We start from the raw sequence: 276,811 nt of genomic DNA, 5'->3' as shown, positions 1-276,811 counted from the left end.
TGGCTTTGATTGTATAATTTCACACTTGTGTGCGTCTGTGGCCGTCAGTCCTCCTGTCAGCGTGGCAGCTCTGTGCCTCATTATGATGTTCATGTATTCAATCTGCATCTCAGAGGTTTAGGTTCAGTTTCTTTGCCTCCACAGCCATATCTGAACTTGAATCCTGCTGCTTTTCTTGGAGAACAAGTTTTTTCATGATGGCAAACTATAATAAGGGCCCTGATTAAACTCGCTGGCTGAAAGCTTTTAGGGCTTTATTGACAATTCGACTCTTTTGCTCCGGTTTGACTTTGACCTGCAGTGGACTTTGACATTCATCCCTTTTTAAGGAGGAATGAGTTTTATCATTGTAGTTCTTTGGGGAAAAAAATACTTTGATGCAAATTGCATTGAATGTTTGAAATTGCGATTTTCATTCTTACAAGCAGCAATTCCAGTTGTTGATTCCTGTTTTCTGTCAAGTTTCTTATGATCTTACTTTCCATGGCTGACACAGCAATTTCTAACCGTGGTATTGATTAAGGAGTAATAAAAAGACAATGAATACTAAAAATGTTCCTGTTTGGATTTTTCTAACTGAAAGCAGAGGCAGCCAAGGATATATTCATTGTTAGGTTTATCATCTGGCCACTAGATGGAGACAGAGACTAAATACTGGAGAGCAAATGAGTTTCAGTCATGTATGAACTTGAGTGTTGAACCTTAGGTGTTTGTTTTTTGTTTTTTTTTTACATTTAAAAACAAAACAAAGTTTCTGTAACAGATTGCAAATAGCATCTATTTGTTTCTGAGGCTCAAATGATGAAAAATGATTTAAAATCTGTGACCAGAATTTTCAAAAACTCCTAATCAAATTATTATTAAACTAAAGCTGTATTCCACCAAAGTGTATCAGGTGCATCTCAGCTGGATATTACCAAACTTAAGGAAAGAAGGGACTAGGGCGCACATATGGAGCATTTAGTTAAAGTTTAGACAATTAAGTGATTCGCCTTACTGCTAAGAAATGTTCATGTTAAATAAATTATTTAGAAAAATTAAGTGTGAAGTTTGGAATCCTTCACTTATGTCGCCACATGTAGTTGTAGAATTGTTTATGAACCTTTTCAAACCAGCAAAAAAATGCATTGGAGTTTTAGCAATTATTTAACTTATATATGAAATTAAAAATGCCATTTTCATCTGTGTTGATGCTAAAGTTTCAGACTACCTAAGATGAATTACATGCATGTTTTAAATCACTTCAAGCACCCAAACCTGTAATTGGCCCACGTTTCCATTTTTGTATTAAAATATCCCTCACCTGAGAAATGTCTACTCTACTCTATGTACAACAAGAGGAAACGTCGGTGCTTTTAAATGTGAGCCGCATGGAGGAAGCTTTAATGACTCTTTAAAAGAAACTATATGTTTTACCATGTAATCTAAGGCAGCCATTGAGCAAACAGACAATGTGCTATCAATTTTTCTCCCCATGGAGCAGGAAGTACTTTGCTGATGGAGGGTGACCCAGTGATGAATGTGATGGTCCGATGACTTCGACATGTTAAGAAAAGTTCTTTCATCTCACGCTTTTCACTTTGTGGGGAGGGGAAGAAGTGCTGCACTGCAGGTTGTGTTTTACTCTTCTTGCAACATTTATGAAAGAGTTATTGTGGTTTGTTTCCCAGACCAGCAAAAGTATAGAGTTAATGTGCTGCACAAGGAGCTTTGATGGACCGGATAATGCTCGTGGGACTAATGATTTATTGTACTAAAAGGAGAACCGCTGCAGATTTCTTAGATTCATTTGTGTTCTTGATGAAACTGAGTAATGGTACAGTCACTGTTTGTTTGTTTGTTTTATGGGGGGGGGGAAAAAGAATTAGAATTGTTTCTTAAAAAACAAACCAAAAGAAAAACACCTTTAAAGTGGTTTTAAATGTAATTGCGTTACAGAAACTGTGATTTTGACTTAGCTGGAATTAGACTGTATATAAAAGACGGACAGCGCGCCATCACCCATAGTTACTGAGGTCGTGTTGTGAAGCCTCAAGAAAAGCAGCATTGTGTTTTTAAACTAATGATTTAGAAACATGAACACTCACCCTCACGTAAAATGAACAACACGTTGTATTCACCAAGCCCTGAAACTAGCAACCGAGACCATGAACTCATCAGAAAAATGTGTATCGAATGAATGAATGAGATTTTCCTCATAGTCTGTTATTAAGTAAACTTCATCTAGCAACCAGAGGCTTCACCCCCTAGTGGCCATTAGAAAGACTGCAGGTTTAATGCACTTGTGTGTTGGCTTCAGACCACCAGGGGTTTGTTAATCTCGGTCCAAAGGCACAGGTTCACCAATAAAACAAGCATAGTTTGAGCATACAGGTAATCATCCAGTGCTTTTTTTTCTTTTAGAAAAACTCCAACGACACATCAGATCAATCTGTTTCAATATCAGTCACTTCAATCGAGGTACAACAAAACTACTGCTATGTAACTTGGGTAAGTTATTAGTTGCCTAGCACTGAGTAATATTTAACACTGCTAGATGACACATGACCAGTTATGCAAAGAGAAAAGAGAAACAAAAAACGGAGAACCCTTTTAGCACAGTGACAGTAGCAAGCATCGGCTAAACACCTAGATTAGAAGCGTATTAGCGTCAAGGATGAGTTGGCCGTGCAGCAGAACGGTGTTCACCCAGAAGCTCAAAATTTGCTCCCGAGTGAGGCAGAAACAAGAGAGCTGAAGTGCTCTAAGTCATTGGTTGATAAATAAACATCTCCTTATATAAACAGAGACAGAAGAGCCTAAGTGCTCCGCTCTGTTCAGATGTACAGAAGTAAGCACAGAAAACATTAAAGTGCTTCTGAAGGTTAAAAAAGCGGTCAGGGAAAAGAATGTGTTTAGAAATGATCACATTAATGTGAGAATATTGATTTTCTTTTTAAACTACTGGCCACACAAATCACGTCTGGTGCACTTTCATCAAATCGTTCTTCTCAGTTTTTCTCATTTACTTGGGTTTAGTTTGTTATTGTGCACATCAGAAAGAGCACTTCTCATTCTTTGCTAGCATTTGAAAACGTTTTAGGATATTTATACAATTAACTAAGACAGGTGTCTACAAATTGTCAGATAGTTCAGATCTGATGAGAACACAGCTGTAAGTCATGAATATACAGTGGGATGCAAAAGTTTGGGCAGCCTTGTTAATAGTCATTATTTTCCTGTATAAATCGTTGGTTGTTACAATAAAAAATGTCAGTTAAATATATCATATATGAGACACACACAGTGATATTTGAGAAGTGAAATGAAGTTTTTTGGATTTACAGAAAGTGTGCAATAATTGTTTAAACAAAATCAGGCAGGTGCATAAATTTAGGCACTGCTGTCATTTTATTGATTCCAAAACCTTTAGAACTAATTATTGGAACTCAAGTTGGCTTGGTAAGCTCAGCGACCCCTGACCTACATACACAGGTGAATCCAATAATGAGAAAGAGTATTTAAGGGGGTCAATTGTAAGTTTCCCTCCTCTTTTAATTTCCTCTGAAGAGTAGCAACATGGGGGTCTCAAAACAACTCTCAAATGACCTGAAGACAAAGATTGTTCACCATCATGGTTTAGGGGAAGGATACAGAAAGCTGTCTCAGAGATTTAAGCTGTCTGTTTCCACAGTTAGGAACATATTGAGAAAATGGAAGACCACAGGCTCAGTTCAAGTTAAGGCTCGAAGTGGCAGACCAAGAAAAATCTCGGATAGACAGAAACGACGAATGGTGAGAACCGTCAGTCAACCCACAGACCAGCACCAAAGACCTACAACATCATCTTGCAGCAGATGGAGTCACTGTGCATCGTTCAACCATTCAGCACACTTTACACAAGGAGATGCTGTATATGAGAGTGATGCAGAGAAGCCTTTTCTCCACCCACAGCGCAAACAGAGCCGCTTGAGGTTTGCTAAAGCACATTTGGACAAGCCAGCTTCATTCTGGAATAAGGTGCTGGGGACTGATGAAACTAAGATTGAGGTATTTGGGCATAACAAGGGGTGTTATGCATGGAGGAAAAAGAACACAGCATTCCAAGAAAAACACCTGCTACCTACAGTGAAATATGGTGGTGGTTCCATCCTGCTGTGGGGCTGTGTGGCCAGTGCAGGGACTGGGAATCTTGTCAAAGATGAGGGACACATGGATTCCACTCAATATCAGCAGATTCTGGAGACAAATGTCCAGGAATCAGTGACAAAGCTGAAGCTGCGCCGGGGCTGGATTTTTCAACAAGACAATGACCCGAAACACTGCTCAAAACCCACTAAGACTTTCATGCAGAGGAACAAGTGCAATGTTCTGGAACGTTCATCTCAGTCCCCAGACCTGAATATTATTGAAAATTTGTGGTGTGAGTTAGAGAGAGCTGTCCATGCTCGGAAGCCATCAAACCTGAATGAACTAGAGATGTTTTGTAAAGAGGAATGGTCCAAAATACCTTCAACCACAATCCAGACTCTCATTGGAACCTACAGGAAGCGTTTAGAGGCTGTAATTTCTGCAAAAGGCAGATCTACTAAATATTGATTTCATTTCTTTTTTTGTGGTGCCCAAATTTATGCACCTGCCTGATTTTGTTTAAACAATTATTGCACACTTTCTGTAAATCCAATAAACTTCATTTCACTTCTCAAATAACACTGTGTGTGTCTCCTATATGATATATTTAACTGACATTTTTTATTGTAACAACAGACGATTTATACAGGAAAATAATGACTATTAACAAGGTTGCCCAAACTTTTGCATCCCACTGTAAGTACTGCAAAAACATTTTAGAACAACTGAGGTACAACCATTTGTGAAGATGGTAGAAGCTGCTCATATAAATATTTTGCAAGGGAAGTGGAGGAAGAGAGGAAAAGGAGTCAGAATATTTATATTCAATTCCACCATCCGGCTGGGGTCTTTCTGTGTGGAGTTTGCATATTCTCCCTGTGTTTGCATGGGTTCACTCCGGGTACTCCAGCTTCCTCCCACAGTCCAAAGACATGCAGTTAGTGGGGATAGGTTAATTGGAAACTCTAAATCGCCCATAGGGTGTGAATGTCTGTGTCTCCTGCGACAGACTGTCCAGGTTTACCCTGCCTCTCGCCCTAAGACAGCTGGGATAGGCTCCTGCCCCCCCACGAATCCTGAAAAAGGATAAGCAGCAGAGAATGAATGGATGGATGGATACAGGGAGATGCTGATGGCACAGCCAGAAGCTTCTGGATATGATCCACCAGCTAGCTGGGGTCTTTCTGTGTCCTCCCTGTGCCTGCGTGGGTTCTCTCTTGTTAGGCTTCGTCCTGCAGTCCAGACACATATATGTTAGGTTAAATAGGTGCGACTTGTGAGCGTGAATGTCTGTGACAGACCGGAAATATATCCACGATGTACCTTGCCTCTCGCCCTGTGACAGCTGAGATGAGATGGAGAACAGCAAAGAGTATGGATACAGCATATTGTCTCTTTGTCCACAAACTGAAGCAACAAGAAACCCAGCAACATCTTTTTATTATTATATAGTGTTGTGTGTAGTAGACCCATTGTTTTTTTTTTTTCCACAGTGCTTGTTTTTGGTACAGATTGTCCACATAGATTTTTAGCATTTTACCCATTAACTTTCGTTTCCAGTGATGTGTTGGATGTCCCCTCATTCAGAAAGGTCCCTGCCAGATGGTGGATTTGAACCCAGGACCTTCTTGCTGTGTGGCTAACCAGCTCCCAGTCTTAAACTCAATATTTAGGTATCCTGTGAAGAATCTGTAGTCTGGTACAGTAAAGTAGGCACTTAAAACATAAAGTGAAAGAATGAGAAACACAGTTGTAAAGTCATTTTAACAAAGTATCCAAACATTTTGACCACGCTGTGAGAGATTTGTCATTAGATTGCTCTCTTCCACAGCGTGTCGTTTGTCCCGCCTTCTTCCCCTTATGTCAACCGGTCATGGCAGATGGCCCCGCCCCCTCTCTGAACCTGGTTCTACTGGAGGTTTCTTCCTGTTAAAAGGAAGTTTTTCCTTCCAACTGTCGCCAAAGTGCTGGCATGAATGTGGCATGCGTTCTGAGTGCTGAATTAGAGCAGAAAAGCACTATGTAAGAAGTCCATTTACCATTTTGGTGGAAATGACTCTTCTGGCAAGTAAATTAAAAGTTTGGAATATGCTAGAACCTTTTGCAGGTATATTTAACTGAATTTAATTAAAATTAAGCGATCACTATTAATTTTACTCAGTGAATTGACAATATTTCTGTCTGTTGGGGTTTAGAATCAGTTGTATAGCGTACAACCAAGCATGCATTTTCTGTTTTCAGTCCCTGCAACACTTTGATAGTCAAATGTGGTTTACATGCATTCAGTAAACTTTATGTAAAACCCATAGACAGGAGAATTCACACGTGGACTGCAACTTCAACATCCCGAGCCGTTTTTTGTTTTAGCTGCTGAAACCGCTGCAAGCTCAGATTTAATAGTGTGAGTGCAGAAACACAACAGTGAAGCTGTTACACTGTCGGAGTGGAAGTTAATAATCTAATGTTTCGTCTCTCGTATACAACAAATTGTCTCATGTCATAAAAAAATGACTCCATAACTTAATTTGAAGCCCTCCAGGATGAGACGTTTTTGCAAAACACTTCTTGACCTAACTCGATTTTAGCCAACCCGTAAGTGGAATACAAAACACTTACACAGCAGAAAGTTCAGACGCATGGAGCATTTGTCAAATTAGTACATTTTTTCACTTTTTTGCAGCTTTTTTTATTTGCTGGAGGGAGAGCCCTGCCATTATGCCATTATGCTATCTTGTTACTAAGCGGCTAAGTGGCTTCTGTAGCCATATTCCCTCCGACTGGGCTTATTATAAAATTCCACAGCACCCTGTTTGAATTAAGAAACAGCAACGAGCAGAGATAAAGTTACTGTTAATGATATTCCCTGACTTGCTTAATGGGGGAGAGGACTTTAAAGTGCCTTAAGGAAGACGAGACTATTTTTCATTCCAGGGGTCCAACGTTTAATTATTTATCCATACGTTAAAAAATGCATTATTAACTGCTGAAATTACAGAATCTGCATCCTTGCCAGAAAGGCACTCCAGCTTTTCAGATATTGTTTTTTTGGGTGATGCTGGGGATTGCTGGTTCAATCCTAAGACCAGCAGGAATAATCATTAATAAAGCCACAAACTCCGAAATGCACCCAGCGGAGCAGCTCAACAGACTTTAGCTGTACCGAGAATCAGTCTCTGTATAACTGTGAGACGTTGTTTCTAGGAAATGTATATTTAAAAAAGCAGTCATTTCAGTTCAGTTCAATCAGTTTTATGTATATAGCGCCAAATCACAATAACAGTCACCTCAATGTGCTTTATATTCTAAGGTAAAGACCTTACAGTATTAGAAAGAAACCCCCCAAATCACATGACCCTCTATGAACAACCGCTTGGCGACAGTGGGAAGGAAGAACTCCCTTTATAACAGGAAGAACCAGGGTCAAGGAGAGGCAGCCAATCACCAATATAGGTTGGTTGAGAGGCAGGAAAAAAGAGTCCTACAGAGAGAATCTCATCATTAACACATCAACACTTTAAAGATGATCTGTTATCTCCATATCAGCGCTGTTTTTGTATCTGGGCTCTTGGGCTAGATTGGTACACTGGGCCTTAGTGCAGGCTCTCAGACAACTTTCCTTTGATTGGCTGCCCCTTACAAAGAGAAGGTTTAAACAGCACGGCTGCTCATTTACAAAGTCACTGCTCTTTGACATCACTCAGACTCAAGAATAGGAAAAAAACGGTGCAAAACTGACTTTTTAGATCTGTCTGAACCCTAAAGATTTGACTCGCATACACTCACCTTGTTATGCAAAACTTTGGACATTGTTTGACATGAGTGTCCAACATTTTAAATTTATGTATGACAGACAATAAGGGAAAGCTCACACATCAGGTGGTATCACACCTCCATACACACACTGTTTTGCTGTTAAATTGTTTGCTTGTTTTTCTTGGCAGCTGTTTTTGGTGCACTGACATCAGGTGGCATTCAACCTTCAAACACCAGTTCAAATATTCAGCTGGAATTTTTCAGATGTCAAGATGTGAGATACACCAGCTGGTGTTTTAACTGTTGTTCACTCCTTAAATACCAACAGTGGTCACGCTGAGTTTGTGCCATTCAAACAGTTTAACTTTCAGGTAAACTGATGTGTTAAAGATTTTTTTCAGAGCTCACTCATTAAGACTAGAATAAAACGACTGCTTTGACTCCGGCTCTTTTATAAACCATCTCGGTTGTAAATATTTCACAATATTTTAACCCCTTCAACTATTTCTGGCACTTCCAGCTCCACCTTAAATTTGAGTTTCTGTCATTATTTGCTGATCAGCTTAAATTTCACATGATTTTTTTCCATCTCTAGCTTCTGCCAACATTTCATCTCTTTCCTCTTCCTCTTGTTTGAATGCCAATTCAGTTTTGTTCATATAGTGCAAATTCATAACAACAGTTCCCATAAGGTCATTTAAAATATAAGGTAAAGATCATACAGTGTTAGGCACAAATGCTCCATGCATTCTTCAACTATTTTCATTACTTATATACAAACTGTCAGTGCCAGAACCTGAAGTGTTTAAACTTTACATTGTAATTAATTATATTCTTTAAAGCTGCTACTAGAGATACTCAAACCCATTTAGAGCTTCATTGTCAGCTAGCATTTAAAATGCTTTAACTCCATTTGGCACCTTAAAGAAACAATATTGACTTTATATGCTGCTTTTTGGTGGGAGCAAGTGCAGCATTTCTTGATGTATTTATTGGAGATTCTACATACAAATTATTGTCACCTATATGCACAACTCATTTAATCAAAGGTACACAACATTTTAATCGAGCTGAGGTCTGAAGTTTGACTGGATCATTGCAACATATTGATTATTTTCTTTTTCTGCTATTCTGTTGATTTGCTGTTGTGTTTGAGACGTCCTGCTGCACGACCAGTTTCAGCTAAGCTTCAGTTGTTGGAAGCTTGACATTTGAGTTTAAAATACTTTGATGCAAACATTTTCCAAACGTAAGCAGGGTTGCCAGGTTTGCTTGTTTTTTTTAGAGCAAGCCCTCCAAATAAGCCATGCTTGTTCAGTCTTATTCTAATTGTATTGTCATGAACTTTAACATTTAACATGCTAACTGACCCCCTTAGTGTCTGAGATGTAGCTCTCAGGGGTTTTTTTGCAATTTCTCTGAGTGACTTTGGACTGAATTTGCCGGGACATCCGGGAAGATTGGCAAATGTTTTCCACGTGTAAATAATCTTCCTCACTGCAGAATGATGGATGTCAGACTGTTTGGAAATGGCCTTATAATCCTTCCCAGATTGAAGGGCAGCAACAAGTACTTCTGTATGATCATTGCTAATGTTATTCCTCCTTGGCACCTGAATGCTCCAGCAAACTGCCAAAACGTCTGCTTTTATAGAGGCGCTCACACTTGCTGATGAGCAGTTAAGTGCATTTGATTAGCAGCACCTGGCTGCTGCTTACCCTCTTAATTCTTATGGAAGCAGTAAAGTTGTACTTAGATTTTCACTTAGACTTTCTGTGATAATCATAATGAATACAGTATCTACTTCTAATAATTTTCGTACTGCTGCAATATTTTTCCATGTACAGTAAAAATAAAAACTTGTATCTTGTGATGAGAGCACAGATATGCGTTGAGGTTGTTGCACTAACTGAAGAATTTGCAGACCAGAATCATCCGAGTGCAAACTTCCTCTTGGGCCAATAGGCTTCTTCTCCTTCGGTTTGTACCACAGTAACAAACTAGTCTGTTGGTAACCACACTCCCCTGCAGTTACACTATCGCCATTCTTCACTTATGTAAATGACCTTCGGACACGGTGTCCCTGCCACTGACCAACAGTTAAGAGACAGTAACCGGCTGTGTGCCTCAGGGAGCTGTTGCTCAATCCTTGTTATGCCTGAGCCTCATGCCAGCTCTGGGACTGTTAGAGAGAGAGCGAGGGAGAACGAACCTCCCGGCCGTCTGCTGCAAACGCTCCCTCAGCTCTAAAAACCCCTCCCTTGCATGTAACTAAGCAACAGGCCTTCAAAACAGGAAACAGAGCAGGGGATTCCGTCACGGCGGTCGAGAAAAAAGGAGAACATTGACGGGAGACAGGAAGTCTGACTGTAAGAAAGAGCGGGCATGGTGGTGGGGTGTGGTGAGGGGTCACCACTCCTCTGACAGGGTGAATGTTGAACAAAGTTTTTATGGTCCAAAAACTCCAAAAATGTTTCTGTTTTTACTCCCTTATAGCTCAAACAGGTGATAATAAGAGTACAGGGTTCACTCAGTACCAATGATTCAAGCAGGTGGTGAGACATCTGGCTTCCAATGCTTCAATCTTAAGCAGTTATAAAGCAGAATTGTTCATAGAGTGTATTCATGGTGATATAATACTTTTACACACTCACATTTTTGTTTGATCTCAGCTCTGAATACCTTTCTTTTCATCGCTCTCGTGTCTTTTCAGGCAACTGTAAAGCTGTGCCAGTACCAGATTACTTCATGTCCCTTGAAACCAGTTTTCTGGTCACAGTCTGAACTCAAGTCTTGGTCACAGGGACTATTTTTAATGTTTTATTATTCTACATCAAGAAACACTTTATAAAATAGCAGTTATGAAAGCACATATGGTGACAGGGGTGTGTGAGGAAGCTTAAAAACACAAAGACCTACAGTATTAATTTTTCACTTTCCTTCCAAATTATTTTTCCAAAACAAACAGGTGATTGAGCAGTGGGAAAGCTGGTATTTTGGGCCAGTTGTTTCTCGGTTTTTGTATAACTTACAATGCCGCCCAATGTTCCATCATGTTTTTGTTCAGACCCAAATAAAGCCGGGCTCTGAAGTTTGAGGGTTAGAACTGTGGAAAGAAAATCCAGTCGAGGTCTTTTCCACCTCGCCGTGTCCAAACCACGTCATACCAGGCAGAGCGCTCGCAAAAATTTGGCAGCGGCCGCACACGGGATGGCAGACGACAAAAATCTGTGGGTTTGTGATAGGGAGACCACCCCCAACCCCCTGATCGGATTTACCCCTCCCTCTTAGACCCTTAAAATGATATACCACATGAAACTCTGGGAAAAGCAGCTCGGCAGCGCTCCCAGCAGGGAACACGGAGACGTGGGGTCAAACATGTATTTAAAAGTTTCCTGGACACAAACATGATTTACAGCCTGATTAAATTAGCAATGTGATTGTGTCACTCATTAGCCGAGAGATTGCACCATAAAGAAAATGTTCAGCGCGCTGCTTTGTGTTTGTGTTTGTGCTGTCCAAACGAAGTCACGCCGCTGGTTCACAGCGAAGGTCACACAACCGTGCAGTGCGAAGGCCTCCCTTTAAATGCACTTTAAGTCCAGGGATTCAAACCTGCTGCAGTCATGTCGTGATTTCACATGTACACCACCTTAAGACTTTTAACTGGCTGGCAAACAACTCAAGTGTGCCACAGGGACTGTTCCCTTGTTACAAGATGTTCATTTGGGATTAAAGTTTGAGCCAGCTGCTTGCTGCCAATCTTTATTGCCCAACAAGTGCCCTGTGTTTTACTGCTCTTAACCCTCAATATGCTACTGTATTACAAAGTCAATCTTTACATTAAAGAGCAGCCTAACTGCAGCTGAATATCTGTTTTTAACTCACCTACTGTGTTTTGCTTCCTTCTTATGTTGCTGGAGTCAGTGTCAGTGCATTGTGACACAGAAAATGAGTGTGGTTAATGAAACACCCGTAGACCTTAGATAGATGATGGACACAGACACCGTGACATGACCCACTGGTTTTTGACCTCCTGGATTGTAAGATTTTGGCTGTTGGTATGATGTTTTTGTTAGTTTGTTTTTAGCCTGAAGTAACCATGTTTGGTTGTGTGGGTGGATGGTTGATGGGTGGATCCTGAGTTATGCATCCATCGACAGTTTGTTAGTGCAGTTTCGTACACATCCTGACATATCATTGATCAGTGATAACATTAAAAAAAAGCTACTAAAGGTAAAGTCAGCAGGTCTAAATTGGTGATTTGAATTGTCTGAGTAGGTAATAAGGGCAATCCACAAATAGTGTTAATAGGTGTGGTTAGTTTTATGGGTCATTTACAAAAGTTGTGCTGTTTTCTACACGCAGTTTAGAGTTCAAGTTCATTTCAACATCAAGCGTAAAAAATAAGACGTGCTTTTTTCCCGGCGTTAAATATTGATGTAATTAACAGTAGATTGCGTGTTGGAAGCAGTGATGCATCAACTCCCAGAAATACATATGCAACAGGTTCAGTTACTCTGAGTTCCCTCCTCTTACGTATAATCTTACTGCTGCGCTCTCTTCGTAAACACCTAAAGTGCTCTTTTTTACGCCAAAACCCAGTTTGGTCTGCGTTAGCAATCTGGCCATATGTTGACACCACGGTTATTATAGATAACTTAAACGAAAAACTAAATGTGAAAAAAAAAACATGTTAAAAAGTAAAAATAAAAGCTAGACTTTTGAAGAAAATAAAAACTAATTGAAATTAGGAAATATCCTTAATTTTAGTGTTTGTTAGTTAAAATATTTTCATCAAAAATTGCTTCATGAGAGTTTGATAGATGTATTTATTTAGACCAGTAAGACCTGTACTGATTTTCACAACTGGAATCACAACAACAATTGCCTCAAGGTAAAGACCCTACAATAATGCAAAGAAAACAGAGAAAACCCCAACAATTATATGACTCCCTATAAACAAGCACTTTGGCAACAGTGGGAAGGAAAAACTCCCTTTTAACAGGAAGAAACCTCCAGCAGAACCAGGCTCAGGGAGGGGCGAAAAAGACATGAAACTAATAAAAAATAAACTAAAACTAAACATTTTCAAACACTAAAAACTCAAATTAAACAAGAAACAAGAAATCCACTCTGGGAATTAACAGAAATTAAACCGATTTTTTTAAGTCAAAATGAAGACTAATTACAAATTACAAGACTGTAATAACTCTGTAATAATAATAATAATAATAATAATAATAATAATAATAATAATAATAATAATAATAATAAGAAGAAGAAGAAGAATAATGTGGCTAGATTCCTAATAACTTCATCTTTCATGACATGACTTTAGCAGGTTTTTAACATGGGAGTCTATTGGGACTGACCCTGCTGGAGCTAGCCTCAAGTGGCCATTTGAGGAACTGCACTCACAGGCACCTCTATGTTGTTTTTTTAGCCTGGGGGGGGGGGGGGTTCCTGCTTGGTTCTGCTTGGTTCTGCTTTACCAGTAAGGCCTTCGCTACTACACTAAACTAACTCATAGTAAAAAAAAAAAATGTTGGATGTCTGCATATCACAAAAATACTCTAAGCCTTGCCAATGGCTGCAGAAATGCATGAATTCATCAGATACCCACCTTAAATATGAAATGTTGTCCACATGCCAGAAAGGAAGCTCCACCTTAAATCAGAGAACTTGAAAAGGGCTTCAGAGGAAACAAATGCCTTGTCATAATAAAAAACTAAACAAACTTGCGAGCAAAGGTTTTATTTAGAATCAGATCTGTGTTTGAGACCTGTTTTTTTACCAATGTTTCAAAAACCAAGATCTGATGTGGACTTTGATGGTGTCTTAACATATTTGAAGCTTAATTCGGAGCCATCCCATAGAGCTAAAACAGCTCTATGAGTCCATCCGGTCAACATATGTTGTGTCACTTTGCATCAATAGTGACAAGTAGCTTTGCTGATATCAAAGCAGTTCTTCTGTTTGCCATGCTCTGCCTACATTATCAGGGCAGGATGTTGGCGTTGTTTCTCATTATCTGCTGTATTCTTTTTTCAGTTGTGGCTTTGGACCCATCCGGTCTTTAGTGGCCTGTTACTAAGGCTGGTCCACAAACCAACAACAGGCATCGCTGGAAAAACTACGAGCCCCAGCACCTCGCTGACGTAGAAGAGTCCACGAGTCAATCAGCAGCAGAGCTATTTATTAACTGCGGAGTGGTGGAAGTGTTTACTGCAGCACATGTTTCAGTTACACATAGTTGTGGAGTGGCAACCCGGCCCCCCTTTTTTGCCCCAGTTAGGCGCCCCCCCCCCCCCCACACACACACACACACAGCCCCACAAGAGCTTTCCATGAGGTCAAAGAAACGAGTGGGGCTCTTTAAATGACTGGAGAGCCACCGAGCCACGTCCCCGTGATGAAACAGACGGCTAGGGTTTCACAAGTGCCGTCACTCCCGCAGATATTCTGGTGAGGAGAGAAAGCTCGGCCAAAATGAGATCCCAGTGGGTGAGGAGGGAATATTGCTTTGGATGTGGGGGCATGCATGCCATGATGTTGCATAATGGAGATAAATGTGGATTAAGAGCTGATTTCTAAAACTGTTTCTCTAACAGCCAGTCGCACAAAGTCCCACAAAGTGCAGGGAAGGAGTCGTACTGTGAGGAAAATTGTGCATGATGTAGTTTGCACCTTGACACAGATAAACTAATGGGTGCGGAACACGCACACAGAAGTAGTGGAGTTTGCACCTTCTGCATTTAATTTAGGAAATGGGCTGCTAACTATATGCAAACTAAGTGAGAACATATTAATTGGCCTATTTTTATTCTAAATATTTCTCTCTGGTGAAATTGAGGCTTTTTACTCCCACTGGTGTTAGTCAGCTCAGACCGACATATCTAAACAGTTGTCAAATGGATTTCTATCAAATGCTCATGTTTCTCACAAGATGAAACCTGTTGACTCTGTTGGTCCTCTCACATTTCCCGCAGTACTGCCATGCGATTACTATATCAGAGTTTTTCCTGGCTTAGAGCAGGCCTTTAGACAGGCGGCTGTGTATGTATGTTAGTACAAACAGTTCATGTACAGTAAAGGTAGCAAGTTTGTGTTACCTTGTCTGACAGGAAACTATGCTTTAGAACAGCCTAAAACCTCCTTTGTAGTTTTGAGTGAAATGTCATGACTATTGCCATGAAATCTGGGAGGTAAATGTTCAGACAATGCTTTGGTGAAATCTCTATTTTTTATTTTTTTTAAAAAGGTTTCCACTCTGAGGAGAGTCTGCAGGATGGCAATATTTAATTTTTTCATCTTTGCAGTCAGAAAAAGCAAAAAGCAAATATCAAACAAAGTTATCTGATACTAGAGTTGCTACTGGCATCAGTTACCATATCTAACTGTGAATTTAAAATGCTTTGTCTCCCAAATTTTGAAACCAGTTGCCTTATTTATGTTAATACAGTATATTTGTGAACAAACTTTTAAAAATGGTGGAATGTAGCTTGGTTGAGCTGCAGTTTTGCTCTTGCACACAGGACTAAAGGGTAGAATCAGTCTGATATAACAATGTCTTGAATGCAAAAAGCATTCTGCAAAAGCCCCCTTTTCTACATACCAACATATTAGATGTGTTACTCATCGTCACGGTGAGAAATCTTTCAGCAAAGCACACTCCAGGATTACCTGAGAGATGGGTAAAGTGTTCCTGGAAAGATAATGCTTCAGACACTCGAGTTAAAATGAAAAGATAAAAGAGTGACCTTTAAATAAAGGTGCACCATAACACGTCCAAACTGAGAATGGCCTTAGCCTGACACCACCAGTATCACACCAAACAGGGCCTGCTGATATGATTCTGTAAAGTAGTTTCCCACCTCCAGGGATAGACAGACCGTTAGAGAGCCTCATGTGACTGTTGTCGTCAAAGAAACCTCGGGCCTGCTGCCAGCTACTGGAAGGTCCAGACCTTCCAAAGATAGCAACAACCCAGCCTGCGAGTGCTGAGGATAGGGAAGCCGAATAAGTCTACACCGACCACGGAGCGGCCTGTGGAAAACTCTATGAACATTCTCAGTTCAGCGTGTCAAATGACTGGGTATAGCACTTGATTTTTATATAGTGCTCCTCTTACCTCATGTAGTGTATTTTTGTTGTTTTTCCTATCAGCCTACCTTTCTGACATGTCTCCCCAATGTGATGTTTGTGTAAAGTTGGTCAGAAGGTTCCTTTGTGAGTGCGCATGCGCCATTAGCGTGCTGCCTGCTGTAACCCCTAATTTCCCTCGGGATGAATAAAGTATTCTGATTCTGATTCTGATTCTGATATGCAAGTCCTATGCAAACACATAATTATGTGTTTGTGCCCCACAGACCTGCATTCTGTCAGGGAGGGGGAAATGGAAAAACAATTATTTGCCTTTGCAATAACTTCAAAAACCCACGAGAGGCCTAAACAAGATCTCAAGGATTTCTCATGCTTTATATGTTGGTCATGAAAGTGCACAAGGTGGTCACTATATGTTCTTGCATGTACCAGCACACCTGCTCTGCTGCTTCTGCAGCCCCATCTGAAATTCCACAAGCAGGCAGTCTTTAACTTAACATCCTACGCTAACCAGATGATGAATGGCTCTTTCAGGGTGAAAATGGCAGCAGTTTAATGTAAAATGCTCGTGAGGATTAGACTGCACATAAATCTTGATTTCCATGTGCAGTGTCTTACAGCAGCGCGCTGATCACTCCTTTGCAAGTGACGCCAAGAGGAACAGATTCAGCAGATAAAGTGGGTGGAAACTGCAGATTAACGCTGTTTATGCTCATTTAGTCAGTAATAGATGACGAGGGCACAGTTTGAGTTGCACGTTTTCTTTTAAGATCTGTTACCTTAACATTTCATAGCGTGTTGTGCTGTGCTGTGTCATTCCAACTCAAGTTATTCCACTGTTTATATTCAACAGGATGCTCGCCCTGGCTCACATTGTGCAGGATTAGCTTTTGCATTGGATGTTTCATTCCAATCACTCGGAGCTCGGCAGTTTGGCGTGGCTTGTTTTACTCTCTCGGATCTTTTGAGGTTCTCTGCCAGCTTCTCTAATTGGCCTCTTTTGCCTCTGGAAACCCCCAGTGAGAGAGAGGATCTCCGCTGGACCCGTGCGGTGGTCGGACGCGCAGATGCGTCAGAACGAAGGAAGGGCGGCGCGTCGGTGCTGAGGTGATCCCCAGCTTTAAAAGCGCACAAGTTCTCTGTGCGCCGAAGCAGTGCGTCACGGAGACCCAACAGAGGCAGGATCCCCCAACAAAGAGTCAGATATCTCAGCACAGCGACGAAGATAGCCTTTCTTAGCGCAAACGTCTGCATCCTAGTCATGACCTTATTCCACGTGTTTTAACATTTCGTCGCTTATTTTTCTTCCCCCCACTTTGAATGCATTTCCCCCCCTCCTGTATCTGAAAGAATAGAGAACCATCGTTTTTCCCTTCCACCGAAATAATTTGTGATTTCTGATCGTGGTGAAACAGCGAGAGAGGATCCTGAGCAACAGCTGGGGGAATTTATCCGCTCCACTATATGGATAAGGAATCGTATCCGCCTGCAGCTGTACTCAGAGTTTGATCTCAGAAGTTGCTCTGCTCAAAGGGGAAAATGAAATCTGCTGAAGAGGGTGAGTTTGACTTTTTGTCTAGGCTTCCCCATCAGAGTGTTTAGTTTATATTTTATTTATTTATTTTTAATCACAGCGAGGTGCGGCTATTAACGTGGCATTTTTTTTTTAGCTTCTTGTCAGTGCCTGACACTTTACACCCGCATGCAACACATTAAACTGGGATGTGTCGTTGAACCGTGGGTCTTATCTACACTAGCTCAGTATATTGTAGTTAATTACAGTATTAAAGCAGCGGTGTAGCTATTTAGTGAGTGCCCCTCCCTGCTGATTTGGACGAGGTGGGCGTGGTTCTGTTGCTGTGAATCTCTCATGACTAAAAAGTGCGCCCAATAATGTTAGTCGCTGAGGACTGACAGGGCATTGTGGGTAACAGTGTGCTAGTGCTTCAGAGGACAGTATTGAGCAGAGTCGTTTGATGGTGCAGCTAGCCCCCCTCCCCTCAAGGCAAACTGTCAGGATGTCAGCTAATTTTAGAAAACACACACTTCAGTGCTACTGTATCACTCACCACAAGCAGGATTTTAAATGTAGGCATAATTTTCTTTTATTACAAGGAGTCATATGGTGCTGCATTGATGTCATAGTCTTTATGGCTGGGCCCCTAATTCTCTCTAATTTACAGCAGACAGGAGCTGCGGTGACTGCATATGTCTGTCTGCAGCCGCCGTCTCCATGCGTATCAATGTGCCCTGCATGCTGTGGTCACACTCAGCCGGCTTCATGCACCATATAACCACAACTGCCTTTCCCATGTCAACCCCCCCGCCCTCTGCACCTAATTGTGACCTCAGCCATCACCACAGATGGGCAGAGTTTCATGTGTCCCAGCGGGAGCACTGGCACAACACCACAAGCTTCTCCTGGCTTGGTACAGCGTGCACCTTTACGGCATGCAAATAAACGAGTCATGTCCCTCCTGTGTTTATTTTCGATGGCTGCTACAACATGAAACGGGCCAACAAAAGCATCAGTGTGTTTTCATAATGTTACAGTTTATGGGCACCGTGTGCATTAAGTGGTATAAATCTGGCAAATGTGGAGTGGAAAAAAATTACCTGGTTTTGCTTTTGGTTATTTTTAGACTGGAGTTATTTTTGGCTCCTTTATTCGGATTTCCCACCCAATTTGCTTTGTACAATTTGGGCCATTCAGAAAGAGTTTGTATCACTGGCCTGACTGGCGTGTTTTGAGATCCTTTTCAGATGAGGCGATACCTTTTCAACTTGCAAACCTTCTGCCTCAGGAAATGGTCAAGGCCAGATCCAGTAGGCAAGCTGTTCTTTTGCCATTACAGCCAACGCCTCTGCAACAGCTCTCATAAGACTTAACTTTGGCATCGGTCTCCCTCACAGTGAGTGCAGCCAGTGAATGTGTGTTTGATTATCATGGTAACAAACTCAATCTGTTTGCTTTCCAGATGCATATGGCTACACGCCAAACGTCAGTCTCTCTCTCCCATTGGGCAACCCTTGTCTTCCCTCCCAGTACCACAGCCTGCAGTCCAGCCCTGCCATATCTGTCTCTGTCAGCGAGCCTCACAGTTATGACTCCCAGGATGACATGAGAGCGGCCGGATACTTTTCATCCACAAGCATCCGCCCAAACGGAGCCCCGACCTTGGAGAGCCCTCGTATCGAGATCACAGCTTACGGTCAGTTTCCTGAGGATGAGGTGGAGGAAAGCAGCCTTCCTGTTGCTAAGAGAGTCAACTCCATAGTGACACTGACCATCCCTAGTGCAGATGGCTACCGTGACCCCAGCTGCCTGAGTCCGGCCAGCAGCGTCTCATCACGTAGCAACCTGTCCGATGCATCCTCCTATGAGTCAAGCTTCTCCTACAATTACGACAACTCACCCCAGAACTCCCCCTGGCAGTCTCCCTCTGTGTCCCCCAAGGGCTCCACCCTCACCCTCCCCAGCGACGGCTGCGCCTCCGGTGGCTCTCCTCGTCACTCCCCCTCCACGTCCCCTCGCACGAGTATAACGGACGACAGCTGGATGGGACAGCGTGGCTCCAGGTCCAATTCCCCCTGTGGTGCAAAGAGGAAGTACAGCTTAAATGGCAGCGGAGCGCCACAAAAGCACTTCCCTTATTCACCCAACCACTCCCCAGGTCTGTCCCCACAGACATCTCCTCGCCTCAGTGTCACAGAGGAGACCTGGCTGCCAAACACCAACCAGTACACCAACTCAGCCATCCTGGCAGCCATCAATGCCTTGACCACAGATGGAATGACTGACCTTGGAGAGGGAATCCCCATGAAGGCCCGAAAAACCAGCCTGGAGCCCAGCACCACCATCAACCTGAAGGTGGAGCCTAGAGGTGAGGAGCTGAGCCCTAGGGAGCTGTGTCAGGATGAGCACCCAGCAAATCGCATGTCCCTGAAGAAGGAGGGCTACTGCGGTGGGTTTCTGGATGTACCACAACACCCATATTCCTGGTCAAAGCCAAAGCAGTATGTCAGGTAAGGATGGTGGTTTACTCAAGCATGAAAAAATGCATTTAAATGTAAAATTCTTTTAGTATTTCTGGTATTTGATCAGATGTGTTGTTCAAAGACCGTTATTCTTTCACTATGTCTGGAACCGGAGTGAATTTTGAGTAAGGATTAGTGTGTTTAAGTATCTTTAAGCTACTGGCTTTATCACATGCTCTGGCGTATCGCAGTGTCCACATTCTGCACATTCTACCTTGATAAGCCCATCTAAAATAAGCCCTCCTCTTGTTAAGGTGACATGTTGAACATGTATTTTTTTTTTGCCACTACAGCCCATCTTTGCCAGCTCTCGACTGGCAGCTGCCATCCAGCTCCGGGCCGTACAGCCTGCAGATCGAAGTGCAGCCCAAGTCCCACCACCGAGCCCATTACGAGACAGAGGGCAGCAGGGGAGCAGTGAAGGCTCTGGCGGGAGGACACCCAGTCATTCAGGTCTGCTAGAACCAGTGCTTCTTATTTGTATTTTGACTTACAGTGACTTTATGTGAAGAATAATGTTTTTCCTTTGTATCATATGAGCATTTTAATATGCAACGCAATCTAGAATTTCAAAAGAAAGTGACTTGAAAAACAAAGAGATTCACATTTATCATCCACTGACTGGGAACAAAGCTTCGGTTTCCTGCGGTAATCGGAGCAACACATGGTTCGACCATTAGGCTCATTTTTACTCCGGCTCCTTACCTCGTCACTTCTCACCTCAACACCTCCCTCCTCTTGTCTTTTACCTCATGTGTTAAAAAAGATTAGAGCGACATGTGTTTCATGACCTGCCTCTTATGTTATTTAAAGATGTAACATTTCTGAATGGAATACCATAGGTATGCTATTAGACAGACCAGTCCACTCAGGCAGTCAGTTCCTGTCCAGACGAGGGTGACTCAGATTTTTCCATTGCGTTTTCAAGTGCAACGCAGACAGTTATGAACTAATGTAGCATGGCCAGTAAGAGCTTAGTCATGAGCTTTAACCACAGTAGCTGTGGTGGTTGAGTCCAAGAAGAAAAAATGTGGACATCTGCAGATGTTTTGGTTATAAACCCATCTGGTCCCCCCAACCATTACGCCACACCGCTGACCTCAGTGTTTGAATAAATAAAGGGTCTGCAGAGAGGCGTTAGACAAAGCGAGTGTAGGGAGTTCTGTTGGTTTTATTAACACCTTCTGGCTTTTTCTTAACACGTTACAAAAAGTCAACGAATTTACTAGACACTCTTGTGTTTTTCCTTCGCTTTTGATAAAATATTTTTTTAGACTAAGCAGTTTTGCATGTTTCTTCGGGCATCAGGGAATTCTTACATTGCTAAAGAGTGATTTTAATGTAGCCAGTTTGTGAACTGCTGTTTTGAAGCCCTGACGTTGGTATATGGGGCATTGCTTTCTTGTTTTTTGTTTGTTTTGTTGTGATGAAGACATGCCCATGTTTAGATTAGTTGTCAGGGAGTGCTAACTACTACCTTGGTTAGCAAGGTGTATCTGCATTTCACTGGGATAGAATTAGATGCAAACTGTGGCATGAAGGTTTCCTTCCCTCACAAACTGACTCTGACTCCTTTGTCTGTTTTAATCCAACCAAATACTGAACAATATGATACGGCGCCGATTACTCAAAGCAGCCTTTACTAACACGCAACATGAATACAATTTAAACTGGTTATAAAAAATCCCGTCTCCAAACTTGCCCATTTAATCCAGTGGCTATTAACTCATCAGCCTCAAGTGGCCATTAGAAGAACTGCAGTTTTTCTGCTGCTGAGGTTGCTGTTTGATTTCATATCCATGCAACATGTTCACTCTCAACACATTTGGACTTAAGTGCATTAAAATAAGTGATAATAAAATAAGCTGGACTGGATATTGATAACTATGTGATATAAAGTTTTATTTTGTATCATGAAAGGGAAAGAACCAGCAGCATTCTAGTCAAAGAGCCCTTAAATCTATTTAACAAAGAGCTTATACAACTGTGTATTTATCTGAGAGAGAATTTGGCATTTTTGTTGAGTGCGCAAACTGCGCAATAGTGACAAAAAGTCTGTCAACACAAGTTAAAACTCTCGACCTTTGAGTGCGTCACGGATGAGGAGGAGCTAGCTGTGGCTAGTGATGGTGAGGATGGAGGAGCACCAGGAAACAATATACAAATACTCAATTTTAGGATGTTTTGTTTTTTTTCCTGTTGCTAATTTTGTAGTTGAAAAAGTTTGCCTGTGATTGATTTCGTGTAACTAATTGCAAACAGCATTCGTCACAGTTGGTATTAAAAATAGGATGTAGTGACGTCTTTTTTCCTGGAGTGATCTTACTAAAAGGTTAAAAGTAATAGTGTTTGAATGGAAGTCCTCTGTTTGTTGGACAGAAATATTACATTTGTATGCAGCGTTGGAATAGAAAAATCTGGAAAGCAAAACACGTTGTATTAGCCATAGTGTTGCAACTACAGCCGCACATCTGTGCGAGGCTCACCATGAGAAGGTGCTAATGATTTAATGACAGGGGTCTGGGTTCACCTCAACTGAAATAGAGTGTGTGTGTTCTCTTTAAACCTCCCCCCCAACTTTTTCTGCCAGCTACCACCCCAACCACACAGACTTCCCTTTGTTTAGGAAAGTTCCTCTCTGTACGGCTGACATCATCGCGCCCTGCGTCCTGCGGAGGCGGCAGCAAGCTAAACCACACACGTTTCTGGCAGGCTGTGATGGAGATATTGGAGGGAGCCTCAGACAAGGCAGCTCCATCTCTGCGACTTCCTGATTACACGGTGCGCGCAGCCTCTGCCGCGGACGCTGGCTGACGAAGCCTCTGCGGCTCGTCCCGTCGCTTTTCTGACTCAAAACCTGCCCAGACTTTACAGAGTTTATTCTGGAAGGTCCTGTTCAGTGTGGTACACATTTTCTCCACCCCTAGCATCAGCACAGTTAAGCTGGCTGTTTTCTGTTCTTTTTCAATGCCATCACTGCTGCCTGCCTCAACCACACCCGCCCTTGCACCAGCAGCAGACTGAAGAATGCCCCTCTGAAGTGCTGCGTCCAGTCCTCACCGCAGCTTATGCTCAGGGTTTCAAGCTGTACTTTGGTGGAGAGGAAATGCTCTGTATTCATGTCTGTGAGGTCCTCTTTTTCACCCTGACTGAAGTAAGCTTTTATGATCTGACCAAAAAGTACCCAACATGCTCTTTTGAAGTATGTTTTTGTAGATTTAGATGCTGTTATTTTGGCGTCATGTGCTTTTTCTTGGCCTGTGTAATTAGCAAATGCCATCTGAGACATACTGGGTTATCTCTCTTTGAAAATAAAGATGGAGGATTCCCATTTATAACCATTTTAGAGTTGCTGGGGCATCACAGGAATGGAAAGGAAGCGCTGGTCACCCTCACCCGGCCGGAGTCTCGGCATTCCTCTTGTGGGTGATAATGTGAACTGGGGAGGCTTGGCTGCTTCGCCAGCGTCAAACTGCCAGAGTGAAAGAGCAGTGGATTTACATGAAGCTGTATCTCAGTGATTTTAATTGCATCAACAAATCATAACTGTTGTCTGCTTGAATTGCTTTGTAAAAACATATGATTCAGATCACGGAGCAGAAAAACTAAAAGGGAAAGGTTTCTTAATTTCATGATTGCTGCTTGTGTCTTAAAATGATGGATGATGATGCTGACATAAATTACGAGCATTTCTAAATGGATGCTTTGTAAAGGTTTGGAAGCAAAGAAACCAAAAACAGCTGAAAGCAGTCAGATGATATTATCAAGTTTGATTATTTCTACTTGTCTAGACTTTGTTGCTGATAATAATTCAAAGCAGATAATCAGTAATCTGTAAGTAATTACAGTTTGAGAGTAACTAACCTCGCGAGCAGACTACCTCACTTCATCACACTCCTTCCTGCTGCCTGAATAAACAGCATTGCTAGGCAGCAACCCATTTCCTTACACAAATATACGGGGCTTTCGCAGGCTCTTAACCCTGACAGGGATCCTCCTCCAAATCACATGTTATGCCTCCCCAGTCTGAGGCTTTCACTCTCATTGTGGGCGCTGCTCGCCTCGAGTGCTCCCCTTATGTAAGTGAAAAGTGCGGTCTTCATTTCAACATTTCCACACTGATTGTTTCAGCCGACACTCTTTTCCAAAGTGCCTTATAATTAGTCGGGGTTGAGTGTCGGCCTCTATTACGCTTTGACGGGTTTGTGGATGACGATGTGCGTATAGTGCTCGTTTTATAACACTTTGCTTGCAGACTCAGACCAGTTTGACTCTTAGAAGCTCTTAATCAGTCAAGATAAAGTGCTGTTCTGCGTGATAGCATGCAATAAAGTCTACTTAGTTAAACTGTATTTTTGAATACATTTGAATACTAATAGCCCATAGAGAGAGGAAAAAAACGTCCCAATACTTGACCCTGAATGGCCGACACTAATTCAAACCTGATTACTGGAGGCATTTCAAGTGAAGCAGAATTGCTTAATGTAATTTAAAAGATGGAAAAACTTTAAGACTTTTTAGCCAAACAGGAGCAAGTCCAGCTGGGATGTTTTGGTTAAAGATGGAGGAAATTTAAGAGCCTAAAAAATTACAGATTGGAAAAAAAGAGCACTTAAAAAAAAAAAGAAAGTTCATTTTTATATTAATCCACATGTTGATGTTTGCTGAAACATATTAATCATGGTTTAAAAATAAAAAAAATGTTGCTTTTCTCTGTTTAGTTTCCTCAGTTTAAATTGACAGTGGTGTAAAATGTCGAGCCTCACTCATATTTACTTAGATGTAAACATAAAACTAATGTTAAATATTCTGCTGTAATTCTTCTGCTGCATTGTATGGATAACATACATAACTCTCTGACAGAGTGTCAATAGTAGCCGCTGTTCTCAAATTTCAGCACTGCACTCCCAGACTGCACTCTGCAGTCTGGGAGGTTGAGGTCATCCTGGCAGGAGGCCTCTTGTCAGGCAACACCTATGAAGGTCTGGGATTACTTTAGATGCTCTGGGACGAGCCCACCAACTGTAGCAAGCAGTTAACTTGACCCTGATTGTCCCTGTTTGGGTCTAAACGGCTCGACCTTGACTTTTCCAAAACACTGCCTCAGTCATGTCACAAGGCAAGCATGGTGCTCACAAATCACAAAGCTGCAGACTGTAGGTGTATTTTACCGCTCTTTGGCCCCATGAGATTGAGCCACTGTTGGATCAACATCTTGGCAGACCTGACATGAACTCGTAGAGGAAGTGGGCACAGGCTGTTGGTAGTAAATTAAAGATGAAAGGGGTGATGATTACACGGTCCTAAAAGGCTACTTTGTTGGTAAGCCTGACCTCTGAAAGACCTGCGTTACGTTCTGACAGTTTGTAAGCTTGACCGCACATGTCCGTCGTTTCTTTGTCTCTTAGCTTCACGGGTACATGGAGAGCGAACCCCTGACTTTGCAGCTGTTCATCGGCACAGCTGATGACAGGCTGCTGAGGCCACACGCCTTCTACCAGGTCCACCGGATCACAGGCAAGACGGTGTCCACCCCGAGCCACGAGGCCATGCATAACAACACCAAGGTTCTGGAGATCCCACTGCTACCAGAGAACAACATGCGGGCCATGTGAGTATCGCCAGACTAAAAAAACAGCTCAAGACTTGACTTGGACATCCAGTCTCAAATTGTTTAAGAACTGGCGTGCACTGGAATGAAGCACTGGTTTTAAACTGGGATGAATCTGATTGCCAGTGAAACCTTTTAAAGAGTAATTTGAGACAATGGCAATGCCAGTCTCAAGTCATTAACCAAGAAAGCACATTTTGTACAAGCCCATGTCACGTTCGGTCACTGACAGGAAATCCAAGTGAAATCTGCTGTCCCTTGAGAAATTTCCTTCAAGTCCATCAAGAAAAGTCATGCCATGCATTGAGTCAGCTGAAACAAGTCCAAGTCAAATCTTTTAATTGTCCACGAGCAAGCTGCAAGTTAAGAGTGGACAATTTCGTCAATGTTCCCTCAAAGCTCTCGCAATCAAGTCCTTTGACTTGTTTGATTTTGCTTTCAAGTCAACATTCGACTTGAATATTTTAACATTTAAATCTTAAATGAATGACTTAGATTTCACAGCAAGTACACAACGAGTCCAAAAGACTTGAAATAATAATTCTTGCTATGATGGAGTTTAGTGCAGCCAGTAAACACCAGCTGCTGTGGTAGCTGTAAAAATGCATCTTCACTGTTATCATATTAAAGGGATACTAAAATCACGGGAATTTATTTCAACAGAGGCATCAGTCTGGTCTGGTGAGAGGGGAATTTCACTCCTCTCGAGCTTCTAAAGCCTCATCAAAGCATGTTAGATTGCTGCTTTTGATTTATCTGTGCATGTCTTTGAGCTTGCATGTCTCCTTTAGGGCTTTAGTTTTGCTCTTGAAGTGTTACTCTCCGCACACAGATGGGTGGCTTTTCCCATTTTATGAGCTTCAGAGATCAGATTACTGGGAAGTCTTCAGGCTGCTAACAGGGGACCCGGGGTCTCTGTCTGTGCTGCAGGTAGTAACATCCTGCTACCATCAGCACTTCCCCTGCTTTTTAATGGATGTAACACATAAGCTCCACTTATACAACGACTTCACCTCGGGGTTTCTTCACAGTACTGACAGAGTACACGAAGGGTTTTGTGGTGGATTTGACATGTGCTCCAGTCCAGTGTGACGTATATATGTTTCATAATGCGGTATAGGATACAGGCGTTATTATATCCCTGGAATAGTTAATCATGATGATTTAGGAGGAAAAGTTTTAAATTAAATTGTTAAGCAACACCAACGCAGATTTGTTTTTTGCGGCTAATGAAGCCACAAGAGTCGAGTTGGTATGAATTCAATTAACTCTTCATAAATTAGTGCCTTAAAAGAAATAAAAGTGTCTTTTTTTTGTCCTCGTCTTCTAAAAAAAATGAAAAAACCCCAAAACTCACTGACGAGATCCCTCAGTATGTGATTTTTTGCAGTCAGTCTGTTTGTGTAGGCAGAGAGCAGAACAGCTGGGGTCCTTAGCATCAACACCTGATTACTTCACCAGTAAAGCAGACCCTGGTGTCTGCCCAGAAGAATGTAAGGGAGTGTCCGAGTGTGTGTAAAAGTTGACATTAAGTAGGCTTTGAGGAATGTAGCATCAAGTAGCAGAGCGATGGAAAAGCCAGAAACCGTTTGGAAAGGCCTGAGGTACTGAAGTATGAAAAAGTTAGAGGAGTTCAGTGAAGAAGGGGCTTATTAAGTGTCCGATTAAGACTTTGACTCCTCAAAATACATCTTATAGCCAATTCCTGGTGGTGAGATTTGTGCAGGGGCAACAATATTTAAGGAGCCGGCTCATGTGAATCAAACAGATTCATGAAAAATTGAATGCTTCCAGGCGTTTTTTTCTTTAGAGCTTCAGTTTTACCCCAGAGCAGGTCCACTGAGGCGTAAAAGCTCTGCTGGGAGTGGGGATGTTAATCTTCTGTTGACAGCCTTCTTCGGGGCTACAGTGATGAAGTCCAGAGTGAAAGTCTTTGCTACATAAATCCTGATTAAGTGTGAGATTATATATGTCATAAACGGACCCAGCAGACTCTTTGTCTTGTGTCTTTGCAAACACAGAATCGACTGCGCGGGAATCTTGAAGCTGCGTAACTCGGACATAGAGCTGAGGAAGGGGGAGACCGACATCGGACGCAAGAACACGCGTGTGCGGATGGTGTTCAGGGTTCACATCAACCAAGCCACGGGGAGAACGGTGTCTTTGCAGGTGGCATCAAACCCCATCGAGTGCTGTAAGTACATCCACTCATATTTGTCCTGCTTTGAAAATGCCAAACTTGAACTCATCAGCCTTCTACAGTCGTTTAAAGGGCTCCATTAGCGTGCACACGGGTAGAAGCGTAAGATGGTGTCACTGATCCCAGCAGGGAAACTCATTCTGTGCATTTAACAGACTCTAAGTATTACAAGCAATGAGCATCCACCATGATGCATCATTTCCAGTTGTAATTTTCTAAAAAGTCATTTTGTTAATACCGGTTCATTTGAAGACTTTATTCCAACTGAGCACCGAATTCTAACAAAATAAAGTAAATAAAGAAAATAGACTACAGTCTCCAGAGATTTCCTTCTAACTGTGACTGGCTGCTGGCTCACAGGTATGGTGTAAGAATCTCCTCACATACCTGCAGTGCAACAAGACATCTAAACAAGCTTGTCCTTCAAAATAAAAGCACTACAAGTAGAATTATGATTTAAAAGATGCAAAATCAGTGATTTTTTTTTAATTTCTTGAAAAATTATCTGGATTATGTGATAAATATAGCGTTAACAATTAGACCAGTTATTTGTTTAAGTTCCTTTGATAGGCAAATTCACCTAACAAGTTTGTGATGGCAGGAGAAATCATAGGGAACTCATACAGCCTAGCACCCTTTTACCACAAGGCGCAGTGCTGACCACTGAGCCTTGTGCTGCCTAAATGGCTGTCACACCCCTCTAAAGGGTCAGAAGTATCCACTATATTTAACTTAATCAGTGTGAGACAACTCTTCCGTGTGAATGGGTGCTTTGTACCAGACGAATATCTCAACATTTATTGGATAGACAGACACTCACACAGCTGCTGATGGGGATGCAGACAGGCTTGTTTTTGTGAAATACTGTATCGTGTTCCAGTTTTAGACTTTTAATAATTCCTCAAATCAAATGGAGTGAGATTAGAAAGACAACAAAAGTCCATGTGACTGGTGGTTGTAAGTGGATGCCGCTCGATTCAAAAAGATCACAAGACCGAAGGACTGGGCAGTAGATTAATCAGAAACGATGAGAACTGATTAATCCTTAATTGATTAACCAAATTGACGTAAGCTTCTCAAATCTGAAAATGTCCGTTTTTTCTTTGCAAATCAAATTTCGTTATCCGTTTCTCGACCAGATCAGAGAATATTAATGAGCAACGTTGGACTGAGTCAAAATTATGAAAGAAGAGAAAAGCTGTAGATTCCCTGATAAAGATAAAAGGAAAAGATGCAGCCATGTAACGAGAGCCACTGAATGCGGTTCATGTGATAGTGAACTACACTTTAATGTAATACTATTAACCCTGTAAAAGCGTTTTAAGCCTGGCTCGATAAACCCCATTGACTACACTGCACTGGAGTTGACCTTTCAATGGACCGGGCTAAATTCAGGCAGATCAGCCACTTCATGTGGTTCTGGCACCAAGGGCTGCCACACAGATTAAGTCTTATGAGGTAAATGAAAGACAGTAGTTAAACCATGAGCTCAACCCCTTGAAATAGACCATTGTTAGTTTTTGAATGACTGCCACAAAGCAATTGTTTTTGACCAAAATTCGCCTGGTGTGTGAGCGAGGCTGAAAATGACACACAGGCGAAGAGCAGCAGAGAGATGTGGGAGAGATTGATCGTTTCCAAAGACAGGGAATTAGAGTTTTATCAAAATCAGAAAACAGCAGCATCAAATTACAAAAAGATGATTCTCATGTGAGGCGAATATTCAGCCTCTGTTTATTTATCCAGGTCAATCAGAATGAAATTACATGGGCTAAACTTGGCTAAGACATCAGCTTTACATCTAGCTGAAGACAGAACAAGGTTTGCGAGTATTTTGTGGCGTGTGATAGAACGTTTTGGAGGGGGGAGAAAAAAATGAAGGCAAACAAGGAATGAGAAAGACAGGCCAAAAGTTAAGAGTGAGGCGTAAGGAGGATCAGGAGAGGAAATATTTGAGAGGAAACATCCTCTATAATTTAAGGGAAACACAAATAAACACAACATGAAGCCTCTCTATGCTTACTGCCAAACAGGGATCTTAATTTTAACATGGAGAAGTTGAGGTTTACAGCTCTGTGAAAGCTGTCTAGGTAGTGATTCAGCCTCGGTCTGGATGCTCAGGTCTGCATGGGGAGTGGGTGTGTATTAGCTGAGCGATGAAGCCCGGTTTGTTTTTTCCCTCCCACAGCTCAGAGATCAGCCCAAGAGCTGCCGCTGGTGGATAAGCAGAGCCTGGAGACGTGTCCCGCCCCCGGAGGGGAGAGGATGCTCCTCGATGGACACAACTTCCAGCACGACTCCAAGGTGGTGTTCGTGGAAAAGGCTCAAGGTAAAGCCGGAGGAGATTTTGCGCTGTTTCATCTCAGTGCAGCAGTGTGTGTATGTGTGCCCGTGTGTGTGTGAGTGTGTGTCTCCCTTTCTCTGCTGTTGGAGAAACCCCAGGACTGCTCCTCCCCTCCCAGCTCCTCTCCTCCCCCCGCCGTCAAAATATCCTCCATTCTGCCAGAGTGCCACATGTGGTGCACATTAATGCGCTGTATTTTTAACCCAGCAGATTTACTTTTGCAGAAGTTTCCATTGCCTGTTCAGCAGAGGAATGGATCACAAATGCAGCATGTGTTGCGTATGTGTGTGCGTGCGCATGTAGGTGGGTGGCTGTGCACGTGGTGTGGACACTTTTGTGTGTGTGTGTGTGTGTGTGTGCCTTGCATCAGTATTTGTTTCTCTTTTTCTTACGTTAAGCCGTTTTGGTTAGGAGGGAGCGGGGACTGCTCCCAGATGTTGATACGACAACGTTTACAAACAGCAATTTCCTTGATTAGCTTTAGCAAAGCAACGTGAGGTACAGTTTGGGCCAAGGCTGAGCAATGTAAACACGTGTGATCCTATCACGACGGTGACTCATTCAAAAAAAAGAAAAAGAAAGGAAGCCTTTTCATTGTTCCACCTGTGGAAGAAGGAATTCAAGGCTGCACGGGCACACAGGCAGCCCGCCTCCAGCACTGTACGATGGAGTAGTGAGATTGTTTATTAACACTCGGAAGAAGAATCTTTTTCCTCTCTGCGCAAACTCTTTGTTTAACTCTGATCTCATGAGGTGAAAAGGGCAGATCAGAGGCAGAACTAATGTCATGTGATGAATTAGAGCTGACACCAGAACCACTTTTTGGAGCACGACATGAAACTCTGGGTTGAACAGAAATGAAAAATATGCAATATCCACTTTGTAATAAACTGATGTTAGCCTTGGAGTCTCATAGGAATTGTCCTGACACCTATACTTTTCATGTTATACACGCTTCCTCCATATAGTGTAGTTAAAAACAACAGTGGATGCATTTTCATTGTTATGCAGATGATACCGATCTATATTTATTAATGAGACCTGATAACAAAAATTAGTTTGTGCATGTCTTGAAGACATAAAGGTTTGTAATAACCCCAAACAACCTCATAAAAATTGTGTCCTACTGTTGTAAAGAACCTAGGACTCATTTTTCACCAGGATATATGTTTCTATGCAGACATTAAACTAATATTTAGGACAGCTTTACTAAAACAGAAACATCCTCTGCCATCCTGTCATGCTGAAAAAAAAATGGTGCATTTTTCTATCCCTAGACTGAACTATTGTAATTCATTATTATCAGGCTAACATAAAATTTCCCCGAAAAGCCTTCAGTTGATTAAAACCCTGCAGTTAGGGTACTAAGAGGATAAAGTTCATGTTGCTCCCATATTAGCTTCTCTTCACTGGCTCATTGTTAAAACCAGAACTGAATTTACGTGCAGTTGTCACACAGTGTGTTGCTAGCTAAAGGTCCAGCTCCTGTATTTCACAGGGAGAGAAGGGAAAGAGAGCAAACTTCACTCAGAGATGGAGAAAGATAAGAAAGACAGGAAGAAGAGTGCTTGATAAACTTGAAATTTAAAGTTTACATTAAGTCCTCCTGTTTTTAAATCTGATATTGACTCTGTACATTACGTATTTTTCATTCGTGAAACATGCTGCAAAACAAACCGGGGACTGTAAATTTGACTTGAATTTAATAGAAAGGTCCATTCTGTTTTTTAAATTTAGCATTAAAGTGATGCATAAAGTGAGTATAGCATTACTTACTCACTTAAGGCAGGTTACAAAACAAGGCTTTGCCTGCAGTCCTGGAGTATGAGCTGATAACAGCTGATCTCAGTGCTAGCCCACAGCAGAGCTATCAGTTGACAGTCTTTGAACATTTTGTAGGCACATTTTCTTTAAGCTGATTTACCCTGCTTCTAGTTGATTCTGCCTCTGCAAGCTGCTTCACAACCCACCTCTTCGTTTCAGTGCTGTGCCTGACTGAATGAGCGTCATCCTTGTTATCGCTGATGTCTGTTCTGTTGTGTACCGAGCTTTCACCCCTGCCTTATGCTTTCCATATATTCACATGGAAAAGATGGATGTCCCCAAATACAATAATACCACAATAATGTAGATGGAAATCTTCCTTTGTGTAAAGTGATACTGGCTGAATTTTAATCTAACAAACTTTCTTCCTTTATCTCACATTTCAAATGTATAGCCATAGTGTATTAAATTATTTAAAAAATATATAGCTTGTTGAATATTTAGATAAACCACATTGCAGGTAGATATGAAATGTGGTTGAAAGCTTCAGACACAAGTGTGAAAGTGCTGTCAAACTACTGTCTACTACCTAACCTTTTCATCGATACCAATTATCTCTATAAATGTAACCTTTTTAGCTCTGCCTCCTGGCGTTTCATCCAATCAGTGTGTCCTGCTTGGCAAACCACATATTTTTGATCCTAAACTGAGCAAAGCATTAGTTCGAACAAGCCGTGAAATCTGCCTCAGCTGTAAACTCGCCAGATGAGCTGCTCTCAGAGCCGCTCCACAGTAGCTGATCGTCCAGTTGATATTGAACTGATATTTAAGATAAGCTTCAGAGTGGACTATTTTATCTGCTTTAACCTGCCGTCAGTTGCTGGACATCTATAAGCAACTTGGCAACCCATCCCCAGCCCAGCTCTTCCTTTCCATGCTGTCTCTGACTCATTAAATGCATGTGTCATCTCTGATGCTTGCTCTGCTTTGAATGGCTGGTTTGCTGCTGTTTCTGCTGCCTCCTGTTTTCCATGTATGAAAGAGCAGGAAGATGCAGTGACCACGCCTTATGCTTTCCACGTATCCTCTCGAAAGGGTGGAGAGGTTCCAGAACAGAACCATGTTGCTGAATATAAATTAATAACAATTTGGCTGAAGCAGATCTGACTGAATTGTGTGTTTCTGTTTGACCCAAACCCTGAGCTCATTGTAAATACATTCATCTGGTTCATTTACAAAGGAAACAAAACAGAAACGTCCAACATGTTTGGGTCTTTAGCTGCTCTGGTTCTCCTTGAGCTTTGAATCTAGCCGTCTTTAGGGCCTCGTGGACTGATGCTTATGGGTGTGCTCCCTTGTTTTTGATGAGGGTTTCCCTGCGTCTGGCACCAGCATCAGATTCCTGGGCAATCCTACCATGGAAACACCCTTGAGCCAGGCTTCCACAACACTGCCCCCCCTCCACTTCCCTCCATCCGTCCACCTCTTTATCCAAGCTGCTTCTTTGCCACCAGCTGTCAGTTCATTAACTCTATGAGCTGCGATCTCCCTGTGGATCAAACTGGTTCTTCTTTACAGCTGCTCCCTGTATAAACACACAGATAAATAGAAACAGTAGACTAGTAGAGACGTCATTACTCTCTGGGGTGAAACGGCATCACTGATATAATAAGATACTAACTAATAAGGCCAAGGACTAAAGGCTCAAATCTGCATATTTCAAAAAAATATACAACTCATCTCTGTTTTCAAATCTTCATGTAGAACATGTACGCTCTGGAAAAGTTATAGACTTTTATTGTTTTTTTACTCGTGCCAAAGCGGAGCTCTGAGAAACCATTTAACAATCAAACTCATAAATCCGGAGTGGTGGATTTTGTTGCCATAAAGGGCTTAAGCATTTATTTTTACCGATGGACAATTTTCCTGCAAATCTTCCAATAAAGCGCTCTCACAAAGCTGCGGTAACAGAACATGCGGACGCTGACAGATGCAAATATTCCTGAGAGTTGTGTTTTTGCATCCGTCCTGTACTTGCAAGTGAATACGTCTGTGTGTGTGTGTGTGTTTTAGTCAGAGTTTCCCCTGCAATTATAGCCGGGATGAGTGACCCTGCCTTGAGATGCCAACTTGCTAAAAAAAAATCAATTTGTTTTGGTTTTTGTTTTAATGTCCGATGGATTTTTTCCCCCTCTTGCGGTAAATAATGAAAACCTTCTGGAGTGCGAACGTGACAAGAGAGGGTGACCTTGAGACCTCGTGTTTTTTGTGCATGTGCAGTTTCATGTTTTTGAGTTTGTTTTTGTTGCTGCCCGTGACTCACGCTCATGAAGGAAATCCCTGTTTTCCCATAGAGACCTGCACACTCTGTCACCTGCTCTTTAACACACAGTCTGAAAACACAAACTGGCTTTGCTTTATCTTGCCTGCATGTCCCGCCTTTAGCAGAAATGGCCAAGATAACATCGGTTCAGCTGCCACTCGTGACTACAGCCAATCAGTCATAAGAGATTACTGTATGGCTTTGGTGCTGCAGACATCAGCCTGTAATCTAAACCTAACTCGATCTCACCTTGTTTTCATTTGCAAAATTACTGCCCAGGAGATGCTTTCTGTGATAAGTCCCAGCCACTCCATGTGGGAAATTAGGCCCTGCTGTCCTCTAGTCACCTCTTTGTGTTGATTAGTACTGGAAGACTTCATTTGTTGTCAGCAGGAGTATAAACTGTACCTTGGTTATTTAAAAAATAGATATGCACCGATAAAAGTAGACACATTATGTTCCGTTTATGCTGTTGTAGTGTGGATGCTTATGTTAAACGTGGGCAAACGTAGACATATTGGAGTCAGCGTATGTACTAATAATCCCTGTGAAACAAGGCTTTGGGTTTCAGGCCGCTCTAAAAGCTTAGGCTCAGACAGATTTTTCTACTCTTGGCTCTGGATGATGTCAAAGAGAGCGGATATCTCTAATGTGGTTTTGTCAGAAGCTCCACCCGCCTGTGCTCAAAACTTCTGTTTATGAAGGGCTGCTAATCAGAAGACTGGATACCCTTAAAAAGAAAGCTATCTTTAAGGGCGATGATCTGAGGCTCTGCGCCGAAGCCCAGCTAAAGATAAACAAGGATTATTCCGAGCTGCGACTCAAAGAAAATGGAGCTAGAAGTGAGCATCGCAGGTCCAATATAAGGTTACAAAATGTGACAAGTTTGTTGTTAAGTTATAAGATGTTTCATAACCTTACCTCATAACCTCATAACCAGCCAGGATCTTTCTCTCTCTCTCTTAAACCTTCATGTTTAATCCCAACCAGTCATTGGAGATACGCCCTCGATGAGCTTGCTGAACATTTCTTCCTCTTAACCCTTTATTGGCCAAGGGACCATATGTGCTACCCTATTGCATCTGAACAATGAAAAAGAAAATAGAAAAAAGTTATTAAAGTTAAACATAAGTTCTCCAATAGCATGCTAGGGTTGAGTATTTGAATTTGAATGAGAACTGCTGTTGCTTGGGATCCAGCGATGTGGAGAGTTATGCCCCTTTATGACCAAGTTCTAAGTTTTGTTGTAGTCTTGTTTTTGTTGTTGCTGTTTTTGTTTTGGTTTAAGAAGCTGGTTTGATTTCATTCTCCCAACTGTTTTTTTTAATCTGTTTTAATCATGCTTGGACTATATGACTAACATGATAAACAAACCTCTCAGACCCACTTACTAGTTTCCAGCTGCATCACATGGTCTTCATTTAGTAAATGGTGTTGACTAATGAAGCTAAAAAAGGATCTTCTTGGGGTTTTTTCTGTCTACAGTATTAGATTTTAGCGAGGCCTGCTGCGTCACCTGGATGCTGACATTTCCCCCCCAAATTTGATGATAACTGTATAGTTCAGAAAGCGTCCATTTTAGTATTTAGTATTTATTTATTTATTGTCATTGTCAAGAACAATGAAATTGCGTTTGGGGCTTCCATACAACCCAAAAAAAAGAAGAAAATAATAAATACCCCTTAAAACCCAAGTGTACATATTTAACCCAGTGTGACTCCAATGCAATAAGACAATCCTTAGCAATAATGTTCGTAGAAATTCAGACAAAGACCTGAGAAACATGACAAAATACAACAATGCAACCCATTCAATATTATTGTACTGTGAGATATGATATCAGATATGATAGTTATCTATTTAAGAAAGAGGGGGGGGGGGCAGGAGGGGGAAGAGAATAAAGATATGATGCACCAATGCAGACCAGTTCATTGCTATTAAGAAGTTGGATATGGTTATTGTCCGTGAGAGGGGGGCAGAGAGTTCAGGAGCCTCACAGCCTGTGGATACAGGCTGTTGGCCAGTCTGGATGTTCTGGCCTGTATAGACCTGTACCTTCTCCCTGAGGGCAGCAGATGGAAAAGGTGGCGCGCAGGGTGATGTTGGTCCCGCAGGATACTGTGCACCCTCCTCAGACAGCGAGTGGGGAAGATATTACTGATCTCTGGCAGACTTGTTCCAATAATTCTGCCAGCTTCTTTCACCACCCGCTGGAGTGCTTGCTGATCGGCCTTGGTGCAGCTGGGGAACCACACTAGAAATCCATACGTCAGAACGCTGCTGATGGCACAGTTGTAGAAGTTCAACATCAGAGATCTGGGAATGTGTGCGCTCCGCAGTCTCCTCAGGTAGTAGAGGCGCTGTTGGGCCTTCCGTATAACTGAGGTGATATGGTTGCCCCAGGACAGGTCCTCGGTCACAGTTACCCCCAAGAATTTAAAACTGCTCACCCTCTCCACCGCCTCACTGCCAATGAAGAGAGGCAGATGGTTGTTATGACCCCTCTTCCGGAAATCTACAATGATCTCCTTGGTCTTTTTGGTGTTTAAGACCAAGTTATTGTCGTGGCACCATGACTCTAGTTGTTGCACCTCTGTCCTATAGTTTGTCTCATCATTGTTGGATATAAGTCCGAGCACTGTAGTGTCATCTGCAAACTTAACAATGAGATTGGACGCGCAGGAGGAAATACAGTCATGGGTGAAGAGAGTGTATAGCAGAGGGCTCAGAACACACCCCTGAGGGGCACCGGTGTTGACCACAAGGGTGGAAGAGGTGTTCTTACCCACTCTGACACTCTGTCTACGGTTAGTGAGGAAGTCCACAATCCAGTTGCACAGAGAGGAGTTAAGTCCCAGTTGGTGGAGTTTGGGACGAAGTTTGTATGGCCGGATGGTATTAAAAGCCGAGCTGTAGTCTACAAAGAGGAGCCGTGCATAGGTGTTCCTGTGTTCCAAGTGCTTCAGTAATGTGTGCAGCACTGTGGCGATCGCATCCTCGGTTGACCGGTTCTCCCTGTATGCAAACTGGTGCGAGTCCAGGGATGGTGGAAAAGCAGCTCTGATGTGTTTAATGACCAGTCTCTCCAGGCATTTGGCGGGAATGGGGGTGAGTGCCACAGGTCTGAAATCGTTCAGACATGTGACATTTGACTGTTTTGGGATGGGAACGATGGTTGCTGCTTTTGAAACGATAACAACTGGACTGTTTCACAACTGCAGTTATCTGAAAATAATGCACACCGTTGATTACTTTCACCGGGTCCCTCCTTTTATTTGCTGGAGTATTTTTAATCAAGTGTGGTTCTGCACAGTGTTTCCCTTCAATGATTGATAATAGCGAGAGATCCTGGAGGAAATCCTTTCAGAGGAAAAACCCCAAATGAAAAGAGCACTTTCACATCTGGCCTGGTATTCTGGAGAGCTGCCTGGTCGGCTGCAATCAGCATCGCTGCGAATAACAATTTCCCTGATCCATCAAACCTACAGCTATGTTTTCCTTGAACCATCTTCCTCACCCGTCGCTCTTTCTGTGAGCCGACGAGTTGGAGCTCCGAGCAGGTAGAAAAGCCGAGCTTTCCTCGTCTGACGGGAACACCCAAACAATTTTGTCTAATCGTTCTTGGTCAGAGCAGCAAGTAAGACGAGCTGAAAATTGAACTTGACCGCGCTGCGTTGCTGTGAGATGGTTTCTAAAATTACCGGTAGAAAACTGCAGACAGCCCTCCTTCTTTAAACTAATGAGAGCTGTGAGCGAGATGACAGTAGCGTAATGACAGTAATGTACCTTGGGGTGAATGAGTTTGTTTTAACTTGCACGCTCTGTTAGCTGTGCTATCTTTTGAGCGGTGGTTTGGTTTGGAGGGAGGGTTCCTTTGCTTTGGTGGTGCGCATGGTCGGCGCACTTCACTTTCATTAGATTAACAGAACAATGGCTGTTCAGCGGTTTGGCTGCTTCGGACACTTTTGAGAACAATGGCTATTTTTCATAAACAAATCAATTACAGTCACATAAACAGATGAGATGATGTTTTCATAAATTATAGGGTATGATTTCTTAAAAAAGAAAGAAAAAGACAGCTTTTTTGAGAAACTCCAGAGATTGATTTCTCTATGAAACGGGTGACGTTGTGTAGTGGCAGGCGCCGCTGTAGCTTTAAGTGGTGTTCTTGAGGGCTGGATGTCAGTATCTGCTGCCATTTATCAGATTTGAGCTGGCCTCAGTTTGCAAGCAGCTTCCAAAATCCAAATGTTTTCAGGGTGGTAAGGAAGAGGTCTCAGTCGTCAGTCAGAGGACAAGGGAACTCTTTCAGTGTGCCACATGGACTTGGGTAGAGCATATGTTTATATTTACTGTACGTTATGAGGGCTTGGGCACATGCCACCCCGCTGTTTCACTCTGGGCACCAGAGTTTTACTCCACCCAGCCTCAATTAAGACACACAAGGAGCTGTTTGAATCTCTTTCTAAACACAACATGACAAATAACTGTATTGTATATTGTTTGATCCCCCTCGGCTGCCATGACTCTTTGCAGCACACCACCGCTGTGTCATTGACTGCTCTGTGTTATGTCTGCTCTGAGAAAGTAATGATTTGTGTAGACCGTTGCTAACAAAATGTGAATTGTACAACTTCTGAGAGGCTGGGACGGTGCCAAGGCCGGTGGAGCTTGGGCGTTGTGAGAGCTGGGGAGGGGTGCTGGGTTTATATGGTCGAGGTGGTTTTAGGCTGAGTTGTTTAACTTAGATAATATTGGATATCATCCAGCACAGTGGGCCAGAGAGTTAGAAACCAAATTGTGCTCGCTGAAATTTGGTGGGAGGGGAGCTGGAGAGAAACTGCTGCCGAAGTTTTTCATTGGATCGGTGCAGGCTTTGCGCAGATGTTGCCCTATAACTCTGGAACATTCTGTGGTTATCAATTACATTCTGTGGTTATCAATTATCCGGTACAGTCTTTTCAAACAAAGGCATCCCACGCATTCAACTTTTCAAAGCTCTTTCTCTCTCTTTTTTTTTTTTTTTTTAGCTCTTGAGAAGTTTCCTGGCAGTAGGTAGCTGGGCACCGAGAACAAATTGCTCAATTCAAATTTTCTATCTCTGTGATGATGTGAAAAATGATGTGCGTGAGTCAGAGAGAGCGAAGGCAAAAGCAGACGGGGAGAAACAGACAGAGACGTTGAGGGAGATCTAAAAAACATGTTCATCTCCTGTGGATTGACAATGACTGGAAAGGCTTCCCTTCTGGAGAGCTTCCTGAAGTGAGGAGACAGAGTGGGGTTGAGAAAACAGACAAACACGCAGATTTTAGTGTTAGTCACGTTAACTATTTTTAAAGTTTGTCAGCGCTGCTTACGTAAAGATATTCTTTTCACTGAGAACTTCCTGTATGACGAGCTGTTTTTCTTCTCTTTTCTGTTTATAGGGAGGTTTCTTTGCCATATTGTTTATAAATCTTATGTTTGAATCATAATACCACACACCAGTCTGTGTGTGTGTGTGTGTGTGTGTGCACTTCCCATAACTCTACACCTTGCATCTGTACCAGATTATCTTGAAGCTTTCAGAATGCTGTTTACATTTATTAACTCTCAGATTTCATTTTGTTTTTAGAATGAAAGTAGACCATTTATGCTTCCCTTCATTTCTCTCATACCTGTATCTTTACAGTGACGAATGCTCCTACTGAACATATCCAAAGTTGAATAATTAATTAACTATATGTAGAAGCAATCCCCTCGAGGCAAAAGCTAAGGCTTCGTTTCAGACAGTCTTTCTTACTTTTGGATCTTTATGATGTCAGTAGCACACAGCTCGGGCTGTGAGCACAGTGGCCCCACCCACAACTCTTTTGAGGGGCAACCAATCAGAAGAAAGTTATTTTAAAGGTAACAAGTGTTGTTTCAGACAGAGGATGAGCTGAGGGGAGGCCCAGTTGGAGATGATTGATGATTATTTTGAACTGTGAATCATGCAAAGCATCTCTAGTAGAGTCCAAGAAGAGAAATGTGGAGCCAGACATGAACATAATGAGCGTCCACAGAGAGAGTGAAAAATTTAGGTAACGAAAAATTTATTGTCATAAGCTGTCACTTTTTTCTCAGAAGTTTCATACTGTTCCTGTCAGTAAGTTATAAATATTTCACGTAGGAGGTTGTCGTATATTCCCCTTCTGTCTTCCTCTCATACCTTCATGTTTCATCTAGAACGGTCACGAGGATGAAGATTTGAATGATGAAGTAGTTTTTTTTTTTTTTCATTTTGTTTTTTGTATAAGTGCTTACTTATACTAATTATTGTATTGTGGGCTTTCTTTCTATGATAATGTAATATTTACACTGGGTTTTTAAAGTACTAAAGAGACCGTGTAGGGAAAATTTACTTGAAATGGAATTAAAATATTTTACCAGTGAAAAAAGACAAACATACAACAAGTAATAGCAAGGTTTTATGATATATGTTGAGTTGCACGCAACAAGGTTGCACGAAGAGACGTATTAAGTGTCATCTGGAAGACAAGTCGAACCTGTTGATGTATCTGCAGCATTCACAGGCTGCGTTGCATTGTTTCCTTTTTTCTTTTCTGGTTTGCAGCTCGTCAGAAATGTTCTTTCCATCCCTTTGAAGTCATTTCAACCACTTACATTTACATGTGTATATTGACTGTAGCATAAACATTATGCATTATTAAGCACTGTGTGGCTAATGGCAGCAGAAACCATGTCAGATGTTTGATATTTAGCAGAAATAATAAGTGATCTTTTAAATGTCTAACAGAGCAGGTTTAAAAAGAAAACTTTGCTCTAATAGCTCAGAATAGCTCAGCCCCAGTTCCACATTCTTACTTACAGCAGGTGCACTGAAAAATTGACTAAATTAGTACAAGCAGAGCCTGTATTGTAAAAACAGTATTTGAGACAGGCTTCTGATTGTTGAAGAGTTTGAAAATATGTCTCCAGAAGTGACAGCTCAGCTCTCAGTTGAGCCCCTCTCAGGTTTCCCTCGAGTTATTACTAAAGTGACAGCACACTCTATCTCAGCCTTTTTTGTTGCTTTTTCTTGGATGATAGTCCGTCTGTTTCATATGAAGGAGTTCTGTGGAAACATTTGGTAAAAAAAAAAAAAGACTTTTATTTTGTGTTTAGAGTTAAAGTTGAAATAATGAGCGTAAACTTGACACTCGAAGATTCAAATCGTCTGAGAGGAATTTGTAGCCCTATTACTCATTCGAAACGAATGTTATCGCTTCTTCCTGGAGAGCAGCAACCCTGAAACTCTAATGCTAAGTGTCAGGCATGTGCAGCAGCTATAAGAAAAATGAAAGTGAGATCAAACAGAGCAGAGAGAGGTCTCCGGCTCTCCAGTCAGTGCCAAGCTGCACCTCCTCCATCTGTGCCACCTCACAACTCCCGTCTACTCAAACACCGAGCGTCCCGTCCGTCTCCACTGAGCTGTCTGCTCCATTCAAACGCTCCACTTGTCAAACTGCAGGCATCATGTTGAGCGACACTGAGTCAATTTTCTTCAAAAAAAATTTGGCCATGGCTGACTTTTTCTTTCTTTTAAAGTAAAGTTTTCAATTTCACAGCCCTTTAATGTCAATTTAGAGCCTTGTTAATGAGTCAGGGGTCTAAAGAAATCACAGCGGTTTCCCTCTGTCTAATAAATTGGTTGAAAATTATAGTTTTACTCACACCTCATTGGGCAAAATGACAAATCAAACCCGAGCTTTTTTTAGCAGGCCTGTGTTTCCAGCAGTTCACATGATGCCTCGTTTTATTGCCTGATGAGAAAACCTTTTTTATTGTGGCAGCTAAACAGAAGAAAACGCACATTACCAGAAAAGAAGAGAAAAAAGTACCAGTACCGTTTAACAATCATTATATGGGGATAGCGGAAAGATTCCTATGAGAACAGAAGAAATGAGAGGTTTGAAAGTCGAGGCGAGTTGTCAGTTTCCAGTCGCCGCGCATTAACGAGCCAACCAGCTGCTCGAGCATGTTGGGATTCCACACAGCGATGAAGTCAAGCTTTCTCTCATCCACCAAAGATGTCGCTCATCTCTTTGGTATGACTGCTTTTCTTTTTTTTTTTTTCAGGATTGCATCAGATTTCTCTCTGTGCGATTTTGCTGTCTCGAAGTCTGTCCCCGGTTTGTTAGACCGAGGATATGAGCTCATGAGCCGTGGGTCAGACAGTGTGACGTTCGTGATATCCTCCGCTCTCCGCAGCTGTTTTATACATCACTGATGTAACCGATAATAATAACAACACTCATTGCATTTCTTCATTTCTGCTGGGAGCCAAGTAGGTGGGTTATTTTCTGAACCGTCGTTGCTAAGTCTTTCTCTCTTTCCTGTCCTTTCTTTTAGACGGTCACCACATCTGGGAGACTGAGGCCAAGGTTGAGAGAGACGCCTCGAAGCCTGTAAGTGACACATGTGACACAGTGATCGTGACAAAGCTGATCTCATTTCAGGATTAAAGCGCTGTGTAAAGAGCAGCTGTTCCCAATCATTTATCTGAACTCGATGCCAAAATGTTTAGTTTTCGCATCTGAAAAACAATCTAACGTCTAAATTAAGAGAGCCGAGAGCGACTGGAGCCCCACTCAGTGTGATGAAGAACAACCTGCCTTAGCAACAACAACCCATTTGTTTTTTTTTATTGAATCACAAATCTGCTGTAAACTTATACATAATTAGATGGGAAGTTCAAGAAGTCTTTAAAATTTGTAAACTATTCTAGTCATTCATCTACTAGCTTAGCATAAACCTGTAAGGAAAGGCAAAATAACCCAACCCCTTAGCTAATACTACAAAAAGAATGTGTGTTCATTATTCAACTGTTATACTTTTTATATCTGATCTCTTATTTATTTACAAGAAATATTTTACAGGGCTGGAAGAAACTACCAAACACTTCCTGTCTCTGTACTGGACACACTTTTGCCTTCACAACTGCCTTAATTCCTCAGTTTTTCATAGCATAGATTCAACAAGGGGCTGAAAACATTCCTCATATATTTTTGGTCCATAATGACACGACAGCATCGCACAGTTCCTGCACATTCACGACATGAATCTGTTGTTCCACCACGTGTCAAGGTTGCTCTATTGGATTGAGATCTGGTGACTTTGGAGGCAATTTGAGTGCAGTAAACTCAATGTCATGTTCAAGACACCAGTTTGAGATTATTTGAGTTTTGTGACATGGTTTGTTATCCTGCTCAAAGCAGGCATCAGAAGTTGGATACACTGTGGTCGTAAAAAGATTGACAAGGCCACTAACAATGTTCAGGTGTTTATGTGACACTCCTGAAGTGTGTCGAGAAAACATCCCCCACATCATTACACCAGCCTGATGATTGTTACCAGACAGGATGGATCCATGCTTTCATGTTGTGATGAGTCCGTGTGAAGTGCAGCCTTGGCTTCCTATTCTTAGCTGACAGGAGTGGCAGCCGGTGTGGTCTTCTTCTGCTGTAGCCCATCTGCTGCAAGGTTTCACATTCAGAGATGATCTTCTGCTTACTTTGGTTGTAACAAGTGGTTATTTGAGTTACTTTTGCCTTCCTGAGATCTCAAAGCAGTCTGGCAGTTCTCCTCTGACTTCTGGCATTAACCAGAAGGCATTTTTTCACCTAGAGAACTGCTGCTCATCAGATATTGTCTGGTTTTCAAGCCATTCTCTGCACTAGATGCAGTAGATCAGCAGTTTCTCAAATGGCAGCAACAATGATGCGATTGAGAGTCACTTAAATCATCTCAGCAGATCACCTTGACCATGTCTACATGTCTATTTGTGCTGATGGTATGTGATTGGTTGATTACACATTTACATTAACAAGCAACCAAACAGGTGTACCTAATGAAATGCCTAATGAAGTATCAATACCAGCGTTGCCTTTTGTTCTGAATCAGTAAACTGTGACTGTAACAACAGCGCTGATTTCCTCAACCCAGGACAGAAGCTTCAGTGTTGTGTTTGAAATGTGTGGAAAAGGTGTTCAAAAGTTCAGCCCTCCACCTGTGGGGGTTTGAGCCTGGCAGTGTATCCTGTCTTGCGCTCAGACAGCTGAGGGAAAGACAGAGCCAGAGACGTGGTGGGAGTCTGGGAGATAGACGAGGGGATTAGAGCGTGTATAAATGTGAAGCTCTGCACCTGCTCCCAGTGTCTTCCCTCTGCAAAACACAGACACACACTCACTTAGAGTGGCTGCTGGGGCACATCTGTCTGCTTGAATAGACAAAGGGCCTCCCTCTCTCCGTCCCTCCCCACTCAGTCCAGTCTGCTGGATTGGTCCCATTTCAAACACTGATGCTGCTTTGGCCAAGTTTAATCTCAGGCCAAACAACGAATCCAGAATACGTCACCTGAACAGACTGATCTGCCCCAATGAGCGCAGATCTGGGAAGACGAGGGATGATTACGTTTTCTTTTTAAGAATTACTTATAATTAGATACAGATTTCTCATATAAACCTAGATAGATGGTCTTGACGCACTCACTTAGGGAGTCCAAAAATGCTCCTCTATGCTCAATTTGTCACATTTTTTTCCTTCCCACTGTTTGCATGATAGGAACCAGTTTTATTATATTAAACCTCCCAGACCTTGTTTTGAGATTTTCTTTTGCTTTTTGTGTTTGTTTTAACTCAATTTGCAATTTTATGATGTAACACACAAAATGCAGGCATAAAACTTTCAGAAATATTTGAATGACTTCAATTACATGTGACACCAGTGGAATCCTGCAAATACAGCTGCCTAACCGGGACACAGTTTACACAGTCCAAATGAGGAACCCTTTCCTGGAATTTAATTGCTATTTCTCTGAAGGGCCGATGGATTTCAGGGAGTAAGAAAAGTAGAAAAGCCTCATCTGGCTCCACTTAGCTTTACAGTGGTAGTGATTTAATATAACGTGTGTCAGCTCTCACCTGTACATGTCAGGCCCGGCCGTCCTCCGAAGCTCAGTTTTGCAGACGGATGACTTCCTCCCTGACTACTGAGCAGCGCCTCCAACACACTCGGTCATATATATTCCCACACACATGCACAGAAACACACACATGGGGCTCATGTGTCCACAGGCTGAACCCAGGAGTGTGGTCACTTCTGGCCTTCACTCTCAGCAGGAAGCTCTGCTGGGGAAATAAACTATCTGGACACTCCCAGGTTCAATTTATTCACTTTGACTGAGTTATTCATTGTGCAAACAACCAGAGTTCCCTCTAACCTTACTTCATGGCCTCTTTGTGGCTTTCGGATGACAACCAGATTTTTACATTGTATCTGCCGCCCCTTAAATTTAAGCTACAATATAGTGGAAGGGACTGCAGCCTGGATTTTGTGTTCCCCTTTCCCCCTTCTAATGGCCAACAGGGGGTGACACACATGTTGCCAAAATAATCAGATTGTGTAGCTGTCAGGGTTTACCTGTGATTGTCAAATTGGCACAGACGGGCATGTAGTGTTCTCAGTTTCTTTGTCACAACTACCTCTTCAATATGACAAACAAGAGAAGTAAAGCCACAGTGACGACTTCCCCCTTTTATATGTACTAATTAAGAAGTTTAAGTGCAAATGCAAAGCTATAAGCTAATTAAATGGATATTTAAATAGATGGTGTGTTTTTAATGACAGAACTTGTTCTGTGTTGCAGAATTCGCTTCTTGTTGAAATCCCTCCCTACCGAAACCAAAGACTGTCCACTCCCGTCCACGTGAACTTCTACATCTGCAATGGCAAGAGGAAAAGAAGCCAGTACCAGCGCTTCACCTACGTCCCTGCCACCGGTAAACTTGTCTTTATAGTCTGCAATTTATAGGTTTGGTCATCGCTGTCCTTCATAAAATGTTAAACTCCTTTCATATGTTTGCTGTTACAGTGAGTCCATAGTGTGGTGGCTTACACATTTTTTTAGCCATACAAAAAGTTCTCTGGTTCAATTTCAGGGGGAGCTCCAAATCCCTGTAGGCTCGTAAGAGCCAAATCAAGCTACCTACATATACTCTTACAGTGAGGGATGCTCACTGCTCATAAAACGATGCTCATAAAAATGGCTAAAGTTCAAAATAGTCTGTCAGTCTATGTTCACTCTTAGCCAGAAGCTTTGTTTCAAGTTGCCTTTTTCTACTCCTGAATCTGGTTGTGAGCACACAAGCCCCACCCACCTGCTGTCAATGTTTAGAGGAGCAGCCAATCAGAAGAAAATCACTTAAAACATTTATCTCAAAGCTTTTCCGGACCCTTTTTACTAACAATAAAAAGTGTGAGCACCACAGCATTAGAAAAAATGTCAATTTTTTTTTGATTCATTAAACATCTTTTTTGTAGTGGCTCTATACCTCACAAATGAGGTCCAAATCATGAGAACTACCATCTTAAAGGGAGGGGGAAGGGATCTAAAGCAACTTGTTTTAGCCTGAACATGAACTCTGGATGAATTTATTTTGAATCAGCAAAATATTCTCTGTGAATGGACATTAGCATAGTGGATCCACTTTATGTTGTAACTTCTTTTTCAGCAAATTTTGATGTGATGAAGCTGCAAAAAAAGGGAAAATATAGTGTGAATAAGGTAAAAACTGTCTTCAGATATATGTTAAGCTGGGGGTCAATAGTATCACTCACCATTTAGTCTTGTTCATGTTTTAATAATTTAAAAAAAAACAGCTGCTTTCATTATCATTTAGTGTAGAGTTGAGTTTTTGCTAATTTAACAAAACAGTCCCGTCAGCTTGAAACCCAAATAGTCAAACCATTTTGGTCACAAAGTAAAATAAAATATACATATATAACCCTCCATTAATCTCCAGACTTTTGGTTAATTTTTTGTTTTTGACTTTTTTGTCACCATGCCAGCCCCTCACTACTCTCAGTCTGCTCTTTTCCTTCCACATCACAGACTAATTAGAAACATTTTCGCTGGGATTTTACTTCTGAAGACGAGAACAAACAGTTTGTATTCCCCCCTTGTCTGGTGGTTTTCTAGGGAGGAACAAAGCAACGCTATTATTCCTCCATTGTAAAAAGAAATCCATAAAATCTGTTCTTTTCCATACCTGTTGCTGCATGAATGCTGAGGCAACTGGACACACGAGGGTGGGGAAAGGGGCATGGGAAAAACATGTTATTTGAATAGAGAGCCTTTTGCCAAGCTAAATATAAACATTGACCCACCAACTGAAATGTAAAAACCACTGCTAATTGCACTCCAGGCTTGGAGTGAAAATCCAGTGGGTGGTTCAAAGCTGCGATTCAGCTGAACTGGCCCGGCCCTGTACGTGGGCGACGGATTGCCCCGCCGTGAAAGTGGAGCATTGTCCTCGGGCTGCAGAGTGTAAGGGAGTGGACAGACTGTGGGACAGCAAGTGTGGTCAGTGTCTCCTAGAAGGTGAAAGCTTTTAAGGCAGCAAGCCAGCAGGCTGAACAATATAATCTGCCAGTCTTCTAGAAAGGGAGAAAATCATTGAGAAAGTTTAAACAAATGGACAGACTGAGTAAAAACACAGCTGGAAAAAATGATCAAGGCCTCAGTTCCTCAATGAGATGTCTGGACAGAATGCAGTCATTTCCCAATCTTTTCAGCCTGATGGTTAATTGAAAATAATACAAAGACAACCTTTCAGATGTTGAGGCTCAATTGTTTTATTGTTTGCTAAAAAAAATACTCGTTTTGAATTTGATTACAGCAATTTGTTTAAGAAAAGGAGGACTGAGGGAGGTCTTTGCTGCACTTTTGAAAGTAAAAGTTCCCCATTTTTCCTAAATATGGGATTTTCGCCTCAGGTCTTTGTCATTGTTTTTTGTTTCATAAAGCGCCAAATGCCAAACTAGGACTGGATGAGCACCAGTTTGGTACCCGCACTCTTTTGCTATGGAGTTGTGCCATTGTAACGTGAGCAGGCTGACAGTTAAATGATGTAGCATTAATGAAGCCTTCACAGACGTGCGAATAAGATCGACCCTCGATGTCATCACTGATCCTTGAAGGGTATTGTGTCAGTGTTTTCCAAAAACAACCTAAGATTTTGAAGTTTTCCCCTTCACCCAAGTTAATCTAAAAAGAGAAGGCAGCAGCATTTATGGTTTTTTTTTTTTATATCTGTTCTTCACATCTGACCTGACGATCACAACCATTCACTATTTGGCGTTGTTTTCAGCATCGTCTTTGACTGAAATCTGGAGTTTTCTACAGATTCTTTGGATCATTTGATGTTAGTATGAACGCAGGTGATGAAAGGTTTAGATTGAAAAGCTTATTCTCATGTAGTCTTTCACAGTATCTATATTTTGAAAAGCAGTTTTTACACATCGCTAACATGTTGTGGGCTGTGTAGAGCTTTTTTTAGCATTACAACCCTTTTCCAGTCTTTTGTCGTCCTCCAACATTTTTAAATGCATTGCTGACGTCAAATTCAAAATGCGCGTGATTTTTTTTTTCAATCACGTTTCTAAATTTGATGCGTTTAAGCGAAATAATCAATTAAAGAAATCTGTAAATCGTTTTGTTCCGCTCTGATTTACGCCTCAGGTTCTTTGCTTCTGTTTTGAAGAAATCACATCTGTACCTTTTTCTCTTTTTTTCATCAACAGCAGGTGTTTCAACAGCTCACACAAAAACAACAGATTTATTTTGGGACACGTAGTACACATGGTTGATCTTCTCACTCCGGAAACCCAAGGGCAGGCTCTCTTTTCTGGCAAAACAAACTATTTGCACTTCTTCTGCACCCTTCTTTGCACATGCATGCATCTACCCTCCACAAGCAGGCAGACACACTTCCTCCAAACAGACCCAAAATAGGGGTGCGTTTGCTATTTTAGTCGTGCGGTTTGTGTAACTATCTCATTGCAGTTCCTCTTTTACAGTTGTTGACAGGCGAGGCTTCACCATGCATGACACGTCCTAGTTTCACTCCTTTTAATCTAATTAGCCTTTTTATTTAGCTCGGGAACTCCCTCTAAGATTAAAAATATCTTTTTAAAGAGACATCCCCGAGAAAGATGCAGAATTACATAAAATCAGTAGACAGTCGGCAAATCAAACAAGCGTGACAAGAACAAGAAGAATAAAGCATGGGTTATTAAGTATTTCAGCTTCTATTTCAAGCACATGCTTCATATTATGATCTAAAATATGCTCGGCAGAAAAAAAGTAGAAGAAGTAGATCCAGTTTGATGATGCAGTGATGCAGTTCAGGGTCAAAGCTGTGCTGTCGTGTGCTTGTAACCGCACTGAAACGCTTGTTATATAAGATTGATGTGGTGTCATTGGCTGCAGCTGATTGATGGCCCGCATTTTGAAACTTTGTGTCCAATATGTTTCGCTGTGAAATCTGGACGGATGGCCAAGATGACAGCGACTGAAAACAAGACGTGGCTCATTTGAACTCAGCGTTGGTCCTCCGCAATCCTCCGACACCCCAAAGACCCAATTTCATGTGTTTGCGTTCAGTTAAACTCTTGCTTTGTCTCGGTGAGGAGGCAGTAATTTTCTTTGAAATTACTGAACCCTGCTGAGCACGAAGCTGCTGCTGCTGCTGCAACATATATCATATCGCACATGTACTGTAGTGGATATTAGCACCAGAACAGGATCCAAAGAAAACAGGGCTTTTTATTATAGAAGCAGCCAGATTTTTCTCGTGTTGATGACTCATCCCTTTTTTTACTTCTTTTTTCTACTTTTGTGAATGTTTTCTGTTGGGTGGGGGAGCTCAGGCCCTAACACAGAGACTCATTGATGAGAGTGTTTGTTTGGCAGTGTGTATCCTAGCCACAAACCCACTCACTAACTCACTCGCTCACTCACACTTGCAGGATGGTTGGAATATGTGTTTACTCATTTAGCTTTTCCTTCTGTTTTCCTTCAGTTCCAACAATAAAGACGGAGCCTCGCGATGACTATGATGCTCCTCTGATGTGCACCCAACATGGCCCTGGCTTGTCCTTACTCCCAAAGCCATATTACCCCTCACAAGTCATGGCCCCGATGATGACCTCTGACCTCAGGCCATGTGTTGTTGGCGGGCCTTATTCAGCCAGCCAGCAGAAACTTGCAGCCAAGCCCTCCTCCTCCTCACCTCCGAGCACCAGCCCTAAACAGCACGATCTCCCACCCTCACCCTTCTCAAAATGCCTCCCTGCGAGCCCGGCCGTCCAACAGCCGGGCTCGCAGTCCCCGATCCCGCACGTCTCTATCATTCAGGAGACTCCCGGGCGCTACCAGCCACCCAACCTCTACTCGCCCAGCAGCTGCTCCTCCTCCCCAACCTCGCAGGCCTCCAGCCCGACTGACGCCCCCTTTTCTCCAACCCACTGCATGACACCAGCGCAGCCGGTGAGCGGCAGCACAAGCCCAGCCGCTCAGCAGCACCCCAAAGTGCCAGAGAGGGCTCGCTCTTCCCTGCAGGAGGATGGCAGTCCCTCGCCACTGGCTGTCAGCATCAAACAAGAACCACAAGAGCTGGACCAGATGTACCTTGATGATGGTGAGACTTTTTTTACTTTTACAAGACAGAATTTAAATACTTCTAATCCACTGCATGGAAAAAATTATAGAGCGAAATCCCCATCGAGCCCCCTAATTGATGAAACAATATGGTTTTTATTACCCTCCAGCACAAAACGACCGTACTATCTCCAGGCACTGATAGCATTTTTGATTATCATATGACTCACTTATCACTTTTGCCAGGAAATTTTTGGCCATCAAATCACAACTTAGAAGTTTTTTCCTCTTTTTTTTGTGTGGAAATCCTCTGACTCATAGTCATTTAAAAGAACAGTTAAACATTTGTGGAAAATGTTTGTTTGCTTTGTTGCTGAGACTTAAGAGATAAGATTGATCTCATTTGTCTTTGGTAAATACAAAGTCATAGCAAGTGGAGGATTTAGGGTTTTATCATAGTAAGGAGAGGGGAAGCGTGGGAAACTACTAGCATGGAAACCTGGAAGCACAAAATCCTCCAAGCACATCTACAGTGCACTGACTACACCTTCTTTGTCTTATAGGTTGTTGAAATAAAACATTTGAGCTTCAGTAATAAAACTTATAGTGTAGCGCTACACCCAAGATCCAGAATGTGTTTCAAAAAATGACTGGTAGTCTCTGTGTGTTAATTAGAGCTTTTCAGACTCAGATCTACATGCCTAAGATGCATGCAGTCAAAAATATGTGGCACAACCAGCAACATGTGTGTGTGTGTACTCGTTTAGCTTTGCTTTTATTCTATTACCGGTAGCTTAAGCTACAGTCGCACTAGCAAAAACAGTGGTTGAAACCGCAACGCGATCAAAGTTATAGTGACCATGTGCAATCAACTTGTAATGGCCCTGCTTGAAGTGGTCAGGGATGGGGAACTGGTCTGTGATGACTCCCAGTCAGTTTCACTCTTCAAAGCAGCATTGGTGTATCAGAACAGCGATAAAATGGGGATAAATTGGCAATAAGGCGGTGACAGTCTGCTTCAATCATTTTTTTAATTAACAGGGTCAAGTTGGCACTTACATGCAATCTGTTTACAGTTAACTGTGGTAAATCTCAAATCTGTTGCAACACTGCCGAGGTGGACTCAACAACAGTGGGCTGAGCAGAATCTGATGATGTGAAGACTCCACCGACACACTCCACCGTATTAGGGAATAGCTTAATAAAGCTGTTCCCTAATACTTTAAGTGTCGTGGAGTCTTCATGTCATCAGATCTTTGTCTTCTCCATGCATCTTGGAAGTAGGTGAAGTTTTGCCAGAAACATTTGTTGCAGACTGAGCAGAATCCACACATCAGGCATGACTCTCAGTAACAACTTGGGCCTGATCCAAATGAGGCACATTTATAAACTTGTAAACAAACAGATGCTGTAAGTAAATTTCATTAATGACCAGCACTCTACCAGAAGCTCAGGGAGTGAATGTTGTACTCGCTGTAAGCGCAGGTTTTACTCATGTTTCTCTCTCTGACAAGAGTGAGGCTGAAGAATGAATGTTTATGATATAAGGGTGAAATCTTCTGTTAGAAATTGTTGGCGGCCATGTGAGGTCCTGAGAACTGAGACTCAGGTGGAGCGTGGGATTTATCCAGAGATAAGGTGCTTTATTACAAAGCTTTAATATGTTACGCATACATTTGCTGGTTATGCATCTGCTACTGTCGCTCCTGTCACTGGCCGATGGAGAGGAGCAGCCACACCCTTGAATGAAAAGCTCAACCCTAACCTCACCGCCGCATCACTCACATTTAGAGCAACTTAAAACACGTTACATGTTACGAGTGATTTTCACATATTTGTTAGGTCTAAAAGTCAGAAAGTCTGCTGCTGATTTCAGTAAATAGAACAAGATGCCTCCTTTCCTGTACAGGGTAAACAGAAACAAATCCCTCATCAAAGCAAACTGGTTTCTGAGGAATTTTCTCAGTGTAATATTTCGTAAACTGGCAGCATTTTGTGCTGTTGCATTTTGACATTATTTCAAATTAAATGTTTAGGTTAAGGGGCAGTAGATAGGAGGTTTCATTCAGCTTTTAACTTTGAGTTTTTGAAGAGGAAACTGTGAGATTGGGAATATTAATATTAATTTAACGAACTTAGCACACTGTAACATTCTGACAATATTCTAACAGATCAATTAATAACTGAGTTCTTTCTGACATTTGTAATACCGCCTATCAAGTAAAGTAAGATAAAGAAACACGAACGCTGCTGTGTGTGCGGGTCTCAGTGTGGAAACCTCCTCTGTTCAGTATAAAAAGGAAAACCAGATGTATCCTTGTTCCTGCCTCCTTCCAATGCTCCGTTAAGTTCAGCTCAGTTCTGCTCTATTTCAGTAAAATCCCAGCATTACTGCAGAGCAGGAATACGTGTGCCTCGGCTCTAAACACTCCGAGTCAGCACTGAGTAAAGAGTTTTGGAGCTGCGCCCACAACTTTGAACCATCCAGCCGTGCCAATTACGTACTTGTTCTGATAACATCTCTGTCTTTTATTCCAAATAAATAACCACCGGTAACTCTCACACACATATCGGGGGCAAAATAAAGCCTTCTTTTCAGTGTTTAGCACAATTTACAGTAAATTTTCCACCACAAACCTCAGTAACTTAGGCTTGTGTGATTCCTTACTCTGTGTCCTCACTTGGAGAAATAAATGACTGAGCAGAGCAGCTTCTCACAGCCGCAGATTGACTCCGACTGAGTCAGTGAGTTGGCATTTTGTCTGCCATTTATAGAGTTGATGGCGATTAATTGCAGACCTTTGCCTGCATTTGATTGCAGTCGGAATGAGTCAGAGAGCTGTGCAAACGAGCTGGCCCCAGTGTTTTCTGGCATTTTCAACTCCTCACTGCAGGCATGTCATGTGCCTGCCTGCTTCAAGTCCTCCACCATAATCCCTGTCCCCAAGAAACCTAGGATCACTGGACTAAATGACTACAGACCCGTGGCTCTGACATCTGTGGTCATGAAGTCTTTTGAGCGCCTAGTTCTCTCCCATCTCAGGACCCTCACGGCCCCCCTCCTGGACCCCCTGCAGTTTGCATATAGAGCCAACAGGTCTGTAGACGACGCCATCAACATGGCCCTACACTTCATCCTGCAGCATCTGGACTCCCCAGGAACCTACGCCAGGATCCTGTTTGTGGACTTCAGCTCTGCCTTCAACACCATCCTCCCAGACCATCTCCGAGACAAGCTTTCCCAGATGAATGTGCCTGATCCCATCTGCCGGTGGATCACTGACTTCCTGACGGACAGGAAGCAGCATGTGAGGCTGGGAAAGAATGTCTCGGACTCCCGGACCATCAGCACCGGCTCCCCTCAGGGCTGTGTTCTTTCTCCTCTGCTCTTCTCCCTGTACACCAACTGCTGCACCTCCACCCACCAGTCTGTCAAGCTAATCAAGTTTGCAGATGACACCACCGTTATTGGACTCATCTCGGACGGGGACGAGTCTGCCTACAGGAGGGAGGTTGAACGTCTGGTGTCCTGGTGCAGCCACAACAACCTGGTGCTGAATGCCCAGAAGACAGTGGAGATTATTGTGGACTTCAGGAAGCACACAGCTCCACTCCCCCCCATCATCCTGACTGACACCCCCATCACCTCTGTGGACTCACTCCGCTTCCTGGGTACCACCATCACCCAGGACCTGAAGTGGGAGCCCACCATCACCTCCGTCATCAAGAAAGCCCAGCAGAGAATGTACTTCCTGAGGCAGCTGAAGAAATTCAACCTGCCAACACGGACGATGATGCAGTTCTACACTGCAATCATCGAGTCCATCCTCACCTCCTCCATCACCGTGTGGTACGCTGGAGCCACTATCAGGGACAAACAGAGACTGCAGCGTGTTGTGCGCTCTGCTGAGAAGGTGATTGGCTGCAGACTCCCATCTCTGCAGGACCTGTACACCTCCAGGACATTGCGGCGTGCAGCTCGGATCTCAGCTGACCCTTCTCACCCTGGACACAGTCTGTTTGACCTGCTCCCCTCAGGCAGGAGGCTCCGGTCCATTCGCACCAGAGCCTCTCGCCATAAGAACAGTTTCTTCCCCTCTGCTGTTGGACACATGAACAATAACCATATGACTGTACCCGCCACTAACACATGACCCTACGCTGTGTCACTGCATCATTCTATGTTTGGCACTGATCACCACCTGCACTCATGTATATATCTTTCTACGTAGCACTCATAATTCTTATTCTCATGTATATATCTCATGTATATCTCATGCACATATCTTTCCACGTAGCACTTTTAATTCTTATCCCTACTTTTATTTTTTTCCATGTCTATTTAAGTGCTATTTATGACAGCATGTTTGCACTGAAGCACCGCAGCAATTTCCTAATGTTGTAAACCTGCTCAACATTTGGCAATAAACCCCATTCTGATTCTGATTCTGATTCTGATTCTGAGAGAGACGGGTTGCCTCCTTCCACACAACCTTGCATGCAATCGCCTTGTGACAAAACAATTGGTCAACCAGAGGACAAGGATGCTGCACGCATCTGATCAGTTTGTCAGTGCAGCTATTTCCAATCAGTCCCACATGATTGGAAGCATTTTATTTTATTGATGTTTATTTGTTTATTTGTATTATTTTTCATTTTGCTGACCTGTTTTTCCTCTAGCGTGACTGGGGCCTTAGCTTAGCTGCAGAGAAGGTAGAAGTCATACGAGACAAAGAACATTTTTGTAGCGAAGTGAAACAGTGTTAAAAATAATGACAATGATCAACAGCAGCCATTGTTAGTGCTTTTTTTAATCTGTGATGGATTTTTTTTATGCTTCTTCCTCTTCACAATTAACTATATTGATCTCTGTTTAAGCCAAATCTGCATTTGATGGTCTACACACAGCTGACTTACAAGAACGTCTCTGTTAGCCTCTGAGTTGCTTGAATTCCTTTAATCCCTTATTTCTCAGCCAAAGAGCTTTGCAACAGACAACATCAGGACAAAAATCTTCTATTATTAGTTCACATCACAGTAAAAATGCACTTAAGCCTTTTCGGCACGTGGCCTTTATAACCACGTTTCTGTTACACGAGCTTAATTTTGCAATGTGCTCTGAACTGCACTGAACTGGAAGTCCCCACTTATCTGGGAGTATATTCAGAGTGACATTCTTACATTCATTTACTTAACCGATTAGCCAACTTATGGTGGCAGGGGTGTTTGAGTCAATCACAGCTGTCATAGGGTACACCCCAGACAGGGTGTTAGTCCATCACAGGACACGTCTACCCCAGAGGAAATCCATACAGCCACACAGACAGCATGTATAGTCAACACAGAAAGGCAGTAGAGCTGTCCACTGCAGCAGCGTGCTACTGCATGCAATCACTGACATGCACTGGCTTCTTCTCAAGGTCCCCTCACGTGGTGTAAAACTGCACTTTGTCAATCCTCAGTACAGCCCAAAAAACATCCACCAATGGCCCCACAGATACATTTAGCCAAACCCAGCTATTTTTCTTTGGGTAATCAGTACAAAACTGAAGTGTAATAAGTTTTTATGTCCACTACAAAACATCCTGCTTATATGTCTACCAAAAATAAAAGAAATCCAAATTTCAGATCCACGTATCAGCGTCGAAATTATGAAAGAAATATTTAAATTCTCACTTTGGGCAGTACTTCCGCACTGTTACAGCTTGTGTCAGTTACAGCCTGCTGAGGCAGTAGATGGTAGTGGGAGTGACGAGACGGTGTGCCAAGATCTTTATCACTGCTGTTGCAATGCTTTAAAGTATTTCTTTCTTCGCTGCCTAAGCTCTGGTGGTCTAGAATTTGATATAATTGACTTTAAACACAGAATAAGACGATTCGGCTCAAACCTCACTGAAAAAATAAATGCCCTTTTTGCATCGCCCTTTATTTATGTCACAGAAGGCAGGATTTTAGTAGCACTAACTCTGTGATCTCACTGCTCTGGCCCTCTGCGCTCACCACTGAGGTTTTGGGGGCTTTGTGCGCTGCATTGTGGTGATTGGAAATAAATTGGATAAGTGATCTTCCTCGGGGCAGAAAAAAACCCCAGTTTGTGGCTGTGTGTAAGGTCCACAGCGGAAAGAGTTCAGTAGATGAAGAAACACTAACCAGCAGCTATCAGCAGACGGCGCAGCGCAGCTTTGATCCATCACCAGAGCCCCCGCTGAATCGTCTGGCCGAGCTTTGTGATGATGGAGAGTGAGATGCTGTTGTTGGGCCTCAGATTGCGGCACTCAGACTGTTCTCATGCCACTTCCTCCGAACAGTCTGGATAAATACATTATCACTTCTTTACCCCGTCTGCGGTAATATTTGGCAGGCTGGAGCTCCAGATTTGATTTGTTAATGTGCTTTTTTTCAGGTTCTAACGTTCCAGCCAGGTGTAGTTAATGAAATCAAAGTATTTAACTACGCCATCACAGTCATAATGGATATTCCTGAAGGGTATCCTTGTTAGACGTGTTTTCGCTGGCAAATTGAGGGAAATTTTGCTAAACATTCCTTCGTTATTGTGGCTTCTCACTTCATTAAACCTTTGGCATGGTTTGATACAGCTTTACGGCCTCGCTCAGGTGTGATGTCGAGCGTGCTTGTTAAACCACAGACATCCGTATCTGAGGCTTTTTTGCTCATACAGAGTCCTTTCTGAAATATGATCGCGGGTAGATTTTATTTTTTTTAGTATGTAATGAGTAGTCTTTGCTCAATTTGATTTAATTTCACAGAAATTTAAAACACTTATCCTGTTAAACAGCCACACTATGCTTCATTTTTAACTGCAAGTGGCACAGGTGGTTTTCGTCTCCCTCTTCCACTGGTACTGTTTTCGTCTTGTTATCCGTGTTTGCACAGCCTCTAATATTCATCAGGACCCCCCTCTGCTGCGCATTTTTTCACACCGTCCCCCGAGAGGCCACAAACATATCTGTTCGTGGAAAGTCTGACTCGCGTAGTCTGGAGCCAAAGGTACAGTATAGGCTGCAGGGTGCTGCTGAGGGAGATGGAGGTCTGCCACACTGCTATAAAACTTGCTGACTGGAGAGGTTTGCATGCTTCCCTTTAGCTCAGAATGAGTCTGGATGAGGTGGCGAAAGCCATACGTTATACTGCACAGTAGTGTGTCCAACACTTTTGTCAGTGGTGAGGTAACACGAGCAAAGCATTTGAGCCCGATGTGAGCCAGCGCATTATGAAATGCTTTTTATGGCGTGTTGTGGCTTGTTAGATGTCAGAAATGTACAATTGATGACCAGAGATTTAGGCTATCAGAGGAAAAATATTTTGGAATAAATCTGTGAGTCATACCTGACTCTGTTAAATCACTCAGATTTTATACAGTAAAAGGCAGTTTTACAAATTTTATTATGTTTAGAAGGAATTGTTAGCTTTCTTTTTATTTGTTTGTGCTCTATTCACCAATATTCACATCTGCCATGTGTTACTCATTGCTCATTTACTGGTGCATCATTAAACTCAATAAAAAGCACACACAAAATATGCTGTAATGCAGTGGAAAAGTCCCAGGGTAAAGATTTATCTTAATTATGTAAAGTTTGGTGCAGCGGTTAATACTGTCGCCTGCAAAACTGCACCTTTCCTCGTCGTGTGGAGTGAGTGCCCTGGTGTCCTTCTGCAGTCCAGAAACAGTTTATTAGATTACCAGGTGATTCTATGCACTGAATACCTGCCTGAGGTGATGGAGACGAGTGAAAATAGATGTAGAGACTACTTTACGAATTTGGTAGGGCAGTTATAATTGAAGAGGCGGTCTTTACGGTCTAAAAAGTTGCTGGGAATCAGTGTGTGTGACAGAAGAAGCATTGAAGCTACAGTGTAAAAGACACTGGATTTACATATGTGTCCTTTTGATGAGCTTTTAGGTTAAAGCACTGTATGAATGCAGTCTATTTGCTGCTGTAATTGCTTTTTCTCTCCTTTGCCTAAGTTATACTGAAAGATGAATCCAACCTTTTTTCTGTCTCGTGTGCAGAGACAAACTAACATTTATTGATCGGCACTAAATGCAAAGTGCAGCTGAGGTTTAGAGGAATGTTATTGGTTTTACAGATACTTGGATTTAGATACCAGAAAAACGAATCTTTGTGACTTTGCTGGATAAGATAAGATAAGATAAGATAACCTTTATTAGTCCCACACGTGGGAAATTTGTTTTGTCACAGCAGGAAGTGGACAGTGCAAAAGTTATGAGGCAAAAATTAGAATACAATAAGAATAAATACAGTACACAACTGTACAGAATAGAATAAAATAAAATACTATATACAGTTTGGGTCAGACCTCTGTACTCCTTGTCGTCCCATCAGTGATGAGGCCGACTATTGCAGAGTCATCAGAGAACATGGTGAGAGATCACCATGTTATTAAAATTCACCTCGATAGCATCAATCTCCTCCTTCCTGAGACATTTTCACTAAAAAACAAAAATATCAACCTCACGGTGACAGTAGATAAAAAGTCAGGCCATCGCCGGAGTCTGTTAGACTCTTCCTACGAGGGCCATAACTGCCTGCAAGAAATCTACAGGCGATCTGTCCAAGAGCTCTTGAGATATTTCAGTCTGGACAGACCGACAGAGCGGCTCTGGCGTCCTCCGAGGCTGCTGCTGGCATGGCTAAAGACGATTCCACATTTGAACTAACAACATTTGGCGAAAATGTCGACAACCAAAATTTGACAAAGGATATAAATACAAGATCACGGTTTCCTCTCCCTTTCTGTAATTCTATTTTATTTAGACATAAAAAGTTTCCAGTAATCTATTGTTCAGACATTTTTAAATAATACCTGAGTTTAAAAGAAAAACTTGGCTGAATCTGTGGTGAACTAAAGAACCGCTCTGTGGGACTGACTTGCAGTAACCCAGTAGGAGCCTCATAATGTGGGCCAAGAACATCTTGTGGCTTGTGGCCTGGATTTGACGTGGCAGTAAACTGGGGGAGGGTTCGTGGTGTTTTCTGCCCCCCAACTTTTTTTTTCTCATTGTATCAGCGCAACTCTCCAAGCTGACGTATTCCCTTCGTTCAGCGAGGCTGCTGGATATCTCGCTGCCGGATCGCCTCGTCTGTAGCCTTGTATTATTACAGGCTGGTTCGTGTTGGCAGCTTCCAGCCTTTAATGAGGCAAACAGCGCTGTCCTGCTAATTGTTTGGGAGTTCCTTGGGGTTTCCTGGTTGGAGAGCCGGGCTATATCAGTCCGATCCAGCTGCTGTCAGCCACCATGGGAGAGGAAACCAGTTCCTGGATTACTTCATATCAAACCCCAACATCCACGCTCTACAGCAGATGTAACGCTTGATAAAAATTGCCTCAGTATCTTCCGTTAAATCATATTCATATTGATGATTATCTTTGAGTTTGGGTTAGAGTTAGATGCATGAACATGCCGGTAAAAGTATTTATTATTTAAAATAAACTCCTGATCTTAATCAAAAGATTAAGTTGTTGTCATGTGAAAATTTGAAAAATGAAAACTTGAGTAATTCAGTGACGACTGAACCAAAGCAGCATCTGCTGATAATGAACATGTGATAAGACTGAAAGCCTCAAGGCAGCTACTGAACAGAGCTCGTGTTTATTTTAGAGCCTGCCCAATACTCCAAGTTGTGGCTGATGCTAGTGCCTATATTGATTTTTGGAACCCAAAAATGATCCATCAATATGTCAGCTGATATTCTTTTTAGACACTCGAGCCGGGCCTGCTGTTGTCAGTTAGTCAGAGCATGTTTTGGCATTTGTTAGGACCCAGACGCTCCTCCCCATAGCTCCTCCTTCAGCTGCTACAGGGAAAATCGAGGCCTTTCAAAGTCAGTTGGCAGACATAATCCGTCCATCGTGTCCTGGATTTGTCTTGGGCTTGTCTCCTAGTTGGAGAATCTCAAAACATCTCACCTAGAAGGCATCCAAGATTCATTCTAATCAGATTCTTGAACCACCTCAACATACTCTGTTAGAGAACAACCCCTCGTGAATGAATGAATGAATTAGTCACTCATTTCAGCTGCTCCTTAATCACTCCTGGTTTCTAGTCGTACACTATTCACAGTTTAAGTCCATAGGTGAGGGACGAACAATAGTAAAGGTGACCAAACCATCAGTTTGTGTCCCCCACCTTACAAAGAAATCCCTAACTTGAAATCCTCCTTTCAATGCAGAGCAGAAAATTGGCCTTTTCCACCCGAGAAAACTTATTTCACAAGCTGCCGTGAGTTTCACTCGGTAACCCTGTCTGCCCCGTTGTTAACTTACTCTGCTGCAAATAACCCACAGTCAATGCACTGATGAGTATATGCCCATACTGCTACAGGCTATCTTTAATAGACCAACATATCAAATATATTAACCACTATAATGCTTCAATTCAATTTCTTTGATTCTTCCACGAAAATCTTGTTTAGCAACCTCCCTTTCCAGATTATGGCGTAAAAACAAATTTAGTTCCCTCAAAGTTTTGATCAAAACCACATATTTATTTCCTTTTGTGAAATAAAATAAGGGCAGATGTTACCATGCGTCTCTGTGTGTTTGTGGACTTGTTTGAAGCGTCTCTGTCGCTCAGCTCTCTTAAGCAAATCAATGTGACCCACATGACACAGATGTCACACTAGTGCTGGGCCTATTTTTAGAGCTTTGTTGTAAACACACTTAGAGATCGATAGATTGACTTTATTTTTTCTTTCAATTAGACCCTCCACATCAAATGTGACACCACAACGAAAAGTAGGCCATGGTAACAGGCACATAAACAGTACATGCCGTGGCCTCACTGAGGCAAAAGATAAATTTTTACTGCCTGCCTGCCCTTCCTTTGTTTCATATCAGAATAAACTGAATTATGTCTTTTTTACTGTTTCAGTCTCATGTGAAAGCCATTGAGCCAGATGTGGCGCATGATGATGCGTAAGAAAAACATCTGCACGGCATAATTCATCCATGATTTGGATAGTTACCGGACAGGTGATGACATGATGTGGAGGCCTGACGATGTCTTGATGTCCTAAATTTACAGCCGGCGGCCTGGCTCGACGCGCGCGTTGAGAAGTCGGTGTAATAACGTGCCCCTGAGCCCTGAACTCGGCTGTTATATCCTTCCACCTCCAGATGCACAGAAGGTCAAAGCCAGATCAAATAGAGGAGAGGAGGTCAGTCGGTTCAGTCGGGCCAGGAGAGCACACATGGCGGTGGAGCGACAGACTGTAGGAGGGTGGAGATGAGGGTTTGGGAGTTTATTTCTTCAGGTTCAAGTATGTCTTCTGGTAACACCGGTCTCACATTCGCATGAGTGGTGGCAGTACGCTGTCCTGGTGACGCACGCCAAAAGCATCTCGCCTTACCATATGCACACAAGAACAGACCGTTCTGATTCTACTGTTACAACAACAGAACCTGAAGCTAAATTCTGGAGAGTTTAGATTGCGTGCAGCCAAGTCAAGCCTCCTTCAAGACGATTTCATGACCTCAGCTGCAAGATGGAGTCCACTGCACAAGAAGTCACTGCCGGTTTGCACTGATGAATCATTAGAGGCTTTGCAACGAATTTCAAATGAAGCACGAATAAAAGTAGCCGATGATTAGCTGTAGGTTTATTTTCCAGTCTTTTTCCTACATTTGCTGAGGTGATCAACTTGTCAACGTTGTTTAAGCACCAAAACTGTGCTGCTGTTATTGCGCAATGTTCGGCTATGTCGTTGATTTAAATTGTTGCCGCCGCAGTCATAATTTTCACGATGCCAAGCAGGTCTGACAAATGGTTCAATTTTCAAGGATAAGTAGAAAATCCTTAAATTTGAAAAGTTGTAGTCAGCAATATTCTGAGTGAAGAAAAATGCCTTGATTTATTATTTGAACTTCAGCACGTCATCCTGACCACATGCCTAAATGCACTGAGTTGAGTTTCTGTTTGACTGGCTGATTAGTTATTTGTGTTAATGAGCAGCAGAACAGATGTTCTTAATAAAGTGTGTGTATTTTCATTTTTATGGATCCGCTAATTCATTAACTGGCAAATCATTTCAGCCCCGTTCATCAGCATGCAGCTAAAACCTAAAAGGTTCCTTTGCAGCCTTCTGTTTAATGTCTGCAAGATGATTTTGGTACAAAAGTGAAAGATTAGATCAAATACCTTTGACCTAGAAGAAGAGGAAATGCGAAGATTTTACCTCTAATTTTACATTTTAATAATGCCGGGGAAGCTTGTCGACAGGAAGTGATTTAAAGCACCTGCTGCCTTGCCTCCTTGCCTTTCACCGACTTTGTTTCTTATGAGGACACATTGCTGTGAATCTCAGCCTCATATTTGCATAATAGCTTCAGTGTGTCCATGTGTTTCTGTGCTACGAGCAGGAGTTACCGCTGCTGTACTGTAGATATCAAACATGCCAAACAGATCTCATTGTTCCTTTATTAATCGCAGTCCGTCAGCGAGCCAAGCACATTTACTTCATGTCTAGACGAGCGTAACGTATCTCTCTGTAATTGCAAACAGCTTCGGTGAGAATCTAGATGATTTTGGCGTTTTGGTACGAAGGTTTTGCATCCACACATTTAGGTGATTATGACACACTTTTATTATTTTGTTTTTCACCATGACAGCCTCCCACGCACACTGATTCCTTTTTGGTGGGTATGTGTGTATGCTGACATTGAGCAACACATGCAACCCATTATATTTTTGCGATAGGAAGTGTGGGGTATTTCTGGTAGGAAGTGTCCGTGCCAGTGCTGGGTCACTGAGGAAAGAGCTGCTCTGTTGCCTGCAATGAAAATAGATGGTTTTAAGAAGGAAAAAAAAACATCTTCCATTGTGTGTGTGCGTTGGGGGGGGGAGGCTGCTGCTCTGACCAGCCAGACAGAGGGAATTCCTCTCTCAGCCCTCTGGCTTGGTTTCTTCAGGCCAGATCCAGGGGTCTTCCCCTTCCCCTCTCACATTTCTCATCATTATGAAAGGGGAGCGGACGTGGGCTTAACCTAGATACTGGGTTAAACCGTAAACAGCAGACTAATGAGGGAGAAACTGACTTCCAAGTAATAAATGTGTTTACATTCACAGTTTAAAGAACAGTAAAAATCAAGACAGACGAAAAACAACACAATCAATTATAGTAACCAAAAATGACTGATGTCGGTGCATTCATATGTACGTATAGGTTTTTCTTGTGTAGCAGCTACAGTCAGTCAGACTGTGTAGCTGCTCTTTGAACACGGCACACCATCTGTACACAGCTGATAAAAAGAGATAAACAAGTGCACCTGGAGGCAGCAGGATGTTGCATCATCTCTCCTGATAAAAAAATGCCTGGGGACCTCCAGTGTAAAGTGATTCTATCAGACTGACTCAGAGGAAATAACAGGTTCTGTATGGCTCAGAGGAGTTTTGCTCACACTGGCAGAAATAGCACCTTATAAATGTACTAACAAGTGTATAATAGCCTTGTGCAATGAGAAAAGCAAAGTTTTACTAAGCACATTTACTTTTTCTGGGCTCTCTAGTTATCCTTATAAGGGCATCATTTTAAAAAATGCATGTATTTGATGAACCCAACAGCGAACAGGCAAAGTTAGACCAAGCCTTTAAAAAACAAAAACTTTATTAAAACCTTCATTTTTTTTCATAAAGCTTACAGATAGAGCTGGAAGCTTTGCTCCTATAGGCTCAGACAGCTGGGGAGCTTCATGTTATACTCTGTGATGTACTGAGCATTTCTTCTTCTCTCGCCTCCTCCTCCTCCTTTCCCTCCCCAGGTGTTTATATGTCACTGCTGCATGTGTTTTTCCTGTCTCCCTATGCTCTTTATTTTCTTCCTAACAGAAAGAAACCTCCTGCAGACCCAGGCTCGGGGAGGTGCCCCTTTGAGCCTGGGAGGCGTCTCCTAGTGCTACTTAAAGGAGATTGTCTGATTGTAGGGGGTTTTCTCCGTTACTGCGTAGCTTCTTACGTTGCAGCACCTTTAGGAAGCTGTTGGTGTGATTTGGCACTATATTGAATTGAGATGAATGAAAACTCTGTGTGTGTTAGATGTTATAAAATGTCAGTGTTTGTTTTTGTGTGATTGCTGAAACTATTTCAGGCTCATCTTATGCAAACTTGCTGCAAGAATTAAATGAACATTAGAAATTCAAAAGTAATAATAAAAATGAGCCAAGAATTAATCCGTGTGTTTTAAAGACTTTATCAGGTTTTATCATGAATGTTTATCAGTTGACATTTTTGTGCTGAACTTTACTGCACCAACTGTTTTTCTTGGTTTTTATTTGGTTATATCAATGCACTATAGCCTCTTTGTTAGGTTCAGGTTCAGAATAATTCCCTTCAGGAGCAGTAACCCTGCCAAATTAACACTGTGTGCATAAAGGTGACACACTGCCCACTTTGATGAAAACACTCCGAGACAAAACTGCGAAAAGAACTGAAAAGTGACCAAAAAAAAACATTGCATCAATGTTTCAAGCTTGGACTGAATAAGAAGTGAAAAAGAGACTTAGAACGGGCCTTTTTAGGTATTTTGGAGGAAACCTGAAATCCTGATCATCCTTTTCTCTCTTTTCCTTTTGCAGTAAACGAGATCATCAGGAACGACTTGTCGAGCATCTCCGTCCACAGCCACGCGTAGTTTCCCGTCACCACAAGTGACAGGAATTTTTTTTTAAAAAGGGAAGCACCAAATGAATTTGACATTATGCTCCACATGTTTGGACTAAGGCATGCAGGAAGCAGCAAAAGGAAACGCAAGGAGAACAATTCTAAATGTATTGTCCAGATGATCAGGGTCCAACGTGTGCCTTGTTTTTCATATATAATAACGTTACATAGAACCTATCCAAGGTATAGATTACATGACTGACATGTAAGTTAAGTATGTAGCAACCAAACCTGCCATTTCCAGCCTTTACAAGAAAGTGTGCTTTTAGAGGACCAAGATTTGCTTTGTTGTTGTTGTTTTCTTTGGGTTTTTTTGTTGTTTTGGGGGTTTTGTTTGTATGGCTGCGGTTTGTAAATGAGTCGGTGCCCATGAGTTGTGTCATTTGTATATAAATTTGGATGTGTAGTGCTCCAGTTTGCATATCTGGCTTTGCAGAGAAACCATTTAAAAGACAAGTGCCTTTTTGACTGGAAGCAAAAAGACATGGCCTTGGCTTCACATATTCAACCTCAAAATTTCAAATTAAATATATTTTAGGGGCAACTTAACTTACATTTTCCTGAACAGTGGATACTGTGGGCAAAAGTGACAATTAAGGGATTATGGCGAATGCAAGAAGATAGAGTACATGCAGCGTAACTTGCATGTAGTCAGCAAACTATGTTGTCTGTTATACTGTGATGTCTGTCTGGAGTTCAGCCTTTCATTTTGGAAATGGAAAGTTGGATTTTTCCCCATCATCATACTGTTCAGACATAATTTTCTTGCAGAGAACCAACAACAAGCACTTATCCACTAAACTAGTGGCAGTTCCTGTCAATGTTTCATTAATGCAGGGGTGGAGCCAAGGACAGCCAAAGGTGAAGCCAACCAGGACTTCGAAAAACTATAAACAAAAAAAATGGCACTAGCGATAGTCCTGGATGAACTGAAGCCGTATCCCAAAAGTGAAAGTTTGCAGGGTAAAGGTTTTTCCTGACAGACTATAGATGTAGTTCAATTTGTATGTTGTAGTTAAATACCTTTCTGTGTGTCAGCACTATTTGACACATTATGGCAACTGCTGTATTGATTTCAGCCATGAAGTGGGCAGCAGCGGCGTCCTGACTTACATCCTTAACAGACAACTAGCAAATGGCTAGTGTTTTGGGCAAAATTGGTTTCCTTTCAGAAAAACCAAAAAGCATGAGTGTCATTTTATTTCAATTTGGGCATACACATTACACTTACAGGAGCTGCTCAGCCATTAAAACCCACACCACGAAACTCCTGGTACACAGTTTTTGTGCTGTTAATGTGAGAGGAGGTTTGGAGCTCTGCAGTTATGCATTGGCGACTTGTACCCAGAATGCACGGCAAACCTGCTCTGTAGCTTCACGTGGTCTGACACACCTCCACTTTGCAGTAATACAACTTATAGTTGATTGTGGAGGGAAGAAAGCAACTGACTTGTTTGTAAGAGTGGCATCCCCTTACAGTACCACACTCAAATTCAGTGAGCTCTTTAGAACAACACATTCATTCACAAATGTTTGCAAAGGCAGACTGCATGGCTAGGTGCTTAATTTCATACACCTGTGGCAATGAGACTGAAAACACCTGAACGATTGAGAGCTGTGTCCCAATACTTTCATCCATTATCGGTACTGTATCAGCAAAAAGCAAAGTAGAAATGGGGGTTTTGTCTAGCATGCTTGTATAAATAATTATCTTAGCCATCCACTGAATCCTAATCATTGATGACTATCTGTTGCAAGCCCGGCTGCGAACCAGTTTTTGTGCAATAGCATTAATAGGAAGTGGAATACTTCTCTTTGAATGGCTCTCAGCTTGTTTAAGAGGGATGCAAATAATCACAGAACTGGAGTTACATTTAGTAACCTCTATTTTTCTAGCAGAACTTTTTTTGTAAACACCATGACCATTTTAACAGCTCATCCATCAGTTGAAATTGTAATTATCTTATGAACTTTAGCTTCAATTTAGCAGCATAAGACTTTCTAATTGTAACTGAGTGTTAAATGAGCCCTCATAATGTGCTACTACATGCCTGCATAAGCAAATGATAAGTGACACAAAAAAAAATGCTAAGCTGGAAAAATAAATAGTCATCTGTTTCTGCCTGGCCACCCCATAAACTTGTCTGGCTCAGCCACTGCATTAAGTTGACAAGTCATTTCCTCCAACCCAGCCGTTAACTGCTTTTTACACCTTTTTTTAGTCATTTTTAATAAAAAAGAATACATACAGACTTGAAAAGTAACAAATAAAATGTTAGCTGCAGTAATACTGGTTCGACTTTTTAAAAAAAATCATCTCAGTTTTGATGAAGCTTGACTTTTATTACTCCCTGGAAGCTATGCAACATGCAGGTAGCATTAATCTCTGAGAGAATGTAAACATTCACCGTCATATCTCTAATCCAAAGATTACTTTGCAGCGGTGAACAACAATACGAATATACACACATTTTTGTTTTTGTATTTTCATATTTATTCTCTTAGCATGAGCTCAACGTTTATTCACGTTTATCATACAGCTTGTTTTAGACGGTTACATACTGCATACTGTGGTTTACCTGCTAATTTGTCAGCGCTCGCACACTTGTTCCCAGTTTTATATGTATTTATGAGTCTTAATCTGTGTAACTGAAGAGCATGAGAGAAGCCATACTGAAATGTTTCAGAGGAGAAGGTTACTCTTTGTCAGTAACTCATAACTCTCCTTTGTCATATTTTGTGTACTTGTCAATAAATAAGCCTTCATCTCTTTGATCTGCGTTGTCTCAGTTTTACTGTAGGAATGAAATCAGCAGTTTTATATGTACATTATGTGTGTTGTCACAACAAAGGCGGCAATTTGTCTCATCGCCTTAGGTTAGAAAAAAGACTAAAAGAAATCATTAGTTTACATACTGGTAATATGGTAAAGGTAATGGACCAAAGGTTCCCTCGTAATAAGTTTGTTATACTGAACTTTGAACTACAGATCTGTTCAGAATTTATAATATCTGGCATAAATACATTTATTATTAATCCTCAATGTTTCAAAGAGCACAGAGAGTGTGTTATTTTAGCTTTCACAGCACACAATATCCTCTCCTCTTTTACCAAAGATATGAAAACATAACAGCCAGCTGTTGGGATTCATTAGATAACTGTGTATAATCATTACAACCATTAAATGCTGCCCTCGCTGCTATATCTTTTTAAAAAAAAAACTTTTCATAACTGTCATTTATAATTGTCAATTCTAACTCGACTTCAGTTGTCAATCTGTGGATTCATAGCAGTGGTAGGAAACCTTGAAGTACTGCATGTGTTTCCCACATTTGTTCCTCATTTTGTTTTATTTTTGCAGAGCAGAAGTTGCATCTCCACCTTTCCTGTCCTCTTATGTTGGCTTCTTTTGTGACTTCTTGATTAAGGCCAGACCCACGCTGTGATCCTTTTACCGGTGCCGCTGAAGCTGCTGTAAAAAGGTGGTGTCGCTTTTTGCATGCAAGGAGTCACAAAAGCCTTCAGGATAAATGTCTCGCTTGCTGGCTCAGAGTTATCTACATGGGAGGGGCTGTAATCTGAGTTTCCTTGCTCTGAAACATCCTCTAAATTGTGAGACGATCATGTTAGGCTCCACTTCACCTCAGTTTGTGCATAAAGATCAACCTCAGCTGATATTTGCTTTAAGCACTGGGTCAAATGTTGTTGTTGAAGGTAACTAGGTCATGTCAGTCATGTTCCATGTTACACATCATATACAAATCAGGTTCCAAGAGTGTATTCATTTAAATATGTTATGAATGAATTGAAATGAATGGAGGGCAAAGGGTGCCTTTTATTACGGTAAAAGTAAAATATGAACACTAAAGAAAAATTCTCAGTAAAAATATCTGTTAAAAAAAAACTTCTCAAACCTTGATACATTGCATGTGTGTTTTTTCCTAAGTCAGAATTAAATTTAAGCAGTGAAACGGTGAGTGACAGTGTTTATAAGTTCTTTATACTGAGTCTTACTATAGTTGTCAGTGTGTTTATTTTACGCGTTCGTGATAAACACACACTTATATATAAATTGGGGTGTTCGTGATTCAAACGAGTACTTTTGCCAACTCGCAGTATTTTTTATTGTATTTATTTTAGTTCTAACAACCAAATGCAGTGTTTATTTTACATACTGAATCCAAAATTCGGCGGTTGTGTTTGCAGTGTGGGGTGGAAGCCTGGATGATTCTAGCCCTCAGTGAGTTAACATTTAGACGTTGACTTCTTAAGTTTTGAGAGTGCCAGTTTAGGAAGCCAACGTATGACTGAGGACCTTTTTTGTTATTTTACAAGGAAAATGTTCCAGATTAATGTCTGCATCATCGATGTACTGGTTCATAGCTGTTTAGCCATTATTGCGGTGGCATTTCTTGCCAACAGATGTATTCATCAGTGTTAGGAAGGTTATAAGGACTATAAAGGTCAAGGTGAAAATAAAGAGAAAAGCTCCTTTCTCCTTCGGCTTAAGTTTGAGAAATCTGACCATTGACTGTATAAAAAGGTGGATGCTGGCACTGTGAAGTCATCACTTTGTCCATTTTGAAGTCTGAACTTTAAGTTTATAGCTGATGTATCTTCATTTATCTTCATTTTCTTGATCCAAAAGTGACCATGACATGTTCACTAGCATGCTATGTACATTATATACGGGAAATTACCCCCTAACTTTAGTAAGCTCGGTTAGCGATGCACATTAACAGATACCTGCAAAGTAATGGGGACATAAAATACTAGAACAACCATCCAAGCATGATTTCGTCTGACTCTGAAAATCTGATATGGAAACAGCGATGTTAAAATCACAGTGGCTACATCTCTCATATAGGCTACATTTATCACACTAACAGAGAAACATCATTAATATAAAGTGACATGATATAACCAGAAAAAATATTGATACTTTTTACAACAACTAAGTGTTCTTGGGATTATCAGAGCTCTTGCGTGAAAGCAGAAATCAATCCTGCAACCATTAACTCCCTGACTGGTCCAGTGTTAACCAGTATCTGCTCTTCATTAACAAATGTGTTTGATTGGAGCTAAAAATAAATAAATAACATAACCATTCATTTCCAAAGCAGAAACATTTGTGATGCAGCAACATAAAATGTATATTCAGAAAGAAAAATAAAAGTACTGTTCTGAGTCTTGTGTGATAACCTGTGTGCTCCTGATAGTGCTTTCAGTGCAGCGTGCAGGATTTCTTTCTCAGTTATGGTCCACACTGACACCTTGTGGTCTGTGGGATTTCTGCTTTGCCTAACACAATAAATCTCAGCGCTCAGCTGCTGGTTTCTTTACATTTGTTTTTCCTTTATGTTTGAGAATGTCACAGCCAGTACCGTCACGAACATCCTTCACACTTTGCCAGTAGGAAAATCAGGACGTGTTTTGCTTGCCTGCCTTTAACCCAGTTGTCGCCTTTTAGGGAAATCAGGTGTCATTTGTACTGTGTGCGCTGTAAAGTCTGTCATTTTTGTTGGCCTTCAAGCAGCAGCTTTACACACCTGGTAAGCACAGACTTTGAGTTTCAGTGTTTTTTGTTGTCTGATTATATTCATAAATGTCATTTCATGTCATGTCTGTTGTCGTCTTCTTATTTAAGCCTTATTTTTAAAGAAAAAGTTAATAATACACAGATTTTTAAGGTCACAATGTTACAACTAATTCTCAAAAATGCTTGTGTTTTGAAAACTCCGTTAGTACAGTAAAGATTCTCTTCTCTTTTTTAAAAAAAATCTTTTTGAAGATCAAAATCAATAAATAAAGTTGCATATGTTTTTTTTATTTCCTGGTAGGACAACTAAGTTGAAACTGTATCAAAAAATATAAAAATGTAAATGATTAAAACACATTTTATTATACAGTAGGCATTTCTGTATTTATATAATACCCTAGCATTTATATTACAACATATAGACTTATTGGTCTCTTTATTAGGTACACCTGTTTAACTGTTCGTTGACGCTGATATCTAGTCAGCCAATCACATGCCAGCATCTCAATACATTTAGGCTTGTAGAATGATCAAGACCATCTGCTGAAGTTGAGAAGAAAGGTGATTTAAATGACTCTGAATGATGCATAGTTGCTGGTGCCAGACACGCTGGTCTGCTGGTCTTTCCCCATGAACATTTCTGGAATTTACAGAGAATAGTTTGAAAATGAAAAGATATCCAATGAGCGGCAGTTCTCTGGGCAAAAATGCCTTATTGTAATAATTGTTATAATAATTAAGGCAGTGCTAAAGGGAAGGAGAAGAGGGAGGAGGTTTCAAATACATAGTGTACCTAATAGTGTTTGGTGAGTGGATATGTAAAACATTTGAATCTTTAAACCTCTATTGGCAGCTTTTCACTGATTTTTCTTCTCTCTGTTTTCAACTACAGTCTGGTAAGATGGAGAATTTATCCAGCAATGCCACATTCAACTCCAGCAAAGCTGAGCAATGTCTTTTTGCACCAACTCACATAGTGATGCTCTCAGTGATTGACATCTTTACTTTTATCATCGGGGAAGCAGTGGTAGGGAAACTGCTGTGGATCATCTTCACATCCAAGAAGGCTATAGATATCCTCAACTGTAATTTAGCTATCTTCCACACTGTGCATTATTTTACATCCTTTGTTCATTTAATTTACCTGTTTTTGCTACCACAGTACCAGATAATACTGCTCAAGGTTTTGCTTACCTACGCACAAACAGGAGGCGCATCAAGTTTGGTTTTTATATGCATGGAGAGATATATTGCTGTGGTTTACCCCACATCTTACCATCTGCTGAATAAATACAAATTCAGGGAGATGTGTGCTCTGACAGTGTGGCTCCTTACTGCAGTTACTGTTTTGACAAGTAATCTAATTAATATCCCCTCTCAGACAGCTAAGGTATTAGGAGCTATCCCACGTTTTCTGGTGTTATTCAGTTGCACAATGATGATCTACTACAACAGAAACATCTTGATAACACTGATGAAATCAGCACCAGAAAAAGATGAGCTGCATCCTGCCAAGAAAAGAGCCTTCCTAACCATCCGGGCTACCACATTCATCAACTTGTCATGTTATATTCCAGTAATCATATTGCAAATGTTCATGTATCACCAACCTGCATATAGTTGTTCAGTAATACCTCTGTGTATAACATTAGTGTCTATTGCTAGTCTTGGACATCCATTGTTTTACCTGTCAACCCAAAGGAAGCTGCGCCTCTGCTTAAAGAGAGAAATGAAAGCCAGATGACTGTCTATCAGTCCATTCTTGTCATTTAAACTCAAGTTAAGGGCATTTAGATAGAGTGATAGACAGGTATATGTATGGGAGGGTGATGGGTATAACAGCAAAGATGCAAGGAGCAGAAATAGTGAAAGTTTTGATTAATTGAATCTTTATTTTGAACATGTTGAAAAAGTATAAAAAAAAATAGAATTAAAAGAGACAAATGAACAAAGCAAACAAAAGGAAAACGAGCAACCACAACTCCAAATAACGTAAAGTAGATACATTTAAATACCTGAGGTCAACCATCCGAAGCAATGAGGACCAGATGGATGAGGATGGGAGTGCAGGCAGCGTGGAGTGGGTGGAAATGAGTCTTAGAGATGAAAGAGGAAACTTTCAAGAGTGAAAGAGGTTTAAAAGATGGTCGTGAGACCTGCTATGGTTTGGTTTAAGCAGAATGGAAAAGATTAATAATTATTTCAGAGGGACGACTCAGTTTGACTTTGGAGACATTGTTAGAGAGGCTGTTTCCCAGAGAAACCTACCCGAGGGATTAATTAAGATCGATCGATCTATCTATCTATCTATCTATCTATCTATCTATCTATCTATCTATCTATCTATCTATCTATCTATCTATCTATCTATCTATCTATCTATCTATCTATCTATCTATCTATCTATCTATCTATCTATCTATCTATCTATCTATCTATCTATCTATCTATCTATCTATCTATCTATCTATCTATCTATCTATCTATCCATCAGGAGAGAGTGGATATACTGGCCAAAGGATGTTGAATATGGAGCCTCCAGGCAGGAAAAAAATAGGAAGACCTCAGAAGATTCAGTGCAGTGAAAAGGGACATGGAGAAGGCTGTTACAGAGGAGGATGCTAAGGATAGAGTAAGATGAATACAGAGGTTAGCTAAAGCAAGGAGCTGTAAGAAATAGTCTCAGCTCCTTATTTAGAAATGTCTTTCTGTTAGCAAATGCAGAGATTTGTTTTCAATAGGAGGCCTTCTTTAAACTATTTAATGGACTGTGTGCTGTTTAACTGTTTTTTATATATTATAATACACATTACACCATGTGGGGTAAAATATTTTGTCTGTTAGTAACACAGGATGAATTTCAGAGTTGCTGTTTACCGTAAATGTTCTTTTTTTTTTTTATTTGATTATGTCACAGCCTGATCTGTACTAATACTGTGTGCTGCTGACTTTGACAAGTAGAGAGGGAAAGCTGAATGATCAGATTTTAGTACTGTCTATATTCATAAATGACTTTGTGCAGTGGTATAATATTTAATAGAACAGAAGTAATATTGTGCTGTTCCTGTACATTCACATGAAAATGGCCACAAGAAACTGTGTGTTGAGATTCCTTCTGCTTTGCTTGTTGTTTTGAGAATATCACGTAAATTTAGAGGAGCCGATGTTTAAGTGTAGGTTGTAAGAATCATGTTGTATTTATAAGTTGTTTACTTAAAATAAATAAAAATCAGGTCATGTGCAGGTTGCTGAGAAAAGAGGTGAAAGCAAAGTTTAAAAAAATTGTTGCTTTAATGTAATAATTATGTTATTTATGTAATACTGTACACGGCATGATTAAAACATCTTATTAAAAACCAATAAAATGTTACATTGCTTAATCATTACAGTAGTCACTACACTAAAACCACAAACTGAAACAGTAAATGTAGTTCCATTTCTTTGGGATTAACTTTACTCCTTTAATTACACAGGAGCAGTTCTATTGGTGCTCTGCTCCTGCAAAAAAAAAACCTCCTTCATTGTTAAAAGGTGTTTATAACTGGCACAACTGAATGGTTTAAACAGGAGGATCCCAAACACCTGCAATAGATGCATTTTGTTTCAGAGACAGCTAAGTTGGCTTTTACAGCCAGCCAGTGGATTTGCAATGTTGTTGGTTTTAACCTACAAAAAATCAGTGTACAATAAGAAATTCTCTGTGTTTCTTCTTTCAGCACTTCCCACACATTTTATTTGACTTCTTTCTCGTATCACACCGCTCACATGCAAAATTGAAATGTCTCTCGAAATGCTGCTGATAATAGAGCTGTGTCAGTGTGATAGATTGTCTGTGGGTTACGGTATCTAATAGTGACTTTAATAAGTACCTGATCATACGTCATCTGCCATCAGCCAGGACCACACAGGCCCAGCAGTTTGTAGCAGAAGAGTTCACCCAGATGGTTCGCAGATAAGTTGCTCACACATCAGGTCTGCTGGCTTTTGGTTGCTAATTTGCGCTGCAGTCAGCAAAATAATGGTTATTATTTAAATTAGTGCATGGATCACCTGCAGAACGCCCGTACGCACTTCTGGGTGATTGTGCCTAAGTTGCCCCATTTAATATGGCTCAAAGTTTGTTATTGTCCCCACTTTTAAACATAATTTATAGCGCACTGCTCATGCTCCAGAACATGTGAAAATCCCAAAGCTGTTATCAGACAGAAGATCAGCCAAACTAACTGAAATAAGATTCTGGGATTCAGACTAACTCAGACTAACTAGCACTGTTGACCTGTCCCATGTTGAACATCATACTTATCTGGCTCAATACATACATACATGTACTCGTTGGATCATAGCAAAAGCAGGAATATATAAACAGATTTTTCTCATTTCACTCACAAACATGCGAGTCATTACTGAGTCTGTTTCCAGTGTCTTCTTTGTGACTTCAGGAGCATTTTGTGTTGCACGGGTCTCCGGATGAAAAGTAGTCGTACACACTGACCAGAGGAAACATGGTCACAGCTCCCAGCAGAGAGCCCAGCTGCACTACAGCTCCACACCACACGAGGGCGCTGTGGCCTTCATCACGGAGGATCACCCCAATAATCACCTTCACATAGGACAGGGTGAGAATAAAGAGGACCCAGGCCAACACCTGTGGAACAGAAGTAGGTGAGTGCTGCTGTGTTTCTGCTTATCACAAGGTAAAGAAGTGCAACTTGTCTCCCAACAGGAAACACTGTGAATTGTTTGAGTAACAGACGTCTACCAGTGCACTCACAATGATAACACCACCTGAGGTATCATTAACCAGCACTGGGCATGGACTCAGCACTGCCATGATCATAATATAAACTCCAACTCCAGTGCCAATCACTGTGAGGGCTCCCATGAACAGCAGGGATCTGTGAAATGAAACAAATGACATCCCGACTGCAGTTACAGATGCTCTAAGGTTGATATAATGTGGCACAAACATGTGAAGCTGTGGGGGAGGGGCCAGATGAACTATAAAGGAATTTGACATTAGTTGTGCTTAAACAGAGAAAAAGCTAAATAGCATTAGAAAAATATAAAAGTGTCTCCTGTAAGAGGGTTTAAGCAAGTTTTATTCAAACATTTCCATTATTTTTGCATTAAAAACTATGGAGAATATGAAAGAGTCCTGAAGATTTATTATTGTTTTAGCATTTACCTTGTTAAAATTGCCAATGGCACACTTACCTGATTGGTAAGAACATGGCGATGAAGCATGCCAGAGGGTTGGACAACGCAGCTAAACTGGCCGACAGGTGGTAGGCGTTGTTCCCGTACGGCATGCACGAGTAGGACTGCACCGAGGGAAGAACCGTGTTGCTCAGAGCGTTCACCCAGGCCAGAATCCCAAAGATATAAAACACCTCCATCCAGCTGTAAGAGCCGGTGCCAAAGCTGCTTCTGGGCTTCTGGTTTTCTGGTCTGTAAGGATCCATCATTGGCTTCTGCTCGACCAACTCCATGTTTTTTGTTTTTTGTTTCACTCCGTTGGTGTATATGCTGTTTGGCTGCTCCCTGGCCACAGATGGATGGTAGTTCAGGAGCAGGAAAGCCCCCAGGCACACCAGCATCATGGCACTGAGGAAGAAGAAAAACACCTCAGTCGAGAAGTTTGCAGGCTGATACTGGGCCTGGAGGTTAGAGGTCACAGAACCGTTGGGAATGTTGAGGGTGTAGTTCACAGACTGTGTGCTGTTTATGCAGTGGACGACCCCTGCACCTTGGATCAAAGCCACAAGAGACGGCAGCAGGCCACTCACACCCTCCCCGATGTAGTAGGTGGTCAGATACTGAGACTTGAGACGCATCATGAAGGGCAGGAAGGTGACGGAGGAAGTGCAGTCAACAGCAGCGAGGAAGAAAGTTAAAACAAGGAGAGGCACGCTGCGAGCCACACCTGCTACAACCACAGTCTCCTTCCAGAAGAATCCCAGCAGGAAAGTTGCTACAGTGCCCAGGCCGATGATCACATATATGACAGCTCTCTCGTTCAGGGTGCCTGGTCGGAAACGATGCATCAGAGTGACGAAGAGAGGCCCGATGTTGGCCATCTGGATGATGACTGAGAGGTAGGAGGGCAGGTACCAAGCCTCTGGGATCTGGGGGACAATCAGAGGCAGCTCCACCCACAGACCGTTGATGGAGACCCAGGAGCCCATACCGAACAAACATGCCAACAGGTGAGTGAGAAGGGACATGTTGCTAGGTGGGTTTCTAGAATGAGACAAACAAGATGTTTAAAGTAGACCTTACTTATTTTATTTATAATGAAATCTCATATTTAACAATAAAATTTGATGACTCAGAACATTAGCTGTTGTGTTTCATTCTAGCTTTTTTAACAAATAGACCTCAAATTGCTCTTAAATGTTTTCTGGGTTCAGCATCTAAAATTCTGAAATGTTGTAAGAATATCTGTGATCACTCATATTATAAATGATATAGATACCATATAATGTATATATTGATGATTTACTCTACACAAAGAACATTATTAATGAAAGAAACCCAATAAAATGAGGAAGGAACCTCTCAAAAACTGCAGTTACCGTAGTAAACACCTCAGCCTAGCTCAAAATTGTCCCCATATCCTCTAATGTTAAACTATAGCTCTTATACAGTGTCATGCAGTATTGTGCAAAGGTTTTGCTTGAAAGGATGCACTGATCATCTAATTGCTCTTTGGTACCATAATGCTATTTTGTCTCTGTTGTGTTGTTGATATTTCATAGATTCAAGTAAAGAAATGAGAACAAATGATGTGTTTGCAACAGGCTGCTAGTAAAAAAGTGCCTAAAGATACAAGCTAAAATGGTTCTTTGCTAACTTGGCTGTTTTGCAAAGCCAAGTCACTGGTTCATCCTTTGATGTGTGTTTTTTCTTTAATGCATGAATGCATCAAAGGTCTAGGACTGTACTGAAAAACCAGCCAATGTCCAGAGAAACAAACTTTGAAAGACACAGTGATTTTGGCCTCTGTGCCTAATTTTCCTCATCACAACAACTATAACAGTGGCGATTTTTGAATAACCTATTTATTTGGATATTGATGAAGTCTGAAACTGGGACCTTTGCTTTCTTGAACTGGTGTATTGCACTTATTGAGCTGGACCTGTTGAATGTGTTTGTGTCTTTTAGAACATTTTTCATTAAGTTAATATAATATGGAGACAGGTCAGGCCAGGTAGCGAGGAAAAAAACATTGAAATGTGCAACACAAAAGGATAATACAGGAATGCACAGGTATCAACACACCATAACACAATAAACACAGACAAGCAACATGGGAAAGAGTTCCAGTGTGTACATCTGATCTGGGACCGCTACAATCTTTCGACTGCGCCTCCAGCTGACCCGATGTCCACATCATGGGGGAGGTAAGCGTTGGAGGTGGCGTTGGATCCGGGGTAGAGAGGGTGATGCGTCAGTGAGTGCTTATCAGTATCAGTATATGTATGTGTGTGCGTGTCCATAGTTCAGCTGAGACAGTGTCCTTCGCCCTGCCAGGCTAAGTAAACGGTCTTCCAGCCAACCCAGGTGGCCTTGTAGGGAATGGGAAGGAACAGACTCAACACAGTCGTTATCAGGGAGTTGTTGTTCGGCTCCAGCCTTGAGCTGGCGCCGAAGGGGTAGCCGGGTTATGATGGTAATTGAGAATTTCAAGCTGTTTTTTAACACTCCGACACTGGTCTCTCAGTCTCCCGTTAATAGCTGCGAGCTTCTCCGTGATGTTATTAGCCGTCGATTCTGTGGTCTTGTCACTCTTTTTGCTCACATAGCAGATTCTGAGACCTCACGACCGCAGCCAACTGATCCGAGGTGTAATCCAGCTCCGCCCAGAGATGTTGTTCTGAGTTGATTCTTTCCTGATGTAATCCAACATACATACGCTCAAAGGTGTTATTCTGAGCATTCACTGCTGTCATAAGCGCCTCCAAGCTCTTAACCATGCTGCCTTCAGTGAGCCCTTTCTGAGAAGTCATACCTGTCGTTCCAATCCCAGCGGGCAGCCTTGGGGGGGTTTGAACAGCCAGTTCCGCTTTCTTAATTCTCCGATAAGCCAGGGCCAAGCCAGCTCCGATCAGCAAGAACCCTGTTATCATGGTTCCGAATAGGTAGATATCTTCAGCGTCCTGGCCGATCCTCTGCCACCCGTCCATCGTGTATCCGGCAGGGAAAGTCCCTCCAGGGCACTCGGGCTCTCCCGAGCCCAGAGTTCTCGTTAAAGGGTGTCAATAGCATTCAGAGACCAGTTGATCAAATCCATAATTCTCTTTTAGGTTTTAGACACAGACTGTGAGAGAGTGTTCCAGGGAAAGTAATACAAAAAAGACACGAGACTAGACAAGGACATAAGAACTAGCAGGAAAGATAAGGGAGAGGAGAAAAGTGCGTCCGCCTCCTCCGAGAGCCAAAGGCTGAAAAATGGTGTATGGTGGGGACAAAAAGTTTAACCATAAAGTATTAAGACTTTATGGTTTGAGGTTCTGATTAGGATCAAACTTGGCAAGCAGTGCTTCCAGTTAAAGTAATGCGTGACCTTTTATGTTTATTTGACTGTTCCGATAGCTCTCATGGAGAAAATACTTTATTGGCTTAGCTGTGTCATTCCATCTGCAAAGAACTGGAAATAATTAAACTGAATAAAACCTTAAGATCCCAGATCTGATAATGTGTCACCATCATGAAGCATCCCAGTAAAGGTCCAGCACTTAACTACTGGGCTAATGTTTACTCCTATTTTAAGGAGCTTATCTTTTCATTGTTTTATTCAGACAGTCACTTCTGTGAGATGGAACAAGTTACATGCAAAGTGCAGCGTATAAGAAGATGTTTAAATAGTCTGGCTTCAATCTGCGTCAGATATGAAACATACAGCAAACAAAACACGACCACCTACCGCACTGTGATCTATTACATAACCTGAGAAAACATCTGATCAGTGCATTGTTTATTTAAATAGAAACTTCATGCAGTGGAGACACTGATCAAAGAAACTGTAAAATAATAGTTTGAAACCAGTGCTACAAAAGACAGTTCTCCAAGTCCCTGAATTTGTTCCTTTACCTTATGAACACATTATTATTATTTAAAAAAAGAGTCAAATAGTCTCAAAATAAACTATTCTGAATAAATGGCTATGAGCATAATGAAAAAAACAAACTTTTTTTTACAATTTTTAAATACTTTCATCGTTAAACTCAGAATATGCATCGCTGCAGATACTCACATTCAGTTTGGTGGAGTTGTTTGAAAAAATCTGCAGACACAAAGGAAAGGAGAAGCCAAAGTCCTGCTCAATAAACTGTGTGTGTGCGTGTGTGTGCGCCAAAGGATTAAATCCTGCTTGGGGCGAGTGGGTGTGCGAGCATGTAACCAACCATGACACACGTTGGGTTAACTGATCATTGTCCTAACTTTACATATCTTCACTCTCAGGGCTTTTGCATCATCACATGTTAGGATTTCAAGTCACAGCAACTGTTTCTTTTGCCTTGAAGGAATCGTTGAGTCGGCACTCAAGAATCTACAGAATCCATTAATTCTGCTTAAGGGGATCATGGGAGCAGAGGGGGAAATGGGTGTTTACGTGGCTGAGTTACAAAAACTGCATGAAAAACAAGTGCTGTAACTTGCTAATTTTATTCATCAGCTGATTTTCTTACATTAATGTAAAGCCAGGGTTCTCAAAGTGGGGCGCACGAGAAAAAGTTGGCCCATGGCAACACTTTATGTGGTCTTTGGCAAAAGCAAGGGAAGAATGCACTCTACTGTACACTCATTTCATTTATCTACAAGTCATGCATTATAAAGCACTGGAGGATGAGAAGGGAACCTTTAAACCCTGCTTTAAAGGAACGGCTTTACATTTGCACACACCAACCTCTCATCCTTCAGCTGTAAAAACCACAATCTGGCTTTTTTTAGTAGCTTCAGGTTTATTTCACATTTTGAAATGAAATCATTTCAGTGGTTAGTATTGTTACCGTTCTAATTTTTCCCAAGCAGCTGGTGGTGGCGTCAACAGGAGTAGAATTAGATAAATTATTAAAGATGGTCAGACGATAGTTAGAAGCTGCGTGTGAATTAAGTGCGTGACAGGTTCGTGAATTGACACTGGATGGATGTTGTATGTCCAAACCTGGTGGGGAAAAGGGATAATCCCTCCACACCACTGCAGCAGTTTACTGACCAAAGGAGCAAAATGCAACATTGTATAACTGGACACCTGATTTACTGAATTTGACCAACGTACTTTCTTTATTTGGCAAAGTGAATGTGGATAAAAGCTCAAAGCCATCAGCTGTGTGCCTATAAAATATGGAAATAAATTTCAAGTCACTTTAGTATTCTTACATTGTTAAAATAAATCTTTCATTGCAGTTTTCCAGTGTTCTACTTTACAGTCTGTACTGTCTGTTTTCACTACTGTTCTGCAAGTATCTGCGGACAGGATGGCGGCTTCCACAGGCGAGCGCTGCAAATCTGTAGCAGCCAAAGAGGTTACACACCTTTTTCACACACATTTTTCCCTTGGCAACTGGTGATTGTCTCAAATCCTGTGTGACTGAAGCCTAATGTTAGCTACTGTCTCTACAACTATGCCAGATGTGCAAATTATTTTAGAAATGATGTTTATATATGGCACAAAGACATTTAACATTTTAAAAGTTGACTCATTCATGACATATGAGTGTAGATGACTTATGTTTAAAAAAAAACTCTTTCCAGAACAAACTGCAAGCTCAAAAATACAAAACGCAAAAACCAAACTATCCTCAATACTGATATTTTAAAACAACAAAGAGCAGTTTTACCCATGAACAGTTTTATTCATAACATTGTTATACAAGACAACGTAAAAAGAAGAAACAAACAAAATAAAACAAAATCCATGAATTACATAAATGCAAAATTCAATCCATTTGAAATTACCAAATAACATTTCATTGGTAATAAAACAAAAAGCCCAGTATTACATCGAAATCCTCAAGGCAGCTTAACAGATGTTCTTCCTGTGTAAACAGAAGAGTTTAATAAAGCTGATGCTGGGTAGCAGCATGGTTAGTAAAATTACATTAACTGCATATCAAAGACGCAAAATCATTACTTTAAGGACTTAGAAATAAAATTCCTTGTTCACTGATTAGTGACTGTCAGGCATGTATCGTTCCCTTAAGATAACATCCCAAATGTCAAGTAAACTTAAATCTAAAGAAAACTTTCCATCCATCCATTTCTTCCGCTTATCCAGGGCCAGGTTGCAGAGGCAGCAGCCTAAGCAGAGAAGCCCAGACCTCCCTCTCCCCAGCTGCCGCCTCCATCTTGCCCAGGAGAACACCAAGGTGTTCCCAGTTCAGCCGAGAGATCAAGAACTGAATGGATCTGACTGCAAAAAGTTACTTCGTTATAAATTCTACCATTTTCATGAGGAGCTTAACAGAAAATCATAATCTGTTTTAAAAAAATCTATTCCTGGCATAAAAAGGAGGTAGCAACACATCTGAATATAAAATAAAACATTAATGCTGCCTTTCTACATTGAAAGAATGTAGTTAGTGAATCATTCGGTTCAGCATCAGTACATGAGGACGAACAAGTTAGCTGTTGTGTCTGAGTGCAAATAACCTTTCACGTGATAGCTGAGATGGGAAAAGTCCATCAGCAGCTCCTCTGCTGCGATAAACAACCTGACCTACAAAGGTTCATTATAAAAAGCACAAAGCACTTTAAAGGTTTTACAGCATCATATGCATTTTACATCCCCTATGGCCAATCCTGCAACACAATGCTCCCATTATTTGGGAATGTTTTTACTTCCACAGACTTGAGACCTCTGAATCAGGAGAGGCTGCCTCATGTGAGACATGATCCTCAAGAAGAAGTAGCTGCAAGAAATACACAATACATCTCTCAGGAACCACAAAAACAGAATTCATTTGGCCATTTCCCATGGGGCAGGAACGAGAGGCGTGTGTGCTTACAGAAAAACTGCACTCATCTCACTCCTGCTAACTGCATTCTTGGACACATTCTTGGCCTCTGGTAAACACGTTGTAGATGTTGACCAGAGGAAACATGATGAGAGCTCCGATAAGAGAGCCGGCTTGGATGGAGATGCCGCACCACAGCAGGGCGGCGTGACCCGCCTCGTGAAGCAACGTACCAATCACCACCTTCAGATAGGAAAAGGCACCAGTGAAAAAAATCCAGGAGATGACCTGTAGGGGGCACAAATGGGCAGGTGAAATCAGTGAAGGATATTATTTAAAAACAGAAGAAAATGTGATGAGACTGAAGGAGTGTGGGCCTCTAAAGATCTGTTGTAACTCATGTGGACTCCTGTCTACAATTCTCACTGCTTATGAAGGCATTTGGATTCATTTTCAGAGGTAAAGTTATACCAATGTACTGTTTTGCTTCATAAAGTACACTGACTGAGGAACTGGGTGCGCGTGAGTGTAATTTACACTCCTATAATCACCGATCGGCATATCGCAACCTGCTCCAGGTATCGTTACTGAGCAAGCAACAAGATTTCACTGATTGTGAGGTTTTATGACACTAACACAGCTAGCAGGCTATATTTAAAGCTCACTATAAAGATGGGCTATTATTCTCAGGAAGCCGTCATTAGTAGACTTCTTAATCATGATTATTAAAGGTCAGAAAAGTATTCAGTACAAGTTCAGGGGTAAAATTTAAAACAATTTTTATACAAGATGCATCACAGCAAAAAATGTGATGACTATATATAGGAAAAATGTTTAAATAAATAAAAACATGCAGAAATGTTAAATATGAAGTGAAAAAAAATCTCTTGGGATTTTTGATTCTTAAACACAAAGACAACTGATCATCCAGTACTAAATAATGCAGGTCTGCAACCAAAAAACTGCATAGGATATGTTGACTGTTTCTTATAGATTTTCACTGAAACCGTGAAAAATCTCTTTAAAATTCCATCACGTCAGTTTTTTAGTTTAATTACCGGTACGTGTACAATTTCCCTTTTCAAACTGAAATCTGGTGTCTTATACTTGAGTCAGAAAAACATATCCAATAATGATTTCTTACAGTAATTTAATATTTCTAAGCGTGAGACTCGAGAGAAATACAAATAGAAAATGTGAGGAATTGAGGGGGGTCAGAAGGAGGGGGAGGGTAGGGTGGGTTTGGCGGTGTGAGGAGCTCAGATGATCACATCCCAACAGGTTTATTTTGTTCATAGTGAAAGGTAAGAAATCTCAGAAAAAGTATGCATGGTTCATTTTAATAAAATATTGATTTTTTTTTCATCGCTGTTGTGCTTTTTTTTAATGTAAACTCCTCATGTTTTGCAAAACTGTACATGATAGAGGGAAGTGGAAATCATTTTTGGATTCAGCAGCATAACAAACATAAAATTTAACAAAAATATCCCATGAAGCTGAATTTTTTTTTTTGCAGACCTGCATAATCAAAGGCTCTATGAAGGCACTCTTTAACCTTAAAATTTCTAGTTCCTAGTTTGCTCTGATTTGGCGCATTGTACATTCACCTAAAAGCGAAAAGATCCTCAGGGAGGAGACACAAATCCCTTTGAGGGTCGAACCAGGAAGGGCTTAATGAGATTCCCTAAAATTACTAGTTTAAATTTGGGAATTCGTTTTCTTTCTTTATATAAAATCAGCTTTATTTTTATTTATCATGCCCATTTAGAAATGTATCCATTGTTGTTATACTATAGATGTTAACTAATTTTATTTAAACATTAAGCTTAAAAATAGTAATTTTGATTCATTTATTTGTTTAAATAAATAAATCAAATTGCTCATGTTTACAGCTCCTAACTGAGAACCACAGGCTACGTAAGGAGCTAAGATGGCCACCACTTCCAGAGGATCATTCCCTTCCCCATCACCCATCCAACATTTGTTGCCTCTATAAACAGCTTTGTTTGCTTGTTATTTCTGGCCTTGGCTTACAGACCAGATTATTTCTGCTGAAATAATAAACACAACATCTACTCTTTGTTCAAAGTTGTTTTTGTGGCTGCGTACGACATTTTCAGGATGTGTCTCAGCCTCCTTGACGGGATGTAACACCCCAGCCCAGAAATATATGAACCCACTCACCACTAAAGCCACACCAGCATGGCTTCCTAGGAGCGGCGGGCAGGGGCTGAGGGCCGCTAACGCCATGAGATAAGCAGCAAATACACCACCCACCAAAGCCAAAAATCCCAGAGGTGTAGAGTACCTGGAAAAGACAAGTTTTCATGAGAAGAAGTCCAAATATAACAATGAAATCTCACAAATAAGTCTTTATTTCTATGTTCTCACCTGAGGACAACGAACATGGCCAGAAAACACGCTACGGGATTCGCTATGTTTCCAAGGACCACAGAGAGGTGGAAGGTCATGGTGCCATAGGGCAGGCAGGAGAAGCTCTGCACAGATGGGAGGACTCCATTGGTGAGGGCGTTGGAGATGGCGAGCAGCACAAGCAGGAAGATGTTTCGTGGTGTCCAAAATGTCTGAGCCGGTGGCTGCTCCTCCACCCGCACCTGCACCTGCTCCTCAGACACTGGCGTCCCTCCGTTGTACAGCCGGTGCGTCTCTTCTTCATCCTTTGCTGCTGCACCACTGTCAGACTCCTGCGGTGGCGGTGGCTGTGAACCCTGCGTTGACTCTGACGGTCTTCGCGTCAAAGCCAGGAAACTCAGAGCAGAGATTGAGAGCATCACAAACAAGAACCAGAAGAAATTCTGGGCGGGAAAGTTCTCTTTCAAATACTCTGGTTGCACTGTGCCGTTCACAGTTTTACACTCCAGCTTGCCAACACCTTGTCCCAACGCCACAATACAAGGGAACAAGGCGCTGAAACCCTGACCAATGAAGAAAGTACGGATATACTGAGGTGGGTACCGGAACATGAAAGGCAGAAAGGTCACGTTGGACGTACAGGAAACAATCGATAACACGAAAGTCAAGACCAGGAACGGTACGGATCTCTGCTCTCCTGCCACCATGACAGTGTGGCACCAGAAGACGGCCAGAAAAGCGGACGCCACCACTGCCAGTATCTGGATGCAGTGGATGGCGAGGCGTTCGTTTAAGCGCCCAGGCGCACAGTGGTGTGTGATGGTCACTGCTATTGGTCCCAGGTTCCCAAATGCTATAAGCACTGAGAGGTAAGCAGGCAGGTTCCAGCCTAAAAGAGAAGCAAAACAAACAAGTTAAAGTAATAAGATCTCAATAAGAACACATTTTTACAATTTTGTTTAATAAATGTGTTTTGATTCTTTTGAATTCATATTTGTGTTCTTTTTAAAAAAAAATAAGGATACCACATTATTCTGCTGATCTTGAGGTGCTTTTCCAAAACAATTTTGTGCATGTATGTTTCTATTAAACGATGCTAATCTGTTTTTATTGCATCAAGAGTTATTTTGTTATAGAATGATGCTGCGACCTACTCCCTGAGTTCACAGTAAGTTCAATATTGTGAGTTTGTTGCCCTCATCAGGCAGTAAACTCATAATAAAATAACTGGTATTCACTGTGGTGTCTTGTTAACGAAAAGGTGTCCTTTGGATAACCACAAAGACATTAAATGGATATAAGCAAGAAACCTCTGACCAGTGAAAGTGTAAGTAAGCTGGATATAAGCCAGTCTGACAGAATATTAGCCATTTTCAAACATAACTGCAACACAGGAAATTTTTAGTTTGTGTTTTTTTGTGTGTTTTCTCAGATTGGCCCTAATATGTGTCAAACAGAGGAATGCATTTAGTGAAAATTTTAGTTGTAGATTTGAGTTTTAGATCAAGATGACACTTAGCCTGTAATAAAGTTTAGTTATATCTAACATGCAGCTGTGTAACATTTATTGAAAACCACGGTTATGTTCATACCTCAGTTTTGACTTTGAGTGGATGAATAATTTAAAAAAATAGCTTAAAAACTAAAACAAACATACACCTGGTCTCTTGATCATGACTGGGTCATAACACCCCTACAAATATGTGATGAACCCACTGAAGTTTTCTCATAAATATCATCCCATGATGAAGCACTTAATTCTGACAGTATATCGTTGGGCTATTATACTGATATTATACATTCACCAATCACTTCAATTGGTACACCGTGCAAGTACTGGGTTGGATCCCTTACTGCCCTTAGAATTCATGCATGCTGGAAACATTTCTCAGAGTTTTGGTCCATATTGACATGATAGGATCACACAGATAATGCAGATTTGTCAGCTGCACATCCACGATGAGAATCTCCACCACATCCCAGATGAACTCTATTGCACTGGGATCTGGTGACTGGAGGCCATTAGTGTACAGTGAACTCACTGTCATGTTCAAGTAACCAGTTTGAGATTATTTGAGCACTGTGACATGACACATAACTCATCAGAAGATGGGTAGACTGTGGTCCTAAAGTGATGGACACGGTGAGCAGCAGTACTCAGACTGTGGCATTTAAATGATTCTCAGTTGGTACTAAGAGACCCAAACTTTGCCAAGTAAATATCCCTAACCTTATTACACCAGCAGCCTCATTGATGCAAGGCAGAATGGATCCATGCTTTCATGTTTTTACGCCTAATTGAGACCCTGTCATCTAAATTTTGCAGCAGAAATTGAGACTCATCAGATGAAGAAACATTTTCCAATCTTCTGCTGTCCAGTTTTGGGGGGGGGGGGTTTAGCCTGTGTGAACTGTAGACTAAGTTTCCTGTTCTTAGACAACAGGACTGTGATCAATGTTGTTTTGGCTGCTAAGGTTTCAAGTTTGTGCAGCTGCTGAGCTACACAGTGGACAGCTTTTCACTTTTAAATAATTTTCTGGAAACTCCAGAGATGTTCATGGGGAAACTTCCAGTAGATAAGCAGTTTCAATTCAGTGACACCAACAAAGGCACTTAAATCATCTTTTTTCCTTCCATTGTGATTCTCAGTTTGAACTTCAACATCATTTTTGCCATGTTTACATACCTGAATCCAATGAGTTGTTGCTACGTGACTGACAGCTGAACAGGTGTACCTAACAAAGTAACCACTGAGTGTACATAGGTAAATGAGTAAATCTATAGGAAGCATTTGGTTTGCACCAGGCAATGTGGAAAAATAGTAAAGTATGCAAAATTGAAGTAATAAGTAAACAAACATCTAAATATGTACAGCGTGGCTATAGAAAAACAATGGAATAATAAAGGTTACCTTTCAGTCTATCATTATTTTATCATTTACGACAAAGGTATAAAGAAGCAATTTGCTTAAAACATAGTTAAAATGTAAACTGGTATCATCTGTTATAGTTAATTTTCAATTTTGGTGGTGAAAAGTTCCAAAACAAATGAAATTATAGAGACCATGGAGTAAATGTTGGGCTTCAGAAATAATATTGTAAATATATAACACTGAAGCATTTCAGTGTTAATGCAGGAGTTATAACTACATAACATCGGATATAACAGCCTATAAACTATACTGCAGATAATGATGACAGGTTTAGCAGTTTAGTATGTAAAGTCTAAACCTGCACATTAACAACAGCTCAGGAACTAAGTAAGAGCGCCATCTCTTAAAAAACTCGAAAACACAACTACATTTGAACGCTACACCTAACCAATTTTGAATGCATAGACTGATAATGTAACAATAAGGTGGAGCTAGCTGTTATTGTCCACCACCGCCTCCAGAGCCTATATAATAAAACCAATGAACTCAAATAATGTGGAAACACTGTGATACACGCTATGGATTAGTAGGGGAAAGGTCAAAGCGGGGAAGCGTGGGGTTGTTGGAGCTTCCTACAACCTACCTTCGGGCAGCACGCCGACAATCACCGGGAGCTCGACCCACAGACTGTTGACAGAAATCCAGGAACCCATGGCGAACAGAGCCATGAGCCCGTGGCTCACCGCGGCACTGCTCCACCACCCACCGGACATGGTCGCGCTTAGTCCGGCTAATTCAACAGAGAAACGCTAATAAAACGCTTGCCTCAGCTTGTGTCCAGCGTGTTCCTCCATACCTCCCTATCAGGGACTCGAAACAGAGGACGCTTACGCAAAGTTCCGCCCCTTCGGCTGCCTTCGAAACTGTTCGGAACTTTAATAATCGGTTTCAATTTTTTTATTTCGGCTTTTATGTGCTTCAATTTTGCATTTTTTCTACTTAAGCAAAGCACACATTCCACACTAGGTTCGCTGCAAAGTTGTATCGTGAATTGTAAAGGTGGTTTATGACCTCCAAGTCATTTTTAATTACCGCTCTCTGGTATGCTGCCATTTCCTACAGCACCGCGGGTTTTCCCTATTCTTACAGTGGTTCTCTGACACATACAAGCTCCAAATTTTTTAAAGCAGCGTATAATATAACACGTTTGGACATTAACTCTGTTGGAGCGTTTTCATACTCGATAAGGAATTCTAGACATTCCGACAACCGTGAAGGCACCATCTGCCTTGGAGTTCTCTCGTTTGCGATCCAGCGGGCAACTCACAGACGGCTCATTGTAAACAACTGTTACCTTTAAAATAATTAAAGGGGGGGGGGGGGGGTTGCTTGTTTTTTTGTTTTTGTGGGAAGTTAACACTGATTGTTGCTTAAATTGCGACACTATCGCCCTCTACTTTAACAGCTAATTAGATTCATTTCAGCCAAACAATGGGCTTTGCTGCTCTTCTCTAGCATTTTAATAATTTAAAAAAAAAAGAGAGAAGATCCCAATACTATGACTTTCGATACAGCAATCCCACTGCCACCCTATTTTTGTTTTTTACCTTTGTGTGGTGTTTATTTAGCTTTAAATAATTTAGATTTATTTAACCCTTTATGTTGTTTTGTGTTCTGAGTTTAAGGTTAAAACAATAAACACAATGATTTTCTTTATAGTGAATTCAGAAAATGGATCCAGCAGACCCAAACAATACACAAGGGTTAAAGGACAAGGGGGCGCAAGAGTTTATGATCATGAACTCGTTGACATGATTAACTCAGCTCAACTTGACACGACTAACTGTCGCTGATTAACTCACTCACACTGAGGCTTGTGATACAAACACAAATGCCCTTCAGATCTGACAAACACGAGGTCACCAACAACAACATCCAGACATTTTGTCGTTTGGTTGATAAATTAAGTAAAATAATTTGACAGTGGTCAATTTCACATCTTTTATGTAAGGATTAGTTACAAACTCATCGACATTATCGCAAAAAAAAAAAAAAAAACTTATAAAAATATCCAGTCTTTCCAACTAATGGCATGTACAAAATAATACATTATGTGATAAGTGTGTTTTTGCTTAGTCCGAAGCCATGCAGTCACATGAGGAAGTCACATGATAAGATTTCATCCTCTTGACCTCTTCTCTAGATATCATACAGTTAAAGCACTCATGTGCCGCTGCTGCTTTGACTCGGACCGGTCGCAGCTTCCGTCGTGTCCTGGAGCACCGGCTTCTTTTTGGTCCTTCTAGGCGCCAAAACGATAGAGTAGCCAGGCTTTACGCGCGGAAGTGCAAGCTTCAGCTTCAGTGCCATTTGTGTGCTGTTGTGGAAAACCATATCCAGGTGAGAGTTTGTGTTGTTCAGAATCATTTTCTGATACACGATCTCGCAGCGCAGCCCCTCCCGTTTCTCAGCTCGGGATTTTCCATCGAAACGCAGCATCATTTTATCGACATCCTGCTGAGTTTTGCATGGCCCTCCGTTTCTATTCACTTGAGCTATTATGTAATCCCTGTCCATGTTCTCCTCTATCTCCTCGTACACCTTTATTGCCTTTTCTATTTTGCTGGCATAACCTTTTCTCATCTGTGGACTGCGGGTTTCTTTTGAGGTCCTCCTTCTAACTTCCAAAATGGAAAAGTCAGAGTCGTCAGAGCTCTCATCAGATGAAGCAGATTGGTATTTGTCTTCTTGGGAGCTGCCTGATGACAAGTTCTCATCTACAGAGTACTTTGTTGACTTCTCAGGCCTTTTCCTCTTGTAGGGGTATGTGTGGCCAAAGGGGTACTCCGCCATCAAAACAGAGAATGTGCAACTGACCAACTGCAAGCTCAAATTGGTGGAAGGAATTTGGGAAAATTTTCCTCCTGGCAGAAAATCCTTGAGGTGTTCTTCAGTGACTGAAGCAATCACCTTTATCGTCCTCTTCAAGCAAGCTCTGATCAGATCTCGATTCGTGTGCCACTGCCCACAGTAGTGAAACACTCCGTCAAAGGTTTTCTCTTGCAGTGGGTACTGCAGAAAGACATCCGTAGCCTCCTCTGGTTCCAGCAGAGTTGAAGGATCTTTGGACCAATCGAGAAATTTTTGGTAGAGATAGAGTAAGTACTGGCTGTAGAGAGCGTACTCTCCTCCACTCTTCAGAAGCTGCCAGTAAGGACCGAGGATTTTGCAGTACACAATTGCCAGAACACATACGAGGCTCTGAATCACAGTGTCGTTCGCATCTGCGGCAACACTCTCCAGAATAATGTTCGGGCATTTATCATTGTTCAGCGACAGCAAATCTGAGAAGAAGAGAGCGATCTCTTTGTGGTGGTGGATAAGACCCGCAGCAGCTTCAAAGTAGGTGTTGAATCTGTTTGAGTGATTTACCGCCAGTCTGGAGGGATTATTCTTTTCCTCACAGAAAGCCACCCAGTACTTCCTGTAGTTTTTCTTCTCGGGGGTGCGAGGGCTCAGGATATCACAAGCCATGTGAATATACCGTGAGGTGGCGCTTTCTGGAAAATTGACAAAGTTCTTGAATTTAGGGAGCTTATCACGGCCTAGTTTCTCTCCCGCTGACTCAATGATCTCCTTTTCAAAGTCAAATATGTGCTGTTCCACTACATCGTGAACATCAACGAGGAAATTGGCATTGTAGTTTAGAAACATGACAGGAGAGACAAGGGAAATGTGTTCATGCATTGCCTCGAGCTTCTTCTCAAACACTGCCATAGCTGGATTGTCTTTGAATGTCAGAGCGTACTGATTTTTAAGGAGATCCAGGGAAACCTGCTTGCACACTTCTGTTTTCCCACTGTACACACTGGACAGTTTATGGACAGTCAGCATTGCGATGTCAAGAACAGTCATAGACTCTGCTGTGTTACCCGAGGTTTCGTCTCCACTGTTGGAAACATCCATATCCTCATAATTTCTATGTACAGCAGCATGATCGTTTTGTCCTCGTATTTCATCTCTGTCCATCTCAGGCTCCTCACTTTCCATGATTTCAAAAATCTCGTCTTCCTCTTTGATTATAACTTTTTCATAATATATGCTCTCATCTCTTCTCATGCGTTTCTTTACAATAAGCTTTGGCTCTTTTATCTGAACCAGTTCAAACGGACTTTGAAGCATATTTTCAACCAATGCATTCCTCCTGTTACTTCTTGTTTCTGAATTGCAGCAAAACGCCTTTAACTTTTTTATTTTGGCTTTGAGGACTTGATATGCCCTTTGAACATTGCCATTCTTACAGTACTGTGAGTTGAAGTTTCTAAGCCAACTTACTAGAACAATTGGGGAAATTTTCTCCCTGCTCACAAAGTTGCTTAGTTCAAGAATCAAGCCGTTTGTGACTTCGATCGACTTTGCCCGATCTGAAAAATCTCTCATTTCCAAAAGATCTTGCCGCTCGACTCCAATGCTATCACATATTGGTCCAACAAAATTAAAATTGACATCTGATTCCAGGAAGACCAGCCTTGCATCATATCCAAGACTCAGTGTTGTGGCAATGCCTCTTCCAATCAAACGGCGAAAATCTGCTGACTGATGTGCGGGGAAGATCCTCTTGAGCCAATCCACAATGGCGATCCACGGAAAATTATTGTCCTCTCTCAAAAGTCCTACTTGGATCATAAATCTGTTCTTGCAGGGGCCCTTTTCAAGCTCTAATTCTTCTCCTGATTGAGGACCAATGAAGTCCGCAACGAGCTTCCAGTAGTATTCATCTCCTGAAAAATAGAAATCAAAGTAATCAGAAATGTAAACCTTTACGAAGAGGTAAGGCTTTTTAAATGAACTGGTATTAGGTAGGGCTGCACGATTTTGCATAAAATGAGAATCACGATTTTTTGGCTTAGAATTGAGATCACGATTCTCTCACGATTTTCTTTTCCAGTATAAATATTTATTGCACTTATTAACTGCACATCAACTTCGTAACAGTTGAGACTGAACATAAAAACGATAAATAAACATAAAAACAACAAATGTCTCACGTTTTGTTGTTGCCGCAAAATGTTGTACTGCTTGAAATTCCGTCTCCACCGTTGCTCGACACTGCGTGTATAGAGCAGGTAGTGCAACAATAGAAAAATAGTTGCGGGACGGCACTGTGTAGCGTTTGTCTAGGGTGTTGATCATTTTCCTAAATCCCTCGTTTTGCACAGTGTTGATGGAAGCCATATCTTTGGTCAGGTGATAAGTGATAGCCTCTGTAATTTCTTTGTGCCTGCGGGAGTTCGACGGGTATAGGGAAGCGCTGTATAAGGTTCCCGTTATTGATGTTTGGGTGGTTGACCGGGACGGATTTTCTCCTGTCACTTTCTCGTCATCCCTGACGTGCTCGCCGTTGTTTTTTTTCCCTGCTAATTTTAGCATCACACGGCACAGCTTCTGTATCACGTGGTATAAGGCTCCGCCCTTGTCATTTGTTGAGCAGGAAGAGTGAGCGCTTGTTTTCATACAGATTACGTCCCGGATCAAAATGAGGTACAATCGTCGTCGTCATCTTTTTTTTTTTTTTTTAATCGTTGTCATTTGGAAATGAGATCGCACATAAGTATGAATCGAGATCGTGATTTTCTAACGATTAATCGTGCAGCCCTAGTATTAGGCACAGTCACTATGTGAAGGTTTATCAGCAAAAGTGACTTAAATACAAGCTTTACTAAGTAGCTGTTTACTTGCAATGCATTCAGACTTACTTAGATTGGCTTCAGTCACAGCTGCTTTCCCACAAAGAGAAAAATCTTGACCATCCTCCATTGTATGCTGTTTTAAAAGAGACAGAGATGAAATTCTTCAGTCCTCAGTCTACAGAAGACGACGCTTTCAAGACAAAAACTGGATGGATAATGCATGACAAATCAGCATGATTAAGATCTGACAGACCAAACAAAATAACAGTGGACGAGAACGTTTCCCTGCTTTTACAATGACAAATTTGTCCTAAATTTGTATGAAGATGAATGACTGAAACTAAACAGTTAAAACTGTAGCTGATATTTCAAAATGTTATGATCTTAATAATAATTATTTACATTTTTCTTGCACATTTTTTATCTTCCCCTACTAAAACCCATAAAGAGTAATAGTTCTAATACATCACAGTGAGAAAAAGTGCATCATGGCACAAACAACAAGTAACAACCATTTCCTTATCGCATCATGTCGTTTTATTTTATGTTTTGTATTTTCATAAAATGTCTTGGATCCAGGCCATGTCAAATTTCTCTGAAAAAAATCACATTAGTGTTAAAAATTTCAGGTCCCTACTGTCATTAGTTTTCATCTTTTCAGAGGGAATTTGAAATTTCACTATCTGGAAAACTACTTGAGCACGGCCCTTCGAATATTTAGGGTACTATGGCTCAACACCACTACCATCATCCATTAAAATGCTTTTTTCAGAAAACTATTATTTCAGAATGGACCTGAAATTTGACATAACTCTAATAAAGATGAAAATATTTGGCCTGAGTTTTTTCAGACAAATGTGAGACTTTGCTTTAAGCATCTGCAAAGAAACAACACTGACACTCTGTATTCCCTAAAAAAGAAAACAAGTTGTTTATATTTTATTCTCATTATAATAAAATTTTATGTTACTAAATTGAATCTTTTCAGTTAATCAATCAGACTGATTACTAACAATCTGACTTTCAAACAAAACACATTAAATTCTTTGTTTTTACAAAATTACATTTTCACACAGAGAAACAGTTTACTTTTCACTTGTAAGAACTGCATATATCAGCAACTACATTTCTAATATGTCTGTATTTTATCAAGCATATGCCCAGTTCATTTGTTCATCTGTGATTCAAACCCCCCCCCTCCTATTTTTGGATGAACAAGGTGATTCCAAAAGAGCTGTTGTCCAAACATATATGCTGAGATATAGTACATCTCAGCATGGTGTGCGTTGTGTCTTTAATAAATCTGAGGAAGCTGGATCTTGTCAAAACTGATAGAATGCACACAGATTTTTACCACAATGCGATACAATTTGGAAAGCATCTGATTGGCTACAACTTCATTTTTCAGCATGACAATGATCCCTGTCAATGTAGTAAAAGCACACCTGGATAGAAAAGCACACAACTGAACACTATCAGTCACAGGCTGACCTCAACATCACTGAAGCAGTGTGGGATGATATTGGCAGAGAACGGAACAAAGAGCAAGCAACTTCCAAAGAAAACCTTTGAATGCCCTTCAAGAAGCCTGGAGAAGATTTCTTAAAGAAATGACAATAAAGCATGTCTAAAACAATCAAGGCTGCATTGAAGAATATAGATGGTCCTATCAAACATTGACTTTCAAACTTGTTAGAATTGTAGAAACTCAGTTTTTACCTTGTATATTACATTTCCACATATGTTTACATATGTTACAGTGATTTGTTGTACCCATTACCCATTTTTCTAAATATAGCTGGTACTAGTAAAAAATGTAATGTTACAAAACTGTGTGACATATATTCTAACTAGTTAAAATTCCAAAACGACATATTCATAGTTTAATTTTTACTTCTCAAATAACATTTAATGATCTACAGTAAACACTGTTTTCAGGAGCAACTTAAGTGATCATCATAATTATTTTTAACTGATTAAAACTGAATTAAAGAGAACTACAACTAGTCTAAAGTAGGTAACAAACATGTAAATTATAAAATAAAAATATAAAATATAAATGCCTGCAATGGTGTTTGAATACATGTCAGTTATAAGTTTTTGACTAGCTATTAAAGTTATGCAAAGACAAAGTTATTAATAACATGTTGAAAAATAAAAAAGATCTCTGGGTATCTAATTATAGATGTTACTTATCAAAGTGAATTTCTAAAAAGTTGGTCTGTAATTATAACTAGTCAAAATATAGATGAATAAATAAAATTACCATATCTATGGCTGTTAAATACTACAGGGGTGCATGTCATAGCAGATCAAAAGTACAAAACAACAACTAAACATTCTGCAGAAATAATATATTTAAGTGCACTTGTATGACGAACATGTATATCACATACTAATTTATCTTGTGAGAGGGGCTAAGCTATGTAAAGAATCCTTATTGGATACTATGTGTGTTTTATTATCAGTAAACATGCATAATTAATCCCTAACATGTATAAATACATCGAAATATGTGACTATTCCTGTGATTTAATGGCGTTATAAGCAGGTTTTTCGGAAAAAAAGGATTGTAGCTACATCTCTAAGTGAATGCTAATGCTGGACTAAATCTACATGCTAATGCTAGCCTTCTGAGCAACATGCTACTATTAGCACCTACTTTACTAGCACAAAACTAAGCATGCAAAAGTGCAATAATCCGTGATTAATACCTGAGCAGAAAGATGTGCTGGGTTCTGTAGCGTTCCCAAATAATTTGAACTGTATGCGCTGTAAATCTATGATTTAGTAGTACAAGTTCTTACCCAGAAACAAAAATACCAGGCGCCTGGGACACGCTCCCTCTCAGAATACACCATGAAGGGGTGGAGACCGTGCGCTGCAACGATTGGCTGGTTTTACAGAAGGCGGGCATTTGTCGAGGTCTCAACGAATCATTGCTGCGAAACGGCCGTGAAGCCCCACAGAAGAAGAAACTGGGAACGACAGATTTTCAACTTTAACTGTGTTGTTGGTTAACGTGTTATCCTATAGGATGTTAGTTTTCATTGAAAAGACTGCACTTTTATATATTTATTGTTAAATTGCGTGTTTCTATGCAAATAATGATTTTAAATTTTTATTTATTTTTTCATAATGAGTAGGTGGATTTTTTTAAATGCTCTCAGTTTTGTGGGAAATGCAACTCTAAAAGTAAATAAATGATTTAAAGTTTTTTTTAAAAATATATATTTATATTTAGTCTGCGTGGAATTGCAGCTGAATGTGTTATAACGACGGTAATATTTTGTTACTTGAAGACATTTAATAAAGTTTTTTGTTTAAAAAAAAATACCAACAATGCGAAGTGCATTATGGGTCCACTTATTGCAGTTGTCTTCGTGATCTAGCGGCAGGTAATGTAAAACAGCAATTTATGAATGTATTGTTTAAAAAGCATTTCTGTTAATAACATTTGTTTAATTATCGACAGGCTCTGATAATGCTTACTGCCGCCGTCGCAATGATTTCCATGCCGTATTTTGTCATATTGTGCTCCAGGGCGATTTGTGGGAACTAGCTCAGTTAACTGGTGTCAGGTAGCGTTAGCTAACTCTCTAAACGATGGCTAGGTAGGTAAGAGCTTAGTAATAATAAAATGTTAATATATTGTGTTTGATCGTCATTTCTCGTGCTTCACATAAAGTCGTCGGTAGAGCCGTTTTCTGTTTGCAAACAATGAACATGCGCGCGCAGTTTTGAAGTGGAAAACGGCTTGTTAGCAAACGTGAGCAACAAATTCCTGTTAATATGGCTCATATCGTTACATAAAACAACAACAAAACTACAAATGCATTCAGTAAAATCCACCTTAGCCTCTTTCAGGATGCAGTTACTGTACCCCACATTGAAACTCCAAACAATAGAAAACAGGGACAAATTAAATAAATTACAGTTCTGCAGCGCAATATTGGATCCTTGGCTTCATGTGGCTGTAACAACTCGGCATTGTTATAGATGTGGTCATCATTGTGATATTTGCAGAGGACAATGTGAGATGTAGTGAAGGTAGGTAGAAGGTGTAAGTGAGTTTGGAGAGGTGGAGCTATGCTCTTAAGAGAAATGAAAGTCAGCAGAAGCTAGACATATCCACGTTTGTGAATGAGATGGAGACTGGTGTGATAGAGAAGTTGCAAGGTATAGAGTTAGTGAAGTTAGTGTTAGTTTAAATACCTGGGGTCAATCATCCTAAGGACAGTGCACAAGAGAGATGAAGAAGATGGAGTGGGTGGAGATGGGGTGATTTGTGACAGAAGCATAGCAGCAAGACTTAAATGGAAGGTTTACAAGATGGTAGTGAGACCTGCTAGGATTTATGGTTTGAAGATGTTGGAGCTGAAGGTGTTAGAGTTGGAAGATTTTCTTTGGAAGGGACTAGGATGGATATCAGAGGGACAGTCATTTGGAGAACACGTTTGATAGGCAAAGCTAAAAATGGTTTGGGCATGTGCAGCGGAGGGATAGTGAATATATTTTACAAGGGATGCTGAATATGGAAATGCCAGACAGGAGGAAGACTGCAGAGGAGATCCATGGATGCATTGAAGGAGGACATACAGAAGGGTGGGTGTGACAGATGATGGTAGGGAGAGGGGGAGATGGAGGCAGATGGAAGCAGGTAAAGAAGGTGACTAACATAAATAGCAACTTTCTAGATGTTTGGTCATACCACAGTAGATTTTTGTATTTATATGTTATCCCAGCTTTAACTATCATATATTGGCTTTGAATATTTCAGCTTGTGTAGAATTAATTAAAAAATCAGAAAAAAAGCCTGTTAATGTTCACTATTCACAATACCACGTTTTGACTTCCGGGCCTGTATAACAAACTTTCACTGGCCTCTACAATATTTTTAATGACCCAAAGAAGCCAATTTAATTGTTTTCAATACTGGAAGCTCTATCTTTAATAATGTAGTATAAAATAATAGTAGACTTATATTTTATAAAGTTACATCTCCCAAGTAAATGGTAGCTAAAGCTGTAAAATAATTGTCATGTATAACATTATCTACCCCTCTTTCCCTGCAGGAACCACAGCTGTTAGCCTTCGGCTATAAAATCTGCCTTTTTTTAACGATCATTTCAAACTGAATAAACAGACTGCATACAGACAGCTCTGCTTTATTTAGTCGCACTTTGCAAATACTACCTGCATGAAAAAAAATACTAATTTGTCGGTTCATTTTTGGCCACTAGTTATTTTGAACCCTGCAGCTGTAATTTGCTTACCCTTTGTTATCAAAATACATCAAACGTCTTAGTTTAAAAACAGATGTCTGTAGTCTAAGTAAAGTTTACAGATGGAGCAGTATGTCACAAAAATGTATCCTCTGCAGAGGAAAACAACACATTTTCACACCAAATCTCTTCCCCCATCTATTGACACACCCAAGCTCGTCAAGAAAGACTTTTATCAACAAACCTGTTCAACTCTGAGCATGCCAACTGTGTAGTTATTCGAACTTTTACTTTAGTGAGATTACCTATTGTGAATAGTTACAAGTGTTCTGTGTATAAAAACTCCTCATTACGTATTTGCAGAAACAGACCTGGTGCAGGATGTTTTGCATCTGTACAGCTGAGTGGGAATTTTGTGTCTAAATATTGGGAGTTCTGAACAATCAATTCTTAAGCAATCTGATATTTTATGTGCAGTCTACAATATGCAAATAGGGAGGTCAATTTAAAGTCATGTTGATACATCCTCGTTCACTTTATCTAACCATAATTTAGACGTGACTTTTACAGTTTTGTTTTTGTTGCCACTTTTCTCACTTCACTATGTGTGTTTTGTTTTACCCCCAGTGGAGATCAGATTACTCTCACAGACTTATCTTGATCTGCTTCTCATTCCAGACATTACCACCTATGAGACTATCATGCTGATAACTGGTTTTCCTGGATTTAATCTCACTGTAAACTCAAGATAGCAGCAACTATGGATGCATCTGAAGCAGAAGCCTCAACACAGAATCAGGGAAAAGAGGAAGGTGCATCATCAGCTCAAGGAGATGCTGGAGCAAGACCAAAAAAGGCATCTTTGAAAAGAGCTGCAGATGCCAAAGCAAAAAAGAAGCACAAAAAGGCTCGAGTGTCCAGACCTGCCCGGCCTGGTTATACTGTCCATCAAGGGGAAGATATGCTTCTCGTTATATCGAGTTCCACCTCCCAGTATGACGGGTCAGTGTGGACTCTTAAGAAAAAGAAGGGGAGCAAAAAGAAGAAGTTGGCAAAAGGAAAAGGAAAAGCCAGTCAGGTCAAGAAAAAGAAGCCAGTCAATGCCAAGCCCAAACTGGAAAGTAAACCAGTTATAGAAAAAGAAGAAAAAGTCGCAAATTTCTTTATAACTCAGGAAGAAGACGACCACAGATGGGGCCACAGCCTGCCTGAGGAGATGCTAATTAATATTTTTCAGATTGTGGTCATTCAAGAGGGAGCAGTGCCCTTTTTATGCAGGTATTGTGTCGTACATGTGATTTATTTGTAATTAAACCTATGAGATTAAGACTGAAATGTTGCATACACTATTTTAATCAAAATCATTTCATGCAAGTTAATTATCTTTCACTTACTTCAATACCTTGGATATCAATCTCATAACTTAAAGTCTGAATCTCTCTACATAACCTTTATTATTATTATTACTATTATTATTATTAAGACTGTAAGTTATTTAACTTTATGGATAAACATTAAGAAAACTGATAAAACGCCCTTCAAGGAAATTTCTTTACATGTTTGTTTTGTGCGATTGAACAGTTTAACGCATTCACATTACTATGATAGAACAAGGAGATACTCACATTTAAAAAGCTGTGTTGGATATGCATTTTTCAGCTCTACTTTGGGAAGTAAAAGTCAATGAATCCATCTTCTTCCATTTAATTCAATTCACAAATGATGACTTGTGATGAGGCTGGAGGCTATCCCAGCTGTCATTCATAGGGTCAGAGGCAGGGCACACTCTGGAAGTGTCGATAGTGTGTCACTGGGCTAACATATAGAGACACTCAGTGTGAGGAAGCCAGCATACCGACCCAGAGAACCTTCTTGAGGTCAAGTGACAGTCCTAAGCACCGCACCGTTTAATTCTTCCTGGTGTTTTCGGTGCAGGGTGGGGAGAGTTTGTCGTCTGTGGAACGCCGCTGCCTCCAGTCCGATCCTGTGGCACAGAGTGACTGTCGGTCACTGCTGGATTGCACCAGGGAGGAGCCAACTACCAAAAACTCAGAAGAAGATTAAGGACACTTTGGACTGGCTGGCACACAGCAGGTTTGTACTTTATTTAGCTTTTTGCTTAAGTCTTAATCATGTAAATGAATTCTAAACTGTGTTGTTTTCTAGATTCTCTCAGCTGCGAGACTTTTCTCTGTGTCACTGGACAAAGAACGTTGATTATGCATTAGAGGTAAGTCATCGAGAATTAAACATTATTTGAAAGACCTTCTCATCTGAAATGATTAGTACATTCATACACATACAAATCCACAAACAAGCTCTCCTCACACAAGTTCAAAGAAAAGAACATAAAAATCATTTCTTAATGTATTTTTAAAAATACAGTAATAGTCAAGACTTACGTTTTCTTGGCAACTGTTTTGATAATCATTGATTATTTTTCTTTCTTGGTAATAAGTTGGTTTCAGCTTCTCAAGCTTAGAGAGTGTAAAGTTAAAGAATATTTCTGGTGTTTGTTGGAGGCAATTTGAAGTAACTCCCTTTTATATTTTACAGTGAACATATTGATGACAACCTGTAGTGAAAAATGAACTAAGATGTCCATCATTAAATATAATCTGATCCCATAAGCCCCATATCCCAATAGGATATTGTTTTTGTCCAGAGAGTATTTTTGATTTTCCAGCATATTGATTACATTACATTAAAAAAACCACACTGGTTGCAAATATTTTCTTCCTAGCCTGACAAGACCAGGCAAAATTTAACAAGCCTGAATACAAAATAAGTCTTAAACTGAGAAACTCCCCTTCACACACTGGTGTTTGTTCATTTTGGATCCTGTTCATACATAAATTACAGTTCACTTAAAAACAATATATAAAGGAATAAATGTTTTATTAAAATTGTGGTTTATCTGTATTATTTAATACTTAGTATGTGGCTTTTTTTGAAATCATCATCAGGTTGTGTCGCAGTACTGCCCTGATCTTTGCTCCCTCAAGCTTTCTTACTGCACAGGAGTGACAGCGGCGGCCTTTCGCTGCCTCGGTCTGCACAGCCGCTTCCTGCACAGCTTAAATCTCCAGTATTCAGAGGTACGTGGACCTGTGTAGAGATTTTCTAATAGAAGCCATGCAAAGATCTTTCACTGTGTAATGAAGTTACACAGTGCAATGAATGTGCAGTGTTTTACAGTACAGGGAAAGTTTCTCTATGCTTGCTCTAAATTTAAAGTGTAACTTTAAGGGTTTGTCAAGAATTTAATGTTAACTCATTCACTGCCAGCCATTGGCAGTGAATGAGTTAAACCCACTGACTCATACACTGCAATTGACGGCTATAGACGTCAATGGCAGTGAATGAGTTAAGCACTTTAAACAAGATAAGCAGATATTTATGATGAAAAATATCTCAACTGTTTTTACTTGTCTTATATTAACTATATGAGCTTTAAGGGTATTTTCCCAATGCAGATTATCATTTTTTTTATTCATAAGAAACTTCATCCACTTTATATAGGTGATATATCATAAGGAGAGCTTTTTTCATCCAGGCATGATTGCATGTAGAGAATTTGCAGGATAACTTGCTTTTGCTGTAGTTCCAGGTTGAAGGACTCCTTGAGTATCTTGAAAACCATGGGAGCCAGATCAGGCAAATGTTGTTCAGTCATGGACTAAAGAATGACAGACTTCTGGCTGCAATCACTGTAAGACTTTTCTCTCTTTGTTTGTGAAACACGTGCTACACAAAGTCAGTGCTACTGGACAAATGAGCTTAATAAATGCATAGCATTGCTTTTTGTTTTTCCAGCGGGGATGCTGTCCCAATTTGGAGATGCTGGAGGTCAACACCAAGCTTGACAGTAAAGACTGCCAACTTCCTGTTTGCATCCAGGCACTACAGATGGCATGCCCTAAGCTCAAGGTAAAACAAAGGTCTTCTCTGTTTTAGTGTGACTACATTAGCTTTTTTACATTAAAGTTTAAACTCTTAATTAAGAAGATGAAGAAAAGCAGGCGTTTTATTAATTGTTGATTGATTGTTTATTGTTAATATTTAAATTCCAGCTTTTCAAAGACTTTTTGGATCTCTTGGTTCTTGACTGCTGGTTGAAAAAACAAGGTGCATTTGAAATTATCGTTATGAACCCTGGTTTTATATAATTTGATTTTTTTTTTTTTTTTTTTTTTTTGAAATGCTACAGAACAGTTATTTAAGTGAGCATGTTCTTCACAATTCCTGCTCCACCTTTTATTCTTGGACTCTAGTAGAATGACTTTATTTCATTGACAGTCTAAAGTAGTTCTTATTCCTCTTATACTTGGCTACTGTGCAGCATGTATGTGACAGAAAATAAGGAAACGCCCAAGTAGCACTAAAGCCAGTAGCTGTAATTTCTTATCTACTGGCAGAGTTTGCACTTTGCTAAAGGTTACTTGTTCTCCCGTGACGCTTACGTACTGCTTCCCATCAGACCTTCCGAATGATGAACGTCCAACCTCTTCATAAGGGAATGCGTTTTGGTATCGACCCAACATCAGGCTTCCCATTACTGGAGGAGCTTTGTATCGCAACCACATCGTTTTCCTATTTGACCGACAGAGATTTGAGGGACATTCTCTTCGATTCCCCCAAACTGCGAGTGCTGGACCTGCGAGGCTGTTCTCGAATCACAGCGTCTGGTCTTGCAGATTTACCCTGTCTAGGTATGTTTGTCAGGAAATTAATGCTTTTTGCTTTATGTCACCAATACCGAGCAGCTCAGTTTGGCTTTTTCAGAATGAATCTATGATGACCTGGAAGTCGGAGTCAGGACAGTTTAGTACAGTTTGTACACAAAATGTGTCTGAATTATTTGAAGGCTTCACATTTTAAAACCATTTCAAACATTTATCTGCTTTATTTTACTGTCTTGTATTTGGCAGAGCTTGAATGTTTGTTCTGGGGACAATATTTCAGCAGCCATGTTGGGCTGTCATCGCTTAAGAAAGGACTTCACACGTTGACCCAAAAATGGAGTCGAACTTTGCAACAGCTGGACATTGCACATCAGCTCTTCACTGAGGAAGACTTGGAGTTAGCAATGAGTTACCTTTGTCAAGCTGAGGCAGACACACTGCGCTCACTGAACTTGAGTGGGACCAGAATTACACCACGTGCACTCAGGTAGTTGTTTTGTACTTACCTCAGTAGCGCCGCAAATCCAAAATAACCTCTTTATTAGACAAAGTGCATCCAAAAAGAACTGAGAATTAATCAGTCGTTCCCATTCACATCTGTGCTTTGTTTTGCAGGCCAGTCATTGGACAAATGACTGCTCTAGACTACCTCAACCTTTCATCCTGCCGCTATCTCCCAAGAGGTGTAAAGAGGATTTATCGTGGCCAAGAAGACATCCGGCAGCTGCTGGACAAATTGGAATAGCTCTCACATTCATGTGGTTCCAGAAATGAGAAACCAAGTTTACAAGGCAGACTTGAATATCTTAATGCAGGCCTCGCTGTGGGTTATATTGTCTAATCGATGTGAATATTTTGCCCTCAGGACTTTTTTGATAGACATTTTTTCTGTCTGTTGTTGGTACGAAATTGACATTTCTGTGTTTGAATGCAAGAAGCAGTAGTTTGCAAACCTGTTACTACCGCATTAATGTCAGGTGGGGGGTTTTGTTTTTTGTTTTGACAATAACCAACACACAATGCGTGACACCTAGTACTGTATATAGATCATTTTATTTGTAAAACTAAATATTCATTTGCGTGTATCTTTTTTTTTTAAATGTGATTTCTGATTTTTTTTTTTTTTTGATCAAAAATAAATGTTTAACATGTCACAAGAGAATCAGGGTTGTATTGGTCTTTATTTCCACTAGAGAGTGCTGTCCTGTCAGTATAAATTTACATTTGTCATCTTAAGGGACTGGTCATACTGGATTCATACCTTGCTTGTAGCAACATGTTTAAGAATAGCAAATACATGTAAACACATGAATGGATCTAAGTGCCTATATGATTTTTCCAATAATGTAAACATGGTCAAAGGAGAGTGTTTGATAATAAAAGACACAATATAGTATTCACTTGTTTATTGGGCCAAATAACAGACTAAACAAAAACAAGGGCAAAAAAAGTATTTTAAATGTACCCACATTCAATTTTTGCCCAAATTTGAAACAGCACTACCCATTTAGGTTAATTAAACTTGGGTCTGTCTTGACTCAACTACTTCCATGAGTGTAAAAGAAACAGAGTCATATGTCCCACAACAACATGAAAAATGGTAAACCATAAAAACAGCATTAAAAATTCAACATTTTAAAAAGCAAAGACATAAAGAGACTTAAGACCTCTTTACTATGTATATTGATTTATATAAAGCCGGGATTTTCAGCTTTACTAGGTGCAAATTAAATGGAAATGCTGAATTTTGGTTACAATAGTGGTTGTAAGCACAGTCTTTGGTTTATGTCTCTCAATTAAAAATGTATTAATTCCATTGTGTATGTCAGTTCTGTGACCACTTTCTACAATAAAAACAATTGTTCCATTTTCTTTGGTAATTATAAATGGGTTTTTTTCTTTAAAAAAAAAACATATATGCATTTATTACACTTCCAAAATTGTACAATAAAAGCAAATAGGCAAAGGTCTTTTGTAATCAATCTCCTGGTTCATATTTTAGTAATGATAATATTGCAGTATATTGTCATCACATGTTAAGTACAACTTCTAAAGTATCTTTTTTTTAGTTCAGAAAGAAGCTTTTTTCTATGCTATATTCAGTTATTAAAGAAGCGAATTGCTGTTCACTTCTGTAGTGGGAATAAACTGAGGCCTGTAATGGGATCTGTAATACACTTCTCAACCAGATGGAGGTATGTGAGGTTCTCCTTAGTGTTGGGGTCAAAGAAGCCCTTGGTGTCATCATCAGGATCCGATAAAATCTGGTTCATTTCTTCATCAAAGTAACCTCTTTCATATGCCACTTGTACAGGCACTCTGTGACTGTGCACTGGGTCAATTATTCCTCCAGTTGCAATTTGAGCTTCAAGGAGACGAATTCCATGATCTTTCACAATGAGATCTTTTTTCAAGGCCTGGAACAAAGAAATTGTTTTTCCAGTGTACGGATCTTTGTATCCTGTCACTGCCTTTTCTGCTGAGATCAGTTTGTTTTTCCACTCTTTCCCAACCACTCTTTGAGCCACAGCTTCCTCTACAGAAAGCTTTTTGTTGTTGACTGGGTCAATGATAAAGCCTGTGGCAGCTTGGGCTTCCAGCAGAACCAGAGATGTACCAGGAGTCAGCAGACCTTTGCTTTTAGCTTCATAGATACTCATTGTCTTTTTGGTGGACTGAACATAAACTCCTGCAATGCTGTTGGTCCCCTCAAGGTATTTGCGCACTGAATCCATTTCACTTACTTCTGTTACTGTAACTTTTCCAGCGCTAAGATCTTTGTAGAGTTTCTCATCAATGATTTTGGATTTGAGCAGCTCAGTAGCAGAGACATCTTTTCTGATTCCATGGAACTTTTCAACTTCACTAGTTTCTGTAATTGTTGTGGTTACAGTAGTTTTTGTTGTGCTACTGTCTACTTTAGTTTCTGGTGGCTGGGACATGACAATTGAAGAAGATGATGAGGTTGTGTCTTGTGTATGCTGCTCAATGATTGTCAGGATGATTTCTAAAAAGCGCTCTATTGTGATTGATCCACCCTTGTACTGTTGCACAAGGTCTCTCCGCTTCTCTTCAATTATATATTTGGAGTAGAGTAGATCCCAGAGAGTCACAGTTTTTCCTCTGTATTTTCCTCCAGCTCGGGTTGTTGTTGTAGACTTCAGAATACGTTTAGTTGCCTCATCCACAAAGAAGTAAAACTCTCCTTTCTTGACAATGACAAGTAAACTGAGGCCTGTAATGGGATCTGTAATACACCTCTCAACCAGCTGGAGGTATGTGAGGTTCTCCTGAGTGTTGGGGTCAAAGAAGCCCTTGGTGTCATCATCAGGATCCGATAAAATCTGGTTCATTTCTTCATCAAAGTAACCTCTTTCATATGCCACTTGTACAGGCACTCTGTGACTGTGCACTGGATCAATTATTCCTCCAGTTGCAATTTGAGCTTCAAGGAGACGAATTCCATGATCTTTCACAATGAGATCTTTTTTCAAGGCCTGGAACAAAGAAATTGTTTTTCCAGTGTACGGATCTTTGTATCCTGTCACTGCCTTTTCTGCTGAGATCAGTTTTTTTTCCCAGTCTTTCCCAACCACTCCTTGAGCCACAGCTTCCTCTACAGAAAGCTTTTTGTTGTTGACTGGGTCAATGATAAAGCCTGTGGCAGCTTGGGCTTCCAGCAGAACCAGAGATGTACCTGGAGTCAGCAGACCTTTGCTTTTAGCTTCATAGATACTGAGGGTTTCATGGGTGGACTGAAGATAAACTCCTGCAATGCTGTTGGTCCCCTCAAGGTATTTGCGCACTGAATCCATTTCACTTACTTCTGTTACTGTAACTTTTCCAGCGCTAAGATCTTTGTAGAGTTTCTCATCAATGATTTTGGATTTGAGCAGCTCAGTAGCAGAGACATCCTTTCTGATTCCATGGAACTTTTCAACTTCACTAGTTTCTGTAATTGTTGTGGTTACAGTAGTTTTTGTTGTGCTACTGTCTGCTTTAGTTTCTGGTGGTTGGGACATGACAATTGAAGAAGATGATGAGGTTGTGTCTTGTGTATGCTGCTCAATGATTGTCAGGATGATTTCCAAAAAGCGCTCTTTTGTGATTGATCCAGCCTTGTACTGTTGCACAAGGTCTCTCCGCTTCTCCTCAGTGATGTATTTGGAGTAGAGTAGATCCCAGAGAGACACTGTTTTTCCTCTGTATTTTCCTCCAGCTCGGGTTGTTGTTGTAGACTTCAGAATACGTTTAGTTGCCTCGTCCACAAAGAAGTAAAACTCTCCTTTCTTGACAATGACAAGTAAACTGAGGCCTGTAATGGGATCTGTAATACACCTCTCAACCAGATGGAGGTATGTGAGGTTCTCCTGAGTGTTGGGGTCAAAGAAGCCCTTGGTGTCATCATCAGGATCCGATAAAATCTGGTTCATTTCTTCATCAAAGTAACCTCTTTCATATGCCACTTGTACAGGCACTCTGTGACTGTGCACTGGGTCAATTATTCCTCCAGTTGCAATTTGAGCTTCAAGGAGACGAATTCCATGATCTTTCACAATGAGATCTTTTTTCAAGGCCTGGAACAAAGAAATTGTTTTTCCAGTGTACGGATCTTTGTATCCTGTCACTGCCTTTTCTGCTGAGATCAGTTTGTTTTTCCACTCCTTCCCAACCACTCTTTGATCCACAGCTTCCTCTACAGAAAGCTTTTTGTTGTTGACTGGGTCAATGATAAAGCCTGTGGCAGCTTGGGCTTCCAGCAGAACCAGAGATGTACCTGGAGTCAGCAGACCTTTGCTTTTAGCTTCATAGATACTCATTGTCTTTTTGGTGGACTGAACATAAACTCCTGCAATGCTGTTGGTCCCCTCAAGGTATTTGCGCACTGAATCCATTTCACTTACTTCTGTTACTGTAACTTTTCCAGCGCTAAGATCTTTGTAGAGCTTCTCATCGATGATTTTGGATTTGAGCAGCTCAGTAGCAGAGACATCTTTTCTGATTCCATGGAACTTTTCAACTTCACTAGTTTCTGTAATTGTAGTGGTGATGGTAGTTTTTGTTGTGCTACTGTCTACTTTAGTTTCTGGTGGTTGGGACATGACAATTGAAGAAGATGATGAGGTTGTGTCTTGTGTATGCTGCTCAATGATTGTCAGGATGATTTCTAAAAAGCGCTCTATTGTGATTGATCCAGCCTTGTACTGTTGCACAAGGTCTCTCCGCTTCTCCTCAGTGATGTATTTGGAGTAGAGTAGATCCCAGAGAGACACTGTTTGACCTCTGTATTTTCCTCCAGCTCGGGTTGTTGTTGTAGACTTCAGAATACGTTTAGTTGCCTCATCCACAAAGAAGTAAAACTCTCCTTTCTTGACAATGACAAGTAAACTGAGGCCTGTAATGGGATCTGTAATACACCTCTCAACTAGATGGAGGTATGTGAGGTTCTCCTTAGTGTTGGGGTCAAAGAAGCCCTTGGTGTCATCATCAGGATCCGATAAAATCTGGTTCATTTCTTCATCAAAGTAACCTCTTTCATATGCCACTTGTACAGGCACTCTGTGACTGTGCACTGGGTCAATTATTCCTCCAGTTGCAATTTGAGCTTCAAGGAGACGAATTCCATGATCTTTCACAATGAGATCTTTTTTCAAGGCCTGGAACAAAGAAATTGTTTTTCCAGTGTACGGATCTTTGTATCCTGTCACTGCCTTTTCTGCTGAGATCAGTTTTTTTTTCCACTCTTTCCCAACCACTCCTTGAGCCACAGCTTCCTCTACAGAAAGCTTTTTGTTGTTGACTGGGTCAATGATAAAGCCTGTGGCAGCTTGGGCTTCCAGCAGAACCAGAGATGTACCTGGAGTCAGCAGACCTTTGCTTTTAGCTTCATAGATACTCATTGTCTTTTTGGTGGACTGAACATAAACTCCTGCAATGCTGTTGGTCCCCTCAAGGTATTTGCGCACTGAATCCATTTCACTTACTTCTGTTACTGTAACTTTTCCAGCGCTAAGATCTTTGTAGAGTTTCTCATCAATGATTTTGGATTTGAGCAGCTCAGTAGCAGAGACATCCTTTCTGATTCCATGGAACTTTTCAACTTCACTAGTTTCTGTAATTGTAGTGGTGATGGTAGTTTTTGTTGTGCTACTGTCTACTTTAGTTTCTGGTGGTTGGGACATGACAATTGAAGAAGATGATGAGGTTGTGTCTTGTGTATGCTGCTCAATGATTGTCAGGATGATTTCTAAAAAGCGCTCTATTGTGATTGATCCAGCCTTGTACTGTTGCACAAGGTCTCTCCGCTTCTCCTCAGTGATGTATTTGGAGTAGAGTAGATCCCAGAGAGACACTGTTTGACCTCTGTATTTTCCTCCAGCTCGGGTTGTTGTTGTAGACTTCAGAATACGTTTAGTTGCCTCATCCACAAAGAAGTAAAACTCTCCTTTCTTGACAATGACAAGTAAACTGAGGCCTGTAATGGGATCTGTAATACACCTCTCAACTAGATGGAGGTATGTGAGGTTCTCCTTAGTGTTGGGGTCAAAGAAGCCCTTGGTGTCATCATCAGGATCCGATAAAATCTGGTTCATTTCTTCATCAAAGTAACCTCTTTCATATGCCACTTGTACAGGCACTCTGTGACTGTGCACTGGGTCAATTATTCCTCCAGTTGCAATTTGAGCTTCAAGGAGACGAATTCCATGATCTTTCACAATGAGATCTTTTTTCAAGGCCTGGAACAAAGAAATTGTTTTTCCAGTGTACGGATCTTTGTATCCTGTCACTGCCCTTTCTGCTGAGATCAGTTTGTTTTTCCACTCTTTCCCAACCACTCCTTGAGCCACAGCTTCCTCTACAGAAAGCTTTTTGTTGTTGACTGGGTCAATGATAAAGCCTGTGGCAGCTTGGGCTTCCAGCAGAACCAGAGATGTACCTGGAGTCAGCAGACCTTTGCTTTTAGCTTCATAGATACTCATTATCTTTTTGGTGGACTGAAGATAAACTCCTGCAATGCTGTTGGTCCCCTCAAGGTATTTGCGCACTGAATCCATTTCACTTACTTCTGTTACTGTAACTTTTCCAGCGCTAAGATCTTTGTAGAGTTTCTCATCAATGATTTTGGATTTGAGCAGCTCAGTAGCAGAGACATCCTTTCTGATTCCATGGAACTTTTCAACTTCACTAGTTTCTGTAATTGTAGTGGTGATGGTAGTTTTTGTTGTGCTACTGTCTACTTTAGTTTCTGGTGGTTGGGACATGACAATTGAAGATGATAAGGTTGTGTCTTGTGTATGCTGCTCAATGATTGTCAGGATGATTTCTAAAAAGCGCTCTATTGTGATTGATCCACCCTTGTACTGTTGCACAAGGTCTTTCCGCTTCTCTTCAATTATATATTTGGAGTAGAGTAGATCCCAGAGAGACACTGTTTTTCCTCTGTATTTTCCTCCAGCTCGGGTTGTTGTTGTAGACTTCAGAATACGTTTAGTTGCCTCGTCCACAAAGAAGTAAAACTCTCCTTTCTTGACAATGACAAGTAAACTGAGGCCTGTAATGGGATCTGTAATACACCTCTCAACCAGCTGGAGGTATGTGAGGTTCTCCTTAGTGTTGGGGTCAAAGAAGCCCTTGGTGTCATCATCAGGATCCGATAAAATCTGGTTCATTTCTTCATCAAAGTAACCTCTTTCATATGCCACTTGTACAGGCACTCTGTGACTGTGCACTGGGTCAATTATTCCTCCAGTTGCAATTTGAGCTTCAAGGAGACGAATTCCATGATCTTTCACAATGAGATCTTTTTTCAAGGCCTGGAACAAAGAAATTGTTTTTCCAGTGTACGGATCTTTGTATCCTGTCACTGCCCTTTCTGCTGAGATCAGTTTTTTTTCCCAGTCTTTCCCAACCACTCCTTGAGCCACAGCTTCCTCTACAGAAAGCTTTTTGTTGTTGACTGGGTCAATGATAAAGCCTGTGGCAGCTTGGGCTTCCAGCAGAACCAGAGATGTACCTGGAGTCAGCAGACCTTTGCTTTTAGCTTCATAGATACTGAGGGTTTCGTGGGTGGACTGAAGATAAACTCCTGCAATGCTGTTGGTCCCCTCAAGGTATTTGCGCACTGAATCCATTTCACTTACTTCTGTTACTGTAACTTTTCCAGCGCTAATGTCTTTGTAGAGTTTCTCATCAATGATTTTGGATTTGAGCAGCTCAGTAGCAGAGACATCTTTTCTGATTCCATGGAACTTTTCAACTTCACTAGTTTCTGTAATTGTTGTGGTTACAGTAGTTTTTGTTGTGCTACCATCTACTTTAGTTTCTGGTGGTTGGGACATGACAATTGAAGAAGATGATGAGGTTGTGTCTTGTGTATGCTGCTCAATGATTGTCAGGATGATTTCTAAAAAGCGCTCTATTGTGATTGATCCAGCCTTGTACTGTTGCACAAGGTCTCTCCGCTTCTCCTCAGTGATGTATTTGGAGTATAGTAGATCCCAGAGAGACACTGTTTGACCTCTGTATTTTCCTCCAGCTCGGGTTGTTGTTGTAGACTTCAGAATACGTTTAGTTGCCTCATCCACAAAGAAGTAAAACTCTCCTTTCTTGACAATGACAAGTAAACTGAGGCCTGTAATGGGATCTGTAATACACCTCTCAACTAGATGGAGGTATGTGAGGTTCTCCTTAGTGTTGGGGTCAAAGAAGCCCTTGGTGTCATCATCAGGATCCGATAAAATCTGGTTCATTTCTTCATCAAAGTAACCTCTTTCATATGCCACTTGTACAGGCACTCTGTGACTGTGCACTGGGTCAATTATTCCTCCAGTTGCAATTTGAGCTTCAAGGAGACGAATTCCATGATCTTTCACAATGAGATCTTTTTTCAAGGCCTGGAACAAAGAAATTGTTTTTCCAGTGTACGGATCTTTGTATCCTGTCACTGCCCTTTCTGCTGAGATCAGTTTGTTTTTCCACTCTTTCCCAACCACTCTTTGATCCACAGCTTCCTCTACAGAAAGCTTTTTGTTGTTGACTGGGTCAATGATAAAGCCTGTGGCAGCTTGGGCTTCCAGCAGAACCAGAGATGTACCTGGAGTCAGCAGACCTTTGCTTTTAGCTTCATAGATACTCATTATCTTTTTGGTGGACTGAAGATAAACTCCTGCAATGCTGTTGGTCCCCTCAAGGTATTTGCGCACTGAATCCATTTCACTTACTTCTGTTACTGTAACTTTTCCAGCGCTAAGATCTTTGTAGAGTTTCTCATCAATGATTTTGGATTTGAGCAGCTCAGTAGCAGAGACATCCTTTCTGATTCCATGGAACTTTTCAACTTCACTAGTTTCTGTAATTGTAGTGGTGATGGTAGTTTTTGTTGTGCTACTGTCTACTTTAGTTTCTGGTGGTTGGGACATGACAATTGAAGAAGATGATGAGGTTGTGTCTTGTGTATGCTGCTCAATGATTGTCAGGATGATTTCTAAAAAGCGCTCTATTGTGATTGATCCACCCTTGTACTGTTGCACAAGGTCTCTCCGCTTCTCTTCAATTATATATTTGGAGTAGAGTAGATCCCAGAGAGACACTGTTTTTCCTCTGTATTTTCCTCCAGCTCGGGTTGTTGTTGTAGACTTCAGAATACGTTTAGTTGCCTCATCCACAAAGAAGTAAAACTCTCCTTTCTTGACAATGACAAGTAAACTGAGGCCTGTAATGGGATCTGTAATACACCTCTCAACCAGCTGGAGGTATGTGAGGTTCTCCTTAGTGTTGGGGTCAAAGAAGCCCTTGGTGTCATCATCAGGATCCGATAAAATCTGGTTCATTTCTTCATCAAAGTAACCTCTTTCATATGCCACTTGTACAGGCACTCTGTGACTGTGCACTGGGTCAATTATTCCTCCAGTTGCAATTTGAGCTTCAAGGAGACGAATTCCATGATCTTTCACAATGAGATCTTTTTTCAAGGCCTGGAACAAAGAAATTGTTTTTCCAGTGTACGGATCTTTGTATCCTGTCACTGCCTTTTCTGCTGAGATCAGTTTTTTTTCCCAGTCTTTCCCAACCACTCCTTGAGCCACAGCTTCCTCTACAGAAAGCTTTTTGTTGTTGACTGGGTCAATGATAAAGCCTGTGGCAGCTTGGGCTTCCAGCAGAACCAGAGATGTACCTGGAGTCAGCAGACCTTTGCTTTTAGCTTCATAGATACTGAGGGTTTCGTGGGTGGACTGAAGATAAACTCCTGCAATGCTGTTGGTCCCCTCAAGGTATTTGCGCACTGAATCCATTTCACTTACTTCTGTTACTGTAACTTTTCCAGCGCTAATGTCTTTGTAGAGTTTCTCATCAATGATTTTGGATTTGAGCAGCTCAGTAGCAGAGACATCTTTTCTGATTCCATGGAACTTTTCAACTTCACTAGTTTCTGTAATTGTTGTGGTTACAGTAGTTTTTGTTGTGCTACCATCTACTTTAGTTTCTGGTGGTTGGGACATGACAATTGAAGAAGATGATGAGGTTGTGTCTTGTGTATGCTGCTCAATGATTGTCAGGATGATTTCTAAAAAGCGCTCTATTGTGATTGATCCAGCCTTGTACTGTTGCACAAGGTCTCTCCGCTTCTCCTCAGTGATGTATTTGGAATAGAGCAGATCCCAGAGAGACACTGTTTGACCTCTGTATTTTCCTCCAGCTCGGGTTGTTGTTGTAGACTTCAGAATACATTTAGTTGCCTCATCCACAAAGAAGTAAAACTCTCCTTTCTTCACAATAGACAGTAAGTTAAGCTCTGTATTTGGGTCTCTGACGCACCTCTCAATCAGCTGGAGATATGTGAGGTTCTCCTGAGTGTTGGGGTCAAAGAAGCCCTTGGTGTCATCATCAGCATCAGATAAAATCTGGTTCATTTCTTCATCAAAGTAACCTCTCTGATATGCCACCTGTATGGGGACTCGATGGCTATGGACTGGATCGATTATGCCTCCAGTTGCAATTTGAGCTTCAAGGAGACGAATTCCATGATCTTTCACAATGAGATCCTTTTTCAAGGCCTGGAACAAAGAAATTGTTTGTCCAGTGTACGGATCTTTGTATCCTGTCACTGCTCTTTCTGCTGAGATCAGTTTTTTTTCCCACTCCTTCCCAACCACTCCTTGAGCCACAGCTTCTTCTACAGAAAGTTTCTTGTTGTTGATTGGGTCAATGATGAAGCCTGTGGCAGCTTGGGCTTCCAGCAGAACCAGAGAGGTACCTGGAGTCAGCAGACCTTTGCTTTTAGCTTCATAGATGCTCATCATCTTTTTTGTTGATTCAACTCTCACACCTGCTATACAGTTTGTTGCTCCAAGATACTTCTGAATATTTTCCATTTTGACAACAGTTTCTTCTGTTACTTCACCTTTTATAATTTGGGTAAAAAGGTCCTTTGAGATGATCTTTGACTCAAATAATTCACTGGCTGAGACTTGTTTTCGTAGTCCTTTGAACTTTCTTTCCTTGGATGATACCTCTGTGACTATAACTGTGAGTATTTCAATCATCTCCTCAATTTTGGTCACTCCTGTCCGGTATTGCTGTATAAGCTGCTCCCTTTTTTGTTCTGATATGTATTCAGATAGCAGCACTTCCCACAGTGTGACCTCCTTGTTTTTAAATTTTCCCACATTCAAGGTCATCATTTTGTTTTTCAAAGCATGCTCGATTTGCTCATCTGTGTGAAATACACGGGCTTTTTCTTCATGCAGCGGTAGGAGAAGTAGCCCAGTTTTATCATCTTTCTCACATCTATTCATGAGCGGACTGTATGACAGTTTTTCTTTGGTATTTGGGTCAAAGAATCCTTTTTCATCATCTGTGGGGTTCAACATAATTTTTTGAGTTTCTTCATCCAGACATCCTTTTTTGATAGCAATATGAATTGGCAGTCTGTGACTTTGATTTGGGTCAATAATTCCTCCTGTTGCTATCTGCACATCAAGTATCCGAAGGCCATAGCTTCTTTCTCTCAGCTTTTTTTGCATGGCTTCAAACAGTGATATTGTCACATCTGTATATGGATCTTTATACCCAGTGACAGCTCGTTCAGCTGAGAGAAGTTGCTCACGTACATCTGGCCCAATCAGTCTTCCTTTTACAGCCTCTTCCACAGCATGGAACTCATTTTTGAGGGGATCAATGATCCATCCTGTTGCAGCTTGAGCTTCAAGTAGTAGAAGTGCAATGCCAGGTGTCAACAGGTCTTCATTTCTTGCTTCATATATGCTCATCACTTTCTGGGATGGATAAACCTTCACTCCAGCAATGCTTCCAGATCCTTTTAGGTATCCTCTCACAGGTTCACTCTGCGCTATTGTTTCTAAATTGAGTTTTCCTTCTTTCACCTGTTTAAATGTTTCTGCATCAATGATTTCAGAATCCAGTAGTTGTTTTGCAGTGACATGCTTTCTCAGACCCATTATCATTTTGGGAGTTTCAGTCTTCTCCAGTTTTTCTATTGTGGTAATCACTAATGTGATTATGGTCTGGGTACTAATCTGCCTTGTTCTGTACTTTTCAATCAGTTCAAGTCGCTGATCCTCAGTAAAGTAGCCAGAATGAATCAAGTCCCATAGAGTAACCGATTTTCCAGAATAGTGTCCTACAGATATGCTGACACTTGTCTTTTCAAACTCTTCCATAATCTCTGTGTCAGAATATATCTTTTTCTTTGTAGCTGTAGCTTTTGGTGTGTCATTCAGTGGCAGGAGAAACAGTCCAGTTTCCTTGTCTTTCACACATCTCCCCAACATCTCCATGTATGTCAGATTTTCTTTTGTGTTTGGGTCAAAAAAGCCCTTTGTGTCATCAGTTGGGTCTGTTAGGATTTGATTAAGTTCTTCATCAAAATATCCCTTCTTGTATGCAACTTCAAGGGGTAAGTGGAGACACTTTAAGGGATCGATGATACCACCTGTAGCAATCTGGGCCTCAAGTAAACGAATGCCATGCTGGTTGACAATAAGATCTTTTTTCAACGCTTGGAAGAGCGAGATCTTCTGACCTGTGTATGGATCTTTGTAACCAGTGACTGCTCTTTCCGCAGACAAAAGTTTTTCATACATCTGTGGACTAATCAACTTTTCTTTGAGAGCTTGTTCAACTGTAAGTTTTTTGTTATTCAGAGGATCAACAACAAATCCTGTAGCTGCTTGTGCTTCAAGGAGGCAAAGGGCAGTCCCAGGTGCAAGAATGCCAATTCTCTGTGCCTCGTGAATGCTTAGTTTTTTATTTGAAGGTTGCAGTATCAACCCAGCTACACAGCTTTTTCCTTGTAGGTAGGCTCTCACACTGTCCATTTTCATCACATCACTGCTTGTCATGTTTCCAGTGATCAAACTGTTGTAGGTGTTTTTATCCACAATTTTAAGATCCAAAAGATCCACAGCAGAGACTTCTCCTCTGAGACCTTCAAACTTCAGTCCTTCTTGCTGTCGTATCTCCTTACTCTCAATGATCTCTACAATGGTCTCAGTTAGTTGCTGAATTGTGATTTTCTTTGACCTGAAGAGCTTGAAAAACTCCTGTCGTTTGTCTTCAGACAGATATTCTGAGTTGATAAGATCCCACAATGTTGTGCGTTTGCCCTTGAACCTACCGTACTTTACAGTAACTATTGTTGTTTTAAACAATTCCCTAATGTTGTCATCTATCTTTATTTTGTTGCTCTTGCCTTTGAGAGGTAAGAGGCACAGGCCTGTACTAGGATCTGTTACACATCTGGCCATGAGCTGCAGGTATGTCAGGTTCTCGTGGGTGTTGGGGTCAAAGAATCCCTTGGTGTCATCACTTGGATCATCCAGGATCTGATTCATTTCTTCATTAAAGTACCCCTTCTTATAGGCCACATGGACAGGTATGCGATGGCTGTTCACTGGGTCGATGATCCCACCAGTGGCAATTTGGGCCTCCAGGAGCCTAATGCCATGGTCTTTTAGGATCAGGTCTTTTTGCATTGCTTGGAACAAAGAAATTATTTCTCCAGTGTATGGATCTTTGTATCCAGTAACCGCTTTCTCTGCCGATCGCAGCTTTTGACACACATCAGGCCCCACAATCTTTGCTTTGACAGCATCATCAACTGAAAACTTTCTATTTCCAATAGGGTCAATAATGAACCCTGTTGCTGCCTGTGCCTCCAGTAGAATCAGAGCAGTTCCTGGCATCAGCTTTCCTTTCTGTTTGGCCTGGTAGATGGTCATGATTTGAGAATCAGGAAGCATAATACCTGCGATGCTGTCTTTACCTTTTAAGTACACATTTACATTTTCATCTTCAATGACTTCCTTCACTGACTTCTTTCCCTTCTTCAGGTCCTCTAGGACCTCCTGACTAATGATATCTGCTTCCACAAGCTGCTTGGCTGTAACAGTGTCTCTGATACCTTCAAAGACGACTTGAGTTGTTTTCACTGACTTTTCTATCACTTCCAGAACTGTTGAAATGATCATCTTGATAGTTATCTTCCCCTCTCTGTATTTTCGAAAGATGTCTTGCCTCTGGTTTTCATCAAAATATTCTGACATCAGAAGTTCCCACAGAGATACTGTCATTCCTGTATATTTGCCATATGTCACTTTCACTTTCTCCATCTTGAAGGCTGTTTTAGTTTGGTAGTCAATGAAATCAAAATTTAGCCCATCTGATTTATCACGCAAAGGAAGGAGGCAGAGTCCAGTAGCAGGATCAGTGACACACCTTTCCATCAACTGAAGATAGGTTAGATTTTCTTCTGTGTTTGGATCAAAAAAGCCTTTTGTGTCATCCCCTGAATCCTCCAATATGGCATTCATTTGTTCATCAAAATAACCTCTCTTAAAGGCCACTTCTGTAGGAAGTCTGTGACTGTTGATTGGATCAATTATTCCACCTGTAGCAATTTGTGCTTCAAGTAGGCGGATTCCATGTTGTTTGACGATGAGGTCTTTTGAGAGTGCTTGAAACAGGGATATAGTTTCACTGGTGTATGGGTCTTTGTATCCGGTCACTGCCCGCTCAGCAGAGAGCAGCTTTGCATGATATTCTGGGCCAATAAGTTTGCTTTTGACAGCTTCATCCACAGTGTACTTTTTATTTTCTACAGGATCAATCATGTATCCAGTAGCAGCTTGTGCCTCCAAGAGAACAAGTGATGTCCCAGGCATCAGTATGCCTTGCTTCATGGCTTTATAAATGCTCATTCTCTGATTGGTTGAGAGTATAGCAATGCCTGCAATGCTGCCTTTGCCTTCCAGGTATTCTTTCACTGTTTCAATCAACATCACGTCCTGTGTTGTGGTCTTCCCCTTTTGCAGGTTATCATATGTTTCTTTGTCGATGATCTTTGATTCAAGGAGCTCGGTGGAGGAAATGCCTTTGCGCAGACCTTTGAAGGTGATGCAGACAGGAAGAAGCAACAGGCCTGTATCGGGCTCCACGATGCATTGCTTTTGGAGGCCTCTGTAGTTAAGATTTTGTTGCAAAGTTGGATGATAAAACACTCTGAGCTCTGACATTTGGTCCTTCAGCAAATCTTTTTCATAGTAGCCCTTCTGAATTGCAGAGTCAACTGAAATATTTGTCTTATCGACAGGATCAAACAGGCCTTTTGTGGCTATCTGTGCTTCCAGCAGCCTCAATCCATAATCTTTTGGAACTAAATCTTTTTGCATAGCTTGGAATACAGATATCATTTGGTTGGTGTAGGGGTCTACATACCCAGTGATGGCTTTTTCTGCTTTAAGGAGTTTGTCTTTCATCTCTGATCCAACTATTCCCTTTTTAACAGCATCCTCTACAGGAAGCTTTTGGTTGCTTACTGGATCTACAATACCTACTGTGGCAGCTTGTGCTTCAAGCAGAGCCAGTGCTGTTCCTGGCTTAAGCATACGCTTCTTCATGGCTTCATATATGGTTATCTTTGTCTTTGTCTTTTCCAGAAATATACCAGCCACAGGTTCATGGACTTTTGTGCAGGCATTTTGCTTCACACCGCCATCCTTAAGGTTGGTGTCCATCTTGACCTAAAGGGCTGTGTTAACACATAAACAGTTACAGAGCTTGTTTTGTATATGGTATTTTATGCATTGTAAGTAATTGTAAAGCACAGCTCTAAGATACATTTGGGCACACTGCAGTTAAACTGCTTATAAAATACACATGTATTGATTTGTATGTTAAAAAAAAAAAACTTGTCAGGTTTTTATACAGTTATTTTTTTATACACAAATTATTCAGACGTTCACCAAATTAGATGCAGTAAGACATTTTGTCGAAAAATTTCTTTTACTACTGCTGTTTTGCGCCATAATGCAATTTCTAACGTTACATGTTTGACAGTGACATTGTTATGTACTAACTGTAAAGCTATTTTCAGCTTTTCCCTTGCCACAAGGGGTCGCCACAGCAGCGAGCACCACAAGATTAATTGGGCAGAGTTTTATGCTGGATGCAACAGTGACCTTTCACTAGTAATAGAGACTAATGTGATAGAGAATATACTCCAGCAAGGTAGAGAAGGTTGTAGAATAGTTTGCAATGACAAATAGTACTGAAGTCTGGTAAAATTAACACATTAGTATCCAGCATAACTCTGAATCGCTTAAATAACTTAATAACTAGTCTGGAGCAATTGAAATTGAAATAGATGGTAATTAGTTTTATTTCTATTAATTGTAGTGTAAGTTTTGGAATATATTATCTTCCAACTGTAATATCAAACCTTTCAATTTCCTTAGGAGTACGTGGACAGCCTTGGATGCTCTCTGTTGTTCCAAAATACAAGATCCAACGCCAGTGGCTTCCTGGTTTTTACGATCTCAGGGCTTTGAAACTCCGTCCCTGGAAAGATAAGGCGGTTGTAATAAGTTTGATCTTAAACTTTGTGTTAATGATTTGATATTGAAATTAGTTTATGACATTTCTCATGAACTTTCTAAATCACATATGGGTAAAATACTCACCATTTCATCACTGACCTATGCAGACTGCATATGAGACAATCCACAGGATGTAGGTAAAATGTTTTTTTTTCCTACTATGTTAGTAATACTTTAATTATAAGTTGTTACCATGACAATTATTCAAGTCTGTATGGCTTGCTTGCAAACAACTACTGTCCATGACTGACCCACCCACCCCATAAAAATAAAGCCTAACTGTACAGTCTGTGTGTATGTGTCTTATAAACCCATGTGGGCAGGTTTCTAATGCATCAATACTCTCTTTTGTTTTTTGTTTTCTAATAGTTTTTCTTATCATTTCATCATGTCCCTGCACAGATTCAACAACAAAAGAAGCTATTAATTACATAATGTGTGAGAACGTCCCCCATTTGCTTTTGGCAATAATAATGGTGTGTCAAAACTGGAACAGCCAGATGCCCTGTTTTGCAACAACATGCAAAGGAAAACCAATAACTGCAAGTACAAGAGTTCATATCTCTTGCAATCCTGTGCACCAAAGTCTAAATCTGCAGAACTTTGTTTTGGGTTCCAGTAGAGATTAAAAGTTTTATAAACTTGTGGCTGAGTTTTGTTTGCTTGTTAGACCCTCATTTTTTATGTCAGCCAGAAAAGTCACAAAAGAGCTAAAGTCACCATGGCATAAAAATATCAGCTTCAAGGTAAAATAATATATAAATGTTTTAAAAAACTGAATCGATTTGCATTCCGGTCCAGTATTATTTAGATTAGAGATTAGATTAGATAAAACTTTATTAATCCCTTTTAAATTTAAAGAATCCCCATTTAAAGAACTTATAAAGAGCTTGTTTACAAATTCTACAACATAACCCAAATTTATACACATCCACTTGTACTTAGGGTACTAAACTGAAAAACAGGGAATAATAAAAGCAAATGTATAACCTTTAAGCATATTCTTATGTGGTACATGAGATGTTACTGTACTGAAAAAGCTTTACAAAGAGATTTTCAAAAAAATCTCAGTTAATTATTCTCATAGCTAGTAATTACTATTGCATACAAAAATGTAGTGATTTCTATGTATGTGTGGATGTGCAGATGTATGTACAGGTGCATGTTAGCTTCCCATGACCTCATACTGTTTCTGTTTTTTCTTTTTCTTTTTTTATTTTATCTTGTTGCATAAAAATGTTCCTAAACAAATAAAAAGTGTCAAAAAAAAAATGTAGTGATTTCACAATTTTCTGAGAACCAGTCTTTCAGCCTTGTGGGGGTTGGTAACTGTCACAAATGATGTCATAACACCTGTGGGAGTCAACACAATAAGGCTCAGAAAAAAAGGGTGTGAACCGAAACTCAGCCAATCTACTCAGAAACATGTTAACTGTTAAGTCACAGATAAAGCTCCACTGTGTATGTGATTATTTTCACTTGTTTACTGTGGTAAAATGTTTGGTTTAGGCTGTGTGAGCTGCTCTACCTGAGAAGTGTATTTAACAGCTGTTATTGATAAAGTGGCAAAAAGATGCTCCAAGTAACCAAGATAAGCAGAGTAACACAAACAGCTGTGGATCTGAGGTCTGCTGAACTCTTTATTTGTACAAGAGCAGCAGGTCTGTGGCAGTTCGGTATCTCTACCTGCAAGTGCTCAATTTACATCTTGAGTTCGTCACCCACTTTGTAAATATTTGAATGTTTTTGAAGCTGTCAAGCATTTACTGTACATTTATGGCACCATCTGAATTTGCTTGTCATATCATAAAGGCAAATACATTTCCTGCACAAAGTTAACAAGTTACCTAACTCTGCAAACACAGCTTCACTGTTTACTGGTCTCTCCACTAAATGCCTTTTCCTCAGTGAAGGAAGGCACTGTCCGTTCAATGCAAGAGCAGATATAAAATAAATGACTTTTTAAAAGATTTCGCTTTCTTTTTTGTCTTTATAAGACCTCTAAGCACAACTGAGTGTATATTCAGAGGCCTCTTTATTAGGTATGATCTGCCACGTGTGTATTTCATCATAAAGTTCCATTTTTAGTGACACTGTTGCAAATGTGGAAATAGAATTATCTAGTACTCTTAGTTACAGTTGATCTTAGTCAGACTTGGTTTGCAGAGGTGTTTCTGGGCTTTATTGTTGGCACCAGCATACATGACACACCCCTGAACATACCAGAGTCCAGCAAACAACTCTGGAACCTCAGCGCTAAAAAACACAATTGACTTCACAGCTGTGTGATGGTGTTAAGGAGAACTAATTAGAGGCCTCACTAATGTAGAACTAAAGTTAAAAGAGCATTTAGTTACATTAGACTATACAGTAGTACCATAACAAAGAATCACTTTTGTGAGCTCTGACTTCTGTATTTTCTTGTAAAGTTAAATTATTTACTTTGATTTTAGATGAGGAAAGTCTTAAGAACCACAAGTAACAACTGATATAAAATAGTACCAGTTCAGTAAGAAAGTGGACTATATACTTCCTAAGGAATATATAATCACGTGACATGAACAAGTTATGATAATTCTAACTGTAAATCTTTAGGTTGAGCCAAGGATCTGTCTGGATGACAAGATGTTGGCATTGATAAACAGCTAATCTAGCATGCTTTTGTGGAGAATCAATAGAGCAGTTTTAAGATTGACACTGAACTACAAATTGCTCACAACTTTCTCTCACTTGTAGCAACAAGCCTAATTACATCCTATGTGCACTTCAGCCATTGTGGTGCATTTTTAATGCCACCCCAGCAATAAAATACAACTTACTGGCTAGGAATGAATGAGGCAATATAGTACCACTGATTCAGGCGTTGCACAACAGTTTTTGTAGCTGTAACTGCGGAAAGTCTTGGAGTCATTGTGTAAATAGATCCCAGGGTGATGTCAGCACAGTGTTTAGACTTGTTGAAAGCCTCATTAGTGACATACGGGTACATTTATTTTACCAGCGGCGGTCAAAGGTGATCAGTGAGGAATGTGCGCATTCCCTTTTATCTGAGGGTGTTGGCTAACAGGACAGGATAGACACACGTTCTGCTTCCTCTCGTTTTACTTTGCCAATGCAGTCTCCACTTTCTCACTCTGAAGAAAATAATTTTCTAAATGTGGTTCCAGTTTTATGTAAACGCAACTCAAGGAAAAAGTTTGTTTTCTTTAGAAAAACCAAAACAAAGACACTGCTGATTTTTACACAACCAAACTAAAAAAAGATTTTAAATAAACTTGCTCTTACCCAAACGTGCTTGGATGATATCCCAGCTCTGCACCGGCGAGCGTTCAGCTTCAGCTGGTATGAAAGATACCACAACCCTGAAGTGCTCCCAGCATCTCAGAGGTATTCACTCCTCAGTGGTCAGATATAAGGCAGGGCCAGCTAAGCCCCTCCCCTGTTGAGGTTCAGCCTCCTCGCCTGGGGGTGTGAGAGTGAGACAGCCGGAGATCCTTTGCACTGAGCTCAGGATGCCTGGAATTCCTGCAGACTTCCTCGGAGCATGTCTATTGTGCTCTAAAACAATAAGGGTGAGCAAATTGATTCTTTCTAAGTGTACAAAAGGTAAGGAGATTTATTAAAGTTATGCATAAGATAAAGTAAGCTTTGTTGACTGTACAGATTCTTAAGAGTCGTGAAGGTTCTTCACAAGGGTTTCATTCACTTTCCTAGTCAATATTTTTTACTTTTTGCAATGTGTAAACTGGACTTGGTGCGAAGCTTCCTTATCAAGCCGGCCAGGTTGTGACATGCAGAGCCGGATGCCCTCTGATTACACTGAGCTTTGTCCTTGTATTACAGCTTCCCTCAGGTTTGGCAGGTTTTCAAGTGTGGAAAGAAGAAACCCGACAGGCGTGATTGGCTTTTCTATCTTACTAACAAGAAAAAGTGTGTCACAAAACAGACTGTACGGAAAACACCTGTTGTTTGTTGTAAACCAGATGCAAAGACATTAGTCACATAAAAATGATAATGTCAATGTCTTATGACTGACATGTTTGTGGAAACTGTCTGAAAACCTTGTGATAAATCAAATTCCACAGATGTATGTGAGAACATGTTATGGGTAAGTAATTAATGGGTTTGTTTGACAATTTTTACATGCACGCTCCAAAGTTATTTGACAAATTGGCTTGTTTATATTTTAACTATATCTATAATCTAAAATAAAACCCAAATACAAACAGCTTAGCTTCTACAAGAGAACATATTGCATATCCTTTAAACGGACGGAACATTGTGTGCAAAGTTTCGCATGTAATTACCAAGTAATGTCAAATGAGTATATAAGGAAACTGCCATTTGTTTCCATCACCTACGTGTGGATTTTCACACCAAGAACAAACAGACAATGAAGATTAAAGTTAAGTTTTGAGTATTCTTACATTTTTCACTGTTGTTGTCGAGTGGCAAAAGTCAGGTGTGGTGGTCTCAAGTTTCTCAAGAACACAATGTGTCAAAAACATGCAAGTGGCCTTCAAAGATTACAGATGAGAGCACTCCCTCTGCGTGACTTGAAATCTCAGAGATTGACATTATAATTGAGCAAACTAGAATTTCTGCTGTAGGCTAAGAGAGAAATCACTGCATAATAATAGCTTTGCTTTGCTAACATTTGAATTGGCAAAGAATCACAGATATATCAACACAAATATGCAGGAAACTAAGTTGGTGAGCCAAGGACACCCAATTATTAAAAATGTCACTCATAATTAATCAGAACAAGTAACTGAAATTACAAAACAGATTAATTTTACTTTGTTCATGCAACATAATATACGTAAAGGATTCAAAGCAAGTACAAAGTAGTGAATAAAATATCTGAAAAAGCGCAGTGAATTTAACCAAAACTCTACAAATGTTTCTTATGATGTGCCTTTTCAATAGTTTCTGTCACAGACCAAAATATATACTCAATGGCCATTTCATTAGTAACACCTTGCAGTAGCATATGATGTGAATGTGATGTGACTGGTACATGTGTGGTACTTATATGGCTCATCCACCACAGCCCAAAGGTGCTCTACTGGATTGAGATCTGGTGACTGTGGAAACCATTTGAACTCACCATCATGTTCAAGAAACCAGTCTAAGAGCTGAATACTGAATATATTTGTGAGGTTTGCACAATGCTCAGTAGGTACTAAGAGGCTGAAACGGTGCCAAAATATAAGAAAATTTAAAAAATATATGTGAAAGTTTTAGTCAGCTGTTGGTCACTCTTAATCTTTTTATTTTGTTAATTTTATTTATTGTATATCTTATTGTCTAAGTTACTCATGTTTTAATATTTAATATATATACTGATTTATTTTTATCTTCTTTTTCACTTATGTATTTATTTTATTGTTATTTAAATTTATTTCTTTGTCTGCTTAATGTATGGTTTTAACTGCTATCTCTGTTTTATTATTGGAAAGCACTTTGGTCAACTTTGTTGTTTTTAAAGTGTTATATAAAAAAGTTGGATTGGTTTGGAAAAAGAAAGCAAAACCTGAAAACTACAAAATGAGAACATAAAAAATGCACAGACAGAGAATTCCAGATAAACAAGGATTTAAAGACCCAAACCAAAAAAGTCCGGATCTGACACGTGCGAAGGACAATGAGAGGTAAATAAAGTTAAATAATGTGGGAGAGACAGATCTAGTTTAGTTCCAGTGTTGATTTGTGTCAGGTGAATGTGTGAGTAGGCAACTATTTGAAAAAACATGAAAAATATGTCTGTGTTATTTTTAACAGCTTATTAATAAATGCATAATAAATGGACTGACATTTATATAGCACTTTTCTACTCTGAGCACTCGATGTACTGCTCCAACACTCTTTAACCCCTTTTTTTTTCTCAAATCTCTTTATTTGGTTTTCCAGTGTTCTTTATCATAAAGGCAACTAAGATTCAAATATAAATGATTACATATATACAATAGAAATTAAACAAAGTAAAAAAAAAAAAAAAAAAAAAAAAAAGGGCAACAACAAACAACCTTGGACAGAGGATGCTATTTATCGAACTACCAATGAGGCTCAGTGACCATTTATATCTGTACAGTATTGAAGAAATCTATAAAAGGTTGCCAGGTTGAATGGAATTCCTCCAACCTCCCCTTTAGTAGGAGTTTAATTCTTTCCAGCTGCAAGTGTCTCAATACATCTTGTATTAACGCTGATGTGGTAGGAGGCACCTTTTGTTTCCAATTTAGTAGAATCAAACGGCGTGCCAGCAGCGTCACAAAACGTATCACATTATTTTGGGTGGCTGATAGATTGGGTCTGGCTTAAGTGTTTTTTTTTTTAGAATTTTAGACAAGATATGAAAGACATTATTCCAATATGTTGTTATACAGGGACAATTCCAAAACATATGCGCCAGTGAAGCAGGTTGCTGTTTACATCTTTCGCAGGACGAGTTTACATTGGGGAACATTTTTGACAGTTTCAACTTTGATAAATGGAGTCTATGTAGCACTTTAAACTGTAAGAGTCCATGACGAATGCAAACAGAGGAAGAGTGTACATTTTCCTGGGCTTTTGCCCATTGATTGTCTGTAATTCTCATACCAAGGTCACGCTGCCGGGCCTCTTTCAGATAGTCAAGTGTGACAGTTCCATCCAGTTGTGACAAAGCGTTGTGAATTTTTGTTATTAGTTCTTTCTTGAGTGGATCAAACTGAAATAAGTTATCTAAGGCAGAGTCTGGGGGCCGACCTGGAAAAGATGGAAAAAGCTTCCTTACAAAGCTTCTGATCTCTAAGTATTTGAAAAAGTCATTACTGTGCAAGTCAAATTTTTCTTGCAGTTGCCGGAATGTGGGAAAAACCTTGTTGATGAATAAATCCTTTATTGAGTGCAGCCCCTTGTGGTTCCATTGGAGAAATGAAATGTTTGAAAGTGATGGTGTGAATGATGCGTTATTCATGAGTGGAGTTAGTATGGAAGCTTCTTTCCACCCGAAATGTTTCCTTATCTGTGTCCAGATTTTAATTGTATGAGAGACTACAGGATTTTTAAAGTCATGTTTAGGGATAGGGAGAGCTGAATAGATCATAGCTTCTAATGAGGAGGGGTAGCAGCTTTCATTCTCCATCGCTGTCCAGTCGGCCCCCTTAGTCCGCAACCAAAACGACATGGAACGAACATTACATGACCAATAATACAGACGGAAGCATGGTAACCCCATCCCTCCCTGACATGTCGGTCTCTGCAGGTAGCTTTTCTTGATTCTTGGATTCTTTCTGTTCCATATGAAATAGGATATTAAGGAGTCTAATTTATTAAAAAAGGCTTTATTAATCACAATAGGGATACACTGAAATAAAAATAAGAATTTGGGAAGAATATTCATTCTAACAATGTTTATCCTCCCTGCTAGTGAAATTGGTAGATTAATCCATTTGTCTATGTTATTTTTGGTTTCATCATATAGTTTAGAGAGATTGTTCTTTAACCCTTTTTAACCCATTTGTACTAGCTTGCTTCTCACAGTATACCTGAGCATCTTGTCTAATGGTCACACTCACACTCCGATGGAAACATTGAGGGGTTCAGTATCTTAACCAAAAATATATTGATATGAAGACTGGAGGAGTTGGGAAGCAAACTGCCAAACTTCCAATTGGCCCATTTATTCTAACTTCCAAACCACAGCGGCCCTAGGCCCCTGGGTTTTCATAAAGATTTTTTTTTCACAGCTCTGCAGACGTGATGAATTTCGCTTTTATTGTTTACCTGCCAAAATCCTGCAAGCTTCCACTTAAATCCAAAGCATGGGTCTAAGCATGTTGCCAAAAAAGCAACCAGGTCTTTCTAAGGAAAATTCTTGAGTGTACTTAGTGTACGGTTGTGCATTTAATCTGTTACAGTTATTTGTGTAATATTATTTAAAGTGTTAATGGGAAATTTCTTATCCATAAGCTCTGAGTTAAGAATAAATAAATGTTCCTATTCCATTATCACAAAAAGGAAAAAAGGGCTTCAGCACTGTATTTACTGTGTTTATGAATACTTAATCTACAAGTGCAATACTATCTACAGGTGTAAACATATTGACATATGTTTCCAACACTAACTGCTCTAAAGATGTGCATAATTTTCAGCATTTCAGGAGTGAGGAAAAATCCAACATGCAGAGTGGAGGAGCAAAATTTCTGATTGGCAAATGATCCACTCCACCTCATCAACCAAATCCAACCATAGGCAAAAAGTTTTCATGAGCATAGATTTTTTGTTTTAATTGGATGACAGAGAAATTTCACGTTTATTGATTCCCTGGTAAAATCCTGCAACCTTCCACTTAACAGAGTTTTGGTAGAAATGCCGACAGATCAAAAGTACCTTCCATCTCCAACCAGATCAGCTGCGAGGGGGCAACTTCAGAATATTTAATGAAGATGCAACTCTCGCTCTCTTTTTTTAGGACAATTTTTTCAATCACAAATTTCAAGCAACAATATAATGATCTACTTACAATATCGAAACTTCAACAGTTTAGTGCAGGAGTGTCAAACGTGTGGCTCACGGGCCGGATATTATTGTATAAGAGATCATTTCATGTATGTCAGTTAATAATGGCTTGTTGGTATGTGGGAGCTTAATCTTCAGCCCTGCTGAAAATCCATGCAGGCAGGGGTGGGACTTTATTTTGATGGGCACACCATCAAAAGGAAAGAAGGGGGCAGATGTTCCAAAGACAGCAGGTGTGCAGGCCAGGTGCACAGAGATAAATGCAAGTGTGTCAGGAAAAAGTGAAAAACGCGCAAAAGCATAAAACGAGTAGCATCTGGCTGCATTTCAATGATATTGGAGACTGGAAAGCTGAGTGAAGAAATTATAAAATTAGGACCTGGCTATAGTGATACCTTTTTATTTTCAGCAATCTAAAAAGGTTTTCATTTTGTCCAGGCCTTAAACCTCATGTGTGTTCTCCCTAGTAATAGCAATTGCATAAATATGAGGCTGAATCTAAGCACTTGACGTAACTTAACTCTGACCATGAAACCACAGCCACTGTGCACCACTCACACACTGTTCTTTACTTTCAATCCATCACAGTACAGCGAACTAACCTATTTATCCTGGGGATTTATATGGGAACGTCACACACATGTTTTTAATGTTTAATACAAGACTTTTTTTCTACCTGGTGCATTTCCAGTTACAGGGTTTAGTAACGATTAATTAAGTGTAATCAAGATTATGCAATCAAGGAATATATGACGCAGACCCAAGGATGATATATTGTGCTGAAGTATGTGTAAGTAAATGACTCTTCATCATTAAATATAATTACGACATGCTTTGTTCCATTTTAGTTAGTTTAAAACACCAGTCTGAGCTAAAAAATTGGAGCCGTCATTTAAGACTCTATTTTGCCAAAGCTAGAGTTCCTTCTCGGGACCCTCTCCATGTTTTACATCGAAGCTAATCACATAATCCAAAGAACAGCCCGGCCCATGCTTTTGTGGCAGCTAAAGCGACTTGCTCTCCTGTGCCAAATTTGCAATTTTTACACTTATCAACCATCATCATCATGTTCAGTGTTGCGTGGCAAAACCTGGGTGTGGTGATCACACACCTCTGAAGAAAGGATGTGTGAAAATCATCATGGAGAAGGAACTTTGGTTTAAATACGGGAACACAGCTTTGTATGAATATAAATTAGGCTGATTCATTCTTAAGAGGTCACACTGACAGGCTTTGACTGTGGACTTGAACAGGAGTTAGCATTTCATCTGACACACTGGGACACATGTGGGCAAGCTGAGACTAAGCTGGCATAACGAGTCAATGAAGGAACAGTTGAGATAGAAATGACAACTATGTTTTGTTTGAATTAGTCACTAAAGTTATAAAATAGCCTCACCTAACTAATGACTTTAACTGCAACCTTATGCAAGATGTGCATGAAATGCATAGTTAGGTTTGGTATCTTAAAAAGTAAAAAGAAGAGGGCAACATTTATTTTTATTTTTTTGTCAATATGTAAAATGAGTAGAGTGATAGTGGATCAGAGGAGGCAGGTGGCTGAAGGAGAGAATTTGGACAAACTGCATGGTGAGGGTGGGCAGGAGCAGAGTTGCAGACAAATGGCCAGAAAAGGGAGAATGATGGAACAGACTGAATTTAGAAAACTGGGCTGTTGGCTAGGAGAACATGGTAGAATACTGGACACAAACAAACACAAATAAGAGATTTTGGATGAAAATGGTAACGGTAGGAGTGCTGAAGATAAAGCAGTAGCAACACCAAGAGCAACGAAAAAAAAACAAAACATAAGAGAACAAATTCCTTGTTAAACTCGTGCAAAAATGTCATTAAAAACTTCCAGAAAAGCTTTTAAAAAAAAAAAAACTGAATACTAAGAATTATAGTTTGATGTACATTTTCCTGGATACAGGCTAACAGAAAATGAAAATGGTTCTCTTTAAGTATTGCAGTGTTTCAATACTTTGACTTTCAATGAATTAAAACCACATACACACAATGTAATGCTATAACACACATACCACTATACCGACCATAGTGGGCCACCTAGACCAAAAATGCCTGTGGCGCAAATCTCTACATGTCAGGTTTTCTCAAATAATTAGATTTTGACACATTAAATTTATTAGATGAAAAAAATAATCTTACACATTTTCATAACTCCATAAAAGTTGTATGTTTCACATGTGCTGTATAATGAGTAACTGTTTTATAGAAACCATTAAAGAATAAAGCTTTCAAGTTTGCCATGTGACATATCATTTCATGTTAATCGCTTTTTGTTACACCGGTACAGCTTTGTTTCTTAATTGCAAATGTCAGTACCTTGCGAAACACCAAGACACACTTCTACTGAATTGTAAAACACAGATCTGGGCATGTTGGATGGTCCTGAGCCAAAATGAATACACCTGAAGTCCTGTCATGAACATACTACTGTATAGACACTAACAAAGCAAATCTTTTACAGACGTAGACCAATGTCGCTGTTGTTCAACTAAAAGTCATTCTCTCTATTGTGAACAGAGTTCTACATATACGTCACTACTAAATATATTTGTTACTTTGTTCTGTCTGTGTGGAAAAATCCCAGTACATCAGCAGTGTCTGGAATAATCACACCAGCCCCTCTGACATCAACAAACCTGTCGCATTCAGTCATCTTTCTTCCTGATTCTGATCCGTTTGAACACCCTCCCCCCCTCCCCCATGATGGTGCTGCCATGTAAAGGAGCAGATGTTGGGTCTGACCATTACCTGCTCCTCGCAAAGTACCATCTTCGTTTGAAGCGTAGTCAAATACAGCAACAGCGACCACGTCCATTTGTGGTGGAAAGGTGGTGAGCAGTTTAAGATCGAACTCCGTAATCGTCTTGAGGCGCTGGTGGAGGTAGAAGATGCTGAGGAGAAGTGGAACGGACCTGGGTTCTAACTGATGAACGGAAGCATGCCCAACAATGAAAACACTGAAATGGCTTACATGGAATTAGATCGCAGAGTGAAGCGGAGCTGTAGACAGGACAAGCGAGACTGGATAGACCAGAAGTGACATGAAGCGCAAGAAGCAGTTAAGAAAAATGACACGAAGACCCTCTATTGCATCGTCTGTGCACTGGTGTGAAGAGTGGGCAGGCAGTACCTGTCAAAGACAAAAATGGCAAGCCGCTGCTGGCCAAATTGGAACGAGACGCCAGTTGAGTGGACACTTCAAAGAGACCTTGAATCAGTACCCCTCGATAATTCATTTGTCTTCAACACGCCCAACCAAGCCAACGACTTAGACGTGAGGACAGGCGCCATAATCACTGAGGAAACAGCAGCTGCTATCAAATTCCTCAAAAATGGCAAAGTGCCAGGTTTGGACATGGTTTCTGCAGAAATGCTTAAGCACGGCAGACAATGCCTCGTCAATGAAATAACGGACCTTTTCAATTCATGCTGGTCATCGATGCGAGTGCCAGACTGCAGCAACTGGCAAGGAATCACACTCCTTTCTGTTCTGGGCAAAGTGTTGAGCTTTGTCCTCCTCCAAAGACTCCATAAGGCGGTGGATCAGAAACTCCGGGAAGAACAAGCTGGATTTCGCAGTGGCTGGTCATGCATAGAACAGATCTTCATCTTGTGCATCATCATCATCGAACAGAGTTTGGAATACCAACAGTGTCTCTCGATTACTTTCGTCGATTTCACAAAGGGATTTGATGGTGTCCATCGAGATTCCCTCTGGAGCATTGCCCCGTCATATGGCATCCCTGAAAAGTTAGTCAAAATATTTCAAACTCTCTACCTTCAATCCAGTTGCTGCGTCCTTACAGAGGATGGCTACACAGATTTCTTCAACACTAAGACTGGTGTGAGGCAAGGGTGTATCCTCTCTCCCTTCCTCTTCCTTCTTGCCATCGACTTTGTTATGTGGAGTGCCATGGACCAAGACGGCTTTGGGATACCTTGCCATCCACCAAAATACCTGAAGGACCTCAACTTCGCCAAACAACATCGCTTTGTTGGGTGACGATCGGAAAAACATGACTAATATGACATCATGCTTGGAGCAAGAGGCAGCCAAAGTGGGCTTACGGATCAGTGGAAACAAGACAAAGGTCATGAGGACAGGTTAGGTGACGATACAGGACCCCATTACGGCAGGACTGCAACTGCTGGAGCTGCTGGGCAGCATCCTGGCAAGTGATGGAGATGCTGAGCATGACGTTGTGTGTCGAATTGTAAAAGCAGGTGCGGTCTTTCAGCGGCTCCGGCGGATCTGGTCAACCCTAAAGATCGAACTTACAAAACAGTTCACTATTGTAAATATTGATAGCCTTAAAATTATGACAGCATCATTCAGAAAACTGAGCGTCTGATGCAAGTGTACAGATGCATGACGAGAGCTCTTAGACTGCCCGTCTTTTAAAAAGCCCACAGTATTTAATTGTTATTTATAGTATTTACAGAATCAAAATCTCATTTCAAACGTCACTTCTGTCTTTCTTTGCTCCCTTATCTGACAAGGAACTCCTTTTTTTGCTCCCCTTTGTTAACAGTCCTGCAGGATATTGCTCAACTTTTTCCTTATGCTTGAAACTAAAGGACAAGGCCAGGAATGTTTCTTCAACAGTGTTTTCATTGTTTGTTCATGTCAGCGCCACACCCAGCTCGTTCTGCTCCAGCAGCCCCCAAATGCTTCTCGTCATTAATACCTGTCCACTTTTGTGCAGAAGGATTCAAAAATAACCCCGACTGTGCTTTTCTTTTGATTATTTCCATTCCGAGAGTTTCCCTTTGCTGATCATGCTTGTATTCAAAAAATATCTCTTATCCAAAACTCACAGTTCTTCACTGGAAAACACTCCTCTGAGCTTAGACCAGAAGATCCCGTTTCAGAAATATTCCACCCCAAAAATCCAAACACACAAGCAGTTATTGAACCATTCCTGAAATCGCACATTTTCTGAGGTCATACCTGATTATAAGAGTGCAGTGGTGTTATCTCTGACTGGAGTTGATGATTGAAATAGTTGAGCATGATTGTTGCAAAAGTTTGGTGGCACCATTCTTTTTGCTGTAGTGAGCTGAGGATGAGAAGTGACAGTGTTCAACACTTTAATTTTTAACTGATGAGCTTTTGCACTCAAAATAAATGCAGGAGAAGCGTTAAGTCTCCAAAAATGTGCAAGTGCTTTCAAAAAGAAAGACTTCTGCCCACACAGACCATCCGTCATATTTATTCTGCAGATTTCTGTGCTGCACATCCATGTGCCTCGTCATGTTCAAGAAACCAGTTTCGATAATTCTCAGCTGGTATAGGTGATCCAACATCACTAACCTAACTGTTAATACAAGGCAAGATCCACTCTTTCATGGAGCGGCCAGCGAGTACTGAGCATGACAGCTGAACTTTGTCACAGAGCTACATTATTAGCCAACGTGTTCTCACACCATGGTGTCACATAACTGGAGCATTGCACATCTGCCTAGTTTGTTGCTAAAGGTAAATTTTACCTTCAACGGCAGGATTTTCTATGAGAGATTCCTAGATAAACTTTAAAGTGTGGCATGTTCTGCAACCTACAACGACACTTGAAGGGTTTTATTAGCTCTCGTCTTATCTCAGGAACACCCAGCTCCTCTTCACATACATCAGCTGGCAACAAAACTCCCAACAGCTAGTTGGGCAAATGCTGGGACGTTATGGATATGAAGTGGAAACATATATCATACAAAAATCCTTTACTTTACAGATAATTTTTTCAACATTTTGGGACAGCAGGATGATAGGAATGTACTGCAGACAGAAAAAGAAATAGTCTGGCACATTAGCCTCTGCATAAGTGTGATTGTTTATTTAAAAAGTAAGACCAAGCAGCAAAAGGTTGGAACAGCTAAGAGGAACATAATCTCTCATATGTCCACAGTTCAGGTTATGTTAAAGGTCTTGGGACACAATATGCTTTTCTTTTTACTTCTTAGTGTTTCTCTTGCAGATCTGACAACTACAATAATGTAGTGTCATGGGTGGTGCCAACAGTCTTATTGTGCAGAGCAAGAAGAGTATCTGTTGACAAACTGCAATCAAGTAAAACTTGAAGTGAATACAGGTAATTACATTTCATGCTTCTTTATACTTAATTTCCAGTGCAAGAGGTATTTTTCAGCCACTGAGCGATGCACAGATCTGCTACTGGCTCACAAATTAAAGATGCTTGCGTAAAATAAATTGTTGTTCTATCTTGAATCATGCACGCTGCAGGAAACCTGTTGCGCAAGTAACGTGTGTCGGAATGATTATGCATAAACTGACTGCTCTTTTTAAGTTATTGAAACTCACTTTGAACTTTAGGATTTATTAACACAACTGAATCCTCTCTCACATCTGTACAGAGAAGCGCTCAGATTAATGTGTGCAAAACTTTTAACAATCATCTACGCAGAAGGTCTCCCGACATGAGGCACCCTGTGTCTGGGAAAAAGTGATAATTACTACAACTAATTAATTTTTATCCATCCAGTAAATGTTTGTAGTCATCCTGATCAGGCCACATTCCATTAATAGAAGCACTTAGTGTCAAAGGTCACATACAGCCCAGAGGGTTACTGTCTTCATGGCTGAGCAACCCATGTCAATTTTGAAAGACATTAAATAAAAACTCTGTACAAAATACTTAAACTCTTAGATGTGATTTCTTATTATCGTATCCTAAATTACCCACCCGGTGTGGTTTCTTTCCCACTGTTATAATTTGAATTTTACAGGAAACCAGTTCTTGTGAAAGTCTTTTGTCAGCAGTGATGAGATGGTATCTGTTATCTCTGAATTTGACACAATCTTTCAAAGCAGCTTAAAAAGTCCCTCCTGGTGGAACACAGCCAAGTGTTAAAGCTGTTATCTCTACATCTGCTTTCACTACAGCAACACATTCTTATTCAGGGTGGAGATTCTGAGGAATAATAAGTCTTTCACTCTTACTGGCAGTGATTCTTGTGTTCACATGCTGTTTGTAGGTTTCTTTTCCAAGTCATTTTTGAGTTGCAGAGGATGCTTTCTGTGATGATGGACGAGATTGTGTTATAAAACATAAACATTTGATTTGGTGTGCAAAAGCTAAAGTCAGTTGTCTGACTAAACAAAGAGCAGAATGTCTCAGAATAACCGCACAGGTCAGCCTGGACACGGAGAAGGACTGTGCTGTAATATAGTGGCACTCAAAATAGAAATGATTGTGACCTATATCCGAGATAATATTTCTCCCACACTGTGCCATTGCACTACATCTTAAGGTTGTCCTTTCAGCCTTGATTGTAGCCACTGTTTGTGATCTTCGATGTGTTTTTTCCCCTCACTACATCCACCAGAACTCTGCGATTGCTCCTTTTCCGTTTTGTGTTTTTGACCAGTCAGCATTCAGTCTGCTCACAATTCCTTCCACTGTGTATCCAAAGGGCTTGCAAAAAAGCAACAAAAACACTGAAGTGGGGACATAAATCCTCTGTGTATTGCACGAGTTAAAAGAGGTACAAACTCTGCATTAGAACACCGGACTTAAAACCCTTATTTCATGTCATGTTGTTGATGCATTATGTCAGTGTTTTCTTTTTGCTTGCAGTTTGGGGCGGCAAGACAATAAATAAATGGTTTGAGTTAGGAAAACATTATGATTTGTTCTCTTAACAATGTCTGAACAACGCTCAATTTTGGAGATCACAAAGCTGCCAAGTTTGGTTAAAACTGAAAACACCACTACACAATTACATGCACTCGCTAAAAGCGCTGCTGAAGATCATTATCTTTAGAACCTATTGTCAGTCACAAGTTCCACAGGCAGAGTTTCTAATTGTTTTTGTTTGGGCAGGTTGAACAGTCATGCAAGAAAATGCACTGTTAGGCATCAGTGAAACAGACAGTGTGATGATGTCTGAAAACACAACTGGGGACCTTTAACATACAGCAATCACTTTTACCAGTTAAATAATGCAAGACTAAAACAATGCATGATGCATTGGGTGAATAATGAGTACTTTTGCATTTCTTTAAGTGCATTTTTGCAAACAGAACTAAAGAAAAATATAGACCGAGTGATTTTCCATTGCTGATTTTTGGTTTCAAAAGCTTCACCTCTGCAGTGTGCAGCATAACACTAGCTTAAGCTTTCAATAAAACAAGTTCATCTAAGCTGCTTATGTGTTCACTGTAACTGACGCCAACCTTACATACCTGGATAACTCAGGAGAGTCTGTGAGGTTATGAATTTTCCTCGGGGCTGTGTGTAGGCGGCAACTGGAAAATTTTTACCAACCATTATAAAGTGAATCCTGGAAGCATACTGCGTGATATAAATATCAACCCAGCCTTGGTTTAGCTGTTTTTCTTTTTCAATTTTTAGACTAAAACCTACAAAACATCAGACGTCTCTGATCTTTTTCTATCAAACGTACTGAGTTTTTCACCAGGAATCTGAACATGTTTGAGTTGGAATAATTCAACACAAGATCAAAAGATTCACAGTTGGTGCTTTTTCAGTTACCTGGAGACCCCGCATTGTTGAAAGTAAATACACTTGCTTGTTCTTTGTTGCTGACATTCACTGTCATGTTTAATAATGATAATAATGCATACTTTATTGATCCCCGTGGGGAAATTCCTCTCTGCATTTAACCCATTCACTCGGTGAAGCAGTGGGCAGCCACCGGGCGCCTGGGGAGCAGTGTGTAGGGATCGCACCTCGCTCAGGGGTACCTCAGGGTAGTCGTTCAGTGGATTCGAACCCCCAATCTTCCGATCATGGGGCTAAAGGCATGTGAGGCAAGTTTTATGCTGAAGAAGAATTGCGTGTTGGTAATGTTGACCTAAAGAACCTGTTCTGCAGATCTGCATTCATGCAAGTAATGCTGTTAACTCACTTTATTTAATCTGCAATGACTGATTTCAGTTTGTTTCTTTGTCCTGATGAATTTTTCTTTAAAACCTTTGATCCTTATAATCTCTGACACTTTGTGAACAGTGGAGCAAATCTGAAGTCCAGATGTAAACTCAGATTTTATATTTCAGAACCCTCCCTTAGTTACGCTTCCTGGCTGCTGGGAGCTTCTCGTGTTTATATGGGTTTATACACCACTCTGCATTTAATAATTAGTTACTGTTAACTTTTCCACAGTGTGTCTTTTGTCCCGTCTCCCTCCCCTTACCTCCATCCACTCGTAGCAGCTGCCTGCACCTCCCTCAGCCTGGTTCTGTCTGACATTTCTTTCTGTTAAAAGGGAGTTTTTCTTTCCCACTTTTCTCTCTATTACTGTAGAGTCTTTACCGCAACATAAAACCCTAGGGGTGACTGTCATTGTGATTGGGCACTAAGTAAATAAAATTGAATTTTATTGAGAAGAGAAAAGCAGCACTACCCAAAACTGTTAAAAGCCATGCTTTCAGCCAGGTGATAGGTCTTCTCCCTCCTTAAGAAAGACTACCTTAAAAGAACTCACTGGGCACCTGGATCAGCTTTTACTGGCTATAACGAGCAGCATTAGGTTGGCTTTCATTTGCTATTGTTGGCGTATTTGAAGCACCCCTGTGTGCTTTCCTTATATTTATACATGCAAACAATATCACAGGCGCTCATTGCTCTTATGATGAGTTGCCCTTATAATCCTATTCTCTTAAATACTTGGAGCAGAATCTGTTTTCACCCCCACATGTTTTACACTTCATGCATCTTTATTATTTTATTTAAAATTAAGGCATTCATTAAAAACAAACAATTTATAGAAATTATAATATCCTCCTGAGAACAAGCCTATTCATGTATGTCCTTTGTAATGGACATTTGTTTTTGGTCTGTATCTTTTGACTTATTTGAGCTATCTTACTAAGTCCTGATGTAATAAATAGAGGACACCCAGGGCTTTCCCCACTGACATCCCCCGTGTGTTTGGGTGGCCTCTAATACCGCCAAAGAGGAAGGAAATCACAAAAAAGTTAAGTGGGAAGATTTGCTCCTTTCCTCGGTTCTCAGGAGGTTAGAATAAAAGGGCCGTAAATGAATCCAGTTCTGACTGAAGACCTTCCTGTAAGTCCAAAGGGACAAAACAGGAAAAAAAAAAGGAAGAGGAAAAAACAGCAGGGATGCAAAGAGAAAGAGGAGAAAAGACGAATAAAGAAGAATGTCATCTATTATTTATCTGTATTCTCAGGAATTCAGGCAATCCCCGGCCTCCTGAGTGCTGCACTTAGGGATTTGGCTTGAAGTTGCTCATGCACACATGGATCGTTCTGATGAAAATCTCACCAGTATGGCGAAAGCACAGCACCAAGATGCTAAATAGATCAGCGTGAATGAGTGAAAGGGTCAGTGAATGCCCAGGGACAGCCAAGAGAGCACAAAGTGCTTAATATGTTACTCATTTTAGTACCAGACATGATTTAATGCTGGACCACTGATGTATCTGCCTATTTACAGTGTGCTGTAGCTATGTCAAGACATTTCTCCAGCATTGTTACTTATTCCTATTAAGTGTAATAAACAACACTAATACTTTTGGCTCTTCTTTCAATGTAACACAAAAAATGAGGAAAATGTGGGAGCATTCTTGTTTTTTTGCTGAGTGAAGAGACTCAAACTGTGCAGCAGGGCCCTCTACTGGGCCGCAGAGCCACTGCAGGTAGAGTGGTGCATGTTTGGAATTGTTTGGGTAAGTTTGACTTCAAAAACACAGAAAAAAAACTTCCCTTCTTTCTTCACAGTCACTGGATAAAAGCCAGACTTTAGAAAAGTCCGATATCACCCGATGGTTTGGTGAGAACTGCAGTGAATATCTTCAGTTTTCTAATAAACTGCACTGCTGTTCCTGTATTACTACACATCTGCAAAAATGACCCCATGGTCAAAGTATTTTTGACCTTTACAAATCAAATGAATTATATACACTAAAAATAATGTTATTTAATTTGAATAACTCACATATAACTGTTTAATTTGAACAACTGAGCTATAACTTGACTGTGTGGAGTCACTGAAGTCAGTTTGAAACCCCTGGATTAGACTGAAAGTGTATCTGCTCCCCCTTGTGGACAACTTGCAGAATTCAGGGGCTAATTCAAAGTGCTCGGAAACAACAACAAAACAAACAAACAAAAGAAAACAACAACTACCAAACAATATGGCTCAGTTACAAAACAAACTATAATAAAATAAAAATATATATAAAGGAAACGCTACATAGATATGTTGACATATACTTTAATGGAAATTTGAACAACAGTAAATATTTTAAAAAATAAAATAAAATCCTAATAAAACATTTAACAACTGATTTTGAAAATCCAGAAAATAAAACAGATGTGTAACCTATAAATTTTAAACAATTCAACAACAATTCAAGAACCTAAACATGAACTGGAACAAGGGAACAAGAAACACAATAACTTAATAACAGGGAAAACATACATACATATTTTTTTTATGATTCATTCCCCTCATCAACTTGCTGAGCAGCTTCCTGCTCAGTGGCTCTGGGTGCAGGAGGTGGTGGGTGCTGCCGTGACATCAGCTCTTCCTTAAAAGTCTCAGGCAGTGACTGATGGGTAAAGAAGGCTCCCCTGCAAGCCTGACAGAGATACAAGCATATTTACTGCATTACACATCTCTGTCTAAACAATATTAACGAAACATTTCGAAGATCATTGCAGCCATTTTTTTCAGCACATCTTTCATGTAGTGTAGTAGAAACAGTGGCTTACAGCTGGAGGACCAGGCTGTAGTGGGGGAGGGTAAAGGTACCCAACATGTACAGGGGGCAGCCACATTTTGGGCAGGAATTGATGAGATGGAGAGGGATAGCTGCTGGCGTGATAGCCTGGCATGCTAACTGGAAAGTGAACAAGAGGCAGACGTGCCATCTGCCTGAATTCACTGAAAAAAGGTGAATCTGGAAGGAAAGATAAAGCATTATAAGCTACTGTACATTTAAAGACACAACTCTTACTCACACTCAACACTGAAGACATTTTTAGGTTACTTCTGAGTAAGTCTAAATTTTGAGTTATTAAGTCTATTTATTTTTTTAGGGGTTAACCCAAAACTATGGATCAAGATGAAAATACACTAAAACACACAGAATTTAAAAGATCAGATGAAATGAGAAAAATAAGATATTATTTATTTACCCAGGAAATTCCTAAAAAATAGTGAGAATAGCCCAATAAATATTATAAATAAATAAAATAAATACAAGACAAGACAAAGTAGGTCAGTAATATTTAAAAAAAATCACACAAAATTAGATGCACAGTGGAAAAGAAAAAAGAGATTCGTTTGCATGGATGTACACCCACATCAATGATTATGCAAATATTAACAAATACAGTTTATGAATGTAGTTTAAACTATTTAATTATATAGTTTATTGTTATATATAATGAAACAATAACACTGAATATTTCATCAAGTGGGTGCACCTCCGGCACAAGTTGTTAAACTTTGTGACAAGAATAATCAGCAAAGACCATAAACAAAATTATCATTAGTATTACTTTTATACTTTAAATAAGTCACAGTAAAATGTCTCACTTTGTATGAATTAGAATATCAGTGCTCCATGAGGTTTAAACCTGCTAACTTCAGCCCCTCTCTGTCCCTCTTAATGTCCTAAAGATATTACATTTGTGAAAAGACAAGTCAAACTATTCTCTCACACTTTTTTCTCTTTTTTTGTGCAGGTATTTAATTCAGAATCATGCATATGTTTTTAATGCATATGTAGATGCATTAAAAACAAATAATAATAATAATTTTAAAAAAAACCCCAAAACAATCTATCTTTTTTTTCTTTCTTTCTTTATTCAGTAAGTGTTGACATAAAGTTGGAGCGGTCCATTTTAAAAAGGAAATGCTACACAACAACAGTCTAACCCTTTCAGTAATACACTTATCTGCATGACACATTCATTTAGCATTTTCAGAATTCACTAATGTTAGGACCTATTGTCCAGAAGTTCAGCAGAGGCTCTCATCGTTTTAGCATTGCTTTTGCCAGACTGAAGGGTTTTATTACAAAATAGCTTTTACATGATTTGAAAATGTGATTTGATCTGATTAATTGCCTCAAACTTAATTCATTTAAGTCTAATACTTCAGTCTGGCAGCCTGTCGTCCTTCATCCATGAACTGAAAAGTTGACAAAAGCAAAACTATATTGGGGTTTTTTTTGTTTTTGTTTTTTCCAAAACAATCTATCAACTGAAATCCTATGAAGGACATAAGAATGTCAGATTATTATTTCAAAATTTCAATTTACTAATTCAAATTTCTGTGAAAATAACTACAAATTGAGATAATAACCTTAAAAATTTGAGCTATTAAGCAATTAAGAAATTTTAATAGCGATATAGTAACCGGACAGTTGGCTTAATTCTGCCAGTCAAAAGTTCGTATTTATTGGCGGAAACAAGCTCCCATACATGCTAATACAGGAGAGAGAGAAAGATGTCAGTTGAGTTTTAAATTTTTTGCTAATTTTGCTAATTCGTTTAATTCGCTAATTCGTTGCTTATATTAACGACTTTCCCACTTCACGTTAATCCAGTCCGTTGAGCTCAACGTTTCATATTTCATAATTAACAGTATTAGCTTAGTGAGAGGTGTAAATTTACCACCAGCCGACGGCAGCACATCCCTGCTGTCGCGACAGACGGACTCGGGCTGTCCTCCCGCCTCAGGCCTACTCCAAGGGTAGGCGGGTGGCGGGCACATCGGTTCAGATGTGGATGGAGCACCCCCATCTGGGTTCGAGGTCCCAAAAGCCTTGTCCCCCTGCGCGTTAACCCTTCTGGCTCCAGGCCGGGTCTCTTTCACGGCTCTTTTCAGTTCCCTCTGTAGGGCGGCGATCTTCGTCCTCTCCGTTATCAGGTAGCATTTCCAGCACTGGCACTTCAAGAAAGGGCAGATTTTTGTGTGGCCCTTCTTCGGGACGATAATCCCGTGGTGTCGGCACCGGGCGCATTTTGGCTTCCCTGCGTAGTCGTTTGTCCCTGCTGAGTCTTTAGGTAAAGACATGGACATTTCATTAACCGTGGTGTCCGCACTAAATCAACCAAATGGGCCCACTCGTGTGACCCAACGTGAACTATGTTTAAAAAAAAAAGAGCGAGAGAGAGATACAGAGGAAAAAGTATCAATTTCAAGTCTGGGAAATCTGTCACTCTCATTGTCCCACGGGCAGTGAGCCAATCAAGTGCTGAGTTTCTCAATTTGCCTGACCAATCAAATTTGGCATGTTGATTGGTCAGAGCAGGCTGCTAATGTCAGGTCACTCTGGGGCAAAAATGTTTCTCATTACATCTTAGAACGAAATGTACATTTTAGATAATTTTTTATAAGTAAAGATAAACCTACAGCAAAATGTCATTTGTACAGTATGTCATTCGTATAATTTCGTTAGTTTGAGAGTAAGTTTTGCAAAACCTCACCAAAACCTTGGACTTTTTTTTAATCCACCCAGTGCAGGTGTCAGCTGCAAAGTTTTTTTTTCCACTGTGCTGTACAGCTATAACACTTGCTTTAGTAACTGGGTCTCTTCTGCTGATTGCAGTGAAACCCTGCGCAATCTTGTATCAGCCTCCATAACAGCGCTATATAAATAAAACTGACAGCAGGTTTTTCCGACTTTCTTTTAAACAATGCATATGATGAAAGCGACATGAGGTAGTTTTGAGAGGCAAAAGATGTGGTGCTGGTTTGCATAAAGCATTTCAAGAACTTGGTGCTTTGAAATTTTTTAAGGATAATTTGGGGAACGAACCAAAGAAACCAAGAAAAAGTGAATAGGCTACGTGCACTTTTATTTAAGGTTTTTTTTTTTTGTTTTTTTTTTTTTGCAGTTTTTTCAAGGAGGAGCAAATGAACAGATCCTTGTTATCTTCTAGATAGAAATATGATATATAGCCTACTTATGCAAATTAAATCCTATTTAAGAAATTACTGATTTATAATTGCATTTGGAGCCTCTGAAGGCAGCACAAATGTTTGAGGAGAAACTATAAGATGTTGAAATCAAATAGTTGAACACCTCTTATCTCTTACTGCCCATCAAAAACAAACAAACAAAAAAACATTTAAGCAAATTTTTACACACAATAAATATTTTCAAACACAGCCTGAGGGTTAACATTTAAGACAGAGACAAAAAAATCTAGATCTTTTTTTTTTGAAGAGATACTGTTTGTATGAATTATTTCATTTTCATGTTAATTTCCTGGCTCAGAATTGGTCTTTTTTTCTTTTACTACATTATAATAAAAATGTCCCATAAATTTGAGTACATGAAAAAAAATCTGTTTTTTAAAAAAAGATTACCATGAACAGACCCAAGGGCGTAGATTTGGTTTTGGCATTGGTGGGGACGGATGATTCAACCACCGAACCCTGCCCTGTTTCTTTTTTCCCCCCCTTTTTTGTCTTTGCTTCTTGATAATAAAAAAAAAGGAGAAATATACTTGCCTACATGTGCTATTCTACATGCTTTTAAACCATTTAAAATTACAATTCATAGTTTTATATGTGAAATATATAATGTTAAATTGCTTAAGTATTTTAGACTTTAGTTTACTTCAGCCATATTCCATATAAATCAGGTATCATACAAAAATAAAAATAGAGTCATGACAATAAAAGAATATGACTTTAAGAAATTAACAACATTAGTTCAGTTACAGTACACCAACATCTCTGATACATTAGCACTAAGGGAACACTGAATGACCTGCTGGTTTTTGTCCATAAAACTACTCATCTAAGATTACCACAAAGTAAAAGATCTCTCAGCAAAATTATGCAACATTTTAGGCACACTATTGCCCCTATCAACTCAGTGAGCTGGGATTTTTTATTCTAAACATGAACTACTGTTACAGCAACAGACACGGACTGTTGGTGTCCCACACAAAAACTCAATGTCCGCTATGTGAAGGAGCCAAACACATGCCTGCTCCTCTCGTTAACTGAGATAAACTGCTGGCATATTTGTTTTACATCTATACTGTCCAGCTCTCCTGGTGGACATGGCATACAGCAGCATTGTTTAATCTCATTTGAGTCACTGTTGACCTTAGCCATGTTTTTAGTCTTCTGAGAGCACTGAAGCTTCTTCCAGCCTCAGTATATGCGTTTTATCCTCAGATTAAAATTATTACTATGTGCTTGATGTGCCTCACCTTTGGCCCTGGCTCTTCCCCTCTGACTGCACTAGGACATATTGCCACATGATAAAATAACACATTGATTCGTGCCATATAAAAAGTGAGACGTGTCAATTCAGATTCTTTGTCAAATAAACACTAATGAATCAATTTACACCAGCAGCCTAACAATTGTTAATAATTATTTAGTATTAATTAGTATTTAATAAATACTAGTTAATCTACAGCACCAAATCATCAGTCAGTCACCTGTGACCTTGCCTCTTCACCTCTGTCCGAGCTACAACATGGCAGAGCTGCCTGTCACCTGATGAATAACAGTGAGACATTCCAAATACATGCAGCCACACATGTGCTTCAAATACAGTCATGAACCACCAAGTCATCATCCAACTTCACCTGTGATCTTGTATCACCATTGCTCTCTGAGCTTTGTGTTGGTTCTTCTGTCACCTGACAAATAGGACATACATGACAATAAGAATAAAATGTGGAGCTGCTTCAGTGTTTCTGTCAATTTGTGCAGATCTTGACTCATCAGTAATGTTTGTAGGGTGAGTGCATTTTAAAAACAATTTGTGCAAACTGCACTAAAAGGTGGAATATTTGCAAAATCATAACTACCTCATGATATTTTGTCTCAAAAATTAACCCTATGAATATGTCAGTACCACTAGGATGAAATTATTGTGTCACCAACATTTTAACGTTAGACATATAATTTTAACAGCCTCTGTAAACTAATACCCTGACTTGCTCGAGGCTGCCGTTTTCTCTGACAGTTTCAATCAAAATTAGAAATGCTACTGTGGGAGACTGAGATAACTAATAGTGCTGCATGTTGTGCAGTTAGTTTCCAAAACACGTTATTCATGGTTGCATACAGTTTTAGACTGATGTGGGCCAAAGCCTAGCATAGCCTGTAACGTTATTGTGACGGACACATTTTATGAGTGAACTTGACTTTAAGCGACTTACAGGTTTCTTTGAAAAATACTTTCTTATATCCAGGATCTTCCGTTTTCCTGCCGTCCTCCTCACAGCGCAGGTTTGCCGCTGCTAAAACTAAACAGAGCTCCCTGAAAGGCACAGCCAATCACATTGGCCAGATTTGTCACATGACGTAGGACTCCAGTAGAGAACGTAATTTGACTCTTTCTGCACCGCTGGATGGATGAGACGTTGACAGATCGTTTTTTCTTTCTATCGGGTTTGTTTTTCTTTATTCGCAGAGATCAAATTATTGGTGGGGACAATTCAATAATCGCTGGATATTGGTGGGGACACGTCCCTTCCGTCCATGCCAAATCTACACCCTTGAACAGACCCAAAGTCCTGAAATCCCTCAACCTTACCATGATCTGGCAAATCTACCCCCAGCTCAAGAAATGGGAACGCGACAGATCTATATATTTTTTTTAGATCTGAATAGCTCTTTTCCTGCTACTTATTAACAACTGCCTCATTTATTTTTGTTGTAACTAAAGTTTTTTGTTTTATTTACATCACAGAAAAATTAAGCTGTAGCCGAAGGACATCAAACGTGCCTCTGACAAAACAATCCACACATGAGGAAAATTAAATCAAACATACCTTTAACCTTAGATTTAAATCACGGCAGAAGAAGAAAAATTAAATATAGTAAACCTCTCATGTTAGCCCAGCTCCAGATGAGCTCTTATCATCATCAAGTAACTTGACACTGAAACGTTATCACACTACTGGATAATAATGCAATTTTTGTACAAAAGTGTAATTTTGGTATGTTTAATTTTTTCCGGACAATTCCAAAGATTAACCCTCCCTCCCTCTGTAACTGATACACATTTCAATCCAGTTGCAGACTGAGCATATGAATAAAATGTAAATGAATTTGGTTTAAATTATGTATTTCTTTTCTCATAACTTTTTTTAAATTTTATTTCAATCTATAGCTAAGGGGATGAAGTTTTGGCCATCGATGCATGCTGTGGCTGTAGCTCAGGTTGCAGAGCAGGTCAGCCACAAATCAGAAGGTCGTGGTTCAATCCCAGGCTGCCTCCTGGCTGCTTATGCCAAATATCCTTGGGCAAGATACTAAAAAGCTTCTTGGATGAGAGGTGAAACGTCTTCAAGCAACTTAAAGAAGTCCAGATGCTTTTCTTTGCAAGCTCCTTTGACTACGATGACCTGGATGACTGAGAACCAGCAGTGGTCAGAGGGCCCGGTGGCGCCAGTGTCCGGCAGCCTGTCAGTGCACTTTGTAGCTGTGGCTACTTTCTCCACTGTCATATAAAGACTACGAATAAAAATAAAGTTTAATTATAGGATTAAACCCCCAGTAAACTAGTCTATATTGATGTACTTAAAAAAAAAAAATAGACCATGCACTGACATTTTTAATCAGTGAATGTGTTGCTCATAGTTGACTGAAAACTGCTAAATATTCTTCATTGCAATGAATACACTTGAGAAAACATTTCATTTTCCTGTTTATTTACACAGGGTGGGTGTTACATTAAAATTCCTCATCACCATTTTTATTATAAATACACCATTTTAAACAAGGCTTGACGACCCTCAGTAAAATACATCCTTCAAACCTTTCAAAATATAACAAAACAAAACGCTTTAATGGATACAGATGGATTTCATTTTTGCACCTTTTAAATGTTAGTTATTCATGCACGTTTAGAGTATGAAAATAAAATGATACAGATCCATTGTGTTTACAAAGGAGATTTAACTGAAAACAGCTATACGTAGTGTAAAATACAAATACTGGGTCTGGTGCAAAGCTTAAAGGTCTTTCTCAAAGAAATGCTAACTCATGGCTTATAGCAACTGCGCTCTGTATAATCGTCAGTATACTGTAAAGACATTATTTGCCTTTGAAGGGGGAAAAATACTTGAAGTATTTGTGACATACTGGAACAGACTGTAAAAAGGCTTACCTGATAACACACTATTTATTAAATTATGGATAGCACTGCTTTTTCAGTCAGTTTACAGCATGAAACGTCTCCTAATACTCATCAACCCAGTAAAGTGTTAAACAGTATTTTGCAGGCACTTACAAAGCATGGTTTAGGCCTTTATTTAAATGAGTTCAAGGTTGGATGCAAGTTTCAAAATGGTCCACTGTTAAAACAAACTGATAAAATATTATATGCGCAAATGTGTTTCAGTGCTGTTGCATAAAATTCTTGATTACAGTGAAGGTCAAAGTCCAAATTACACCATGGGTCTGGAAGACATCTGAGCAAGGTGAACTGTGAATCAGAAGAATTCAACACAAACATTAGATTTCCCTGAATTACACAATCACAAAATGTAAGTAATCAAATCATAAATGTCTACCTACCTTTTAAAGTGTCCAGAAAGGCTGGAATTTAATTGTGTTGGTCTTGAAGTTTGATGTGTAAAGTCCAGAAGTGTCTGACGGTGTTAATGGTCATATTAAGCTACATTATCGTTTCATTTGTGGGAGCTTGCTCTCGGAAGTCCAGGTTTTAAGACAGACAAATGGGAATGGAGAAGACTTCAGATACGGGTAGAGTCTGTACGGCAGTGTTGCCCAGGAGACAAAAGATCTTGAAGCTTGGCATATCCTTAAAGCGGTTTTATTAATCCTCAGGAGACTCAATATTCTGCTCTGCAGAGTTGCTTTTTATCTTTCTTTAGATAAAATTTTCAGAAATATACACATGTACAGGAATTTGAGTTTTTACATCCAATTTGGTTCTAACAGTTTAAGCTAAGGGTCATGAACACTTTTGGTTACAGTGTAACACGGTATTTCATTTAAGTGTTTTTGGAACAGTAAATGCTTATGATGTTAAACTTAAAAAATATCATGTACACTTGAAACATCTGTGATAGATACTGAAAATAATGAGCGGTTGCTAGCTGCTTACAGTACATAATCAGAAAGTCTGATGAGAAAGCATGAACACTAAATGTAAATGTGACATATACAATAAACAAAATAATTCAATTTGAAAGTTATGTAACAGCCCCATGCAGAGCAGAATAAAGGTAGTCTTTATTCCACTGAGAGTTAGGCATCTGGTGAGCATTGTGGCTTTATAGCACATCCTTCCCTTACAGATCAGTATCTGCGGCCATAGCTTGGGGAACTGTAGGAAGAAGAAGAGAAGGTTGTTGTGAAGCTTGATCCTGTAGCATCCATGCTGCCTCTTCTGGAGCCTGACCTGGAACCAGTTCTAGAGCCAGACCGTGAACCAGAAGCAGAGCCAGACCCACTGATGCTATAGGGACTGTAAAGGCCTTTGCTTGACTGAGATGAGGCTTCAAGTAGTCGCAGACCAGTTCCCTCCTCTGTCATGCTCCTTTCAATTGCATCCTTGTAGGAGATCTTCAGCTTGGTTTTAGGGCACGTGAGGTATTTTGAATATGCACTAACGTCTCGTAACTTCTGTGCAGTGCGTGCATCTAAGGTGCCCTTCCTCACGGCCTCATCTATGGAGACTCTGCCTGTAGCATCCGGTTCAATCAATCCACCGGTGAGATACTGGACCTCTAGGAACCGTTGTCCGGCCTCATAGTACAGCCAGCCTTTCTTTAGAGCTTGGGCTGCTGACATTTTGGTTTTAGTCCTTGGATCTTCAAATCCATTGTACGCCTTCTGAGCTAAACTGATACGGTCCACCATAATTTTATCCACAAGCCCTTTATTCATTGCATCTGCAACTGAGAATTTCTCTCCAGTGTTTGGGTCAAGGATGCCTCCTGTGCAGGCCTGAGCTTCCAGCAGCCTTTGACCTGTTATATTATCAACAAGGTTTCTGTGGATGGCCTCTGTGACAGACACCTTCTCTAATGTCTCTGTGTCTAAAATACCAGCTATAGGGCCAGTTTCCTCTGTTGGGTCAGTCCATGTGGTTGCTGGTGTTTTTATGGAAGGTATTGGGCTCATGGGGTAGGAAGAAGAGGAGCCAAAGGAGGATGAGCGTGATCTGCTTCCGCTCATATTTCCAGATAGCATGTCTGCAAATTCTGTGATGGACAGCATTCCTGATCGATACTGATCCAGGGCCGACTTATCAATCAAGCCCCTTGAGATTGCATCATCGATATCATACTGTCGACCAGACCTCCTATCAATGATCATGGATTTCACAACTCCATCAGATGAAGTGATAGTAATTTCCTCCCATTCACACTCCTGCTCTGCAAGTTCTAGATAGGTCTGGTGGTCAATAAGTCCTTTCTGATACGCTTCATACACAGACATCTCTTTGCCAGACTCTGGATCGACGATGACAACCCTTCGTTTGCGAACAGAAGATTTGGACGATGTCTTTCTCTCACGCTTCTTTTCTTTCAGTAGCAGAAGAGCAAGGCCAGTCTCTGGGTCTATCATACATCTCTCCATCAGCTGCAGGTAGGTGAGGTTTTCCTCAGTGTTGGGGTCAAAGAAGCCCTTGGTGTCATCAGAAGGGTCAGTGAGGATACCATTCATTTCTTCATCAAAGAGGCCACGTTCATAGGCTGTTTCTACTGGCAATCGGAGACTCTCTTGTGGATCAATTATTCCACCAGTAGCGATCTGAGCCTCCAGCAGACGAATGCCATGGTCTTTCAGAATGAGTCCCTTTTTCATTGCCTGGAAAAGAGAGATAACCTTGCCAGAATAAGGGTCTTTGTAGCCTGTCACAGCTCGCTCAGCTGAGAGGAGTTTGTCTTTAAACTCTGGACCAACAACACCCATTTTAACAGCTTCATTGACATTTAGTTTTAGGTTCTTAATTGGATCAATTACATAACCTGTGGCAGCTTGAGCCTCAAGAAGCTCAAAGGCAGTCCCTGGTCTGATCATGTTTTTCTTCATCGCTTGGTAAATTGATAGACGGTCTTTGCTTGATTCTACAAACACACCAGCAATACAGCTGGTCCCCTCAAGGTACTTCTTCACATCCCTGCTGACCTCCTCCACTGTGATGATCCCCTCAGTGAGATCACTGTATGTCTTTTGGGTGATAATCTGCGAGCGGAGCAGCTCATCCACAGTGATTTGTTTTCTTAGACCCTTAAAGAGAAGCCTTCTGTCTGCCAGTGAAAGCAGCCGCAAACCACTTTCTTTATCCACTCTGCATCTTTTCAGCAGCTGAGCATAGGACTGTTTCTCATCTGTTGTTGGATCAGTATAACCTCGCACATCCGCAGTAGGCTCAGTTATTCTCTCTAGTGTCTCCTTGTTGATGTATCCACGCTGCATGGCAACATCTATGGGGAGATGGAAGTAGTATTCAGGATCCATCAGTCCTCCAGTGGCATTCTGGGCCTCCAAAAGCCTTAAGGCATAATCCTCAGATATGAGGTCTTTTTTCATTGCCTGAAAGAGAGAAATCACTTTTCCAGTGTATGGATCCTTGTAACCTGTAACTGCTCTCTCAGCAGAGAGAAGTTTATCATGGAGTTCAGGACCTACAAGCCCCTTACGTACAGCTTCATCAACTGTTAGAAGTTCGTCTTTAACTGGATCAATCATGAATCCAGTCGCAGCTTGGGCCTCAAGGAGATTCAAAGCAACTTCGGGCTTAATCTTTCCATTCTTCATAGCCTGGTAAATGCTGATCTTGGGAGGACTGTCTGACATAATTCCAGCAATACAACCAGTGCCAAAGAGGTACTGCTTTACTGTTGGCATTTCCATTACTTCCCGAATATTCATCTTTTCTTGTTTCAGAAGGTTGTATGTGTGCAAGTCAATAATTCGGGCATTGTACAGCTCATCAATCGTAACCCTTCTTCTGATTACATCACATGACATACTCTGCTCAGACTTTAGTGTCTCCCTTTGTTCAATTATTTCAATGATGACAATTAGCATTCTTTCTCTTGTGATTTGCCCCAAGCGATACTGCTCCATGAGGCGGCGCCTCTCTTCTGCTGGAAGAAAATTTGAGTTCATGACTTCCCAAATGGTCATACTCTTTCCTGCAAAACTCTTGAGTGGGATGTCAATTTGAGTATTAGCTAGATCTGTTTGGGCTTGCTCCTCTGAGTACTGGTAAGACTTCTCAACAGGAGCAGGAGATTCAACCTCTGACAGGGGGAGGTAGCACAGACCAGTGTTGGGCTCTCTTTTGCATTTCTCCAGCAGCTCCTTGTAGGTCACTCTTCCATTGGTGTTGGGATTAGTGAAGCCCTTAACATCACCTGTGGGTTCACTGAAAGATTTAGCCATTTGTTTGCTGAAGTAGCCACGCTGAATGGCCACATCATTGGGAACACGATGGCTGCTAACTGGATCAATTATCCCTCCAGTGGCAAACTGGGCTTCAAGAAGAGGAATAGCATGCTCCCTCAGTACAAGCTCTTTCTTCATGGCTTGCAACAGAGAAATTTTATTGCCTGTATATGGATCTTTGTATCCTGTCACTGCTTTTTCTGCTGAGAGGAGTTTCTCGTGAAGCTCTGGACCAACGACTCCAGCTTTCACAGCATCATCTACAGAGTATTTCAGGTTTTTGACCGGATCTGTTATGAAACCAGTTCCTGCTTGGGCCTCAAGTAATGTGAGCCCAGTGCTCTGTTGCAAAATACCTTTTTTTATTGCTTGATAGATGCTTAACTTTTCATCTGAATCTCCCATTGTGATACCATCAATGCGGTCTGTGCCCCGCAGGTACTTCCGGACTTTATCAGTTTCACTGACTTCTTTGGGTGTCTTTTTACCATTTTGGAGTTGCTCAAATGTAGCCTTATCAATGATGTTGGAATCAAGTAATGAACTGGCAGTGACTGGAGCCCTTAAGCCTTCAAAGCAGGCCTCTTCTTTTGTTTTGTCTTCTTTTTCATCAACCATTGTTATCACAATCTTTATCAGCTTTTCAATTGTCACATAACCCATTCTGTACTGGCGAATCAGTTCTATCCTTTGTTCCTCAGTGATGTATTCAGAGTGTATGATTTCCCAGATTGTGACTTTCCTCCCTTTGAAAGGTCCATACTCCAGTTCCATGGTGGCTTGGTTCAAAGCTTCCTTTGTTTTAGCTTCTGTAATCTGTTTGTCTTCCTTTGGCTTTGGAGCCTTCTTTGAGAGAGAGAGCAATGGAAGTCCAGTTTCTTTGTCTATGACACATTTATTCAAGAGCTGAGCATAAGTTGCATCCTCTTGTGAGTTGGGATCACAGAAGACCTTTGTCTCGTCTGTGTTTGTGTTCAAGGTCTTGCCGATTTCTTCGTCAAAATACCCACGCTTGCAGGCGATTTCATGTGGGATGCGATAGCTTTTAATGGGGTCAATAATTCCACCTGTTGAAAGTTGTGCTTCTAGCAGACGGATGCCATGTTCTCTCTTGATAAGGCCTTTTTTCATGGCTTCAAATAGAGATACATTTTTTCCTGTGTATGGATCTCTGTAGCCACTGATAGCTCTCTCTGCTGACAGAAGACGCTCATGCAGCTCTGGGCCAACAAGACTCGACTTAACAGCTTCATCAACGGGGACTCTTTCATTTTTTACAGGATCAATTATAAACCCTGTTGCTGCTTGAGCTTCAAGAAGATTCAAGGCCGTTTCTGGAGAAAGTAATTCTTTTTTCATAGCTTGATAGAAAGGCATTTTCTCCTTGGTTGGTTCATAGAACAGTCCAGCAATGCTGGGCGTCCCATTCAGTGCCTTCTTCACAGGATCCATCTCAGAGATCTCTTTAACTGTTATCTTTCCATTACTCAACTTGTTGAACACATCTTTGTTTATAACCTTGGACTCTAGCAGTTCATTGGCAGAGACTGGAGCCCTCAAGCCATTGAACACATTTTCCTTGTTCTTCTCCTTGTCTTCCACAACAGTGATGACAATTTTGATGATCTTTTCCACTGTGATCTTGCCAGTCTTGTACTGACGGATCAGCTCTCTTCTTTGTTCTTCTGTGAAGTATTCTGAATTTATGACTTCCCAAATGGTGACAGTTTTTCCTTTGAACTTTCCAAAAGGAACATCAACGTTTGATTTACTGAATATGTCTTTAGTCTCCACATCTGTGTATGTTCTCTCTGTTTGAGCTGCTTTCTCTGTCACTGGTAATATCAGCAGGCCAGTCTCTGGATCCTTGTTGCATTTTTCCAGTAACTGTTTATAAGTGAGTTGCTCCTGTGTGCTTGGGTCAATGAATAACTTGCAGTCATCGCTGGGATCGCTGAGTTTTTTGTTGATATCTGCATCAAACTGACCCTGCTTGTAGGCTGTTTGAAGGGGAACTCTGTGGCTGTTGATGGGGTCAATAATGCCACCAGTTGCAAGCTGTACATCTAGGAATTTGGTGGCCTGATCCTTCTCAATAAGTCCCTTCTTCATGGCCTCAAAAAGAGAGATTTTGGCTCCAGTAAAAGGATCTTTAAAACCAGTGGCTGCCCGCTCTGCAGACAGCATCTTGTCATGAAGTTCAGGGCCAATTAACTCCTCCTTAACAGCCTCATCTACAGACAGAAGCTTGTTTTTCACTGGATCAACAATGAAGCCTGATGCTGCTTGAGCTTCCAGGAGCATTGTAGCAGTGTTTGGAGTAATCTTCTTCTCTGTCATGGCCTGATAGAGACTCATTTTTTCTTTGGAAGGAGTCAGGACGCCTCCAACACAGCTCTCTCCCTTAAGATATGCTTTTAGCTTCTCTGTTTTTCCGAGTTCTTGTACAGAAACTTTGCCCTTTTTCAATTTATCAAATTCCTTCTTGGTCAAGACACCAACTTCATGAAGCCTTTCAGCAGGAACCTTCTCTCTTATTCCGTCAAATGCCAACATTGATTCTCCATCTTTCTTCAGCCCATCCTCAACAGAGCCATTGAAAACTTTCTTTGTTGTTCCTACCATTGTCATAGCAACTAGCTGTTCCTCCGGGACCTCATCGGTCTGAACTTCGATTTCTTTTGTTGTTGATGAACCCTGCTTTGAAGCAACCTCAAGATTCTGAAGTCTCTCTCTGAGCTTTTTGTTCTCCTCTTCCAAAAGTTTTTCTTGTTCAATCCTTTTCTTTTCTAGCACATCCAATTCTCTCTCTCTGTTTTTCATCTCTGCTTCAGCCTCCTTTTGTTTCTTTACAGCTTCATCCATAATGGCCTGAAGTTTCTTCCTTTCCTCGTCCATTAGCTTACGCTGACGTTCTTGTTCATCTTTAAGAGCCTTGGCCTTGTTTACTTCATCCTCAAACTGCTTTTCAAGCTTCTTTTTCTCATCTTCAACAGCCTTTTCTCTCTTCAACAGCACATCCTTCTCAGTGATGAAAGACTGCTGAAGTATAGCTTTCTGCTGCTCAATTTGTGCTTGTTGGGCATTTTCCATCTGTTAAGAAAAATATATTTTTTTAAAACGGCAGTAAACTGTTAGTGAAATATCACTCATCAATAAATGCATCTTAGATATTTGAAGAAATAACTCAGTATATCTATATATTTAAAATATCAATAACACTTTCATGTCTCTATGAAGCTACGGTTAGCAGTTAGTTAATTTAGCTAGACTGGGTACTGCTAATCTAGCTTTGCCCAATAAAAACAAAATTCAGCCCCTTAAAAAAAAAACACACACACACATATTGTACTGCTACTATATCCTTCTGTAATGTATTTAAGCATGCTAACACAAACACTCTACTGTCACTTACATGTTTAACAGGACAATATTAACTATAAGCGTCTTTAAACTGAATAGCAGTGTTAATACAGGCCACAATACCTCTTTAGATTTCTTCTGAAGCTCCTCTGCATCCTTTTTCAGTTTCTCTTTCTCCTTTTCAAGGTCTGCTAGGGCTTTCTTCAGGTCATCAGCTTCTCTCGTGCTCTGTAGCCTCTGTGTCTCCAACTTCTGCACAACGATTTCTGTCGTTTGTTTTTCAGTCTGTTGGAGACGAGTTTTTGCTTCGTCGGCTTGCTTCTTGAATTTCTTTGCCTCCGTTTCAGCTTTAGCTTGAGCATCGCTGAGCTCTTTCACCTTCACTTTCAGTTTCTCTGCTTCAGCTGCAACTTCAAACTGCCTCTTTCGCTCGGCTTCCAGGGATTTCTGGAAATCCTCTGTCTCCTTATCAAGGCGCTGTTGGATCTGTTGTTTGTCCTCCAAAAGTTTTTTAGCTTTTTCCTGTGCCTGGTCCTTCTGTTTCTGGAGTTCCTCTGCTTCAGCTTTTAGTTTTGTAGCCTCTTGGATGGCCTGCATTTTCTCTTTTAGCATTTTCTCTGCAAGTGCCCTCTGTTCAGCCAAGTCAGATTCAGCAATCTGCCTTTGTCTGGCAGCTTCTTCAGCTTCCACGCTGAGTCTAGCAGCTTCCTCTGCAAGGCTCTTCATTTTCTCTGCTTCCTCTGCAAGTAATTTCTGTGTACTGTCTTTGTCCTTCTTCATCAGGCGCCGGTTTTCTTCCTCAATTTTGAGCTTAAGCTTCAGGAGTTCTTCCATCTGGATCTTGACTTTCGACAACTCATCCTCCACCTGTGCCTTTTGCTTGACAGCGTCATTTACTTCACCTTTAACTCGCTGAAGCTCTTCATCCAACACCTTCTTCTGCTTATCAGTTTCATCCAGCTGAAGTTTAACCAGTGTCAGTTCCTTCTCCACCTGCGACTTCTGTGTAAGTGCTTGTTCTGCCTCTTTTTTGTGCTTGGCCATCTCTGCATCAGCCTGCTGCTTCTGCTTTAGTGCTGCTTGCTCAGCTGCAGCTCGCTTAGAGGCCTCTTCCTCTGCTTCTTTTCTCAGTTTCTCTGCATCCTTCTGAGCTTTGGCCTGTTTAGCGGCTTCTTCTTCTGCAGCTTTCTTCAGCTTTTCAGCTTCTTCTGCTTTTTGGCGGAGCAAGGCAGCCTCTTTCTCAGCTTTCTCTTTGGCTTTCTGAGCAGCTTCTGCAAGTTTCTTAGCATTTTTGAATTCGTCTTTAAGCTTCTCCTGAGCAAGGCTATCTTCTTTATTCTTACTGAGAACATCTTGAGTTTTCTGCTCTGCGGCACTGCATTTTTGTGCTGCCTCTTTGGCTACAATGACCTGCTTTTCTGCCTCTTTCTCAGCTTGCTCTTTCTGCTTATTCGCTTCTTCTGCGTTCTTTTTGAGGCGTTCGACTTCCTCCTGAGCAGCTTTGCATTGACGAGCTGCCTCCTCTTCGGCTGCAGTTATCCTCTTCACCTTCTCCTCAGCCTCTTTCCTCTTCTTCTCTTCCTCTGCAGCAAGCTTTTTTAGTTTGTCTGCCTCTTTTTCAGCCTTAAGTTTGCTCTTCTCAGTCTCATCTGCAAGATACTTCAGTTTCTTTAATTCACCCTCTAGATCTGACTTCTCTTTTGAGGCTTTCTCAAAGTTGATTCTGATGATATGAATCTCCTCTTCGACCACCTTCTTTTGCCTCAAAGTTTCTTCCACAATAGTTTTTTGTCTCACCAGCTCAGAGTCAGATGAGCTCTTAAGGTGTGTGATTTTCTCCTCAATCTCTAGCTTATGCTGAGCAGCTTGGTCCTCCAGCAGCTTTCTTTGATAAGCTTCCTCCTCAGCTTTTCTCTTTAGTCTTTCATTCTCTGCTTCTTTAGCTTTGAGGGCGATTTCCGCTTCAGTCTTTAGCCGAGTTGCCTCATTGATAGCAGACAGTTTTTCCTTAAGGATTTTTTCCGCCTCAGCTCTTTGCTGGGCTGCCTCATCTTCTGCAGTCTGCCTCTGCTTCTTCGCCTCTTCGGCGACTGATCTCAGTCTAGCAGCTTCCTCAGCCAGTTGTTTCATTTTCTGCGCTTCAGACTCAAGAAGCTGTTTGCTCTTTTCTGTGTTTGACAGTGTCACCTTCTCAGCTTCAGTCTTCATCTGTAGCAGAGCGTCCATTTCACTTCTGACTTTAGCCAGTTCGTCTTCGAGCTGTTTTCTCTGTTTTTCTGCAGCATTCACCTCGTTCTTCAAACGCTGGAGCTCACTATCCAACAGACCCCTCTGCTGCTCAGCATGTTCAAAGTCAGCCTTTAAGCGTATGCATTCTTGCTCTGCAGAAAGTTTTTGTTGGGCTATCTGTTCAGCAAATTTCCTCTGTTTTTCCAGCTCCGTTTCTGCATTCTCCTTCTGTTTAAGTGCAGCATCTTCAGCTTTAGCCCTTTTCTTGGCATCTCGCTCTGCTTCAACCTTCTGCCTCTCTGCTTCCTCTTGAGCCTGACTCTTCTTTTGAGCTTCCTCCTCAGCTTGTAGCCTCAAGCGGAGGGCTTCATTGGCTTTCTGTCTCCATGTTTCCAGCTCTTTCTCTGCTTGCTCCCTGGCTTTGTTAGCTTCTTCTTGTTGTTTCCTGAGTTTTTCGGCTTCCTCCTGTAGCTGAAGAACAGTTCCCTGCTCTTTCTTGAGGGATTCTTCCAGTTTTGTTGCCTGTTCATTGAATGACATAGCTTTGGTTTGCAACTGTGTGGCAGCAGACTTCTGTGCCACCTCTTCTACAACTTTAATCTGCCTCAGTTTTTCCTCCTCAGCCTGTTTCATGCGCCTCTCTGCCTCTTCGGCTTGTAGTTTAAATTTCTGCAGGTCATCCAGTGCTTTCTGCTTTTGTTTGGCTGCCTCTTTTTCGGCTTCAGATTTACGCTTTAGCTCATCTTCAGCATTTTTCTTTTTCTGAGTCTCCTCAGTCACCTGTTTGCGAAGCCTTTCCGCCTCGTCTTGAGCAGCCTTCCTGAGCTTCTCAGCTTCAGCAGCTTTGTCTCTGAGCTGCTGTAACTCAGTCTCAGCTGTGCCCTTCTGTTTCATTGTTGCCTCCAACTGAATCCTAATTATGTGGATTTCTTCCTCGATCTTGGTACGACTGATGAGCGCCTCTTCCAGCTGCTGACTCTTGGACTTGATCTCCTGCTCTGACAGACTCTTCAGCTGATGCAGCTCCTGCTGAATGTTTTGCTTCTGTTTTTCAGCATCCACTGCAACGTCTTGTCTCTTATTGGCCTCTTCCTTCATCTTTAACTTCAGCTCCTCGGCCTCTTTCTCTGCTTTGGCCACAGACTTAGCGTGAGCTTCAGCCAACTGTTTCTGCTTATCTAATTCCGCCTGCATCTCTGCCATCCGTTTCCTCTCCGCTTCTTTAACTTTTTCAGAAGCTTTCTGCATTAATAAAAGAGTGAAGGGAGCTGCATGTTAGAGGTTTTAGATTATAAAATACAACTATAGGCATAGTTATGGCTAAATATACACAACACAGATTTTTAACTGGAGAGATAATTCTGCATTGGGAAATGCTTTTCACGTTCATTTAACGTATGGCACACAACGTATGACACTTTACTTCACAACACCGGACAACACTACAAGTTGCTTTCATGCATAATCTGTGTAAAAAGTCTGGTAATATTATACGGTCATTATTATTGTGGAGTTGGTAAAAACAACTGCAAATTCTGTTTACAAGTGAACTCATCACAGTGTTAATATTTTGAAGGTGTGGAGGTTTTGTTGCTGGTGATGTATTTTAGTGAAAAACTTGGATATGTAATCGCTAGAATTTAATTCAGTCACAATTTTATACATTTCTCTCCACCACTCATTGATTTTCTTAACATAAATAGGTTTATTGAAAAGTGTAAAATAATAGGAAAGAAAATAGGCAAATGATAAATAATTAGCAGCATGCAAAAAGTGCCGAGTGCAGATTAAATAATCAAACATATATATTTTTGCAGCAATCGGGATGAAAAGAACATCGAGCGTAGTGATGCAGCAAACACAGCATGACTTCATGTAACATTTAACACAGCAAGCTTGGATTTAAATGCACGTGACACGACACAAATCCAAGATCCCTCAAGTCTGAGATGAGTTCTGTTAGATAAGAAGGTGTTGTTGTGGTGACTGATACCTACAAGGAAGGTTCAACACTTTAGAAACCTGTCACATTGACCTTTAAACTGACGTCTGGATTGAGAGAGGAGCTGATTTCTTTTGTAATAGAACATAGTTTCCACATTTTATTTGCTAGAGGAAATCATTAGAAGCAATCACTCAACTGTCATTTATCAAGCTCCCTTGTTCATAAGGGGCTGCCACAGCAGCTAGCTCTGCGTGTTTGATTTGGCAGATTTATCGGGCACAACAAGTAGTAAAATAAACAACAACAACAACAAAAAAAATTGACTGGCTTTGCTGCTTGTCTTTCTCTTTAAAACTAATCTTTGAGTTTTGGACGTGTGAAAACACCGCTCCCATTCAGGGATTTTAAAAATCTAAAGGCTAATCAGAATGTGAAATCTTAATTTGCTGTGGTGCTAAACAGTACCGTCAACAATCAGCTACATTATAATTTGATTTATTAAGGCAAGAGAAACAATTATAATAGCTTGCAAATCTCATTAAATGACAATATCTAGACTTCCAAAACCAACATCTTACAGTAAGCTGATGCTCAGCCAGAGAAATTAAAGTTCCTAAGTTATTACTGAACCAAGAACACCGTCAATAATGAAAGATTTCCAAATACGCGTGAACCTTCCCTTCACTACAGACACGAATCTGACGTGAAGACGAATGAAATGGGCTGAGAGGATTGTTTTTAAATACCTGGTGCTTTGGGGTTAATTCATCTCTTAAGCACGTGATTAATACTCATCATGACAAAGCACTGGCGAGCAGGTCAAAGGGATCAAACAAAACAGAAAGTTAGAAAGGAAGAAAAAAGGGCGGGGAGGGGAAGCAAAGGTAAATTTTAAAATAATGCATCTGAGAAGGTAGGAAGCCTGAAGCCTTTAAAATACAAGTGTGGGGGGTTTCAGGAAGAAATGAAGAAGTGATTATCAAATTTAAATAGTTGGAAAAGCAGTTGAGCAGTTTGAAAATGTGACTGAATTCATGGCCAAATCACAGTCATGTTTACAGATCATGTGAAATGATTTGGCTAAATACACATAGTGTCGGGGAATGAGAGACATATAGCGTAGTGGGGATGTGATGTGCGGTAACAGTAGGATGAAATTGTTTGCTTCAGCACTGTATGCCTAAAATTATGTCTGCACTCTTGGTAACAGACACACAATTTTGATGCTGTTTGATGGAAAACGATTTGCCATACATTACATTAGTGAGGACTTAACTGCACTGTTGTGTCTACTGAGTGTGCACACTTACCTCTTCTTCCTCCAGGCGGCGCTGTGTGTCTGTGATGAATTTGATGTACTGACTGGTGAGAGTCAACAGCTCACTGTAGCGTGTTCTCAGCGTAACATACTGAAAAAAACAAAGTAAAATTCACTTCACTAAATCGAATGAATGATTATTCTTTTTTTAGTCATATATCCTCATATGCGATGCTCTCCTCTTGACTTTTAATGTGAGGAGAAAGCAGAATGTATTCCCAAAATGCCAAAATGGGCAGAGGTGACAATTTCGGGATAATCATTGAGTTAGTTTCATGTTTAAAGAACAAATATGCCTGATTAACAGTCTTCTTCAACATAATTAAATACAAGCAGCTTATAGATCTTTATTGAAGCTGCATTTAGTTTCCCTTCTGTTAGTTTCCATCATGTTCTGCTGAGATTTGCACAGATTTTTCCTGTTGGCAGCTAAACACAGTGACAGGTTAACCATCATGAAAGCTTCCCCTACTTCCTTCACAGCCAGACTGTTCAAAAACTGTTGGTCCTGCTGTGTCTGACTGTTGAAAGCTAGAGTCAATCAAAACATGTCCCGATATGTTGGACGAGGAATAAGAAATAAACACGCTGTTCAGTCCACATGAAGTGGAACACCTGGTCCACCTACTGCTCAACAGCTGTGTTTGTAAGGCCTACCTCCTGAATGATGTTATCGGATGCACACTCCATTTTGGGCTTTTTCAGAGGAGATGCTATGGGATCCTGGAGGGCTTTGTAGGTCAAAATCTGGAACTCGTAGTCCTGAAAACAAGAAGGGGGAAAAATTAATGTTAAGTTAAGCAGCAAACTTTTATTTTTTTAAAAGTTGAAAATTTTCAGTATTTACTTTGACAGAGTCGATATAAGCCTTTGCATTTTTCTGGCAATTTTCAACCTCCTCCTTGTTTTTCTCAATTTCTCCCAGGAGTTTCTGTAAATATGATTTAAAACAGAGAATATATCATGATTAGAAACTATTTCAGTGCATACTTCACAAACCAAGCATGATTCACACCAGGGGAGTCAAAAATATAAGTGGAGTGAATTTTTTTATTTTTTTGTGACACCCCAGTGAACACCAGAGGGCATGATGACTCTTCTACGCTTTGCCCCACACAACTTATTCTTTCCCTTTACAATACCTTCTCCTGTGCCAGCTGCTCCCTGAGAGCCTTGCTGTCCCCAATTGGCACAGCCTGAATTTTCTCCTGCCTCTGCTTCGCTTCTTCGAGCCAGCGGATGAGCCACTCGTAACTTTCGCGGTAGGAGTTCATGTTGCGCCCCAGGAGGCCGAGCTCCCGCTGCCTCAGGTCCATCTGTGCAAACACAGCTTGCCACCGCTCCAGGAGGCTTCCGACCAGTTGACGGTAATGCTCCAGATCAGCATCGCGCTCGCTGTGAATCCTCGTCATTTTGTCATTCATAGCCGTCGCCCTCCTAAGCTCGTCCTGCAGGCGGTCGAATATCACCTGGTTGGCCTCTGCTTCGGCACGCATGGACTGCACACAGAAAACAGCAAAATTACCACAAAAATGAAGCAGTCTGACACAGAAACAAACCTGGAAAATGCAGAAACATCTTGATACCTTCAGCTGACTGCGCTGATCCTCCACTTCCTTCTCATCACCAGGAACTTTACTGACGTCGCGCAGACGAGTCTCGTAACTCTTCAGCGTGTCTTCTGCATCTTTAGTGTTTCTGATCACGACATCGATCGTCTTCAGCCTGAAAACAAGATGTTCGCACTTTAGGAACAGCAAAAAAACGCAAACACATAGCTGTGGCTTAAAATCCATCAGCAAGTTCTTGGGAGAATCGCTAAGCCTCACTTGTCCAGGTAGACCGAGGAGAGGCCGTAAACATGATCCATCTTCTTCAGAGTCATGTCCAGTTCAGAGCGCAGCATCGGGGCGGAGCTGGACTGCTGAGGAGAAGCCAGAACCTCCTCGGTCTTTTCAGCAATGGAGCTCAAGTCGTTCTTCAAGCCCTCCAACTCAGACTGCACTTTCTGTTACAAACAAACAGGAAGATAACTTGCTAGACGACCACTTATTGTTTACTCATATTTATTTCTGCATTCATCTTTGTGTTTTGCACCATTTGCTCTGCCGTCTTCAGGGCGCAGGCTTTCAGTGGTTCCTTGTCGACAGGCTGGCGGAGACGCGTCACCGTTCGATTCTCGCAGCCTTCCAGCCTCAGCCGAAGGTCCTTGATCTTCGTCAGGTAGGTTTTGCACACAGTCTCGTCTTGCTCTCCTAGTTGGAACAACACATATTGGATTTTATATGTATTTAAAAGACAACTAAATCTCTTTATATAAGCCATTTTTAGCAATTTAAGAATTTGAACTAACTGTAAGAGGTGCAGTATTAGTTTCAGGATCCTAAAAGTTAAAGCAGTTATTTCACAGAATTGCCTGTGTTTCTCTGGATGGTTAAATTTTTGTTAACCAATTTAATCTCCTAAGAATAAAAAAAAATTCTGATTTCTCAAAAAAATCATAAATCTCATTAAGCTAGATTAGAATTTTCCATGATCTGCAAACTGAATGTACTTCTTCATGCATTAATTGTTCCATGTTGGCTATATTTCATATGTGTTAATTTGATCAATTAAGTGCTTTTTCCATTCGTTGATTAATAGTGGGGATCAGCTGCCATTAAAATCCATGCACAGAGACAGGAATGCATTGATAAGTGATGTTAGGAGGGATTCCCAGAATCTATGAGGATGATTAAGTTGATTGAGGTGAAGCATGAAATGAAACATGACAGAACAACAGCTCTCAGCCAGTCAAAAGCTCCTAGCGCACATTGGCCACTTTATTGGAAACACCTTACCTGCTCTGGGTGGCACATAGTCTGAAATGTGAATGCAACAGTCAACTTACACACAAATGACTGAAACACAACTCGTGCAAATGAGAAATGATTTTTAAAAAATATGTAAACAGAACACAGACATGAAAATGTTTCAGGAAATGCTGAGGTGATAAAAGAAACTGATGTTTCAGAAAGAAACTGTGCAAACCTTGCTCTGCAGAGCTGACCATTGTGTTGTAGTGCTGGTTGGCTAGGTTGTAGTTGGACTCCACCTGCATACGATCCTCAGCCCCAAACATCTGGGAGTCCTGGCTGTCTCTCAGGAAGTCCTGATAGTGCTGCTCCAGGTTCCTCAGTGCTAGTCGGTACTCCTCCACCCTCAGCGTCTTAAACTACAGTGGTAACAAGGATGGTGGCTGATATTAAACATTATGAAAACAGCAGTTCAATAGAAAGCTGTGTCTGTATGTACAGTACCGAGGAGAGTGCAATTATCAACTATAAACCAAGTAAAAATAATGTTTCATAATGTTTTTGAAGAAAAATCAATTGATCGTAACAACAAATCTGCACATGCATAATCGTTACCTATCAATATTTTGGGGGGAAGTTTTTATGAACTGTTTTGACAGCAAATTGATATACTAGAGAATAACTAATGTGTACTGTTCTGTTCAGCAGATCTACTGACAGGATCTTGAGTTAATCTTAATCTGTCTTACCCAGATATCCTTCCACGTATCCTCAGATACCATCTAGACATAGTTCGCACTTCCATTTCTGCATAACATGTGCAGCTGAGTAATCTTTGAAGTTTTGCTGTCTATTATTAGCCCCATTAGAGTTTTTCTGCCTCACAGGCATAAATCTAATGTTATTGCAACATGAGGTAAAATGCACCCCAACAGCAGTCATTTCAGCCCTGCTTTCATTGATACCACCAAAAACTATTTTCCGAAAGGTTTCACATTGTGCTGTTACCATGCTGATGTTCCAGCTTTTAATGATGTGGATGTCTCTCATCAGGTACTGCCAGGACAGCAGGCTCTTCATGTCCACAAACAGCGTCTGCCACATGTTCTGCAGCCTCTGGAGGTTTCCGTCCAGCCTGAAGAACGTGAGGTGGAGGTTAGTCTCCAGCGTGTGCACACACAAACGTGCGCATGCGTTACAAATTCAGCCGGGTGTTCTTTGACTCACCCGGCAACACTGTTCACAGCGTCCCTGTTGGTGGGTGGAATCAGGAAGCAGATAGATGGGACAGATGCCTCGTTGCCTTTATCATTCAGCACCTTCCACTTGTAGGGCTGCGAGTTATTCAGCAGAGCGCATTCATCGCCTCTGTGGACTGTGATCTGGAAGAAGATGAAAACAGCAGCTCATAACTGGCTAGATTTTACTGTATTTTTTTTTTTAATGTTATGTCCTTTCAGCGTAATAGAAGTGAACCAAAGCAGGACACAAGTTGAAACTCAATTAAGAATTTCACACTCACCATAAACAACTTAGGAAGTCTATGGCTTACCTCCATCTGCTTGAAGTCACAAACAGCCTGGACGGGCAGCTTTCCCTTTATCGGAGTAGCAGGGTTACGTGGTTTCAGCTGGACGATGGTCTTGGCTCTCCGCTTCAGGCCTTCCAGGTGAGTTTTGAACTCATTCAGTTGCTCTTTCTCATCCTGGGAAGAGCACATAAAATTCTCAAACTCTAATTCAATAATTCAAAGACATGCAGCCTAAAACGAAGCTCCCACAAACAGAAGAGTAAATATTTCATGCTGCTTTAACGGTGTGGATTTGTTTGCCAGTTCACAGTTTCTGGATGAGCTTAAAGGAGCAAAACACTGGTGAATAAACCCACAGCTGCATCCTGAAGCAGATCTTCCAGCCGTGTGACCGTGATGGTGCGGTCGCAGGTGTACTTCCTCTTCATAGTGTCTTGGATCTTTTTAATCTTCTCCTCTGCCTCCTTCACGTCAGAGAAGAACTGGATCGAGAGAAAAGTAGACCAATTAAGCTGCAGTGGTTTAAAACACATTAAAAACCTGCAGAAAGGGACAGATTTAGTGACGGCCAGCTAACTCGCCAGACATGCGGAGAGCAGTCTTTAAGTGTGGATACCTTGTCATGCTGATAATCATACCTGATAGTAGGCAGTGTTTTCTTTCAGGTGAGTTTCAATGCAGCAGCACAGCTGGAGGATCCAACTCCACTGAGTCTGCAGGGCTCCAGTGAAGGCCTGAGGAAGAGGAAGGATGGAAGGGGAGAGAAGAAAAAGCACATATGAGAAGAAAATAATAATTTATATTTAAAGTTCAACAACATGTGCTCAGCGTCCCACCTCGATGGTCTTCTTGGCTGGGTGTCCGTCCCTCAGCAGTTTGTCTCCTGTGGTCTGGACACCGTTCACTTTCTTCTCCCGGAGCTCCAACTCTCTCATCAAACCCTGCTCCACAGAAACGACAACCAATCATATCAGTACCATCGTCATAACAAGAAATGAGAAACCCACAAGAACATCTCAGTATTACTGTACCGAGTAGTTTTCTTTCTTGGCTGCCATGTTGGTGTTTCGCTCGCTCCAGTCGTAGTTCACCTCCTCTTCCTCTTTCTCATTCAGCCACATCAGCTCTTTGGTTGCTGCAGTGACAAAGGCATGAAGCTGGTCCATGTAGCGCAGGCGAGCCTTTGAGGAGTTCTACAGTAATGGTGACACATTAGGAAACATTTTTGCAGGGTTAGGAAGAAAACTGGATGGTATTTAAAACATCAAGGAAAATTTTCAGGGTGTTTCTGAACTTCAATGAAAACAGCTGTCGAGTTTGACCTCTCTACAAGACAACAGTGTTTTTTGATTTTAGCGACTCGTTCGTATTTACCAGGAGCTTGCCGTATTGTAGCTCCAGTTTTCCCAGATAGTCACGGTAAGCAGCTTTGCTGGCAGGTGAAATCTGACTCTGGAACAGATGAGAGACGCCGTAGAAAGAGATCATTAAGAAGAACTACTGATGAGAGTTCAGTCTGTTCAACAATTTCCACAGAAAGTCCACATTTCAGTTCATAACTACCCAACACGTTTTTTGCTTGTCATTGCTGGTGTCTCATTTATGAAACATAAGGCTTCCAGGTTAAATCCACCTCTTTGCAAAATCTCATTCTTTTACACAAATTGCCGGAAAAATCCAGGATGTGTGCAGCGATTCAGAGGTGGACACTAAGCTAACGCTCTACTGCCAAATACCAATTTTCCTCCTGAGATTAAATCTCTCTCTGCCTCATCTACAACACTGTCGCAGATACTTGGTGCCAACATACCTCATCAGCCTTGGCTCTGTCTATCTTGGAGCGGAACTCCTCCACACACTGATGGAGGCCTCGTTGGCTGCCCAGCTGGGACTCCACGCTGGGAAGGTCCGAGCCCCACTGCCCTTCGTCCACCCGTCGCTGGTTTTCCTCCACCCAGCTCAGCAGATCCTGGATGTAGCGCAGCGTGACTTCATCCAGCTCGGGCCGCACCCTCACGGGGGCCTGCTGCAGGACCTGGGCGCTGTGGACCTGGGTCGTGTGGACTTGGGTCATGGGGATCTGCGTCATGGGGATTTGTGTGATGGTCACACCTGACTTGAGGCGCAGATTGTACTCGCTACGGAGATTTACAAGCCGCTCATGGAGGCGATAAACTCTAAAGACAGAAACATGTGATGAAAAAAACGTTCATCGATTTAAAATGTAAAGTTCTAAGATTCACTAGTTTGACATTTAAAGTAATTAGAAAGGAAAAAATTGACTAATTAAATTGATTAAATCCCATGATGTCTGTAGAGCTTGATTTCTTTTGTACCTGCGATACATTTGTTCAGCTTGAAGGTGGCGTCCATCTTTTAGCAGCTGAACGTCATTGAAGAGGAGGCGGATCATCCCTTCTGCTTTTTCCAGATCTGCCTCCATCTCTGCTGTGTGCTTTGCAGGTTTCCCTGAGCTCATCAGCCTCACATCCTTCAACAGACAAGTTTTCACATCTCTTTATTTTACTGCAAATAATTTGCACAAAGATGCTTTTATTGGCTGTCCTTAAGAGTTTGTGTCTCACCGTCTGCAGCAGAGTCTCCACCTGGTTGAGCTGCTCCTCGCACACCCCTGACTCCATCTGGACCTTGCTGACAACCCTCTGAAGTCGCTCCAGCCTGCAGGGAAGATGAAAGGTCAGAGGTCAGAAAAGAATTCAAACAGTGCAAACTGACAAGCAGGGATTTCCCTACAGGATACTTTCTCTTCTTTCTCAAAAGTAAAAATGTTAATAATAATTTAAAAAAGAAAAACTTTGAAAGGATATATTAAAGCACTCACTCCGTCTTCTGGCGGAATAAATACTTTAACGCATATCCCTGATGCATGAAAGCCATGTTGTTGCTCCTTTTTGAGCTGTGTGTGCCCAGCAATGCAGAGATGATCTGAAACAACTAAACTAGAAGCTGTGCCCTCCCTTCCTTGTGATTAGACAACTTTATGAGAGACTATTTAGTCTAAGGCTATTGCCATGGAGACGACACAGCCATCATGTGTTTGCCCTAATATGATCTGTACTTACTAATCCACAAAGCCGACTCAGTTTAATTTTATTGCCAAAGTGGACGTTATCATTAGGAGATGAGTCATGCTCGTGGTCAAACTGGAGCAGTTTCCTCATGCTTTGTGGTTTTGCTGCCGTTTTGTGCTTTGGCAACACAGCGCATGTGATGAGGTTTGGATAACAGCCTGGTTACCTCTCAAATTCAGTCCTGAGGAGACGCTCCCTCTCCAGGATGGCGACATGCAGACGACCCCATTCCTTCTCCACATCTAAAGGGTGATAACCTGGCGGCACTTTGACCTGACCAGCCTGAACCGCACCCTGCGAAAGATAACAAACAACATACAAAAAAACATAAGATAATATCTGTGATCATTTAAGGCCTCAAATTCTGCTCAGTCTCAGATTATTTATCTTAAGCGATAATTCTGTGCTCCAGGGAAAAAATAAACATTTATAAAACTGGGTCTAATTTATTGATGGTGGGAAGATTTTCCTTAAAAGATTTTCAGACTGAAGGGGTACGCTCAGTGGGCCGTGGACATAGCAGTATTTGGAAAGATGTCCTTTAATTTATGTATTTTTTTAGTGACTTTTGTAAGCGTGGAAAAACAGGTGGGATTTTAGTTTATTACTGCAAATAAATGGACACTATTTTCTATTTGTTTTGCACTTTGCTTTTGCAAATCTATCTTCTTTTTATCTGTCGTTTACAAATATAGAAATGTATTTGGAACCAAGACTATTTGTTATGTGCTGCGGTTTGGTGGGATAACTATTTAAAATATTAGCCTTTCATCCCTTCATATTTTTTGTGACTGCTGATTTTTGTTCTGCTGGGAAATCTCACCTCAAAAGACTTGAAGATGTGTTTGGAGCGGTTCTTGTCTGCCTCTTTGGCAGGAAGCTCCGTTTCCTTGAACTTCAGAAACTGACGCCAAAGAACCTGCAGATGATAAACGTAAATAACAAAAGAACAAAAAACACGTTGATCGTCAGCTACTTGATCTGTGTCACACTGATTCTTTCAGATTGTAGGACGCGATCTAGTCACCTCAATCTCTTCGTAGCTGGTGGGGAACTTCCTCTCCTCAAAAACGAGGATGTGGTGTCTGATCCACTGCAGCAGCATGGTGACCAGCTCATAGTACTCCTGCCAACGCAGCTCCAGCTCCTGAAGCACAGATGTTCAAAATAATTACATGCTGATGTTTTCCAGATTGTCCACATGTGATTTCTTTTGTGCTAAATTTCTCAGGCTGCAACTTCAAAATTAACAGGATGATCATTTCTATGTATTTTACATATAATAATAATAATAATAAGTAAATGCAAGCTTATAATGACTATAATGCAAGCTCAGGGCATTTAAATAAGAATAACTCTTAATATTGCATTTATATTTTGCATTTTACTGCTGCAGATAAAAGGCGGCACCCGAGATGTTGCCTCTGCTGCTGAATAATTAATCAGTGATGACAAAAAGGTGGGCTCACATTGGCTTTGACACCATCCTGGACGTCTGGTACCCTGGGCATGGCATCATACAGAGAGGACACATATGTGATGATGGATTTCTCATCTGGATGGGGCACATCGACATCTGTACAGAGCAACAAAGACGGAAAAAAACTGTCATGTTTCAGGGAAATGAAAAAGATGGATGAGTGGTGACTTGAAGTTCCTTAGCTACCAACTTGAATACCAAGTCTATTTGTGGGACCTCTGAAATATTAAAACACAAACACACTCACTCATGTATTCGTTCCCGTTTTGCAGCATATAAATATCAAACTATTAACAGCTAATACGTAGATTTCCACTCGTACAGCAGTGCAGGCAGGAGAATTAAAGGAAAGGGAAAACGCTTTGCCTACAATTAAAAGTGACTAAACTCATGCTTAAGTGTTCCCTAAACTAAATGTTTGAGGGTGACTGTGCTCACCTTCGGGGTCCAGCAGTCTGGTGACACCCAGCTCTCTCTCTGCCACGCTGAAGGCCTGCTCCAGGTTCTGCTGGTTGGACTGTCGGTACACTTGACTCATATCGATCAGAGAGGGTCTGCAGGCAGTAATCAGCCAGGAAGAACAGTGAGCGGAATCAGAGCAATACACTTTATTACTGCTGATCCAGATTTGATTTAAATGATAGATGACGGCAAGAAAACATGAGGTTAATTAACAAGGTTGGGCTTAATCTGAGTGTTAAATTATAAAAAATGCCCTAAAATGTGCAAAAAATATCGGTTTTCAGTATAAATATCAGCAAAAATGCTTCTGAAAACTATTTAATAATCCCATTTTTTTCATGAAAACACTAATTGATAAATAATCTCTGAAGCTCTATTGACAGGTTAAAATGATACAAGTTACATATTTCATGAGTCAAGTTGCTGGAGGCTAGCTGGCCACGTCTAGTATCTCTATTACAATATGAAGGGCAGGCAAAGACAAGACTTGCTACCACAATGAAGATTAAAATTAAACAACACAGACAGTTTTTTTTCTCTGTGCACTTTGCCAGGAAGTTTACCGCAATGTAATAACATGCGGGAACAAGCTCAGAGCATCTTAAGGGATCAAAATCCAATAAACTTCAGAGAGAAAGGTTGCATAAGGACACAGAATATCCAGTAAATTCTCCATACACTTCCACAACTCTCTGTATGTAGTACTCCTTTTGGGGTTCTCTGTCACCATAGCGCGCCTGTCTGTAGGAGTGTCTTTCTCTGCTCAGGTGCATGACGTGACGCTCTGATCCTAGCTCCTGCTCCTCGCTCTGGGAGCCTCGACTGGGGCGGGCACATAAGCTGTGCGAGCTTTGACCCGAGTCAAATGAGCTCTCGGTGGGAACATCCTCACAGAACATGATCACCCGCTCATCCAGGTCACTGAGGGAGCCCAACGTGCTGCTGGAGGCGCTGTTCAGACGCCTCTTCGAGCGGAACTTTCTCTTCAGGCTGTGCATCGTAGTAAGAGCCAAGTTTCCAAGCTTTGATTTTGCAAAAGCAGAAGCTAATTAAAAAAAACCCCAAAACGTGACGCAATGGAAACCAGTTAGAAATTCCAGTCTTGCCGCTTCCTGCTGGGATCCAAATAGTTATTGTCCGTTTTCTTATTTTGTTTTTTTAGAGTCCTCACTGCAGTCCTCAGCACATCCTTCTCTTCCTCTACCAAGAAAGAAACTGTGGCAGAGGAGTTCGAGTGCTAGCGTTTTGCTGTAACCTGCCAAGCCTCCACCTCCAGGGCAGCCCTTTTTTCCTCAATTTAATATGATACACCCGTTCTGTCTCTTATTTCACAGAATAATGCCAGCTCAAGTCGACTTTCTAATAGTGTGCTGTTTTGTCTGCCATGTGCTGCAGGAGCTGGAGGTTTGTGCAAACAGAATCAAAGTGGCACTCCACCCAAAGTACATGTTTCGAGCGTATAGTCACCTCCTTCGGGTTTGATGGGTGGCTGTTAAACACCAGTTTCCTTACTGACAAGGACAACGGCAGCTGTAGTACACTTAAAGTCACGACACTTCTTATAGTGACAGTTTTGAACAGCAGCAAATGGTTTATTTTGTTCTATTTTTTACTCATACATACAACAAAATAAAGCATTTCCATCCGAATTACTTTCTATTTAACCTTATTTTGATGAACCAGAGATTGTTTGGGACATGTTGAACAGCAGAAAATCTGATTAAGCTTCTTTGGAAGTTATGTTACATCCAATAAAAACTCCTGCAAGCCACATGGTCAATTATATCCTTTTATATACGTCTTTTCTACTCTTATAGAAACTTAAATAGCTTTGCACAAACTGACCACAGATGGTTTTTAAAGCATCCTTTTATGCCGTACAGTACAGCGTCTGACACATTTTAGCCTAAACTACCTTATTTAAAAGCTGTTTATTGTGCCTGAAAGTAAAATTTAGTGCTTTTAAAAGCATTTACTGTGCAAGTGTTAATTACTGTATTTAATCACCAACTGTTAAGGTATCTGTCAACACAAATTCTTCAGTTGTGACTCAAGCACAAGCAGCATGTGCAAAACGATGCACAAAAAAAGGAAAAAGAAAAGTAAAGATATCATAACAGAATATCTGAAGAGACAGTTTATTACTGCTTCAGTTATTGTACCTCCTTCACAGCAAGGCACGCACAGGTGGACTTAATAAGAGCTCACAAGTTAAATTAAGTCTCCCAGTAAATCATAGCATTAAAGACGCAAACAAAAATACATAATTTAACTAATGAAATTATACTAATAAAGTTACAGTTTGCTGAAAATCATGCATTTAGATGTAACTCATAAATGTTAAATACTGGAGTTTAAGGAAATGTTTTTAGTTACAAAATATCTGAATTCAGAATGAATGAATGAAGTCTCCCTTGACTTTTCTCTTAATGTTTGATTTATAGTAAGTGTTCCATATTTGTGTCCTGACAAGTCCAACACTGCACGAATGCCAAATTCAAATATGAATTTAGGATTGCTGCCTGGATCTATGCCGATAAATAAAGGAAGAAACAACAACGTGAAATATGCAAAAGGTTAAACGTGTAAAATTCCTGCCTGCGGTGTTACAAGATCCCCAAGTCCAGGCAAGTCTTTCCAACTAGAAAATGTGTCTGTGACGCTTGAAAAACACCTCTGTGCTACAAATGGCCATGATTTCTATTCACGCAAGGCCGAGTTAAAATCAAAACACCTCACTGAGGATGCTGCTCACCTGTGTTTGTGTATGATGGCGTTGAACAGCTTGCCATCCCTCCAGCTGCCGGTGAAGTTGTCGCAGCGCAGGCCCTGGTATCCCTCCACCATCCTCTGAGACCACAGCAGCAGCTTCTCTTTGGCCGTCATGTCGTCCGACTGACCGTTCACCTGAATATCTGAGATCTGTAGGGCAAGACGGGCAAACAGTCAGTCATACGAACTACAGAGATCTCCTTTCATATCAGTTAGACTTGTGTTACTGTGCTCACAGCTCGTCTGTGGCTTTTCTAGACAACTTTCTCCCATTCAGTTCTTGCACAAAGGTGGTATTAGCTAGTACACTACCATTTTTTTCCTGTTCTTGTTTCCTTTAAAGAAAGCGGCAGAGATGCAACACTATATAATAGAAATTTTAAAAGGTGATATTTATTAAGAGGTCTTCTTTTCCTGGAAGACCTGGAGGTGGTGGCTGATGACATTTACTCTAATGTCTCTGCTTAGACTTCTTTGCTTACAACCCGAACACGGAGAAAGCGGCAGAAAATGGATGGATGGGATGATTATTATTTTTCAACTTGTCTTGAGTTTCACATTTAAAGATTAACTGAGACTGAAATGCTAATTGGAGGGCAGAGTAAAACTTTCCCTGCTCATTTCTTCCAGATTTGAGATGAGTCACATTTTAAACCTCAAATGTTACACGGCACTTTTGCTCGGAGAGCTCCTGACATCCACTAAGCTCGCTTTTTGGAGGATGCTTTTTAATTACACGAGCAGAAAACAGTAATTTTAGAGCGAAATTGTTTATGAGCAACTGAGTTGATGATCTTCTAAAGTTACAGTGTTGTTGTGCCAAACAAAACTTTACAATAAATGTCTCAGTAGCTGTAAACGAAAGTTGGACCGTGCAGCAGAAACACCACAGGAAACGTCTTTTTTTAAGAGCTGCGAGGCTAAGCTATGAGTCACACGAGCATGCTACCAACGTTTCCCACAGCAAAATGGTTGATCTTCATAAAAGAAGAGAAAGGACAGAATAGACCACTTTTTAGAGTTTCAGCTTTTGAATTCCTGGACATGAATTTTACTGCTCACATTTTAAAGCTGTTTGACGGAGTGTGACCATTAGCATGAATCCATCACCCAGAAGTTTCCCAGTGTGGTACAAATGGTGCTTTTGAATGTTTTTGGTATTTGTTTGCCTGGTTCACGTACCAGATGGGCGGAGGTCTCACCTAAACTACGCACATGCTGTAACAATTAAAGGAAATCTTTTGGAAAACTCTTTTTGCCTCTTTTCTCAATGCAGAAAAAACAACCTGCTGCACGATTTAACAAAACATCAGCAAGTTTTTGTTGTCTCTGTATTAGAACCTTCTGACTTTTAACAACAATAAGACCCAGAAAACATTCAAGAGTATGATGAGTCTACTATATTTTAGTTGCTGGTGATGCATTAAGCTTTAAGTGATCAGGTGGAATCATATGTGCAATTCTGATATTTTCAATAGTAAACATGTACATGCCATGGATTTGTCAATCTAATGTTAGTTTTATGGATTCATTTGTCATCATGGAGATGTAGGCTTTTTTAAACGATTTTATTGTAATTGTTGGTAATTATTCTACAACTAGGAATCTTGTTCTGACTATTTTTCAGATGTTTCTGTATTTTTAAATATTTTGACTTATTCTGTACATATTATTTAAAATATTTATGACAATTTGATCAACATCAAATTAAAGTAAAAGTATTACGGAGTCGCCAGTTCATTCATATTCATACATAAAAATGCTTGAAAATCATAATGCCGTTACAACAATTTCAGGATATCATAAAGTAAGCGTTCCTGCAGGACCTCGCTTGGTCGTTTTAGTCGCTAGAATCATTTGGTTGTTTTAGGGTTAAGTGACTTCCATCGCTCTAAAATTTCATGGTGTGTAAGTGGAACGAGCGCAGCTTCGCCACCACAATCCGTTTCCAGTGTTTTGGGGAAGGCTGATGAGTCACAGCAGAAGTAATAATTTTACTTACATTTTTTTGACAGGAAAGGGTGGAGAATGGAAAAAGAAGGCATTTCTTCCTTATGTTATTTTTCCTTGACGAGGGAAGCCCCTGTGCTACATCGTGGGCACAAAATGACTCAGACAGCGGGTGGAAACCGGACCTCCACCCTCGCTGCCTCTCGTTTTAAAACGTTCCTCTTTCTCTGTCACGAAGCCGGACCATTATTTTTTTTATTAATAGACAAATCACCTGTGTGCATTAGTCAGCTGTGAGCTGCACCTGGGGAGCTCAGAGGAAATTCACCATTGTTTTTAATAACAGCATGTGCTGAAAAAAATTCTGGATTTGTTTTGATGAAATAATGTCTGCTAGATGACTTTTTTGCTTTACTGCTTTACAGCAAAGAGAATATTCAACCTTTTATGCACTGATTAGCAGTGAGTGACCATTTCTGTTTTCCCCACTGCAAAGCTTCTGAGGAAGGCCTGAGCTTCCACGTCTCCTGCCAGCTTTCCCATGGGAATCACTGAGTCATACTGAGGGACACAGAGACTGATCCCACATGCACATCTCAACATCACAGTCATTACAGCATCAAAGAAAGTACTCCCACTCTTTTCTCCCAGATGAGGAAGACATCTGCCTGCCGACTGATTCTTCCAATGTGGCGTGTGTTGCTATAGGCAGTATAAGCAATTTTATACTGTTTATGTTATGAAATAGGAAGTTAAACCTTTATATTTAGTTTGGTGGAAACCTATATAGCTATAAAAATGCATCTGAAATTCACAGGCATGTGACAATCCATCTTCTGCCAAACGTCTAATAACCTCCATTTGGAAACGATTGGCCGGTGGACTTCACTTTACTGTAACTGCTGTGTCAACATCAGCCTTCACTGATTCCCAAAAAGGGAACAGCACTTTAAATTTCCTTACCACAAAAACAGAAGCAAAATAATTACAATGAAGTATAAAACGCATGTTACTCATCCAGTGGAATAATCAGATCTATTAAGTGTGCAGTTTAAAAGTAAAACACATCATAGCTGAGGAGATACGACTCCGCTGTCCCATCAGGCATCAGTCAGTTCATGCTGAATACATGCTGAGAACTCGGAGTTTGAGCAGAGCCAGGGCACTTACAAAATCCTGACTGTAAAGCTACAGAACAGTGAAACACCATCAATACAAACAATCAGCTTCTTTATAACAGCTAAGCCAGGAAACTCGACCCAACTGTATTTATGCACAAATGCAAGAGTACAGATAAGGTTTGTCTGCTGCTTTGCTTTGCTACTCGTGCTAAAAAAATCGAGAAAGTTTTGAACTAAAGTGTTCGAGTGCTGTTACAGAGACAAGCCATATTAAAATAGCCTTAGATAACAGGAAGGCTTCTTTGTGCAGTTCATCACTGAAATAGGAGAAGCTAATAGTAAGTGTGGTCTCTAATCCCATTGTTGGTTATTAGCCAAATTAATTATAGGTAGCTAGCATAGACATGCTAACAGCTAATCAGTTGCTGGTCGCTGTCGACAGTCGTGCTGATAATGATAAATCATTAATACCTTTCCAAAGAACAGTTAAGTGCAATTATTCATGAATTTGAGTGAAAACATCATTGCTAATAATTATCATTAAGTCCTTTAACCACTGCATTTATGGTATCATGGCAACCTCAGCATGAAGTAGCATGTTTGTTCAGACCTGCTGTGGAATGAGTCAGAGCTGTGGTTTGTAAATAAAGTTTTAATAAGGAACAAAAAAAAACTTAATTTTGGGATAATAATTACCTTTACCCATTTATCTAATTTATGTTTTTTAATTAGATTTGGCCTGTGATTCTATAGGTGTCTCTTGTGTTCCATATACAATAAAAACTGCAGTTCTCTCTACATTCATTGAGTAAAGGTTGCTTTGTTAACGTGAGATTGCCCAGAAGCATTATCATAGTGACTGCCAATTGCTTCTAGATTAGCTTTACTGCCATACAGTAATTTACAGCAAAATGACTTATGAGTGTCCTACATTACCTGGAAGTGAAGGATGATGGTCCATATCAAGCCAAGGGTCAGCTTGGGGTTTCCATCTGCAATGTCATCATTCCTGATGTTGACCAGTTTGACCTGAAAGGGTGTGGATACAAATATTTTTACTGTGCTGAATACTAAGTAAAATAAAACATAATATGAAACTGTTATTTTTCTTAACTACCTGTCTGTGTTTGAGAAAGTCCAGGGCGATCTGGACATTCTGCAGCTTGTGGAAGCGCATACGGCCTTTCTCCCGAGGCTGTAAGAGACCAGATGAGACCAAACATGAAGTGAAGGGAGCACTTTAAGGTCAGCAAACAGCAAAGCCCCATGACTGAGGAACAGGTGTTTCAGGCTCCAGTAACACAAAGATCCATTCTCTACTGTACATATTTTCACAGTCATGGACTCGAAAACTTAAATTTAAAAGAAAGCAAATTTGAAGTGTGATTCAAATTCTGCGTGTTTGTGATCAAAGCGTTCAGAGCTGACCCTACAAGACCCTGAAGTGCATCAGAGATCCAGCCAAGATGTCTGCAGGTGAAAGCATGATAATGAATGATAAACATTCTCAGTGATTCTCCCAATCATCAGTCACAACTCTTCTTTTTTTTCCAAGACCTTTCAAACACTGCTCCCTGGATAATGGATTATTACACTTTGCCCCGAGTCAACTGATGACTGATAAATGTTGCTTTTCTGTTTTTAGCTGCAGTGCAATCCAATCAAGCAGATTCCATAAGGTTCAAGAACTCTTAAGCCTTAGAAATTATAGGAGTGGTGATCCTGACATGCACTCGTGCTCCAAGTTCTAAGCTGCAGAATTAGGTTGTAGTGACTTTGATTTCACTACAGTGTAAGAAACCACCATTTGAAACTGATAATAATAAACAGTTATTAAAAGGACAAGGACAATCAACTACAAATAAGTATTATAACAGAAGATAGAAATTCATACTCTCTATCCTGGAAATCTCCCAAGTCAATCAACCTTTATATAACAGGAATGTCTAGCAATGTTTTCAAAATCAAAATCAATCCTCATTGCACAAGCACATGCTATGACAGCCATTTTCCATTGATATAATTGTGCTGTAAAATCCAACCCAGACCACAAACCATTTTTGTCAAATACTTTCATTCTCTAAATGAAAACTTTGGTTTTGTACACTTCTGTAATCTGTGATGTACAGCTTTCTCAGATCTACAAGGCACAATCATAAAGTTGCGAAACTCCAACCATAAAACACAACAACTTAACATATTTTTTTATTACATAGGAACAAATCCTGCCCTTTACTAATTATGTTAACAGTTATTTTTTAAGAGTTATAGCAGACTCCAATAAGTCTGAACACAGATCAGTTCAATCACAGTTCAGGTTATTTGGACATCTTTGGATTTTAAGGTCAAACGTCTGACAGCAGAAGAACTTGTGGTGCAGAGCCCAGTGGAAAACTTAAAAGAAAAGCTGAGCTTCTTTCATAATCCACAATGTTCATACTTGGAAATCGTGCATTATTTTCCTGAAAACTTGCTTTGTGTCTTTGGATCTGAGACCAGACATGACATGAAAAGTCTAAACATACTGACACACTGAGGTCTTTGGGGAAACTGCTGATGCACAAATACGAGCAGTCATAATGTGGTTTCCATGGTGAAGTGATCTAAAAGTGGCATCCATCCTGGAAGTGATCCAGAGGTGCACCAGGAGAAGATCTTGAAGGTGAGACTTGACAAATTAAATCAGGCATGTTTCTTAATTTTTATGGGTGGAGTCTTTGCACTTTTTATGATACAGCCCTTTAACGAGGTAAGGACATAAAGCTACATTAAGAACAAAAACAGTATATTTTTCTAGTTTATTCTTTTCTATTCTTAAAGAAAGCTAACTTTAATGTTTACTTACGAAAACGCTAAAATAATTACTACAAATATTCTGAATAAAGCCACCAATTTAACCACATGTTTCCTATCATGGCTCCTGAACCTGCCAACTCACTGACAAAATGAAAGAGGACAATGTTGACACAGAAAGGGACAATACACAGGGAGTGTGACCATCATCATGCACGACCCAGCAGCCACCTGGGGTGGTGACACATGCTACGCCCGCGGAGGCGGCCAGCCACAGTCCAGGCGCCACTCACCAACCGCACGTTCCTCACAACGTCACGTTCCCTCGGCTACCACAGCAAGAGCATCGCAAGAGAGGAAGGCAGAGGCAAAGGGGGAAAGGTCAGGGCAAAGGTCAGCAAACAGGAATTAGACAAAGGAAAAACCAGGGATCAAACAAGTCAGTGCAGAGAGGTTAAACGATGGAAGCAAAGAATGAAATTAGTGTTTTAAGGTTACATCACCAGAAGGTGTGTTCCCAAAAAGACTAGTGCTAAGCTAAGTAAAGTAAAAGAGTGTGCACAGCCTCAGCATGTACTGAAATGTCCAAAAATCTCTAAAGAATTAAAGTCAACACATGCAGAAGTGGAAAGAAGAAATCCAGAGTAATATCTGCCTTATAAACATTTAAAGCGGTTGAATTAACAATGAGTAGACTGGACAGTAGAACAAAGATTACAGCAAATACGCTGAGTAGGGCAGTAGAGCTGGGATGATAAGAAATGCCTAGACAAGACAAGGGGGTTACAGAAGAAGCACAAATTCTAATATCGGAAGTGAAATATCACCAAAAGCTTACCAGAGTCTCTCCAGAGAGCACCTCCAACAGGGAGATGAGGTTGTGTCCATCTCTGAGGTCCTCGTACAGGTCAGTGATGTGTCGCTGGGCCTGGAAAGAAAGGAAAGAAACCAGTTTTATCAGTATTGATGCATACAGGGACATTATTTTTTCATTCAGACTCCCATGATGTCAGCACCAGTGCTGAATCACTGCACACGACACAAACAGTTGCTGAGAGTTCCTCACAGTTGACAACGGAAAACAAAATGTAACTTTATAACTCACAAATCTCATCTACAAACAAATTAAGATAAAAAGAAAAACGTGAACACACAACAGTGGGGGGACTGCTTTTACCCTCTGCCTTCTGCAGAAGCAATTTGCTCTGGCTTTTTAAGGATTTCACCCCTTTTATTACCTGCCACAGTAATAAAAGGGGTGCTCCTTACTATTATTTGTAGTTACACTTTTGAGCTGTTGTAGCCAAAGAACATGCAGACACATGCTGCACTGCAGAAAATGCTCCAAAAGTAGACAGAAAAGAGCTGAAGTCAGCGAGGGGAAGGATCAGAGGTTAGCAGTAAAAGAGGGTGGATGAAAGGGAGAGAGGGCAAGGGAGGGTAAAAATGTCAACACAAACATGCAGGGAGGAACAAATGTGTGTGTGTCCACGCAGCTCTCTGCTCACAGACAGCACCTACCTCTGCCTTCCAGTGCTGGTGGGAAAGAACAGGAGGACAGGGTGAAGGATGGAAAGAAGAAACAGTTTGATGTGAGAAGATGTAAAACATAAAAGGACAGTGGGAACAGCGAGACAGATGGTGTGATTTGATGGATAAACAAGGACAGTCAGCTGCTTTCCGTTTCAAATTCTTTAATTTGATTCCTTCTATCCCTCAAACTAAAGAAACATGTGCATGTCGCTGTATTAATTTTATTATATGTACTTTATGATCTGCACTGGTTTCAGTGGGATTGACCCAGCTAAAAAGGATTTATAAAACACAGAACAGCATCTGTTTTTCATTCCTCACAATCTGAAGTGAAGTGTAAAACAAGCTACAGTAGACAGCTGACCGTGAGACTTACAGGCCTCATAGTTTAATCTCATGACTCTGTTGTGACCATGAGTCCAAAGTGACTTGAGGGCCAGACTGCCTGAAGTCTTTTGGACCCAAATCAGAAGGATTACCCGAGAAATAAACAGTGACTATGGACAAAGCCTGGGAGTCATCTCGGACGGAGCCCGGTATCACAGGATACACATGGACGTCAGCAGACATTCTTTAACACGTTTCACTTCCCGTGTTAAAACAAGGATTCATCAACATGAAAGTGTCCAGCTGACACCGCCCAGATAGGACTGTTTTTTTTTTTCTTTCCCTAATTGATGGTTCAATTTTAAATTAAATATTAAAAATAACTTGTTTAATATAACCTGATCAAAAGCAACTTTCTTCTGTTAGGCTGCTCTTTGCAAACAGTAGGTGTGATCCTCAGGTGGGCGGGGCCTCAGGCACATAGATGATCATATAAGGATATGAGCTCTTATTAACATCAAAAGGAGCCAAGAGCAGAAAAATGCTTAAAGCTGAGTGTTTACAGCAGTCTTGGGTCTGAGCTTTTGACTCACGCTGACTTCATTATTTAAATCTTTGGCCACGTTTATACTTCAGCTATTTAAAAAATAATTATGAGACAGAACCAATCTGCTTATAGAAATATAACACCTGCTAATGCTAGAAACCTGAGATTCCAACATACAAAGTTAGCGTTTTATTTCTTTATTAGTTTCCTGTTGTCATAGCAACATGACATATGACAAGTTTTTTTGTTTTTTTAAAGGATTCTTTTAAGAAATCCCTGCCTTCTCCACTTATGAGTAACACAGTGACTCATAAAATGACTCAAATGTAAACATTTCCTGTCTTATGTCATAGATGTGAAAATTCGATTTGGACTTTCCTTAGGTTTTGGACGGTCGCTCGGAATAAACTAACGAACTAAAAGGCACCCATGAAATCATTTCATTACAAGTAATCATTACGTTTTAAGGCAGCAAAAATACATTTTAAATTATTCTTATTTCTAATTACTACATAAAAATTACGAACCAGTAGCTCATTAGTTCAAAATGTTCTTACATTTTACTGAGACAGACTCCCTCCACATTTTAAAAAAACTTTCATTTTGGAGTTTGTGGTTAAGGATGGATCAGGTGACCCTGAGCCATCCCTTATTGATGCTGCTCTAGGCTTAGGCTGCAAGTGGACTTCCCATGATGCACTGAGCATTTCTGTCAAGGTTTTTATCTACCACTGCTGCCTCGCATTAGACTGTGTCTTCTCTCACTTTCAGTGTGTGTTTTTTCGTATCTTTCTAAGCTCTCCTTTTTCTTTTCCGTCACAGCAGATGGCTGCTCCTCCCAGAACCTGGCTCTGCACTGGTCTTTCCTTCCCACATCACTTAGTGCTGCTCATAGGGGCCTTCTCTAGGTTTTCTCCATTACTTTCCAGCATAACACGCCTAGAGACGTTGTTGTGATTTGGCTAAATCTAAATTGAAGTGAACTGAAACTCAGGGCTCCTATATCTCGCTAATCACTTGATTATCCTCTGAATTACACAGAGAACCACAAGTTCCCAGAACTGAAAATATCTATTAGATATTAAATCACTCATTTTGTCAGACCATCGGTGCAAAACTAAGATATGTTAAATTTATGTTGACTGTAAAATTTATGGGCAGCAAATCAGATTTAAGAAGCTGAAACCAGTTATTATCTTGGTGTTATGCTTAATAAATCAGTTTAATTATTGCTATTATGAAAGCTGTTTTAGTCGGGATAATCTGCTAAGTGATAGCTACCAAAAATATTTCTTACTGTAACAGGACTTTGCTCCTCACCTAGTTAGAAGCATTTCCTTTTAAGGGTAAGGGTCAGAACATTTGTTGAGTGTTGTTTCAGACGTATTTAACACTGATCGCCTCACACTGAATCAAATACTAATTCAACGTGGAGTCCTGGAGTTTCCTGTCCCCCTGCACAGTCCTGATGAGCCGCCCCGACCATCTGGATTCCAGATGCGTAACCTGACCGAGCCCAGGCAACGATACCGCTCTTCCCGAGCGCCAAGCTAAAGTGAGGCCAGGTGCGTGTGACTCACCCCCTCACATGCATACAGTTAACGGAAAGAGCGCGGTTGCTATTGTATCTGTTGTTCACCTTTTCCAAAGCTTTTAAAAGGAGGTGTGGAGAATCTAAATCTGATTTAGTTTCAGATTCTCTTCCAGTTTTATCTCCAGGTAATGTTTCCCAGCAGTGAGATCAGATAGCGCCGCATCTCCTAAGAAAACGTTTTTGTGTAATTTAAGTTATTAAAACCAGATGGGATATGAAAGAAAGTCCAGCTTTTTGGTGTTATTTGAGGACAGCAGGAGACCTTTTTACCTACCATGGAGAATTACAGTTGAGTTATAAACTCCACATGACGTAAACTTAACATTTTAATAGGTTTTTGGAGATTTTTAATCTATCTGCAGTGAAATGTATGTATTTTCATGGGTGAGGGTTGTTTGAAGCAGAACTTACCTTCACAAGGTGCTTGTTGACCCATTTTGTGAAGGTCTTTTTCTGAACTCTGTCCCGTTCATCTGTGGAAACACAGCAAATATACACTCTGTTTAATTTATGGTGCTAATTTAAGGGATTTTGCATTTTTAACAACTATCACTAATCATGTATTACAAACTCAGTGGTCCAGACTTACGGAAACAAACCATAAGCACAATTATTAAAAACCCCCAAAAAGAAATCTTGTATTTGGCTTTTCCAAAACAAACTACTTTACGACTGTCTAACCTGCCAGCAGACAGGAGGAGTCATTCTTTTTTGCATGCTAGCTTAATGGCAGATAATCACTTTAAATATCATACTCATCAAAGGCTAGTTTCCTTGAATAACTCACAGACACGGGAACTACATCCATATCAAGCTTGAGAAGTCTGAAACAATGATTCCCAAACTTTTTGGGCTGTGACCTTTGCACAGAAGTACATGCATTGCCCACCATCTACATACAGCCATCTAACCCAGCGGTCCCCAACCCCCGGGCCACGGACCGGTACCGGTCAGTGAGTCGTTTGGTACCGGGCGGCGAGTCTTGAGGCTCAGGGGTGAAATTCATGGTTTTCAGAGGTTTTATTGTTAACTCGGTAGTTGTGCGTCTTATTTTGAAAGAAATATTTACGCATTACCATAGTGACCAGAGAGCATGTTACTCTCAATGTTGTTGCCACTTTTCAGGAGGACGTTGCTAATAAAGTTACACAATTACACAGTGAATTCGCGTTTATTATTATGTTTACAAAACACCACAGTTTTTGTCTTGGTCGTATGATTTTATTTTGTTGTATTTATCCGCGACACCTTAAAGGCCGGTCTGTGGCACAAAAAAGGTTGGGGACCGCTGATCTAACCCATAGGCCTGGATACATGATGGCCGAAACTAAATATAATTTGTGTTTATTGAGCCTAAACCGCCTTTATGGCCCTGCTTCAGATTAAAACCTCCAGCAAAACGCTTTCAAATCTTTTTTATCTGTTTTTGCATCCCAGAGTCACAAACAGTGTGAGACATATTTGTTTTGCCCAGGGACAGAACAAAAAGTCACATGTGACTTTGACTCAGACACGGACATCTGATGCCCAATAGGGACAGCACATTACAGAAGACTTACTGCAGCAAAACAAAGAATTCCCTGCTTATCAGGGGAACACTGAATAGATTATCTCTGTCATCATCTGGAGCAGCACCTCAGCTGGAACATGTTTCAGCCTGCAATGCTGTAGTCGTTTCATAATCAGATTATTCCCAACAAGCCTATCATATACTAGTAGGTATCAAACATATAATATGCAATGCTTTTCCTAAATTTTGCCATCTAAGCAGCCACTTGAAGAGATAACCATCAAACGTACACTTCACCTCTTCGGTGCAGCGCTTCAGTTGGCGATGAGGGTGCTTGTCAAATACAGAGCAGTTCACCAAAACAAATGTTTAATGTTCAAATGTTTTTTTCCTCATCAGTGACATGCTGTAAAGAAGTTGATAGTATTATCTGCTCTGTGATCAAAGCTAACAGAAGTGATCAGATGAAGAGGGAACCAAAGAAGAGGACATCCCGTGGCACCAACGCCCAAATCACGGTGGCTTTATGTCCATGACTCACAGGCACACTCACGCACGAGGCGGTCTCAACAGAGAAGTGAAATAAACCTCAAAAGCAGACAGATGAGTTCTGCTTTTTCACTGGTTTTGATTTCGGGCTTTTCATATATGGCTTTGCAAACACGTTGGACACGTGTTACGAAACATAAAAGATGCGTTTCTGCACAAATGAAATGTAGCAGCTCGGGATACTTCTGTTTCTCAGGTCGGCTGAAAGGAGCACTAAAAATTCCTAAAATAACCAGGCTGAATACATCACACTGAAACACAAGATCTACTGATCTCTCTGACTAATAATGCGTTTTCTTGGCTGAGTTTTGTAGCCTGAGGCTGCAGATTTAGCCCAGATTTATATGTTCACCTTGTGACAAAAAAAGGTGCAAGATATTAGATCACCTGAAAAACAGTGTGCATGGATGAGTCACATTGCCAAATCCTGCAACTGGGATGTTGAATGTTATTACACGGACTTGTTGCAATGCTCAAAATAGGGTGCTCTCTTTCTTCTAAAGAATTTCAGTGGCTCTGTCACTTCAAACGTCTTTTTAACAGGCTACATTTTATCTGTGCTGCAAAACCTCAAATTAGGATTTCACATTAAAGCAAAACAGATTTCTTCTGTCTGACAGGAACGTTCACCAGTAAAAATAAAAAAGGAAAAGATGTGACACAAAAAGGGGTGTGGCCCATCTGTTAAAAGAGAGGCTCCGGACTTGACTCTTTGCAAATTCAGACATCCAGACACAACTTTTGGACTTTTACGTAATACACGAAACAACAAAGCCAAGCCAAGAGCTAATATACAGACTGAACCATTTTCAAACCAAAGAATGCAACTGCAGAAAAACACAAAGCTCAAAAATGCAGCACTGCTGGAATAAACTCTACCTTTTCTGTGGTCCATGGCCCTGAGCACCCCCTGGTAGTAGGACTCCTCTACGAACACCCCATCACTACCCATACTATCAGAGGAGTAGGCTCTGAATCTCTGCTCCATCGCAATGCTGCCAGCTATCAAAACCACACGGAAGCCTCTGCAGGTTCAGAGGCGATGATGTTGTGTACTTCTACTTTTTCTTATTGCCTGAAACACTGCTTCTCACTGAGGGCTCCTGGAGTTAAGTGGGAGTGTTCAAGCCACCGATTCAGTTCCTGAACTTGCTCCCTTTCTTCTCCCTATCTCCATTTGCTGTCTCTGACATTCAACGCCACATTTTTTTTTCACCACCTCTTGCAAAATGCCTGCCTGCAGGCAGCAATGTCAGAGACATTCACCACAGAGAGGTCTGCAGGGAAGATTCTCCTCCTGGTTCAGCCCTGTTATCTACACCCAGACCCCACCCATGAAAAAACCCTCACACAGCACCCACCCAAACCAGAGCTCAGACCTCAATTTACATTATTCTTTGCACTTTTAATTTTATTTTCTGTTTAATTTGAGGATTAAAAAAAAAACAGTTTACAATCCCACTCATCTTGTAGCTACAGCTAACTATTGCACTAAGATTCATTTTCAAAGATTCATTTTCACAAAGACCCCACAGATCACTAATCCAGAACAGGAGACATTCCCTCATTTAGACTAAGCTGTACAGAAACGGACCACTGAAGCTTGTTAACCCCAACTGAACTCCACTGCTCAAGCTAGCGGTGCCTCTGACCAACCAGCGTGTGGTCAGAGGCAGAGTGGCGGGACATACCACAACGCCACAAAGCATCAATGGAAAAACTTGTCCCGAGCACACAGCCGAAGCCAGGAGGCATCAGAAAGAACGTCCTCAGCTATTTCCCCAAACAGTACAATCACAAGAAAACCTCGAGCATGAAAGCTCTTCCACCATCAGGAGATAATTAAGGAATAAAAGGCACCGAGGGAGCCGTCTTCGGGATACAATTCAGCACCAGAAAGAATAATGAGAACAAACTGCAGGACTTCAGTTTTATTTGAAGCATTTGATTTAGACTATTTTCCCTTGGATGGACCTCCAATACCCTGTCGTGCCAGTTCAATACCACAAACCAAAAAAAAAAAAAAAAGAGGGTGTGGGATGGAGGGGGTGGACAAGCATCAGACAGTAGAAAATTATCCGAGACACAAAGCAGCTATTGTGGCTCCGCATGGATAGACTGAACAGTGTGTGCACATGACAACAATCATTTGCATCTTCTTCATGCAAATAACTTCTGTCAAACATCCCTGAAAAACTGGGTGCAGAATTTGTTTTTCCATTTGGTTCCAGGTGATCACAAATAGCACCTCCACACTAAAATACCTTCAACACCTTTCACCCTGCAAAACACCAATTTTACGTGCAGTTACCGACATAACACTGTAAAGAAAAGGAATTTTTTTGGATGCCTATAAAGGGAGGTGACTTGTTGGGACCTGAGGCATGAAAGCTTCCTTGACTGCACCTTCAGACTTTAAACAGACCCTGAACGCCAACGGGCTACAAACAAAAGCAAAGACTCTAGGCAGAAACGCTAAAATTAGCTAAACATAATTTGTGCAAAATGGCTTTTGATCGACACACTAAAATCTAAAATCTGTGGATTATAGTTTTCAATTTCAAATGCAAAGAGTATTTGTCTGCAGGCTTAAGAACTGAAAACCGCAAGTAATCACTTCCAGTTTCCAAACTTGCTAAACTGTATTTGTTTTAAGACATGAAAGGACTGGAAGCTAAATTTGTGCTTCTTTGAACAAATCCTGGTGTAATCAAACTCGGCATTGAATTAACTAGATTTATTCATTTAAAGCTCAGTTTGCTAAAATGCTTTAAAGGTGGCAAAGAGATATAAGCGCTTTTTTGCACCTCAATTCTAAGACTGCAAAACAGTTGTCTTATCCAGTATCTAAATGACGCTCTGGTGCACACAGTGCAGCATTATGTGGATATTCCTCCTTTCCCTGTCCTTGATAACACACAGCGATAATCCTGAGCAGTGAGAGCTGATAGGAGTTTTAAGGTGACAGCTCAGCGTGTTAAGTCTGTAAATTCCTGCTGAGGGCGAGCCGACCCTCCTCACAGACAGGGGGAGGCGCCTCTCTCCTAAAAGAATTTTAAAAATAAAATAAAAAACACACCCCTACTTGTGTTTTTTGCAAGAGACAGCACGCGATGTCAGTCCCACTGAGGACAGGAATGTTAATCAACACCTTGTATCATCTGGTTCGCAGGTCCTGTTAGGGTTCATGATGGTACGAATGCTGGATGACTTGTGAAGAAACTCTGCCAAAGCCCCAGGGCATGGTGGGGCAGATCCAACCCGGAGCTGACAATGACAAGTGCACGAAAACATGCACATGTCAGAGAAGACGACCGGGTAGTGTCTGCTATTATACCTGAACGGTATAATGAATTCCTTTTAAAAAGCAAACACAGCTGGAAAAATAATTTAATAACCCCAAAGGCGACACAGGAATATGTCCTGACCACCACTGCAATTTAGAGCTGCATTTAAACTTGCTCGTATTATGTTTCAGCATCACTTTTGCAATATCAGCATCACTTGCAAGCACTTTGTGCACAAAAACATGCGTAATCAGCCACACATGGTGTTTACAATCTTGTGGTTACGAACAGATGAGAACTGGATAATTGTTGGATTTATGATCTTCATATGTGAAAACTGCTGCTCAGCACAGTTTGTCTCCCCCTTCTGGTCGAAAGGCTACAGCACAAAACATGGGAAGCTGAATATTTAAAGCCATAATCCATTTTAATGTCACAACAACTAGTAGCTCCAATCATCCCTGTGTGCTCCTAAAGAGACCTGAGACTACTGGTAAGAAAGCTCAAGGTCACTTGGGGCCCTGCAGTGTTTACATATGTCAGTGGGCAAATGATTTTTGTGTGTGGGAAAAGTGTGTTGTGTACATGGTTGCCGTGACAACATAGTAAAAACACACAGAAGCTGAGAGTCCATCAGAACACCATTTTGGCCCAGAACATCTGGGGAAACACCCGAGTGCAGGGGGAAAGTGGATTTCTGCTTAGAACTGAAAATGCCAAAGTCCACAAAACACATGACACATTCACAGGGCGTTATCAGAGGGTAAACACAAACACCAAGTACAGTTTCCATTCCTGTAGAATATTCAGGGTGAGCCGGAGAGTGACAAATTAACTGTGTACTGAGTCACTCAGTCGCTTTTATATTCAAACGTCAAGACAAATGATCGAGTCAAGAAGCTGCATACAAGGACATGAAGTAACCTCGTTATCGTAAAATCAACTTTTCTCAGATAACAGACCTCTGCCCAGTGCAGACATTTGAAAAGAGCCAAACGTGAGACATTTAAAGGGCTTAAAAATTAAAGATTTAAGAAGCTGGAAGCTGACAGGGTTTTTAGTTATTTTTACCTAAAAATGCTTAAATAAACGATTTAGTATCCAAAATTAACTTTCTGTTGACGAACTGATTTACAGTTTATCATCTGCTCAGTGGGAAAGTAATTAATTATCAGACTTTCATCACTGATGTTACTAATAAACAACATTCTCCAAGTTTTGAATTCTATATATGTCTAAAATACCATTGATATATTTACTTAATTTGAATAGGGACGCAGATATAAGCAGTGCTGCCTGTACACAGCAGCAAACAGGATGGTATTGACCATGGCACAAGCCAGTGTTTATCTGTTGTGTCACATCGATTTTGTGGTGCCTGAATGAAGACTTTAAAGCTGATTATCTCAGGCTGAGGTTTGTTTTCTAAATGCGGGAAATAAATCACAATAAAAACGAAATAATTAAAAAATAGTTTTAAGCATCTCTAATTTCAATCATCTAGTTCTGGACGTCCACTGTTTTGGCCCTCAGGGCTTGCTGTATCATGGGTGGAGGAACGGAAAAGGTTAACATTACCACCATCAGCACCCCAGCAGCCCCTCCCAAGCAGAGCCTCCTCCTATTACAGTCACTGAGCGATGGATAGAGCGGCGCAGTGATCGGACCTACCTGCGCAACACATTCGGCTGTACAGATGAGACCCCACTTCGCTGCAGTTCATTTCATGGATGTAATTAGTCCGTCGATAAAGAAATCCCCGTTCCAGCCCGCCGTACCAGGACGGCCGGGCAGCCTGCGCCGTATCGTCCACTTCGGCCATCCCGGTTTGTTTGTGCCGCGCGTAAACGCGGAGCGCGCTGGACTTTCTCGAAAACGCCCCCCTCACTCGTGGGTTTCTCGCGTGTGTAGTACCAGCCCTCCAAACTTCGCTCTGTACTCTATGAGAGCCACATGGAGGAGAAAAAACAGGGTCGAGTCAGATTGCAGACTCTTTGTCACAAGCCCAACCCACTCGTTTTGTTTAGCGAGAAGAAGTGGCGAGCTGCCGGCTGCTCCATCCTCCTCCGATCCGTCAGACGACTTGTGCCATTGAGACGCGCCGCGGAGAGACACTGCACACCGCGTCCTTATTTTAACACGCGTGATAACTGTACCTTTCACAAGATTGCATAACATACACCCCCGACAGCCCCATAAATGCAAAGCAGAAACAGGAATGACTTCTGGGAAGGCGCGAAACTTGCAGGCGGTGACAGACGGTTCTGTGCATTGTCTCGCAGTGACTGTTCACAGGAGGGCAGAGCGCACATTACCCCCGGTAATAAATCATCACATTCCCTTCACATCCATAACAGCTGTGCCTCGTAAATATCCCCGACACAGGAGGCTCATTTTCTCTCCGTTTTTGCGCAACTTTAAGAAATACTTCACATAACTGAAAAGGTGCTGGCTCCTCGTTAATCCGCATGTGACAGAATCCAACTGCCATGACCATGAATTAATTTATGAAGAAGTTATATTTCTTTTAATTGGGGGCGGGTTAAGGTACAATCTGGTAACAAAACTTCTGATTAAGCAATAAAATAATACCAGTAGTAACTCACGGGATTAACTAGTGATGTGTCTAAAACAAAGTTTTAAACTGTTTCTTTAGGCACTTTGTTACTAGCAGCCTGAGTGAGTTCCCATTTCTTTACAGTAATCTATGGAAAATACCAAAGACAACACGTTGACAGGTGTGAAATAGATGCATCTGGACTTCAATTGATGCAACTATTGTTCAGTGAAGCTCATCAGAAATGTTCTCAGTGAATGGTGGCTGTCAGGAAGCCATTCTTAAGGAAGGTGGGGAAAGGCTGAGATATGTCAAATTATTATTTCTAAATTATTTTTATTATGATTAAATTACTCAAGAACCAGACTGAAAATCAGTGGCAACAGGTCTTGAAGACGTCAGGAGAGCAGTGCAACAGTGTCTGTTGTAAAACTGTAAAACATGGCGGAGGCTCTGACATGGTTAGGTGGTGTTGTGTGGTGTTGGGGATCTTTTCGAAACTGACAGAATTATGAATGCAGAAAAAGAATGAATGCAGTACAATCCGGAAAGCATCTGATTGGCTGTGGCTTCGTTTTTCATTAATAACGATGATGCCAATACGGCAACAGCCTAGATAGAAAAAACAGTCGAGGACAGAGATGAGGATAAGAACCAAGGCCCTCCCTCAGCGCAGACACACGCTGTACTGTATGCTGTGTATGACAGTCAATGAACCCAGCTACTATTGAGGTTTACCACTAATGTGTTTTATGTTAGGCTGGGTATTGTGAAGGGCATGTAGGGACACGCTGGGTGTGCATTGTTTATTGTTTTTGTGTCCTTTAGTAACAGAATGTTTTCTCGTTTTTCAGTTATTGCCCAGCGGGGCGTCCTCCCTCCTCAGTCTGTTATTACCACCACAGTGAAAGGAGACAGGAAAGTGAGTCACGGCTGAACACCACGAGACCAAATCTGAAACCGATCCTACGCTGTGCTGTCTGTGGCGCGCGGTTTAGCAGACACGGCTGCCAGTCTGAGTCTGCCATTAATACTGTTGCAGATTTGGGTGTGGTTTCCTAAATGGATTAGACAATATTGTTAAGGACTTTTATTGTGATGGGAATGCAGTATCCTAATCTTGAGAGTCTTAAAAAGACCTTTGCACAAAACAATTAGAGGAAATCTCAAAGTTAAAAAAAAAAAAAAAACGCAGTCAAAAATAACAGGGAAGGGCATTAAATGATCATAAAGAACAGATCAAAATGAGCAGGAGCCTCTAATGAAGCAGGACTTAGATTCTTCTAACGTCCCGAGGATCTAAATGATCGTTTGTTATGACTGTATCCAGGATACGCAGGCCACCGTCCTCAGTGTCGAGTTTACTACCATTAGTCAGTCACCATCTGTGGCACGGAGCTTTTTTTAAACCTGGCTCTGGGTAAAGTCCCTTTTACCTACTTCCACCTTCCCCCTGTGTCAAAGGCACCTTGGTGTTCCAGCAAACTACAGTTCAACTTACACAAGTGGACTCGGGTTGTGTCCTTAAATCGAAATGTTTGACTTGAATGACTGAATCTGTAATGTAAACAATGAACAGACAGCCTGATATTGATCTTGCCGCCGCCAGAAATATGCTATAAAGAGGGAATACGATCACACCTGATGTGCAGCTCTTACGGTCTGCACTGCGGCAAGAACAGAGCTGAAAGCAGATTTCCCCAAATGCAAAGCACCTTGATATCGACAGGAGCTAGTGATGATACATGGCCTAGTTTTGCAATGCAGTGTTGGCACACGATTTACCAGTCAAACGGCACTTCCTGGCAACCTTTGATCGCGGCTTCAGTTGCGTGCAATTTACAGACCACACGCATTCGAGTCACGCAGACAGAGGGAGAGGAGGATACATGTGTTGTTAATTTCTCCTGTTTTGCTTATGTTCTGATCATATTTTGGATATTAAGTCTCTGGACAGGGACTTTTCCTTTTTGGGGAAAGACTTTTCAGAATTCTTTGAAAATCATTCATCTGCTCACAACAATGTGAGGAATGTTGTGAAAACTGCTCTTATCTACTCAAGGCGTGTCTTGCTCCACCCAACTACAACCTGATTGTGTAGTTTACAGCTGAGAGCACTGGTCAGATAATAGTACAGTAGTGCTCTAATTTAGCTTTAACAGCCAACTATTTCAAAATGTTAGTTTTGTTTTTTAAAATGTATTTAGGTGAGAGAGATTTCATGTAAAGGCTATTTTATGTGTTTTTGTGCAAATAGATTATCCAGTAAATGTGCACGGTTGTTTTAAAGTGCCAAACAGGTTTCCCATTTGAAAGACAAAACAAAATTTAAAAAAACAACAATTGTTCTCTCTTTTACCTGCAGACTGTCAGTCAAAAATTCTTTAAAGCACCTCAGGGTGTGTCACCTGCAGGGGTGTGTCTGACAACCACCACAGTGTTAAGCTGTGTCAACAGTAACGTGGGCCTTCCTGAGGAGTGTGTCATGACATTAAAGAGTATGCAACCAACCTTCAGGCTGCATAGTTTAGTTGAACATCGTGTAACTCTTCTATGCTTGCAGCAAGATTGGTTAACAAAAGGATATGGTTAACCTAACAACGCCAGTGTGCCAAGATGAAACAGGTTGAACCAGCATTTTAACAATACAGCAGCCTCCACAACTGGGGTAGGTCTGTAAAGTGGAGAGATTAAAGTTATATCCAGTCACTTTAAGAGAGCTGCACACATAGATCTTTAGCCAGATCTTAACAAAGATGGAAAAAAAAATGATGGAATAGTTTTCAGAAGGGAAAAACTGCAACTTAGGAGCAAAGCTGAAGCTGAGGAGTGCCCGTCAGAGCTCTGACTAAGCCGAAACCCCATTCTCCACAAGAATACTCCAGCTCTTCGGACGTCATCACCCTCCAGCCAGCATTTACAGGGTTAATCGCAACATCTCCATAGCACAGGAAACCGAGATGTGTGAGGGGAAAAAAAGGAGGGGGGGCAGTGAGGAAGAGAGAGAGAGGAGCGTGTGCTGCAAAAACACAGAGGACGAGAGAGAGTAGAGACGACAGAACAGGACTGCCGGCAACAAACTGTTTGCAAAGGAAAATCTTTGATCTGCCGATCTCGCCGTCAGCTCTCCCTGCGCAAGCCTTGAAGCGATGAGTTTTTCAAGCTTTTCTTACCTTGCTTCTTGCGTACTCTCCACTGCCAGAAAACGATCAAGGTAACGATGTGGCCCACAGCCACAAGGGCTGGGAACACATTTCCAGGGGGGCTTGCCGGCATCGGGCCTGGTACAAAGTGGAGAGTCCCAGGCTCTGAAAGGTGGGAGGGTTGGGGAGGGTAGCGGCGGGGGGGGAGTTGGAAGGTAAGGTGGAGGGGGGGAGTAAAGGGGAGGAGTAGGGGAGCGTCTAGGGGTGTGGTGTCACCCCGGACTTTAAAACGAGCGCTGCAGCTAAGTTGTCCGCGACTTTTACAAGACACGAGTGAAAGAGCACACCTCGCTCTGCTCTGTGACTCAGTCCTCTGGCAGAAGTGGCTGATCTCTCTCACTCCGGCACTCTTTCCCTCCCCCTTTTTCCTCTGCACTTTTACAATTCCTCTCTCTGTTTCTCATATATTCACGTTTAAGTTGCACTTCTTTTAAAAGTAAAAGCTGTAACTCTGGCAGCACGAGGAGCTCTGACGCTGTTAAAAATAAGTTTTGTCCTCTTTGTCCACAGATCAAGTAACTCCACTGGTTTTGCCCTACAGAAACTTGCTCTCTGCTTTCCTTGCCAGCTGCAGACTATCTGCAGGAGTTAATAATATATGAGGCTGTTTTGTGTGACGAGCACACACACAGAGCACGCTCAGTCGGGTCAGCCTTGATAAGAGGCAAACTAAGGGACATCCACTGTGAGCTGGAGTCAAAGTTTCCAACTGATTCACTCCATAAGTTTTCTTTTACCGACTGAAGCCCATTTTCCATCGCGGTTTACGAGTCACAGACAGTCGCAGGCCAACCCCTTCCGCCTTTTCCAAATATTTATACTGAAGCCATGCCTCCCAATTTTATTTTCCCTCATCACATAATCATCCGCTCCCTATCAATTCATTCTCCTTATGTAACTTCACAATTTTCCCGTAATTCTAATAGTTTCCTTATGCTTGGACAGCCCAACCAGTGTGTATAAGCTTCCTAGAACCTGATTAAACTGGATCCTGTTTTACAACCAACCGTTTCAGCTTCTCTGAACTGCCAGCTGCATTGTTAGCTCTAAATCCTAAAGTGTTTTTCATTTTTCTCCATCTTACCCTGGCTCTGTTGTTAAAACAGAGAAAAGCCTCGAGGGAAGATGTCCTCTGGAACCAGACTGCATGCCTTTTAAGGACGCCGCTTTAAGCGCAATCATTTTCAAACCTGTCAATCACCTTTATTAAAACAGTTCTATGTCACTAAATGATCACAATGAAATTCCTCTGTGGGAGCTTCTCCTCACCAGCCTAACTCGAAACCCAGAGTTGTGAAACACTAACTGCACCTGCAGAAATATGCACACATCACCTGTTTGCATCACTGTTTAAAAAAATAAAATATTGCTTGAGGCAAAACAGCATCGCTGCCAAGGTCTCTGTTGTCAGAACAAATGAAAAGAACATAAGCTGTGGTGCAGAAACCCAACACCAAGACGAGTGTCACCCTCGCACATTTACAGCGACGCCACACACCAACAGCCACCATAGAGAAAGCAAAAATAGTCGAGACGGCCTCGACCTCGTGCTGTCTTTAGCGTGAGCACTGTGTCATGCTATATAAAGAAGGGAATACAGAATAGTCTTACACAATATAGTTTGCACTAAATTTAAAACAAAAAAAAAGAAGCTATGTTTAGGCACAAAGACCAGAAGCAAAAGTGTAGAAGAAAAAGTGGGCGTTGTTAGTCTAAAGTGCTGGCAGTTGATTTGGGGAGAGACCTTATATGATCCTTGTTTGAAAATGTCAACCAAATCCCCAAATCCTTAGAAACTGGCACTGCAATTTGGCAATTAGTTACAGTGAGGATTGAACAAAGGGAATAAATCCAGGGGAGCAGTAGAGACGTCTGGAATAAATTCATTTCACCACTCCCTCATGGGAGGAGCCAGCCCACTCCCCCTCTTCTCACATGGTATGCACTCGCTCAATGATTCCCATATTGTGATACACATTCTACATACTCCCGCGAAAGCAACATAGCCAAAATCCACAAAGTTACACATTTAATTAATTCAGAAGTTCTTAGAATTTCACTTAAAAAGCCTCCGATATTAATGCCCAACTTTCACATAACAGCGTAGGTAAGACTAGCGAAGCAATGTGAGGAATGTGAGAGATGTTTTTAATCTAAAGTACTGATACTGGGAGTGGCAGTGTCCTCAGATGGCAAGCATAATTCAAGAAATTAACCTCAGCATAGTTTATTCTTGATCTGGTATCTTTAAGTTCACTGATAAAGAGTCTAAAAAAAGATTCCGGTAAAAATAAAACCTACCGTTGGGAGGTCCTGGGCAGAAGCAACAGCACAACTCCATCTTCTCTCAGCGTCTTCACAACTTTTAGAGAAAATGCAGAACTGCCAAGGAGTCAGAGCTGACCTCATGACATTATGTTCTGATAAAAACGAGGGGGGGGGGCGTGCAGAAAAAACACCCAAAAAAAAGGAAAGAGTGAGAGCGAGAGAGAAAAGCGGAGGCACAGCTGGGAAGTACAAACTACACAGCGTTGCGAGTTTGATTTAATTTGTGAGGCTTTCCTCAGTGGAAACAGCATCTCATGCGTGGTGGTTTCTGCGAGCGCCGCTGGATGGAATCCATGTGCAAGGCTTCAGAGAGACTCCCAGGGACACATTCACATTTTTTCTTACAGGATTTAGACAAAGAACGGAAAACGTGACTTTTGCCAGCTATAACAAAGGCGGCTCTGTGAAAGCCGTTAAAAAAAAGATTTATTGGAAACAGTGCAATTATGCAGCCGTATCCACAGGATGTGCATCACTCTACGCTACTATAGCTCGGCTTTGTTTTAAAGTCACAGATGGAACATTTTAATCTGATCACACAAAAACTACACAGGTCGGACATATTAGCTCAGTTCTTGGACAATATTTTCAGACTTATCATGTAGTTGTGTAGAATTGCGATATAAGATGTTGTTCGTATACTATTTAAAGTTCTGCCCAACTGACAAAGTCAATGAAATAAATGTTCATGATACATCAGATATAAATAACACAAAAAGTTTGAAGTGTCACAACCAAAATTTTAAAAAACAATCCCCAGCTCTCATTTTTCTCTTTTTGTGGCTTAAATATAATTAATTCTTAATTCTAAGCTGCTTTTAAAACAACATTTTCACTTTTTCTGAACTTTTTTTGGTTGATTAATGTGGCCTAAAACTAATCAATAAAGATATGGATCATTAGTTAGAGCCCAACAGACAAAGAATGCAAAAGTGCATCTTAAGATATGTTATCTATTCAGTTGCCCATTACTCCCGAGCCCTGCCTGGTCTGCCTCTTTTTCACTGTGACCATTTTGTGCAGAGGAGAGAGGTGAAGCAGCCAGTCAGGGGCCATCCTGCAGCCCACACCCCTCTGGATTTTACACCAGGAAACTTGATCCCGGACGCAGCCAGCAGGCAGCGTGGGAGGTGTCTAACTCAAGGTCTTCAATGTTAAAGTTATGAACTATAATAAATTTTACTCCTAATCTTTAAAAAAAACACATTAGTTCTTTTAGGATCAAAATAAACTAGACGGTAGACATGCAATTGTTTTTTTAAGAAAACAATATTAAAAACGTCTTAAACACTGTGTTTAAGATTGTGTACTTAATCCCAGACACAATGGCCAGTATTCAGCTGTTATCTGATCTGCGGCAGCGAGACACACCCTAACCTGCTTCATCCTCTTTGGTCCGCTAGATAACCTGAGACTGGCCATAAAGTATTTCTGTGCTGACACCTTTTGGTAAGAAGACAGAACTGTTCCAACAAGAAAGACTTCCTACCTTGGCCGTGTTGAATCAGAGCCTCCATAAAGTCTCTAGAAAAATTCATTTCCATCGTAGCCAAAACAGGTTTCTTGATGATTTTTCTTTCTTACTGTATTATATGAAAAATGCAGCACACACTAGATTAGGAGTCAGCAGGTTACACACTCTGTGTTCTGCTGCAGCTAACCCACTCAAATACAGTATGGTCTTTTTAAATGTTGGAGTTCATGTTCATTGCAGGCTGGGCTAAGTGGAGGTTAGATGAAAGGTGGCAAATGCCACACACTCTGTGTTTTGGACTGCTTTGCTGCTTCGCCCTCGGCACAGACAGGAAAAGCTGAGTGTGGTTTAATGGCACTCACATTTTTCCAGTCTCTGCTGAGTCATATATCAGCCCGACAATGGAAGGTTCTCAGGCAGATGTCATATTGAAAAGGTAGAGCCAGGGAATTCAGCACGTGGATTTGCAGAAGCATTTATCTTTTATAAGTCTTTATGCGCTGTATTAATATCTAGTTTGGGGGCCGTGTGAAATGCAGCATGTTCTGTGAGATGAAGAGAGATGGACACGCGAGTGCATGCAGCTGCAGAACAGCAGATGCCAGAATTAATGAATCAGCCACATTGATGTAGCGCACGCAGCAGCACAAATGTTTGCATGGATTTAATACTGAATACTGTGTTTAGACACCTGTAGATACCCTACAACGCCACAACATGTTTGCCAGAGTTTAAGTTAAAAAAGAAGATTTGACCATATAACACCCACACAGAGGTAACTACAGTATCTGCCTCCACTTAGACTTAGTTTATCTGAATATTTTAATGTCTGTTGACACGATGCAGACATCTCTCTGGTCTGGAAGCTCAATATCTCTCAGACGTGTCGGTAAACTATGAACCAGCTTCAACAGGCTGACAGGTTCTTCCACCAATACCAGAGAAGCCTCTTTGATCTTTAAGGCTTCAAAAATACAAAAATAAATAAGTAAAAGAAATTAAAAGATTCTTGTTTGGTTGTGTTTGTCAGTCATGTAGTTGCTGGTCTTAATTATAATTTTAACTGAGTTCTGGTTGTTTTACTTAATTTAATTTGTTGGTTTTCTCAAGTTTACTATTTACTTTATTTTTACATGTTTTTTTAAAAACATTTTTAATTTAATAATTATCTTTTTAAATTTCTATTTCTTTAATGAATTAAAATGATCAACTTTACCCCTTTTCATTAATTCAGGAGCTTTTGTGAGTCTTTCAGTTTAGTTTTGATCTCTCTATTGTTGTGCTGCAGTTTGTACCTGCTGTGCTACATAAATATAATTTTGCTACCTTAAAAATAACAAGACGTTAATTAAATATTCATTGAATTAATGGGTAGTTGATGCTGTTCTCCTTGGGGAACTGAACACACTGTTTTTCGTTTGAGTATAGATCACAACCACTGCAGAACAAAACTGCCTGTTCTGCTGAATATACGACAGTAATAATCTGCTTGACAGATGCAGTTTGAACATGTAGAAGCTTCATATGTTATCTTTGCTTTTTGCTTGTTTTTAACCCTCGAAACATCTCAAAGAAAGAGTTATATGTGTTTCCAGTTAAGAAGACTAGCAGAGGTAAAGCATCACAGGCCACATAAAACGAATGATCTACAAGGTGTCTCAATAATCAGTGTTGGATAAAAGTCACATTATTTTCTTATTTGTTATAAATTCTTAATGTTTCTACAGTTCGAGTTTTAGTTACTGTGAGTCCCGTAAGCAGATGTGTGACAGTAAACAAAATGAGGACTAATGCATTTTAAAAATATAACTGTACCCTCACTAACATACAGTATGCAAACATGTGCATGATTCACATTTAGACAAAGCTTGTCTGTGTAAGTGGGCCACTGGTTGCCACAATCCGCATCTGTAAAATGACACCTAATTGACAGTCTGTTGTTATTTAGCTATATGAAAAATGACAGGACCATTATTTGTATCAATAAGAGACGAGATTAAATTATCTCTGCTTCATCCACATAAACAGAGCCAGCAGCCATAGCAACACCAAGATAGCCTTTACTGCAAATGAAAGAGGAAGAAACGGGAGGAGGAGTTAGAAGAAGCTCAAACCTTCAGGGAAGTCAGGCCCGGTCTTCTGAGCATCTTTACCTTTTTCAGGTTCTTCTGTAAGAGTGGTGCAGTCTACCTGAAGCAGAGGGATCTTCAGAGCTGGGTAAACTGGTGGGACTATAGGGACGGGACGGTCTGCTTTAGTGGCTGCAGTGGAGGAGGCTCCAGATGCATCATGAGAAATCATGACTTCTGCAGAAACTATTGTCTCACTGTCTTTTTCATTCTCTGTATCTGTAATGTCAGATTCCATTGTTTTTTCCTCGGGAATATTTTGCACAGATTTGTAAGTGTCACACTTGGATGTTTCACTTTTATCTGCAGGGCTGTAAACTTCAACCATCACATGTTTCATCTCCTCAACATCACCTGGCAACTTCTTGTGGTATTCTTCTGTCACAACGTCAGCAGAAGATCCAAACGGAGCTGAGTTGACAACCTCATGGAGAAGGTCTTCATCTTTCTCTTCATCATCAATAAGCTCTTCCATCAAAGGGACTGCCTGGGGGTCTGCTACCATTTGTATACCGCATTCACTCGCAGGTACCTCTTCTTCAAGAACCCCCAAGAACAGATATTTGGTCTCTCTTCTCATCTCATTTAAGATCAGTTCTTTTACAGGTTCCTCAGTTGTAGTCTTCTGCACCTTCATGGTGGCCATAGCAACACGTCCAGACTCCTTATAACCTGTTTGTGGTTCAGCACATGTGTTCTTAAACGATTCCTGCAGGACCTCTGTTACTGGAACACCAGGAACCTTCTGAACTGTCTGGATTTCTTTTGGAAACTTTATCACAACTGAAGGAGAATGAAAACCTTGCTTGGCCTCCTCGACTGAGTAATGACCTCTGGTGGCTTTGTCTTCATGGTGGAGAACAGAAGCATTGAAAACTTTACTGTGACTTTCCTCTTCTATGCAGAGGTCTTTGTCCACCTTGAACAAGGTAGTGTTTTGATCTCTAGCATGACCAATGGACATCTGGTAGGAGCCTCTGAAGGTTTTTGGAAGTCTGTCAGGTTGTTCTTCTTCAACTCTCTTGTGACGGTAAACGTGCCTGTCCGTAACACCCTCTTGGGTTCTTCCTTGGGCCTTCAGTTCTGAAATGGAAGATCTCGGGCCTTTCACGCTTTGAACTCGAGCAGAAAATCCAGGGCGAAAAATGCGATGAAGGGTTCTAGGCATGATTTCTGGAGGCAGGTGCAGGTAATCTCGCAGGTACCCGATACCTTCATTGGTGAGATAATAATAGGCATGTTTCCAGGCAAAAGTCTCCCTGACGTAGCCTTTAGTTTTGAGAGAGCCCACGGCACGGATCACCTTTAGGTTATTCACCCCATTGAGATCAGGATGCATGGACTGTGGCCGCCTGTCCTTCTTAACCACAATGACGCCATCTTTGAAGAGAAGCTCGTAGATTGCTTTCAGATTGGCTAATGGCATTACCATTCCAGCCACCATTATGTCTTCCCTTGTGTTCTTTGAGATCCTCAAGGAATTCCTTCTTCAGATACTATAAGCACTTCAATGCGCAGTATTTGCATAGAGAAATATATCACAAAGAAGACCTGTTAAAAATTCTTAATTCTACATAATTTTGGATTCACTTTGATGAAGCATTTATCTACCCAGTTGTCATCATGAGTCAGCATGGAGAAACAGCGATGCTCAGAACCCCTCCTACCTTCTCAGTCCCCAGTCGAAACAGAAACAGTGTGGATGAGAGGCGAGAGGGAAGAGAGGAGGAGAATCTAAAGGGGTGTGCGCACACAGGATGCAAACAGAAACCAAAAGGATCCAAACAGAGACGAGAAAAGGAGGTTTGGACCTTGTGTGGGTAATGGGCAGTGCCGCTGCTACAAAACCCCTGCTACCTTAGCCAGCTTTCAACACAAAGTGCAAAAACAGTGTGGGTTTTATATATATAAAAACGCAAACAATGAATTCTTTCTTTGCTAAATAATCCGTCAAAATCTATGCACAAATCAGACAGTGTATGACAATATATAATCATGAAATAAATATTTAAAATGCAAGATATTATTCATGTCTAGTTACTTAACGTGAACCAGTTTTAGTACTATTAGTTATTTCATATATGAGCTGATGGTGTAGAAAACTGTGCATCACAAACAAATTCACCATCACTAGGTTGTCATCTTAATCCTTCCTCACCAGCCTCAGATGAGAACAACAACAAGAGTTTACCAACAGCACTGGAGACAAAAACAATAAAAATAGTTTTTGTAAAGTCACTGCAGGACTTACTGAAGGTCTTAATAACGCAGGATTGGAGTAACTGTAATGAGCTAGTGGTATGTTGACTACAGTCCAAACGGAGCCTGGCAATAACTAAAGAATTAAAACCAAAAAAGCCAGACATTACATTCTGCCTTTTAGCATACCTCAGAGTCATTTGGACAAATAACTGCACAGAAGATTTTCAGTAAAAGGATGGTGATTTAAAATGTGCAGCACTCTAACACAGCATCAGACATTAGAAGTAATACACCTGTAATAACACAGGGATACAACAATTAGCGGTGATGGGTGGTAATCCAATCATCTGTAAGACAGACACACTGCAGAATAGTACATATACCGTGTTACATGCATGAATGAAATGAGACTTTAACATTCAAACAGATGTGTAGGTAACAGATAACAGGGAAAAAACAAGCTGAAAGCTAAAACATCTGATATGGGGCAGGGATGACACAACCAACACCGAACAGGCCTGAGGGGATAACAACCATGCATACAATGCTGTGCAAAACAGGGACAGCTGTGGCGAATCATCGGCATGTGTTTTTAAAGGCAAGAGGTTTTGAAAATGTCACTTTGACGAAATACAAGGTTCCAGAATGAAAGGCTCTCTTTGTATTCTAAACTACTGAATTTGCCCAATATAATATACAGTCATGGTCACTAATGTTTTCCAAAGGTTCTTCAGTGCTATTCAAAGACACCAAACCTAAATGTCAAACATTAAGTACAAACAGTGTATAATCTTTGGTCTCCATGCTTTCCTTTCCTCACTCATAGCCCACATCTCCGGCCAGCCAATTCTGCAAACCTAAATGGAAAAGCCATCAAGTCGTGGATTTCCCCATAAGAAAAGACAATTGTGCCTGTGTTTAGGTCCATGTTACTCAACCTCCTCTGAGACCAAATGAGACTGAACAGCAGTTATAAGAGTCCAGGGTAACAACAGCTGCCAGTGGAGCTAAAAATACAAACAGGAGGTTTGGAAAAAGTCTGCAGGAGATGGTGATTTTCCCTAATTCTTCCTAATTTTCCCTCTTCTCTCTGACAGCTGCAACATTTAACAGTCATTTAATAATAATGAATATAGGAGCACATCTCTGCTGATCACATTAAAATCTCTGAACAGAAAACCTATTAGGGTGAAGTGTTGAAATAAATACAGAGGTTCAAGCTTTTTAATAATTTTTCCAAACAATCAATTTTATAATCTGCTTAATGAAAATCAGCTTTTGCCTGTTTGTGTCAAACCCATTTGTCAAGAAACTTGATTGCTCTACTGGGAGCAATGTTTCATAAGAAATCGCTTTGAGTAGGAGCATGCAGGAGAGGGAAGATGACTCCCTCTAGCAGGTCTGGGGCAAACAGTATTAAGCTATTTCAACATTATGCAGTCACATAAACACTGCCACCGATAAATCAGAATTCTGGAGATGGATATAACCCCGCCCTTTTGGGGCATGGCAACAATCAGCGCAAATAACTTTTGCGCCAGATGAGGCTCCACTGCAGATCATACCCGGCAAATGATCTCCTGCCAGTTCCATCGTATTTCGATAGGCTGTCATAGAACTCGAAATGATATACTGAAGCGTTAAGTGAAGATGTCTGGAAGAATGAATCACAATCTTTTTGCTAGCACAGATAAATTCTTGCTGCATGGCACAGCTGGTAAGAACTCTTCTGGTAAAAGAAAACAGGCCTCTCACAGCGCAAGAATTTAGTGGTCTTGGGATTCATCAAAAAAACTTGAGGACTGTGTTGGCTCACTGGATGCAGAGACTTAATCGCCATGTGTTCTCCATTACCTGTCCGTGGCTCTATATCAAACACATTGGCAGCAACAATAGAGTTTTTGTTTGGTTTTCAAACACAGAATCATAGATGGAGTGAAGTGAAGCTGTCTGCACCTGCGTCACACCTCTAACAGCTTCAGTTATAGCCTTTCTTAAATGCAATCTAGAGATTGACGATCTCCAGTCAAATCTTATTAAAAACAGCCTGATGGGAAAAATAAAAAATAATACGCATCCTCAACCTTTGTCTGGATATAAATAATGTAGATGTTTATTGTTGCTCTCTCCAAGTCATGATGAAAGCTCATTGCCATGGTGGCGATGGTCGAGGTCGAGGGAATGAAGACAACTCAAAGTGACACTGGGTGCTTTAAAATAAACCTATTCAACTCTACTGGCAGATAAATGCTCTCCACATTCCAGTGCGTACTTTATAGCGAGTCGTTTAAGCTGTATGGTTGTCTTCCAAGTCGTTAAATTCAAGTCTGCATTTTGACATTTGGAAATGGAGTAGTGGGAAAATGCTGGGAGGACTATTGCTGAAACAGTTCACACACACGTGTGGTGATAAATTCTGCAACTATTGCACTTAAAACATGTTCCTGACACGATGTTCAGTTAAGTCCTGAGGACATTCTGCAAACTGAACTGTCTGCAGTGCAATGGAGGCCAAATTCCTCTGGATAATGTATGCATTAAAGGCGTCATCCGTCTTATTCTCTGATCCATCTGTGCTTCTGGAGTTAGTACTTACATCTGTCCACCTCATGTAAAACGAGTGCAAAAATCTTTTAGTGATTTAAAAGGCACATTTTTTCCCAAGGCAGATGGATACGGTGTCAACTTTTAGCAGAATGGCTCATGGATTTAAAATTTGCTGGAAACTCCATATAATGGAACCTTTATATGGACATCTCTACCCTTACACATCAGCCCACTCACAAATATGAGTGAAAAACAGAGAACACACACAAGAAAGTAAGTGTACCTAACATTAAACTAAACAGAGTGATAAGATTCACCAACAAAGCTTGTAGCAGTTTCATACTAATTTTAGAGATGGAATCTCTACAATGCAGTTTAGTTTAGTATGGTTTAGTTTAAATGTATTTGAAAAAGGAAACTTAAATCTCATCAGAAAAAGATGAATCGCACCTGATTAAACTGCAAATGTTGAAATATTATACAAATACAAATCCAGTTGGCTATTTAATATATTGCTTTTTGATTATGCATTTAATTAAAACATCCCATATAAACCAAAAATACAGCTAGAGGTTTTTTGGGAACTGATAGATGGTTAATGTTGACAAATCAGATTTTAACATCATGGACGTATATGCTTGTTACCCGGATAGCATCATTAAAAAATGCACATAGGAGAAAGCAGAATTTCTCATAAGCATTTTTATCAGTGCTCAGCGAGGAGTTAATCAATTTCATATGGAGCCATGTCTCTGCTGCATTAACGAGTCCTTGTTAAGCTGAATAAACACTGTGTGATTTGGGCCTGTCCCAGAAGAAAAACAACCAAAGTGAAAGAATGAAGCTATAAATGGAGCTCCAAACACTGGCCAGGTCAAAGCTGCCCACTGCAATGAAATTGTTTTAATCAAAGGAGAAAGAGAGAGCTGCTTGTGGCAGCAGGAGTTTGTTTGTATGAAGTGTCTTTATGCTGTTATCATGACAGCACCAAGAAGGATGTAGCCTGTAAACAAACAGCAGAGGAAACGCAGCCTTGTGTCACAGCCTGTGAGTCATTGCACCATCTAAATATACTGAACTTCTCAATGTTTATTAGATACGTGTATTAGATACATGTTGCAGAGCGTGGGTTTGAAGTAAATTTAGACATGATCGGGCTGTTGCTCACCACTGTCCACTTTTCTGTTCTCTTAGCTAATAACAGAAAGAAAGCTACTTTTTCACAGCTTTTAGACACCCTTAAATGTGTATGACTACTTGATTTACGCCTACCTGGGACTGACACTAATTATATATCTCTGTATATGAGCAGACAGCTAAGTTGAGGGCAGCCAACAAGGCTATTCAAGCTTTCCTGACTTCACACCTCGATGTCAAACTGTCCTTGAGTGAGATGCTGCAGCATCCTACTGCAGAAGAGGGACAAACAAGAGGAAGATCGCTGACACTCAAACAGGTCTGCAGGCTGATGAGTGGTATCAGGGTATTTCAAGCATTTAATGGTTACTGGAAACTACTGACTGTGCAGAGCTGTGGCAGACTTGTGACATGTTAGCTTTACTTGGCAAGGCCTTATTTTTTTCCTGAGCTATTTTTGATGGCTGTAGCTTTATGTTTCTCATGTTTGATCAGTAGCATCTAATCTCTAATCTGAACACAATCTCTAATGTGACCAAAGCCTGAGAGCAGAACATTATTGTGTTGTTGCTGGTGTTTGTTTTAGCAAAAATCTTGTCAGTGCTGATAGTAGCATGCTTTATCCTACCATGCACAGGTAAATGTGGACAAATATGTAATTAAGACAAGAAATGGTTACATAAACCATGTGAGTTTTAGAAAAATGTAGCAACTATTCAAATATTTGAAAAGCATATTTATCACTGATTAACACAAAATGGATAACAGCATCAATGCATTGTTTTGGCTTTAAAGGATCACAATGTCAAGCCGAACTTATTAGACTACAGGTTTTTGTTGGTAATGCACAAACCACTATAAATACTGTTCACAGCATAAAAGCTTTGGATCACAAACCATCTGAAAAAAAAAATGGCTGATGCTGTTAGAAACTAATGGACCTCTGAGCCAGTCTGAGGCAACACGGGAAGGAATGAAGCAGCTCAGTGCAAAGGTGGTTTGAAAAATCCTGAACCTAAAATGGACGACTTGGAAAGTAGAAAATGGATGAACGCCAGACTTCGCCAAATCAGATAGGAGCATCATATGATTAAGAGGAACCACAGCGTAGCAACGGAAATGTGAAAGTGTGTGTGTGAGTGACCACTGCAATGAGTCATCAAAACCCATGGCAGGGCGTGGCTGGCCAGGAATGCCTGCAGCCACAGTAACATGACGCACCAAAGAAATATGAGTGCATAGAGTACAAGGCCAGAACAGTGGTCAGAGGCAATAGCATCGCTACTGGCAACAATAAGAAACAGACACACTCGTCCAGATGTTGAGAGCTTCTCCTGCTCACCACACAACCTGATCCAAAAGTTTCAGGTGATAAAAACATCAAAAGAAACTCTGGTTTTGACATTATTTTGGAGTTGCTCCGTTACCATTCACGCACACACCAACCAAGAAACTCAACTCGAGCATTTCAAAGGAATACTCCCCTAAAATATAACCTGTTGCTGAGCCCACAGTCTCCGTTTGCCTTCAACATGGATCGACGGACCTCCTCATAACCCTGGATCACCACTAAATATCATTTTAATTGATTTACTGTCGAGGAAGGAACTGTTCAAAACATACTGAACATACCGATCGAGATTACTGTGTAAAAGCTGTGAGACAAGTTTAATTCTCTGGTATTCTTTTCTTTTGCCTTGATACTGGCTCACCACTGGAATGCACTTAAACTGCTGAGAATCCCAGCTGATTATACACAGATCACCCACAAGTTCTTAGGAAAGGGGAGTAAACAAACACTCCTCACCAGTTATAATTAGGGGACAGTGTATTGATCGAACCCTTCAGGCACATCTCAAACAATTAATTATGTTAGTTTTTTAAGTAATGTATTAGCTGTATATTTTCACCTGCATAGATTTATCTGATCTGCATTGGGACTACAGGTCTAAATTATCACTTTCAATTAAATGTGGTATGTTTGCATTTTATATTTATGTCTATAACTTTGACCGTCCTTGTTAAAGAAACAATAAATACTGTGCAGGACCCCCTTGTGCAATCAAAGAGCTGGACATAGATCTGATGTGGTGCAGAGTGGGGTCTCTGAGTATCTAGTTTACTCTCGGATGAAAATCTTGGAGGGTGTGGAGGCAGCATCAACACTGTGCTCTTTGTTGTGTTCCTCAAGCTCTCCCTGAGCTGTTTTTCGGGCGTGGTCGGGAGCATCGTTCTGTCGGGGCGCCGTTTTTAGGAGTCTGCACCAGTTTTCAGCAGGATGACCTGCAAGGTGCTTTATCGTGACAAAAATTATAATTAGAAAAAAAGAGGTAAAATGTGTCTTTTAATTACATAAATTTTCATGAACATGAACTAAATAAGCGTGAACTCAGTGCGACACCCTGATGGGAAGTGAATTTGAACTTTTAGAGAATAATAGGCCAAGCACGAAAAGATAACTTATTTTAATAATATCTTATTTTAACAGTCCGTGAAAGCTAAAATTATAACTGAACCTAAAATTTAATTAACACCATCCCTGGTATTATATGTCATAATTCAAGGGATAACACTGCATTTCTTTGGCTCTTTTGAATCTGTCAGTGTTGTGGTTGACTGATGTAGATGCTTTTCTTTGCAATGAAAGGGCTTTGTAATTTTAAAAGAGCTAAATTATGCCAACAAAACCACAAATATTAAATTAATCAAGTGGCAAACAGTTAAAATGTGGCTGACCTGCATTTATTCTCTTTTTATGATAAAAATCATTCCAGATTATTTTAATCCTTAATTTACACAGCCTTCCATAAAAACATGGAGATTAAACGTGTGGTGAGAGGAACGTTTAATCTCATTTAAAGTGTGTTTTAAAAGTTAAATTAAATACGGAGAATATAATAAGACCATCGAGTATATTTATGTCTTCATCAAGAAGAGTGGAGACATTGGACATTATGTTGAAGGAGACAACACGACGAGACGAGGAGCTGAAACACTAAAATTCCTTGAATTGTGCTCACATAACTGGATGTGGAAAAACCCTTTCCTCAAGTCCCAGGTCTCCGAAGCAAAATCAGTGTTAGACTCTGAGGTTTCTTCAGCCATGTTTGTAAGTACTGTTGTTGCTTCTGGTTTTCGCGGAAGGGTACTGAGCAATAATGGGACGGCTGATAATAAAATGCAAACAGTTTTTGAAAATCATCAAGTTGAGGGCTGAGTTAAGGGTTTGAGGGATTAAATCAGCGAGAAAACCAAAGTATATTTCACATGTGCTTGATATTGTGTGTGAAAAGCACAGTTTGTGACAGTGTGTCATATTAAAAGCTATGTTAATTATGTATATTTTGCTCACTAAGCAAAGACGTAGATGATTTTCTTTGGTGCGTTGAGTAAATTCACCAAAACATTTTTCAGTGTGCATATCAACACCAAAGGAAGTCATTGGACCATGTCCAGTATAAAGCCAGGTGTGCCGATTTCCACTGGCCTCTATATTGACAGCAGCACACAGTCACGCTTCACTGACTTTCTCTCCATGGAGGCTGCAGGGCTTCAATCAGACAGCTCCTGTGTTTCTTATTGTTAGATATTCAGTCATGGCTTATTAAAAGACCCTTATTCTCAAACTTCTCAGGCAGGTCCAACTAACTACCAGCTGAAGAAGTCCAAAAATGTAGTCACTGTGGGGATGTTACCCACCAAGGTGATTTAAAGTAATGGGTGATAGATCCACCATGGTCCCACAATGGGGTTTTGTTTACTACCAATCGAGCAAGAACAAAACTTAAAAGCACTTTGACAAGACATCGCTCTCAGGAAACCCCCGAAGCAACATGTCAGCATGATGTGTGTTCAGTGCCATTAGAGGAGTCCTATAAATCAGCTCGGCCTCCTCGTAAACTCAGCCCTGACACAATGTGACTGGGGCTTCACCTCCACTCTGTCCAGATCCCGTCCACATTCCCACCTCCTCAGGCCTTTTCTAGATCACTCCCAGACTGTCACTCCCACGAGAGAAAAAAATAAGCATGATAGTAACTGTTATCTGCTTCATAGAAAGTGGCAGTGAAGGGGTCTCACAGGGCTTTTCATACAGCAGGGCGCCTTGCTGGCTGTTGCTGGCTGTTTTGCCTGCGGTGAGGGTTGGCGGACAAACAGCCTCAGTTGCTTTTATAACGTCGTCTCATGCCAGGCAACTTCTGGAAACGGCACCAAGCTCGAGGGCTTTAAAACTTACAATTACTGACAAAGTTAAATGTCAGTGGGAGGGATATGATTTCACCCTGATCCTTGAATACAGCCCACTCTTACACTTGCAAAATATAGTGTGTGCATGTATATAAAGAAAGAAATTCAAGGAGTAGTAATTTATGCTCTTGTAACTTGAATATATTTACATTTGGGAATTGCTTGTTGACCAAAACCAAGAAAATGACCCAAAAAATATCGGAATATTGAAATAATTGCGAGATGCAAATTGAGATTGAGACACGATACAAGACAGAGATATAAAAGTGCAAAAGGAAAGCGAGACATGGCCTCAAGCTGCAGATCCAGTTTACTCACTTGGCTTGGCATCAGAAGAAAGAGTACAGAAGACATGATGGCAAACAGCCTGCAGCTCTTTGTGCCACAAACAATGACAGCACTGTTGTACCAGTGACTATTATACCAAATAAAAAGCAGCATTCACTTGAAGACTGTCACACAAAGGAGTGAGGAATGAACAGTTGCATACTGTAACAAAATACAAAACTCGCTTGTCTAATTATGCCCCTGCATTAACAGAAATGAAAAGATACTTTAGAGTAAAAAGCAAGGACAGAAAGATCTGATGCACAAGCAGGAGGCGCTCACCCGTCCTGTGACACCGGACAGCCTCCTATTGTCACCTGGAACCCCACAAAGTTACAAAAGGCAGGAGCAGCAACTTACCTAGAAAGAGAGAAAACAAAAGGCAAAAAAGAGAAATTCAACTTTCCTCCAAAGCAGACTCTCTCCCATTTCTAAAACCCAATCCTTTATATTTTTTATTATAATTGAAATCTTAAGAATCAACAAACAAACAGCAATAATTATGTTAACAACAGACGTCTCAATAGCCTCATTAAGGCCGCAGCAGCTGCACTAATAGTGCCCCCTCCTGGCCACTTTAGGGAAAGAAACTTAGCCGTGTGAACCCTCCGTCTTACTAGTGGCACAGAGGTCACCTTGTTTCAGTTTCCCTGCTGAATCCCCTTTCCCTAACAAAACAAAGCATAAAGAATGTAATTACGCTCCACTGAGAATGGGATTAGAGGAAGGATTGGATGATTAGACAGGATGTGTCAAATTATGGAGGCAGTTGCTCTTCTGAATTACAGGAAACCCAAGGTTAATGGGATTAAGCAATCTCATCGGCCAACTCAGGGGGGCACTCGCGGGGACCGTTTCCAGAGTTATCAAACAGCATGACTGACAGCCTCGCTGACAGCTCCAGCACTCTTCAGTACACAGGACCCCATTAGGGGGCTACACTGCCTCTGTTTAATTGTACTAATATAGGTCAGCTAATGTTTCTAACTGGAACTACTTGTTATTTAAGAAAAGCTGAAATTTGGGTGATTACATTTTATAATAGCTGAACAATTTTGAGATTTGTGTTCATTTTGCGATTGAACTTTTTTTATTAGACAGTTCTGTCATGTGTGTTGATGTCTAAAGATCATTCAGATAAAACGTGAATTGGAAATAATAGTTTTTGTTTGTGTTCCAGTCATTAATCCAGTCATCAGCTCTGTTTGTTTTTGACCTCTATAGAAAAGCCAGAAACCTGTAAATCAAAACCAAAGCACAAAAAGCGGAGGTATACCTGGATCGTGGTTCCACAGACCTGTGATACAAAATCACCTGTAACTAAGTATTGTTGTGTTCGTTAGTTTAGCACAAGGCCTCTCTACAAACATGACATGTTTGTAGAGAGGCCCCACTTGGACCCACAACATAAGGCTGGATGAACCCAACAGTGGACTTAAAAAGGGATAAGCTGATGCCACAGAGTTCCAAGAACAAACTTGTTAGCAAACAGTTGATGACCTGTTGAATGTAATGCCGATATTTACTTTCTTTTAGCTCAGTATTAGCCGTCAACCCCTTTAGTGCTACGATCTGAAACTGGGAAAGAATTGTATGATGCATTTATCAGAGCTTTTTCACTAAAAAAAAAGAGGTGCAACTTCTGCTGAAATCTCTGTCAATGAACCAAAACAGTAAACTTGCAGGTTGCCAATCCAAAACAATGAGCTGAAGGACACCGTTCTGCCATTCTGGGAACAGCTAGTGTAGTTAGTATCCAGTGTATTTGATATACAAGACAAGACATCCTTTCTTTACAGTCCAAATACATCTAAAAAAGAAAGCAGAAAACCTTAAGTACAAATTCTGAATACTGACATATGTTTAGCTAATCTCAAAGATTTCATGTTTTATATATGTCTGTGCACAGAGCGTAGGGGGAATGCTTTGTGCAACAAGCCTAGTCTTCACATCTGCAGTGAATCTTAACTCTGGCTGCAGAGAGAGAAACCTTGAATATAGTTATCGACTAATTCCTGCAGCTCAGATATCAGCTGAAGCATTTTGGAGCTACTGAGACTAAGACAGCTATATATGAGCCCTCTATCCATAAAATATAGACAGGATGTGTGCAGAAACACAAATACACTGTGAATAAATGAAGCTGTATAGAAACCTGGATGTAAACTTATGAGTAACTAATATTTCAAACAGCGTTCCTTCTCTTCTCTGTCCCAACGATGACAGCCCCTCATTTATACCCTTCACAGAAAGTGCAGTAGCAAGAGGAAATTTGTGATCTTTTGCAGATATGAAACAGAGCATGACCGGAGATACACAAGCACGGGAAACTAGGAAAATGAGTAAGCAAATCAAAGGGGAATACTTCTTCATCCCTAAATTACAGATTCCTATTTATATCATATAGGTCTTTAATAACAACTCAATGATGACGTTATTTTACTTGTCAAATTTGGCCAAAGAGAGCCCACGTACTGTTTAATTACTGAACTGGATGTGGTAGTCAGGTCTGACAATCAAGACGAGGGTGTTTTAACCTCACGAAATCAGATCTGTTCACCGAAGCACAGTCCACTTTTTAATCTAATCAAACTATCCAACACAAATCTATTTATTCCAGCTGTTAAATGTATCCCTATTGTATGTTCTACTGTCTTACTGAAGCTACGGTCGCTTAAATTGTCAAAACAATGTCACCAAGCATCTTATCTGACCATACATAGCACCTCCTGTATGTCTCTGTTCTCGTTAGTCACAAAGATCTACACTCAGGCCTTTAATCTGCTGATTAGATCAGCCGCAGGTCTAACTGGCAAACAGGCTTTCAGCTGCTGGTCTTTCAGCCCTTTGTACACAAAGTAAATAACTCTTTATAGAGTAAAAACAATGGCTGAGGCTGACTGCCTGCTACTGTTATTGTAAATGGAAAAAAGGGGATTTAACTACAAGAATCCAGCAAAGACCATGTGCATCATGTGGCCCACAACACTGGTGCCAGCCTGATGTAACAACTAGTCAGTGGCACCATTTCCTGATTCATGGTGCAACAATTTCAGTGCATTTACGCGCTGGACAATTAGTCTTTACAGAGAAAGCTGTGGGAAATTATCATGTTTGTTTCTGTGTTAAAAACCAGACAAATAGTCAATGAAATGGAGAAGTAGGCAGCAGATTAATCATAAATGCTGCAGCTGTGCATGAAATGAACATGCACTTGAACAGCCCTGCATTTGAGGATTATTTCTGCCATAATCAGGAATTAAGGGTTCACCATGTTTAGATATTTCTTTACAGTAATATTAAGAACATTAATATTTCCCAAATATGGTCAGATTTACTTATGAACAAACACATGTGGGCATTTGGGGCACTTTTTTGACACTTATGCATTATGTTCACATATCATCATCGGCAGTGTGAGATCTCTGAAGGATTGCTGTGCTGTCGGCACTGGTGGGTGTTGTGTTATGTGTTTCGCATGGCTACAGCAATAACTTTGCGGTGGACGGAACAGGAATAAATCTAACAGGGTCAAGAAAAGAAGCGGTTGCCTTCCTGCTTTTAGCTTACAAATAGTGCTACCCTGGTCTCATTGCAATGAAGGGACATTTCTGCAGCCCGGCCTGTAGCTGCTGGGATATAGTCACACTACATGGATATATGCTGGCGTTATTATGGGGCATCAACAAACTGTCCATGCTCTGTTAGTATGTCAAATTGTTTTTTTCAAATACTTATTTTAAAGGAGTTAATGAATATCACCTGTTGGTCATCATGGTGCATTGATATGTGTGTGAACATCAGTTTCTTTCTGTTGCTACGGACCATTAGAAGTAAAATTCATTCATTGTGAGCGCTGACACTGCATTAGACAGCTTTAAAGTTTTTAAGGAGTCAGTGCACATCACAGTGCAGCTCAGCACACCTGCTTTTTTGCCAAGTACACTGCAAATTATATATTTATTAGACGACCACTCGATGTAGTTGTAGTTTATACTGTTATTTCATCGGCACCTGTAACCCCGAAGCCATGTTTTATGTTTCTGTTACGGTAAATCCACCACTATGCGCAAGACATTTAATTAAAATAATGTTTTTAATGCTAAAATATAATTATTGTTGTCATCCAGGAATTTTCAAGTTGACTGTTTTACCAAAAAACAAGAAAAAAAAAACTGTAAAGCAGATTTTTTTTTTTTGAATTATCATGCCAAATATCATGTTTTTTGTTTTTATGACAGTTTGTCTTATACACCGTTTAAGCACTGGATCTCCAAATGTTTTCTTGTATTCTTGTGTGGTGTTTGCAGCTCTTTTCCTTGGTGGATTAATAACGATCACCTGATTCATTACAAACAGGAAAGCACATGTTCTGTTTAAATTCATTTAGAAAGGAAACATCTCCATAGACATCATAAGATCTTGATGCTATCTTCAACATCAAGAGGAACAAAAAGCAACGTTTCTGGTGAATGTTTTCGCCAACCTCCAGTGTGCTTGTATGCACGGTGGTCAAACCACATATTCAACTGTTGTTTTTCTTGATTATTTCATTTCTGATAAGTATTTCTGATGGCATTATTTAAAAAAACATCCTCACTTTGTCATGATTTCCCCAATACCCCAAAATGCATTTTAACACTAATCTATATAAAACACATTTATTTATTTTATGTAAAAATATAACAGTCCATTTCATTAAATAAACCTGCTTAAAATATGGAAATACCTCTAATAAAAGGTAGGGACTTGTCAAATGACCTGCTTCACCATTTTTTTTTGTCTGCAACACAATACCACAAGAGGTCAAGTACTTTGACTCCTGCACCGAACTCCTTTTAACTGGATATCCTGTGGACCTGTGCTGCTGAAAAGCACAGCCATCTTTCTTTCACCAGCACGTATCCTTCAGAAAGCATCATTCATAACAGAAAACCTGCTGACAAGAGTTTGAGAAACCCTGGGGTAGAAAAAGTGCTGAAAGTAAAGGAGAATGTCTTCACTCTGGTTATTTTCTATTTTGAATAAAACAAAAAGTAACACTTTATTTAGTGTGGTAAGCCAGGAAACTGTTTTATAAGAGAGCAAAATGATACAAAAAAGAATACTTAAGAAAAAAAAAAACAGGTAGTGAAAAAGCAGAGATTTCAGTGAGTCAGTGAATGCACCACAATGTAACTTTTTTTTAGAACTTTTCTTCAACTGAGAGCAACATAAGCCTGAAATGAGGCTAAAATAATTGGGTCAAGACTGAGAATCGGCTTGTAGAAAGCAGTAAAGCAGACAGGAAAAAAATATGCTAATTTCTATAATAGCTGCTATGCACCTCTAAAGACATACAGCAGATCACCAGCAGGCTCCTGACTCTGTACCAAGTGTCTGAGAATAGGTGACACAAAGAGACAATGGGAGTGATGGTCCTGCAGTGACGACATGCTTACAAATGAACTCAGTCTGACTGAGTAAGCAGCGGTGTTCGACATATTAAGTAACTCCATTGGGAGCGCTCAGTGAAGCGAAGAGCCTTTGTCTCCACAGCCCTGGGGAACACATTCTCAGCCTATCCAAATGGGCAGGACTCCTTCAGATCCCTCTCCAGGATCATTTAAATGCCTCCGCTGCCTGGAAAACGTTTCCAAAGCGTTACCACATTTTGCCAGAATACTGCAGACAAACCACAGCTCCACACAGACACCAGCATTAGAAAAAGCTGCAACAGTCTGGTTGTTCTCTCCTCAAATTAGGGGCTTTCTGTCTCTCTAAATATAAATATATTTGTCTCTTACATGAAGTAGGCAACAATATCCATGACCTGAACAAATGTACATTCATTTAAATGCATAAATTATGAAACCGCAGCTAGAATTCCTAAACTTAACAAGGTCTTTCTTTTTCTAATTTTCTAAACTATTGATTTGAACGAGACCTACATTTAAATATCAGTGCTAAAGCTACAACTCTTTCCTTTTCCCTTGTAACACAGGATCAGCAGGTAGCATCATATGTTTCATTTTATAGATGAAATCTGAGAGAAATATTCACTTGTTATTATTTTTTCAAGTGTTAAAGCCATTTGAGTTCTGTAACATTTTCACAAGAAATCTGCCAGCCTTCTAAAATGAGTATATTTATTAGATAAATCAGGAACTACTCATCAAAAAAATATAACTAGGAACCTTTTAAAGGTTGATTTTGATACCCTTCATTTATAGGATAAGACATATTTCATTTTAATCTCAAAAGCTGTAAAATTCCCATGTTACAGAAGCCAAAACTAATAATCATAATCTGTAACAGAACTGCTTAAAAAGTAGGAATATCTAGATGCATTATATTCTATATGACAAAATATTAAACATAAGGTTAAAACTGAACAAAAGAAAAGTAATAGAGCTGATGAAAATGTGAATTTGCTTTTATATTTATTTAAAAAATCAAAATCTTCAAAATGGGGATAATAAGTGTTAAAATGACACTTTGCAGTACTGTATTTATGACGTCTGTGACACTGAAGTACAGCTGAGTGAGACACTTGAAAAGAGAAGGTGGGTGGAGCAAACTCTGATGATGTAAGCACTAATTATAAGCAAACACCGAAGCTCGCTGCAGCCAAACAAGCAGCAGACAGAACACAGACTACGGCTGTAGAGCTGTGTGTGATCAGCTCCGTCTCTGCACCATCGCCGGTCCCATCTCAGGACTCACGCTTAACCATAATTCCTGCTGTTACCACGGCGATGCAGCAGCCGCTCTGCACCAGGCGTTGAGTTCTGCATCTCCCGGCGCAGACGCATTCAATGTGCCGCATGCAGCAGCACCAGCCTCCCTCAGCATCTCACACACACACACCCACCCACCCAGCCAGGCTCATAAAAGACACCGCCTCACAGTGACCCCTGCTCCAACCCCTGTGGTCACGCCTGGACATCAAAGGGGAAGAAAAGCTTTTCACCTCTGTTATCCGCAGAAACGAGGCGGGAGAACAGGGGACTATAATTCCCCCATTTAACTCCCAGAAACGCTCACGACTGAACTTTTTCTTTAGCCTGCATCTATACAAATGAGGAAGTCCTGACCAGAGAAGGATTGTGGGAAAACAAGGCGGTCTTGAAAGCATATGATGGTGATGACAAGTCAGGAAGTTAAAAAAAAAGAAATTATGGAATAAAGTCAGGCGTGGTACCTTTGAGAGAGCTGATCTCATGCTGGATAGACCTTCCAGGATCCATTCTCACGGCTGCTGAGTCTCCAAACAGCAGTTTGAGCCCTGCAATGTCAGCTCAGCCCTGAAGCACCACGCTGGAGGATGTAAACGTCCCTCAGCTAACGGCAGTCTGTTTCTACCACTCTCTGCCTCCCTCCCTCTCCCTCTCTGCTCCCACAGGACTTGGCAGCTCAGTGTTTTTGTTCTCTCTCTCTCTCTCTCTCTGCCCACTTGCACACAAACCCTGTCAGCAAAGAAATTGTGAAAGAGGGAAGCACACCTCCCTCTTTTCCAGCTCCTACCCCTCCCTCTTGCTGTTCCTTCTCATCCTTGTGGTGTTTCACAGGGAGGTGCCTCAACCAGTCATCCTCCACCATCACATCACTAGCACGCAAGCAGCTGGTGTCGAGCAGGCAGTGCAGAGCGTTTTTGACTCGAGTCGTGAGTGATAGGAGGGAAGAAAAAACCTTTAAATGAAGGTCAAATCTCCTGCAAACATATCTAGACTCTAAAATTAAGATAAACTTGACAAAGAGTCACTGTGTTGTTCATTTTTGCACTGAAACATTAACTATGATTCAGCATCTCCCAATAAAGTATTCCACTACTCGACTGGAAGAGTCCCTCTAATTTTCATTAAATGTACTGCAGAGGGGACCTCAGGGTGCTTTGGATGACAGAGCAGTTTTAGGAAACTGAATTTTGGAGCCTTAATAAAATGCACTCGTGCATCTTTTTAAGCACTACCATGATTCAACTCTGCAGAGGTCACAGTAATGAAGTCATTAATCAAAGCCACAAAACAAACTAAGATCACATCATTTCATCTCATGGATTAACAGCCATTCTCAGCATTCAATCTTATCATCAGATAAAGCATAAGAAAGTTCCTGTCAATGAACCAACAATCAAAGGGCTTACATTATCAGAGCCTTGACAGAAATATTTTAGAAGATGACAGCAAGGTTATGCTGACTTTGACTCAGCAGTCTCCTCAAGCCTCCAGTGACCGGCTGACATCGCTGCATTGTGCCTGAAGTCAGCAACAGCAAAAATGCTTTTTGCTTAAGCACGAATAAACCGACAGAGGATTGACGAGTGATCAGCATAACACACGGCTGTATGAAGAATCTGTGAACTTTTATAAAAGCACAGGAAACTTTCTTGCTTCAAATTCCAGTAGATGCATGCAACTAAATAAAGAACAATTCTAGTTGTTCAAAGAGATTTTATTTGTACTCAAAAACACATAGCAGGTGATAGGACATGCATCACACCAGAGTAACTGCACTATAATCAAGTGAGACTATTCAAGCAAAGCACAAAAAGTTTATTTTTTGATTTGTAATTGCCAGACATCGATAACAGATCTACTAAATGCAACTCTGGGAGCCTAAACATGACTGCGTGGCTTTTTCTTTGAGCCTGCCCCATCTAGTGGCTGGAGTGGACGGGGGTAAGTGGAGGTGATGATACCTGCAGGGTTTGTTTGAACTTCTGGAAACTGTATTTCAAAAATATTTGAAATAAATTGTGCTCAGATGTGAGGAGTCAGACATTTGCTGAGCTGCAATAAACAGTTCTCAGAAAAACATGAAAAAGGGAACATTATGGCAAGACATTAAAAAAAAAAGATGATGAGAAAAATCTCATTTTCTGGTTCATGAGTGGAAACAGTGCTGCTCTCTACTGCTGACGTGTCAAAGCATTATGACAGTTGACAGGTAACGATTACGAGGAGAGCCGGCTTAGCTACACGTGAAACTCATGAGTCACTGAAACACAATGTGTACAAGAACCTCGTCTAAACCTGAGAGTCTCCCTTAAAGGAGAAATCTGCTTTACAATGCAATGAGTCAGCACAGACAACGTTGTGGTAATAGGCTTATAAGACCTAAGTTAGACTAATCCTTTGTAACCAGTCAGATTATGTTTACTCATAATCAAATAAGGAAGAGTAGGTTACGTCTATCAAACTCACGGGAAAGGTTCAGTCTCAGAGTCGGCTGTGTTTCCCTGCTAAGAGTTTTTTTCCCTTCCTAATTAATCGTTCAGTGGCCAGACTACTTAAAAGCACCTGTTACAAGCCAAAGGACGAGCTTTTAAGGTTCTCAGTGTTGCAGGTCTAAAAAGTTCCCCTGATCCATGACGCACAGATCTGACAGCTGCTTTCAATTAAAAAACATAAATAGCTGAAATGTTTCAAACAGCCTGCAAACCGAGCACTGACAATAAATCATCTTTAAAGAATTTTGACATCTAACAAAACAAGGTTGTTTTATGAGGTATATGAAAAACACGAGACGTGCATCAATCACTGGGGACAAATGTCTTCAAACCCTGCAGAAACAAACATCTCTGAGCTAACATGTAGACAGACGGGAATAAAAATAGCTGAATATTCCCTGGAAAAAAGAAGCTGCTGCTGCTGCTGCCGTGGTTGTTTTCTCACTGAGACACTTTACAAAAGGTCTATTTTCTCTCCTAACAGAGAGCTGCTGAATTCAACAGCTGGTGTTTGACCTTAAACTGTTTCACACTGATGCTTCAGTTGTTCTAGTTTGAGAAAAAAAAAAGCCAAAGACACTACACCACTGTAGAGCACCTACATGACAAATAGTATCGTGATGTAGGCACATTTTAGCAAAGCACAGGCCACAATCATGGAGGAGGTTATGTAGGCAGGATGTAATGACCACTTCTACAATCAATACAAAAATCAATGGCTCATCACAGATCCAGTTACAACAGCAGCAAAGAGATAAGCAGGGACCCAAGAAGCAAGGGCTAATTGGGAGAACCTGGAAGAGATTAAGTCTTTAAATGATGACAGCAGATCCTACAATAATGCAGTTTGTGATAGATTAACAAACAAGACCAAACGCTCATTTTTAGATTTGTGTAATCCACAAATCAGCCCTGTTTATTACTCCCTCTAGAGTACAAGAAAACTATCACAAAAAACAAAATTCTCAACCAAATTACATTTATTTATAGTTCCATATTTTATTTTCTTTTTTTTACAATAAAAAGTCCCCAAAACAACACAAAAGTCACATGTAGCAACTCGGCTCAAAGCGCTTTACTGGTAGTGTCTTAATGTCCTTGGGGACCCAACCCCAACCAGTCGCAGCAGATGGCCCCGCCCCTCCCTGAGCCTGGTTTCTTCCTGTTAAAAGGGAGTTTTTCCTTCCCACTGTCTCCAAAGTGTTTGCTCATAGGGGGTGATATGACTGCTGGGTTTTTCTATGTATGTATTATTCAAGTGTCTCCCTTACAAGATAAAGTACCTTGAGACGACTGTTGCTGTGATTTGGCGCAGTATAAAGACAGTGCACATCACACTAAAACATACCATTTCAGTGAGGCAGGACAAACGACTGGAGCTGGTCTTGTGTTAGAAACTGCAGTTCTTCTAGTGGCCACTTGAGGCTGGCCCAGAGAGCGAGTCAAACTCGATCACTTCCCATGCTGAAATCTTTAACTTTACATCAGTAGTATTTGACTGAAGAAAAAATAAATAAAAGAAAGACTCCTTGAATTCTACAAAGATTCCAACGTGCTGAGATGCATTTAAGTTTTTCTTAAAATCAAGACATCAAGTTTGACAGATGGATAAACAGAGGAATGAAAAAACAACCAAGTAATTTGACTAATAAACAGGCCAACTCACTCACACTGATGTTGGTCCAAACCACTCATTATTTTAATCCAGTGATGCAAACCCTGACTGGTCTTTGCTCCTCAAACAGACACGTATATGAACTTTCAGAAGTTAGACTATTAAATCACATGATGCATGCATGTGACTCTAGAACAAGCAAACCTGTTTAATCTAATGACTCAGTCACTAAAACTGCGGCATTCCCCCTCGTCTTAGTGCTTTGTGAAAGTATGTTAAGAAACACGGCTTAACAACCGCGAGCTGCCTCAGATCTGCAGAACAGAGTAGAGCAAAGGACTTCACTAAGCTGGGAGGAAATTAAACCAGTGGTTACGACAAACAGCAAACACCACATGTGTGTCAAAATAAACACCCATCCCCAATTTTGGGCCTCTTTAAATGCTCATGCAACATATATACCACTTAAAGTTAAAAATAAGGCCCACCCAGTCGTAGCGTTGGTCTGTAAAGTGTTGCGAGCGCCAAACTAAACAGATGCACCTCCACATGCATATTTCCTTACAGGAATTTAAAAAAAAAAGCAAATCTGTTGCTAAAGGCTAGGGCTGTTCGATATAACGATATATATCGGATGACGATATAAAAACGTCTATCGTTTCATTTTACGCTATTGTTTGTTTCGTGGTGTCGCAAAATAAACCGTTTACGGCAATGTTTTTTCATCGTTTTGATGGTCACTGTAGTGGTTATATTCATTTCTTAAAGTTCTCTCTTTCTCTTATATTTAATATAACCACACTACAGACGGACAAGCCCCTGTTTTTATGTGTTGTTGGTAAAACCATTGCGTGTCCGCTTGTTTATGTTCCACATAAACCTTTCAAAATAAAGCTCAAGATCCTGTTGAGACTTAAACTGAATCACGTGAAAGAGCAGATTATTTACGGATGAGAAGTAAAAAAGAGCCGCCAGGTGCTAAAAAATAAACCTTACACTCAAACGTTAGAACAGGCTTTTCCCTGCAGCACGCCGTGTAATAAATACTCACAAAGAAAACGTCGGCCGTTACAACTTATGTCTAAAAATGTAGTTTCATGCATCGGTTAAAACACTCGACTCCAGCTACATGACGCCCAGCTGGAAACACTTCACGCAAGTCGAGCTGCCCGAGATTCACAGAATTTACAGAAAATGTTACATTTTTGTGATTTATATCGTTATTGGATGATAGATGTCTTATATCGGGATATGAGATTTTGGTCATATCGCACAGACCTACTAAAGGCTGATTTGAACAGATGTGAGACTGAGTAACATACATCATTGCAAAGACTCAAAAAGCAAGGTTTTGTTCATGTCAGCAAAAATGGCCTCTGTGTTATCCATTTTTTTTACTTTAATGCATCATACCTACATTTTGGGGGATTTGCAGTAAGTTCCACTACCACATCAGACACTTCCACACAATCCAGCAGACGCTCCTGCTATCCCTGTTTCTTATCCACTGAACTTTTGAAGTGGGCAAAGCTTTTCCCTGAAGGAATGTTTGGTTTCCAGGTGCCTCTTAAGCTCACTTGGCATCATGCTGGCATTAGTTAACTGTCCCCAGCAAATGCAGTCGGGCTGAAGGATGATGACTTCCCGCAGCGATTTCTAAAGATTGCTTTTTCGGTGGTTTTGTGGAAGTTCAAAGATATTTTCTTGTTGTTTATTTTTTTAATGCAAGCTTCTACTTTCAGCTAGGTGAGAGTTGTAGACAGATGTGCAAGAACAAAAATGTAAGACTTTGCATTTACATCTGGATACGTCTGGTTTTACGAAACAGTCCATAGTACCAGTATCGGTCATAATCAGGCCTGTGTTATGGTGTGTTGTTAGTTGGCTGCAGGGTAACCATCTTGTTGAACCGTAAAGAGAACATTATAAACGTTAATAAAGTTTAGTGGTTGACTGGTTAAGGGCTTTATGGGCCTGGCTTTGACATGATTCTCATTTCTCACTACAGACTCATGCATCCTTCTTATCACTGAATCCTGGCTACATCAATCCATTCCAGACTCTGCTATTGAGCTAGCAGGCTATACCACACAGCGACATGACCGAACAGTGGACTCCGGTAAGCGCAAAGGAGGGGGGCTCTGTATGTATGTGAACAACAGCTGGTGTACCAACACAGTGATAATAGACCGTCACTGTTCACCGGACATTGAATATCTGACTGTTAAATGCAGGCCCATCTACCTACCTAGGGAGTTCACCATTGTCATAATAACAGCTGTTTACATACCACCAGATGCTAATGCTAACTCTGCGATCGCACTCCTGCATACAAACATCAATAATAAACAGAGCACTTACCCTGACGCTGTACATATCGTAGCAGGGGACTTCAATCACGCAGACTTAAAAAGAGCAATCCCCAAATTCCACCAGCACGTCAAGTGTGCCACTAGGGGTGACAAGATTCTGGACAAAGTTTATTCCAACATCAAAATGGGCTACAGGGCCAGACCTTTGCCACATCTGGGTCAGTCTGACCACTTGTCACTGTTTCTAATCCCTGCATACGCCCCCCTCAAGAAAACTGCTCTTACCATCACAAAGAATATTACCATATGGCCAGAGGGTGCCTCTCAGCAGACTGTTTTGACAGGACTAACTGGGATATCTTTGAACATCAGGACTTGGAAATGTTCACAGACGGTGTCCTCTGCTATATAAAACACTGCATAGACACTGTTACAGCAGTCAAACGGATCCGGGCTTATCCCAACCAAAAGCCCTGGATGACCCGGGAGGTCAGGCAGCTGCTGAAGGAGAGGAACATTGCGTTCAGGTCTGGCAACAGGGATTACTACACCACAGCCCGATCCAACCTGAAGAGAGGCATCAGAGAGGCAAAGGGGGACTATAGGAGGAGGATCGAGGACCATTTGAAGAGTAATACCAGCCGGCAGGTGTGGCAAGGCATCCAGCACCTAACCAACTATAAGATCAATCTCGGAGCTGCGGACGGTGACCTGGAGCTGGCAGAGGAGCTGAATATCTTCTTTGCCCGCTTTGAGACCAGGGTACCGGAGGTATTGGAGCCACAGCAGCAACACGCCACCCATAGCAGCACCACCCTCACCCTGGAAGAGCACGAGGTGAGGCGCATGCTGCAGGCTGTTAACCCGAGGAAGGCGGCGGGTCCTGATGGTGTGCCAGGTCGAATATTGAGGGATTGTGCAGGACAGCTGGCTGGGCTCTTCACCAGGATTTTCAACAAATCCCTCGCACAGGCGACTGTCCCACTCTGCCTGAAGTCCTCCACCATAGTCCCCTTGCCTAAGAAGCCCCACATCACCGGCCTGAATGACTACAGACCGGTGGCACTCACCCCAGTGGTAATGAAATGCTTTGAGAAGCTGGTCCGCAGACACATCACAGCAGCCCTGCCCCGCAGCCTGGATCCACACCAGTTTGCCTACAGAGCAAACCGATCCACGGAAGACGCTGTAGCCACAGCACTCCATGCTGCATTAACTCACCTGGAAGAGCATGGTAGCTATGTGCGGATGCTCTTCGTGGATTACTGCTCAGCTTTTAACACCATCCTTCCACACAAACTGGTGGCCAAGCTACAAGACCTGGGGCTTCCATACAGCACCTGCATGTGGATCAATAGCTTCCTCTCGGGCCGTAGACAGAGAGTCAGAGTTGGCCATCACACATCCTCAGCCCTGAGTCTCAGCACTGGCTCACCCCAGGGCTGTGTGCTCAGTCCACTGCTCTACTCTCTCTACACACACGACTGCACTCCTCGCCACCACAGCAACATCTTTGTGAAATTTGCAGATGACACCACAGTGGTGGGGCTCATTTCCAAGGGAGACGAGTCTACGTACAGAGACGAGGTGGAGCAGCTGACGTCATGGTGTAAGGCCAATAACCTCCTCCTCAACACTTCAAAAACCAAAGAACTCATAATAGACTTCAGAAGGAAAAAGGCAGAGATCCAACCACTATTCATAAATGGGGACTGTGTAGAAAGGGTGGCAAGCTTCCGCCTCCTGGGAGTCAATATAGAGGAGAACCTTTCCTGGAGTGTGAACACCTCCGAGCTGCTGAAAAAGGCCCAACAGAGACTGTACTTCCTGAGAATTCTCAGGAGGAATAACATCACACAGAGACTGCTGGTGTCCTTCTACAGAGCCACCATTGAGAGTGTTCTAACTTACTGCATATGCATCTGGTACACTAGCTGCACAGGGGCTCAGAGGAAGGCACTCCAAGGGATCATTAACACCGCCCAAAAGATCACTGGCTGCCCTCTCCCCACACTGGAAGTTCTACACAACGCCCACTGTTTTAAAAAGGCCCAAAACATCATAAAAGACACCTCACATCCTGGCCACTCCCTGTTCGAACTGTTGCCCTCAGGCAGACGGTACAGGGCAATCAGAGCAAGGACTAATAGACTCAAACACAGCTGTTATCCAACTGCAATAACACATCTGAATACTACAAAAAAATGGCCATCACGCCACTCTTGTGTTAATCTATGCACGGTCTGAAGCATGTGTGTGGGAATGTATGTGAATGTTTTACTGTTATATCTTATTAGTATTTTAAGTATTCTATCTATTTTATTTATTGAATTTTATTGTTTTATTTATATTTTGATATTGCTAGGGATGATGCAATGATCGGGGACCATTCTTAATTTCGTTGTTCTCATGACAATGACAATAAAGTTTCTGATTCTGATTCTGAGCCCGTCGAGGAATTCAGTTTACCGTACTCTGCATTACACATGAAACCTGAAAAACCAGCTTCATAAAAACTCTAACAAAAGAAGTAAAATGAAAGGAACAGGTTTATTTCTCTACATGATATGTATGTACCTTACACAGGGTGCATTAATAAAAACATCTGGTATTAAAGTGGACAATCTAGTCTCAGAAATAATTCATTTTAATTTGATTTAGTAAAGAGCTTTGGCCATGTTAAGGTTAGATATTCCCTCTTACGTAAATATTAATGTGCATGAACCTTTAATCACATAGGAACCTCACCTTGATGAGGAGCACTGGCAATAATAAGCATTTTCTGAACACCTACACACTAATGTTTTGAGATGGAAAAGGGTTAGTGTTCAAAACCAAAACTTGCACACCACCTTAGGAATTTCCTAGCTTGTGCTGGAGCCAATAACAAAGAAACATAACTCAGTGATTTGTTTTTTGATTAACTGTCAACTTTCTCCTTTTCAACTGTGACTATTTTGGGGGATTTCATTCCTGGAGTTTACTCTTAAAAACAGCACAGTCCTACACAGTAAAAACTATTGTTTCTGTGCATATTTGAGGAGTCAGAGAAAATTCAATTTCCCAGCTAAACGTCATTGTGAGGTATATTAAGCCCCCTGGCTCCACACCAGTTTGAATGATATTTCTGTTTCCAAGCAGCGGTGCCAAAGCCTCCAGTGCCTTTTAATCCCAGGTGGAAGACCCGATACACCCGCTCCACCCCTCTGTGGGATGTGGCTCCTCCCACTATGGAAGTTCAGCCATTAGAAGCTGGAGTGTCACCAACATACTCTGGGCTTCAGGGTGGGGCGTGTGGAGGAGTAGGTGGTGATACCCCCACATCAGTTCCTGTCTAGGTCCATCGGTGATATTAAACTCCCTGTGCAGTTGTTGGAGTTCATCTGAACTCAAACAAACAAGCCGAGAATTCAGCAGCTAAAAATAATCTCTTCACTACTGCCACTCCCTGATTATCTCACACATAAAAAGAGCCCATTTTAACATCAACAGCTGGTGGATGTCATCCTGTTTATATCATGGCCACTTGGTGACAAATTTCCCGATATTAACGGAATTAAAAAAAAAAACATCAACATTGACTGGTTTGTGGACTCCTGTTGAGTTTGCTGTCAACATGAACTCAGCGATGGGTGAAAATGACTGAAAGTCGAGGACACGGCAAAAGCATGTAGTGAAACCCGACTGAAAGTAAAGTCATCAAAAAAATGTTTACGATTATTTTCTTTGACTTGATCAGAGGAGTCGCCCCCTACTGGTCATAAGAAAGAATGCAAGTTTAAGATTTAAAAAGTAAATACAGAAATCCTTTAAAGTTACATTAATCTTTTACATAGAGTGTGTGTGTATTTGCATAAAATCTATGCAAAACTTCACTATGTTAACATTTACATTCTAAAGCGAGACTCGTGTTGCCGGTTTTATGCCACAACCATATACCAAACCTTCAAATATTGGGCAAGTACTATTTTCAATGCATTTAACTGCATGTTACGCTTCCAGTCATTTATGCAACTATTTCGTTTTGAAACTTTTTGGTCTTCGCAGCAATAGAATTATTACATTATATCGAATTTTGGTTACACAATTTATGCGTAACAGAAGCTCCCAGGAAAGGAAAGGAAAAGAAAGCAACCACAGAGGAATCTGTGTGTGTGTGTGTTCTATGAGGCTTTGTCTAAAGTCCTTTCAGAGAGGAGAAAAGGAGCACTTTTCAGGAGGACCACAACACCAGAGGAATTCACAGAATGTGTCATGATGACATATGTTTTAAGGCTTGTTGTCTTTCAGATCTGCACTCTGAAAAAGACACATTGAGGATGTCTGTTTTCCTTTTGGGTGTCTCTGATTCACCAGAGTCAGGACACCCAGAAGTAGTTTATTTACGCTGAACAACGTATCCATTGTGTGTGAATAAGATCAAGATCACTAACACGTTTTCAAACACTCATCGAGCTTTTAACTTCTGCAGTATCTTTCTCCGGGAAATTAATATGCTACTTTTTGCAGGCACTCTGTTTTAAATTCTTTCAATGTTGCAAAGCACTAGAAAATAAATAACTTGAGTAGTAACTTCTGAGATGAGCTCATTCTGTTTCACCTCTAAAAATGAGACGAGGTGAGACAGAAATCAATATAAACGTTATTGTTGAATCACCGCTCCAGACAAACTGCTCATAGCCTCGTTAGTATTAAAAAATAAAAGAAGATAGAAGTTGCAGACTTCAAGGGTCGTGGTGTGTGAAAAAAGCAGCAGCAGGGATTTTCAAACCCTGCAGAAAAACAGTGAGAATGCCAGTCAGCTCCCTACTGGCATTCCTGGCATTAGTCGGGATTACTGCAGCATGCCATAAACGGGATGTTAGCACCATTGTTCAGCGACCCAGGACAAACATCAGGCTGGGATCTCTGTGCTTCCTGATTCAAAGGTTAGACTAAGAGATGAGCAGAAGTATTCAGGTAAGGTGGGATGTGCTGCACAAATACAATGTCTTTATCAGGGAGATGAAAGAAGTAATTGTAATATTATGAATGAAGACGTACTCATACTGAGCAAGCTAGTTATATTAAAAACCTAAGAGTACATCCTGTCTCACGATCCTGGCTTTCAGTGCTGACGAGTTTTTGTTGTTCCTTCTTGTGTTTCTATTTTATCCATCTCTGCCTCTCCCTGTCTCGCCTATGCAGTAGTGCCTTTTGTCTTCTTTAGTTCTAGTTCTGGTTTTGGAAGTACATCTTATTTTATCTTCATGCTGAGAGCTTCTACATGGCGTTTTATATTAAACAGCTTGACATGAGAACTGTATCCTGTTTTTCATCTAACTATAAGCAGCAGAAAAACCAAAGTGATCTTTATTCCAAAATACAGACCTTTTCCTTTAATCAGTCAATGAAATGGATTTGTGGATACAGAACTTTGTGCTGTAGTATGCTGCAACTACAAATCATATCACGTGGTGTGGAACTATATTTTAATCTATTTTTGTAAGCACTTACAATCTTTTATAGCTTGACTGTGCAGAGCGCTCAAGACGGATAAAATAACAGTTTGTATATGACTGTATCCTGGAGACTGAAATCTCCCTGCGACCAGAATGATTTTTCCTCCAGTGACATCATCCTCTCAGACAGATTAGAAAGACATCTTTCTGTGTGTCACTGCTATCACTCAATAACCCACCGGACACACTGTACGAAACCTGTGCTTTAGAGCACTGTGGGGAAGTAAAGAGTGACATCATCCTATTCAGTGACCTGGGCCCTGTTTCAGGAAGCCGGTTTAGTGGAAAAACTGAGTAAGTATACCCTGAGTTAACGAAAACTCTGGGTTTTCGGTTTCACAAAGCGAGTTCAGCTGAAGCCTGAGTGAGTCACTATGACGACACACTCCGTGAAGCTAACCTGCCCCCTAGCAGGTTTACTACAACTAACCCTGACTGTCTCCGCCCCTTTGTCAGAAACCTGACAGTAGGAAGTGTCGGACATGGCGTGCCCCGTCCTTGAAGAGCCAGTAGATCGTGAAGCCCAAATTCTCCGCAGAGCTCTCCGCCGGGAGAGAGTGATTAGAGCGCGTTTGGACATTTTATCATTTCCTGATGATTTTCTGTGCGAACGTTACCGTTTCTCAGCACAATCTATAAGTTATTTGGATAACATCCTCAGGCCATATATTACGCATGTGACACATCGCGGACATGCTCTCAGTTCTGTACATATTATTTGTATTGCACTTCGGTTTTTTGCAAACGGGAGCTTTCTGTATAATATTGGTGACGCTGAGCACGTTTCCAAGGCTACCGTCTGTCGGGCAGTCAGGAATGTTACAGTTGCACTGAAACGTCTCCTGTACTCGTTTGTGGTGTTCCCCGGTCACAGACCCACAAGATTTATCAAAGAGGGATGCCACAAAATTGCAGGTATCAGGATGACCAAAACTTAATATATGATGTGGTGATACTTGAACTACTACTTAAATTTTACATTTATTCTCAGGGTTCCCAGGCGTGATTGGCTGTACAGATGGCACTCACATTCCAATCATTGCTCCTTCAGTAAATGAAGGAGACTATGTGAACAGGAAGTCTTTCCACAGCATTAATGTGCAGGTACATAGTTCCCTGTAGCATTTCAAACTAACAAATTATTTCATTATAGTAATGGATGCTAATTTGTGTTCTCTGCACTGTGAAGATCATATGTGATGCTGCCAACATTATCACAAATGTGGAAGCCAAGTGGCCAGGCTCTGTTCATGACTCACAAATATTCCGTGAATGTACACTGAGCACAAAATTTGGACATGGTGAGTTGAGAATACTTTAAAATATATAAAGACCAATTGCTTCAGGGACATTTGAACTGAAGTGTATCCTTCTGTCTTAGGAGAGTTCACTGGCTACTTGCTTGGTGATAGGGGGTATCCATGTTTACCCTATTTGCTTACCCCTTACCCTGACCCTGAACCGGGCCCACAGCAGCGATATAATCTGGCTCATTGCAGGACAAGAGCCAGAATTGAAATGACTATCGGAATGCTTAAGGCCCGGTTCCAGTGCCTGCAAAGACTCAGGGTCACCCCAGAAAGGGCATGTGACATTATTGTGGCATGTGTGATTCTTCACAACATTGCCACAATTAGAGGAGAACACTGTCCTTCTGAACCAAACATCAGCAGTGATCCAAACCATGAACATCCTGACCCTCCCACGGACATACAAGATGGAAGCGCAGTCAGAGACACCATATGTCACAATCATTTCTTTTGACCCATCACCTCAACATGTTGAAAGACGAATAAACAGATTTTCTGTTCAACTGGCTTTATTGGTCGCCTGTATTTCCTGTACACAAAGTATTAAAAGATGTAAACCTCATAAAGTGTCTCTGTTGCTTCCTCCTCTGTAACAGCTGTCAATGTTTCTTCATTATTTTCCTGTAGTAAAGAAATTAACAACATTGCTGTTCTACTGTAAACTCATATAATCTGTGGAGTATTACTCACAACTGCATGTTGGTCTGGCTCAACAGGAGGCTGCACCAGATGCAGTACACCACCACCATCAACTGATAGAATATGAGGTTTACACAGGTCACTTATAACTTACAAGGGACCAAATGGCAATTAACAAACATATAGCACTCAGCTTACACTTCATTGTCATTATGCTCTCAAAGACAACCAAGACTGAGGGAAGGCAAAATCAGTAGGAAAATAACTTCACTACAAACAAATTCATTATGGTGAAGAGTTTATCAAATGAATGAGCAGCACTGCAAAGGTGACTGTGAAGAAAGGATGTATGCACATCATGTATTATTTTGAATTTACCCCTTATGTAGGCACTTGTGTCTTGCGGGGTTATTGACTCAGAGGATGTCCCCGCAGAGATGCCTTCGGCCACAGGGCGCCCACTGTTTTGGCTGAGGGCCAACTGCTCAGCCTCTGTGAGTGGTGGTGGTGGAGGACCCCCACCTGTTTTTCGGGCCTCCGCTTTTTTTCTGTTGGCTATAACGGGGTCACATTTGAGCATACAGAGTAAGTGCTTACAGAAAGAAAATTAATGTAGCCTCTAACTGCAATTGATTTACATCGGACAAACAGACCAAGCACTATGGCTCATAATACAATTACACCTTACCTGTTTTGACTATATTTTTATATTTCATTTTTACTTGCTGCCAGGCACGTTTGGGGCCTGTTGGGTTGCACCTGCGCTCACATCACATCACAAAATAAAATGTATAAAATAACAAATAAAATAACATATGATAAAATAACGTGTTAAATGGGTGGAAATCCCTCGATCAATGTTTAAATTAACACTCACGCATTGACTCTGTCGGCTATGTTTTGCCATGCATGCTTTTGCAGCTGTGGCTGTGTTACTTTTTTCCGCGGAATTTGCATGTTATCGGCATATGCTGCCATCAGAATTTCGGCCTCAAGCGCTGTGAAATACATTGACCGCGCCTTCTTTCCCTCCGTCTCCATGGTGACTCGCTTAATCTGTGCTCCGCTTATCAGGGCTTTATGTATCCTCGTCCGCGCGCTTCACTTGGGGTTAAAGCAACTCCGCGTTGACTGAACTAATTGTTATCAGCCTTTCTGAAACGGAATATTCCGAGTTGGACAGTTCGGGGTTACTCAACCGTGAGTGTCGTTTTTCACTCTGAGTTTTCCAAACCGGCTTCCTGAAACAGGGCCCTGAGGTTGATGATTATTGATCGATTCTTTTCCTCTCTCTCGCTCTCTCTGGCCTTAAAACGGACAGTAAACAGTTAAAGCAGCTGTGCGGTTAGAGTGGCAAGCGAAGGGAATAACAGCTGTCCAACCTTCAGCTGTGTTGTTTGTGTTTTATCAACTAATATGTTAATTTGATCAAACATTCAGTCAGCTGCAGCAACGTCTGTAAGTGAAAAGTTTAGACAATATAGAGGTACCAAAAACTGCAGTTCCTCTATTGACCACTTGGTACTCCAAAAGCAAGTCAGTCCCCATGTTTAAAGACTAATAAACAAAACATATAAATTAAAAATAAAATTGAAAACAAAAACAAAACTAAACTAACTGCTTGGCCTCTTCATAACAACTCCACAGAAAGCTGGAAAACCAGTTGATTTTAGCAGAAAGCTAAACCAGTGCCACAAAAACATTTTGTGATGTTTATTGTTTGGAGCATTTTTAATACATTTCTCTAACAAAATTGAAAAAAACAAAACAAAACTGTTCAAGATCCCTGTTCTCTAGTTTTGGTGTGTCAGACTCATGTATGTTAACAGGTACCTGTATTTGTGCCATGCATCAATAAAACCTATACACACACCTGGTAACCACGCTTGCTACTCATCACTCCGCCCGCTGGTCCAAATATAATCAGTTATTTTTAAACTTTTTTAAAAACAGAAATTGCCAAAAGTTTATGCATAAAGATTTATTCTTTTTTGTGCAAAAAATAAATAAATACAAAAATCAAGACAATTACATGTGGCTGAGAGCTCAACAGACATCTGGTGTAATCTAACTGAATACACAGTATTACAAAAATACTGGTGACTGCCAGTGCTACCCCTCAGCCTCCTAGCAGATGAACGTATGGTATAAATTTAAATCCCGGTGACTTCCTTTTTGCATTATTGCATCCACAGATGTTTAATAGACGCATCAACAAATTCAATTTAAAAATCCTACTTCACCTCGTTCTCGAGGTATTGCATTCACAAACTGGGGTGTCCATGCTGCTTGTCTGTCCACCTGGTAGGGTGACAACAATAATCCAAACTGCAATGCTTTAAAACTAATTTCCTAACCTCCTGACCCTCTGTACTGTGCAAAAGTCTTGCTTAAGTAATAGTTCTTCAGGCTTTCTGAATGTCTTTCAAAGTTTTTCTCTGGACTTTGGCTGCTTTTTCAATAATTTTCAGTCCGAGTCTTATAGCTGACTATTTTCAGAGCAACGTTTTTTTCTTTGTTTATTTGTTGCCCACTTAACACTGCGACTGTGACAATAAAAATATAATATTTCTGATCTAGTTAAAGACTAAAAGAAAGTTCATACATTGAACATTTTGCAGTGTGGTTACATAACAAACGTCAGCTGTTATTGACTCCATGGATTTGGGAGGGCACTAATCCTCTGCTCCAATACAAATCCCATCTCAATTACAGCGGCTCTCACCAGCAAACTTTGCCAGGCTGAGTTCACTTCACGGCGGTTCACAGTCAGGATTTCCATTCCTCCGCAGACTTAAAGCAGTTCCACAAAAGAAACCAGAGACACAAACCAATTACATCTATATGCCATTTATCATCAGAAAGGATTTGGACTACGTGAAAGAATGTGAGGGCATCTATTAGATAAAGAGGCATGACCAGCACAGAATCAGCCAGATGACTAGTCTTACTGCAGGAACTGAAAGGTTTCTGAAAATCACAGCAGACTGGCTGATATCCTCTAAGATTTCAAAGCGCTGTACCTAATCCAGGAATAAGACGTTTCTGAGGTTGTTGTTGGCTTTAGAATATGTTTAACAAGTTGAACGGCCTTATGAACATCAGAAAGAAGAACTTGGTGTAGCTAAGGTCAGATTTCAGATAATTTTACATATAATAACTCAGATAATTACACAGCTTGTGCCTGGTCTACCACTTTTTTTTTTTTTTTTTTTTTTTTAAATGCAGCAACATAAAAAGTTAAAAGCCTAAATCTACACTAGTTGAAGATCGACCACACACAAAATACATGCTGTAACTGAAATGATTCACTGAATATAATTCTTAAAATTAGTATTTTGACAACTTAGGTTTGGGTCCTTTTACATAAAGATACTTATAATCGCAAAGAATTGTAACTCATGAGTGAGGAATTCCTCCGGATTCTTGATTGGTCTGAGAGTCAACCCCTGGTGGGTTTTTGTCATTGGGCTTGAGGCAGTACTGAGCAGTTTTTGCAGAGTGGTGATGTGCGTCGGTCTTGGGCTGCAGCCATTTTTAAATAGATAATACATATCAAACCCACATTCATATCACTTCCATGAGAAGATTGCATTGTAACGAGATGATATTCACCTTGCTCGTGTGGGATTTTGTTGTTGCTGCTGATTTACATGCTTAACGTGCAGCAGTTTGCACGGAATATGTTTAAAGGTGAATAGAGGTGATAGAGGTTAAAGGTGAGCTTTGAGTCCTCTGCAAGGGTATAAAAGTGCTATATAAGAATGAGTCCATTTACCATGTTTAAGCAGAACATACAGACTAAAAGGTCACCTTATAAACTCAAGAGAATTAGCAGACAGACAGGTGAGAATGGCCTACTGCAGCTTCTGAGTCCTCACTCATCTACCAGATACTGAGCCATGCTGTTGGCACAGTGGGATGGAGTGTAGGTGTGAACATATGTGGGAATAATGTAGGAGTATGTCCTCTGTCAGAGGACAGCAGCTCTCAGGCAATACATGTGCCCCTTTATTTCTCCTGTAACTTTTCATGTCTGCAAAAAAGATTTATAAATTTGTGTGTTTTTAAGAGGAGTGTTATCTGATGACTTGACAGTTTTCTCCGTGATTATTTTCAGGCTTTCAGCTGACGGTGTCGATAGTCTTGACAGGCAGAAACTCAAAGAAGAAGGCTTCTGATTATGCATTCAGACCAAATTCAATTCCATGACTTCAACTTGTGCTATGCTGCAGAGCAGAGTAACTATCAGTGCATGAAAATGCTAGGGGGCACAACTAAACTTCCATCAAGCGATCTAAAAACAGCACTTGAAACTATCCAAACATGCACAAGGAGACGGTCTTGAGCATGAGACCCGCCACATTTAAATAGGACATTGGTTTTGAACTTTTTGAAAAGACGTCATTCATCCAACAGCATTTGTCTGTTTGGCCTTGAACTGTGGATTATTAATCAGGAATGTGTTGTTGCTTGCCGTGTAATTACCAGTTAGAGACCAGTCAGAATATCTGCAGATGTTCAAAAGTGCTCAACAGATCAGGATGAGGAGTTTTTACACTTTGGAGGCTCAGATCAATAAATTAGCTGGACATGCATGGACATGAAAATCAAAACAAATGTATGTCTGTGAAGGTTCTCAGTCATCCAGGTCATCGTAGTCCAAGGAGCTTGGAAAGAAAAAGCGTCTGGACTTCTTTGAGTTGCTTGAAGACGTTTCACCTCTCATCCAAGAATTGGATTGGGAAACTCCCACTGGGTTTAAATCTGGGACTCTCCACCATTTGACCCTTAGAACTGAAGAAGCTTCTCGGATGAGAGGTGAAACGTCTTCAAGCAACTCAAAGAAGTCCAGACGCTTTTTCTTTCCAAGCTCCTTAGACAAAACAAATGTAAAAAAAATGTAATGTAAATGTAATGATAATGTGAAATATATATATAAAAAAAATATACAAATAAAGTGTGTTTTTTTTGTAGAACTTCATAGATGTTAATGGATTATTCAGGGGGAAAAAAGAAAGAGGCGTTGTCCACTTGGCACATATTAAATGACAGAAGAGGAATATTTTTCCTATTTTACAACCTGGACACATCTGTGTGTATGTGTGATCACGCGTCCATAACTTAAGCACTATTACTATTTTTGAAAGTGAGGTCAAGTTGCATGAAACCTTATCTGAGGAAAGTACTGGAACTGAGCGGAGGCTTCCTCTGCGGGTGCTCAAGCTCGACAGTGATTCACAAGACAAATTTATCGCAGCCCTTTTATAAGTAAACTCTGTTAGTATTTACACACAGAAGCTCGCAATGTTGACTCTTTTAAGTGTGTTTAAGAATGGGGAGTGGGACAAAATCCACCTCGCAGGCAGGATTACATCCCAGACCAACTCTTTACAGAACAAACACAAAGATCACATCAGCACAAACAGCTACTGCCATGTGACGCCTGTCACAGTTCACCTGTAAGCTAAAAGGAGCAAAACAAAGTATTATTCCAGTTCTCTTGTTAACATATATTCAGTGTTTCCCACACATAATACCACCTACCAATTATATTTGATGACTACATTTCATCTGAAAGAATTCCACCACTATTAGTTTACTAGTGGAAAACACTCTTGAAAATTCTGAAAATGTAGCTGTTGCTAACTCGCTTTCCTGTCTCATGTTTTTCCTACAGCTGGCTATTATAGTACTTACTGACATTATTTAGCTACTTCCCCCAGAGAGGATTGTGTCCCGTGGTCAGACTTCTTATAACTCCATCACCTTGGACTATAGCTAATATAGATCTCACTCCTCCTAACCAGAACCTGCAGAAGGTAGATGAACTGATCCTGTGGCAAGGCAGCAGAGCATAACTTAGACTACTAATACTGGCTACAGTCAATTATGGTGAAGTTGGAGTTCATCCTTAGGATGAGAAGTAGCTGTAGAAGATTATATTGCTCAGTTCTTTAATGGTCACTTGGAAGCTTAAACTCTTTAAGCTTTACTAGAATGGTGTTTTAGAAACATTGTTCCTTCTGCAACTTGGTTGAAAAGATGAATATTTAGCAAAAGTTAGAGCGAATCCTTTCTCTGACATTTGGCTACAAAACTATCAGCCAACCTCTTAAGAATGAGTATTTGAGGTGAAGATAACCCAACAAGGTCAGGGTCACTGGAGTCATTAGTAAGTGCAGGTAATTGTGCTGTATCTGGGGGACTCATTAGGCTTCTCCAACGTTCGATGTTACAGCGTCAGCATTTTAGATTATCCAAGAAATTCCAACACTGCAGCCAACCATTGATAATGGAATAATCTCAGGAGTTTTGTCCAACACACGTAAAATGTGACTGGAATAAGTTACCGCAACCTTAATAACAAACTCCTCATTGAGTTAAATGCCAAAAGTTATTTAGCTTGTCTTTCAACCAGAATAATGCCAAGACTGACAGAGTAAACTCCAGGGATACATTTGCAGCAGGGCTGCATGTTTTACACTAATAGATGTGATCTGTTGCTATTCTGACACACAGCTTCACCCAGCCTTCATCACTCCCATAGGAAGCTGCATTTCACCTGTTGCAATAACTTATACAAATGTATAAGCCCGCTCACGCAGGAGTAATAACTTATAGAATGTGAAATTAATCCCTAACCATGTGATACTGTGTGCACGAATACTGCCAAGAGTAACAGTCCATCCTCCCCCTGCTACATGCAATCTGTGCATGATGGACACTTTATCAGGATCAGATCTCTCTCACCTGTGTTGTGAATTTTGAACCGGTGTCAACACAGACTAAAAATAGAGTGGTGTTCCAATCCCAGTCAAGTATAAATTCATGGTTGTTTCAATAATTTCACCTGATTATAGGACTAATTGAGTAGCTTCATCTTAAGGTGATTAATGACCAGCTTAAATTCTCTAATCCAGCTCCATATCAAAGTTTTTCTTCCAACACTCAACTTTTCTTCTGCTTCTTTTAAAATGACAGGAACACTGCTTTATCTAGGCCATATTTGAATTATTCAGCTCACACACAGAGCTGCACACACATGCAACAGCTCAACACACAGCTTTACAGAAGGGGCTGACATCTCACGACAAACCCCGGCACCCTACTTTTCGCTCAAAGCTCAGATCATCTGAAACCACAGGTAAGGGCTGATAAAAACAGCATTTATATTTGTTATCGCCCATCTCCTCGTCTTTAAGGAGATGTGTTCTATTTATTCTAAGTGTACAATTATCTAAAACAAACAGCATCCGGTTAAAAACCAACAATAAGAAAGAGTAACAGGAAGTCTGATCTTGGCAGAGAGACTGGAGGTTATGAAAGGGGCGTGGAGCACCAGACTGGTGCCAGAGAGGCACAGCAGGAACACTGCCCACAGTGACATGCACAGTAGGCAACCACATGGGAAGAAAATTACTAGACTGATGTGACTGGATGGAACTGCTCGGTTCCCAGCATACCAAGGCCCAGAGAAGACTTGCACTGACAGTTTCCTGTAACTGGAATTTCAGGCCCACACTTATGGGTTCTGTTTTTACCTCCAACACATGTTAATCATTCATTCTGCTAATTATTCATCGTGCCTCTCAACAATTATGCTTTTATAACAGTGGAGTTGTGCACAGTGTGGGACTCATACAAACTAATTTGAGGCTCTAGAAAAAGAGATGTTTCCTCACTGATGTGTGACATGTTTGACAAGTGTAACATGACGGCACAGCTGCTCCTGCCAGCCTGTGTCCTGAGCTAGATTACCTGCAGATGTCAATGTAATTCACCTGCCTTACAAAGACATAATAATGTCTTTGTGATGATCTACATAGATCTGAATCAATCCATAAATCGCATCCATACAATAAGAAAACAAGACAAGATAATCTGGATTAATTAATCCATCTTAATCTATCAAACTTGGAGCAAAAATCAATGCATTTGCAAACCATCAGCTTGACACACATTAAAAACAACACGTAGACCCAATCTCAGATTCATGCACAAGCACAGGAATAAATATATATAAATATGAGATGTCCCATTTATATAATGATCTGATTCAACGTCTGCTCCATGATAACTGATGCAGATATGTTCAAAATGTTGTCATTAGAAAGATGGCTTGTATCGGTCACACTGTCTCCATCACTTATTGGCTAATAAGATGAAGTTTTCCAGTGGCACCAGCCAATATTTTTCTACAGTTTCACATCACATATTTTGTGCTGTTAAAACTTTCCAAGGCAGTGAGCTTCCACAATCAGTGCATCCTTTAATGTCATTATAGGCCTCAAGGATACACTTAATGCTGTTAGATGAAACTGCGCTAAATTTAAACAACTTTGTTTTGACATAATTTTGAAGGTTAACCAATCAAGAGCACCAGTGTCAAATTTCACAACTATCATATGTATGCAAACTGGGAGAACATGGCATGGAAGCTGGTTTCAAGTGCATTGAGGTGATTGTCTTCCAGGTCAAATTCAGAATCATGAACCGAGTAAACAAATGAGGTGCAGGTGCATCTTCAAGTCGTCTGGACTTCCTGTTTCTATCAACCCTGCAATTCTTTCTGAAACAAAATAAAAACACTCACAAGTAGGCTTTTACCCACATGCTGCATAACTGGAAACATGTTGTTCTCATACGCTACCATGTTGGCTGGCAGCTCTTATCATTCTCGTTGCATTGTTGGACCTGTGCCATTCAACCAAAGGCCAAATGTCTCACCTCTCTGTGCCCACGCTGCCCACAGATTCCCCTGTATGCAAAGACAGCAGCCTAGCCTGAGAAGGACACAAAGCATGCAGAACAGGAGTCCTCTTTGTTTTATCGATGCAGCTGTTCTGTTAGTGCACCTGTAGAAGTGCACCACTTAACCATGTTCTCCGTGTTGATCTGTCTGCAATACAGGGGGTTAACTACAACAACAAAGACATCACTGGCAGAGCTGACAAAAGTACCAATCCACATGCCCATGCCATTGCTATTTTAGAAACACAGCTTACAGAAAGACTCCATGAAACATCAATGAAAATCAAAATGGAATCAATTAAAAGTAATACGCTGGCCAAGGCTTAACAAGTATACTCACTGAGGCATGCACTCACTCTACACACCCACCTCCCATTCAAACATGCTTTCAACATGTTATCATTTGAGTTGAAACTCCAAAAAGAAAACAGGAGGTGTTGTTACCTTTATATTTCTCCCTGACGTTTTCATAGGCTTGAACATAGTCTTGCTCCTCTGGCAGTCGCTGACCTGGGTCAAACATGGGCATGGACATGGCTTGGCTGATACTGAGTCAGGGTTAGGGCACCTTTCTCTCTTCAAACTTTCCTTTTAACTTTCCCCTGGCAGTGTAAACCCCTCTTTGAATCTGTGTGTCCTCAGTGCTGATAAAAGCCCTCCTGGCTATCTGTCCACACCTTCTTCCTCACCCACACTCAGCCACAGTATTCCCACTCTGAACTGTACATATCATTCCAGACCACCACCACTCCCCTCCTCAGCTTGAGAAATACCCACACACACTTATATCAGACCCTCCTCTTAAAGGCACAGAGACAAACACAAGCCACAAAGATAGGTACCAGCTGAGACACAGCTACACACACACAGGCACACCGTGCATGCCAACTCCACCCCTTGTAGACACGGCTACCTCGATGAAAAAACAAATGACGGAGCTGCGTGGGGTTATTTGAGTTCCTGCTGTTGGAGAAACTGGGGCAAGGCGCAGCAAGTGGGTTCTGTAATATTTACAGCTTTAAAAAGAACTCCCATCACACTTACACGGTTCTTCTCAAAGTCACGTCATATTCCCAAAACTGAATGACAGCATAAGTGTTAGGGGACCACACCTCTTCAGCACAGAACACTGGATCAGAGCAAACAACAGCTATAACTTTAAACAAAGACTTTCTAATAATCTTCAGGTACAGTATACACAACTCCTACTGAAGAACAAGAAAAGTGAAATGATACAAAATGCTGGCACAACCATCACTCTATCAAACATCACTGTATTTGATTTTATTTCAGAAACACACATGATTAACAACGCACGTCCACATTATTTGATAAACATGTAAAACTTTATTCCACTAACCCTAAATCACTTTTTTCCTATATTAACATACAGTATTTTTCGGACCATAAGGCACACCGGGTTATAAGGCGCATTAAGAGAAACAAAACAGTCTGTTGAATTCTCTCGCAGCTGCTCTATTCGCGTGTTGTTGCAGTATATTAATGACTAACCTCATATTGTGGATGGATTATCTCAGTTGTTCTCTTGACTGAAGTTTGGTCCGTTTACAGCGTCCTGCTATGCGATTGCATTTGTCCCCAACCATCGCGAAACCTCACGTTAACTTTTATCAAGTGGAAAAAAGTTAGCGTTCATCCTCGAGCTTCACCGTTTATATTATGGTAACATAGCTGTGTCGCTTACTTAAGTTAAGACATGGTATTATTTTTCATCAATCTTAAATTCCCTTCATTCATTCAGTTATGAAGAAGTAAAAGTAAAACTGATATATTCAAATGAGGGCAAAACACAGCACTAGCAAGTATCCCTCTTCTTAGGCCGTAAAGTTTATTGCAGCATGAAGACAATAGTAAAGAGACCTACTGTTTTATTCAAATTAGTTACAGACTCTCATGGATGAAGCAGTGACAATAGTAAGAAATGATGCCAAGAAAAACCCTGACTGCAGTTGGACCTTCCTACAAGGAAGTGGTGCTTGGAAGAAGCACTGAGACTTTGTCTCTGAAACAAAAACTGGAAAAGTTTAGAGGAAATTTACTTTGGATCCGTCAGAGTGTTTCTTTCTAAAAAGCTGCATTTCCCCAGTGAAAACAACCCAGTGTTGAAAAGGGAAGAGTTTCAGTGGTGTTTCTTTTTTTTGAGATGTTTAAAGTTATCAAATTATCCTCAGTAACATGCAGCAAGTTGGTCACACATATGTCTGCTGATAGTTAAAAACACACTGATATTTATGTTTCCTTTGTCACTGCCATATTTAAATTAAATATACCCATAATTAAAAACAGGGCAGATCGAATTAAATATATGCACAATATAATATCCTGGCTGCAAATAACTTGAGGTCTATTGTGAAATATACACACTAGCCACTTTGTTAGGTACACCTGTTGAACTAGTTGTTCATGTAAATATCTAATCAGCCAATTTTATGGTAGCAACTCACTGCATTTACTCATGTAGACGTGGTTTAAGCCAACCAAGAGTCATTAAAGGGAAATAAAGGTGCATAAAGTGATTTTTTAAAATAAATTACATGTGAACAGCATGAAAGAATGGATCCATCCTGCCATTAAACCAGTAGTTTATATATATATATATTAGTAGTAGTGCCGTAATGGAGTGGGGGATATTTTCTTTTCACACTATGGGCCTGTTAGAGTGTTTTCAAGATCCACACCTGAGTGCAATTACTGTGTTCACACATGCACAAATGAATCGCCTCAATTTGGAAAACAAACCCGAATTCGATTTAAACAGACTAAACACTGCACGTTGATACTAACACACTTAGTCTCAACTAAGTATCATTGAAAAGCCACAGCCTGTCTGACTGCATGGGTACACTGACATCCAACAGGATAACGCGCTGTCACAGAAGTCAAATCATCTTAAACTGGCTTCTTGAATATGACAATGAGGTCATTGTAATAGCTCCACTGCACTTAAATTGCCTCAAAGTCACCAGATTGCAATCCAATAGAGCATCTTTGTGATGTGAGGGAACGTGAAACTTGGACAGGCAGCCAACAAATCTGCAGCAATGGTATTGTTCCAATATGTACCACAATCTGAGTATTACTTCCAGCATTTTGTTGAATCTATGCCACACAAATGTCCATCAGTACATCTAGGAAAAAGTTGCCATAATATTAGGATAAAGTTCTGTAAATAACTGCTGTGAAGTTACAGCCCTCTGTGCTAAATATTTGTAATTTCACAGTAAAATGTAAGCACAATTGGAAATTTACCATGTCGAAAACGAAAGAAAAGAAAGAAAATACTATATAAACACAGTAAAAGAGGTGGTGCCACTGTCACTGTTTAGATGTAAGGTAATAAGGCAGATATCCTGGCAGCCTGAGCACATACAGCTGGGAGTTTGTGTTTACTCAGCTATCGGGAAAATTTGCAGAGTTTCATCAACAAGAGACTGCAAATTGCAAAATCCGTCTTGATAAATCCTTCATATTAGGAATGTGGAAAAATATTTCAGCACTCTGACTCACTGGAATCATCAGTTACCGCGTGGCACCAACCACCAGCGGTGCGTCTCGACCTGTGAGTTATGAACTGAAAGTGAGTAACAAGAACGCTAATGAGTTCCAGCAGCAACATCATTATGAACTGAGGTTTTCTTTTAAAAAAAAATATATCAACAGAGCAGCGACTGTTTGCAGTCCAACATCTGTGTTTAGTCAGACAGTTAACACTTCAGATCCAACAGAGCAGGCAATGTGATCTGAAAGCTATATTATAGTGCTGACATGACATTTAAAGACTTGTTTAAAAATAATTAAATAACTATGGTTCAGATCTAGTAAAGGTAAAGGTGGAGTAACTCAAAACACATCAGTAGAAAGTCAAAGAAGTCACTGTCACTGAAGAGCAAAGACAATCTGACAGTCTCTGAGTTCAACTCCAACGACAGCATCCATCACAGCATAGCCTGAAGATATCTCTAACAACAAACTGAGGATGTACAGTTTGCTTGCCTCCTTTATTTCCTCCATTCAGCAGAACGATGTGGTGTTTTAATACTGACGGCTTGTGGGATTTTTCAATTGTGCACTCAATCCCCATGTGTATAAAAAACCATCCCACTGTTTTCTCATCACTGGCCACCGGATGGTGTCTCTCAGAGATAATTTTTTTTTTCACTTTTGTCTCTCTGTCTGCTTCTCTGGCTCGAGTGTCAGGACTGTAGTGCAAGCCAGCGCTCCCACACATCACCAAACTAAAGCCTCTCTGCCCCAGTGGTGGCACTAATTTATGTTCTCTGCAAAAATAAAAGAAAACGCATCTAAGGAGGGATACAACGCCACCGCTCACTATTCATTGACTGTTTTTGTGTGTATTTACTGATTTGTGTTTGTGAGACTTTGCCTGGTTACTTACTTACCAGTTGGTAGCATGAATGTTAATTAGAGGTTGAAAATGTAGTGGCCCCTGGGATAATGAGCTCCCTGGTAACACATTACTATTAAAATGTCGCTGTGACAAACAGCGAGCCTCTTTAGCATCTCTTTGGGCTCCACAGCCGCAAAAATCCATGACAAAATTACCTTTCAGCTTATGCTGCCCTTATGACAAGACAGATTTTAGTAAGCACCCGAACAGTAAATAATGTGAGCTGGGATCAGCTCCAGCCCTCAAGTGACCCTCTAAAAGCATTAGCAGGGTTACTGCTAATGGAGAGATAGATGGAAAAGAAGCAGTGGGGAAAAAGAATTGACAGTGAAGGTAGAGCACAATAAGAGTCCCAAACTCTGAAAGTGGAGAAAGTAAAGCAAAGTAAGGCTTGCATCAATCAAATAAAGTGAAAAAAAGATCACTAGTCAAAAAACTCAAAGTCGGTCTCTTTAGTTATGAATAAATTTAATAAATATTAACACAAACAGCATTACTTTACTTGTTTAGTCATTTATCCCTTGTTATTTCCTTGTTTGCCAAGGCTTAGTAGGCTTGGTATTGGCTTTATCTGTCAGTTTAATAAATTACTGCTGAGCACACACACTGAAAAGAATGACCAGGAAGTAGTCAAATGTCAGATTTGAGAGCAGCAATACAATCTAAGGAGGATGAGAAAGATGCAGGCATGATGCACTGCATTTTATCTTTGGATACTGTCCTCTAGTGACCACCATAGTACACTGCACACACCACCATTCTGGTTTATTATGATGAGTCTGATATCTGACATCAGCATTGTATACCTGTAGCTGGATACACTGGAAACACTCTTTCTTATTTTGAAAAGACAGATGCATGAAAGATGAAACCTTGGTCAGGGTCCCAGAAAAATCTTTAGAAACAGTAACGCTGCTGAAAGTGAAGACAGAAAAGGATCTGCAGTTCAATATCCTGACAGACACTGGAAAAAAATACCACACTGAAAGAACTGCTAAATAATTTATCTCCTGCATAGCAGACTCTAAACTCAATGTTTCATAAAAATCAAGAAGAAACTATTGTGTGACATTTCAAGACTTATGTGATACACTTCTCGGGGCTAACTGAATATCAGATGTCTGTGCAACAGATAACATCCTTTTCTTTACTTGCACCTTAACGTCAATATTAAGTTAACAGGATTTTAAGTTTGTCACGGACAGACCAAGAACAAAGCTACCCATGTTTTTGTCGGTTCTCACAGCTGTGGTCAAAGTAACACTCCAACAAATGCACATTAAAGAGTCTAAGTTTTTTTTTTAAGGTAACTAAAAATTATTAATATACCATCTTTCAAGATAAAAAAAACAAAGTGCCTCACACCCAACGTGATAGACAAACATTTACCCTAAGGCAAGTTTAAAGGGAAGGCTTTTAGGCGTTGATACACGTGGCTTACATCAGTGGGACCTTAGGGACCCACTGATGTAAGCCACGTCGTATCCATGCAGTCCTCTAAACGTTACAACCAGACTCTTAAAGTGGACCCTCGAGTTAAAGTGGAGTCAGTGCAACAGAATTACATTTTCAACCATGAAAAAATTCAAGAACCATTCGTCTTGTGTTAGTACTTACTGGTACCAATCATGTGTTAGTATAATTAATAGAGAAAATGTCTAAATAATGTTTAAATATACATTTAAAAGATACTTATTTAAGATCCTAAACATCACAGTTCAAAAAGGAATTCAGGAAAAAATTCACAAAATGGGCACAAAAACATTATTTCCCACATTGGAACCAACATGGGAAAAAACTGCAAATGAGAATCCCAGAATTCCAAAACTTTCAAGTTATAAAAAGGATTTTAAATCAACTAGAGCTTCTACAGCTACTAATTACATCTACTTTTGTGTGTTTGTTTCATCATTCATCACCATAGCAGCCACTAGTCCCAAAGCCAAAACTTACATAATTTAAATGTCTTTTTTTAGACAAAAGTCAAAAAAACCAAAGATTTGAGGTTACTTATCATTAACCATAAATGCTCACAAAAATAAAAAGTTCAACAACTTATTGACTGTTTTTTCCAGTGTAAATGCCAACTTTTACCACTGATATTACTCGATGGTTAATGAGTAGCTAGCAGTCGTTATCGCTTAATGTTTGGAGGATGGTACTGAGACCTGCTATGAAGTATGGTTTAAAGGCAGTGGCACAACCAACAAGACAGAAGGCAGAGCTGAAGATGCTAAGATTCATTGGGAGTGATCAGGACTGACACGATTACAAATGAGTACATCAGAGGTGCAGAAGAAGCAGCAGCTATGATTTAACACTTGGTGACCCTTCTGTGTTTTGTGGGCCTGGCTGCATTGATATTCTAGTAATCTGTGATAACGAATTTTGAAGCCATTGATAATAATAACTGAAATATCACTGTCTGTTGTGAGCCATTATATGATAACATACAACATCCTGAACCAGAGTCATAAAAGAAAGTCTGGTGAACTTAGTTTGCTTTATTTTCAACAGAGCTTAATTATGTTGTCTCATCACCATCACTCTAAGTGATGTCATTAAACTAAAGTGTTATCCGATTAGGTATATCAGTAAGCTACAAAATGTTGATACAGTCTTACTGACACCATATTCAGCATTATCCGACACAGTCTGCCCCTCAGACTGTCTGCAGCTTGATAGCAAATGGTCACGCCTCCATTCACTGTGAGATAAAGCAATCATCTCACAAGGCTAATGACTCAGACTGAGTCAGGGCCATTATGGCAGCGATCCAGTGGGACAATACTCATACAGTCACACTTATCTAATGCACTTCATCTGATTCTGGTATCTGCCTCACAATGACAAACATTTTAGTCAATTTTCTGTTTAGAAATAAATTTACTTGATTGTCCTTAAACTGCAGCACACCAACAAGCTCTGCAGAAGTGCGTGGACATACAAATGTACTGCTGTTGTTATGTGTGCAGAGACAATAACACCCAGTCACACTGCAGTACCCCACCCCATCAAATCAATATTAGAGACAACTAGGGAGGGGGGAAGATGAGGTTGGGTTTCTGTCCGTGGTCCAAAGAGACTATCTGAACTAAACACCGACCACTGAACATGCTGAGGCAGCAAGTTGCTTCATCAGATCCCTGCCTCAGTGCACAGGTGAGAGTTAACAGAGGTGGAGAACCTGGAGAATCTCTAGAGGATAAAGAATCCCCGGGATATATGAATGAGCATAGTGAGAGATGCTGCTACTTTCCTTTTATTGTACAGTGAACCTCTGTCAAATGTAAAACCTCTGACAGAGTGTACAGTATGTATGAATGTTGGGAGAGTCCATAAGGATTTTTGTTTCTACTTTGTTTCTTTAAGTACTTAAAAAAGAAAAAAGATGCAGCAAGATTTGTAAGACAATCCACCTTTCTAAAGCTACGTGTTTGTAGCTACACCAGTCGGTACAGCTCAACAAAGGAGCCAAAAAAGATGGCAGCTACTGGCATTTTACAGGTGCGATGGTAGATCATCCAATCAACTGCCAAGTAAGAGCAAGGTCGGTACGAGTAATCACTGCCTGCTTGCTTTTTTAAGCTCCTCAGACTGATTCATGTTTTTGACAAAAACAAGTTCAGTGACTGGTGGACACAGGTTCAGTGATCTGATTGGTTGAACCCCAACCCCAAACAGTCTTGAACTGCAATTTGTAACAGTGGTCCTTTTTGCAGAACGCCACATGTATGAACCCATTCCCTAGGTACTTCAGGTTCTGGTTAGAGTGGCTCTCAAGGTTTCACAGCTACTGCTATGAGGGGACAAGACACTTTTATGGAATAACACCTACCTGGAAAGTAAACCATCTGAACAGGACGGGCCAGGATTGGCTGATTAGAAGCAAGTGGACTTTTACAATAAAATTGAGGAGGCATTCACTGACGGTGAATGCTATAACTTTCTAGCGGTTATGGCACAATATGTGCAGCAGATGATAATTACTGAGTGAATCTAAGTAGTGAGCTTTACTGTAATCCAAGGACTATGAAAACTAAACAAAGTACATGGAGAACATATTATTTTTGTGGGACAGAAGCCATAAATCACAGGCTTTCAGTTAGCAGTTCTTACAAGGAAAATCATTCAAATTGACTGTGCACAAGTCCTAACCCAGACACACATCCAGGTAATACCTGAAAAACATATAAATCATACTTTTAACCATGGTCTAATCAACAGCATTAAAAATGTTTAGGCATAAACCAACAAAAGAAACTTGAACTTCTGGGATGTAGATTTCCTTATGCAATGCTATACCCTGGCGTTAGAAACTCTACAGCAGCAGTTAGAAAAATAGTGTAGAGAACTTTACCAGCTCGTCTACAGATATAAACCACTGAGGGTCTTCTACCTGCCCATGAACATCTTACCTGCAATGCGGATGACGGCCCTCTCTGCTGGGTCCAGAACATCTCCAGAGGCTGACTTGGAGCGCTTGATCCGCTGGTGTTTGGGCAGGTTCCAGGGCAGGGTGTCTCCGGGAGACGGCGAACAGCTGACTAAACTCAGATCGCTGGAGCTCTCCTCCGATGCAGCCCTGACCAGAGGCCTCCTCTTGGGCTTCTCCTCCATAGTCTGAAAGGACACGGTGACCAGAAAAATATAAAAACGGAAACTCAAAACAAAAACTAAGACAGTTCTGTTTCTTATTATATATACTTTTTTGTTTGTTCTCGTATTTTAGTAGCCAGATGACAGGCTACCTTCACTTAAAGCCTGAATTACTCCTAGCTAAAGCCCAACTGTGCTAATTAATACTGTCAGGTTGCTTTTGTGGGCCTGCCAGCTACTAGCATGATTTTCTGTGACACCATATCTCCTGGTGGCCGGATAAATAACACCTTAAAGTCCAGTCGTGGTAAATATCTTTTGGTGAATTTCTTCCAAGCGAGAAAGACTGTACACCTGGCCAGTTATTTCTTGAAACGCTAATATTTCACTGGGCCCCAAGTAGCTAAAATCTGCCTTAAAGGGACAGGCTCGTTTCAACATGGTTAAAATCCAAAACCTATAAATGTCTGTTTTCCCCCCCCAATTATCTATATATCAAAATCTCATATTTACGCATAGACTTAATGCCCAAGGTGGCGGCAATCAACTTTCAATAAAAAACAAATGAATAAATAAATACATGAAATCACAGTACAATTGTGGTATTGAATTAATGCCCTACTTTGGAGAGTCTATTTTTAGACCATGCGTGTAGTAGCCCAGTGCACAGACTGCTGTGTGAAAGAGGAGGAGTTTTTACAGGGCAGGTGCTGCTGATGCACTATGCAACGTTACCGTGCTACCAGCTTCATTTCAGCTGAGTCACCATCCAGGATGCAGGAGGCTCTCCACAGGGGCGCTGGCTACACCACCACCGCTTTCTGATTGGATGAGAGCAGACAGGACCAAACCCCCAGGAGTAACATCTCCAGGGCTTCAGACACAGCTCATATTCAGGGTATAATTTACCTAAAGGCTATTTCTGGCTACTTACTGTTTCCTGATATAATTGCAGTTCTGTAACACTATAGCACTGATTATTTTATTTTTTGTGCAATTAAACCGTTACATAATTAAAGCGGTTTGTTTCAGAGCATATTTACAGCACACTGCCAGGTTTCTCAAAACACAGCCTACAGACCAACAGCAGCTCCAGGCTTATTTTTTCTGTGTCCTGCAGACACAACGGGAAAAGACAGCATTCCTGAACATTTATTTCAACCACTTCATGTTATATTATGATATAACAACTCAAAATGAGACAAAGGGGGAATTTCTCTTTAATTCAACTCTTCTGTTCCACACATTAGAAAAATAAACATGCAAATCAACGCCAAAAAAGGGGTGGCAGTGCTAGGTGGGAAACCTGCAGAACACAAAAGAAAAAAATTAATTACTCACGCACTGTGGGGCAGTTTGTCTGCTTTTTGCACCACAAATAATGTGGTTAAAACTTGTTATTTTTCAGGAAATAGTGCAAGCATAACCTGTTCTAGACAACCTACCACACTAAACATTGTTATCATGTTAAGAAGGTTTAAAAATCTATTAAACTACTATAAATAATATAATTACCAAGATAAACACTACTCATAAATCACACACGACAAACACTGAAAATATTAATGAGCGCATTTTTCATGTGCAATCCTCAATCATGTCTTGGCTTCTTAAACTGGCACATTTTAAGATAAACAAAAACCTACTTCAGGATCAAATGAAGTGAAACTGAACATCTGCACGTGGCAGCTGTTACTATATGGAGGCACATCAGTACTCAACCACTTGTGTGGTTTCTTATTTAGGAAAACTTTTAACAGATTAAGATTATTTTATCATGCCATACCTCAATGTGCCTCTGAAAGTAGAGCAGTAATGCATTATGCTTCCCTGTGGCGTTTCAATGACTGGTCTAAATGGAACATTGGAACATTGATCGCTCTAAATGGAAATTTTGCCAATATTTGACCAGTACCAGTCAACTAATAATGGTCTTTGGGTTCATCTTGGGATCTAGGAACTAGGGTCTTTCATGGACAACAATGGGCATCATATAACTACATCAAGAAGACTGCAGACTGGGCTGTTTCAAAGGTTACAGGAAGTCACGTTAAAAATTCATAGCTTCTAAAACAGTGCCCACGCATAGCAAAGAGGGAGACCTCAGCACTGGCAAGAGGCATCAAAAGATAGCTTTCTGAAGAGTCCTTTCGTCAGCCAGGCACCAAAGTTTAAGCCTCTTTATGTCATCTGTGATCATCTCTCTGAATTAATTATTACTCTACTACAAATGATCTATCAGTGCAGATCAGATGTAGAGCATATAACCATCATCTACAGCTCTTATTACTTCTGTACTTATGTCTCCAACCTATTCCTATTCACAGTGCATATGCTTTCTTGTATGGCCTTGCTCCAAGCAGCTGAAAGCATCATGGTGATCCGTAGTTACCAGGCAACTCTGCAGAGCATTAGAGAGCATGCTCCATCCAGGTCTTGGAAATCAAAGAAAATGAAGTAGTGTGTACACAGGAATGCCCAGACTCTGACAGTAGCTCAGTCCAGCTGACAAACTCCCCTCTTCGCTCTTTCCCAAACTGTAAACAACCGATGGACTTCAGCGGGACTGGATCTGTTGATAATCACTTTTCAGACAAAGCTGTCAAGTCTGGATCCTTCCCAGAAAACTTGAACACAACAAGGATCGTAGATGTTCAAGCTCGTTCTGCTCTGCACCGCCACACCTGTAATGAGGCTGAGCCGCAGAGAGGACACGGAGGGGTGGGTGCACCTGCCGTTTAACAGGTTAGAGTGAAGGTTATGACGTGAACAGCCTCGCTTATACTACCATGATAGGTCGGGTTTTATTTTATGACCTCTAGGCTTTGAAATGCACTAAATCGTGTGATCATCGGTGTCGACGATGCGGCAAAACATGAAAAATGAATAATCTGTATTCCTCGTTTACTCACGCACAAAATATCCAGGATGGCTGTTGGTTTGGTCCCAGGTACACAACCGCAAAACACGGCTCTGCAGTCGTTACGTCGGCGGATACGTTCAGATTTAACCTGCTCAAACTTCGAAAGCCATCATCATCCTCATCCGCAGCGAGAGTCGCGCCTGCGTCCTGCAGTTTCCTGGTTGTGGGATGCTCAGACGCTCAGACCTGGACTGATCAGGGCTGCAGGACGAGCCGAGAGGAGGAACCAGCTCCCTCAGCCTGCAGGCAGCATGCCTCGAGCTCTGCTCGCGCGACGACACCGGCGAAGTTGTCACTGAACAACAGGCACGTTTGAGATAAGGAGGCAGATCTGATTGCGCATGTGAAAACTGAGCTCAGGTTTATAGCGGGGAGGCTGTCGGTTCGCTACGCGTTACACCCTCCACGCTGACTTTTAGTTGTGGTAATGCGGGCAAGCTCATGTGGAGCCTATGAAGGAAATATGTGACTCAAACTGTGGTTCTGAGCGGGTTCGGGTTGGGTGAAGCAATATGAGTAAAAAAAATGATGTGTGTCTCCGTTTCAGTCTGAGAGTTCTGCACTTTCCCCCAAACTTCACAGGAAATCCTTTATAATGGTGTTATTACTCAGGACGCAACGCCAGTGCCGAGCTCAGCACTTGTATGTCACGTGGAAACAGCTGTAGTGTGCTTTCATTTTAAACACCAGAGTGTGTAGCTTACAAAACTACTGTTAAGACAAAGTTTTAAAAACTGAAAGAGATTTTAATAATATTTTACAGTTAAATCAGGTTAAATGTCCGCTTGCTCCTTCGTGCACTTGCAGGTTTTCTCCAGGTATTCCTGATGCCCCACCTGGCGCCCTATCATAGCTGGGATAGGCTCCAGCCTCCCCGCTACAATGTTGGATAAGATGTTAAGAAAGTGGATGAATTAGTAAGGGTATTCCAGCTGGCATCTGACAAGAGCCCTCGTCAGTGAGGCAACAAAATGTCTCCATGACACCGGAGGACTCCCGAAACAGGCCATGAAATGTTGTAGAAGTTCCTGGAAAGACGGTGTAATTGGACCCAGTGTTTAGTCTACATGTCTAAAAACTAAAAGGCCAAACAAGAACACTCTCACAATGAATGATTTTTAATTGTTGGTAATTGATTTAGCACTTAGTAACAGTCCAAGATATTTAAAATTGTTTTATTTAATGACCTCTGCCTGCCCTTTGCACTTTGATTAAAATCCCATTAATGTGTAAAATTGCTTAATTTCATTTCCCTTTGCTTTGTTTACTCTGTCATGTTTTTCAGGTTTCTTTTTTGCTCCAAATGAGACCAACTTGTACTGACTCACATTAAAAACTGCCCTGCTGAGCTATTACATAATCACAACAGTGACTGATGAATGGCAGATTGCTTGTTTGTGTGGCACTACTACATTATTAGTCTCCCACTAGTAGAATGAATTACCGAGGACTCAGACCGGAGGGGTGGGAGTGACGTGCTGGCTCCGTCCCACACAGAGCCCCTTCTTGTATTCACAAATCATGCATGTCACCAGTCCGGAATACCAGCGTCTGAGCCAACTTTGTACCCATTGTGCTGAAGATTTAATCTGATCAACTGAGTGCTTCACAGAGCCGGAGAGCTCTGAGTGAGAGATGCTCCAGGTCATGTTGGAATTACTTTGGTGAATCATTTTTTGCACGTACAGCATGTCAGAACCCAATCAGTGGGGAAATAAGTCATAGAACTCCTGCAGTTATTGCAGGTTTTGGAAAACCAGGTAAACACAGAAGTAATCTAAAAGAGAGCAAACCTCGAATTTTAAGCCCTTAAAACATAAAATAAATTTTATAACACTTGATAAAAAGTAAAAGTCTTGCATTCAGGACCATTTTGTGCAAAACTAGTACCATCGAAACATCCTTTAGTACCTAAAGTAAAAGTACTTATTATGTATGATTTTATAGGAATAGATTTGATTTGATTTAATTTTACAACTGTTTAACTACTCTGGGCATCTTAATCCTCAAGAATCATAATTTATTAGTATATTAACAAAAAAAATTATGGATACAGTTTGTATCTAAAGCTTTAAAAAGTAATGGACACTATGTCTCCAGTCAGCCACATGTCCCATAAGCACCGAGATGAGTTCACAGCAAATCCAGATGAAAAATTTTCAGAGAAAAATTAGCCTTAACTAAGACAGAAAAGTGGAGCATTTTCATTCTTTTTAGGATCCTGAAGTGTGCCATTAAACCAAAGAAAGTAGAGAAAGTGGTTCTGAAAAGGCAGGAAACCTGTCCTATGACTCCTCACCTTCTGCATTGCCACTGTAGTCACAGTTTCCACCCCAGATTTAGGAGTTCGCTTCTTCCTCTTCCTCACTGCAGGGCATGGTGGCTCCTGTCCAATGGCTACAGACTCCTTTGCCACAACATCCTCTGGCTGGACAGAAGCAGATTTCTCTGCCTTTTCTTTTGCCTTTTTCTTCTTCTAAAATGAGACATGTAAAATAAGATCATGTTTAATTGTTTATCATTGTTTAGCTGAGATAAAAAAAGAGTATTTAATCAAGTATTAACACAACATCTAACATATTCAAGATAGAGTTTGTGTGCTGCTTCAGATATATCCACCATCCAACATGGAACAAAGTTCAGGTTTTACTTCCAATTAAAGGACTCATTTTTAAAGTTCACTCTCCAATTACAGATGGAAAACAGATGGTCTCGATAACTGGCACGCACTGATGACTGGGCCAGACAAAGACTTTATTTTAGACACTCATTAAGATTAGCGCTGTCAGGTAAACAAACAAGGTTTTCTTTTTCCTGCTGCTGGAATTCCCTGGCGTGAAATAAAGCCACAACATCATAATTTGTTTAACCTGAGTGGAAGAACATCCATTAGTGAATAGACATACTTTTGGAGTTGACAGGATTAATCCTGAATATCCTTCATCACGTCGCTGTATAGTCTTCTTTAGAGATGAATCTTATCTCATCTTACAGCACTCAAAGGTTTTGCAATATTTTAGGAAGGGAAATTGTGCAGATTTAACCGCAGAAATTATGTTTAACATTTGCATCGTCTAAAACAAACAAGACTTTGTTCACTATTAGAAGATCATCTGTAACCATAATGAAACTATTTAAATGTTGGAAATTGAAATGTAAAGCCACTCAGCTCTGCTGTAACCTCTGCACCACCAGCAGATGCAGGTCATGAGTGGGAGTTTTAATGGCCCTCATTCTCATGGCCTCCTAATGTGTTTTGAAGAATGCAACTGTATTGCATAAATCTTGGTTGGATCCCTCTCCACACGTGTCCACTAGTGTATCTGGTTATTATGCTTTCGCAAACAGAGACCAGCAGATAACTGACAGTAACTCCACCACAGTGCCGGGATATGTGCAGCTCTGCTTTACATAGAGAGACCTCACATGTCTCTTTGTCCATCCACTTGCTACTGCAGAAGAATATGGACCGTTGGTGGCTTGTCAGTGCCATTCAGACAAAGGACTTCACTCATGGAGCCATTTCAGAGAGGCCCTCCAGATTATCACTCACAATGACTACACAGTGCTTCTCTACTGTGTGACAACACTCATTCTGTCTGTGCCAAAACACACTGACGGAGGCCAGCAGATCTCTCAGCAGATCACAAGGCCACTTGCAGTCTACTTAGTAATGGCATCGCAGTGTGACAAGCTTCAGCTGCCAAGAGGTTAGAGTACAAAACATAGAGAGGAAGGACTGCAGAATACATTTATTGGATTTATAACATGTGAACAGCACCAATGTTGCATATTAGCTGCAGCTTCAGTGGCGTATGCAACGCTTTTAAGTAATCACTGAGTTAGGACAGTGACTTTTTTGTGTTGTAGAAAGTGCCAGCTCTGCTTGTAATTAAAGACATTCTCTTACTCACACTGCAAACATTAAATGTATCAATTGCCCTTATTACTCAGACAGAACACCAAATGCTAAAAAAGTATTCACTGTTGGATGAATCACTGATGAATCATATGTTTTTGACATTAAGCTACAAAAGCTTTTTAACCCTAAATGCAGTGAGGCTCTGAGTTGGTCCACCACATTGGCTGAGGTTGAAATCACACAGCTATGACATGCAGCAGAACTGAGGTCCAGGTCATGTTTCCCAGAGGATGCACGTGTGGTTTTGAGTAGAACAATTCAACAACTGATCATTAATTTTTTTCCACTCAAGATGAAGTTCGAGACCATTCAGCTTCAAATGTAACCTGCATTTAGAGTTAATTAGTACAAGTAACATTCTAAATGAAGTTAGTAAACATGTAAAAGCTTGATGCACTGCTGTGATTACAGCATACACAATCTCACAATGGCTACATGTCTTTACGAGTATTTCGTCAGATTTAAAGGAGACATATTAGAACCATAATCTTCAGGGAGTTGACTCACTTAAGTGCTACTTTTAACATCAGCAGATTTGCCAGTGTATTTCAGAACAAACAGAGGTGTAATTAAAAAGCATTAAAATGCATCCGTTTTATTTAAGTGAGTGTTTTGCACACTTGTTCTCTGGAGCAGAAATATAGTTAATTTGACCAATTACACCTGTTTATCCTGCTACTATGTGTCAAAAGGGCTGCTGTGAAAAAAAAATAAGTATCAAAGCTTTTTAATTATTCATTCTGTAAATAAGACTACTGAAAATGAGTGATGGAGCTGAGTTATATTGACATTAACCATCCCAGAAGTCAGACACATCGGGCCCCAATCTGAGCTATTTTTGGCATTTACAGCTTAGTCACTGCCCATGGAAATGTTATGTGGGACAGACATGATCCAAATGCACCTAACATTTGGCCCATATAAGGTGGACGTGTGGCAGAGTTACAGCAGTCAGACCCAACCTGAATTAATGCTGCGAGTCAAGGCCAAATGCGATCCATGGAAACTGTAGATGTGGGCCTCGTTTGGGTCTTATTGGGCGTTGTTATCTTTAGGTTTAATTGACTGTGTGAAATATTTTGACGACATCTTTATGTTAAAAAAATACATGAGAAAATCTTATGGCAGATTTATGGCACATTAGACATAAAACACTAAAGCTGGAAGTTTTCCCAGACAATTTCCATAATGCTGCAAATTATATTTGACGTATACCTGTCATGGATCGGTACACTGATGAACTTGTCAAGCTCGCTGGTCTTGTCAGTTTTTCTCATCAGCAAGGGAGTTTTGATAAAGTACAAGTGAACGAGGACCCCTGAAGTCTAAGGGAGGCATTACAGGCGGACACATTTGTGAATAGATAACTGCTGTGATTGAAGAGCCCTGGAGCTACTGAGAAAAATAAAGAACAACGCACAGTCACTCTTACGAGAGCTTTTCTCACCTGAGTCGGAGCTTTAGATTTGGAGGGCTTTGCCATTGCTGTTTGGAGAAAGAATACACATCTGTCACATGCACAGCTGATAAGCAAAGTTTACTATGATGTTTCAGTTCAGATGGAGCTAGTTTAAAGAATCTGAATATGAGACGATAAAAATAACCTGTGACTTCTCATGGTGGTCACAAGGTGCTTGCAGTGACATGCATGTTACCATGACTCCGCAAATCACCTCAGCTGCGTGTTGACCCTTGTCATCACATATTGTCAAATTTATAACATATCATTAAGCTCACATTACGGACTGTACAACATTAAAATGTAGTTTTACGTGCTCGGTAAAATGGAAAATTACATCTGTGGTGGATAAATTCCTCTCTTTTTTAAAAAAAAAAAAAAAATTGTACTTTTGACTATGAAAGACCCATTGTATCCCCTCACATGGGTAACAGCACATAAAAGTGGTAATAAGAACTGCTCCAACCACAAAAAAAGAGACAGAGCCAACACGAGCTGGCAGTTTCTGGAAAATGTGGATCCTCCCGTCTTGGAAAGGAAACACTGACAATTTACAATTACCAGACTTTGAGGGGGAAAAATGCGTTTCCACTGAGAGAGTAGTAAAAGCGAGCCTGACTTGAACTTGAAGAGTCACAGTAAGCAGCCATGTCAGTTGTAAACCTATCACAGGCCTCCACACACCCACAGAGGGTGAAGGGGTGGGGATCAAGGGCCCACCTACCTGCCAGGTACCTCTCCAGAGAGGGCGATGAGCTATGGTTCCAGCTGTAGCAGCAGAAGGACAAGAACCAGACGAGGAGGGTAGCCAGTACCAGACCTAGGACCCAGAGGAGCCGGGCCACAGCTGGGTTACTGGCAGCCCAGGTTGTCGAAATATCCATGCTGAAGGCTGCTGATCACACTGATTGCCACCAGAAGAGCCTAACTATCTATGCAGTCTAAATCCAGCAGTGTGACAGCAGCAGAGCTCATGGGTGTGCTGCAATTGGCCAGTTTGTGTCCTCTCGGGGCAGCCACTGTGCCTACAGCAGCAGCAGCAAACACAGATGGATACCAGCTGTTCCACAAGGAGCCGGCTCAGACCTCAGCCCACGTCAGCTCTGTGTGTGTGTTAGCTTGTGTCTGTTGTGTTTTACTGAGTCCTGGAAAAGTGTGAGAGTGTGTGTGGGTAAGAAAAACAGTTTGGAGGAGTGGCTAAGAGCTGCCGCAGCAGCTAGCTTCACTGTGAGCCACTCCCTTAGAAGGGATCCTCACACAAAGTGACTGAGACACCGAGGGTCAACTGAGAAATGCACTCGAGGTGGTTTCACATTTTTCCTTGAATACCTGCCAGCTGAAACTTGTGTAATTACAGGGTAGAGTCACATTCTGACACTAGACGGTGTTATAAAGGTGATCTTGTGCTGCAGCCGCACTTCCATTTCTTCACACAACATCTAACCTGCACAGTAAGATCCAGATTATCTCTCACCGATAGTAACAAAGCAAAAAGACACAACACACGTTAATTAAATAGAACCAGTCACCCAACCAGTTTTAAAGGAACCCACGTCCTTACATAGAAGTTTCTAAAGTAAAGTACTGAAGACTGGTTTTACAGGGCATTTACACACCGCAAATATTTACTGAGGATGTGCTATCTTGAAGTAGTCATTACTGTGTCATTCAATCTTTAGAAAAAGGTGCGGTTCAACAATAACTGCACGAGCAGAAACAAAAACGCCGCATGTTAGGATTAATAGAAACACACGAACTGAAAATGATCCAAGGCTGCACCTGACGCTTAACCTTATGAGAGATTTTCCTCTAACAGCGAGTGTTTGCAAAAGTTACAAGTTTCATTCATTTGTCAGCAAATCATAGAAACTCAAAATTAAAGTCATTGCAGTCTTACAGATGTGCAACTTTTGAAATGTTACCACTGTCTGCAGATCTGCAAGCATCAAACGAAAAGTAAACCAACTGTGCCATCTAGTGGCTGAAAGACGACATAGGACATCAATAAAGGGGGGCAGAAATCTTTAATGTAAACTGTCATGTAGGTTTTTAGATGATTACTTTCAGAGTGCAAGGAAATAAGCTTCATCTTAAAAAACAAATAAAAATAAATCTACTCATAGCAGATTATAAATAGGTTATCATGTAACATCTTGAGTATCAATAAGCTGCCTCGCTTCATTGCTTTTATTGTTCAATGACAGGCAGTTAAATAAAAACGGTGGATAAACTGACAAATCTGTCAATAAAAAGCTTCAATAACATCCCGAGAGGCTTCCGAATCTTCCTGATGCTCGTTTCAGCTCGTGCTCAGTAGAAGCCGGAGTCCTGAGCAGCCCAGTTCGGTGTCTGAGGAAATGACACACAAAAAAAAAAAAAAAAAAAAAAAAACACATCAAAAAGAGAACAAACACAAAGGTAACAAGAAATTTGTTCCAAATTAGGAACCATCATAATAAAAAATACCTGCCAGCTATTCTGTCAAACTGACTGACAGCTGGGAAAAAAGTTCACATTAAAATAATAAAATCTTACAAAAACTACTGAAGTACTGCAAAATTAAAAAAGGAAAAGAAAACCAGGAGCCATAATTATAACGAACTGAGACAAATACAACGAAATATATGCTCCTGTTTTTCCACATTTATCCATCAGAGGGCAGTAGCACGAAGGAAAAGCGTCTGACACATGATTATGCAGGTGAGACACATTTGTATATTTAAATACAAACACAAACGTTTGTATTTTAAATTGTGTTTTAATTCACTTGTCCCACAGACGAGTGATCATGCTTACTGTTATCCTGCACAGATAAAAATCCTGCAGTATTCACTCAGGCTTGAATAAAATACTGAATAGAAATGATGGTTTGCTGCCAGCGTTACAATCAAATGCTGTCATGATGTTTGCAAGAAAATTTAGTTTTCTTAACTTTGTTGGACCAAACAGAAATGCTTCACTGTGCTGTTCATTTTGTCTTCCAGCAACAACAAACACGACCAATGGGTGACATCTTTTAATCCCTGTGCAAAGTCCTCAGATTACCTCGTTCCTGCTGCTGTGTGCCAGCTTTTTCTCAATGTTCATCGCCAACATCTGACTGCGGAAGGACAAGCTCTTGGTCTTCTCGATCACCTGTTGGTACGGCGACACTGCGTTGTTGCCCATCACGACGTGACCCTGAGAAACACTCGCAGGAATTAATATTTCCCCCCTCAAGGACTGATTTTAAAGTACTTCAAAAATAGCGCTCTGACAAGCAAAGAAATACACAGTGTTACTACTCAAATCAGCAGTCATGGCTGTTTACGCTCAGTGATTTGAAGCTCATCTGGATCAGCGAATGCAGAGCCTCACCAGTTTTGAGTCGATCTTGGCATCAAGTCTGGCGTTACGGATGAGGTTGACGATCCACCTCTCCGCCTCCTCAGGCGTCATGTTGAGTTTGTCTGCCAGCATGCTGGGAGGAGAGAGTGAAAGAGGACGAGGCGTTTCATTTCAGTAAATATCCTCTGGTTAAATGCAAAAGTCTGCTTTTGAATATACTTTAAAAAGAACAAGGACACGAGGTTAAAAAAAACAAAGTAAATAAATATGGGAGCACAGAGGTCAAACAAGTTCAGAATATGAATCAACTGGGCACAAAAAGTTTACAGATCTTGTAGGTTTAAAAAAATAAAACTTTTCCTCTAAAAGCAATTATAACTTCAGAAATAAAGACACTGCATAAAAAACCCTGACATACTTGATGCTGATGCACTGATGAATGCGGCAAAAGGTTTCAAAGATGAAGAGTCGGGCATTCTCGATGAAGTCCTCCAGACAAGCGACCAGAAAGAAGTCGTTCACAAGAACCTGACAGGGACAAAAACACCAGAGTGGTGAGCATCCATCAGGGTTTATACATACCAGGAACAAACAGAAGACCGAATGTTCTACAAATGAGCAATTTTTAGTTCCCCTCTGCCAAATACAGGGTTTGCTTTTCAGCAAGGAAATAACTACATTTCTGCCCCGAAAGATTACAACCCTCACCCTGCAGTGCTGAAAAGGTGCGTATATTCAGAGCATAATAATACCACCACATGGCAGCCACACATTATGTGCAGGCAAATATTTTCTGTGATTTAGATCTTCAGCTACTGGTTATTCAAACCTGCATATTAAAATATCTCAGTGAAAACCATCCAAGTAACGATGCAGCACACATTTCTACAGAGGCTTTTTTTGTATAATCACACAGGGCTGTCAGAACTTGCAGCTGAAGTAAGTAATGCTTTTATATTTACAGCAGACAGCAGTGGATGGCACAGCCCTTGGTTTTCCTCACGTTTGTGGGAGTGAGCCTCAAACCAAAATCAGGACCTTGCTAGTGGGCGATACCCACCATCTGTTAAAAATAAATCAAAATACTGGTGCTAGAAGAAAATACGCACCATAGAAAAAAATCCTTCCAGCAAAATGCCTTTATGAAACAGTGTCTTACATGTATGTAAATTATGCATTAATGTGCTTAATCAGTTCGTGTGTGTGTTGCTTCTGAAGTGGTTTTTCTTACATATTATATATAAAGTGCTACAAGATGTTAATGCGTGTTTATCATCAGCCTCAGTACCAATAATATACTACTTTCCATGTTTTGGTAAATTTAGTTTTAAAAGGCTACTTCTAACACATCTCAGCTTCATCACTAAGCAGGTATGTGTGCAGGGCTGTGGTAATCTCTCTACAGTTAAAAACATCCATGCTTTTTAAAGCCCACAGTGTTTTGACAGATCAGTGGAAAACAGCTTTTTTTAAATGACCCCACACACACACCTTTGACATCAAATATTTTGCCAAAGGACAAAAAAGACAATGAGAGGCATCACACCGGTGTTTGTTGTTGAGACTATTTTTATATTGTATATGTTATTATATTAGGTGCATTTGTCACATGTTGAGTTTGAATAGTTTTAGTTGTAAAAGAGATCTTTCTATTAAAAACGAAATAAAAGGGAAATAAAAACACAAAAGGAGCATTACAAAAGTAATTAGCTCAGGTTGTACGTAGCGCACTGAATCAACTCCACACTTTCACAGTAAACTCTGCAGACGCCACATTTACACATTTAAGTCCTGCTTTCTTTCATTTAGTGCCTCAGAGCTGTTTGATCTGCTGGTCTGTCTGCTATCGACTGACGAAGCTGTGGATGGTGCTTCTCCAAGCAATATTTAAGACCGTTTAAAGAACCGCTTAATACAGAAGTTGTGTCCTGTGTTGATCACTACAGACTTATTTGGGAAATTCTGTCAAGCATTTCTTTGACTTGAGGTTATGACAGCAATGCATCAGAGCTGGTAAAGCAGAGTCTTTACTAAAAACTAACCACTCACAACAACACTGGTTAAGATTTATAGAATCTCATTCTTGCAGCTACGTACGGTACACAGTATTTAACTCCATCGTCATGACTAAATTTAACCCACATGGACATTCGGCCCTTTTAACCATCACTGGAGAGCACAAAACAGTTTTTTAAAACCTACCAACATCATTCAAATCCCTAATGATTAGAAATCTGTCACTAAACAGAGTACTACTAGGCTGCGACTGCATTTCTACAAAAATAAAAGCGGCAGCGCAGAGGAAGGATGTTTGAGCGATCTCAAACTTCCAAGAGTTTAGATTTATGAACACACCGATGACAGACAGATGATATTGTGGTTTCATTTCGCAAACAGCTGTTGTGTAATAAATTAAGTCACTCACCACTTCAGCCACACTGAAGCAGCTTGCTAGCTCACTGATTGTTTTCATATTTCATAGAGGACACGAAGCAGGGCCGTGCAGACATCAACTACTTCCTGTCAATCAAGTTCTCAACAAGACTTTAATCCTCAAACTGCACACCGCAAAACAAAAGCAATCATGTTTATACAGTAATTAAGACAAGTTTTTGATCTCCAGAGAAAGAAAAATTAAAAATGTAAATTTATATCCTCTTGAGTGTTACAAACCAACAGAATCCATGACAACAGACTTTCTTAATGAACTATCTTCATTCTTCCATCATTGCGCTCACTCTGCGTATCTGACAGGATAGTTGAAGGCTTTGCCAGCGCTGCATAATTTATACAAGAGGGGTTAAAAGCGAATTGATGAGAGTGCTTCGAGAATGTGCAAAGTGGTCCCCGAGCACAACTGCAAAATAGAAGTCAAGGGTTTTTAAAGAGAAGGCAACCGAGTCCGAAATCTGACAGCTGTTCCGCTTTGAAAATCAAACTGAATAAAAGTAAGAGCCAGCAAATCAGGCCAGACATGGATTTGCTTGGGTTGAATAGCTGCAAAGTTAAATGCCTGGGACTCAGGAGATCACAGCACCAAGGCTGAGGGGGGCTTCATATCACCCCTCAGTCCCAGCTGACAGCCAACTTTTGTGGGGCGATTTAGGCCTGTGCACGATGACAAAAGCACACCGTCAAAGACGAAAAACTGAACGAGGACGCTCAGGATGCTTTTCTTACCGACTCGCACTCCCTCAGCTTCTTCTGTGCGCTGTCGAAGTCAAAGTTCACGTAGAGACACTCCACAAACTCCGTGATTGGGTCCTTGTATGTGTAGGACTCCTTCAGGCGTGAGAGAGAAGCCATCATGTTGATTAAGTCCTCAAGGCACATTTGAAATAATTACTATAATCAACAGTTTCTCGGTCTTACCTGTTGAATGACTTTCACCAAGTCCTTGAGAACTTGCCTGCGCTTTCGTACATCTTTGTTGGTGATGACTGCGGTTGTGAGATATCGCAGGATATGCGGGCACATTGTCTGGATGGCATTCAGGTATCTGAAAAGCACAAAGGCAGCACGGAGCCAGACAAAAGTTATTCTTCACAATTAAATTGGTAGTATCAGCAGTCATTATATTTCAAAAAAGAACCAAGAAAATGCATTCACATAAAGAGAAACTGATAATACAAAAGTAAGGTGGCAGTCAAACTAGTAATATCTTCAATAATGTTCAAAGGTTTAAAAAATGATGTCCAAATGTCCTTGAGGATGGAACATCCAACATAAGCAGATGACCGCATCAGTGGCCTGAGCACAAGCCTGGCATTATATTAGAAAGATGACTGTTCTGTGATATAACTGATTATACAGTGACTCACTGAGGCTGGTAGAGGAAGAGCTCGATTATGTTGTCCCTGCCTTTGGGATGGTTGAAGAACACAAAGAGGGACCAGTGAATGAGCCAGGTCCTCTGCTGGAGTGACTGGAGTGGAGAGCTCACAGACTGAAAGGAAACACAACAAAAAACATGAGAAAATGTGACATCAGGCCGGGGTTTCCCGCAGCATACGGCAAACACAACCACACGCCAGGCATCAGCACAGCTTGGTCTGTATACCAGGGATTATTTTTGCCACTATAAACCTAAAACCAACAACTACACAGGAGTTTAAAAAGAAGAACATGAAAAAACATCCTAGAAGATGCACATATGGTATACATGTGAAAATCTCTGGGGACTTCCTTCTGGAGTTATCACTTTCACAAGATTTTCAGAAAGGTTGACCTTCGACCCCAAACTTGAGATCGGGTCACTGAAATTCGACTCTTCCAAGATTAGTAGATGCACCTACGGTATCAATTTTAAAATCCCACACGGCCTTATTGTCAAGTTATTGCATTCACAAACTTCTCCCATCTGCGTTTTACGGCTGAGAGAGAAAAAGCTGAAAACAGGCAAATGCTCTGACTTCACACGGTTTTATCTGTCCGCCAATACCCATCAAGTAGTGTGCGCTAATGAATGTGGGGAAAAAGCATTAAATGTGACTCAGTAAGTTAGTTTCTATTCATGATGAAAGTGAGAAATCAGGTGTACCGTCCTCCCTTCTAAAGCTGGGCTACAGTAGCTGAAGGCCTGGATTTTACTCTGTTGTGGACACGAAAAGCTGGAGACCTGACGTCTGAGTAGTCATTCCTCTTATACTTCTTTAAAGTTTACTGTCTGTTCCCATGCATGGTTGGTGTACTGTAATATGAACAAGTCACAAAAAACAGGCAGACACGCAGACGTCTGTGTGGACCCTCACGCTCACTGTCAGATGCTGAAATTTATGTCACAGGGACCCAAGCAAACCCAAGGGTAAAACACACTTTAATCATGCTTAACCAGGATTTGGTGCTTTCTTATTTTATATTCACATAAACGTGGAAAACAAACCACCAGGAAACTCTTTCTATGGCCTCTCATGAACAGCATGGTTGGCCAGAGCTTTTAAGCTTTGCTGCCAGTGTGACTCAAGATTCACAAAACTGAGGCCTCGGTCACACTACAGCCCCTTTTCCATTAGTACCTACTTGGATCGACGCACCGCGGTTCATCATAGTTTTCAGGGTTTTAGGTCACAGTACCTGCTACCAAAACCTGCTCAGCTGGGGCTCCAAGTGATCCGAGCAGATACTAAAAATGTAACATTGATGTGCCACTGATTGGCTGGTCAGTTAGTCAATGAATCGTGGGAGCATTGCATTCACAAAAATCGAAACCGCCATTTTTGAAACCCAGCAACGAGTGAAATGCTACAAAAAACAATGGCGTGGTCCCAAGTCTTACGAAAAGCCACAGACCGAGCAGCAGGTATATCGTCGCCTTGACATCCACCTTTGTTGTAGCGTTTTCTATATCGACCACAGGTTGGCAACCTGTCTGTGTGACTGGGGGCTTTAATTCATCACCAGCGTGTGACACAAATGTTTGCCGATCAGAAAAGCATCTTAATGCACTTTAAAAAACAAAACAAAAAAACAAACAAAGTTATGCAACTTTTTTGAGCACACCAGAGAAGTGGATGTGCACCTCAAACAATCTCTTTAATTATTTTCTTACATTGTTGTCGATAGTTTCCCTTAGACGAGTGAGATCCTCCATGGCTGCTTCCCAGTTCTGCATCAGGATCTCAGAAGCCAATTTTCCCCACAGGGAGCTCAGTGCGTTCCTGTCTGTTGAGGGGACCTGAGCAGATAGCAACAAGTTATCAAACCACACCAAGTGCTGTTTAAGAAAAATTAAAGGCATCCAACTTCATATTTACTACACAGTGTATAAGTTCACATCTTACCAAGACGCGGAAGAAGTAGAGGTATTCTGCAGCCCCAGAGTAGTTACCGCATTCATACTGGAACTTGGCGTACTTGTAAAGAGTATCCAGATATTCTTGACGAAACTAGGAAGTAAAATATAGGCGATTAAAATGGAAGCTACATTTCACTGAGTTCTTCCATCAGTACCTGTACGATAATAAAACTGTCTTGAAGCATAATCAGTGAACTTGGTAATAAAATCCCCCAAAGTTGATTCTGTTAACCTGCGTTTTCACTCAATTCAAACTAACGTCTTCAGTCTCAGATGATTTCCCACAGCCTTATAAACAATGCTGCTGAATAACGACAGAAACCAGCACCACTGCTCGTTAGCTGAGACCAAAGAAGCCTCTTGGATGAGCGATGAAATCTAAATGAACAAAATCAACTTTTGGGATAAAACTGTCATTTTTAAAAAGGTATAACATCAAGTGAGGATGTGTGTAAGTAGTCAATTAAATGCTTAAATGCTGAGTAATGGTTGAAATTGCCTTTACATACAGGCACAATATTCATAATGTTTAACATTGTCTCATTTATTCTGTTTTCAGACTACTAGAGTTATCATCTGATCTTGTTTTTCTCCTGTTTAACTAGTCGATTATACATCCTCTTGATTCAGGCTAAAATGAAAATTATATTAAGTCTACAGCTGTGCAGTACAGTGAAATCAATGCTGCATGTTTAAAAAAGTGCTACCATCAATTTCCTCTCTAAGAAATCTGACAGGGAGAGGCTGGAAAGCTGACAGCAAGTGGCTGATTAGTGAATGTGGCAGCATCTTTCATCTTTTTTAGTAAAACAAAGCCCTCCCCTCCCTGACAACAAGCCCCCTTTTCTAATGCACACGATGTGGACAATGCTGGCATGCACTGACTAGTCGGTAATAAGAACTGTAATTTATCTGTACATTAGATTAAAAGACTAAAATTAAGGAAAGAAATTAATTAGAAATCAACAAGTATTTACTCTGATTTTTGAATTAGTAATGAGCACACTGGTGCATCATGTTTGATGTTTAAGGATTCACAGATTTGGATAACAGTCCTGCTGGCTCACTGTGACAGCTGGTTGTTATGGAAACTAAAGCACACATCTAGCTCCCAACTTCCAAGATTAAAATGCAGTGCACCTTTTACCAAATATGAAACACATTGTGCATACACAGCTAACATTTAAATACTCACATTGTGCTTTTCTGACAGATAGTCAAACAGCATCCTCCCATCCCTGGTGAAGATTAAAACAAACAGATGAGATGATGTCAAACAGCTAGACGACTTTCACAGATCACATAAATAAAAATCACAAGAGTAATCTGATCAGAGCTGCAGTGAAGAATGGACAAGGCTTCTGAGAGAGATGAATTTTTCTGACCTCGTGGACTGCATCTGTCGAGTGGTCTCCGGGTCTTCAAACATCTTGACGATTGGCTCCGTCTCTGACTGGAGCTGCTTCAGCTGGGCCACTACAGTACTTCTCTTCTCCCTTAAAGCTGAAGCAGAACAATAAAACACATCAAAAACAAATCAGCAGCAGGTAGACAGATTTACTTTGGCTGAAAACAAATAAATGAATGCAGGACACTACAAAACCAAAGCAAAACGTTCCCTTTAAATGTAACTTAAAAATAACTTTAACCACCTAAGTTCATATTATGTTACTAATATTTCATGATCTCTTAACTCTAAACTGTCCAAGTGTGATTCATCAGTAGTTGGACAGTAATTAAAGTTACACTACAAAGGTCTGGCTTCTATGCTAAACTTTGCTTAAACTTAAAGATTAAGGAAACAATACATAAGATAAGATGGTTTTCTCCTAGATCAAAAGGGGCCTTTGGGGTTGACCAAACACATAACAATGGTTGGTTCCCGTATAGTTAAAGTAAAGAGTTTGTGTTACCATAAAGCACATTACTGTAACCCATTTAAATAACTAAAATGCATTTAAGCTTTACTAAATTAAACCTGGCTCAATTATTTAAGTGGAAAATCAAGATCGCTTTGTTTTATTCACAAGAAAACTCTGTATAACTACGGAAAAACCATTGCTAGCTTAAAGAGTCTGTAACCCATCTGTGGTGAGAGGCATTGTGAACAAATCAAATGCGTCTGTGGTACAACATCTCTTACTGTGTCGTAACAAAGCAAAGTGTTGAGTTGTTTTCTTACAGTGTGGGATTTCCTTGTCCGGATACAGATTTTTGTACACATCCATGGCGAAATCCACCATGTTTGTGTCGCTGAGTAGGTCCAGCTTTCCCTGGAGGAGTTCCTTCTCATTGTAGATCTGTTACAACAACACACATATTCACAGGATTGGTTCCCTTTGAAACGCGAATTCAAATAATGAAACACCGGCATAAACGCTCTTTAATAGCGCCAGGATTATCACAGCAGACACGTGAATGGGGTTCCTCCCATTCAGTCAGCTGTTATGCTATGTGCTCACTATAGTCGCTAAGCTATAAGCTAACACGCGGGGTAACAATCATAAGCCAGTTACCTACTGCATGCCTGTTTTATACATTTTCTAACCACTTATGGTGTCGCCAACTAGCATTAAAACAATAATCTGGTTATAAAGGACTAAAGTGTATACCCAGTTGCAAACTAGCTGTTAGCTGCTAGATGACCGGCTATCTAACGTGACTGTTAGCCAGTTAGCTCGCTAGGTCGCATCGCTGCCGGCCACAATCATATTTCACCCTATAAACCCCGCCAATAAACAACTGCATTTTACTTTTACACATATCACGCAAAAACCTCCATACCTCTTTCACAGACAAGAACTCCAGCAAAGGGAAAACCAAATGCCGGTCCAGAAAATGTGCAATCTTGGTGGTGAGATCGTACTCTGCCATCTTGACTGGCTTCAAAAGCAAACTTTATTAACAAAAGAGCGACAACAAGGCTCTGCTAGAGAAACTCAGAGCCCCGCCCCGACCTTGAGACCGCTAAAGCGACGTCATCACATTTCCGGTGAGCGCTTCATTCATTTTGGCTCCTTAGTCCAGCTATCTATCTATTCATCTATCCTTGCCTGTCTTCATTTGGTTAGCCATTAATTAAATAGCCATTAATTAAATTATATAAAAATAATTTAATGTTGACTTTTAAGCCCGCTCTGTGCTCGCAACAAAATATAGTTGAGATTTTCTGCCACTGTGCGCCCCCGGTTGTGACCTGAGGTCCTCGACCAAGGCTCTGGTGGCCATCCCACAGTCTGGGCTGAGAACCAAGCAGGCTTTTCCTGTCAGGACACCCACTCTCTGCAACAACATCCCTGAGGAGATCAACAAGCTCACTATCAACTTTTAAATCCATCTTAAAGACATATTTTTATAACCAGACTTACTATTCTGCTAGTGAGTTTTTAAAATGTCTTAATTTTTATTTGTTTTAAATTTTTGTCTTTGATTTCCACTTTTCTTTCCCTCTGTTTCAGCATTCCCAGCCCTAATGTTGTTTCACTTTTATCTCTTCTTAAATATTTTATGTGTTGTTTGTTGAAGCACTTTGTAACTTTGTTTAGATATTTTTATTTTAATTGGTAAGAAAAAGTCATTAGCAAAGTTGTAAGTGCACATACTGTAAAAATTAGGTAAATGAGAGAAAAAAGGTTAAAAATTAAAAGAAGAAAAAAAACCTCTTTATCCACAGACAAATGGCAACAGGTAAAAAACAAACAACAACAATGAATGGGCTCATTAAAAACAAACAAACAAATGACTAAAATTGGTCTGCTCTTCTTTTTCATTATCTAACTAAGATCAAATTATTCTCATATTTGCCTAATGAATACTCCAAATCAGCCTAAGCAAACCATTGGCAGGTCAAAAGATAATTCCTGTCAGTGATAATTAGATGTTCTGCTTAAGATCATTGGGCACTTGCATTCTTAAATCTGAAACATATTACCTACCTAAATATTGCTGTACACCAAATGCTCCCTAGTGAGATGTAATATGCAGTCAAATATTTAATCAGTAGTCTTCCCAGCGGGTCACAGTTTATTACAAGATAGATATCTGGAGTCCCTGCTGATCCTATCTACTCAGCTCAGTTTTTAGTTTGTATTCTGAGGTTGCATAATGTTTTCTGGAGCAAGAAATATCAAAGAATCCACCTCATATAGCTCTGATAATGTCACCGTGTCTCTGTAAGTAATCCAACCACATGAATGCACGATTGGTTTCCGAGCTCAAGCTGTGTGCTGGTCTGTGTTATTACAGATTCAGATGGTTATCCCCTGTAGCTGTTAGGCAAACTCCAGACAACCTGAAACATGATGCACTAAATGTTTCTGACTTGGCACGAGGTAAAGACACCTTTCAAATAAGTAAAACTACAAGAAAAAAAACATCTTTTTTATTGTTGAATTGTGAGTGACTGTGTTTTTCACATTTTTAGAGAAGCACTGGGCTTAATCTGAAAGGGTGTTCATTTAATGTATTCTGAAACATTTTGGAGTCTTTGTGCTCCGTGTACATGCAAGGCAACCAGAATGAGTCTCTGCTGTTTTACTGACCCCCCCGAGGTCAGAAAAGGGGCCGGTTAGGCAGGTAGCAGCTGTCACCACAGCCGGGACTGTGATATCAGAAATGTGGGTCATTGAGTTCATCAGCATCAGTTAATGAGCAGGAAAAAAAAGCACTCCTCAGCCCACCGGGGTTGTTACCAGCTCGAACCAGCTCTCATCAAGTCAATACTCATGGAGGAAGATCCGTTCTCTTCAGGGAGGAAGTATTGGTTGTATCCTGAGTCAGATGTTTTGTAGGAGCAGAGGAGGGTTGATTGCACACCTCTGAGCCTCTGAGGCTGCCAGAAAACCAATGATGAGGGAAAGATGGCTCAGCCCGAAGCCAACGTGAGTTCATTTATCTCAATACAAGAGATCAAGGAGCATAAAAAAGGTCTTAGTAATCAAAAATGTTCAAATCTCACTATTACTACGTCATGATCCCTGGCAACCTATAGAGGATGCATATAAATGGTCGAAAAACTATAGCTGATGACCCAAAATGCACAAATTGAACAAAATAAAACTCAAATCAAATCAGAAATAATGTGAAATTTGGAGGAAAGAGTGTGCTTTTCGGTCTGTCTTTGTTAGCATGTGATGGACTGGCGGCCGGTTGCTGCTTATAAGATAACACGTCTGACACACCGACCAAACAAGAGCAAATTTACTTTAAGTCTTGTTGCCCTCCAGAGCACCGTTTCAAGGAAATGTGTCCTTCGACCCATAAAATAGAGACAAAATGTTGTGCATTATCAGGTTTTCAGGTTTAAACTTCCTCCCACCTGGGCTTGACTACTCACACACTCACAATAACAGTAAAAGCATCTTCACGTTTATGTGCTTAATCATCGCTGTTTAATATTTGGTAGTAAATCAAACAGTAGGCTGGACATGTTTTACTTTCTGGTGCAATAGAAGAAAAATCAGATAATCATAATCAAGTCTTATGTCATCCACCGTAAAGCAGGGACGTCCTTAACAATTTTTATGAAAATTCATAGAGCATTTATTCCAGTATGGCGTCTAAGCCTCAGTGGAGGAGGGTTCTGGGCTTAAACCCAGGCAGGGCTCGCCTGTGTGTCCATGTTTGCTACTGAAACGTATGCTTTACTAATGTTGCCTTGGTCCAGGATTCCTGTGAAAAACAGAGATTAAAATCTTAATTTTAAGAGATTCGCTTCCTGGTAACAAATTTATTGAGGCATTTTATCCTCGACTGAAGTAATGGCAATGGCCTGTATTTGTATAGCGCTTTACTAGTCCATAAGGACCCCAAAGCGCTTTACACAACCAGTCATCCACCCATTCACACACACAGTCACACACTGGTGATGGCAAGCTACATTGTAGCCACAGCCACCCTGGGGCGCACTGAAGTGGTGAAATGATCAACAGACTAAAACGAGCAAACATATTTTTTTATGGTGGAGGCAAACATTCGCAATTTGGCTTTTGGAGCTTCTTGGAGAGACTCACTTTTTTCTGTTATATGCTATCTAAAGCTCATTTTGCTATTCGAGGTAGTGAAACTCTTTCCTTGGTGTGTCTGCACAGATACAGTTAAGAGTTAAATGGAGACAGAAAAAGCTGCATATGTAAAACTTTCAAAAAGTGCTCTCTCATCACTTTGCAGCTCTCTCTATTTTCTCAGAGGCCACAGGTCAGCAAAGACATTTTCATTGGCTTTTCACTACCAAGGCAATGAATTCCCACATGAGATCTGCATGGAAGAGGCTGTGCATGCCTTACTGTCGTACATAAAAAGCCGAGACTGAAGGAAACCACTTTCTTGATGGCAAGCATCCCCCCCCTTTCTCTCTGTCCATCTTAGAGGCCAAGACATATCCCAGATTTGATCTCAGTGGCTGGCAGCCTTCCATTTCCACTTCTTTTTATGAGAACAAGAGCCAGCTGGCTGTGGTGCACTTCGCAGAAGAAGCCAAGGATTTAATAAAGACATAAGAGACACAAATTAAACTGATTAATGAGAGACAAAAGTAGCTTTCTATAAAAGATGTAATATTGCATGTCATATCCGCCCTTGGATGGCAATTCAAATTCAGTGATGCCCTCCTATGAGATTTACTATGTCCTCTATGTCCCCATCAGGACCACAAGCATTACAGTCAAAGAATTTCCATGGTCTGATATTAAAGTAGTGGAAATAAAATAGCAAGATGAACAGTCTGTCACGGGGATGCTCGCCTCCCCCTGAACATCAACTTCCAATTCAGTTTCCACACAGTTTCACTGCTAACACAGTCTGTGGGTGATGTTTACTCGTGCATTGGTAAGAAACAAGCCCAGTGATGGCTTGTGGCTTGTTAGGTGCACTTGCTGTGCTGCAATCACCAGGCAACAGTGGTGAGACACTTCCTCACACTGCCCAGCCCTGTAAATACAAGATTTAAGTGACACTAAAGACAAAATAGAAAGAGCTGCTTGATTATTATTATTTACAATCACACTACTCCCTCATTTTAAGCAATTCTACCAAGAAAAACAAGCTAATATGTGGTTAGGGTCCCTCAGTTTTTCCCCCTGTGCGTTTGTGGCTGGAAGTCGACTATAATAGAAGAAAATGAGCAGTTACCTCTGAAAAGTGGCCTGAATAAACTCCCCCCCAACAACCCGATGCACCACAATCTGTGCAATAAATATGAATATGCCATTCTAAACGAGCAAAAATTCAAGGGGCACATAAGAGCCATCTTAGAACCTCGTGAAGCATCTATCGGCTGATGAATCTTATAATTTCGAGTGAGGCAATCTATAGCTACAGCTTTAAATGACGCATTGATTAGCAAAACAGACAGGGTTGGTAACTCTCTACTTACAAAAAAAAAGCAATTTAAATGTAAAAACTCACTTTAATGCTGGTACAATGTTCCAGACCACCAGCTGGAACATGTGCCTCTCTGGTTACAGGAGTGCACACGCAGGAAAAAGTCCCGCAGACTTCTAACACACTAAAAATAATTTACTATTAGCTTCTCCCCTCTGGAAGGAGTCATAGAGCCCAGCTCAGTGTGCCAAAATGTTCCATATGAACATGTTCCAAACTTATGAAGATTTTAATCAGCCAAGAGACGGTGGGAAGCAATTTTAGTAAAATAACACTGCAACAATTATTGATGTCTGGTGTACTGGAGGTGGATAAAAGTCACTTTTATTGTTCCTTATAAAATAATAACAATGATTACGATACATTTTGAAACGCTTGTATGTTGTGTTACATTTTGAAACGATTAGGCTCGGCTTGGTACGCTTGGCTTCTTATAATCTCTTGGCACAGCAAAACACGTCTCCATTCTTCATACAGAGTGCAGCTGGTAGTTGTTGATATCACACTACATCTGTTGGTCGGAAAATGTTAAGCTGATTTCAAATTCGGAGGTTTGGACAAATATCAATCCACCCCAATTCAAAATACTAAAGTTAAGAAGAAAAATCAGGTCGAATGTGACTCATATTAAATCATATATTTAGTTTTGAAACATAGTGTAAGTGCTGTACATAAAGTCCTTCCAGTGTGGTCTAAGAACTGGTAGGCAATCAACTCATATTAGATGAGAATCTTTTAATTTCTTTCCAAGAAAGGTGCTCTAGTCTCCAAAACAGAAGGTTAGGGTTAAAGTAGCTAGGGTTATACCTCAAAATCTTTTTAAATACAGGCACATAAAAGCAGCTCTGTATATATTGAAGACACTCTCATACAATATTAATTCCAGTATTCTTGGCAGTGTCATGGATACAGCCTGTGCTTTGCTCTCTGTGTGTCTGAGTTCACTTCCAGCTATGTATCTCTATTCATCCTGTCAGTCTGTCCTCTTCAGTGTTTGTTTATAGAAAGCTTTTAAGATCTAGAGTCAAATATCTCATGTCAGCATCTATAGGTGATGCAGTTTATTGTCCTATATGTGTTATATGGATTACATTAAATCCGCATGTTATCGAGTTAAATCTAACATGGATATAAGGCACACAAGGTAAACTCATTCCACAAAAGTAAGACCCATTTTTGCTTTTTTCACCTGTCATGAAGATGCTTTTGTTAGTTGTTGTCAACGCTTGTCATCCCAAACAAAGAGCTGTTGTTTTCTCCTTTTCTTTATTTTTTTCACTGAAGAAGAAAAACATGGTGAAAGTGAATCCTCCTCCAAGAACCTCACAAACTCTGAAAGCTTTGCCTCCAATTGTTTTGGGAAAAAATGTTTAATCTGTTTTAGTTCTTGCAAAATGTCACTCAGACAAAGTAGACAAAGCAGACCAGAGGCCTTGAAAGGGTGCCAGTGATGGGCTGTTCGTTAATTACTTTGATATGTAACTAGAGATGGCACGATACCACTTTTTTATGTCCGATACCGATATCATAAATTTGGATATCTGCCGATACCGATATGAATCCGATATAGTGTTTTTTAATCAACAAAACTGTTTTTTAAATATCTTGCTGCATTTTGTATAAGTTCATACTCAAGTTTAAAACAACAACTACACTAAAGCTATTCTGTTATATCTGTATGCAAAAAAAAATATTTCATAGTTCAGCAATACTGATCAATCTAATAAACTTAAACCTACACCATCCTCCCTATTCTGGTATTTTAAAGAGTACTTAGCATAAATATTAAGCAACCTAACTAATAGGGTTCCAACTCCCAGCAACAACAAAAATAAATAAATAAAAAATAGGGAACCACCCCTCACGCTCCACCTCATGATGCTTAATCGACGTAATCAACCTTAATTTGATGCAGTGTGAAAAAAAATGCACAGAAATCAATTATTTTTCAAGAAATATTAAATAGATTCAACATCTTTCTTCAACAAAATTGCAGACTGCACAGATGGTACCTTCCCAAAGGAAAAAGTACTATAGCTTACTAGGGTATATTAGACTTAACAGTTACTATATACAGTAATTGACTTCTATTCATTTTACATCAAATTAAAACTTTGGGTGTCAGATAATTATTTATTAAAAGCTAGACATTTTAAATGAGAATAAAAAAGAAAAGTATGTCTTTGTGCCCCCTTTTCCCTGTTAATGCCCTATCGGCCCCCCTGGCTAAACTTTGCTAGATGCGCCCCTGCACAGTTACCAGCGTCAGCTACGTAGAAAAAGATCCTGGAGTAGAAAGTAATATTAAATACATTCTAACAACAGCTGATCAAGCTTAAACGTGCTGCTGTTGTTCAGCCGCTGGTTTCCTCTTTCTGGTGCAAAGTGGGCCAAAAGCAAACTAGAGACACGGACTCCCGACAGAAAAGCCGATCAGCTGATCGTTAAGCAGTTTCATGATTGAAGTAGCAGCAAGAAGAGGCAGTCGCTTGTTAAGCTTAACGCAGGAATGCTTTACAAACATTCAGAGATGGACTTACACACTTGCTTTACTTCTCTCGGGATAACTTTGTCGGAGATGAAATGCCGGGTTCAGCTCCAAATGCTATCCAGACCACCGACAGGTCCCGCATGCCACAGCCGCTCTATCACGTGATGCATACTGCTCCGACGTGCTAACGTTCTGAGGTGAGTTACGGTGTGTTGCAAGTTTTGTGAGGTGCTTTCGTGATATTT

The 276,811-nt window shown here is 40.7% G+C and overlaps 10 protein-coding genes and 2 long non-coding RNA genes across 20 annotated transcripts; 3 read left to right on the top strand and 9 right to left on the bottom strand.

Annotated features, from left to right (window-relative positions):
• The first annotated feature begins 17,127 nt into the window (after positions 1–17,127).
• Positions 17,128–66,627, top strand: nfatc1 (nuclear factor of activated T cells 1). The gene is made up of 10 exons (XM_085445398.1): positions 17,128–17,527; positions 18,948–19,995; positions 20,301–20,460; positions 25,416–25,618; positions 27,640–27,812; positions 30,007–30,147; positions 42,623–42,678; positions 45,918–46,050; positions 50,134–50,751; positions 65,325–66,627. The coding sequence occupies exons 1-10, from the start codon at positions 17,509–17,511 to the stop codon at positions 65,378–65,380; spliced, it is 2,607 nt and encodes an 868-aa protein (XP_085301524.1). The 5' UTR covers positions 17,128–17,508; the 3' UTR covers positions 65,381–66,627.
• Positions 66,628–74,113: 7,486 nt separating this feature from the next.
• Positions 74,114–77,172, bottom strand: slc52a3-2a (solute carrier family 52 member 3-2a). The gene is made up of 3 exons (XM_085445725.1): positions 76,163–77,172; positions 75,720–75,843; positions 74,114–75,593 (listed from the first exon to the last, which is right to left on the bottom strand). The coding sequence occupies exons 1-3, from the start codon at positions 77,170–77,172 to the stop codon at positions 75,384–75,386; spliced, it is 1,344 nt and encodes a 447-aa protein (XP_085301851.1). The 3' UTR covers positions 74,114–75,383.
• A 4,620-nt stretch (positions 77,173–81,792) lies between these two features.
• LOC146682670 (solute carrier family 52, riboflavin transporter, member 2-like) lies at positions 81,793–89,054 on the bottom strand. Its single transcript, XM_085446348.1, has 4 exons — positions 88,798–89,054; positions 85,300–86,170; positions 85,093–85,216; positions 81,793–83,196 (listed from the first exon to the last, which is right to left on the bottom strand). Exons 1-4 carry the CDS (start codon positions 88,925–88,927, stop codon positions 82,987–82,989), a joined length of 1,335 nt encoding a protein of 444 aa, XP_085302474.1. The 5' UTR covers positions 88,928–89,054; the 3' UTR covers positions 81,793–82,986.
• Positions 89,055–90,141: 1,087 nt separating this feature from the next.
• Positions 90,142–96,705, bottom strand: LOC146682669 (uncharacterized). Of its 2 annotated transcripts, none has more exons than XM_085446739.1 (3): positions 96,652–96,705; positions 93,911–93,977; positions 90,142–92,935 (listed from the first exon to the last, which is right to left on the bottom strand). In XM_085446739.1, the coding sequence occupies exons 1-3, from the start codon at positions 96,703–96,705 to the stop codon at positions 90,378–90,380; spliced, it is 2,679 nt and encodes an 892-aa protein (XP_085302865.1). In that variant the 3' UTR covers positions 90,142–90,377. The 2 variants fall into 2 exon arrangements, with proteins under 2 accessions (XP_085302865.1, XP_085302866.1); XM_085446740.1 differs by having other exon boundaries at positions 96,559–96,689.
• Positions 96,706–97,162: 457 nt separating this feature from the next.
• On the top strand, positions 97,163–105,542 carry fbxl6 (F-box and leucine-rich repeat protein 6). Of its 3 annotated transcripts, none has more exons than XM_085447082.1 (10): positions 97,163–97,242; positions 99,748–100,347; positions 101,005–101,163; positions 101,236–101,299; positions 102,036–102,167; positions 102,674–102,781; positions 102,886–102,999; positions 103,550–103,781; positions 104,001–104,241; positions 104,370–105,542. In XM_085447082.1, exons 2-10 carry the CDS (start codon positions 99,830–99,832, stop codon positions 104,497–104,499), a joined length of 1,698 nt encoding a protein of 565 aa, XP_085303208.1. In that variant the 5' UTR covers positions 97,163–97,242; positions 99,748–99,829; the 3' UTR covers positions 104,500–105,542. The 3 variants fall into 3 exon arrangements, with proteins under 3 accessions (XP_085303208.1, XP_085303209.1, XP_085303210.1); XM_085447083.1 differs by lacking the exon at positions 97,163–97,242 and adding an exon at positions 98,377–98,449; XM_085447084.1 differs by lacking the exon at positions 97,163–97,242 and adding an exon at positions 98,485–98,504.
• On the bottom strand, positions 105,146–124,018 carry eppk1 (epiplakin 1). Its single transcript, XM_085447074.1, has 3 exons — positions 123,935–124,018; positions 120,493–120,611; positions 105,146–119,802 (listed from the first exon to the last, which is right to left on the bottom strand). Exon 3 carries the CDS (start codon positions 119,786–119,788, stop codon positions 105,881–105,883), a length of 13,908 nt encoding a protein of 4,635 aa, XP_085303200.1. The 5' UTR covers positions 119,789–119,802; positions 120,493–120,611; positions 123,935–124,018; the 3' UTR covers positions 105,146–105,880.
• Positions 124,019–140,384: 16,366 nt separating this feature from the next.
• On the bottom strand, positions 140,385–143,377 carry LOC146682666 (uncharacterized). The gene is made up of 3 exons (XM_085447085.1): positions 142,812–143,377; positions 140,901–141,088; positions 140,385–140,767 (listed from the first exon to the last, which is right to left on the bottom strand). The coding sequence occupies exons 1-3, from the start codon at positions 143,218–143,220 to the stop codon at positions 140,621–140,623; spliced, it is 744 nt and encodes a 247-aa protein (XP_085303211.1). The 5' UTR covers positions 143,221–143,377; the 3' UTR covers positions 140,385–140,620.
• A 2,157-nt stretch (positions 143,378–145,534) lies between these two features.
• LOC146682665 (uncharacterized) lies at positions 145,535–146,409 on the bottom strand. The gene is made up of 3 exons (XR_014917765.1): positions 146,334–146,409; positions 145,755–145,808; positions 145,535–145,662 (listed from the first exon to the last, which is right to left on the bottom strand). It is a non-coding gene; the product is annotated as an uncharacterized LOC146682665 (long non-coding RNA).
• Positions 146,410–147,809: 1,400 nt separating this feature from the next.
• pleca (plectin a) lies at positions 147,810–240,983 on the bottom strand. Of its 6 annotated transcripts, none has more exons than XM_085447079.1 (35): positions 240,687–240,983; positions 183,814–183,875; positions 180,923–180,937; positions 180,240–180,329; positions 177,726–177,803; positions 177,545–177,637; positions 173,521–173,687; positions 170,742–170,857; positions 170,293–170,399; positions 169,851–169,970; positions 169,647–169,742; positions 168,990–169,117; positions 168,317–168,410; positions 168,068–168,222; positions 167,542–167,908; positions 167,106–167,183; positions 166,763–166,924; positions 166,568–166,672; positions 166,370–166,465; positions 166,088–166,213; positions 165,753–165,905; positions 165,428–165,582; positions 165,209–165,335; positions 164,436–164,619; positions 164,246–164,266; positions 163,503–163,660; positions 163,235–163,413; positions 162,992–163,130; positions 162,548–162,904; positions 162,253–162,336; positions 162,063–162,167; positions 161,398–161,496; positions 156,037–159,384; positions 148,699–155,643; positions 147,810–148,606 (listed from the first exon to the last, which is right to left on the bottom strand). In XM_085447079.1, exons 1-34 carry the CDS (start codon positions 240,775–240,777, stop codon positions 149,446–149,448), a joined length of 13,653 nt encoding a protein of 4,550 aa, XP_085303205.1. In that variant the 5' UTR covers positions 240,778–240,983; the 3' UTR covers positions 147,810–148,606; positions 148,699–149,445. The 6 variants fall into 6 exon arrangements, with proteins under 6 accessions (XP_085303205.1, XP_085303207.1, XP_085303206.1 ...); XM_085447081.1 differs by lacking the exon at positions 240,687–240,983 and adding an exon at positions 200,425–202,383; XM_085447080.1 differs by lacking the exon at positions 240,687–240,983 and adding an exon at positions 196,810–197,063.
• LOC146682664 (uncharacterized) lies at positions 230,638–231,356 on the top strand. The gene is made up of 2 exons (XR_014917623.1): positions 230,638–230,840; positions 230,921–231,356. It is a non-coding gene; the product is annotated as an uncharacterized LOC146682664 (long non-coding RNA).
• Positions 240,984–252,966: 11,983 nt separating the features above from the next.
• LOC146682662 (uncharacterized) lies at positions 252,967–258,750 on the bottom strand. The gene is made up of 4 exons (XM_085446969.1): positions 258,299–258,750; positions 257,563–257,600; positions 254,474–254,669; positions 252,967–253,070 (listed from the first exon to the last, which is right to left on the bottom strand). Exons 1-4 carry the CDS (start codon positions 258,456–258,458, stop codon positions 252,967–252,969), a joined length of 498 nt encoding a protein of 165 aa, XP_085303095.1. The 5' UTR covers positions 258,459–258,750.
• Positions 258,751–259,579: 829 nt separating this feature from the next.
• On the bottom strand, positions 259,580–269,621 carry eif3eb (eukaryotic translation initiation factor 3, subunit E, b). Its single transcript, XM_085446121.1, has 13 exons — positions 269,480–269,621; positions 268,878–268,995; positions 268,081–268,198; positions 267,891–267,933; positions 266,682–266,786; positions 266,450–266,575; positions 264,723–264,847; positions 264,274–264,400; positions 264,082–264,183; positions 261,320–261,429; positions 260,932–261,034; positions 260,620–260,754; positions 259,580–259,923 (listed from the first exon to the last, which is right to left on the bottom strand). Exons 1-13 carry the CDS (start codon positions 269,567–269,569, stop codon positions 259,885–259,887), a joined length of 1,341 nt encoding a protein of 446 aa, XP_085302247.1. The 5' UTR covers positions 269,570–269,621; the 3' UTR covers positions 259,580–259,884.
• Between the last annotated feature and the right edge of the window lie 7,190 nt (positions 269,622–276,811).

Source organism: Copadichromis virginalis, linkage group LG22, assembly GCF_057382275.1.
Source record: "Copadichromis virginalis isolate Kocher_CV1m ecotype Utaka linkage group LG22, C_Virginalis_male_GT1.1, whole genome shotgun sequence".
Taxonomy (NCBI): domain Eukaryota; kingdom Metazoa; phylum Chordata; class Actinopteri; order Cichliformes; family Cichlidae; genus Copadichromis; species Copadichromis virginalis.
Note: the sequence above shows the minus strand (reverse complement) of the source record. Positions and strands in the feature narration are given on the sequence as shown.

Bases quoted from the DNA above. Each gene is read 5' to 3' on its own strand.
- nfatc1 (XM_085445398.1), top strand. The intron at 19,996-20,300 runs GTAAGGATGGTG...TTGCCACTACAG, and splicing joins AAGCCAAAGCAGTATGTCAG to CCCATCTTTGCCAGCTCTCG. The intron at 50,752-65,324 runs GTGAGACTTTTT...TTCCTTTTGCAG, and splicing joins CCAGATGTACCTTGATGATG to TAAACGAGATCATCAGGAAC.
- slc52a3-2a (XM_085445725.1), bottom strand. From the start codon at position 77,172: ATGTCCCTTCTCACTCACCTGTTGGCATGTTTGTTCGGTATGGGCTCC. The intron at 75,844-76,162 runs GTAAGTGTGCCA...TTCATTTCACAG, and splicing joins GCCATGTTCTTACCAATCAG to ATCCCTGCTGTTCATGGGAG. The intron at 75,594-75,719 runs GTGAGTGCACTG...TCTGTTCCACAG, and splicing joins CCTCAGGTGGTGTTATCATT to GTGTTGGCCTGGGTCCTCTT.
- LOC146682670 (XM_085446348.1), bottom strand. From the start codon at position 88,927: ATGTCCGGTGGGTGGTGGAGCAGTGCCGCGGTGAGCCACGGGCTCATG. The intron at 86,171-88,797 runs GTAGGTTGTAGG...CTTCTCTTTTAG, and splicing joins TGTCGGCGTGCTGCCCGAAG to GCTGGAACCTGCCTGCTTAC. The intron at 83,197-85,092 runs GTGAGTGGGTTC...TGCCCCCTACAG, and splicing joins ATGCTGGTGTGGCTTTAGTG to GTCATCTCCTGGATTTTTTT.
- LOC146682669 (XM_085446739.1), bottom strand. From the start codon at position 96,705: ATGGTGTATTCTGAGAGGGAGCGTGTCCCAGGCGCCTGGTATTTTTGT. The intron at 93,978-96,651 runs GTAAGAACTTGT...CTTTTAAAACAG, and splicing joins CCTGGTATTTTTGTTTCTGG to CATACAATGGAGGATGGTCA. The intron at 92,936-93,910 runs GTAAGTCTGAAT...TCTATTTTTCAG, and splicing joins TGTGACTGAAGCCAATCTAA to GAGATGAATACTACTGGAAG.
- fbxl6 (XM_085447082.1), top strand. From the start codon at position 99,830: ATGGATGCATCTGAAGCAGAAGCCTCAACACAGAATCAGGGAAAAGAG. The intron at 101,300-102,035 runs GTAAGTCATCGA...AATCATCATCAG, and splicing joins ACGTTGATTATGCATTAGAG to GTTGTGTCGCAGTACTGCCC. The intron at 102,168-102,673 runs GTACGTGGACCT...CTTTTGCTGTAG, and splicing joins TAAATCTCCAGTATTCAGAG to TTCCAGGTTGAAGGACTCCT.
- eppk1 (XM_085447074.1), bottom strand. From the start codon at position 119,788: ATGGACACCAACCTTAAGGATGGCGGTGTGAAGCAAAATGCCTGCACA.
- LOC146682666 (XM_085447085.1), bottom strand. From the start codon at position 143,220: ATGTCCATGTCTTTACCTAAAGACTCAGCAGGGACAAACGACTACGCA. The intron at 141,089-142,811 runs GTAAATTTACAC...CTTTCCTTCCAG, and splicing joins TGTGCTGCCGTCGGCTGGTG to ATTCACCTTTTTTCAGTGAA. The intron at 140,768-140,900 runs GTAAGCCACTGT...TATCTCTGTCAG, and splicing joins TACAGCCTGGTCCTCCAGCT to GCTTGCAGGGGAGCCTTCTT.
- pleca (XM_085447081.1), bottom strand. From the start codon at position 201,883: ATGGTGGCTGGAATGGTAATGCCATTAGCCAATCTGAAAGCAATCTAC. The intron at 170,400-170,741 runs GTGAGCACAGTC...TGCTCTGTACAG, and splicing joins CAGACTGCTGGACCCCGAAG to ATGTCGATGTGCCCCATCCA. The intron at 169,743-169,850 runs GTGACTAGATCG...TATCATCTGCAG, and splicing joins CCAGCTACGAAGAGATTGAG to GTTCTTTGGCGTCAGTTTCT.
- LOC146682662 (XM_085446969.1), bottom strand. From the start codon at position 258,458: ATGGATATTTCGACAACCTGGGCTGCCAGTAACCCAGCTGTGGCCCGG. The intron at 257,601-258,298 runs GTAGGTGGGCCC...TTCTCCAAACAG, and splicing joins TCTGGAGAGGTACCTGGCAG to CAATGGCAAAGCCCTCCAAA. The intron at 254,670-257,562 runs GTGAGAAAAGCT...GTCTCATTTTAG, and splicing joins AATCTAAAGCTCCGACTCAG to AAGAAGAAAAAGGCAAAAGA.
- eif3eb (XM_085446121.1), bottom strand. From the start codon at position 269,569: ATGGCAGAGTACGATCTCACCACCAAGATTGCACATTTTCTGGACCGG. The intron at 266,576-266,681 runs GTAAGATGTGAA...CTATCTGCTCAG, and splicing joins TCTACTTCTTCCGCGTCTTG to GTCCCCTCAACAGACAGGAA. The intron at 264,184-264,273 runs GTAAGACCGAGA...TCACGCCTGAAG, and splicing joins TGGTGAAAGTCATTCAACAG to GAGTCCTACACATACAAGGA.